Here is a 285,280-nt window from a genome sequence, read left to right as displayed (position 1 = left end):
GGATGTGACAGTATGTGGTCATAAAACCCGGATCAGAGTCCATGTGCCAACTTCGTTAAGTGCGATCCACAGCAGAACCCGACTTTGTGCTTCTGGGGTTCGACGGCGAAGTCGTCTCCTCCGTCAGGCACCTCGGCCGCGGTGAGTGCGAAGGACAGCTGGTTAGTGATCATTAACATTTCTCTCATCCCCTGGGTTGCTTTTAATGTAGCGACGCGAACGGCAATCGAAATCCGTCAAATCAAAAGACATAAAAAGAAAACGGGTCCCTTTCTTCCTCCTGTTGTGCTGCTTTTCAGAAGAGGTGTTATTTAATGCCATACGTTTTTTTTTTTTTTTTTTTAAAGCAAATAAAACGACTAGAAATAGAACTGTAGTCAAAATGTAGATAAACATCTGGAGACGCTTCTAGAAATGTCACTTATGGAGCTTTTTGTTAGAAGCAAGGTAAAACGCGTTTATTTTCCTTATTTGCTCGGGATTCCCGAGGTTTTGATTTCCAGCCCCGATTCGAGAGCTCAGACGCCGCGGCTTTGTTTTTTTTTTTTTTTGTCTTCGCTTTTACCATTTTATGTACCAACGCAGCTCTGAAGAGTTTCATTCCTAAAAGACAAAAAGCACCGAGTGTACTCGTAGAAGAGGCAAACGCGAGAGAGAAAACCGCAGAGCCGAAACGTTCTTGGTAAGTCTAACTGGAAGAAGAAAAAAAAAATAAAAAAGGAGCAGAGGAAAGTCTGCCTGGACTCAAGTCGGGCGTGACGAGGGTCACCGACCTAAAAAAAACGGGAGCCCGTCACGGCTCACGTTTTTACACCGATAGCTGCGAGTGTATTTTCTTCCAAACAGGAAGTACCCACGCTAACGGCTGCTGCTGGTGTCCCGCTTCACTTTGCAACCGCGTTAGAAAAAAAAAAAAAAAAAAAAAATTGGACTCGGTTTTGCTGACGTCATCCCGCGTGCACGTTCCTGTTGGGATTACTTTGTAACTTCGCGTTTACTTCCTGGCCGCCGTGATGAAAGACCAAAAATAACGCCGCTGATAACGTTCCATGAATCCACCGCGATGCGTTTTAGCGTCCGTTTAAAAAAAAAAAAAAAAAATGGTGATTTAACACCTGAACGACCCGTTTAAGGAAGGATGAGTCAACCTCACCGCTAAACCGTGACACAGAACGATCCCACAAACTATCGTGACTCATACCGATTAATATGCGGTTTAATCTCGTCTCCCACGACGATCCCTTCTGACTTTCGAGACTCAAGTGCTTGCTGATTTTCCGAGTGTGATCCGAGTCTTTTTTTTTCTTTTCTTTTCAACATGCCTTTCTTCTTTTGAAAAAAAAAAACCCCAAAACAAAACAAAAAAAATGCCCGCTTGAGGAATGAAACTCTTCGGAGGACTCGCTGGGAAGAGAAACGGATGACATGAAGATGCGCGAGAGTAACTGAACCTGAATTCTCCGCCGCAGCAGCAGCAGCAGCTGGTAGTTTCGTCATAACTCCCCCCCCCTAAAAGCTGCCTTTCTCAGTTCCCCCCGGCTCGGAGACTGATCACATGACTTGGGTCACCTGATCAACGGACTGTGCTTTTCATAGGAAAGTTCTGCGCGGTGCTGAGGAATCGAGGGAGGACACACGGGACGGACGGACGGACGGACACGGTAGCTTGTGTTGGCAGAGGAGCAGGGTTTCATGGGAGGTGCGTTTGTTTTACGACACATCGCAGGCCCTTTTGACCTCCGAGCAGCACGCGGGACGAGTTACTGACAGGAAGACGATACGCCGATTTTCCTGACTTCATTCCAGAACAACACCTCAGCTGCTGAACCGGGAGGGAGGGATCGTTTACCGGCCGCGGTGCGACGACGAGACAGCGGGCCCCGACACGTCCTGATTATTGCATTTCATTCTGTTTCATTAGTGAACTGGAAGCATCAGCCGAGTGTTGAAATAAAAGAAATTAAAAAAAAAAAAAAAAAAAAAGAAATCCCTACACCGCATTTTAACCGCTCGCTCTCGACTCTGTGAAGCTCCGGATTATTTATTTCCTACCAAAAGGAGATTCGGCTTTAAAACGGACTCAATCGATCCTTCGCACGCGCACGCACACGCACACACACACACACACACACACACACACACACACACACACACACTCTCTCTAGTCAAACAAGCAAAAGAAATGAAAAGTAAAATCAATCCGGTTGCGAAGGATCTGACCTTTTTCGCTCTTCGCCACCTTGGTGACTCACGACGTTCAGCCTCTTTTCGACGTTTTGTTCCCACTGTGCTCCGCCCGGGAGGCGATCCCAGTCTAGGTCTTCGCTCCGCGTGTCCTCGGGAGGGTGCGACATGACGCGGCGGCTTGTTTACGCCACAGAAAACGATTTCTAACACACGGGACTCGAGTTCAGACAAGCACCGCAAGACAGCCTGTGCCAACGTTAGTATGTTTTCTGCCTTGTTGTTGTTTTTTTTTTTTTTTTAATTGTTAGGGTAAAGTTAATTATTAGCGCAATATTGAGGTGTAAGATACTAGTTTAGGCACATATCTCGGGTACGTCTAAAGCAGCGAGCCTTTTTTTTTTAAATTTTTTTTTTTTTTAATTTATCGTTTCACTGGTCTGTTCGTAGATAGACGCGAGACGTCTATCTCAGCCCGACGGTCGGCGTCTGCCTTTTTAAGCCCGGACGCCCGGTTAAAAGTGTCTTTCAAGTGGTTTCCAGGAAAAGTCCAAATTGAACTCTTCCTGTCGGGCGGGGTCGGTAATCTCCCAGCTCTGCCGTTTGCTGCTGACACACGCGAAACCAAAACACCGCCCCCGTCCTGCGCTCTGCGGTTCAGCCTATCGTGAAGTCCCTCATGTTTTTGGTTGTTGGGATTTTTTTTTTTTTTTTTTTTTAATTTTTTTTTTGCAGCCTGGTTTTTATAACCTTTTTTCTAAGTGAACGCTGAGCTAAATGTTTCGTCAAAGGCACGACGTGACGGTAAAAAGGCAAAAAGGGTAGAGTTACTTTTTTGGGAGCAAAACTCACAGAAGTGTGTTAAAGCGAGACAAACACTCACTGTGAGACGAGCTTGAGTTGATTTGTCAGAAGCAACTATATTAGGTCAACTAGAAAAGCTACGGGTTTAGAGTAATATCTACATTTTCGTTATCTATAAAAAAGGGAACAAATTTACAAAATAGGGAAACAACAACAACAACAACAACAACAAAAGAAATGCCAGAAACGTGTTACAATAAAGTCCCGTTTGGTGTAAAACCTGAAGGACAGAAGAGATTGAGCCCAAACATTTGATTTTCCCTGCAGAAATCACAAGCAATCACCTTGTTTTAGTTCATGGAAACAAAAATAAAATAGAAAAGAGAAAAAAAAAAAAAAAAAAAAAAAATTAAGTTAAGGAGGCGGACAGAGCAGCGGGAGAGTTTCTCATTAGCACCTTTTGCTTTCTGTAGTGACTAATTGTGGCCAAATTAAGAAGCCGAGAGAGCCGGGCGGACTGAGCAGAGTCACTCGGTAAATTCCTCATTTCGCTGACGAACCGCTGTGTTCAGGAAAATATCTGTCACTGCGGGAATTAGAGAGAGAGAGAGAGGAGAAAAAAAAAAAAAACAAATCTTTTGGTTTGTAGACGAGACTGGAACTCCAGAGTGAATTAATGAATTAATCCTCAGGAGGTGGAAGTCTTCTCGGGGGTGGGGAGGGAGAGGAATCATGATTCAATCATCGGGGAGGGGGGGGAAAAAAAAAAAAAAAAAAAAAAAAGAAACACAACGGCAACATCAGCAGAGTATTGTTCCTCCCGGGCCGGCCGTCGGGAGGAATCGGGGCCCTCAGTCGCTGCTGTCGTCTTCGTCCTCATCGTCCGACAGGTTGCCGCTATTGAACTTCGAGCCGGGCCGGCTGATGGAGTCCGAGCGCGGCGCGAGGCTCCCCGACGTCAGCTGCACGTAGCAGAACTCGCAGACGCGGACGGGTTTGGACGACTGGCTGGGCAGCAGGTACTTCTTCTCCGAGCACGGCCCGCACACCACGAAGCCGCACTTCCTGCAGTGGTGGCGGCGGCTGACCGGCGTGAACTTCACCTTCTGGCAGCGCATGCACACCGACGCCTCCGAGTCGGGCACCCAGACGGCGGCGTGCTCGCCCGTCGGCGACTTGCCGCTCTTCTGCAGCAGGTCGCCGACGCACTTCCCGATGTGGTTCATCCACTCGGACTTCTCGGTGGCGGTGGCGGCGTAGACGGCGAAGGACTTGGTGGGCGTCTTGATGAGCCAGCCGTTGCGCAGGTCGCCCTCGTCGGGCACCTTGTCGATGGTGACGCTCTCCAGCGGGATGATGTGCTGCTTGTTGTACTTCTTCTTCTGGATGACGATGTTGCCGTAGACCAGGATGTCGTTGAACAGGAAGAACTGCCGCGCCTTGGGCTTCTTGCGGCAGAGCTTGGTGAGGACGCCCTCGCCGATCAGCACGCGGCCCGGGATGGCCAGGGGCTGGCCCGCCGCGCCGAAGCAGCCCTCCACCACCGCGATGCGCTTGGAGTTGGCCTCGCTGTTCGCAAGCCGGTCCACCATCTTCGCCGCACCTGGAGGACGACGACACAGGAAAAAAAAAAAAAAAGAAAAAAGAGAGAGCCGGCTTGAGAACATTTTCAAACCGTCGGCTCCGTGGTTTTCAGTCAAATGAGTTATTGTCTCGTCAGTCGTTTAACGACGTTACGGACGCCGGCGGCAGAATGAGCTACAGTAATCTTTCGTTCGAATAGCTTTATTGAACGTGAATCGGACGCTCGCTTTTCTTGTGAAAATGGAAAACTCAAATAAGAGACGGAAGTCGGCCGAATTGTTAGTTTGATCCCCCTTTTTTTTTATTATTATTATTATTATTATTATCCAGATTAAACATAAACGCTGCTCTTTATTGTTCACATAAATCCCACTTCACATTTTCCACTTATGGTGGTGCGCAACCTCTGCAGTGACTCTGAACCTACTCACTTCACCAACCACTGTAATTCATTCAGTTCACGGTTTTAAAATGCTGCTCCCCCCCCCCCCCCCCCCACCCCCCCACCGCCCCCCGCATTGGTTTCAAATCTTGAAAGCTGGGAAGTTTGTCGATAACAAAATAATAGTTTCCACGTATTTCACATGGCTCCAATTTTCCACGAATTGTAGTGACAACCAGGATATGAAACAAAACGGTCCAACATCGTAGAATAAGTCAGAGGGTCGAAGGAGGTCGAAGGTCACCTACGATCTTATGACGCCGTGTCCGGCGAGCCCGAAGCGTCGAGCCGTGACCTCGGAAAGACGCTCGGAGGCACGGCGGCGAACGACGGCGTGGCGACGACGCGAGAGCGAACGCGGGTGAAGTTCATCCTCGGTTTCTTGCGTTAAAGAAATAATAAGAAAACAAAAAAAAAACCTGTCGAGGTTCATTCGCCGTCAGATCTGGACTTGTGACTCGTGCACAGTCTATTATTTATTCCTCCTCCTACTGTTAACACGAGTACATATATTTTTTTTTCTACATTTTATCTGGCGATTTCTCAGGCAGCTTCGCCGCTGGTCTGCTCATACGCATTTTGAAACAAAAGCGGAGCTGGGCTTTTATCGACAAACTCGACTAAATCACCGCAAACAAGAGCGCTGAAACATTGCCGAAGTCAAACCGACCGAACGTCAACGACAGCGCGGCATCGTCGGCGCCTGGGAGGTAGCGTCTGTCGGGGCGGGTCAGGAAAAACCTCCGCGGATGAATTACCTGTCGACTGATCGAATGAAAGACTAATCGTTTCAGCGCTGCGATAAAAACAAATGAGAACAAAATCCCCCCACGCGAGGCAATCAAACCCGGGCGAAGCTGCTGTGATCAGAAATGCTTTCCCTTCTGAACTTTCCAAACTTCACGAGATGAAAGTTTCCATAACATCCGCACAACAAACAAACTCCCGAGTCGGTGATGTGATTTTTTTTTTTTGTGTGTGTGTGTGTTTGTTGTCGGTAAGCGGGTGGACCGCACTCAAACAAACTCCCATTACGAAACTAACTGCAACATTCAGAAAACAAAAAGCGTCGGTGTTATCGCGCTCTCGGTTCCCCGCCCTTTTCGAGAGAACATAACCGCGCGGCTCGAAAGCGACGCTAATTAGCCGGCAGACGCCAGCGGAGCCCCGGCCGGGTCATCCCCGGCGATCTCGCGCACTAATAACCCAGACTGAGCCGCCGCTGAAACGACGGCGAAGACGGGGACACGGCCGAGAGAAACGAATCCAGGAGTCCGTCAGCGTGGTTCATCGGTAAGGCCGTCGTAAAGATTTAATACAGGGAGTCATCCTTTTCTGGTATAGTGAAGAGTGGAATTGATTTTTGTATTTTTTTTTTAAACCATCCGGCAAGCTGGTTAACATTTAAGAGCTCGATTCAACACCCGGGACCTTAATTGCCATGAAACTGGGAAAAGGCCACTGACACGTGCAGAAAAGGACCAATAGCAACAGATCTGAATGTATTTTTTTAAAATATTGATTTCCAGCTCCAACTACCAAGTATTTTCATTGTCAATTAAATCAGCCAACCATTTTATCCATAAATTATATAATTGTGTACGGTATAGAAATGCGATGTCCTAAAATTGCTTGTATTGTCCAACCACCGATAATAAACGCAACGATTGCTTAATTAATTAACTTAATTAACCTTGTATCACTTTTTACAGTACGTTACCCGCTATTGACTTGTTCATTTTTCAAACCGCCGTGTCCGCTGGGATGAATGTCCACAGGAAAACTCCACGAGGACGACGAGTAACCGTTTTTCTTTTCTTCGACGCTGCCAAGCTTTACTGAAACAGAGGAATGAAGAAGTTCCAGAGGGAGGAAGGTCTGACGAACGCAATAACCGGCTAAATCGCTGCATCTCGACCGCTCCGCTCGCAATGAAATGGAAAAGAAATCACGAGGAGGAGCAGAACAAAGTGTTAAAATTTAAAACGTCCGTTTGGCAAAATCTTTCCAGTGTTTCAGAGGCAGTGCTTTGACAGCTTAAAGCCAATCGAAAAGTCACTCGCTGATTCGGCACAACGTTTCAAACACTTCAAGGTTTCCTCGGTTTTAATGACATGAGAAGAAGAAGAAGAAGAAGAGACTTTCTGTCCAAAATGAACCAGAGGTTTCGGTGCAGTATAATCCATATTAATCGGTATCATAGAACAAGCACACGTCACCACTCCAATTACTGGGAATAATTATTGTAAGTATGTTCACAGGGATCAAAGCAACCCACACTCTCTACTAACCCAGATTACAGGCTCATCTAATTAAAAATGAGAAACCAGCGACATCACGTAAGCAGCGAGCAATTTTCCATTTACTTTATCCTTGGCTCTCGACCTTTTCATCTTTCATCGCTAAATACATACGCCGAGTTCAAAAATAACAGGAATTATGTTTTGGGGGGGGGTTTCAAAAAGTGGTTAAAGTTGTGCGCTTCCTTTCTGGACTTCAACTACTGAGCTCTGGAAATAAAGACTCTGAACTGGGTGGGATTTAAAATAATAATAATAATACTGAAAGAAATGCTGATCTGCCCCAGTCCCGCACGGTGCCATGTCATTTGTTTTAAGGAGTATAATTAACAGAGATGTGCTCAACTGCTGGCGGACACAAACTTCAAAATGTACCAGAAAGGAATCAAAACTGCTCACAGGCCAGAATGAATGAACGTATTTCTAGTTTATTAAATTAGCCAAAACTTCTTCAAACTCTCACATTAAGAAACGTGGATTGTGTTTAAGTGCAGACAGCTGCTTATTCCACCTTTAAATGATTTAACAATGTGACGATGAGAATACAGCTGGACGTATTCAGCGGGTGGTTCAATTCAAAAGCGGCCTGGTTGAGGAAGATAAACTTCACAGATGGAAGCAATTATTTATTTTGCATTACGTTGACGTTCGGCGTTAAGCGTCCCGCCTCGGGGACAGTTCGGATGTAGCCCGACTGAGCCGGGTCGAACACCAGCTAACAGCAGCCTGGCCAAAGTGTGGATGCCTCCGGGGTTAGAGGTTTGAATATCCCAAGAGTCACTTATTATTGAAAATGTAATCCTACATTAAAAAGGTTTAATTGCACGCTTGCATGTACACACGTTTTTTTTTTTTTTTACACGTTTAAGTAATCTGCCGTGGACCGCCGAAAAACAGCAAATTAAATTGGTCTTACCGGAAAATATCAAGAAAACGCTGGCAATTTGCACAACTGTAAAAAATAATAATAAAAATAAAAAAGAAAGACTTTACCTAAACTATTACTTTGATTGCCAATTCTTTCAGAAATGTCAGAATACAGGTGAAATCCCCCCCTAAGTCTGAGGTGACCTTCAACAATCTAAAGTAGAAAACACTCCAATATTTAATATTGCTCGGTAAATGCCTCGATGATTCGCATATCGATTATCAGAATTGCTTCGGTTTAATTTTCTCTCGTTCAACTATTCGCCTCGTTGTTTAAACTCCTCAGTTGCGTTAGAAATAGAAGCACGCGTCATATTGGGACTTTTCAAAGTACATCCGATTGTTTAAACGTCAGGCTTCGGCTTAAATTTCTCTCTGGGAACAGTCCCGGAGTGCGCACGCTGATTTGAAAACTGCAGCGCAACCCAGAATTTTTATACATTTGATATTCAGCCGCTTTAGTCCGGCGACGAGTGCCACAAAATACTCCTTGAATAATCCCACAGAAAATGAGAAAGACAGGCTGTAGCAATAATGGGAGAAAGGCCAAATAAAGCAGACAATGAAAGGCTCTTTTCTACGCGGGTTGTTTTGGTAGCGTTCGGCTGGAGTTTGTTGCTGTGAATGTCAATGACGACTGTCCGTGCCACCTTAGGTTACAGCAACAGCAGCGGCTTTAGATAAACCCAATGATTAATTCATTGGGAGCGCCGTCCTCTCTCAATTTACAAGATCTGGTTAGGATCCCTTGACTTTACAAAAATAGGCGGCGCAGGGAACCGGCTTTTTTTTTTTTTGGGGCGTAGCCATTTTTCTTTAGAGGAAGAGACAGACTCGGTAAAAACCTGATGGTTTATTTAACATCAGATTCAAGCCATCTCACGGTCGTAGAGTATTCCCACGTCTAGATTTTGATTGACCGCTAATTAAAAAGGTCCCAGTGTAAACAGATAAAAGACCTTCAACTCGGGAGGTTCTTGAGCAGCCGCGCTGAGGCTTCACCACACGTTCCTTCATGCAGAGTGTACTTGTACTGTAAAGGGGGATATATAATTGCGCATGAACGGCGTTAAAGATGTTGGGAAAAGACTCGGGAGATAATTCAGTCATTTTGACCTCCGTGACAATTCGGCGTTTTGTGCGTTTGAGCTTAAACGGTGCGTTAAACTGCTCTTTTAGCACGACTCAGCCCGACGACGGACAACGAATCCATCGAGTGTTCCAGTGAAATCTGTCACTTAACTATAAATGTCAACGCATGAACCGCTCGGTATAAATCCAACTTAACTTCAACCCTCGCTGTAACAATCCTAATAATAGAATAATAGAAATAATTGGGAGGCACTCCAGCAACCTGGTGAGTAAAAGCCACGATTGGACGACTTCTTGACCCTCCTCCCCGACGCCAACACGAACCGTGATCGGTCCGGGTCATACTTGTAGTTGATCGCCGAATCTGACGTAGCTACAAGCGCGGAAAAACAAATATATTCTGCGGTCTGAGGCTGGTTTTATAGCTCGTAGCATAAATGGGCCAACTGCCATATGGGATAACACTGGCCTTACCAAACGCCAGAGATATACAGCGAGAAGACGTTGTTGGGTAAATAACGAGAGAGAGAGAGAGGGTTTAATCATCCACCCCATAAACTCTTCATCGCGACCTGCAGCTAAAACCTCCAGCCGGTACCACACTGGGAAGCCCGGGAAGGAAGGGGAAGCGACGGGTCGGACGAGGAGTGAAGCGAGAAGGAGCGATTTCTCTAGGCTGCGAACAGCAACTGCAGAAACAAGGGCAGCCATTTATCCTGGGGGGGGGGGGGGGGGGGGAGGGGGGTAACGTGAGGGCAGACGCAGTCGAGGATGAGGCAACGTCGTTGTTCCTTATCTGTCGCACGTCCCCATGTTTACTCTGTAGCTCTGGTGGTGCAAGTTACAGAGCAACGAGATGTCGAAAACGGACGGCGACGGATGCGTACGAGGGCTTTCTCACTTTAAAAAAGAAGAAAACGAGTCTCGATAGACCTGATCTAGAGCAGATACACAACATCAAAGTTGTCAATATTTATTAAAGCCAACATTCAGGAAAGTATTACAGCTTAGACCGTCTGTAGTAAAAATCCACGGTTATTTGGTTTGCCTTTATAATTGGTGCCAACAGGAGGTTTTACAAATTCATCGGCAGTAATAATTACCGAACGCAGCACACTCATTACACATTAAGGTTTTCAATTTGGTCTACATTAGAGGAAATTACTCCATGAGAAAACATTGAAAGCATGATTGTGGTCAAAGGTTTAGAGAATCCTGACAAATCAGGGAAAACGCAAACTATTTTGACGATGGAATTATTGTTTTAAATCATTTTCACGCAAAGACGTGCTTCTACTTACATCTTAAAATGTTTTGCTTTTCTTTGTCTCACTATATCTATATATATATATATATATATATATATATCTATATATATATATACACACACACTAGATGGATGTGAGTCTTTTAAGTTATGACCTGGAGATGTAGAAGCTTGAACAGGCTCTTTTTTTTTTTTTTTTTTTACTACATTTTAATAAGTCATTCATTACGCAAATAATGAATCAATAAAGACTTAACCAAGAACTAAGAATTAACAAGTAATTCACTGCGACGTTAAAATAATCGCAGTTGCAGCCGAAATATCGAAATAACAATTCCAACATGCTGCTGGTATTGTTTACCGTGTTTATTATGTTGGCTTAGGATGCTAATAATTGATTATCGACACAAAGATAAAAGGTGTACAAAGCAAAGCTGCGGCCGATGGGACTGCGATTCGCTTTGCAGGTGTTGATAACACACCACAGCGTGGGAAGGTGTGGTGGAAAGTGGTGTGAGTGAAGAGGGCATGAAGTGGAAAAGAGGATGTGGCAGATCCCCCCCCGAGGGGAACATGGACGTCTCAACCAAATGTCATCGCAGTCCGTCAGATAGTTGCTCATTTATGTAAAGCCTTCAGCGGTGGACCGACATTACAGAGCCCTAACAATAGCTTTTAACCACAGCTGCTGCAATGATGTAAAAGCTGTGTCCGCTGTGGGGATTCACCTTTTTTTTTTTTTTTTTTTATTTAAATGATGCACTTATAGCACTTTTAGATATACCTACCCCGTCTGACTGAAAAGTAACCAGTCAAGTAAATCCAGTTTCAGGTCAATTTATATCGCTTTATAAATCAACTCGTCTTCCAGTAGGCAAAGCAAACAGCATTTCCATCGACGTCTGGCTGAGCTCGTAGCAATTTCCAACACAGCAGATAGCTTCTCCACGCGTAGTTTTCTGAGTGTTCAGGACAAAATAACCGCCGCTCAGAAACGCAAAACACATAACATGAATACACAGTGAGAATCTAAACGTCCAACGTGCCATTTCTAATTAATAATCTTGCAGTTTCACTCGGTTCTCTGTTGGGAAAAATCTCTCCAGAGGAATTACTAAAATTCATAATCAGGCAGAGTTGGATAAATCAACGTAGTTATTCTGTGGCGTCGTGAGACGAGAACACACTTACGATAATATTCAAATATTATTATCATCAGGAGAAATCTTTTAAATTACTAGATAACTGAACAACTGACTCCTAACTTGTAGACAATGACCTTATTAGCACCATTTGTTATCTCCCTCCCAAAAAAATTTAAGTTTTAATTGAGTGCCTTTGTAAGTAAAGATGGGTATTCTGCTGCAACAGGTTTCAATACTTTTAAAAAAAGTGGTTCAGTTTTTAAATTGCCTGAAACTAAATTAAAAAAAAAAAAAAAAAATTAAAAAAGGAGAAACTGTTTGATACGACAAAAGCTTTGGAAGAAAAATCGCTTCAGGAATATTTAACAGAACGTGACCCACAAAAACGAAGGAATTGTATAATTTTTTCTGGTATTTCCTTCTTTAAAAGTTGAACTTGTGTGTGAATAAGCTGTTTCCCACCTGCAGCAGACAGGGTTATGTGGCATGTGTGCGAAACCTAATATTTCCAGATACAGGAACTGAGAACGACAAGGTTTTTTTGTTTTATTTTTTTTATCCCCGCCTACACTTCTCAAACCTCTAAAGTCCCGTTTCCAATGTTTCCATACATTTTCAGCCAAGTGGTACGCAGGAATGACGAAAGCAGTTTACTCGGGTCGTCACAGCCGCCTCCAGTTCCATAAACACTCGGGAGCACGAGAAGCCTCACGGGAGGAGGAAAAAAAAACACAAAAAAACGGAGGCAAGTATAGCGGCGATTAAAAAAAAAACGCAGTCACCGCAGAGGGCGGGTCCACGGTCACAATCAGTAATAACAGTCCAAACTTCATGATCGATGACACTTCAGCTGCACAACAGTTTCTGCCAAAAACAGTCTGTGCTCCCTTTAATCCTGAAATGTCAGGCTTGTGTGTGTGTGTGTGTGTAAAAGGTAATAAATATCAGAAGTTATTAGATCTTAACAGTCCCATTACTAACTACAGTATCTCTTTAAAAAGGAAAATTGCTCAAACCAAACGAATGCGCCGTGAACATTACATAAATATTTGCACTGATAAACGTGCAAACAACTTTCTCACAGGCTAAAAAGCAAAAGTCATTCATTACATGACCACAAAAAGCTTTTCGGTCTGAATTTTATGCCCCTAGAAAAAGATCTAAACATTTACAGCATTTGCTCCCCCGCGACCTCGAGGCTGCACTTCAAACGCTGACCAGCGCAGCGATTAAAACGCCTCCCCAGCCGAAACGCTTTCCCTTTTCAGGTCGGATGCTGACATCGGCAGTAATGTGATTTCCAGTGCACGTGAGGAAACCCTTGAAGTGAAGGTTACCATGGCGAAATCATTGCATCAGCTTTCAACCAACTCAACGCAGCTACGACTGTAAATTCAGCTCTCCTGCAGACATTCAGATCTACTCCAAATTACAAGTCGTGAAGATTTCTTCATGAGCAATCGCATATTTTAGGTACGCAATCTATATTTGAATTACAATACTTCAGAACAGCTGGAAAGGCACTTCTGTTAACAAGGCAACAACTGATGATTCATTTCATCTTCTATTAATCTGTCAATTGCGTTTTGGATTGACTGCTTCATCTGCAAAGTTTCAGAAGAGCTGATGGTGTCTTCGATTGTCGGGTCGTGTTACGAAACCCAGAACCGATTAAATTTACAACTATACAAAACGGAAAAGCAAACCAGTGAATACTCAAGACAATTATAAAGACAAACCGCCAATTCAAAAGATTGAAATAACATCCATCTATTATCATCTTATTTCAGGTCTAATTAAGTCATATTAACTAAATTCCCATCCATTTCTGTTTCACCGTTTCTCTTGTTTGTGCACTGAGGCCTTTGTTCATTTGCTGCCAAAAAAGTTGACCATATGGAAACAAGTGCAAAAAACAAAACAAAATATTCTAGAGCAAAGGGAGTCAACAAAAAAATAAAAAATGACCGTCTCAAGTGACTTTGAAAGTTCTTTAAAAGAAAATTCCAATTTCAGCAGTCAAACTATTTTGAAGCACAATCATGTCAAAATGCGAAAGAAAATCCTTTGTCGTTGGCAGGAATGAACAGAAATCAGCCTTGATTATTGTTCAATCGGACCGTAAAAAGAATAATAAAATACTCTTTCGACACTTTATCATTATATAAACTTTAGTCCCGGGCAACGTGACCGTTAGTGTTCGGAGAAAAAAAAAACCTGCCAAATGATACAGCTATCGAGCGGTGGTATCAGTGTTTTCTTTTTGCTGTGATTTTTCCTTTTGCCTGGGAAAGCTGCAGCCTGAGAAAGAAACCAGTCGGTCCGAACTCGCTTCTGTCTCCTCTGTCAGCGGTGGGTTTAATCAGTCACTCGTACAGGTTGAAACAGATTCATTGCACAAGCCGGGCAACTCAGGAAACTGATAAGTCGAGTTCAAGTTCTGACGTGCTGACAACTCCCAAGAAAAAAAAGGACCGGCTGTAAAAACAGACATTAAATAAATAAATAAAAAATTTAAAAAAAGGAAACGTCGTCTCCTCTACCGTCGTCGCTCTGTTCTGCGTCAGTCATTTCAGTAAAAGTAGCTGTCGTAGAATTGGAATCGCAATCTGCACCGTTTCAGCCACCATTGTTTGAAGTGCCTGATGAAACTCAACAGCCTTTTGATGGTGCGTTTGCTGAGCGAGGGACACTTCAGCGCCCGAGTATAACACGGAGCCGAACACGATGTAGGACTGAGTGGAGAGTAAAAACGATGAAACTTTACCCGTCGCCGTAACCGTGGAGACTACACGTTAAAGTCGGCTCAACTTTAAACGCAGTGCAAAAAAAAAAAAAAAAAAAACGACACGGCAGCCGATTCTGCAAATGCCTCAATTCAGGTTTAAAACGTGAAAACGGTCGATTCTCCTCTGAACAGGCAGAGCAGGACACTAAACGGCTGGCTAGTCACAGAAAAAAAAAAAAAAAAAAAAAAAAGCAAGATACTGTATTTTTAGATGGTTTGATTGATTGTTCACTGTAAGCACGACACCGCAATTACATCGAGATAACGTTCATGGGTTTGTCACAGAAGTACCAGAAGTCAACCTTTGTTCATTGCGGCGCATTAAGTCCGTAAAGTTGTGTTTCTTCTTCTTCTTCTTCTTCTTTCACTTCCAGGTTTGTTAAAAAAAAAAAAGAAGAAAAAAAAGGCTGAGTTAGAACCGACATCTGTTTCGTCAGCCAACGTGACAACATTTTCACGCATACACACCCACTAAAACGCCGAGTATGAAACTGCATATTTACACTCTGGAGGATTGCTTTGGAGAAGCTCAATTTGGAGCAGAAAAAGTTATAAAAAAAAGGCATAAAAATGACGAGATAAAGCATCGTGGACACGACCTTTGGGTTAAAACTCACACTAACGGTGGCTCAGTTTGTAGCTCAGTTTTCGAGCGTTTCTGTGTGTTGAAAATGAGAGCGTCTGAACGGAGCTTCTGAGGAATGCGCTCTCCACAGGCCTCCATCTGTTCCTCTCGTTCTGCTGAAGTCGTGTGTGCAGCACATCGACCTTTGAGCTTTTCCGCTGCAAATAAACCCAACAGGTAGTGAGAAAGCTGCGACCCGGGGCTTCGGGTTCAGTTGTGCCGTTCCCCCCCCCACCTGTTCCTTTTAAGGTTAATTTAGAGCAGCTTTCTACACGCAAACAAAACTATTTTATTTTCAGATCCCTGTACCCAAATCTCTCAGGCTCCTTCCTTATCAGAGAGAAAACAAAACAAGCTGAGGGCAAGACATTTAAAGGTTATCGATGACTGTGAAGAAGCTGCAGCCGCAAAATAAATGTTGATTATCAGAATATAAAACTTTGACGACTACCCTCAGCGTTGTGCGATGACTGCAACTCGTAAGGAGTTTCACAATCTATTAAAAAAAAAAAAAAAAATGACGACCACTGCCGATCTTAAGGAGCCTGGAGAAATAAAAAGGCCAATATGCTCCGCTTCGGGCCTGCTGCTGGCGTTGTGCACACATGTCCGTGCCACATTGGCAGTTCAATACAGAGAAGTAAGTAAAGGTGCATTTATATAGCAGAAAATAATCAAGTGCTTCACTACAACCGTGTTGCATCCCATTTTCTTAACCTCAGCATAAAACTTATTTGGGGATTATTTACATCCGGGGTGGATTAAACAACGATCGAGGATATTTATAACCTGTAACAAAGCTCAGCTGTTGTCTTGGTGAAAACTGCAAAACAACATTTACCAGTACAGGACGTGAGCCTTTATCCTCCGGTGTCCTCAAAACGCCGGCAGTGGGGTGTTTACTTCTGTCTGCTAGTGCGAGTTTCCACAAAAATAAGAAAATTAAAAAATCACACCCAGGCCACATTACAGGCAGCCTCACTCTCGTTCCAGGATGTAGTGTATAGTCGAGTTATTTTTAGATTGTTTTAAATATCGAAATCATCACTACACTACGGAGAAGGGGTTTTTTTTTTTTTTTTTTTTTTTGCCGTTTTACAAAGTGGAAGTACTGCTTCGACTGAAGTGTCACATTTCACAACTGGTCGTTACTTGCAAGTCATACGAGACGTTCGCTCGTGCGTCCGTGTCATATTTTCATGTCCGATATGTTTAAAGACGAGAACGAAGAAGTTACGTGAGGTTTCAGAACGGCTTCAAAATAGAAACCAGCAGAAGGGCGACTAAATTCAGCAGCGCGATATGGCCTCAAAGCATCATTGATATCTTTAGCTTGCGGAGTTTTTATTTTTTATTCCCCCCCCCCCACCAACAGTTTTGGCATGAACACGATACAAGTTTATCTCTCTACCATCCGGCCTGTATTGATGGGAACATTTCTACAGAATATGAAGCGGTCTCTTTCTTTTTAGATTTGGCAGCATAAACGTATAAAACTAAAAGGAAGTCTCACTTAACTGGTCGTGAAGTTCAGAAACGGGTTGATTCCCTCTACGTTGCCATTTCTGTGTTTCCACTTTCACTTGAATCTATGTTTTCACTTCTTCTTACGTTTTTCTGCGCCTTCCCTTCCAAACTGTCCCTCTTTTGAAGAAAGCCCCAATAACAAACCTGCTGATTGTAGAAACAGATTTTAGGATTTTTTTTTTTTTCCACAGATGATCAGCTCCTGCTGTCTAATCAAACCATTCAAAGCGTTGCGAAATGAAAAACCTCTCGCACCCAGAGTTTCCAACAACTCTTCTTATAATGTGTTTTTTTCCACTTTAAGGCAAGGAAATGGTGGGAGCTTTCTGTGGTCTGACACTTCTGCCTCCTGACATCTGCAGGTGAACCGACGTCTGCAGTATAAAAGGTGAACGTCGCTTGTTTTGCGCTTAAAATGATGTATCTACTTTTTACATGTAACAGGCACGCCACATGTCTGTTTGAAAGATTTGAATATTGACGTTTGACTACCGACTTAAGTTAAGACTTGCTTTCAGACGTTTGTACTCGCACGCGAGATTCATTTCTTGCCACTACAAGTTTGCGGTTCAGAGTTGGCAGTTAAGTTTTGTGGAAATACCACATGTAGGTGTTAGCGGTTAAATAACTGGAGACGGCCTTTTCGGAGCAGCTAAAATTGACATTAAACACTCGGATAAGCGCACTAATTTCTATATTTTCAATGGATGTTCAAGTCTTTTTTGCTTCTTGAATGTAATGACGTATTCTCAAGTCTTTTTCCACAGAAATTTGTCACATATTTCTTATATTGGGACACCCGTATGATGCCAGGCGTTGCACCCCGCCCTCAAATGTGGCTATTCGGTGCAGCTACAAACACTTCTTTTGGAAAAACAAAGACCTAAACATGATGCAATGTTTAAACCAGGTTACTTCTCGTTACTGTGCGAGCTGGGCACATATTCAGAAAACTATCTGGCAGCAAGAACAAGCTTTTCCGTGTAAGACTGTAATGTCGGCCAGCTGACTAGTGACTGAAAAGCTCTGCTCAGGCCGCATGCAAATTAGAGAAGTGAAACTTTGACTTAATAAGAAACGCTTCAATACATGTTTTTGAGTAACTAAGTGTGGCCATATATGAAAATGAGAAGTGTAGATGTTGAAAGTGGATACTGACTTTATACACACAACTCTTATTAGGTCTTGAAGTTTACTGCTCTAATCGAACCTCTGGCATGCGGCTAACGCAAAAATGTAATGGTTTAAACTACAATGACTAAGATGCATCTTCCGGACGTACGGAAAAAGGCCATCGCAGTAAGATTGAGCAAGATTCATATGCGCTGATAACGTGGGAATCGCCGGCAGCCTCATGATGAGGACGTTTCCGGTGTGTTTGTCCCACTTCAAATCATTTTTACTGCAGCAAAACGGGAACGTCAAGCAGACAAGAGTGATATTGCCGTGCAAAATATTGTGATATTAAGCCGTGTTGATTTTGATCATTGATGTGCAGCCCAGGTGTACGAGTGGAGGTGTGCGGATTCAAACTTAAAACGGCACACTTTTCTAGATACTGCAAAAATTTCAAATTGGACATAAAGAAAAAACAAAAACAACCAAAAAAAAAAAAAAACCCCACTAAACACCAAGCGGGCACTTCCTCCACACGGAGGAGCAGCCTCTCCTCTCCGTCCGCTGCTCCGCTCGCCGTTCCACCGCAGATGGCAGAGAGGTCGCCGTGGAAACGGTGAACACACTGGAGTGAAAAACAAAAGCTTTACCGGAAAATAAACCTCTCCCCGTTTTCCAAAAAGTTGGGAACACTGTGTAAAATGTAAATGAGACAAAAGCCAAACACTGGTTTTTAACACTTTTTTTTTTTTTTTTTTTTAGACTAATCACAATTAAAAAATAAGGAATTCACGCCTTACATTTTAAAAGTCCTTTTAGGACTCTTTAAATACTTATGGATACGCCAGCAAATTTTGGATTCACTCCCCAAAAAGTCCCAAAAATATGGTAGAAACTTGAGGAGGTGCATTTCCAGGATGGACAGACACTTTCAAACAGCTGTCTGTTTTCGAAGCAGGTAACTGACCGCGCACTTTTATTGGGTCACAAGCCTCCATGTAACGGAGAAAACAGGTTATTTTTTTTTACTAACTAACCGCATGATCTCTTAGGGGGAAATCTAATATAAATAAATAAAAGCCAAGCTGTAGATTTTAAATCATATTATAATTATAGAGGAGTTTCAGTTGAACATTAATAGTAACTCATCCCTACAGGCATCACACCAAGCAGTACCTATTCACAGGTAATCTGTTTGTTTACCTGACGTGTCAGGGAGGATGTGACCTGCTTTTCTTATGCATGTAATCTGCATCCATTTATAAACAGAGACATGTTGGATTATGCGCCGGGGGTTTGGATTACACAGGAAGCCCGAGTAAACTTCCTGCGCTTGCAGAGTGAGCGGCAGACCTTTATATATATATATATATATATATATATATATATATATATAAAGGTTATCGACCTTTCAAGGTGGTTCATTTTACTCGGCCTCGCCCTCATCAGCTCTGGCGGAACTAGTTTTACGACGCTAAGACACAATGAGGAAGGAGACGCGAACCGATTTAAGAGATCGCTGTCTGGTCCGGAAGTTAAAAATATGGCTGATAAATCACGATGAACGTCACCTGCTAAGCGGTGGGTTGTGATTTACTGTCTGGAAATGGAAAGTGAGGGTTTTTTTTCTTTTCTTCCCGAGAGTCCTTATCATACGTTCCCCAATAGTTCCTCATTTACATCTGACTAAGCTGATGGTAACTTCCCGGCCAGCCTCCCACTTTCAGTCCTCTAAGGAAGTCCATAGTGAGAATGCGTCAAAACACACATGACCCTTTCGAAATGTGGCATTTTTTTCTCTGTTTAAAAAAAAAATCAGTGTCGGTTAAAATAGCAGAATTGGCCACTTTCTGAGTGTTGCTACAAATACAGCGTCTGTTTTCTACACTTTGATATTAATAATCTCACGTTACAAGCCTGTCTACTTAACAAAAGACAAAATCCTTAAATGCAGCACAGCTTTAGGACAAGTAATAGGATAAGTAATTTTGATAACTGGTCATATTAGCTATAAATCAATCTTAAATGTAAATCATCTGTGGGTACACGTAGTCATAATCATTCGAATAATTGCAATTAACAATATAATTGCCTTTTTCTGTTCATTTTATGCCACTCATGGTGATAATTGATACATATTCTCCTTATAAAGAAGAACAGATAATAATTGGCTTTGGGGTTAAGGCCTCATTCAGCTGTTGTTATACAAATTAATGGAATTGATTGCTGCAATTATACAAAATGATGATGATGATTATATTAAAATAATGGCAGGCTATTATGCAATAATTGTGACAGGTCTCCATACAGGCACCTCAAATGTGAGGATTTGCTGCTTTTTCTGCTTTGCATTAGTGTCAACTGAATATCTTCAAGAGAGACTCTTGATTGTTGTTTGGATAAAACAAGACTCATTTTTGGTGATTTCATGAAAAGTTATAAAGGTTACAATCAAAAAAAATAACATCATAAGGATCAGTAATGCAGGCGTAGTCATGTGAACACAAATATTAAGGTTTGACACTCGGTGACACTAAGCTGGGTGGCATTTAAGCATCTTTATGAAGAAAAGTCACAAGTTTGACACTAATTGTGTGTCTGAGCCAGACACTGAAAGCTTCAACACTAAACAACTGAAACACAGAGTTGAACAGAAATTGACAGCATAACCAGGTGTGGCAGTGCACGAGAAGCCTTCTTCTTCCTACCACCTAACAAGACAGATGAAAACACGAGGTATTCTCTCACCCACAATTTCCTTTAACCTTTTTCTTCCTGTAGAGGCATTGATAAATAACAAGTAAAGCCATTTGTTTCCACACCTATTCACCGTGAATAGTTGTAGCTGACAACCATCAAAAAGCGTCATACCGAGCGGTTTATTAAGCTGGGCTCCTTGAAGTAGATCTCGAAGCTCGAATATCTCTCCGTGCTCTTCGCATCTTATCGTCTGGTCTGAAGCCTGAGAGTCAGCTGGGCTTGAAGGCTGCGTTCAGTTTTGAAACAGAGTTTTGCCAAAATTTCTGAATTAAAAGTACACACCAGAGACTTTTTGTCGTAATAAACTACAGCTGCAACTAATGATTATTTTTAAACATTCATATGCAAGTCATTACAGGCTGACAACTTCATTAAATGTCAAATAATAAGAGAAAGGCGTCTTCAAATTGCTTGTTTTGTTAAAACCAGCTGCGCGAAATCCACAAGACAAGTCAGTCGTTCTCCAGTCGAATGCGACAATTTACCAGTTTTCTCGGTTTGATATCGTAGTGAACTAAATATTTTATAGGTCTTCAACTGTCGATTGGACAAAACTAAAGACATGAAAACATGAACTCCAGCTCTGATCATTTGCGATGGGTAGTTGTCACTGTTTTCTGACATAAACGTGTGTAATCTATTTACCGATATAATAATCAAGACTATTTCAAATAATCAGTACCTGCAGAAATCTAAAACAAAAAAGATAACCTGTTGTTTAGGAGTACCCGATAGAGCATGTAGAGCACTAAGAAGCATGTTTACTGGGTGTAAATGGATAATGGGAGCTTAACATAAACAGGGCAGACTTGCATGTGAACAAGCCTCGACCTTAAAATGCACAAAAACCTTCCTTTTTACGCGAGTAGCCAACTGAAAGTAAGAGGATTTAGAGCCGTGTGACCAAAATCGGGACTCCCACATCACAAACTTCCCGTTTTGTGCAAGGAAAGAAAAAAAAAAACAGTTTCTCCAGCGGTCAGGACACCACTTTTACTTCTGCAAGAGTTGTAATAACCTCTCGACTGATGATTATACGTGTTGCAACGAGGCACAGGTGGGTGGAGTGATGCGCAGAGACTCCGGTCCTACCTGGAGAAGCGGAGCTTACTTTACAAAATGAATCATACCTTCAAGCCGAGGAGCTCTTGCGTAAATGGTGCGTTTCCAGTCCGCCCTGACCTGCAGTCGATAAATAAAAACCCCACGATGACTTTATCCTGCGGGGCTCACGAGGGCAAACACAAAGCGAGGCAACGTCACCACGACTTGGTTTTTTTTTAAAATCGCCCTTTTTTTTTTTTAAATTATTATTATTATTATTAAATCTTCTTACCGAGGATATCACTCAAAAGTTTCTGTGACTTTTTGCAAGTCGGAGCGCAAGTTTGGGTAAAGTGGATTCAGTCGGTTAGCCAGTTAGCTCCGGAGTTAGCTTCCCAAACACGCTCATTCGCTGCGCCCCGGAGCGAACTCAACTCTTTTTGTTTGTTTTGTCTTCACCTCCGCAAAACAAAACAGTTCGTCGATTTTTTTTTTTTTTTACCTCTCGATTTACGTCTTTTAGAAAAGTCGAAGTAGAGATTTTTCTTTCTTTTTTTCCCCTTTTTTTTTTTTTTTACTGCGCCGAGTTTACCAGCTAGCGCCTCGTTAGCATGAATGGGAAAAAAAAAAAAAAAAAAAAAAAAGTGTGACAGGACATCAACCCGAGACAACTTTTTTTTAAAAAACTGGGGACGCTACATACCCAACGGAAGCTCTTGTTGTCCGGTAAACTTTTCGCAGTGACTTGAAGCTCAGTTGTATTCCAGTTAATGCGAGTAAAGCAGTGCCTCCCCCCCCCCCTCGGAAACCGGCCGCAGACAGCGACGAGCAGCTGGAAACTCCGCCGCTGCCCCGAAAATAAAACAACAACATGGCAGCGCCGCGGGGCGTTCACGGACCACTGGACAAGTCGGGAAATGCAAGACCGTCCGTGTCCGAGCAGCGAGACTACCGTTTGTAACGAGCTGCCTTCTCTCAAGGACTCTTTTCAAATGTGTTGTTTCTTATACTTTTCCGTACCACCGCGTTTATTTTTGACAGCTTCGGTTACGAGTTGCTTTTTTTTTTTTTTTTTTTTTTTTTAAATGTCACTAGTTTCGCTTAAATTTAGCTGATAATGAATATTTAAATACGGGACTTTCACTTGTCATTTATTATTTTTACATTGTGGTGTTAGTACTTAAGTAAATGACCTGAGTAAATATTTTTGCACTGGCTTTAAGGTCAAAACTGTAAATACCAAGTACAATAAGGTCAAATTAAGGTTGTAGGTCGACACAACTCTCATTAATCAAATGCTGCAACCGTTTTCCACCATATGAATAAAAACACAGAAATAATATTGATAATATTTAACAAATGCAGCTGTAAACTTTCAAAATAGACTAAATGATCCGTAATTACGACCCATTACCTTTTGATAAAACAAGTTATGCTACGATGTTCATATATATTGTGAAAAGTTAAACCTTCTTCAAAAGCAACCAAGAAATTGTTTGGTAAAATAATATGTAAAAGTACATGCACAATAAATATTTGACAAACTATCTTTCTAATTAAAGCAGGCAAATACACTGATGCAAAATCAAAGATCTATTAAATACCCAAATTATAAGGATTTTTCTTTTGTCCTAATTTTCATTTTCATTTTTAAGGTACAACATGAGTTTGGTGATTTCTTTTTTGTTTAAACTATAAGGTATTTCAACTGATTCTACCGGAAACTTCTTTGAGCAGCTGCGCGGTAGTGAATACTGTTATATATCAGCCTTCAGTAAATGGCAAAATAACTTTTATTCCACTGTCAAGATGACTATCTGATAGGGCCCAAATTTGTCAAACTTTCCAAATTTCAGAATTTACTTGAAATGGCATGTTAGGAAAAAAAAAAAAAAAAATCATGCAAGATTTCACGCTGGTGTCTGCCACTTTCGTGTTTGATGTACTTTCAGTTAAGACTTCGTATTACTCTTCCAAGTACATGAGTACATCTTCAATGCTGGAAGCCAACTACAAACAAGTTTCAACAAGTGGGGATACTTCTTTACTTCAGTGCCTCATTTTCACAAAGAAACAGTGAATTTGGTTATTCCCACATGCAGTGAAGGCAGCAAGAGCAGGGCCAGAAGCTTAGCTGTTGGGAGGAGATGGGCTCTGGGTTCAGTGGAGTAAACACGACAAGACATGCTGCGGCTTACCAGACAAAAATGGACTGTCACCCAACCTATAAAAAAACCAGTTGCAATGTTCCCTCTTCTGTGAATTATGTTTTTCTTCACTTTACAAGACTTTTTTTCTTTTTGCCTTCAGGCAACTAAAAGCCTCATCACATTTGTGGACAGAGTGACATTCTGCTGCTGATTTGTCTTTAAGCAAGGCAGCTATTTTGCAGCATCTTCAGTCCCACATGAACTTGTTAGGGGTCAGAAGTGGTCCAAACCAACAATTTTGGGGCACCAGAGCGGATTTTGATTTGACCTCTCCCCTTCAGAAACAGTAAAGTCATTCACTGTAATTACAGACATACCAGTCTCAATTCATCATCTGCAGAGCTTTCGACCACATCAAATGGACTTGTTCGTGAGCAGATGGAGTTTCCTCAGTTGTTGATGGATTCTTTAACATTCGGGGTCTGTAACGCTCATGAGTTTATCCATCGTACTTGAGCACTATTAGCTTGAAAGCAAAGCGTCGAAGTTCATTGTTTCAATTCAAGGTCAATTTGCTAGGTTTTTACAGAGCTTTCAAGTATATTTGTGATTTTATTTACAAAAGAAATCCACCAATCCATCTTTATGATAACTGAACAAACTTTGATACGGTCAAAAACTTGTCAACTACAAAAAAAAAAATAATCACTTATATGAAGGACAACATACATCTTTAACCTTTCGCCGCTAGAGAGTAAACAAACAGACAAAAGTGTAGTAGTCAAGCGAAATCTTCTCTTTATGGTGGAGTTTCTTGAGGTCCTGGCAAAAAGGTATGTGATTTAATACATTTTTCAGATGCTACAAAGTACATTTCATATTAAACTGTGTACAGTTTGTGTTGCCTGTAAAACATTTACAAACTTGGGGAACCTGAAAGGATATTTCTCCTTGGACAACATATGGAAGTAAATTGAAGACTCAGAGCAGCCAGCGCAAACTCGTTTTTCTTATTTCTTAATGTTGATTTGGGGTCTAAAAAAACATGGACGAGAAGGGTAAAATACACGGAAGGCATGTGAGAGTTTCAGAGAACTCATCGATCGCACTCAGTCCGTCTGCAGCTGTCTAAAGAAGGAGAGTCAAAGCGAGTGCTCACATGAGTCATCGCGCTGAGACAACTGAAGAGACCAGATTAGGCCACAACAATTATAGCAACACTAATCACCTGTGACAATGACCTAACAGAGCTGTTTTTAGCTTGATTCACTGCAAAGAATCGACCAAATAGATTCAGTGAGCTATTTCAGACACATCCTGAGGTCATTCAGGTTTAGATTAAAGTGGCGCAAACTGTTTTAACAGCATATAAATAAATCCTGCCCCAAGAGAAGTCTCTCGGGGTCTTAAATCAGCCGCGACTCTGAATTGAACCACCCGTAAATATTTTACAACCTCGAACTTGAATTGATATTTTGTTTTCTTCATATCAAAGCTTTTTCTAACACCACCACTGAGACCGTGTTACACTGTCATCCAAGACTGGATTACCAACCAGGCGAGGTGGTTAACTGCCCAGGGGTCCCAGACTCCAAAGCTGTTTTTCCACTGCTTAATGACCTGGAACCCAGAGCTTCCAATTACAGAAACCTTAGGAGAACCTGTAGGGCAGAGGCGGTGAGTTGTGCACATCTAAGGTAGAAAATAATACAAAATGTCCAGAAGGTCATGGATTTTTTTTTCGTAACTTCATCTATGGAGTTGATTCTGTCAGCTCATGGAGGCAGTGAGGGCAGCCAACCGGAGATGATTTTATACCTGTTTGAAACTCTCCAACAAGCAATGGAATTAATTAGTGTGGGGAGGAGGGCTTGTTGCCTTATTTGGGTTAAAAACTGATTAATTATCACTTTCCTTTGACAAACTATGAGTAGTTAAAGCCCAAAGCCTTGTGGTTCTATTTTTGTGGATTAATTTAAGATCCAGAGACTTCTCTTGGGGCAGGCAGTAAAGCAGGCCTTGTGCCAGAACGTTGTGGTGAAGAGGGAGCTGAGTCAAAAGGCGAAGCTTTAAATTTTACCAGTCGGTCTACGTTAGGTTAGGTTAGGTTAGGTAGTTACTTTATTAATCCCCGAGGGGAATTTTTTTTTCGCTACAGCAGCATACAGAAGCAATAAGACAATAATAAAACAATAGAAAAGCAATAAAATAGCAGTAAAATAGTAGTAAAAATATAAAATATAAATATAAAATATAAAATGCACAGTATATACAGTACAGTATATATCTATATATATTATATACAAACAACCAAGAAACACAATCAACAGTATTATTGTTATGTGATGTATTTTGCCAGAGGTGAGTTATTGTACAGTCTAATTGCGGTCGGCAGGAATGATCTCCCGTATCTGTCCTTGTGACAGCGGAGCTGGAGGAATCTTTTGGAGAAAGTGCTCCGCTGTCCCTGCAGCAGGTGGTGGAGAGGGTGGTCAGGATTATCCAATATGGATTGTTCAGCGTGCCGATCCTCACCTGAGCTCTGGGTAGTGGCAGGAAAAACGAGATCGCAGTTACAAGCAGCGGAAATGAGTTTCCTCCGCAGGGCGGCCGGGCTCAGGCCTAGAGGGAGCTTAGAGTAAGGCAAGGAGTCAGCTGAGAGTGCTCGGTCATCTAATTTGAATTCCTCCTGGGCGCCTCCCCCAGGCAGGCCCAGAACATGCTGGAGGGATTATGTGTATCTCAAACACCTTGTGGATCTCCTAGGGTGAGCTGGAAAATTGCTGTGTTTTTGACACTTCTTGTCACTTGAGAGCTGAAGGTTTGTAGTTAATTGTGACACCAGTACATTTGTTCTCTGATGCGTACGGATGCAGAACTCATTTAGTCCATAATTTAGCTGCCATTTTTTAACAGTAAAAGGAGAAGGGAACCTCATTTCTGAGAGAAAACAAGCTGCACGGATGCTTGGTAAAGACCAGGAAGGGTGTGCGACGTCTGTGAAGGCAAATTTAATTGCGGGAGGACTTGGTGATTTGAAAAACATTTGCTGTAACAAAAAGGTTACAGGTTCAATCTTGGTCGGAGCTAAAATGTCTATCAGCCGCCCTGCCACCCTGAGCAGGGCACCGACTCCGAACCGCTTCACCCTGATATGAATATCATGTCGTCTAAATGCAAATGAAGTTCCAGTGTACTAAGCATAAAAACAGCATGTACTTTAACTTAAATTACTGGATCACCATGGCGGCTCTGCTTGGATGCAGATAAAATCACTCCGTTAATTTTCTAATAGTCGTTTAAGATCTGATATAACTGGCGCCACTCATGACTTGGAAAGTTGAAACTTATATTTTTATCCAATAGTTGGGACAGTAATGTTTTACATTATCTGATATCTTAAATATGTAAACATAAAGGGCATGCCATATTTTTTTAAAGTAATAACTTCATTTTAAAAAATTGTTTTGTAGGCATGATATATGTTTTGAGTATTTAAAGAAAAATCGGAATATTTGTATTTGAAGTCTTTTTTTCAAAGTTAAAAGGAGCAGTGTGAAGTATTAAGTAGCATCAAGAGGTGAGGTTGCAGATTACAACCAAATGAATAAACAAACATCAATAAATAAAAGGTGTTTTGGAGAAAAATACATCTCACGCCTCTCCCTAATTACCTCAAATTTAATTCCCTGAAGCTTCATGTAGAAGGTGATTCTTTCTATAACAAAAATATCATGCAAAATATCATACCAGGCTTCTATAGACAGGGTGTCTGACTAAAGCTTTTTTTTTTTTTTTTTTTTTTTTTTTTAAATTATATTGCTTTAATATTTTTAAATGCTCAATGTAGAGGCCCAAAGAGTTGTTCTTCCCAAATGAAGCACATTTTTTTGGTCCCAAAAAGAGTCACTAATTCTGTAAAAGTGTTTATCAGGAAAATGATTTATGTTTCGACAGACCCGAAACAACTGGTAGTAAGTAATGGTCTTCCTGGGAGCTATAATTCCTTAAGCAGCTGGAACAGCATGAGGGGAGAGACTTCCGAGAAAGTATGAAGAAGTACTAATAAAGACTCTTCCGGCCAAACACTTTGAATGAGGGGGAGCTCGATCGCTGTTTCAACTCTAATATTTTTTGCAGTTTTTACTTACTCAGTCAAAATAGTGTCATCAGGAAGGAAGTCTCAAACCACACTGCTGTCTGACTGACTGAAGTCCAAAGATCTTAGACATATAACTACGTAAACACAGTGAAATTCTTACAACCGTTTTAATATAGTTTTGTCAAATTATGCATTTATAACTTATAAACATGTCACAAGATTTAAGCCAATCAGTGTTACCGTACAGCTGCACAGGAATATGATATAAGCAAGACATAAGCCTGGTCTTACACTTGACGTGTTTTATTTCACGAGTCAGATTATCTCTGAAAAAGTAAATTGATATATATTCTGCAAGAGATCTCAAAGATACTAAATATGTAAGGCTGGATATAGAAAAAAAATGTGAATAAGATCATTTTTTGCTCATCATACAGCATCATGCAGAGTTGATACGAGCTGATACAGATAATATAGACGTGGAGTAAAATTATTTTGTAACTTTAAAGCGGGGGAAAGAGAAGCGTGACGGTTCACTGCACCGTGACAGTTCGCTGATTTGCCCCTCTGTGCCTTTAACCTGCTCCTCTTTGCTACCAATCCTGTGAAGCTCCGCGCAACCATTTAACAGCTCCGACGGTGACTTTGTTCAGCTCACAACATGCAGGGTGGCACGCCACGCAGTACGCAAAGAGGCGAAAAATACCTCATGGCAGTTTGAGTTGTTGCTTCCATTGCTGCATCTTCGTTGAGGTCACGACATGCTCATGGCACGTTTAAAAACGATCATATTTTAGAAGTATTTGGGGGTTTTATCTTGCTGCAGTGGTTGAGATAATTCTCTGTGGGTTTGTCAGTATGAACTGTAGATTCATTTTCAAGGCTTTAGTAGCTAATTATCTTTGCAAAGGATGTAATTATTTTGGTGACTACTCTGCGTTGAAAGAAGTCGGCTGAGGTGGCTCGGGCTTCTGATCTGGAGGTTTTTCGGGGCACGCCTAACTGGGAGGAGACCCCCAGGGTATAACACAGAGCTGGAAGGATTAGATGTCTCATCCGGCCTGGGAACGCCTCGGGATCCCCCAGGATGAGCTGGAAAATGTTGCCGGGGAGAAGGAAGTCAGGGAAAACCCCAGATAAGCCAAAGAAAATGGATGGATGGATGGGTGGATGGGTAATGATTTTCTTGGGGTTTTGTTTGTTTGCTTGTCAGTTTGTCTGCAGGATTGCAGAAAAACTACCAAAACAACTGCAGAAAAACAGCGTGCAAAGGTTTAACATGAGCCAGGGAAGAACCCATTCAATTTTGCTGCGGATACAAATCATCGGGCAAATTCACAAATTATTTTTCACTTTAATCGACATTATAATTTTGAGCTTATGGCCTCTGAACTTCCATACATCTTAAAAGTCTGGCGTGGTGTTCAATGTCCATATTACACATGTATTTGATCAAACTTAACACACCAGTCAGTCTTTATGGAGCACCAGGGAACAGTGGTTTCACAGGGAAGAGTTGGTACAACTGTATTGCCACAATTGTAAATATATCCAGACAAACTGAAGTGGCTGCGATTAAAGATTTGCATATAGTATCATAAAAAGGTGAACTATTGGGTTTAGTGGAGGTCTGTGCTCTCTGAGTGCCCTTCTAGTTTTACCATTTTATCATGACTTTTAAATATTTACCACCACGTTTCTTATTTAAATAATTTCTCCGTGACATTTTAAATAATTTACAGTACGTACTGTGAGGTGAACCCGGACAGGCAGGGTGATGGCAACAAAGAATAAGGGTTTTCCTTTTATCTTCTCACTGAGGTTTAACTCTGTAATATATTTAACCTGTGAGAGTCAGATATGTTTCAAAGTCACAGACAAACATGTTGTTTCAGAAAGCCTCCCACTGAGGATCCCGACGGCCGATGTGTCAGCTCCTGGCAGGAGGTGTCTGTCTAAGATGGAGCTCTCTTCTTCCTCTGTCAATACTGGAGATGAGCAGTGTGTGATTACAGTGACAAGGTCTCACTGACTCCGTGAACATCACAGACTGATCAGGACGGGATCAGGAAATCTGTGTTTTCCTTGTTGTCAACAAACGCCATAAAAAGACCGAACCGACAATTTGTTCGTCCATGACTCCAAAGTCTGACTCATGTACAGTGTAAATTTTTCATGCTGAATAAAAAAAAAAAACGGATGGCTAGATTTGAACAAACAACACGCAAACAGTGGGAAAAAGGACTATTCCCAGCGTCAGATTAATCCACACTTAGCGCTTTTGGCGTATTTGGGGCTTCAGGTCAGGTCAAATTAAACTACAGTTGGTGTATTCATGGTAATGGAGGAAAATGTCAGCCAGTGTAATAAACATCAAAGGCCGCTGGGTAAAATCTGTGCTAAATTGGTCTTGTTTTGTATATTTTTGCTGTATTAGACAACTTCATAAACAAGACGCGACTCTAAGTAGCAAATCATCTCAGCATTATCTCTGTGAGGGTTCTTTTAGCTCTTTGTTTTGGTTTCGTGGCCCATTCCTGCTCATCTAGAAAGTAGGACATAGAACGTTTTTCTTGAGGACCAAATCGGAGGTCGAAGGAACTCTGTGTCTGCTGGATGTGGTGATAAACAGCTTAAGGTTGGTGCTAGATTGGATCACCCCGAGGGACGCACATGGGGCAGCTCACCAATCGTAATGTTAGTGGTTCGATCCCCAGGTCTTCCTGTCCACATGTCAAAGTGTCCTTGAGCAAGACACTGAACCCCAAGTTGCTCCCGATGGCAGGTGAGCACGTTGCATGGCAGCTCTGCCGCCACTGGTGTGTGAATGTGTGCGTGAGTAGGTGAATGGGAGGCAAACTGTAAAGTACTGTAAAAGGGTGATAAAGCACAATAAAAGTGCAGACAATTAACCATTCAAACTTTTCACTGCTGTAATTCTTTTTTTCCCCCGTGTCAATCACCTGGTCCCTAAACACAGTCCCTAATCTCAACCCTTATACAAGGTACCAACCAATCCCAGGCAGAGTATCCCCCCTGTAGATCCAATCTAGCACCAGCCATTTGCCAAAAGGTTAACTGTAATGATGTTATAGGGTGGTAAAATGTGAAATGTTAGTCTTTTTTTAGCAGGTTGTGGACTTCTCCTGACCCTTAAAGGCCAGAGAAAACAAGCAGCTTTAACATAATAAAACCTCACTTTAATTATAATTTTCTCATTTACGCACAGTCATAAAACAACATTTGACCCGATTCAGGACCTCTATGACCTCTATGACCTTTGACTACCACCTGTTGGTTGGCAGGCTGACTGCTGCTCCTCCTCCTCCTCCTCTTAGTGTTCCACTTTTGTCTCTGTCATGTGTTGAGGTTGTCAAGCTGGAAATCGAAGCTGACTCAGTCTTGGCAGACCCACAATGCATCAGTGCAGCTGTCGCTCAGCTTGGTTTGACTGATGAGCGGAAGACCATGCGTGCTGCTGACAAAGGAAAAACAGGTTGTTGTTTACTTTTGTGTGTGCTTCCTCAAAACAAAAAGAAGTCACTGCAATGAAAGCCAGTTGGGGGCTGAACTTTCTCTCATGCATCCCCTCTATATATCGTTGGACTGAAGATTAATTAAAAGTGAAATTTTGTTAAATCCTTTCTTGTGATACCACTTTGTACATGAAGAGGCGATAGTGAGACACAGTAGCATCCAGGCGGCCTGCCCTCAGTTTGGTGTAAAGTTACTCCAACGTCAGACTCCGTAACCTACAACAACACTGCAGGTCACAAAATCCGATAGGGGACAGATTTCAGTGTAACACCGGCTCTCTGCGTTAGACGTTCCTTTTCTATAACCAATGATTGTAAAGTTAGATTGTAGGCACCCAGCCAAAATTTACATTATAGCTTGTTTATCTACATTTTTAGCAACAACCACAGCAAAACCATGCAACGACTGCATTTAGAGTGTCTTTCAGTACAATTTACGTTGTCATTGGCAGCACTAAAGATTGTGTTTTTAATTGTCCAAATAAGGTAAAGATTGTTTAGTGCATACAATTGCCTCAGTTTGGTTAGAAAGCTGTTTGCCCACTGGTCTTGAAAAAAATGTAGTGAGTTGTGTTTATATTTCCAGTCATCATAAAAAAAGAGTTGGAATAAACTGCTTCTTCTTCCTTTCATGTCGGACTGAGGGCAGACGTTACGCTAAAATGACTCACTATCCCATCCTGTGGTACGAAGTGGTATTACGACACAGCATGGGCCGGGGCTAGCTGGTCAGCATGCGACGTTCAGTAGATGTCTGTGTAACACAACATCGACGTCTCTAACAAAACGTTAACGCCACTATTTCTTCACATCGTGTGGATACTTTTAGTTCGAATGTTTGAAGCTAAATATCTTACATGTAGCCCTTTTAACGGGGCTGTTCCCAGAAGAGCAAATTTTATTCTCTCACTAAACAAAGTAAAACAAAACCCACATATTTTTTTTTACGGGTTCTGCTGCTGCTTTTGTTGCAGAAATTGTTACAACTTTATCTTTTTGATTGGTGACATTATAGAAATTTAGAAGGTCTAATCAGCCGCAGCGTCAAACACCTGTTTGATGCGGGTGTGTGAGACCTTTAAATCACAATTATGCACGATTTTTTTATAAGCCGTTATGTGTGTAAAATCAAAGTAGCTATTATCTATAATCGTTATAATCTACAACATTTCTCTCTGAATTATAGGGAAGTAGAAGTAAAAAGGACACATGGGAGTTTTTTCCTTCGAGCTGTTGCTCATGTGAATTGTTGGGTTTCTCTATAATGTTGTTGACTTTACTATATTAAATACTTTGAGATGATTTGTGTTGTGATTTGGTGCTATAAAAATTTAATTTTATTGAATAAAATGTTAAAGACTTGAGTTGAGTTCAAGTACCCACAAATTTTAATTAAACACAATACTTGAGTAAATGTACTTATTTACTTCCCATTAGCGCTATATGGGTGTAATGTTCACGTGTACTTTCGGCTATGCTGTGAATCTTAATCTTTTAATTCAGCCACAGATCACCAGGTCCACCGATGTAAAGGCTTTTCTTTGTCATAAAACACTGTTACATAAATGTAACGAGGAGCGTGCAGACAGTTGTTGAGCCCCAGCTGTTGTACTGATCTTATAGCAGTAGCGTAGGCGACCTCTCCCAACCCCACCTCCCCCCCTCCGCTCACTCAAGTCCAAACAAAGATGACATCGCCGCACACTCAAACGTGACTCAGAGCGGCCGGCCGGGCCAGAGGGCCGTGGAACTCAGCTGCCTACAAACCCTCCCATCTGTCGCCTGAAATCTACCGCATCAGCCCCCAGCCAATGCTTAATCAGGGCTCCAGGGGTGTGTGTGTGTGTGTGTGTGTGTGTGTGTGTGTAGGGGGAAGGAGGGGGAGGGGGCTCTCCAGTGCTCGTCTTTCCCCACAGACAAGCGAGCACCTCACAGTCACAGTGAATTAATCCAGCGCTCGGTGGTGGCGTGCAGCCGTGGGATTGGGCGTCCCTGCTTGCGAGCTGATCTGTCATCCTCCCCACCACCCACTTCCACAGTAATGATCTCCATCTCTGTATACTGTATAATTTCCCCTCTGGCTTCCTCTCCTCTGCTGTCGTTCTTCTCCTCGGCTTCTGTGCAGCGAGTTGAAGTCGTGCGATGAAAAATGCATCTCCTGAATCTGCAAACTGATCTTCCTCGTGCATCTTCTGAAAGGGATTATTTTCAGTCTTAGCCTCCTCTGACCTTTGACCTAAGTAAATCTTCCCACTTGGCCTATTTACTATATGTACACTTTATCTCGAGCACAACAAACACGTTGTACAGGAAATAAAGGTGTGTTTATTGTGGGCAGGGGCACAGCCCGGCACTCTTGGATTTACTTACAAGATTAATTTACTTCCTACAAAGTTCAGAAAACAGAAAAGAAACAAAAAAAACAACAACACAGAAATCAAATCAATATTTTGGCACGACCCCCCATCTTGTCACTGAAGATCCTTCTTTATGCCTCTGCCTGTATTTTGGGGTCATTCATCACGGTACGAATCGAAACAACGGACCTATGCACAGTAATCTGCATCTTAAACCGGATTTGAGTCGACAGTCCACACGGACTGTTTCCTTCAGCTTGCACACATTTCTTTTCCCTCCGGCAGTCAAGAAGGAGCAGATAGTGTGCAAGTAAATACGCTAAACAACACTGCTCAACAACAACCACAGTTCTGGAAGTCAACAACCCGGAAAACCCAGTGAGAGCATCTGGCAGCAGCAGATAAACATGGGCGACAAACAGCAGATTGAACTGTTAATATGCTGAAATTGAAAAAAAAACAAAGAAGAGAGTTTGCCTGAGATCCTGGACAGAAAGGTGTGTAAAATCCTACAGTGTAGAAGGAACTGGAAGTAATTTAACAGTAAATTAAACTAATTTAAAGTAGCCTAATAATCTCAAAGATGTTTCATTTAGGTAATTGTCAGTCATTATTATCTGTTGTCACATGAGGTACCACAAAAGTGCTCGAGTATGTGGACTCACTGATGAAAGCAGTTGCACTTGCAATACTCCCTGCGTTTCCGATTCGCATACTATTCCTTTTTACTTGTAGTACGGACTGCAGCTACCCTTAAAAAGTATCAACCATTGCATCTGGCACGTGTACAATTGGGACGTACTACTTCATCAGAAAATTGACCGACTTTGTCGTATCCGTCGCGATCGGTACGTTTGAAGTAAAAAGAAAAAGAATGCAATTTGTAAGGAGTAGGCTTCCCTTTAATGCCTCTTCTACGTCTTTCCTTTGTGGGCGGAGCATCAGCGCCACCAACTGTCTCGGCGGCTCAGTCGATTTGACGCATCTTCCGCTGCACAAAGGATTGTGGGTCAGAACGGCTCGAGTAGCATGCTGGCCCGCATACTGCACAATACCAGCGGATGTAGTAGGACATCCTGGTACTTTTGGCATACTACGTTTAACACACTATGTATTGGGACATACTACACCTTTCCCTGGCATACTAACTAGTATGGTAGTATGGATATTGGAACGCAGGGACTACTTTGAATGAGCTGGGTGTCTGCAGCACCATTACCGGGATATTTCCCAAGTGGCACACAGTCAGCGACGTGTTTTCTGCCCCAGAGGGTGGGCGGAGCAAACACAAAAGGTTCCCTCTTTAACTACCAACTGATGGACGTCACGCAGGTGCAGCTGCAATTCCTACTTATCGCCATGGGGGCCGCCAAAGACAACAAAACGGTGAGCTTCTAAATTGTAACTTTGAGGTACAGATTTTTATCTAACGTGTGCATCTCTCTTGTGCGACATGCAGTTGACATTGTTGGTCATGGTTGTCAGTGCCAAATATTAAACAACATTTTTTTATGAGGACGACTGTCAGTTAACATTACAATCTTGACACGTTACACGCTGCATGAGTTCCAACTGTCAACAAGAACCGACTCAGATTGCAACCGATTCTGTCCAACTTTGGTCACATGAGGCATCAAATCTTTTTCCTAATCGGCTAATCCATCGTTAGACACATCCCCACCTATAGGCTGCTTGTTTGTCTGTGGAAGTGAAACATTTAGCATTTTATGCAGAGGCTGAGCACAGGTCATACTGTTCAATTATTTAATTCCAGGTTAAACACCATAAAGCTGGCTCTACCGTCTGCTAACAGTCCAAAATATAAACTGAACGCCTTGATTTCCAACAACAACAAAATAGTACCGGGCTTACCTGAAACCCGATGAGCTTCACTGGCTTTCCTTGGTCGATCCATTTCTCTCCCGTAGCATCTCCTCCTCCTTCTCAGTGGTTTGACCAACCGAGCAGGCACTGAGCTCCGCTTTGGTTTCACTTCATGTAGAAACAAAACAGGAGTACAGGAATGAGGGTTATGTGTCTGACGGGCTCATAATAAAGTATATACCTACCTACCTACCTACCTAATGCCTTTTTGATGATTGTCAATGAATTAAAGGAACAAATCGAAAATATGTGACACAATAAAGGCTGATGGGAAGGCTTTATTTTTAATTCCACTATTGGAAAAACCCTCACGTCCCGTTACAGGCCTCCACTGCACTAAAAATTAAATATCATTGCAAAAACATAAAAAGAATGAGTACTAATGAATTGCCATTAATTCTGCTGCTTGATTTATTATGTGGTCTCACGTCCTCTTAAATTTACATAAAGAAAAAAAAAAATCTGATTTCAACTTCATTTCTGAGTTTTAAAACTTGCTCGGAAACATTACCAGACTGAGTGACTGTCTCCTTCTGTGAGAGTGAGTGACACGGCTTTGGGATAAATAGACGATACGCCGCATGGCTCGATGAGAATATGCAACACACTCAATGGTGCTGAAATCCTACACTGGACTATAAATTAATTCCTGCACCGCAACTGCGTTTATTTTAAATCCTTCTTAACGGTCCCTTAACTGCATGGATTAATTCCTCAGAGTATAACGTTTAATTTCAGTCTGACATTTATGGTGTATCTTTATATAAACAACGGCTCATGTTTATACATGAGGTTAGGCATACAGGTATAAACAACGGATAAACACCTCTAAATGTCAAATACGGTACAAACAGTCACATTCATGTATTTACAAGGCGATACCGACTTTTTTTTAAGGAGAAATAAATAATCAACTGATTGCATGCAGACAGTACAAATGACACATCCCTCGAAAAGTAGATCACAATCAGTCCTGTGATTTGAAGACATGGTTGCAGGTGACTGAGCACAGGCGTGTGTATGTTTGTAGTCACGTTTTCATAAAGTGAATTTTCCAGACAATCTGGAACTAATATTTAGATTTTTCCTAATTCCCAACTGTCCCGTCGTCCATAAACGTACCTGAGAACTACTTTGTGTGTGTGTGAAAAGGACAAGGAAAAAAAACACTATGTAAAAATGATCCACTTTCTACTTGTCCGTAGTTTCTCGTGTCTCTAGGAACAGGCTCAACACATATATCAGCGTCACTGGACTAACTTTACAACCACAAAGCAAAAAAATAAATTCCAGAAGTCTTCAGAACGCCCGAACAGAATTTCAGAAATTCTCACGACTCATATTTAGTCAACCAATCAGTTGTGTATTTATAATTTATAATCTCTAAAACTGTAATGAAATGAGTTTCCTCCGTAGGGTGGCCGGGCTCAGCCTTAGGGATAGGTTAAGGAGTTCGGACATCAGGAGGGAACTTGGCGTTGCGTCGAAAGGAGTCAGCTGAGGTGATCTGGGCATCTGATCAGGATGCCTCCTGGGCGCCTCCCTCTGGAGGTTTATAAACTCCTCTGAAGTTGCCTGAACCTCCAAATTCCTAGTATAAATGAAGAATATGATGTCAGTGTGACAGGACATAGTCCTGGATGTCTGTTAAATGTGTCAATATGACTGATTTCGAACTGAATTCCTACAGGTAAAGACTTGCTCAGTTTATTGCCTATATTTTAAGTAGTATGGCCTTTGACCCTTGACCTCCTATCTGGACCTGGTCCCGACTATAACTGGTGCTCTCCTGCAGCACAACGTGACACCGACACGGTATCATCCAGTGGACTGACGGGTGTGTCACACACTTTGCTGTCATTTCAGACTGGCTGCGCTGTTTTCTTGGCAAAAAATAGATACCGTTTTGTCCCATGAGCAGCCAGCAGTGATACAGCACCTGCACATGAGCTCATGTTCTTTTTATATTTTTAGATGAAAGTCAGCAAGGTTTCACATTTTGACTCGCGATGTTTGGTAATTTTGGAGCCGCGGCAACAAAGTCAATTTGACCTTAGTTTGGTTTTAGTCTCTGTTTTTGAACGGATACCTGCAGCGCTCACATTTGAAGACTTTCACGTCCCCTTTTTGTCCCCGACCAATTGAGACACGCAACATGGGAAGAGAATGTGCTGCCGCAAGGACAAAATACCAACGTGACATCCGCAGAGAGAGAGTGTCACCTCAGCCTTGAACAGTTCGTCAGCGTAAAATGACCGTGATAATCCCTGCCTCTTCTATTTCCCTGCTTCACAGTTTGATCCCCCGAGGAGAAGAAACAAACTGTGCATCCAAAACAGAAACAAACTATTTAAAAACATCCAAGTCTTATAAAATATCATGCAATACTACATCCTACATCTTCGCAAGCATTTCTTCATGAAAGATATATAAGAATTGCCTTTACGTGCCTGTACCAAAGAGACGAGATGAGACTTGGAACAGGAAGTAGTGCCCTCAAACTCAACGCAAATGTCTTGTGCTAATTTAAATCGGGTCATATTTTGGTGCAAAAAGATTTTTCTTCTGTGTTGAGATTTGAAAATGAGCCAAAGTAAATTGATAAAAAGGACTTTATGTGCATAACATGTCTGCGGAGTAAATTTTGAGAATTTAAGAGATTCATTGGTTCACGTTTACCAAAGTCGCTTCGTGTCAGCTTTGTTAACAGGTTTGCATCGACTTCTTTGCAAAAAAAATTGCCCCTCTTTCACAAAGTCAAGGTTGAATCCCCTGCTCGGTGTTTAAATTTCAAGTGAGGCTTCGTCTGGAAGATTTCTCAGCCAAAACGCCAGCTGGAACAACATGTCTGGGGAAAGAAACCAGTCATGCTGAGCCCTCCTGCAGCACAGGCAGAAATGATGAGGGATAATTTGGTTTTCATTGATTTCGGTAGAACATCGGTAGAACAGTGAGATCGGTGATTGGACTTGAGAAAGGTATGATGAGAAATACACAACTCTAAAGAATTCTGTCAAAGAGTTATTTAAGAGTTATGCAGAAAGTATAATCGTTGTAATCCTCTTCTGTCTCTTGAGTTTAAATCCAAGTCATGATTCCTTCAGTTCTGCTGCGGCTGTGGTTCTAGAACTGTGGGTTGGCGCTACATTGGCTCAGCGGGTGGGACGCGTTGCCTGTGATAGCGGTTACATTGTGAGAGGGTTAAGATTAGGGGTTAGGATTAAGGTTAGCGACCACTTGACTGACAGTGAATCAACCAATCACAGCAGCAGATATTCTACAACCAATTATGACACTGTGGAGTTAAGAGTCCCTCCGGCTGATCCAATTCAACACCAACCTAGAATTATAGAAGATAACTTCCTCCTTTGTTCCTGTCGAATGTATCATTTTGGGCAATTTGCTTAAATGATTGTTGGTCTCACATGACGGCCTCGTCTCTGGACGCAAAACATTACTATGAATTATTAAGGCTAGGTTTTTATGAGAAGGTTTTTATGGGAGGACAGTTTCTAAATTTTTCACATAAAAAAAAAAAATGTTTTACATTGTCCACTAAGGTTTAAGGGAGAATTGTCTTGTCTTTAAGAAGACAATACAGAGCATCATCCAGGTGTGATGATTGTGTGTCTGTGTACGGCTGACTAACTCTGCTCCTCCTGGGTGTTACTGTAAATAAAGAGTCTGTTCTTTGTCGTCCAACCTGGTTAGATAAGGATTACATAACAAGTCTTTGGTCTGCACAGGTTCTTGTCATGCCTTCTTCTCCTTCAGCGTGGTCTTTCCACCGAGAGACACTGGTGAAGGCTCGTGTTTTGTCAGCACTACCGCCTACTTAAAACATGTAGCCAACATCATCATCATCATCATCATCTTCTGGTTCTCTTAACTCACACAATGAATCCGAATGAGAAAATATTGAAGGCTGTAATTTCTTGTTTTCCTTTTGAAGCAGAAACATGTTTTTTTTCTTTTGTCTCCAGCTGTTTATCCAAGAAGGATTATAAAGCTCTTACTTTGCTGAGATTCCTAAATCTTACAAATCATGCAGTGTACTATTAAAGCTCTTTTCCCCTCCCTTTTACTGTTCCATCAGAGACTCTGACCAGTCAATAATCAGAGATCAAAAGCGTCGTTTCTTTTCCAGGAGAAAATCTTGGATACATCTGTGGTTCGTCTCTCTTAGGGGCTGTACCAGTTGTGCATCCACAAGCCGTCGTTATTACACTTACACGAGGAAGAAGTCCAAAGCGCACGGCACTGAGGCAGGTTCAAAAACAGATGGTGAGCTTTAAACCAAACTAATGATTCAGATACAAAAAGCACCAGACAGTAAAACTAAATCGAGGGGGATAGAAGGAAAACTGGCAGCAAACTAAACGGGGGGAGCAAACTGTGGCAGAATCCAAGAAACAGAATTCAAAAACAGGCGGGATACGTGGCTCAACATAAAACTCTGGGAAAGCGAGACGCTAACCGTGACGTAGAGAACAGAAACAACGAACTGGAGAAGGACGTGGACTTACCCATAAACAGACACGATGAAGTGACACCAAAAAAAAAAAAAAAAAGGGAATGCACAGACTAAATACACTTGGGAGAGGAGGACAACGAGGAACAGCTGAAACTCATCAGGGTGAGGTTAGTCTGCTGCCTTCAAATGGGGTTGTGTTTACTGTGTTCATGAATAGAGTTCGTTTAAATGCCTCCTTATAGTGAATTTCACAACCTTGGACAATTTTGAAGTATTTTCTTACGTTTTCTGAGGCAATTGAAGTTCATTTGTTTTGTTGGATAGTGAAGTAACATATTGTAATTTTAGTTGTATCGATTTTTCCTTTGTAATTTAAGAATACATCTGAGAAAAATGTTGATGTTCCAATTGCTTCATCTTTCTCCTCTGTCATTATGTTAAGGAAGGAAATTAACGTGACATTTTTTAAATAGGCGGAATTCCCCTTTAACCTACACAAACTGCATGGCATTGGTGGTTAAATCAAGACTAGCGAAATAAATATGAAGACTAAGCAGATGACAGGTTTCATGTGAGCGAAGCTCCAGAAACAAACTGTGATTGGAAGCTGCAGGCCGGAGCCGTCCGCCCGCTGTGACCCCTGGATTAAGGATTACCCACCACACACAGGGAAGCACTGGATTATGCTTTTGTTTTGCTGTGTCCACCGCGGGACTGGAGCCGAACATGCAGATAAATGATACTATTACAGCGCACAGTGTTTGCTGCACTGCGCAGATGGCAGGCGTCGGGCAGTTTGTGCAGCTTCCTGAAAGGTGGAGAATAAAAGGGCGTTTAGGAAGAATTAGAGAGTCGGAGGGAAAAAAAAGACTCCAGAGACTGAAGAGATGATGAGAGGTGGTGACTCGCTGGACCGACTGCTTTACGACAGTCATCTGATTAAGGGGTTGTTGTGGATTCAGAGTCTGTTTCCAGAGTTGATCTGTTTTAATCCTAAATCTGTTTTATTAATTTTGTTTCACGCTGAAGGATTGTGGCTGCAAATTAACTTCAAATAGATGCACTACACATTGCATCCCTTGTATTTCTTTTTTTCCCCATACAACAAGGTTTAGTGACAGAATAGTGACAATGTCCAAAATATTCCTTTGTGCAGTATGAAGCTTTATTTCCTTTTCTCTTATTTGAATGCACTTTTCTTTTTTTTTCTTTTTTTACTGTTGTTTAAAATTTGCAAAGCACAGTCCTAATCTTTACCTTCAAGTCTTTACTAAAAAAGGCAAAACAATCTCAACTCAGAGTACATGTTCCTGAGGTGTCAAGTGACGCACACGGTCTTCATCTGCACCTGGAGCCTCCCAACCTGTCGAGGAAATGTTGAATTTTTCTGTTTTTCCGAGAGGTTATACAGACTTCTCGTCCATGTTGACTGTTCTTGACATTTTGGTCACAGCAGCTGATGAAAAAATCTCTCGGGTGACGATGATGTGATGCTGTCAAAAGCTTCAGAACAAGCAAGTGGACCTTGGATCGAGATTGCTTTGCCAACCGCTGTTTCCAGTGTCAAGGATGGACATAATGAAGACATATTTTATGTCCCTTATAAAGTGCAATGACTTGAACTAATTCACACATTTTAAAATGCATAAAATTATATTCATGTCATTTAAATTCCTCAAGAGGACAGAAAATTGACGTTTTTTCTTTCTGGCCCTCTCCGTGTTTCTGGTTCATCTCCAGTGTGCAGTGTGTAATTGGTGTATAAAGATTTACTTGCTATGAGGCCCTATCAGTCAGTCCCTTTCCCGTCATTATCTGCAGAACATGCAAAGGTTTTCTATGCTGAAAAGTCAAAAATCCTCCTCAAGACATGACCGTAAAATCAGATAATAAATTGGCCTTTGTCATGCCATCTGATTGAGTCGTGATCCCAAATATTTTAGTTTTCTGGGACCTTGGAGTTTTGGGGGAAAGTAAAGCCTCATAATCCGGCAAAAAAAAGCTTAAAAATGAATAGAAAGGAAACACATCTGAGCTTCTCATGTCAAACTGTGAGCAAGTGTTCTTGCTGCAGCAATGACTCAAGTGTTGCTAGGATGAGGTCAGTTTAATTTAGCTGATTCAGGCCATGATATTAAAAATCAGTATGAAAAAAAAAATAGTCTTTTATAGCCAAGAACTCACAGTCAGATGTAAGAACCACTTGGACAGGGTCACCAGACACACCACCCTCATCATCCTCAGACACACACGTCCTGGTGTGAAATAGGCGTCATACTATAGGCGGTGGACACTTCTGTCATCAGCATCCTCAGCCAATGGAGAAACCAGCGGAGGAGACACTTTAGGCAGTCTCTCCGGAGAGGAGCGGATCAGAGCGCAGCCCCACTGATCCACCGTCCCGTTTACCAACATCTGCACATCGCAAAGTGAGTTTCCTGCTTCCACGGAGTCTTTATCTTCTTTGTGTGCGACTTGAGGACCGCAGGATGTTTTAAGAGGCACTGGAAGTCTGCTGTGTGCGTTTCCAGCAGGGGCACATGTTTTACGGACTGCTGGCTGCTGCGTCTTGAGAGAAATTTTAAGATAAAAGTGAGTAGAGTTGACTGTGATATTTAATATGATCAGACCGTGAATATCAGACTTACTGAAAATGACACACTTAATACGTTTTTCTACACTGACATTTGGGAACTGGTTTTGAAAGCGTCTGTCCTAATCAGGGAAGTGCGCGAAAACCCGAAATATCTCTTGCGTTTTCCTAAACTAAAGCAACCAATTTATTTCGAAAAATGCAAAACCGAGTGACTGTGTGAAAAGCCTGAAGGTAAATACATTTTTGAAGTATATGTCCGCCAGCCTGAGACGGGCAGAGTCCTGTTGGACAGCTCTGATCCGTGCGCACTGGAGTAGATTTTTTTTATTTTTTTTTTATTTTTTTTTTATGGATTTGCTTTCGCATCCAGACTATTGTTGGCTGGATATGCGGGAGGTTTCTGCATGACTGCACGCTGCAGATGGATATACAGTGAACAAAAAAAAAGCTTCAGGATGTGACATCTGAAACAGAAAAGCAAAACCAATAATGACAGGGTCGCCTATAGCACGCGCATGTGTTATATTTCTGTATATATATATATATATATATATATATATTTCTTATCTCAAAACTTTTTATTCTATTTTACTTTCATTTGACTTTAGATCCATGTTCTCTGTACAGTGCCGATTAAATCTGCATTTCTAAATCAAATTGTGCTCTGGCTCTACGGGTTTCCATGCGGAGCTGGAAGCGTTCAGCTTGACCGCTTGAAAAGTGACTCGAGGACAGACTCAGGGTGTCAATGTAGCCTACATTTATTTTGCGACTGACATTTTTTTTTAGCCCCTTGATACTTAGCCTACTTTTAAACCGAATCAGACTAAATAAAACAAGATTTATTGCTTAGTTTATATTAAATTAAAATCCAAGACTCTCAGGAGGAGGATGTGCACTAACCAGCCTCACCGTGGATTAAAGAAGCCACGAGCGTCAGCTGGGTTTTTGTTTACTACTACAACTGTTGTTGTCCGGCCAGATTATGACGTCACCTCTCCTCATTCCGGAGTTTGCACTATCCATCCATCCATCCATCCATTCAAGCCACATCCGGTTATTGCAACATGACGTCAGTGCGTCCTTGACATGATGCAGTAGACAGCGCGGGAGTTTAAGAGAGTAGAAAACAAACAAACTCTGATGAACGTTTGACGAAATTAAAACACAAAAGTAAAAAGTTAACTGAGAACTGACCTCTGCAGACATGCCTGTGTAGGATTTGTTTTTGGCTTTTGTGGTTATTTGGGCCCACCTTCTATCAGGTGTACTAATTGTGATCTAGATGGATATTCTATAGGCTATTTATTGACTCCAGGAGGGTTTTTTTTAAAGCTACGGAGTTTTCAAAGTAAATTCCCTTTTAGGTTTTGAGACATCACCCTGAACGAGTCACAGTATTATGGCCACTGTTTCTTTGCATGTTCTGTCGGCAAAGGCAGCAGTTCCAAACAAAATCGGCCTTGAATACACAGATCTCATTACACTGTCAACTGATTTATATTTTATTTTTTTCCAACCTTCCTGTTGTCCTCGGGTCTTTCGTGACCCATTTTCAAAACCATTTTGGGTCACGAAAGACCCGAGGACAACAGGACGGTTGAACAAAATAAAATAAAAATCAGTTGACAGTGTAATGAGACGGGTAAGATGTGCACCAGACGTCCCCAGACCAGGAATTCAACTGTGGACATTGATTATGCCCCTTCACCATTAGGTGCCTGACGGTCTGGGAAAAACAAGCTAATACACTGAAAAGGTTGACTGAAAAATGAGAAACAGGTGAGCAGGTGGATGTTGGAGTCAGGTGACTACAGGTGGGAAAGTCTGAGGCCATCAGGTGGACGGATGGAGAATAGCAATGACTGCAAAGCCTCATGGGAAAGAGGAGCCAGGGGAATGTGGCTGAAAGGAGGAACGAAGGCAGACAGTCAAGTTTACACTGTGGACGGCTCTAAATACAACTAAACCCCTCAATCTTCCGCTCTTGTTGTTACAGAGAAGAAACTAACTGCACAGGATTAAATTCCACGGAAAAAGTTGAGTGCCTACACAGGAAGTGGTTGCACTGTGGTATCTTTGTCAAATAGCGCCGCAGAATGAAAACTACCCCACACATCCGCCTGAGTTGCAGGGCGTTGCATCACAATAGCGCAAAACCAGGCATGACGTATTGGTCTGCGTGCAGTTGGAATATTAATCCAGGATCTGATGAAATTTGTTTTTTTGAAGAGTTGATGCACATCTATGTTGAGAAATCAGACAATTGTTTATCCTAATACGCTGATGCGTCCACTCGCAAACACTCAACTGGTGTGTTGCCAGTAACTCTTCATCCAGGAGGTTACGCACCATTAGAGACAAATGACTGAATTTTGCATTTTAAAACTTAACCGTGTTCTTTCTTTAACCATTTCAAAGTTGCTGGACAGGATATAGAACTAAAAAATAAATACAAATTATTATTGAATGTAATGCCTGGTTTTGTAGGCTCCTTTACTACCGACACTGTGTCTAACAATAGGGTAGTACTGCAGGTTCCTGTGCATGTAATACAAATGAAAACTATTTGATCGGATGTTTCTTACTGAAATGCACCTCGGAAGTTTTAGTTAACACCTCCTGTTCTGATTTTCACATTCACAGACTTGAATCTTTGACTAGTCATCACAAAACCAGAAATTGTCTGGCACTCTTTGTTCCCAAGGAACTGAAACTCTCGGTCGCCCTGAGAAACCTAACGAGAAATTGACTTGCAGAAGTCTGGAGGTTCTTTGGAGCTGCGTAGCTGAGTTGTTGTTGGATGCAAATCTAAAAATGTTCTCTTTGTGTTTGTTTTAGGTCATGATGTGAATGTGCGGCATCAGTTTATCCAATGATTGAGACCAGCACCCCGACCATGTTGGACAGAACTGAACCGGCACACTGCACCGTGTGCTGCTGTACTTTGGCCAACAAAATCCTCATGGTGCTCTTCATGGTGCTGCTGATCTTCGCCACCTTGTTTGGGAACTTGGTGACCCTGGCCGTGGTGCTGGGCAACAAACACTTCCAGACGCCGCAGGGCTACCTGAAGGCGTCCCTCGCTGTGGCCGATCTGGCGGTGGGGATGTTTGTGGTGCCGCTGTCCGTCTACGCCGAGGTCTATCTCATGGCGACCGACTCGGCTCCAGAGTGGACCTCGTACAACTCGCAATCGGTGAGTTTCCACCCGTGTAACGTCATCGGCCCCATCTTCGCCGGGTGCACCTTGGTCTCCATCACGACCATTTTCCTGCTGACGATCGAGCGGAGCATCGCCGTGCTGAAGCCGCTGCACAAGGACTCCGTGATTACCCGCAAAAGGACCACGATCCTCATCGCCCTCTCCTGGGTGGGGAGTTTCTTCTTGGCTGTGTCTCCGATGGTTTTCAGCAGCGAGATCGCTCTGGAGTACAACTCCTGCAGCCGGATGTGTAACTACGCTCTGGGGACCATCGGCGAGTTCCCCAGCCAGGCTTGGAACATCCTCCTCCTCTTCCCCGCGTTTGACTTCACCCTCCTCAGCGGCACTGTGGTCATCAACATCATCTCTCTTTCCAGCATCAGGCAGCACTCCAAACGCAGGAAACACTTGGCTGAGAGCGAATGCCAAAGCACCACTAAACCCACATTCTCGGACATTAAAGCGGCAAAGACCATCGGGACTCTGACGTTGGCCTTCACCGCGTCCTTCACGCCCATCGCCGTCTTCGTGGTCGGGAACGTTTTGGGGAATAAATGGTGCAACTTTTCCTTTTTCGCCTTCTGGATTTTGGCCTCCAACAGTTGCTGGAACGTCATCATTTACAGCGTGAGAGATCAGAAGTTCAGGCTTCGAGCACACGAACTCCTCATGCCTTTCCAGAGAAAAAACACCACCAAAAGTTAAAAACCCCAGGGACTACGGACCAAACCCGAGAAGGACTTTGACATTTCAATGTTTGTTTGTCGCACAAACTCTTGCTTCAACACATTGTGAGTCTCGATTAGAGACGTATCTGCATGTCTTGTGGATTGCTGTTGTTGTGAAATTACAGTTGTTTTACAACTATAAAGAGCATGGAGAGTTTTTCAAATGTTGGACTTAAAATGTCCCCGTCCGTGGGCATGCGTCTTGTTCTGTGAAACGATATATAACTGACGCCTGTTTCAGTCTGTGGAATGGTTGTTTACCTGAGTGTAATCAATTAAAACCTGAAAAAAAACTTCATATTTTTGCTGCTTCAACACTGTGTAACATTATATTATGTTTCAGGCACCAGAATCGTTAGTTTAGATATTAGTTCTTGGTGAGATATGTAAATATTAAATGATCAAGACGAAGACTAAAAGTACAAAAATATATTCTACAGTTTTACTACATTTATTTTGATCCTGTACCCTAATGTTGAGATGAGGGAAGATACATCCTGACTCACTGGTTACCAACTAACAGGTTACAGGAAATTGTTTGACTATCTTTGTACGGACTTAACACTGATACTAATATGTTGTTTTTAATGGCATGTTTATTTGTAATTTTGCCACAAACTGAATGCTCTGTTGATCACTGCTCTGCTGAATGGATAAAGTCCCAAATTCCTCACTGATCCTGTAGATTTCTCTTTTTCAATCAGCCTGTTTTGTTTTTTTTTGCCACAAAGCTGCCATTTTATAAAGGAAAAAAACGTGAGGGTGAAAACTTAATTCAGGTATGGTTATTGAACAGTAGCCTTTCAATCTGGGACTTAAATTAAGAGATCTGTGTGGGAAAGCGTTAAGTGGGCTTGAAGAAGACATCTGTGCTTCAGTAATGAGGAAACAAACACGGTCGGTGCGAAGGAGGAGTACCGCACACACAGACGTGCTGTTTTCATAAACCTCTTCGTTATTCAGGCAGCGCTTTTGATAAATCACAACCCTCGAGCGTTCGAGCTGTCACATTCATCGGGCGCGAAGCAGGAATTGTGGGTTTGAAACAACTTTATTATCAAACATTACTCAAGGTGGCAGATGAACTGCCTTATGCAGTGATCAGGACATCATCAGTGTCACCTGGATTGTTGCCCTTCGTTGCTTTACACGTAACATCTTTTGATTAAAGGTCCCATAAATTCAGATTCAGTCCATTCCATTTCTTTTTTGATTATAAATCAGGTCTAGGTGCTGAATAAATACTGTGAAAGTGTCCAAATTATCAGTCCACAGAGAAAAGCACACAGCCTGTATTCAACAACTATACTGTTTGGAATTTCCTAAGTTTGTGATGTCACAAATTCACACTCGTGTCATATGTCCGCCCTCAGCATGTCCCACTTCCAAAAAAGCAAGCAAAATACAAAGCCAAAGAAAAACTGTGGTCGGCCTGAGAGTGCGTCACTCAGAAAAGAGACAGCCAATCAGCCTGTCCTTCGTTAAGCTCTGGAGAGAAGCCTACGAAAAGAAATGTAAAATTTGAGATGATTTTTGGTACATGAAATCACAAAAAATATCAAGCCTTTAAAGAAAACACCGAAACGTTTAAAAAAAAACATGGGACCTTTAAATCAAAACGGGTACACTCAATAACACACAAGTTGACCACGTAGTCACACACATGCTTAACATCGTGGGTTTCTGCAGGTTTCCAGAAAAGACAAGACTCTCCATTCCCAGAATTTAACGCTATAATCCTGCAGTGGCCATAAAGAAGCTCAGTAACATTAATATCAGGATTCATCAGGATTGTTGTTCCCTCTGGCAAGAGGACAGGACATGAAAACGTATCCATAAAATGCTGCCAGGTGGATATCAGCATCCGGAGCAGCATATTCCACCTGCACATAAAGTGCGTGTGTTTGTGTGAGTGAGAGAAAGAGAAAGAAAAGAGAGAGAGAGGTGAAACAGAGATCTTTTTGTTGTCTCCCCCGGTGAAACTAACCAGAGCTTCCTGATGCCTTGTTTAGTTGTTCTGAATCTGAAATGGCTGACATGACGAATGAAAAGTGAAAAAAAACACTCAGGCTGTTGCATATTTTAACACAGCTGAATTTTTTAAAACTATCTGGTCAAACAATCACAGAGCTGAAATTGCATCATTCTCTCTCCACAAAACCACCATGTGGCAGAAAACCTGCTTCAATACATCACAATCACCACGGCAAGAAAATAAATGCATCTATAAAAGGCAAGAACGTCTGAATATGTCAAAATGATTTCACGGAAAATACAGCACAGGTCAGGATGACCAATGTGTTAAGATGATGTCACATATTAGGCCGCTTTTTGAATTTCTGTGAATCTCTGAAGTGTCCTGACGTACGATAGTGACGTCTGTAAAGGGCTGACGGGAAGCTGTCATCCCCGAACTGCCTCCATCTTACAGAAGCTGCAGAGGGAAACAGAGAGAGAGATGTCACTTCCTACAATTTACATCGACACCGGTGAAGGACGGTGCGAAGGGAAGAAAGAAACAAGGTCAGGATCAATGATCCTTGGAATAGTGTCCTCAAATTAAATATCAATGAAGCTCATTGAATGAAGATGAAGTGGTTTTTGAAAGATGAGGGGGCGGCAAGTAGTTGACGTGAAAGACGACTGAGGCAGATGAAGAGAGAAGAAGAAATGGAGTCTGTGATTGTCAGCGTGCGACAGCACATCAGAAACAAATCACTGTTGGCTTGTTCACACAGATACAGCAGCAGATCGTGGCCACAAACAAACAAAGAATACATCTTTTGATGGGTTTTTTTTCACCATCGGCAAATTGTGTTTTTGCCAATTAGGATATCCAGGGTTAAAGAATTATACACTTTAGCACATAGCTTGTGATGTACAGTGTGATTTCATTGTATGAATCAGGTATTGATAAAATACCTGTTGCTACTGGTACTTAACTTTAGGTAACAGTGGAAGTGAGCTGTTTTACGCGACAATACAAAACAACCTCGGGATATGAAGACATGTCGAAAGTGTTGCGTCTCAAACGCTCGAGATTTATTCTGTAGGTCCATGTTGCGGTGTCGAGGCACAACAACAACAAAAAAAATACATTTTCTTTTACAACTGCCATTAAAAAAAACAACAACGTTTGTTTCTACGGCCACTATTTTCGTATCTGGGGCAGCGAAGCTGGAGGCGCATTAGCATTTTAGGGAGTTGTCTGAATGAAACCTTCCGTCAATCATTTGAATAATTAAACGGACTCTTGTCTGTTGAATTCGATGTCAATCAGGCGGTTGACGCAATCTCACCCATATAATATAAAAGGCACTTTCTCCTGAGAATTACAGGCTCTGCTTGCTCCACCTGCACCACAACCTGGATGACTTCATTGAATTCTGTGATTGACTGACTGTCTGATTGAGCCCATGCTGAGCTTCTGTTGATGTTTTCTGTTACAGGTTGGACTCCCGCTCAGATAAACATTTTGAACAGACATATCTATTTCCACGTACGCACATATTTACTTGTTTGATAAATGGGAGAAGCAGAGGGGGAAAAACAATTATGTGTTAATGTGCTCATCTAAAGGAGTTATTTATTTTTGATTGTTTTTGAGTTTTGAATAGCATTTGTGTAGTTTGTTTTGCGCTGCCTTCAATGTCGCTGTGTTTGAATGATTTATTTTTGTTGAATATTAAAATGTTTGTTTTTTTGTGTGTGATGTTGATCTGAGTTGGCCTGCTCACTGCAGATCACGTCTTGCATTAAAGATGAAGTGGAGATCATCACCGATAGACGTGCTGCAGTCTGTTTTCCCATCAGCTCGCTGCCTCTCTGGAGGGATTCAGTACTCTGGTGGCAGCGAACCGGGCTGTTTAATAATTTAATCAGACAATCAATCAATCTATCAATCTAAGCTTTCCTTCGGTCTAATTTAGACCTCCAGTGAGCGCCTCTCAAACCGAGCTGTGGTTTACTTATTTTTGAATGCGGCCGAATCAATTTTATCTTTAAAGTTCTCAATAAGAACAGCTTCTGAAGTTAATGAATCAACGAAACAAAAAAAGTACATCAGTGGTGCTTTTAAGGAGCAACTTGGTAGGTGTGTAAGTTTAACTTTACCTATCTCGAAGCAAACTTAAGAGGCGCGCACGTGTGTGTGTGTGTGTGTGTGTGTGTGTGTGTGTGTGTGTGTGTGTGTGTGTGTGTGTGTGTGTGTCCATGTAGGTGTAGACTGTGCACGTGAGGGAGCAGGCCAGGATTCAGGTGAAGTCAAAAACAGGCACAGAAAAAAAAAACGCTTATAGGAAAAGAGAAAAAAGACAATCCGGCAAAAATGTCAAGTCGGTGGTTTAAGTACTGAAGTATCTTGCTGTTTAAGTGGATGCAGGGAAAGAGAGAGGCGGGGAAGGTCAGGGGACGCTATACTGGTGGAAATGGTTGGTCTGAAATGACAGGAGAGTTGGAAAAGACTGAGGGACAGAATGAATAAATAGCAAAAAGGTAAATCGTGACAGAGTGGCAGCGGGAAATCCAGCTCTCATTATACACTCATGTTTAATGCAACAGGAGAAAATCAGGTCAGGTGCGATCTAAAAGTTTGAGACGATTCTAGCTGGAGACAAGTAGAGCGCAAAACAGTAAAGCACATGTAATAAATACCCCCGGTGAGCAAGTTTCGTTGTTTGATCAACATCAGCGTCGGAGTTGCACGCGTTTTTGTTACCCGTTACGTGAACATTTGCGATTTCACCTGAAACTTGAGCTGAAAGCACAAATCAAATTTTGTGTCAAAATTGGCAAAAGGAGACCTTTAAAATGCTTCAGAAGTTCAAGAAGGTGCGTCAGGTCAGTCGTGCAACCAGGAGGATTTTATTTGACATTTGAGGGGTTGCGCGCCGAAAATCCGTCCCCCGGGGTCAGACTGTCAACACCGAGTTCTGCTGTGACGTAAGACGGAGGCGTCTGAGGAAAAACCTTCGGCGCAAGCGACCCCCGAACTGTGACGCAAAAGCACTCGGGTTCTCCAACGGGAGGACGCACACTCGCGGTGCGAAAAACAACAACACAATCGTAGCTCCCCCACCTCCTTTCCGGATTTTGCATTTTAAAAATTTTGAAACAATTGTCATCAGAAAAACAGCAATCGAGGCTTTTAAACAAGTAACTGTGGAGGTATAATTTGGATAGAAGCCTATACTATCCCTCGGCTGTAATTGTAATTTCTAAAACCTGGAGGGTTTTTGAAATTGTATGCTCTCCATATCCCCAGCAGTAGAATAATCAGTGCGGCAGGGAGCTTTGTTGAGGGGCTTTGGAGCAGCTTGTGTCAATATTTGTCACGGTTTTGAAGCTGCAAACAGACGGCTCGTGGCCCGTTCACAACCCAGAACTAGATTTACCTGCTCCAACAAGCCTCAAACGCCACGTTAGACACATTTTAAGCTCTCGAGGTTCAGAAAACCGCTCTCCCTGACGACATGCACCCAAACGTTTTGTTTTATTCCTGGAAATATTAGAGATTTTTTTTTTTTTTTTTTTTTAAGTCAGTCGTGTGCTAAATGTAAAGCCTTGTGCTGGTGTGGGTATTTGCTTTAAACCTCTGTAAGCCGCTCTTTGTAAAAGCCTTGTTACAGTCAGCCTGACAAAGCTGACGTCAAATCAGCCATTCAACAAAAATATTAGACATAAGCTGACACAGTTGATCAAACATGGAAATTACATTATGAGAACAAATTTCTCATAATTTGCAGTCTTACAAGTCAAATCCTCAAAACACAATAACTGCCCAAACTTGTCATTAATTCATAATTTTGTTTTAACCTGACGAACGCCGCCTGTTCGCATCATTTGCAATAATCAGCTCCCCCAAGTCACGATAAAACGCGACCAATTCCACTCTGTTTCCAGTTTCATTCACTAAAATGTCACCACCACAATCTCGTCCCTCCACTCTGTTGACTCTTTTCTCTTCTGCTCCTGATGGACGAGAGTCATAATTTAGCCATTATAGAAACCTTTTCACTTGAGTCATTTTTGCTGGAACAGCTTGATTCGGCTCTTTTCTTTGAGAGGAAACTTTCTGTTAAACGTTTCCTTCAGTCTGTCCATAAAACCAAAGGAAGTTGCAAATCGTCAGTTCAAAGTCGATGCTAAAGCTCCAGGTACTCTATTTACTTTGCTGCCACGAGTAATGCATTGAAAGTGATTTGGTTTCAAATGAATTAGCTATATAAGGGCACATTTATTGGTAAAACTTTGGGATGGAAGCGTTTTGATTTTTTTTTTTTTTTTTTTTTTTTTACAGCCGCCTATAGGAATTTCAGCTGATTTGCAAACTTAAGTAAAATTCAATAATAAACGTGTTCGGTTTCAAGTCTTTCCTTCCTTTCGTAAATTGCTGAATTAACAAACTAATTTGTCTCAACAGGATTCAATACGAAGCCGAAGAGTCTGCACTTTTCCCTCCACGGTCAGAGTCCCACGCCTCCAGCTGTGGAGATTTAGAGACGCTGAAAAATAAAAAAAATCTGATTTCAACTTTCGCCCAAAGCATCCTTATCTGAACTGCAGTATCGAGTCAGAGAGAACCGAGTCTGTGATACAGCCGGCAACGGAAATTCTGCTGAGGAGTGCGATCAGTATCATTTAAGATCCACATATATCAAGAAAGAGTCTCGTCTCAGAGGCAGAACGATCCAAACTTTCTGCTCTATCATGTTCAGAAAGTCATTTTCCCGGTGGTTTGACTGCAGCAGGTTATCTGGGCCACTCTGTCGTATCTCACTGGTGAATTTTTAAACCCGGTTCTGTTTTATAATGCAGTGTAAAAATGAATTACTCTATTTCTTTCATACAGCCCCTGGACCAGTCTGGACAATATGTAATGTAAACACCAACTTGATGCCAGAGGGAACAGGTGCACTTTCAGAGTAGGCCGCCTGATGAATTTTACTGTGTCATTATCTGGAGTTAATTTATTTAGAAATGTTTTGTTTTAAAGTAGATTCGGACCGGAGCCATGTTTTCCCTCCAGGTGGTCAATTTACAGATAAAAGGACTCTCAGACCTGGTTTGTGACCGACATTCACGTGAGCCTCAGAGATTTGAGTTAGTTAGGTAACGTGGAACAATTTTACACGTGGCTTCACAAAATGTGTAAGTGGGTCAAAGAATATGAGCACAGATGAATATACAGATGTTGAGCACTGAAAACTCGTTACATTTGAAGCTACTACACTTTGCACAACTTTAGATAGCTGGTCAATACTGTACAATCCACATTTTTTATTCTTGATCTCTGAAGACACCACGCCCACCTACAGCTCAAAAATGCTCAAAAATGATTGCACGACAGGCCTGTCAATCAAACAGACCCCTGTCCCTCCTCCCCCAAAAGAAAAATCAGATGTAAAATCAAATGTAATAAGTTACATTACTCTAATGAAGTAATTGAGATGCTTTTGTATTCATTTTTAGCAAGGTAACTAATCTGTAATTATATTTTAAAAGTAACCTTCCCGAATGAAATGTTTTTCAATTTGATTTGAACATCTACGCTTCGGCAGAGTGAATCTGTTGACCCTCTTGAGTTTTCATCGTCAGGTCAGAATTTGAATCTGTTTTATACTTTGGGATTTGATTAATTAAAAAATTTCCCCTCGGGGATTAATAAAGTAAATCTGATTGCTAGCGACCTCACAGCGAACGTGCTGTTTGTGGGTGAATTGGGGAAGTTGATGCAGGGGTAAAAGTTGATGCCCTCTCGAGCCTGGTCTGAGCCTCCCCATTGACACTTATGTCTGTGTTTTTGTTGTTCAGAGTTCGACAGGTGTCATCCAATGACAAGAGTTGTTTCTGTGAACTCCGGGATTTGAAATTTCAAAGCTTTCAGTGTTGTTGATTTAATTTGTTACTGCCGTAAATTTTGGCAGCAGGTGTCAGTTGGAGCACTGATTTACGAGCCTTTCAGAATATTTATACCAGGTAAATACAAGGAGACAATAAATGAGTCGAGATGTCGACGTGACGAGATGAAAGGAGAGTTGGGTTTCCGTTGCAACACTTTAAGGCCCAATTAGTTTCTTTCGTCGTCCCCTCACGTTTTCCTGTGTTTTTGTCCCGTTTAACATGTGACTTCTTTACTTTTCCTGTATTAAGTTTCTGGAAAAAAAAAACAACGCAGAGATTTTAGGTTTTATTTAGTGTCTTCTTGTCTCAAATTGTATCAGGCTTCTTTTCTTCAAGTGAAAATCAAACCAAAACTGGAGTTTGAAGTTAAAATTATTGATCTCTTTTTGGCCTTACTGGTTTGTTTCGTCCACTTGAAGTTCCCTAAAAGAGATAAATGAATTAACTGTTGGTAGCAAAAGTCATCTTTAGTAAGACTAATACACAAGAGGGGGATGTCAGTATAAAATATTAGTGCTAAATCACCTGATACACCCAGAAGAAGAAGAATTTAATAAGGGCTCAAAATCCCCAAAACACCGATAATTAGAGCAAGTTTGTTGGCCTTAACAAGCAATTTCACACATCTGGAAGAAAAACACAGCTGTACTGACCAAGAAAATTCTGCTGATTAGGGCTGAAGTTGTAAAATAAAGCTTGGGTAAACCCTACTTGGCTGCAGCTTTTATATCACAGACCCACAAAGGTTGCAACGGAAAATATTGGCTCATTTTCTTCAATAAATATACGAGCACACATTATATTTTTGTCTCATCTGTTTTATTGGTTTCTCTTTCTCTACTTTTAGGACTGATGTGAAAATCTGAAAACAAAATTATTTCAAATTTATGCGGAAACACAGAAACTTCTCAAAGGCTTATAAACCTTCAAGCGCCACTGTGCAAGCCACAGACGACCAATGTCACAGACATTGAAGCTTCATGGTAATTAGGTGGAAGTGTTTTGAATAAACACAAAGAATTGAAATAATTGTGAGTACCAGAAATGCTGCAGAATCAAAGGCATGCACAAAGCAGCACCTTATCTCAGCAATTATGGTGACGTTTGCGTCAAAGTCTCTGCTAAACCCATGAAATCCTCGCTCGGCTATCAGGTGAATGTTTCAGAGGCTCTAATTAAAATCTCTGCCCTCTGTAAGCTTCTTATCATCGTGACATTATGTGGAAAAATGAAGCTAGTCAGCAAGTTTCATGTGTCACTGTGGATAATATATTGAAGTCAGCAAAGTAAGAAGGGATGAAACAAATAAAAAGTCTGGAAAAGTGGTGTTCTGTTTTTTCCCAGCGGTCCTGGGATTATGTTTGTCATTTTAATATTAAATAAATTCAGAACAGATTGTGTTGAATAATAGAAGCACCATGAGAACAGGAGTCGACTGGATGTTCGCCAAACAGGGTTGATGCGCCAGAAAGAGATTAAGACGACGAACCCTCACTCTTCGAAAATGATCTTATTGTGCCGTCATTTCTTGTTACTGTTCCTACATTTCACGTGTAGTTTTACCTTCCTTTGCATTAATTCATTCATTTAATCTTCCGGTTACAGAGGATGGAAGGGAATTTGTTTTAATCCACTGTCTCAAACGTCAACAGGCTAAAGATCAAATATTTAGCCTTTTTGATGGCTGCTATAGAAGTACGCTACACTAAGGGAGACCAGGGACGGTTGGAATGAGTTGTAAAAACCTGAAGGCCTGAACAAACTGAATTACTTTGTAAAAGAATGATCAGCTTCATGCCAACAGGAAACACAAGATCTCATTGTGGTCTTTGAAAAACTCAGAGAAGGTGAACGGATGATATCTCCAGGTGTGGATCCCACCACGAAGCATGAAGGAGGAGTTGTGTCGGGCCTGTTGGCAATTTATTCAGGATTCGAAGCAACACTTGGCTACACGTCGTCCCATCCGCGTGGGACCATGATTTGTTCTTCAACCGGAGAACGACCCACAGCTGCACCTGCAGAACTCCGTAAGGACCGTTTAACCAAGAAGCAGAGTGATGGAGAGCTGCATCACATGATCTGACCGCCAAAATGACCCGAGCTCAACGTGAATGGGACGGTTGGGGATACGTTGGACCGTAGAGGGAAGGAAAAGAAGCCAATGAGTTCGCAGAACATGTGGGAACTCCTTCAAGACTGTGGGAAATGTATTCCACATTTACGACCTCATGAAGCCCGGTTGAGAGCAGAGGTCTGACAAATGAGAATTTCAAATTCTTTTTGAAAATCGTGGACGCTGCGTCCCGTGGGATAAAGAGGAGAGGGACCACCCGGCTTGTTATCAGTGCTCAGTTGAAAAGCCAGCATCCGTGACGGTACGAGGTGTGTAGAGCAAGCAGTAAAGAATCTAAAATTTAAAACATTTTCCTCAGTTCACACTCGATGTATGTCAAATATTGCTCTCCACGGTACAGAATAATAAAAAAAAAAAAAACGCCTTGAATAAGTAGGAGTGCCCAACACAAGTGGTGCGGTGAAGTTGCCTAAAAGTATTGCATTGCAAATTGCAGTCCATTTGGTGGCTGCAGGCTCAAGCACTCTCGATCAATTTAAAAAAAATGTTGTCCCCATTAGTCATTTAGACCCAAAATAATAGAAAAATAGGGTCCGGGATTAAAATGATCAGAGTTCCCATTTAATATGCGCTTCATTTCACTAATGGTAATTATTCTAAAGCCATTCATCAAATTGAGAAAGAATGATTCATGACTAACAGCAGAACCTCCAGTTTATGTGGTTCCCACATACACATTACAGCTGCTTTAAAAGCCCCAGTCGGTCTCCCACGCTGGCCTCTTTGTGCAGCAGGGTCAGTCATTAGTGACCGGTGTGGCTTTAATGTTTACTAATGCATGCTCTCATTGTCAACAACAACACGAGCATGGCTGAAGGCTGAAGGCTGAAGGTGGTGACTCATCGGTGGGATGGAGGCAAAACAGGGACCTCTCGTACGTCAGACGTCCACAATTCAGCCAATTGTGGTTCCCGCGTGGACGTTAGCCGACCACAGAGATACTGCAGACAACAAACCGGGTTTAATCAGCCTGAGCTGCACAGTATCAGCGAAATGATCAAGCAACTACAATCAGAAATACTTATGGGGTATTCCCGCATCCACACAAAAAAAAACCGCAGAGCGATACTTCGAAGAGGCGCGCGAGCAACAGCAACATGGAGCTCGTCTTTAATACTTAATATGCCTTGAGGCACTGGCACAGGTGGATACCAAATACTTTACACGTGTTTACTGCGGAAGCCTTGGATTTCAATACATCCAGTCAAATAGAAGGGTTCCTTTTGAATATTTATACTTATTAAACATATTTGAAAGTGCATGATTCATTTTGTGTATGAAAGCGGAAAAAAGTGCAGCAGGAAAACGAAATAAATCTCTTGTTATTGTGAGTGCGACGTGGCCCCCCGGATCCTATTTTCCTTCTTGCACTTTATTCTAATCATATCTACACTCTGGTTCTGACGTTTTTTTTTCCATTTATTGACTCTCACTTTCACTCTCGCCCTCACTAATATTATCTCCCGTAACGTGGCGCTTTCTCCGCCGTGTCGGCAAAAATAAAAGCCTCAGTTAAATGTCTGAAATTATAAACAGAAATCCAAGGTCACTATGTGTACATTCAACTGTTTAAAGCCTTTCTTGCTGCTTTTTTTTTTTTTTTTTGTATTCCTTTTGCCATTTCTACTTTGTTGTTTTGTTAGATAAAAAAAAAAAAAAAAAAAGGCTAGTTCAAGTTATTTTTTGTTTTCATATTTTTAATACAGTTTGCATCAATTAACTTAACCAATCGGAGTTGTTAGTTAATCCCTAGTGTTCATCGCGCCCATAAGAGTTGACAGACACTTTCATTGTTGTTTGCAGTGACTGGGTTTCCATTTTAGTCTTGACTGAAGGGTCAAACTGTCGCCTATAAAACTCTTCTAGATATAAAATAAAAAAAATTTCATGGTAACACATCTGAAGATTGTTTTTGTTTTCGTGAATTCTGTGGAATGGACTCGAACAAACAGTTTTTCTTGACGCTGCAGCTCCCCTCCTGCCGCCTGCATATTGGAAAATTAGTTGCACAAATTTTGCTTCAAGGCAGAAAAAAATGCCACTAGTTTGATTCAAATCAATTTGTAATAAAAGCGAGAGGGAGACAATTGACAGTAAATACAAATCCACCCGGTGTCCGGGTCTGTAAACTGAAGCCAATGTAGTAGTGCCTTACAGTGCAATACCACACAGGGCCACCGGGGGCTGGCTCCACAAAACCTCTGGCTCTGATAGACTCACATTCAAAAAGGGTCAACTTCTCCCACGAAATGGTCAAAAGAAAATTCCACAAGCCATTGTAAATTCACTCCTCGTGATCTGACATTAGGCCTGAAAGAGAGGTATGTTTTGGGGCGTGCCTGGTTTGATTGACATGCCTTGGGTGCAGTCAGCTTTTCGGTTTCGGTGGGCGGGTATATATATATTTAGATCAACCCCTTCTTCCTCCCCAGCTCGTCCAAATTTGCCCACTTCTGTGGTGCAGTCAGGTTACGGCTCTCTGTGGGTGGGACGTAGTATCGCAGGGTTTCCAATCAGATCCTCCGCTCGCTCCCCTCCCCCCGACCGAGCTCGCCCAAATATGGCCACTACCAGCTCCAAACAGCTCGGAACTAGCAAGATGAACCCGAGGATTAATTACGGCCTTTCATAAACCAACGGGTGACGTCACTGCCGGGTTGATTCAGGTGTTGCGGCAGTACATCTCAGCGCCGCGTGTCGTTGGCCTCGTTGTGTAAGTCGTCGCCATCTAGTGGCAACAAACGTTCGGTCGCCGCGGGAGTAAAGGTGAAAAAAAATGTCGCCTCCGCTGACTGTAATTACTCTTGATGTAGCAGATCGGCCTCATTAAAGTTTTTTTTTTCCTCTCTCTGCAGTATAGAGCATCTGTGTGTGTTGATGTAAACAGTGAGGCTCTCTTGGTCAGAGTTGGTTAATTACAGGTCTCTGCGCTGACAGTGGCAGCTTAAGGCAGAGGGGATGAGGCTTAATTAAGGCCTAACTAGGCACCTGCCATGTCGCGGGTAAAGAGCCGGGTGAATGACCCCGTGCTCCCCAACGACTGCCTGAAAACTTACATCTGACACGAGGCAGTTTAGTTTTGTAATCCCTGTAGGATTTACCTCACACTCACCTGCATTTGTTTGTGTGCTTTTGCTTTTGGCAAAAACGTAATCTTATTTCTCCTCTACACACTTTGCTCGAAGAAAAAACACTACATTTGAACTTTTTGTTGTTATAACTGTATAATGTACTTTTTTTCTTCCTTCATTTAAAAAAAAAAAAAAAAAAAAAAGTTGAGCATACATTTTGTTCATTTCTTCTTTTTTTTTGTCCCATCATTATCAGGTCAAAATTTAAATTTGTCCAATCCAATACTTTGTTTATGATAATGAGATTCCCATTAGCCTGGTTTGGCATGAAAGGCCATGTGGCATAAGTGGTCCTACTTAACATGCTAATCAGGATTACTGCATTTCCTTTAATCATTTTGTGGCTAAAAATATATTCTTTGGCACTTTGGGTTGACTTGATGCACCGGGTCATTAAGTGACCCTAAAGGCGTAATTATTTCTTTGCATAAAAAAACCCCCAAAAACTTCCATAGCTCGAGGGTTCACTGACATTTGTTAATGGGAGGGAAGAAACCAGATTGGTCCAGATGGTCTGGGATATAACTATATATAAAATATAGCCGGTGTAATCCAGTCAAAAAGTGAAGTTTTAATGAGGCCAAGCGAGCAACGTTGAAGTACTAAAAAAAAAAATCTTTAGCTGAGTACCAATTTAACATTGTAGGAAAACGCAATTACAGGTAAAAGTCTTCCATTTAAGAGTGCATTTAAAAAAAAGTCGTGTAGGTCCTGTAATAGATCATTTAGGTGATCATATATGACATTATTAGACTGATCATACTGATGCACCAGTGTATGAGCTGTTTTTGTTGGGAGCTGCTTCTACATGTAGTGAGTTTTAATTCGTTTACACAGTTAGTTAGTTAATTTAGTCCAAGAGGCAACCGGCAGTGACGTCACCCACTGGTTTGTGTACGGCCATTGTGAAGGTTTATTTTATTATAAAGCTCATTTTATATTTTTTATATAATAATCCTGTCATCGTTAATGACCGCCAGAAATCTAACAAGGAGGAACGACTTTAGCTAGCAACACCAAAAAAAAAAAACGTGTGGAAAAAAATGATTGAATTTGTATTTCATGAGATACGTTGAATGGGAGTCTAAGAACCTCCGGTGGCACTCTGCGGTATTGCAGCTTAACGCACTACAGCATCGGCCTCACTTTCCAGACCCGGAAGTTACGTCCACTTTTATATACAGTCTTTGGTTAAGCCAAGTGTTTTAATAATAATAATAAAAAAAAAATTTAAAAAAAAACCTCAGGCTTGGGACCCTCTAAAGGCTCACAATGTTAATTTGAGTGGTTGACAGGAGAGGAAAGTAAGACAAAAACAAGTTGTAGTGCAAAAAATCTGTACAGTTTTATTCTAGTTTATTTCACCTCTTTGCAACTTAAGCCAAACAGTAGACTATTGGTTCAAATTTCCAAGTGAAATAATAATAATAAAAAAAAAACATCCACAGATTTAGTTGGTAACAGCTGCACAATTATAAGTCCAAAATGAACACCTTCGGGGCTCTAATGATGAGCGACCGCCCCAACCCATGCAGCCATTTGTTTTTACTTACTTTACACAGGATTAATTAGCATCTCCGGTTACAACTTGGTTTTGGGTTACAGAAAGATGACGGTCAGAGGATTAAAATGATTCCCTGAACCGTGTTGTGCATTGAAGTGACTACTTCCTTAAATTTAAGGGACCTTCATCGGTAAACGGTGTTTTTAAAAGCTGGTGCGACTCCAAACCGCAACTCGCATTACACAGACGTCACCTGAACTGCGTCACTTCTCCGGGAGACCAGATTGCCAGAACTACAGGATGTACCTGTGGGTCGGAATAAGCTGCTTGTACAAAAGACCTACGGGCTCGTATTTTGGCGGTGGACAGTCTCGACAAGAGACACTTAGGAGACTCTCAGAATGATGCATCAGAAATGAAGCACATCTGTGCTGCATCTATTTTCAGTCAATGGTACTTGGCGTCCGCGCTCGGCAACCGTTGAAAAACAACAGCAGGCTGTGGTATGTTAACAGTGTGGAGAAGGTTAAACTGTTGTTGTTTTGTAAGGGTGTTTTTGCGCTCTATTTTACAGGATTACAAATATTCATTTGAAAAGTAACTCGGCTGTCAATAAACGCAGTGGGACGAACGCAGAAAATGAAAATGGAAAGTGCAACACCAGCACCTCAAGACTGCTCTCGCCGGATGCGGCGCGAAGACGTATCACACACAGGTCAGCCCAATTAGTAAAAGCTCAGACTCGTGTTTCGTTTAAAGATACTGGTGGTTTTTCATCCTGCGGTTACAACAGACCTGACACGCGAGTCGTGATCGGTTGCAATGTTCTGTATTGTTTTTCTGCCTCGGTTCGAAAGAAAACTAATAAAGCAGCGGCTCTTTGCGTTCCACTCAGGTTTCTGTTTGTCTTGAGAAGAGCTGCAGGAAATTAGATTTATGCGAGATGACACACGTGTTGGTATGGAGACTAAAGCAGACAGTGGGCCTGGTCTGAGTACACCAATGTATTTGTGCGGTAGGAAACTTCTCACGGCTCTCCGCAGGGGGATTTTTATTTATTTTTTTAAATCGAGCCTGTTCCCGGGATAAAATGTTCCTTATTCGATGCCGCCTGTTCATACATCGTCTCTCTCATTATATCTTGAGATTCTGCTCTTTCGATTGAAAATTACCAGGACTGGCACGATCAGAACAAGTCTGCGTTTGATGAAAACTGGAGGAACGTTTGTGGTGAAACGGTTTTTTTTCTGCTCGTAAATATCTTGAGACTTAAGATTCATATCGGATCAAGAGCAGACTCCCCCGCAAAACCTGCAGGATGTTACGGGTAATTGATTTCCTTATGTTACCATAGTAACCAAGACCACATATACAGCAGCTTTTCCACCAGGATTTGTCATGCTGGTGCCAGACATCCGTCCTCACCCTCCTTTACAAAAAAAAAAAAACCCATAAAAGTATAATTTAAGAGTCGACTAGAAGTCGGTATCTCCTGGTGATGGGACTTAAATGCAGCTTAACTTGGAAGTTAGAGTTGTTACTAAATTGTGGCTAAAACTACCAAAACAAAATTACCCAAGTTGCGATAAACCAGGATTATCTTTGACGTCCGGTAAAGTATTATATATATATTTTTCCACACATGTATAAATAAAGTGAGGATCACCGCAACGGACGTCTCCAGCGAACTCTCGACTGAAACGGAGTCCGTTTCGAAGACCGAAAGCTGGCGTGCGAGCCGGAGATCTGAGCGCCAGCACCCCGCTGTGGTTTCTGATGTTTTACTGAAGAGGCGGACTTCAGAGGCAGTGAGGTGGTTTTCTAAGCAAGCGTGGATATCTTTATAGACCTGACGCGGGGCAGAACCCACCGCGGGGCGGTCTCTGGGCTTCAGTCCTGCAGCTCCCCGGACGCTTGCAGTCAAACTGGGATGACTGAGGAGGGAGGAGAGAGCCGAGGTCAGTAAGTGTTCTTCCAGGAGCGGAAGTACAGCTGGACGGGGACGAGGGGGTTCCGGTTCCGCAGGCTCTTGTGGAAGACGTCGAAGTCTGCCCTCCTCACTCTCTGCAGGTAGTCCTCCAACACCACCTGCGGTGCACAGCGCCACGGGAGAGTTCGGTTTAGTTTGCAGCAGGTTCGACTGAGTGAGCTCCACCCTGGAGGTTCTTTCAGGTCTACAGTCACCTGGACATTTTTCTCACTTCATGATGAAACTGATTTCACTTTTCTTTTTTTTTTTTTTCTTTTTTTTTTACTCCTTCATCCGGACTTTTGTTTTCATGTTATTCAATTTCTAGTTGGTTTTTTTTTCAGTGTCAAACAATTAATAGTTCAATTCGATTCAATTTTACTTATAAAGCCCCAAGTCACAACGCAGGTTATTTCATGGCACTTAACACATTTAAAGTCCTTACAGTGGAACTTTACAACATTATACAGAGAAACCCAACAATTCAACAACTCCCACGTAAGCCAGGAGGGGAAAAACTCCCTTTTAACAGGTAGAAACATCCGACAGAACCAGGCTCAGAGGTGGAGAACATCTGCCTCGACCGAGTATATAGTATATATACGAATAGTGAGCGATCGATCATCCTACAAATACCATTTTCAGACATTTTAACATTTAAACCTGCCAGTTTTGTGTAAACGACATTTTGGGGCAGCAGAAATCAGCTGTAAACATAACGCTGACATTTACAGCTTTAAATTGTGGATGGTTGCAAAATTACAGGACAAATTCGATTTTTAAACCCCGGAGCGACACGATCATTCATTGGGAGGCGTGTCTGTGTCGACCTGACAAATGCAAATCCAATTTTCACTCTCTTTTGGCTCCGTTTTTTGGCCTCCACCATCTCCCGAGGGAAATATCTGTCTCTGCAGGAGCTGAGTGCTCCACTATGTTCACAGTCTCCAACTGTGACTAACTAACACTCTGTGAAAGCTCTAAGGAGTACGATTTTGTGCCAGGCAGCTCAACAAAGAGCTGAAACTCCAAGAGTCAATCACTCCCCGTTGGTTTGTCAGAGTAACTCTTTTTAAAAGGGCAAGTACTCGTGGTTCATTGTTAATAACAAAGCGATATCTTGTTAAATATCAGTAACTTGAGTCAATAACTCGCACTGCTGCGTATCAGTCATCCTTTTCTGTTGCCTTTTCCCAGGGAAACGGGAAGCTGTCTACGCCAACAAAGCTCTTATCAGGAGGCTGATTGTCCAACCACTGTTTCTGAGTAAGCAAATTGAAAACGAATCACAGGCAAGAAAGCGGGCTGCATTTTATTGGAGTGACGAGTGTGTGTGGGTGAGTTTTTCAAATGCTTGTTTCCCGATTGAGCAGACAACAAAATTCCACCTCTGCTGCCTTCATTAAATGAAACTAAAATGATGTCAAAGATACCTTTCAGCGTGGAGCGCTGCTCGGGTGTGTGAACTGTCCCTTCAGTTTTGGGGATCAAACAGTTCGAGTTGAAAACTTGAAGAAATCTGAGGCACTCAAGAGGGTGATTAATTAAAAAGCCTTTACTCAGTCTTGGCTATTCAATCATAGTAAAAACTTGTTTCAGCCTCTAAGGCCTTCATCAGGGCAGGTACCCGATGGAGGTACCTGATTGAAGGTACCCGATAAAGGTACCCAATGGAGGTACCTGATTGAAAGTACCTGATAAAGGTACCCGATGAAGGTACCAGATAAAGGTACCTGATTGAAAGTACCCAATAAAAGGTACCCGATGAAAGTACCCGATAAAGGTACCTGATTGAAAGTACCCGATAAAGGTACCCGATGAAAGTACCTGATTGGAAGTACCCGATAAAGGTACCCGATGAAGGTACCCAATGAAAGTACCTGATTGAAAGTACCCAATAAAGGTACCCGATGAAAGTACCCGATAAAGGTACCCGATGAAGGTACCTGATTGAAAGTACCCAATAAAGGTACCCAATGAAAGTACCCGATAAAGGTACCTGATTGAAGGTACCCGATGAAGGCACCTGCATCAGATTTCTTCAAGTTTTCAACTAAAACCAAAATAATGCTGTACGATTATAGTCGATATCAGTAGTTTGTTTTCTTTTAGAAATTTGACTGAACCGAGTGTTTAAAGAAATCTGTAATCTATGAAATTATAAAGAACCAGACATTTTTCAACTTTCCTCCGAGTTTGGATGTGTATCCTTCGTGAGGTTTAAACAAACCTTTAAACAAAGACCCTTTTTGCTGTGCAGCGGAGGTCCGCTGCAGCGTAAAAAACTAAATTCTACATTCAGGCGGGCAAAGTGCTTTCTTCTGTGTGCAGAGTGCAGCAGAGCTCTTCAGCTCTGTACCATCGTTACAGCAGGTCAGGGAAACATCATGATTACAGACTCGAGGAGTCAGAAGTGTTTCAAGCAGCAGGGGGAAAAAAAAAAAAAAAAGCGAAATGTGTGCAGCTGCAAATTCTGGATTTCAGTCAGGAGACAATCTGGAGAAAACTGGTTATAAAATGATGCTGAATTACCAACTTTGTCACTTCCATACTGCAGAGTACAAATTCTAAATGACTCACACTTGCTTTATTGCTATTTTAATGTGCTTTAAATTTGAGAAAGATTTGAATAGTGTTACTTTAATCCTCCTTAAAATATTGTCTAACCAATCGATACTGAATTACAGATGATGTTATATTTGCAGAGAGGAGAACGTTAAAGTTCAGTTACATAACTTATAGTATCTGTTAGGGTTACTCATTGTTTTCCATTATCACTTAAATCCTTTTTATTGTCTTATTTCCGTTTTACATTTTGATTTCAGTACATTTATTTACACATTATTTCTTGTAGTATCAGGACACGACGTACCTACAAGGTGATAGATCTTTGTTTATACACTGAAAAAACATTAAACGTGTACCTACAAGACGATCATCAGAGAAAGTGAAAACACGCCTCTTCATTTTCTCCAAGCAAACTTAACACTGGAGGGGGCCCGACACGCATTACTTTAAGGAGTTCAGACTCAGCACGTACAGTGAGAAAAAGTACAAGCATCAAACACCCTTTTCTCCAAGCAAACTTAGCGGAGGCGTCGGCACCTCGGGGTGCAGACTCTTTATCTTATTTCCCATATTTCTCTTGAGGCCCCTGACGTTGGGCATTTGTTTTTGCGAACGGCCGTTACGAAGCCTCGAGTTCGGAATTTGGCCGGCGCCGTGCTGCTCGTCCCGGGCGGTTTGGAGCCGGTGATGACCATATTTGGGCGAGGTGGGTGGGGAGCGAGACGGGGAATCTTGACTCGATCTGATTGGCAACCCGCCGATACTATGTCCCGCCCACCTACAGCCGTAACCCGGCTGCGCCACAGGCCTGTCAATCAAACAGACACGCCCCCAAAAACATGGCTTTTTGAAGCATATTTTATAATTAAGGACGGGATTATTTTCAGATGTACGGCCAGAACACTAATCTGGAATGAGTGAATTTAGCGAATGAAATGAAAAAAACTTCTGGAAAAATTTGATATGACTTTGAATTTGAACGCAAGAGAAATTGAAAGTAAGTCAATGGATACCGGCACTTTTTTGGAGCCAACCTCTAGTGGCACTTGGTGGTATTGCAGTTTAAGGCGCTTCTGCATTGGCCTCATTTTTTGGAGCCGGAAACTACGTCCACTTTTACATACAGTCTGCTTGAGGAAGTCTGTGTTTCGGATACTACGTGGTGACATTCGCAGTTCTTAAATGTTGCTGTCATTTACATAAAGCTTAATTCAAGGTTTGCGTGATCGTAAGATATTTGACTTTTAAACAGATTGCATCCCCCTAAATAGATATCAGTGGTTTTATATCAAGTGTTTCAAAAGCAACGCAGACAAATGTCAGCATCAATTATGTCCCCGAGCATGTTATAACATATGTTTGATGACTTACTGTGTGAAGAAAGGCTGGAGTGGCAGCTGCTGGAACATTTTGGCTAAATGACCGTGCCTGGAAGAGAGAGCACAAGAAAGAGAAATTCAACAGGAAAACAAATTTCATACACACGGAGAAAAAAAAAAAAAAAAAAAAAAAATTGAACGCACACTCACAGTCGCCTTTTTGTGGAACTCTCTAATTCACACAGAAATATCAGCAAATCAGTTAAATCTCTTCTTTCTTGTTCTTGGATTGCCTCAAGTCCCACCATGATGTACCCGACTAAAAAACACATATGCTCAAAGTACTAGTAATTTGCTGGGTCGCAAATTATTGACTAAGTAAAAATGTGGGTGCTGAGGAGAGCGGTACCAGATCGTCTGCTCCACCTGGTGCAAGAATGACGTTTTTACTGTGTAACGTTCTCGACTTATTGTGTTCACAACAAGAAAAATAAATCAGTTCAATCTTTGTTTTTTTTTTGTTTTTTTTTAAACAATACATTTGTCTTTACAGGGCTACAATCCTGCTTTAACTTGAACTTGTTGACTCGGTGATAAAGAGTAAGAGCAGTTTCTGGAAAAACTGTGTTTCTGCAAGTAATCTACTTTTAACAAGCTAGTAAATGTTCAGTTTTAGTTGTCAGAAAGGTGAAATTTGTATTATGTTTCATTTGCTGCAGTCGTGGTGGATGGTGGTTTTGTATTGGATTCAATTATACCGAAAGGAGTTTTGAATGTTCTGCCCCCTCAGGTGCTTAAATATTTTAGACAAATTATTATTATTATTATTATTATTAGAAATTTAACTATTACTACTTTTTATTGCAAGCGTGTGTCCCATTTTATTCTTTTGGATCTTAACTGGTTGTTTTCAATCAATATAAATACAATTAAGATGTTCTACGACTGGCATAATGGCTATATTGGGCTGCTCTTCTGTTCTTTTTCTGTTTAATTAGAGTAGCGCTTTTGTAACTGGTCCACAGCCAGAAGAGGAGAAGGAAACGCATCCGATAAACAGGCTGCGGGACGGCATTCTCATTTCCATCCCGATTGTTTCCACCCAGTATCATCACGTGTGCTTTAATTGGTGGCAATGTTCCTAATTGGTATGAACAAGGCTCAAACAAAACATAAATGGTGATGAATGCTTGGGCCGCAGCTTAATGGGAAAAAAACAACCCCTCCATGAGTACAAAAGTCAATGAGGCGTGTGAGTGGAGGCTAATATATTTCCAAAGCAATTAGCTCCGAGCTCATTCGAGTTAGTTCGTGCTCAAACTACGGACATTTCCAGGACACTCTGAATTTACCCGCCGTGCTGCGGGAGCAGACGTTTGTAAGTCGCAGCATGTCGAGGCGAGAACCGTCACCGACGTTCATTTTAATTGGTTCCCGCTGATGGAGTGGCCTTCAGAGGTGTTCAAGGGCATTGCAAAAACAAAAGCACAAAAACTCACCGTGTCTCCGAACGGAGTCGTATTGTCAGTAAATTGCGCCACGGGGCTCCACTAATGTCCAGAGATTATTCCAACCACATAGTCACACTCTTCCAACGGGTGGCATGCGACTTCAATACCACGAACACGCACCCGCTCGTTTATTCTGACACATGCGCTCCTAGAAACACTCACTAAATCCCCAAATGTGAATCCGCCCCTGAAAATAGTCCCCAACAAATGCAACATTTTCTTATGTTTGAGTAACATTTCTAAAAAAAAAATAAAAAAAAATAAAAAACTACAACGGGCAGCAAACTACTGAGCTTTTGAACCAAAAAACGAGATGATGTGCATCTGTGAGCTGACCTCAAACTTTTGCATCAGCAGGAACCAACGAGCCTGGCGCTGAGAGTCTCAGGGTATTGAGAGATGGGGGGGGTAACACCTCGTTGGATTCATACTGCAGGACGAAGCTGCGGAGTATCACCGTTAAACATCAATGCTGCACGTCACTCACCCTCCCTGAGTGATCACTTAAATCTAAATTTACTCGTTGATCTTTCAGAGCGTTCTCGTTTGCTACGACTTTCTGAAACTGATCTCCCGCGGCCTCCCTCGGTGCTGAAAAGAATTACTCAATTTGTTCAGCAGAATCTGTCTTCAAAAAAAAAAAAAAGGACCGCAAGACCCAGTTCTTTCTGAGGGTTCCTATTGGTGCTCTCTGGCTTTCCATTCTTCTGTCACAAAGGGGAAGAAAGAAAAAGAAAAAGAAAAAAAAAAAAAGAAGGGTAATTTTCTTTGTACTTTAAGCTGCTTCATGCACCTGCAGCACTGTGGCTTTTCAGATGTAACAGACACTTTCAGACAATTATTCTCAGTATTTTCATAGATCCAATGCGCCTTTTCTTTCGACAAAAGCACCTGTCAGTGAGTGGACGTCTATTGTATGAACTGCCAGCTTTCAGTAACCGCTGAATAATACATTAAAGCACATTTCTTTGCGCATACGGATGTGCTGTTTGCACGCGTCCAGTTCTTTAGGTTAGGTTCGGTAGGTTAGGTTAGGTAGTTACTTTATTTACTGTGTGGACTGAGGTACATACGTGTTGCAGGTGCACGTGGGCCTGACTGGCGATGTCGTACACAACGTCCCGAATGTTCTGCTCGCGGCTGCCGCGGATGAAGTCCTCCTGAGAAGCTCCGTGCTGGAGGAAACACACAAAAGCGCAACCGGTGATGTTCACGGTTTGGAGGTCGCGGCTGATGTTGTCCATTTGAACGGAGGGTCTATCTCCGCAGCGCAGCCGCGTCCGTTTTAGAGCCTTCGCTTTCATCGGATGAAAAAGAAGGTTTAGCAGTCGGCTCTCGGCGCCCCGGCGACGGAGCGTGACATCGTGCCGGGAGGACACCGCCCCCGCACTCGTATACAGCCAGCCCACGCCGCTCCACACCGCAGAGCTGGGATCCGACAAATCAAATTCACAACCACCGATCCTTCGTTTAGTTTAGACAGAGAGAGCTGCAGACCAGAATGAAACCTCTCATCCCAGTGATGTTGAATACTGATCAAAATCTGCATCATATCACATCCAACAATTCAGCGTGCAACGGCATTCGAGGAGCAGCTCGCGGTGGCACTTCCTGTGTGGCTCGGAGCCGCTCGCTCCTGAACGCAAGTCACGGTTCTGCTGCCGCGGACCCACGTATGCGAGGCTTTACTGCGTAATGGAACTGTCTCTCTATATGTTTTGATTAATGAGAAAAATTTTAAAAAATAAATTTCAGACACCTGGATGTACTGCTAGGCCGGTGAAGTGAGCGAAGCCATCATGTGATCGGCCTTTTCAGAGACCGCCGGACAAACTTTTTAGGGCGAATGTCGGCTGATCGTGATCGGCGCACCCTGAGGCACTCCAACATTAAATATTCTGATATTAAATCTCACGGTGAAGGTCATTTTATATCATAATCTTGATGGATCAACCATGACATTTCATTAAACTTAGTTAGCTCCTCACGGATGACAAAAAAATGTAAACACAGATTGGGGCTGGCTGGAGTGCTGACAGGTGCAAAAATAAGAAATCAGGAAACACTTGTGGAATAAATAGAAAATTAAAGTGTGTTTGAATCATTTCAGTAAGGGTGTAATTTAGCTTGAAGTGATTCGACTGGCTGTTTAAACAGGAGTGACTCCACAGTCTGTCTATCAGTTTCCGTTTGGTGATTTTTTTCCGCAGAGGACGAGCAGTAGAGAGTCACCGGGAAAAATGTACTCCGTCTGCTGCCCGTCTGCCGTGTCCTGGATGATCGAGTCCCGCTTGTTCAATGAGGAAAATATGAAATCTGATCTTGTTCTACTTCATCGGTGATGTGTAAAGTAACTGCGGATGGAGAGCGCGAGCGCGGCGTATCTCACCACCTGCGCCCTCTTCAGGCAGCACAGCGGAGGTGATTCGAGGTGAGAGCGTGCTGCCGAAGGGCCTCGGGTCAGAGGAGTCATCTCTCCCGCTGAAGATTTTTTTTTTTTTTTTTTTTAAGGGCAGCGCTTGGATGCTTCACGCAGCGACCCAAGTATCATCTGCACGATATATACCCCCCCCCCCCCCCCCTCTCAACCCTCCACCTCTCTACCTCCAGCTCCTCCTCCAGCAGCAGCAGCAGCAGTTTGTTGCTCTCTATGTGGGACAGATAGCCCGCACAAAGGTTGCAACGCGTTTGCGGCGTTATTTATTTATCTGCATCTCAGGCAGGAGGGTTTCAATCCAAGACTCTGTGCTTTTCCGCCCGCCGTACGCTTGTTGTGTAACGAATCCCTCGCTGCTTCGTTTCTGTCGGGTTCGCGCCGGACGAGGATTTCGCTGCTGCTCGGTCGAGAATGTCGCCTAACGTCACGTTACGCGATGAGTCAGCCAAACGTTTGAAGGCATTTGCGTGTGGGATGGTTTTCTTTATGAGAACGAAATTAAGACTTCAAACCGTCTGAGTGGGAAGCAGAGCTTAAAGATCCCTTTATGTTTTTTTTTTTCTCCCCCCCCCCCCCATAACATTTTTTTTAATTACCTGCTTAGAAATTCATAACATGACATTTAGACTTCCTCCGTGAAGAGAACGTGAAATTATTTGTCAGTTTATGTAAAATTCAAGCTTTGAGCTTCCACATTACACCGTTTACTGTCAACGCCACAGCTTACACTCCGACTTTAGGTGAGCTCTGCTTTCAGCAGATGGATTGGAAAAAAATAGCAGACGTCCAAGATTTTACAACATTTACAAAATTACATTTTGAGCGGAAGCGGACATGCATGTTTTTGTGTCTTCGGTGAGACGAAGGTAAAAGGTTCGAGACACTCACCAGCATGCAGATGTCCATGGGCAGGTAGACCTTCCGTCGGCTGCTGTTGTGAGGAGTCGCTCTCAGACACGTTGTGATCCCGTGAGCTTTACCGATGTGACTCGCTGCGTGGTCCGCGTGGACGTTTTTCACACCTGCAAAGAAAAACAGACGCACACTTGCTTCACCTCAGTTTCTGAATTCTCCTCTCCTGGCAAAATCCGATTTTTTGGGGGGAGGGGGGGGAATATTGGAACAAATCCCAAGGAACAGAGCTATGTATCAAAAAGGATACGTATTTGTGTAGCACAAATAGATAGATAGATAGATAGATAGATAGATAGATAGATAGATAGATAGATAGATAGATAGATAGATAGATAGATAGATAGATAGATAGATAGATAAGATACTTTATTAATCCCACAAGGGGAATTTTTTTATAACCTAATAAAAACAATGTTCAGGCTTGATCTCAGTCCTTTTATCTCCGGTACTGACATGTACCTTTGCGTTGATTAAAGATGTGTCTGATGCACTGAAATAACAGCTGCCGTCTTTTTTTTTTTTAAATGACGCCTTATTTTTCATCGCAAGAGGCCGAGCAAATTTTGTCACAGACGGTCACTTTTATGGCCAAATATTTTTTTTATATCACAAACTGGAACTTTCACTCTGATGACTGTTTATTATTATTATTATTATTATTATTATTATTATTATTTATATCTGCGAGCAGCTTGGCCGGTCCTTACCTAAACACTCCAGCAGCAGGTATATTAAGGAGGACTGCGTGTTCTCTGAATACGTCTCCAGCTCCTGAAGGTTTCTGTAGGCTCGGTCTTCCAGATCCTTTTCCTGGTGAAACAGACAGTTTTCATGATTGTTAACTTCAAAAGTTACCACTTACTTTGTTGACTACAACAAATGGTGACTTAGTAGTTTAGACATTCATTATAGAAAGCAGTGGTGAACAAGAGATTGTCTACATGTGACCGTCACGGGTTGCAGACTGCAAGGTGATTTTCTTTCATGAGGACCGAAGAAGTCCAATAAACAACGCAGTGATTCAACCCAAACAAAACAAAACAAAAAAAATCTAAAAAGATTAAAGCAGCACAGTTTTTCTAGTTGATCAACCAATGTCACAAATAAACAAACAAACAAAAACAGAAAATGTATGGGTGCAAGCACAAGCACAGAACGTTAAGTTATTACTTATTTTTCATTTTATTGGCATCTATTTCTTAAATTGTTCATCAGTTATATCAGTGACTTAATCATACATATGTAAGTTCTTATCAGCATGAATACAAGTTGCAGCAATTTGAATTTAATGAAGAAACTCATCATCTTAATGAGAGGCGTTGCGTCTTACTCTCTCTGTTACGATCCTCAGCAGCCATCTCTTTGTCAGGTTATGTGTCCGGACGGCCTGCAAACACAAATGTTTTTAAAAAATAATTAAAGTCGTGACTTTGATTATGTTCATGAGTTTCTGTTCATTTGTGTTAAATCAATCCGGAGCTGGATATTCAAACATCCTGTACTCTGTGGGTTCATATTTACCCTCCACAGCTCAGTGCTGACTGGCTGGTTTGGAGGATCATCTCTGTAGATTTCTTCTATGGCCGTCTTCCAGAACTGCATTCGCATCAAACCGATGGTCTTCTGGGATACCGAGTCCTTCACCTTGTGGAGAAAAAAAATTATAAGAAGGCAAACATTTGACAACTTAGTCTGAAAACGACTGGGATGAGAAATTAAGACAAACCCTGTGTTTTTACTGAATGTTTTTTTTTTTATATATTATTTTAGGAAGAGGAGAAGTACTAGAAACAGCAGTATTATCAGAAATTAGTTCCTATCCAGCCAGATTGTAGGAATACCTGCCTGTGCCAGCTCCACATTAAAGGCTCTCAGAGCCAGAGAGGAGCGCCGTGCCTCCTCCGGGAGGAGGAGGGAAGACAGAAAGCCTTCATAGTCTCTGGACCTGAGGAGGAGAAAGGAGAGGAGGCCATGAATGTGAGCCATGAAGAGATGCGGGGGTAAATTATAAATACAGTCCGTTCTTCATTTTCAAAATCTTTTCACGACTTCATATCATAAACCGTCCTGGCCCGAGCTTTAACAAGGTAACTTCGAAGGCACAACAGGAAGTCACCTTACACAACATTTAAAAAAGATTTTTAAAAAAAGTAAAAAAATAACAAGAGATTAAACCTGAGAAATTATTAATGATAAAAATGAAAACATATGCCCACAGAAAACTACAAATGGTTTGAGCCTTGTTGCAGTCCATGTTAAACTGCTGTTTTGGTTTCAAAACATTTTCATCAGACACATTAATTGAAGGTCATTTTTTATAAATAAAAATTCATGTTACGAGCAGCAATAATAACGATTTTAAATAAGTTGGCAGGCGAATGACTTTACCTATCTGGAAGACAACTGAATAAAAAAAAAAAAAAAAAAAGAGTGCGACCAATTTGCAAAAGTGTAAAAAGGTTGAAATTACATTTAAATAAAAGCTCAAAGGTAAGTTAAAGTGAGCCGATGCGAACAGTGAGCTCAACATATCTAGACCACACACAAAGCTTTCAAAATAAATCCCTCGGTATTTCAAAATCTGGCATCATCTACTTTTATAGCGGATATTTTAAATGGAGTCTGGCGTGGAGATGACGCCCTGCAAAACCTCAGCTGTACCAAAATGTGTTCCGTTATCTTTTTTAAACGACGGAACATATCAGGAACCAGCTCGACACCATTGAGGCTGGTACATCTGTAAATACAGAGCTTCCTACCTGACCAGGTCCAGACAGTACTTTTCATTGTGTTGTGAGTCTGCTGTTGCGTTCGCGGACGCTCTCACGCTCTGTATTTCAGCCGCTCGTTGAATGCAAACACTGTTCGGTGATATCTTCCCGTGAAGGCTGTGAAATAGCGAGGTTTTCATGCTCAATAATCCATGTTTGGTGCTGACGCCGGCTGCCATGTTCCCCTTCAACTTGCACCCTGACCGTGTGTTACACTGAAATGTTTCCCCCCCCCCTCCACCACCGAACCAGCTGGCACAGCCGGAGTTTGAAACGTTCCTCCGTTTGACTAAGAGACCTGCTGAACCAGCTGAAGCTGCGAATCAATCGTTGAAATAATATACCTTAAAATGATAAAACAATTTCAAAATATGGAATTTGAAAATATTTTACACGTTAGGTTAAAAATCAGCAGGTCACGTGCGCCATACAATACCGGAAATATGATGATACTGTTACATTCAAGTAAAAAAAAATTTTAAAAAATATTGGCATCCCACAGAGATCTGTATTAGTGCAGGAACAATCAGGGCTGTCTTGTCTTTGATATTTTGGGGGTTCCTGGTATTATGTTGTTGGCCCGAAGCCCAACAAAACACAGACCAGTTTTCAGTTCATATCCATCTATATAATGAAAAATGATGCATTTTCACTGAGTTTTGAAATTGTGCAGGCAGCTATTGGGACAAGTATTCTTATGTTTTATTTTCATCGGTATAATTCTTTGAGAATATTCTTATTGGTTCTTTAAAATATAAAAAATTTTTTACCGCAGCAACAGAAAAGTCAATAAAACTAAATATCTCACTTAATATTCTTGACATCAAAATACAGTGAAGTTTAGACAGGATGAAGAACAGAAGTCAGTCATCAATATCAGCCTCTCCTCCTGCTCTGCTGCAGGTAAAGGTGTGTGTGTGTGTGGGGGGGGGGGGGGGGGTGGGGGGGGGGGGTTAAAAGACTCAAATTTAAATTAATAACCAACATTAGTGGTCTGTGTGATTAGAAAATGGGATTCAGGAAAGTAACCTGATGTTGCTCGGACAGGAAATGCCTTCAAACAGTCTTTGTACTTGTGAACTGAAACTAACTGGGATGGTTTGCAAAATAGTCAGCAGTGATGTGAGGTTTGTGTGATTTGTGGCTGCTGGGATAAGACATGGGAAAGAAACACGTTTTATGGTCCATTAGATTTAAATCAGCAGTTGCCTGTCGTTCTCTGCCTCCTCAGGGAGCCGTGAATTGCCTCTTGAACGGAAAGAGATTTCAATTTAAACTTCACAAACAGATGCTGTGAGGCTGGTTTTGGAGGCATCGCAGAGCAGAAAATAGACACGAGTCATTCATACTGTTCAGTGAATATCTGTTATAATGGCTGTGGCATCATTAGGCCATGAGAGAGTTCGGGCTCAAAGCTCACTGTTCTGTCACTCAATATAATTGCTGTGATTTTTTTTTTTTGTGTGTGTGTCATTTCAAAAGCCTCCTCGCTTTCTCCCTTTTTGCTTTTGTGCCTTTGCAATTTCCCAAAACACACCCACTCAGAGTTGAGAGACTTATGGAAAAAATTTTTTATTGACTTTGTGAGGAGTGAAATATGGGGAGTCAATGGAGCCAGAGCCTTTTTTTGAATCAACCCCTACTGGCCATTGGTGGTATTGTAGTTGAGGCACTTGCACATTGGCTTTACTTTTCGTACTCTGAAGTTACGTCCACTTTTATATACAGTCTATAGGTAAATGCTGTTGTTGTTTTTGTTGTTGTTTTGTCCTGTAACGTGGGTATATAGGCTTTTATAACCAGACTCTACGACACTGCGTGAATATGTGGGTCTGGACACACTCTGGTGGGGATTGTTTCAAGTCGTGGCATCATAACGAGTGTAGACCTCAGATTAATTGTAAACTGTTGCAGCAGCCTTTAACAAGTCTCCTCTGACATCTGACATACGTTGTGTGCTGAAACTCCCTCGATGTTAGCAGAGTGCAACGCCATGTCGGTAAATGACCATTGAAGACTTTAAAAAAAACTTATAATTTTAGGCATTGTTCTTGCTCTGGCTTCATTTCCTCAATATTAACTAGCGTTGTTACAACTGTTTATATCGCTTCGCCTACCACCACTGCCACTGCTGAAAGTAAATATTGAAACAAACGCTAGATTTCAACGTCATCGCACTTTTTTTTATTTACATCATGTGAATGTAAATTATCACCAAATATCACAATCAAAATCAGTGCCAAAAATCCTGTATTAGTCAGGATAAATTAGATGCAGTCCATCAAAATAGTTTAGTGGAGTTAACCGTTAGGTTCAACCAGTTCAGGACAACATTGTTTCCAGCCAAAGTGATTTTCAACAGTCTGATTATTTCCTGTCGCCACAACTATACCTGTCAAAGAAGTTCAGGTAATGCAATGCTGACTAGGCGCCTTTTTCTATAATGCTGAATGTGCAGAAGCTCCCGAAGGTAAGATTTTAGGCAAAAACTTTAAAAACAACAACAACAAAAACCTGTTTGTCTTGCTGTTTTCCAAGTCACATTCCCCTCAGATGTTTTCTGTGGGAACATTATTTCTGCAACCAACATGAATACAATATCTTTTGGGGGAAAAAACAACAACCACACAAATAAAAATAAAAAAATCCCTTCAGATGTTTTTTTTTTTTCCCGTTTTAAATCCATTTCATAAACAAGCTTTGGTAAGAAAATATTTCCCTTTAGTATTATTTGAATAGCTGAGTTGCCTGATAACATAATGAAGAGAAGCTTTCAGTGGGATGTCGCCACACAAATGGACGGTCAGGTTTAATTAAAAACTCTGCATCTGGTTCACTGGAATAAAATGACTTTTTGCTTACAAGTAACAAAGAATTACGTCACATCCCAACTGAGTGCATTTGTTGCTGCTTGTCAGCCGGCCACATTTTTCTGGAGGATAAAAGCCAGTCAATGGGACTCGCAGTAGATCATTTAACAGGAAATTTAAAGATTTGTCGTGTTGACTCGGCTTGTCACCAAGCTGTCAGCTCAGCATTGTGAATATCTGGAGAAGGTTCAGTTCCTGCTTCCTCTGCCTGCTCTGTGATATCTGTTCAATGGCGCTGTAATTATGTTACATTGTAGGGAGAGTAATTGTTGAAAGACGTGAATGGTTCAAAGCAAAGTCAGAGAGGACAGTCAGCGATAGTGTATTTTTAGCCATGCTAGTGGCAGCTCTCTGGAGAAAGTCAGAGATAGATTTTAGTTTGCTTTGGACGGAGCCAAGCTAGTTTAAAATTGGATGAGCAGACATGATTCACAAAATATCAAAGTATTCATCGACAATAAAAGGATTCATTTCCTCCTGTTAGTGTGATAAAAGCTACAGTGATCACCTTTGCTAGGAAATTAAAAAGCCCAAGATGATGTTTTGTTTGAGCAGCAAATTGGCACATTTGAGAAATTGCAACCAAGCTGTCAAATATTCAGAGGAAACTTCAAAGGGAAATTAAAAAAAACCAGTTAAAAATCAACTAGAATCCATTGCTGCTGCTACATCTCAGCCTCTCAAAGCTTGTGGACATTTGCGTCCACAGTCCCGGGGATAATTGTTATTCTTCACACTTCGTAGCCTCAGATACGTTTTGGTTATTATCAGGGCAGCGGAAAAAAAAAAACCGTTTAAAAAAAACAAGCATGTCTTTGCCTCATGAAACTGTGATGAGCTCAGGAGCCGCTGAGAAAATATTAACAGGAGTTTTGGACATGGCACAATAAGAGCTGCCAATCACAGGCAGAGACAGAAACACTCAAGTCTCCTCGCATTGTGAAGTGGTGAAAGTTTGGAAACCTTTAGTTGCAACACGAAAAAAAAAAAAAAAAAAGCCTGCAGACAAGGAAAAGAGTTGAGCTGAAGTGAACTGAAGAGTTTACTGCTGAAGTGGGAGTTGGAGAAGTTGCAGCAGTCGGTGCATATTTTACCAGCGGTGTGTTTAGAAGAAGTTTGTTCAGCTTGTGCAGATGAGAAACACTAAAGTTTAGGCGGAAATTGCAGTTCAGTCTGAGGGAAGAGCTGCAGTTTGTACTTTTTGGGTTATGTTGGAGGGAAATCCGGTGACACGGTCAAGAGGCAAGAAAGAAGGCAGTAAAGTATGAAATTAAGTTTCGCCCGCTTTTTAAAAATTCCATTTCTTCAATGCTCGTTGCCCGGCGAGGAGGAAATAGGTGCAGCGTTGTATAGTCAAATACTTTCGTCTTGTTATTTGCCTGTTGGATGGTATCAGGGGCCCGCTGATGTCCAATTTATTTGTAGTTTTCTGCAAATCGCAATTTTCCTGAAGAGTATTAGAGGAGCCAGAAGAAGAGCGTGACCAAAATTGCCAATACAGTGTGCAACAACAACAACTCAGCATGTTTGTCAGATTCTGGTCTCGGTCTGTAGTTTGAGATCATGCAGATCATGCAGTGTCGTGAACGTGGGCTGTATGTAAAAGTAGACACAGCGGGTCTGAAAAGTGAATCCTACCGGGAAGTGCCTTAAACTGCAATACCACCGAGGGCCACTAGGGGGCCTGCTCCAAAAAAAAGGCTCCGGCTCCATACAATCCCGTGCAACCTTTCCTTTCTTTAAGGAAATACAGAGTCGAAATATTTCTTTTATTTTGGTGTCATACGCTAAAGTTACTCCTTTTTATTTGTTCTTTTGGGGCTCCAATCTCAAAATAATCCCGTCATTAATTACATATTAGGGCTCAAAAAGCAGCATTTTTATGGGGGTCTTTGTTTGATTGACAGGCCGATTTCAACTATCGTTGAGCAGAGTGTACATTAACACACTAATCTCCCTGAAGTTTCCAGAAAAAATATAGCTGATATAATCTAAATGCTGTGCAGCTGTTACTTGAATAATCATATACTGCAGTGCTTTCTCAAGGCTTTAAATATATTATTAAATTCTAACAACAACAAAAAAAAACTTGTGTACATTTGCAATGTGGGTTTTATTGTCAAGTGTTTTTAACCAGACTTTAGTATTTATGTTTGACAAGAGTGTATTTGTAAGTATCCTCATTGTTTCTTTCTGGAAGAGAAATGAAGGTTTCCTTGACCTCTGTTTAGGTTCATGATTTCTATACAGAGAACACCCTGACAGTCAACACTCAAAAAGAACATTTCTGTCAAATACATAGTACAGCTGAAAGCAGGAAAAATGTCGTTGGTAATGAACAGTAATTACCAACAGTGTGGGCAGTAAACAGTAGGAAGGTCGAAGTTATTGTGCTGTTACATGACATGAAATAGCAGGGGAGTGGGCTGGACACTGCTCGGTAAACTGTCAAGAGAAAAATAATTGAATATTTGCCACTGAAAGGCCTTGGAAACGGTACCACTAAAGAATGTTTAGGAATTTGCTTTTTGGGCTTTAATAATTTAACTTTATGCTTTTTGGCCAACATTTTGTGAGGGCAGATATGGCAAATTTATTCTCAACTTTTCTTTCACTGTGGGATGTTTTTGACGATTGTAACTATTGTACAAACAGACAAAAAAAAAAAAAAAAAAAAAAAAAGTCGACTCGATGCATTGGGGAACAAATGAGAAGTGATTTCGGATTTCTAACGGCCGTCAATGTGTCGTCTTGTAGGAACCGGAGAGCGAGCTGGTGGTTGAAGTTGCAGTCTGAAGGTATAAAGTTTTAATAAATCATCGTCTAATACAGATCGAGGCTCAGTAGGCAGCAAAAAAAAATAGTAGTGGAGAATCATGGAGGAGAGTTGAGGATAAGTGGAAAAATTTAGTAATTACTCCACTTAGATAAAATGTCACTGATTTTACGCAAGGAAAAAAAAAAAAAACAATTAAGATGAAACCTGAGAAAACAGACAGCAGAATGGTTTTTTTTCTGAAACTCTGTAGAGTCCTCCTGTGTGCTGATCTGACGTCCATCGCCACGCATTCATTTAATGAAAATATTTATCTGTTGCTGCTCCATCACTGTCACAGATGTGTCGTGTCGCGACACAGATGTTTTTAGGATTTGAGTTTTAAAGTTTCGGCCAGTTTCCAAAACAAATGTTCTCGATGTTCCCGGCGTTTTCTTGCCGACACACTCGTCTCTTAAACGGCTGCCTCAATCCCGATGGATTTTCAAAGAAATGGATTTCTTTTGTGCTCGCTGGAGAGCACAAAAAAAATTGCAAACACAACTTGATTTTTAATGTAGGTGGTTTCAACAGAAGAAATAGTGTACGAGTTGGGTGAGGAGGATAGAATAAAAAGGAAGGACACATTTCTCCATGAACAAAAGAGCCTCATTCAATTCTTGAAGAGATTTATACGCAGTTTGTGACCAGATATTTATTTTCACTCATTATGTTCATGAATGTCATGGCAATTTGAGCTTTCAATGATTTCCCGAAAGAATTTATAAAAAAAAAAAATGTACGTGAAAGGAAAAAAAACAACAATCAGTATGGTTGGCTACAACTGGAGGTTGGATAGTTTGGGGTGAACTGACCCTTGAAAAAGACACACAGCCTTGTTGGACGCAAACATTTAATTTGGTTATAAAAACTACAACACAAAAATGTGTTGTAATCCAAAAAACCCAGGATTCAAAAGGAAGCGTTCAGCGGGACCAGCTGTGACTTCAATCCAACAGCAGTTCATCTGTAATTTATCAAGGCAACATTCCGTTTGATTTTTGTGAGATTATTTCCACTTTTTGATCCATTAAGGATCGTTTTCTTTCTAAATTTTCATCCTAAGAACTGCCTGCAGTTACAGGAGTCCACAAAGGCCGGTTCTGAAGTCACCACATCAGACGGTGATTCGTTTGTCTTTCTTGTAGTTTCAGTGTTGTTGTTTTTTTTCCCCTGACCCACACCAGTTTGTGAAGCTTCACCTCAGTCATCACACAAGCTCGTTTCCTCCTCCTCGTCCCAGGCGAACTGGATCTTCACTTTGTTCCCGGTGTCGGACCTTCAGCAGCCGATCCGGCCGGATGCACCCAGTCCCAGACGTGGATGGAGCCGTCCGAGGCGGCAGACAGCAGCGTCCGCGGCCGCTCGGGGTGCCAGACGTGGGCGGTGACGAAGACGGGGACGCCGTCGTCGGGCTGCTGTGACGAAACCGCGTGACCTCGGTGCTGAAACAGCGGCTGAGCTTCCTGCTGCTCCGTCCTCCAGACAGACGTGTTGTAGATCTGAACTACGCCGCTGAAACCTTGACGGAGGGGAAGGCGGGAACTTTAGGCGCTTTTAAATGAAACTAATCTATTACGTCTTCATCCCGGGAAATGATTTATTGAAGGTAAATTTGTGTTTATTATAATCTGGCTTTCTTTAGGCCATAATTTCTATTAGCCATGATGTTTTTATACTCGGAACGTACACATCAGTAAACAGGTGAAGAAACAGTTTTTCCTGATTATCTAAACCACTTTATTTGACACGTTGGTAATAATCCCTGATTGTTCAGGAAAACTGAAGGTGTGAAAGCACCATTAAACTGGGACACTCCAACGTTCGTCTTGCGCTATTCAGTGATTGGCCAAAGAAAATCCAAAATATCAAACAGCTGACTGGGGGACATACTGTATATTGAATGTGTTAGACATATCTGAAATTCTAAACAAAGTCTGACCAATTTTTCCTTTTCCAAGAGCTGCAGGTTTCCACAGTAAAATAACTTTTAATATAACCCAATAAACATAAAACACCTACATGTCCCCACAACAGACTTCAGTCTGGATGGTTTTATATCAAACGATACGCTCACGGTATCAACTGTTTTTATGCTCAAAGCAGATGATTATTTGTCTCGGCCTGATTATAAATCACAGAAAAAAAAATGCACAGTGTCCGTATAAACTGACCTGACACGGCGATGCAGTCGTCCAGCGCCGGGGCCCACGACACTCCGACATCGTCCAGGCTGCAGCGGCGTGTCTGGACGTCCAGCTGAGCCCGACACACGGCTCCTCCCGGGTTCCTCAAGTCCGACACCACCGCCTGTCCAGAGGAGGAGAGCCTCACCACCCTGCAGGTGGACAGATGCGGCCCTGCAGAAACGTCCGTCCACCAGGCGACTCCGTCCTCCGGTGGAGGGGAGACCTGAGGAGCAGCAGACGTCCGAGTGTCGGCGATGACGACGCTCCCGTTACGGCAGCCGGCGAGGAAAACGGCGTCACTCACAAACTGTAAGGAACTCAGAGGAGCCGCCGAGTCGGTATCTGCTGGGACGAAATGAAGACAGAAGACATCGTATTAAAAGGACGAAACAGCCGCCTCGGTGGTTTGAACCGGAAGAGCAGCTGAAGAAAAAGTAAAACGGGCTTCCTGCTGCGACGTTCACAGCCGAAGTGCTTTTGAACAAAGCGTCAGCTGATCATACACACAAACACTTAATGCACAGAACCGCATGTGATCAACTGAAGCGAGCCGAGATGGATGGAAATAAGGTTTTAAAAGTGTAAGTATTAAATTACTTATATAATATAATACACAAAAAAAAAAACTTGTTTTTAAGTCAGAATTCAGTTTTCAGTGCGCTTTCATGACAATAACACCACAGACTAAAAACCTGCTTCATATTAGTGCATCATAGGACACAACTAGAGTTTAACAAAATGAGAATAAAGCCACATATTTAACCACAAGGCAAAAAAAAAAAAAGATGTTAACGTCACCCTGCTTTACATCAAAACTGAAATATACGCTTACATCTGAGCTTGAAGAAAAACAGTAAACCGCAGTGTCACCTAGTTTATACAGCGTCTGTCCTGAGGTCAGCTGAGTCAGCTGGACGTCGCTGCTCTGAGCGCCGTGAAGGACTTGGGGCGGCGACGAGAGTCGAGCCGCGATCCTGCTGCCTCCCTCCGAGACTCCCTTCCTCCCCTCGATGCTTCCCGTTCTCCTGATCACATCTGGCATCGGATGACAGCGGACAGCCAATCACGTTTCAGGAAGTCAACAAACAACAGTTTACAACACGAAAAAAAAAAAGTCAAGAAGGCTGTTTTTTTTTTTTTTTAGTTTGTGGCTCTGAGTGGGCGAAGGGTTTATTGTTAAAGTTGTGTTTAATCACATTACCACAAACTCAAGACATATCAAAGATAATTTCACCACAGGACGTCTAGTTTTAGGACTTGATGGGAACCAGGTGGGAGCAGGTCGGGGGCCGTCAATACATGTTTTGGAGCCAGCCTCCAGTGGCCCTCAGTGGTATTGCACTTTAAAGAAACTTCAGCATTGGCCTAATTTTTTCAGACTCGGAGCCGAGGCTACGCCCATTTTAATATACAGACAATTATTTTATTTTTTACCTTCATAAATGATCTTTCATATTTAAATTAAACCTGCCGGCACGACACACAGAGGAGCTTCAGGGTCGTAAAAACTCACCGCTGTCGTCTCCTCCGAGGTCCCATACCTGCAGGTCACAGCTCAGCCCGTCGTTGGTCACAACACACCTGCCAGAACAACAACACAATGTTCGATAAAATATTAAAACATGCAATACAATCCTTCATCTTAATTTTCAGATGATTTGTAGGATTAATCTTAAATCAATAAAACGTCAGAAAATAGTGAGTCCAAAGATTTATTTTCACAACAAAACCAGAGGATGTTTGGTATTTTGGCCTGGAAATGAAAACAATGAATCAATAATCTCATTACTTTTCTGTTCCTTCACGAGCAGATTAACCAACTAATTGTTTCAGATGAAATATTCATGAGGCTAAAAGTGCATTTAACACATTTAAAACAATGAAACCGGCCGCTTCCAATATTACTGATTTACTGTTGAGCCTTTTGTTTTGTTATAAATGTAACTTAAGTTTGATTATGTACGACAATACTAATAAAGCGTTTTTTTCAAAATCAGACACCAATTTAGAAAAATGTTGAAATGATGTTTCTTTTTTAGGTTCTTTTATGTCTTTGTCCCTGCATTTAATCAATATATTTCAGCTTTTACAAAAGAAGCTTTGAACTTTTCTGCAGGCGAACACATCATAGGGCTGAGACATCAATGGAAATGCTGCTAGTTCTTGCTGAGCTTTCGTCCCCCGTTTGTGTCAGAACTCGCCTCGTCCCTGGGATGTGTTTGAGGCAACGAACGGAGCCGTCTGTGAATCCACCGTGGGCAACTTTAAAATCCCGCTCTGCGCAGAGACCCTGAACACATCAACACAAAACCGCAGCGGCTCAGAGTCACATCTGGAAAAATAAAGACCTACAGTTTGGACAAATGTGCTGATTTTCTTTTACCTTATTTTCATCAGCAAAAAGTTTCAGCGGCAAACGAAGCTCCAAAATTTCATTCTTAGACGGACTGTAGCCCGCGACACAGACGGCTGCAAACACAACAAACACCGATGGACACGAGCAAACAAAAGGCCGGAGATGTGGAAGGTTGTCTGATTGCATATTGTGCGACACTGAAAAGCTTCGTGGCCACATCTCCTCTTGTGTGAGGTTTGCAGCGGGATCAACAGTATTGTGTTGATGTTTTGTGCAGATGGACGGCGTTTCTTGCGATGACTCAGCAGGTGATGAGGGGAGGTAGCTCACGTCCGTGTTCTGCATTGTATGTGTGCACAACTTTTTGTTATTATGTAATAAAGAAAATGTGAAACGCATTTTACTTACAAATGACGACAGAAATCTGCAGAGTCTGGAAGGCCACAGTGGGATTTTTTTTTTTTTTCAGGATTACTTTTGCATTATCTGAGTCGGGTTTTATTTCCTCTGACCCACAGAGAGAGAGAGAGAGAGAGAGAGAGAGAGAGAGAGAGAGAGAGAGTGAGAGAGAGAGAGAGAGCGAGTGAGCTGTGTTATGATAAAAGCATTATTGAATATATTGCTGTGGCTGCTCAGACACTAATCTGCACCATTACAGTGAAAAAAGAAAACCAGAGGCGCTGGTTCAGAAGCTCGCTGACTCATGTGTGATCATGACTGCAGTCTTGGGATGACAGCTATATGAAAATCCACAGCTTTTCTGACTTTTATATAATTGTAAACCGAATACTTTTAGCAGTTTCGGACCATTTAAGCAGCTTCATATCATAATCAAACTAAATATTTGTTACACTGCAGCCAACCTGACCAAACGTTCAACTGGAGGTTCAAACAGCCGTCCAACTAGACGTAGATTGAACCCCAGCGGCAGTCGAAGAATAATCACATCTATATTCAGCAGCACAATCAAGCAGAGCATCTGCAGCTGTGTTCACAAGTAGTGGCTATAAACTGTCAGAGATTGGCCTTGGAATAATGAACATCTTTTGGTATTTTTCTCTAGTATCTGCAGAGAGTTTCCATTCACTGTTAGTGCATCATAATGTACTGGACCAATACACACACTGTTCATATGAATCAGAAGGAAGGTAAAACGTATATTGCAAGGCAACACTAAAGAACCTGCGGTAACCGTGAACTTTCACGGCTCTGTAGGTGTCAGTGTAACAGACTATTGACGTTACATAAAACAAATCAACTCACTCTTCGCCGACGTCCACTCGATGACCCGCGTCGGATGTTCCAGCTGATACACATGAAGATCTTTGTACCTGAAGGAGACGGACAGGCGTTCATTTCTGCCCAGATAACAGAGGATCACAGCCAAAATATACAAACATTACAATGAAATCCACTTTTATATTGTGATATTTGAAAAAACTAAAAAAAAAAAACTACAACTGACACATTATTTAGGGAAATGTTAATTGTTGTACTTTATTTTGTGTGTAAATTCATTTTACATTCCTAAAATATCCCTACACATGTGTGGCATCTATTCGTGATGTTTAAATGCACAGTCTTTATGCTATTTTCTTTTATTTTTTTTATCTTTAGTTCTTCAAAGCTCCAGCATTTTAACGTTAAGACCAGGCTCCGTCCAGAAATGTTGGTATTTAATATTTTCTGTCTCCAGCATCACCGCACATACCTTTGTTGTAAAATGTAATTTGATTTCTGCAATCGTTTGGTCACATAATTTAATTCGTCTGAATATATAGTGTTTAAATTCAGGAAGTTTGTTTTGAAAACTAATCCAATTAGGCAGTGCTTGATTGTGGTCCATGTGGTAAACTAATATAAACTGCCACTTTAGCGATATTAGTTGTTGCTTGTTGTAATGCGAGTAAGCCGAATTGAAAATGACTAACGTTTATACAAGAAAATGCTTTTCATTTGTAATTGTAATGAATCTAAAACTGCATGAGAGTAAAACTTTAGATTTTTAAACGGCGTTCACTCTGCAAGGCTGGCTGGAGTCGCTAACAGCTGGTACAGTAAATATTGCAGTGCAAACAAGCAGTAATAAGTTTGCTCACGTTTTCAGGGACTCGATAAACCAGTCGTCTAAAATATCATCAAACTCTGCGTCTTCCATCTCTCTCGTCAGATCACGTTCAGCAGGAGGAAAGCTGTTCACCCACCAGTTTCTGTTCAACTTCCTCAGCTTTTTATTCTGTGGTTTCTTGAGTTCATTTAGAGTCTCTAACACCGCCACCTGCTGGTCCGGAGTTTCTATTTGGTTTAAAGCGAGCGCCGATTTACAGGATAGACGATGAAGATTTTATAGTTTATATACAATATTATTAGGGCCCAAGCACCGATGGTGCGAAGGCTCTGTTGTTTTACAAGGAATTATTCTTCCCTGTTATTATTTTAGTTCCTTAAGATTAAATCGCCTTTTTTGGCGGCTTTAACATACTCAAAAACTCATTAAACTTGGAACATGACCTAAATAAAATACATTGAGTTAATTAAAAAAAAACAAATGGAATTGAATTAATAAAACAAATGGAATTGAATTATGTAAATAAAATAAATTAATTGAAATTAAATTGAATTACATTAAATTAAATAATTAAATTGAAACTACAAATTGCTATAACATTTATGTACATATTCAATCTTTCTTAAACATTACATCTTTGACAACAGTCTGAAGACACCTCTATGGCAACAGGAAACGACCAAAAAAATTAAAACTGCAAGCGGGGATACCTCACAAAACGTGACACATACATCCGGCGTGGTGAGACGATACATCTGATATGTGTTTTACGCACGGGCGTCGCCCAATGGCTCGGTAGCGCCCCCTAAACTGCAGCCCCGGCATATACTTCGGACAACTTGATATAGTAGGCCACAGTGGTGTTAGAGCAGTTGTCTCACAGTGAGAAGTAACTTGAGGCACGCATGTCAGTTCAGAAAAAGGTCATACTCCAAAAAGTCATGAAAAGTCATCCAAAGTATCCAAAGTATGTCGTCCAAAATATTCAAAGAAAAGTCATACTATAGCATGTCGTCCAAAAAGTGACCCATAATTCATTTTTGTATATAGTATATAGTATAGAGTAGAGTATAGAGTATAGGGTATATAGTATATTGTATAGAGTATAGAGTATAGAGTATATAGTATATTGTATAGAGTATATAGTATATTGTATAGAGTATATAGTATAGAGTATAGAGTATATTGTATAGAGTATAGAGTATATAGTATATTGTATAGAGTATATAGTATATTGTATAGAGTATATAGTATAGAGTATAGAGTATATTGTATAGAGTATAGAGTATATAGTATATTGTATAGAGTATATAGTATAGAGTATAGAGTATATAGTATAGAGTATATTGTATATTGTATAGAGTATAGAGTATATAGTATATTGTATAGAGTATATAGTATAGAGTATAGAGTAAATAGTATAGCCAGAGCGATGCGGCTAAGTTTGATGTTTCGCCGTGACACAGGAAGTTGATGTTTAAGGTCAAACGATGCTCCAAACCTCATGAAACTTGCATCAGGCACTAACTTTCATGAGTTTTTGAAGATGTTAAAGCCGCCAAAAAAAGCATTTTTTTTTTATTTATTTATTTTTTTTTTAAAAGAAGAATAAGGAACAAGATCAAGAAAAGAAATAAAACTGCAAGCGGGAATATGCCGATCCTCGCAGCTTCACGTCTGGGAGCCAGCGGCCCCGACCGACCTGCTGGATCCCAGACGTGAAGCTGCGAGGGCCCTCATATCACTGCTTGCAGTTTTAATTTATAATTATAATTTTAAATTGAGATGACATAAACATAAAATATTTTACCTTCTAAAACAACATACAGGGATTGAATAGCATCAACTATTCTTTTATTCTTAATTTAATAAAATTTAATAAATCCAGAAGATACTTTGGCTTAAAAATATTTATTTTTATATTTCCAGATCATTTCAGAACATATGAACATTATTTATTCTGAATTGAAATGATCTTTTGAATGCATTTCTTAGTGAGAGCTCACTTAACTCATTAAATTAAGTTTTTAAAGCAAACAAGACTTGCATTTGATCAGACTTCCATGTAGCAATTGTTTGAGGGTTAAAACTCTCCTTTTGGTAGATTCAAGAATATATGCATGATAGAAACTTGCTGTATGTCTGTAATGCATCACGCTTGTCTGGTTTATGTAGGTGCAGCAGGAGGCAGCAATAGCAATGAATTATTGAAATTGTTTCGCCGAAGCCGTTTATATGATCCAGTCAACGCTTTTTCAGTCTTAACTCTGCTCTCTAACATTGTAAAAGGTAAAATCATGTCACTCAGTGTTTGCACCGTCAAGCGTTTAACAGAAAAAAACAAAAAAAACATATAACACTGAAAAACCCGAGAAGAAACTGAAATGAAGGAGGTCACCATGTGAGATATGAAACAACCAGCCAGTCTGGTGTGTGTGGAGGTGTGTGTGTGTGCGTGGTTATTCTGGTATCATTTGGAGGTGATTTAATGAAGGTAAACACAGTGAACCGTAGTGTAAAATGTCACCCTGCCCTGACAGCACATTTATCAACAGGAGCTGCCTTCAGTCGGCTGCAGAGACTTAATGAACTGAGGGAGAAGCTTTTTCAAACAGTCTAAGTAGCTGTGGATTCATCAGATGTCCTTGTAACGGCTTTAATTTAATGAACCTCCCACCTGTTTGTTCCACTCTCTGCAGCTGTGAACCAAAACACCGCAGAGACGGGTAACTTCAGGTTCATATGAATATCAATGTGCGGGTTTGTTTTGAAAGTCGTGGTGCACCTCGTAGTGTGTGTGCGCTCTCAAGCTTTCAATTTTGAATAACACGCAGGAACGAAGGCAGGCTGTGTTTAACGACCTTCGGATGAATTTCTGAGACAAGAAGGAGGGAAATAAACAGGAAAACTATCTTAAATTGGGCAGCAGGTGTAACCTACAGATGATTTAAAGGACAACATGTTCATACCATCACTGTGCCTCCGTTGGTGCTCGGGTTTCCTACGGACAGAGTGGTGACGACAGCTGAAACTTCATCCTTCCTAAAATCTGCAGGGCTCCATCACTCCGGCTGTTGTTCTCCTCCTCCTCCTCCTCCTCTACTCCTCTTCAGCGGCCCTGTCATTCTGTTCTTCCTTCTGTCTGACAGGAGAGACACATTTTCTGTCGCTCTGTCTTCCTCTCTCAGCCTGTCGCTGCTTCGGAAAAACAGGATCCAGCTCAGAGTCAGTGGGAGAACACGAGAAAAAAAAAAAAGAAGCATGTATTTCAGTATTTGTTTAGTCTAATCCATCAAATCTGGCTCCTAAATGGTGGAATGAGCTCCCCAATGACTTTAGGACAGCAGAAAGTCTACATCTTCCGCTGCAAACAAAAAAACCACATCTCTTCCGAGTATACCTTGAAAAGGTAGCACTTTAGTAGCACTTAAAATGTCACTTAAATATAGCACTTTGTAGTTTGGCTTTCTTGAAGAAAATTGTACTTTTTTGATTCTTGTTGTTCTGGGTTTTTTACCCTCATGGTTGAAATGCACTTATTGTAAATCGCTTTGGATAAAAGCGTCAGCTAAATGAAATGTATGTAATGTAAAAATCAACTCATCAGCGACAGATTGAAGATATTTTAGGTGCTCATGTCTAAGTTCTGTTCTAGTTTTCTTTATTTCCTTTCAAGAAACTTTCAGAATTGAATATGGACAAACAGACAGTACTTTTAGTGAATACTTCTCACTCATACACAAGTTATACAAATGAGATTGATCCATTTTCATACTTCCACACGACTGCCAGCCGCAGCAGGTGGCATTTATGTCTTTTGAGTTGTCCGTTTGTTCGTCCCATTCCTGTGAACGCAATATCACAAGAACAACTTCAGGGAACTTCTTCTGATGTGGCACAAACATGCACTTGGTCCCATGAATGAACTGATTCGATTTTGTGGGTCAAAGTTCAAAAGTCAAGGTCACAGTGACCTCACATCTGTCCCATTAGTGGGAACTCCATACCTCAGAAACGTCTGGAGAGAACTTCTTCTAATGTGTCACAAACATTCACGTGGTCCCTAAAATGATCTGATTCGAATTTTGAGGGTCAAAATCAAAAGTCAAGGTCACAGTGACCTCAAACTTGTGGCATTAGTGTGAACTCCATACATCAGCACCACCTTGGGGGAATTTCTTCAAATGTGGCACAAGGACTCAAGAATGAAGTGACTATATTCTGGTGACTGAACGCATCAGTAAGCAAATTTTACATACGACAAAACCAACCAGACACATTCAACAAGTTTTAACCACTAATCTCTCAGAGAGACGATCTGACACAACAAAGAGCAGCTGCTCGTTTTGTACTGCTGAGCTGATTGCCTCCCACAGATCTGACAGTCTCCTTCCCGCCGCTGTTGTTTCTAACTCGCAGCGGGAAAGCCTGTGTTTTTCCTCCGAAGCGATAATTGTCAGACTATCCGCGAGACAAAACCCTAACTGTCCCCCACTGAGCGTCAACAGGATCCCAGCAGGTACTAAAAATTTTACGCCAAACAGCAAAGAGAAAAATCAGTGAGTGGAGTCTCTTTACTGCCTGTGAGGTGAGACTGAAGAGTGTTTTATCAGCGTTTGTTCACCCCTAACATTAAAACCACTGACAGGTGAAGCATCATACAACAGCACGGCAATAAATCCTCTCTTCACGAGGACTATGATGTTCAGTTGTTAAACCTGATTCACATAGGTGTTGGTTCATATTGTGTCCCTCTCATTTAAATGAATAGGTTGGACTGTGGGTTTATTGCATTAACCTTTACGTTTTTAAATCATTTCATTAACCCTAAAGATCCGTGATTAACCTCAAATCTTCACTTCTGCTTCGTATTGTGAACCACCAGCTAAAAAGAAATTCCCCTCAAAATCATTGATTTATGAGGTTTTTAATAGACTATTAGTGACCATCAGCTTGCATCCAGAAATCTCAGCTCTCCCACTTACTTAATAATTACACAGCTGCTGTCCCCATGCGGATTTGTTTGTGTTGGCAGCTACGCAGAAACATTTAATGTGACCAGACTTCTAAAGCGCCGAAAGACATTTTTAGCGGGTCACATCGGACGGCCATCGCTTCAAAAGCCGTTACTGAAGTCAGGTCACGACATCAAAAACACAAAGAAGAAGCAGCAGCTTCCCTGAAACTTTAACCATCAGTAAGAGGATGATTAACATCTTGTTTTACAGCAGAACTGTTTGCTGCATTAGCTGAGGTGTTAGTACTCGATGAAATACAAGCTGTTACCGTGGGAAACAACACATCATCAATGCCACAGGTGGAATTTGCTGGTGTGACATTTATAGAAAGGAAACAATTCACATAAGCATTAAATGAATCAGCTGGGAGTTGAATTTGCACAATGAGGCGCACATGAGATCTGAGTCACTGATGCATCATGTATCTAAAGCGCATTTTAAATTCGTATGAAAAGCACCGTTGGAAAATATGAACGGTTTACATTTAAGACTTTCTTTCCCTTCCTTGCTGATAATCTCCTATATAGCGTTTTGTTCTCGTTATTTTTAGATTTCTTCAATTTCATGCGATCAGATTTCCTTTTTCTTTTGCGGTCGCTCCGTTTGCCATTACTGAAATCACTTTAACACACGCAAACAGCCTCATTTAAATACAGCGATTTGCCCCTGACATCCGTGACGCAAATACTCTTCATAAATCAGCTGTTTTGGATGCGAAATAAATGTGTGAACTTTTGGAAAAAACACGCAATTTAGTTCCCTTTATTTGAGGTCTTAGTAAATCAGGCCCCAAATGGATTAAGTTCTCAGTAAAACGAGTCCTTTCTCAGGAGTTATTACGCTCAAAACAATCTATCGACAATTTTACAGCGACAACAGTAGGATATGGAGTTTGCTAAGGCGGAGCACGTGTCTTTTTTTGTAATCACTCTCATTGGCAGAAGCGGGAGTCAAAAATTCGACACCGCAGGTTTAAATAATAAAACTTCTTTTCATCAGCCTAATAGTAAGCAAAAAAAATAACTCTGCAACTTTACGTAGGTTTAAAGTGAGTTTCAGCACATTGTTTAACCATCTGACCACAACTTTACTGTTTCAGTTGACCCTCATATATCGCACTCGCAGCGTAGTTTTCGATCGCACCAGACAGTTGTTTTCAGAGAAAAATGTCTTAAAAGCCTCCGTACACCGCCTGCTCGGCATCAAACAGCACGCGGACGGTTACCTGGTGAACACTGCGGATCATTTAGCAGCAAAGCCAAAAGTTTCCTTCCGGAGTTGAAACAGTGAACATTGGACTTGCGTACTTTCACAAATCACTCCAACTACTGCCCCCGAGTGGTCAGAAATGTTTATTACAGGTTTAAAGTTCATTGTTAGACTAATTTCTATCAGAACAATAATGTCATTATTCACGAAAGGAGTTGATCGGAGACTGACACGTTACTTACGGATGTTTATATCCAGAGTGCGGCTAAAAGTTGTGTGAACTGCGGGACGAAGACACTAATCATTTCGATTTATCGTAAAGAAGTTTTGTTCGAGATGAGCACGACTCAGAAATGATTCCACTGGTAGAAAAGGAAGAAAAGAATGTAGAGAAAGTTTGAGTGTCTCAGTCAGTAAACCACAACACAACATCTAAGTCATACAGATAAAAAAAAAAAAGGAATTTGAAAATAAAAAAATTCAGATTTTCTGATTTAGTGGGACAGATAACAACCGGTAGGGAATAAAATAGATACAGACATCCCATCAGGATTTCCATTTGCTGTCCTGTGTTTCCTTCCTACGCTGCAGACACTTTCATTACGAACTCCTCTGCTTTCTGGGAGTCCAGCCTTCGAAGGCTATCTGACAAAAAAATACATTATTATTATGTTGATTTTATTGTGTTGAAAAAGATAAAAAAAAAAATTCTGGGAAACTTTTCCTTTGTCAGTAAAAAAATAAATAAAAGAATGCCTGTCTTTACTGTGCTATACAGATTCCTCTTCATGATATTGTGACTTTTTTTTTTTTTTTTTTAATAGATCAGATAACAAATTAAACATATACGTTTGACCAAGTAAAAGTGCTTTGATAATTTCAGGATCCTTTGATGCTGTCAATCAAACTGAAGTGTATAGAAAGCAGCAGAAGATGACAGGGTGTTATGAAGAGCGCACACACCGCAGTCTTTTGATGTCTCTGAAGCGCTGTGGAGGTCATGTGGTTGGACGGGCAGAATAAAATCAGCTGAACAGCTCAACAGGCAGAGAGAAAAAAATATAAGCAGGATGAGAATTTTCCGACTGTCTCATGTGCTTTGGCCCCGCCAGTGTTTTTGGGGGAGTAGCGGTCAGTCCAGGTGTTTGCCGCAAACCCATCTGAGCTGAGGTTGGTCCCCGAGGTCCGTCGGCTCTGACCCGGAGAACCAGCTGCACTGGCAGGCGTACGCCCGCAAACCTCTCCTCTTCTTCAGCTTGGTTCGGAGCTTCTGTCGGTCGGGCACGTTGTTCCTGCCCGCAGAGACAAGAAAGAGAGGACGTCGTGAAAGTTTAATCGCTGCTGAGGATACGACCTCGGGCGCTCTCAGCTGCAGCCCTGCAGACGGCTCTTCAGAGCTCCGTCTGTGCGGCTGCATTTTTTATTCATTTCGATTTCAGTGAGAGATAAATTCATTCATGTGTGCCGAGTGTTTCACGACAGAAACTTTGTCCAAAGCAAAAGCCTCTGAATAAGCATCTCGCTCAGACTCCTTAATAATAATAATAATAATAATAATAATAACAATACATCTCAAAATAAAACATTTCCTTCAACTCATCAACCATTGTCATAATGACTGATAGGTTTTCCATCATCTAAATCTTTACTGACGTCCTGAACATATTACAGCTGTGAACTAGACCTTTTCATCCTGAGCTCTCATTACACATTTTGAATTTGGAAAAAGAAGATGGCGTCAGCATTGGATCAGTATTCTGCAGATATCCTGGAGGTCCTGGGATCAGCACCTAGCCAGAAAATCATTGGATCATGGCATCCATTCAGTTTAATTAAATTGTACCTATGTATATATATATATAGCATCAAATCACAACAAAAGTTATCTGAGGCACTTAACACAGTAAACTCCTTACTAAAGAACCTTGTTCTGTTACAGAGAGGAACCAAACAAATCAAACTTCTCAGAAAATGGCCCTCCACTGGGTGACTTTAACATCCAGACAGAGAAGTCATCTGACCTTTTGCTTTTACTGTCTCCCTTTGCTCTCTCACTCAGTCCTTCCCCTCCTACTCACAAAGCCGGTAACCACCTGGACTGTATTTTCACCAGAAACTGCTCCACATCTAACCTCACTGTAACTCCACTTCACGTCTCTGACCACTTTTTTTTTTTTTATCTCTTACTCTCTCCCACTCTCCCAGACCGACAACCCGACCACATCAACGGACTCTGTACCGGTCCGTCGCAACATTCGCTCCCTCTCTCCCTCCTCTCTCCCTCCTCTCTGACCTCCTCTGTTTTATCTGCCCTCCCTTCAACTGACTCTTTCTCCCTCATGCATCCTGACTCAGCCACGGACACTCTCCTTTCTACTCTGTCTTCCTCTCTTGATTGTCTCTCCCCGGCTCTGCGGTTGTCTGACTCGGTGCTCTCAGAGAGCCGCTATGAGAGCAGCAGAAAGGAAATGGAGAAAATCTAACCACCCTGACGACCTGCTCACCTATCAATGTCTCCTCTCCTCTTTCTCTGCCTCTATCTCTGCAGCCAAAAGCTCTTTCTACCTAACCACAATTCAATCCTCATTTTCCAATCCCAAAAAGCTCTTCTCCATCTTTTCCAACCTCCCTGACCCCCCCCAAACACCTCCTCCCTCCACCCTTGTAACTACATTTCCATCATCTTCATCCCCCTTCGCTTTCCTCCCCCGTCTCCCAATCAAGTTCTCACCTTGGTAACCTCCACCCCCCCAACCACCTGCCCCCTTGACCCCATCCCATCTCACATTCTCCCGTCTATTGCTGCTGACATTCTTCCTTTTCTCGCCCATCTTATTAACACCTCCCTGTCAACTGGCTGCTTTCCGAACTCTCTGAAGAAGAGAGTGAACCCTCTCCTGAAGAAACCCCCCCCCTCAACCCGGCTGAAGTAAACAACTACAGACCCGTCTCTCTTCTTCCCTTTCTTTCCAAAACTCTCGAGCGAGCTATCTTCAATCAACTCTCCTCCTATCTCCACCATAATAACCTTCTTGACCACCAGTCTGGTTTCAACAGAGACGGTCCTCCTTGCTGTCTCTGAGGAGCTTCACACTGCCAGAGCAGCCTCTCTGTCCTCTGTCCTGATCCTTCTTGACCTTTCTGCTGCATTTGACACAGTGAACCAGCAGATCCTTCTTTCCTCCCTTCAGGACCTCGGTGTCTCAGGCTCTGCTCTCTCCCTGTTCTCATCCTACCTCAACGACCTCACCTACCGGGTAACTCGGAGAGGATCTGTGTCTGAACCTTGTCCTCTTACTACTGGTGTCCCTCAAGGCTCCGTCCTGGGTCCCCTCCTCTTCTCTCTGTACACCGACTCTCTCGGCTCTGTCATTCGCTCGCATGCCTTTTCCTACCACAGCTACGCTGATGACACCCGACTGATCCTCTCTTTTCCCCGATCTGAAACACAGGTAGCAGCACGAATCTCTGCCTGTCTGACTGACATCTCTCAGTGGATGTCCTCACACCACCTGGAAATCAACCTCGACAAGACCGAACTGCTCTTCCTTCCGGGGAAAGACTCTCCCACCCTCGACCTGACTACTACCTTGGACAACTCTGTGTTATCCCCGACCCTGACTGCTAGGAACCTCGGCGTGACACTCGACAGTCAACTCTCTCTTTCTGCCAACATCGCTGCAACGACGCGTTCCTGTAGATACATGCTGCGCAACATCAGGAGAATACGTCCTCTTCTCACTCAGAAGGCGGCGCGGGTTCTGGTCCAGGTTCTGGTCCAGGTTCTGGTCATCTCACATCTGGACTACTGGTCCCCTCCCTCCTGGCAGGTCTACCTGTTAGCGCCATCCGACCTCTGCAGCTCATCCAGAATGCCGCAGCTCGACTGGTCTTTGACCTCCTAAATTCACTCCCACTACTCCGCTCCTCCTCCGCTCCCTTCACTGGTTACCAGTAGCTGCCCGCATCCGTTTCAAAACATTGGTCCAACCTTACACCCCGGCCCGTTCACTCCGCTCTGCATCTACCAATCGGCTTGTTGCTCCCTCAATGAGCTAAACACTCAACAAAATCACGACTGTTTGCTGTCCTGGCTCCTAAATGGAGGAATGAGCTCCCCAACGACATCAGGACAGCGGAAACTCTGTACATCTTCCGCCGCAAACTAAAAACACACCTCTTCAGACTTTACCTTGAATAGGTAGCACTTTAGTAGCGCTTAAAATGGCACTTACTGACGGCACTTTGTAGTTTGGCTTTCTTGAAGAAATTGTATTTCCTTGATTCTTGTTGTTCTGGGTTTTGTACCCTCATGGTTGAAATGCACTTATTGTAAGTCGCTTTGGATAAAAGCGTCAGCTAAATGAAATGTAATGTAATGTAATGTAACATATAACATAACTATAACATAATAGCAATATCTGGAAGGAAAAAAACTCCCTTTTTACAGGAAGAAAAACCTTTTCATCCCAACTGAAATCAATATCATGATGCTGAAAAAAACTATGTTCCAACATCAAAATGTTGTATAACACACAGGAATCTAAGTTATTATTGAAACATAGTGCGTTTCAGTGTTACATTCAATCAGACACGACTCTTTAACCCCAAAACAAAAACTGAAGTGTCTTTTTTTCCCCAGTTTTTTTTTTATCATAATTTGCTAAGAAACGTGGATTTGTACAACAAAAAAACTTGTATATGTTCAGAAATTAATACCAGTGCAAGTTACTAAATAATAATTTGGAACTACTGCCTTAGATTAATTCATAAAAATATCCTTTCATCTTCACTAAATAAAAATTTAGACTGGTACGAGTCCAATGAGCAAACACACACACAGTCAAACATTAAACTCAAGTGCACTTAACACACATTTAGTACATTTTCTCCTCCTTTGTGCTGTTGGAGTGTGTTTTGCTGCAGCTTTGTGCTGGAAATGAAAGCGAGTCAGGAAAGTCGCTTCATATTTTCATAGTTAAAAAGGTTTAAAAAGAAAAAAGAAAAGAAAAAGGCTCCTCTCTTCAGGGGAAAAGCTGCGTTTTAATTAAAGTCATCACAGCTACATTTTCAACAATTATGCAAGCAATTACTATTTTAATTTGTAATAATTTTTTTCACTATAGGCAGGCTCCTCTTGTGCTTTTAAATTACAGGCTACAGCAATTGTACTAATTTAAGCCCTTTTTAGCGTCTTAATTAACAGTATGAAAAAAAAGAAAACAATAAATATGAGGGTAGAAACGAATGTACACTGTCCATTCAGATGTGACGAGGCAAACATTTAAACAGCGTGAAAAGAAAATCGGCTCACTGAAGAACATTCAGAGGATTGAAAAGGAGACAGGAAATACAAAACATTAAGTGTTCTTAACAAATTAAGGATAAACCGTTAAATCTATTAATCAGACGGGGGCAAAAAAAATCAAACTGGTCGTAACAACTTGCTCGCAAACCCGGATGATAGAAAACTTTTTTGTCTCATTTGCCAGGCGGACGCCGCGTTTGACCCGGGACGGACATGACATCAACATCCGTCCTGGGTGATCGCATCACGAGAGGTCAGATAGAAGTGCAGGTGTGAACGCACGCAGGACGAACTGAGATCAGATCTGCTCACACCAGATTCGAAGGCGGTCTGGGACGCATACGGCCACGTTCCTTAGGTCTGATGGGAGGACCACCTCCTCAGCTGACGTTCTCTCAATCAATAGAAATATTGAGTTCAGCCCTCTGTGCCACGTCTCCGCGTTCATATCTGTAACTTCTTGCGTTTGGCTCCTCTGATTTGTTTTATTGCATATTTTTTTTATAAATATAAAACCGGACAAATGTCAAGGCAGCTACAATCTGGACAAAGACGTTTTTGACATTTTGAAGGTGAAATTGCTTTAAAACTGTGCTGCATTATAGTTCAAATGAAACTCGAGGTAAAAAATAACAACAGCTGTCTGCTGCTGGAAAATGAAGAGACTGAAACAGACAGAAACTGGGAGCTAAAAGAGGCTTAAAAAAAAAACAACAACCAGTAGAGCTGCTGAGTTGGTGAGAAAATTCCCAGTAAAGTTTTTACGATACACCTTTCACATTACACAGTCGACGCATCAGTACGAAGAATGCTGATTTATAGTTCTTTTAATAATTATCAATTGGCACATTTACTGCTCATTTAATTAATCTTTACGTATCATTTTAATTTTCTTCATTTAAATGTGGATTTGATTATTCTTCATTAAGGTCTTTTTAAATGTAAAATTAAATAAGAACTCTCCTCTGGCTTTAGACACTTCAACACAAAGTTTCATAACTAAAAATAACATAAATGTGCTCAACCTGTGAAATCTCAGCTGATGTGTTGACAAGCAGGAAGTGAACGACCATCGGAGAGGAGCATAAAAGATAAAACGTGGACCTCCTGACCGCCTACACGCTCCTTCCATCATCCGAGTGTTTTTCTGTTTCCCACTGTGTCAGTCGCTGTTACTGTAACACCAGGTGTCACCAGGAATTAGACGTATCCCTCCAGCACATGCACATGAACACAGAACGGGACAGTTATCAGTGTAATTTTAATTCAAAATGGATCATTATGTCAAACATCAAGGTCTCTGGCTTGTAATGAAATCAGTAACAGATAATTTCTCACATTATTATGCAGTAATTAAATGGAAATTTGAGGACAGACACTGAACTTCAATGCTTTTTTTGTTTGTTTGTTTTTAATCAAACGACGTTGACAGGATTACAGTAAGGTGGCAAAACTTGATACGAAAAGCTCAGGTATTATGTCCATGTCAGGTCAACGCCTTTAATAAAATAAAAACCAACCAAAGCGCTTATTCTTTACCTGCTTATAGGTAATGTAGTATTTTGTTGTCGTTAGGTGTCGCTATGAATTTAGTGGTTAAATAAATCAACATATTTAAAACCTTTTTAAAAAACAACAACATATATTACGTGTATGTCTGATGTCGGGCAGCTTTTTAATACTGCACAGGAGCTGATGTGTTTCATGTTTCCAGTTTGGGATAAAAATAAAAAGACGAACTGAGTCATTAAGATGAGCAATGTAAAAAAAGAAGTAAAAAACAACCTACAGAAACTCAGAACTTTATGTGAACACTGTCAAGAGAAAGTCTGAGGAAAAACTTCACCAAAGCAGAAATGCCTATTATCATGTCTATATTTATATTTAATTGTGTATAAATATAATACTGGAGAAGTGAATCTAAATGATTGAGCAAATGTATTTCTAAATGGCAGCTGATTTTATCCTGCCGCATTTTCATTCCGGACATCAGCTGCTTAAAAAAAAAAAGCGCTCCTGCTTCCTCCCTCATAATAACAATGGTGTGTTTCATCATGTGATGCTGAGCAGCAGAAGCCAGCAGTAAGGAAAACAAACCCAGTGAACCCAGAGAAAAAAAACGAAGTACTTGTTTATAGTTTGTGCTTAATAAGAGAAGAGAAGACACTGAAGTGGATTGTTTTTGTGTTCAGTGTCAGATATATGAAGCTGCTGCACTTGAGAGCGTTTTCTTCCGTATCGGGTAAATGAGTGCAATAAACCCTTCTATAAAAAATTTAAAAAAAAATTGATCACAATTCAAAGCAAGAAAATCATGATTCTCAATCTATCCAGAATTTGGCACAGTTTAGAGTCCTACATAGTGGTTTAACAGGGCTGCAGAAGAGAGGAGGTGTAAAATAGAAATGATTCTGTTTGTTTATATTCTCGTCACACTCGTCTGCAGATACAGAATTAAATGTCACTGCTGCTCCGCTGTCAGGAATGTGGTTGGCTTAATGATAACAATGATAACGTGTTTTACAAAGAGTCCTGTGCTACGTTACTCTTAAAGTAAGTAAATGTGAACCTCCACCTCAAAAAACAACAACGTGTTTCTACTCTTTTTCACTTGTTTTAAATGCTGTGGTTTAAAGGTTTCTGAGAGAAGACATGACCGTGAAGAAGAGAGAGTAGCAGCTCCACAGCTCAACGCTGCCACCTCCTGGCCAAACACACTGTTTCACCTTATTAAATATGGGAATAAGTAAAAAAAAAAAAATATATATATATAACTCGTGAATCAGTTGATGCACTATTATACTGAAGACAATGCAACAGGACGGCAGACTCACCTGAGGAACAGGTAATCACAAGACGAGTCCCACTCTGAGTCATCGAACATCAGCACCCGGAAGTCGCAGGAGATACACCTCAGCCGGTCACATGACCTATCGATACACATTCCAATCATTTATTATTTCCATTTTTTTAACAGTTTTTTTTTTTTTTTTTTTTTTTTTTTTTTTAGGATTCATGAAGTTGTTAATACATCCGAAGAGCAAAACTTGGGTGAAAATAATAAACCGCAAACAGGCAACACACCACGGCCGCTCTCGGAACGAAATTATTTGCTCGCACCTCTTGGACGTCGCTGTTCCAACACCATTTGTGACGGCGCTCCCGCCAACGAAAACAGGACAGCACCTGGAGAGCAAACAAGCGCAGATCGTCTCCGAGTACAAATCAGTGCGAGAAAAAAAAAAAATCAAGAGACACCGCAGAAACAGGAATGCTGGCAAAGATTATTAGAAATATACAACCTGCTGCAGTTCCTACTTTTACATACACATAAGTAAGTAAGAGACACTCGTTAAGGTCAAACAGGGTTACCACCGATGCTAACCCAAAACACATAACTGACTTTTATTTTGGTAGTTAATACAGTCTTCTCTAGACATTAAGAAAATACCACAAACATTCAGCTGAACATGTCTAGAAGTGGACTTGCTTTAGATTCTTGTTTTTCTTCAACGCAAAAAAGTTACAACAAAACTTTCAAAATGGTTAAGTTCATTTTCTCTATCTGCTTACACTCTAATTATTACACACTTGGAGGTTGTTTTTTTTGAAAATGTATATTGAGAATGAACTAAATGACGTACTTTCTTCCTCCAAACTGAGATGAAAGCTTCTTCTCCACTTGTGGTCCTTTAGGAAAATGTTTCATCTGAAATGCAAAGGGGAAAAAAAAAAGAAGCAACAAATACATTATCCAATTAAAATTTAACTAATAAAAACCTGAATTTATTACCACCTGTTCCTCGCCATTCCTCTTGTGTCTGAAAGCAATAATTCAACATTCATTAGGATTTAGCCATATTTAAAAACCCAGGTGTCTGTGTGTGGTTCTAATTGTTTTTTAATAATGCAGGTAGAGACTTTGAGATGAGGCAGCTGCATGATAATAATGTTTGGCTGGGAAGGAAGGGGCGGAGACTAGATACATTCATTTGTACAAACTTTGAGGTACTGACATTGGCACTTCAAGTTGACTATTTCGCATAATTGGATTAATTTCCCAAATTTGAAGTGTTTCTTTTTTTTTTTGCTTTGTTTTGTTCTGAAATGTTAAAAGCCTCCTCTTGGATCCCACTGCCACTCTCCTTCCACTTTGTGCCAGGTGCAGCGGTTCACAGATAGTTTTGCCAGTCAAAGAGTGCGTTATTTGGATAATCTGGACAATAATTTTCAGAATGCGAAATACCTGCATAAATATATATTTTGTTTGGCCACTTGGACACAAATCCTGAAGGAATTATCTGTTTCTATAAATCAAAATGCCTCCACTGTGTTTAAAAGATAGTCACTAACTTTGTCTGTCTAGCCAGTTTGCAACTCGAGTGGGTTTATTCTCGGTTTTCTAGTGGTGATAGTGTGAAAAAAAAACAGTGGTTCTGAGCAGAAAAAGCTGATCTGAGCGATCTGCTGATAAACGATTCCTAACAAGGTCCTAAAAAGGTCCTTACAGGGTCCTACAAAAGTCCTAACAATGTCATAAAAAAAGGTCCTTACAGGGTCCTAACAAAGTCCTAACAATTAAAAAAAAAAAAAAAAAAAAAAGGTCCTAACACTGCCCGAACAAAAAGTCCTAACAAGGTCATAAAAAAGGTCCTTGCAGGGTCCTAACAAGGTCATAAAAAGGTCCTTGCAGGGTCCTAACAAAGTTCTAAAAAGGTCCTTACAGAAAAAGGTCCTAACACGGCCCGAACAAAAAGTCCTAACAAGGTCATAAAAAGGTCCTTGCAAGGTCCTAACAAGGTCATAAAAAGGTCCTTACAGGGTCCTTACAAAGTCCTAACAATTCCTAAAAAGGTCCTTACAGGGTCCTAACAAAGTCTCAGGCATGGTGCACGTCACAGCTGCAGCTTCACCTTCGGCTGAGGAGAATCACGGTCGTCTTCCTCCAGTAATTCCTCCAGAAGGACGTCAATATCTTCAGCGACGACGCTGCTGATCGGCTGTTTAAGTTTTGTGGCACTAAGTCAGAAACAAAACCGTCAATTACGTCTTTGCAGCAGCTGGTGACAAATATGAACTAATTGCAATGATTGAACGGATGTATTAATAACCGACGTTAAAGCCATTGAGGCCCAGAATATATGTTGATGCTCTCAGGACCTGGAAGCTTAAGTCATGTTTACCGTTAGCTTGTCTGCTAGCCAAGCTAGCTTTGTTTACCTTTGTTTTCCTTTGTCTTTCCCACATTTGCTGGCCTCGGGCGAGTCCGCGCGAACCGGAGACGCCACGGAAACGTTGCGACAAAACTTTTTTTCAACTTCATCCAGCAGCTCGTCCAGATCATCGTCATCGGCCATGATGAGCTATCTGCCCCCGCTAGCTGTGGGGATAACGAGCACGTTTAGCCAGCTGCCATTACTGCTCGGTGCGTTTCGTCGTTGCTAAGGAAACAGCAGAACAAATCCGGAAATGGAGGGAACCCCGATTTCAAAATAAATGAGAGTGGACATTTCGGCGGCTTTGTTATGGTTTCACAAAGTAAAAAAAAAAAAAATTGTATAAATCAAAATGTTTGCTGTCAAACGCTTTATGTAGCTGTATCAGCAACAATACCCTGTAACAAGCTGGATTATATATGTACAATTATTTTCGTTGATTTTTACTGGTGATGTCACGAGGTGTGCCGACGCTTCGAAGCGCGTGTCGAGGCTTGCTTCATTTAGGGGAGGAGCCAAAAACGATGACGTCCGAAGCCTCGCTGCCCGGCTGTACCACGTGACTGCTTCGGAAAGTGGTTCAGATTTTGCCGGGAGGTTTGACAGCAATATAAACCCCTCAGTCTCCATTCAAAATGTGGGTTGTTGGTGGAGAGTTGCGGTCAATTGAGAGTTTGGATAGTTTGGAGAGTTTAGAGAGAGAGATAGTTTGGAGATTTAGGAGAGTGAGGAGAGAAGGAGAGGTGATAAGATGGAGCCAGCTGGGAAGAGGAGGATTTCCCCTGTGTGGGAACACTTTGATTTGATAACTCCTAATAAGGTAAGCTAAATCTAACTCTATTTCAGACACATTAGGTTTGCTTATCAAGAACTGTATTTTTCACAGTTTATTTTATTCAAAGGTGAGGTGTTTATTGTGGTCCAAGGAGTTGGGGTACAATAACAACACCTCATCCATGCTGAGGCATTACCGTGCCTTGCATGAGAATAAGGAGGAAACTGGAGCTTCACCCAGCCAAGGTAAGTCATTACAATATTACAAATGCACCATCACAATTTTTCCCTGTTCACTTTTGTTTATTGTGCAAATAAAGACAGGTAACAGACACTGTATTTATTCTCTTTTAACCAGCCACCAGAAAACAAGAGGTGGATGAAGCCCTCGTCTCCATGGTAGTGAAGGACACACAGCCCTTCAGTATTGTGGATGATGTTGGATTCAGGGCATTTGTGTCCAAAGTGGATCCTAATTATGTTCTCCCTACAAGGCAGGTATGTATGGGTGCATGCATGAAACAAATGAGTACTTTATTGTGTCTCACAGTTCAGCACTATATATTTTTTCCTTTAGGCTCTGAAGGCCATGGTGGAGGCCAAGTATGAGTCAGCTAAGGAGAAGGCTGAGGCTAAAGTGGAAAAGGTGGCTGCTGTTAGCCTTATGTCTGACATGTGGACATCCACAAAACCAAAAACTGTTGAGAAACTGTTATTTCTGAATAAAAATGAATAAAATGTCCCCTGTCCTGTACATCATTGTCCAAGTTACACAAGCATATTCAGTCCCCTCTTCCTAGTTCCACAAGCACTTCCACTGTCCTCTGCCTGCTTAAGCCCATGCCATTTTCCTAAAGTGACAGAAAAACATTATTACACAACCTGCCATATCATATGATACTACCATTTTGGGAAAATTTACACACACAGAATACATTAAAAAAATATTTTATTATGCACATATGTGATAATTTATGTACAGAAATTATTTGGTCATACATTTTTTGTAATTCAAAGCCATTCCCAACAGCCATAACAGACACAAACATTCAATGCATCACATGATGTGGTTCAGATACAGCTGCCTGTGATTATACACTTGGCCAGTAGGTGGTTTCGTGTTCACATGAAGCTTCGAGTAATGAACCCTTTCTAGAACCAATTGGCTGAAGTGGTTTGATGCCTCATGAGGCTTCATCTCACCATCACTAGTTTTTACCATCGTGGTAATTAGCCCCCTCAGCCCCAGAAAGTAATAGAGAATCAGATAAACGAAGTAAATGGAAAAATAGAAGAAGGATGGTCAGAACCCTTTTTTTTTTCTTTTTTTTTTTAAATAAAAAAAATACTACAACTTTATTTTGAAATTTACAGAAAGTAGTGTCATATGTAATTCCCGTTCGCGTCACATTGGAAAGAGACCTCGTTTAACATAAGTACAACAAACACGCTGGCACTTTTCCACAAAGTTTAGTTAAGTAAAGATAAAAGACAGTAAATGTTTAAGATTAAAAAAAATAATAATAAAAACTTAAATATCGTTGTCGGCAGGATTCGAACCTGCGCGGGGAGACCCCAATGGATTTCTAGTCCATCGCCTTAACCACTCGGCCACGACAACTTATCAACGAAAGGTACATCGGTACTTTTTATACGTAAATACAGGAAAGACAGCCTCCAGACATTTCCGATAAAAGCGAAATCTTTTTCAATTTGAAATATAGGACATTGTGACGTTGTTAGCGTAGATAAAAGGGACCTTTATTTTTCTTATGGTCAATCCATAAATACATCTGTCTGAACTGCTACCATGGGTATTATTTAAATGAGGAATGATCAGGTGCCTTTTCTTATATTTTTCACAAATAAAAGAAAAAAGTATTTTGCAGATTCTGCAGGAATTGAGATCGAATCAAAGAAGACATTTCTCTACAATGTCGAGACAGAGTGTCTGATGCATTAATAATCCTGTTATATGTTATATGTACACTACATATACAAGACACCATTAATATGAAACCACACACGTTTCTGAAGATGAGGTTGTCGCAGGCATCCACTGCCTCCGTCCCCTTGAAACCTTTTCGTCTATTCCTTTATCAGTCCATACTGAATACTGTACTCTTAACTCTGAACTAAGATTGTAATTTCACCCTCCGTCACTTCTTTGTTTATTTATGACAACAAGATGAGGGGTCAGAAACTGGACGAATTTTTGAAATAAAACATAAAAGAAAGTGCTGCGAGTACAACATGCTGTGTGCAATGATGGGATAAGCAACACAGGCAAAGTGAGCTTCTATCTCATGACCACTGAAATGAAAATCATTTAAGTGGGGAATTTGTTTAGACTCAATAAAGCTGAATAAGTACCAATAATTTAAAAAAAAAAATGGCCTTAAAGCAAGACAATGTTAATTCTGAAAGAAAAAATGCACATTTGACATTTTTTCAAAGAAATAACATTCCCAGTTGCTCACTTCAACACATCTAGTCCTGGTTGATGTTTTAACGAGACCAGCAGCTCATCGTGCACTAATATAACACTACACAAGCTGACAAACCAGCAGCCAGCAAGCTACCTTTCCACATGGTATCTTGCTGCCTTGCCCAAAGGCACCTCGACATGCGACCGGGAGGCACCTGCGTCACCACGCTGTACCTCCTGACCCACAGCCGTGTGGTGACTCCTCCTCTGCGGCAGCGGAGGATTGGGTGCCGGCTTCACGTCCTGTTTGACCGGTGTGATGACTGTCCATCTTCCATATTTAACTCCTGCAAGCTGCTGATCGTCCTCAGTTGACATCTTAAAGGCATCATTTGTTGGCAGTCTTTGATCGTGATTGACGGTTTCCGATGAAATCCCGAGTCATCCAGTGCAGTAATGAACTCTCTCCCTTCTAAATTTGTCTTTAAACCAAGATATGCTTCATGGCGGATGTTTTGGTTTTGGGACCCAGAGTATAGATCAACATCAAGTCCTTTTTAGTGAGCGGTTTGAGCGCTGCGTGCAATAAAGTCTCTTTTTCTATTGTCTTGTTTCTTTGTCCGAGGGTGTTCATCAAACATTTCTGTGTTGTGGACAAAAGGAAACACACTTAGATTAGAAATGAACCAACTGCGTACACAAAGCTTCAAGAATAAAGTCCAACAAATTATCATTATGTAGGTCCATTTACGTCAGGTTCTTATAGACGCTGTGTTACATGAAACCATGTAAATGATGTCATGGAACATCTTCACAAACCACAGTGTGTGTGTGTGTGTGTGTGTGTGTGTGTGTGTGTGTGTGTGTGTCAGCATTATCCATTGCTTACATGGCTTATTAGGAAAAACAGGAGTGCTAGCACCAGCCCTCCGGTGGCGACAATAACCATGCAAGTATCTGACGTCAGGCTCACTGTGGTTTCGACAGGACAGTCTGGAAATAAAAATAGAAATCACATGTTACTCAAGTGTGAATTTAGGAACTGTGTGGTCAGAGCTCATCGAATGAACTTCTACATTTTAAAGCCTTTAGTTTCAGACAAGTTGAGACACTTTTAGCCTCGAAAATGTTGACGCAATCTTAAGAAAAAAAAGTTATTAAGTCTGGACAACATTTACTCGGAATAAGTTGAGCAAAGGTGTAAAACAAACCGAAGAAGCAGACGGCACAACTATCAGACGGACTGCTGTTCTGTTTTGTACGGGGCGTTCATGGTCCCCAGAGGATGTATCAAGATGAGTTTGGATGATGCCCAGACTTTCCCTCCAGCGCTGCGGTGTCGCCAATATTTGAAGTGCAGACTAAAATATTATGAAATTTGACTTGTCCCTTTCAGGATGACCGGTAACGTCTATTGTGATCCTCTGACCCGTCACCATCGGGCCAAAATCATTATTCATTGAGCACTTTATACAGAAAAACCTGCAAAACTAATAACGTTCCCGTCAGCCACATCCGTACTTTGTGCTCAGCACTAAACCGAGATGGGAAACAGGGTGGACTTGCTAAACATCAGCGTTTTAGTTTTGTCACAGTGGGCATCTTGGCATGCTGATGTCAGCATTTAGCTCGAAGCACCTCTGTGGTTTAAGTACAGCCCTAAAGCTGCTAGTTTGGCTGAAGACTCTTGTTTTCCAAAAAGACACTTAAAAAATACTTCCATCTCATTATTCTAAAGTAGGTTTGGCTGTAAATAAATAAAAAGGAAACAAACAAAAAAAACGCTGCTCCATTCAGAAGTTGTTTGTGCTTAAAAAAAACAACGTGCGTGACTGATGACTGCAGCACTTAATGCCTTGAGCCAAAGATCCCTGTTTTGTTATGACATTGGACTCGGGAAGGTCGGGAAGTTCCCCGATTCATCCGTGAGCGTGGGAAAAAGTTTGAACAATCTGCTCGCAGAATCCGAATGAGACAAAAACCCTTCGGAGAAGCCTCGAGTGGACCTTTTGAGTTCTACCTGTCACGGTGAGGAGAATCTGTCCCTCGCGGTTCTGCTCTCCCACCGGCGCTGCCAGGAAACATTTGTAAACGGCGCTGTCGCTGCACGTCAAGTTGGACAGGATGATGTTGCGCGACTCGCCCAGAAACTGGACGTCCCTCTTCAAGCCGAAGTGCCATTTCGTCGTACCGTTGAGGAGGTCTCTGACCACGAGGCCGTTGACGAGGGGCGACGGGTTACTTTGGATCTGCAATCATCGGTACAGTGTTAAGAGTTATGCAACAGAAGGATGGATCAGAACCACATGACATAATTCATTGCTAATGAAAATTATTGTTATTTGAAAGTCATTCACTAATGAAATATGACAAATAATATCTGGTTCAGCTTGTCAAACTTCAAGAATTGCCGTTTCTCTGTGTTTGCACTCGTCTGTGAGTTCAATATTTTTGTTTTTTGGACTGTTTGTCTATTTTTCAACGAAAACCTACATATATTTGTGTTGAAAAAGTAATGGAAATTGTCACCATTTATCTATTGTAGAACACTCTGCAGTCATTTTGAAAGCTGCTCCACAAATTTAAAAAAAAAGTTAGATTGAAGACTGCATTATGATCATTGATCTAATTTCTGACCAGAATACAGTTTACATTGGCTTACTTAAAGCACATTAAGGCGCAGGTAGTTTCCTTCAGTATTTACATGTTCTCATTGCACTGCTGGACTTCTAATAGGCTTCAAACAAAAATCTTGGATTATAATCAAAAGTGAAAGTAACTAAGCGAAACGTGTTGTTCGGTCTTTTCCTGTGGGTGCAGCATTCATAAAATCCCCCCCCAAACCCTCCCCAAAAATAAGGCAATGTTTACCTTGTACCACCTCACTGTTCGGTACTGGACACCGGGTTTGACTTCAGCGGTGCACTCGAGACGTCCGTCCTCACCTTGGACGGTTTTGACCCGCGGGACGTGCTCGCGGACAGCCAACCCCGCAGAGAAGTCCACACCTGGAGAACAATACAATCCATCATTTAGGTTTTCAGTTTTTCGATAGAAATGGCGCAAAAATGAATGCAGTAAACAGAATCCCGTATTTAGTATTAGTTCATAAAACGTTAACTGGGACTAAACAAAACAAACAAAAAAAATAAATAAATGCAGTAATAAAAAACACTTACATAATAATAACAGCAGAGCCGTGTTGAGAAAGTTCGGCGGTGTCATCATGACGGTGACGGAGAAGGTTTGGAGGAGGACGGAGAAGGTTTGGACAGCTTTGAACGAGTTGTCTCCGTTTCTCGGAACCCAAATATCTACAAATCCACTTCCTTTTATTTTGTCGAACAGAAGCTCCGCCCAAACCGGAAACAGCCATTTCATGTTTTTCACAGTCTCCGCGTGCCGGCTGTTTCTGCTGAGTTTACACCAGGCAGATAATTAATTAATCGGAACTGATTTACCTTCACCGCAACATACGTTGCTGTCTTCGTCATTAAAACTTTTACACCATGATTTTCTCGTCGATCCTCGTTTTAAGTGAGTAAGTTTAAAACTTTGAAGTGTCTGTGTGCGTTATATCTGCATTATTACGTATGACATTTATCACATGTATCAGATGGACGATGCATGTGTGCCGAATTAAAAACGGGGTCCTGTAGATTTAGGAAATATATTCGAAGCGTGTTTTCTCTCCGTAAAGACAAGGCAGGGAGATAGATTTGTGTTAAATTGATAGATTTTCATATTGCTTTTGGTTTTAGGGGCAGGTGCAGCGGTTAGCATTGTCCCCTCACAAGCAAAAAAAGGTTCCTGGTTCGAATCCGGTCCTGGACCTTTCTGTGCGGAGTTTGCATGTTCTCCCTGTGCTTGCGTGGGTTCTCTCCGGGTTCTCCGGGTTCTCCGGCTTCCTCCCATCATCCAAAAACATGCACCTCAGGTCAGGCTACCTGGCGCCGCGCTAGTGGCAGCCCGCTGCAGCAGCCCCCCCCCCCCCGAGAGCCCCCCTGCTGTAGTGAAGAAACTTCCCCTCCGGGGTTAATAAAGTGTATAAAATAAAAAAAATAAACGTGTGAAAAATATTTTTATTTTTTATTTTTTTATTTTATATAATAATGGCACCACCTGTCAACCTGTCTTGAAAGATTATTTAAAATTACTTCACCAATGTTTACTATTTAAGGTGCCTCAAGCTAATGTTGATACTTGGTAATAATAGGCTTTTCTTACATCATAACAAAAATAACATTTAGTTTCAAATGACATGGTGAAAGTAAAAGCTGGCCTTTGGGATTCCCCTAGGTTTCCTACAAGAGGTAATTTCCAAGAGGAAGTAGATGCTGTTATTTGAAAATTCCACTAAGTGCTGTTTCATCACTGTTCCTCGTGGTAGTTACACTTACAAATCTTCCACAAAACAAAAATAAAGAACTGAATCTTGCCAAAGGTCCAGGTAGAGTCCCAAAAGATGTGAAAAATAAAAGCAGATTCTGGAGCACAGATATTTAGATTTGACAAGGTTTTTCCAAAGAGAGAGAATTTGACACAATCACTGCCCGGATCTCAGAGAAATAACATGAGGCAGGGAGAAGTAAACAGAAGCTAAAAGGGGTTTTTAACATCCAAAACATCTCTTCTTTGTATTTTTCCAGTTTTGGGGGGATGTGCGAGGAGCAGCGCCGAGGTGACGGAGCACAACGCCTCATTTTCCTGCTGTGATAGGCCCTCTACATTCAAGTTTGACCCGGACTGTGAAATCACCTGGAGTGCCAATAACATGGTATGAAATAACCCAAAGTCCATACATAGAGCTCTGTTTCGACATCAGTAAAATGTGACGACTGACAGTTTATGTTTCAGCTGTGATTTTTTTTTTTTTTTTTTTCATGAAACGTTCGATGACACGTAAAAGGAAAGAAACTTGACCTGCTTACCAGACTACCCTTTGTTTTCCAAAATTAAAAGCAAACTTCTTTCGTCCATTCCTTTTGACATGAGCTAAAATGATCTCATAATTAAACCTGCGTGGTTATATTTCACTGAGAGTTCCCTTAAAATTTGTTTTTATTAAAAAATGTTGGCCATAATATCAGTTGATCGGGTCTCCACTTCGGTAAAACAAACTAAAATATCTCAATAACTGTCTTATCGATTGTCGTGAAATTTCATACCGACACTTACGTTCCCCAGAGGATGATCCTTGCCGACTTTAGTGAACTCCTAACTTTTCCTTTTGCTTAATAATCGCGATTCAAAATTGTAATTTGTCTGGTGCTCGGTTTTATACCCAAACACCTGCAAAAACTCATGACATTCCCATCAGCCTCACTCTGAACTGTTAGTGCTTACTGGCCGCATGCTAACACACTAAACTACACTGGTGAACCTGCTAACTATCAGACTGTTAATGAAGCATTATTTTGAGCATTTTACCACGCTACCATTAGCATTTAGACGGTCTCCTAAATCAATCCCTATTCTCTATATAGTGAACTCCTATTACCATCTCACTTTGTAAAATTCCTACTGCAGCAAGCACATCCGTTTCTGACAAGCCGACTGTTTAATACCCTTCATTTGACCTGTTGCGTGACACTCACACAGTCAACCAGAAGTAAGGGTCATTGATAGACATGTTAAAGACACAAAACCCGCCTGTTCTTAGAGCTCCAGAGAAAACCTGTAGAGACGAGATGAAAAACTACGTTGAGATGGTTAAAACAAACAAACAAACAAACAAAAAAAATCTTCTTGTGGATATCAACACTGCAAATAAATCGCTAGAAAAGTGAAAAAAATGTGACCTTTAAAAATAACTTATTTTAGGGGTACCCGCAAAGGAACCAGTAGTTTCATTAAATGTTCATAAAGTAACTTTGTTTTGCGTTTTGTTTGTTCTCACAGCCCATCGCCAGCTACACCGATGAGCACGATGAACAGTGCGAAGCTCCGTGCCAGAAGATCAAAAATGGCCAGATGTTCCTGGGTGAATGTCTGACCATATATGCTATCAGCACCTGCACCGATGTATGTCACCCACTTTTTAATATTGAAACTAACTCAGCCCCCATCTCCGGGAGAGAATCGCATCACGTGAAGTCGTATAAACTCTTTAATTGGGATCTTATTGTCACTCATCTGTTCACAGGAGGAGACGGGTATGATTAGAGAGGAAAACATCAACTACGCTGCCCTGGCGTGCTCTCGTGCGTATTCTAAGGGTGAGTCCCGTTAGGGTAAAAACACGCTTTTAATTCATGTTAACATGTCAAATTTCCCAACAGTCCAATAGTTGTTGGGTTATACTAATGCTGTGTCAGCATCTGTCTCAACAGCTGAGGATGAAATGATTCTTTAATTTTATGGGAAGTAAAAGTCTGACCCGCTGCTATAACTTTGTTATTCTTCATTACCCTTGCAGTCTTCGATGGTGTAACTCTGCTGGCTGTGGTGGTCGGTGTATTGTTAGTGAGGTGACGTGCTGAGTCGTCGTCTTCTTCAGCTGGTGATGTCTAACGGCTCTTTACTGTACAATTAACCTTCGTATGCCTTCGTAAAGGGACTGTCTACATTTTTCCTCGCTACTCTTTGCAATTTAGCCGACGTAGATGTTTTTAGATTCCATATTTCATATTATCTTTCATTAGTATAGAGCATCTACAATATTTATCAAACCTATGCACTTCCATGCACACCAGCTTTGGTCTTTTATTGTCATTTTCTTTCAATATATTTTCACTCGTGTGTCTCTCTCAGGGCTGTATTTAAGAAACCCACATTGTTAACAATTATTCTGCAAGTCAAGTCATTCACTATTTATGTGGACAAAATATCTCAAACGTCAAACTGCTATCTGCTAATCCCACCACCTACGCTCCATTTTGATATTGAATTGAATGAAAATATTTAATTTAATTTAATTATTTAATTAAATTCGATATTTCATTTTATGACACATTTTTAACTTTGGTATAGAATGTTTGAGGTACTACCGACAACTTTTAATACCAATGAATTGATTCAAATACACTTACAAGTCAGTTTTAACACACTAATCAACATGTGAGCCAGAACAGTGGGTAAATACAGCCCTCAAGAGTTCACACCAAATAAATGACATTTACCTCAGATCGACTCAGCTGGATCAAACCAACAGTTAGGAAGAATTTTTTTTTTTTTTTTATAGTGAAATCCACTGAGGAGTTAATGAAGATCAGCAATGCTAGAAAATATCTATCTTCACCAAAACAATAGCAGCTGAAGCTTATGGGTATCATAGTATTATCGTTTTAGTATAATAGGATTGTAGGGAGTAATAAGAAAGTGTTTACATAAAGATGCTTTGTAAATTTGATGTTTACAAACCATCTGAGGTATCATGGTGTTCATTGTTAACAGACTACCTGCCAAAGAAGTCCTACTTCTCACATTTCGATGTGGTGCTATAAATTCAGGGCATGAGGGAACACATTGCAGTGATTAGTTTGTTTTCGATCTGAAAAATGTGCCACTGATATAAAATGAATGAATGAATGAAGGAATGAAGGAATGAAGGAATGAAGGAAGGAACATGTGGTACATTACCACATTTTATATTAACAGCATCAGTCCCACTGTAACCTGAATGTACTTGAAGGAAGGTCAGACAATGTCGGAGCAGAAAAGAGCATCTGGGGTTTAATTGGACGTTGAGTCAAGAGGATACCGGTAGAACCAGACCAGAAGAATAATCTCACTGGTAGTTTACAAACGTCCCAAAACAAATTAAACTAAAAAAAAAGTCACAAGACTATAAAACTAAAAACTAAAATCAATATTGAAGCTGCTTTACTTTTTACGCTGCTTTTTCTCGTTGATCTCGGCCGGTAAACCAAATTGTGTTAGTTCTGTAACAACACAGAGGTACGAAGCAGATACTCAAGTAATATTAATTTCCACTCTACTTTGTATTAAACTGATGATGCTAATGTGCTAATGGATGTGGAACTATGTTCTCTTTACCAAGTTAATGCTTAAATTTACTTCAACTTTTAGCTCTTGAGATGTTAATACTTGCTGCTTATTTACATTATTGACATTTAAAACATTTTTTGACAGTTAACAGACAAAAGAGTAATTGAAAACTCTGGCAGATTGGTGAAATTAACCTGCAATTGATGAAAAATAATTGTTATTTACTGCCAGCTTTAGGCCAGAATTGAATGAATTTCATTAATAGTTTAGGCTGTTTAAAAAAAAAAATAAAAAAAAAAAAAAAATACTTGAACTTTCTAAGTTCTAAACTTTTACAATATTTTCTAACAGTGTTTAGACTAAACAAGTGATTGAGAAAAAAAAATGTAAATTAATCTACAATCCACCCTGTAGATAGCTGATGCTATTGGTACACAGCCAGTGGATGACACCATTGGCTGATAAATACCCCAAATCAACACTGAATGTAAGGTACTTAAATCCAGCTCTTCCACCAAAAAGTTCTGGTTCTTGAACTGGTTATACCCCAGACCAGTTGAACCACCTTGCCAGCGAGTCCACATTTCCACTTTAAATCTCTTGCTGTCACTTATCAATAATTTGATAATATATACAATATATAATAATTTAATTCAGGAATTAAAGCTCTAATGATGCTCTTTTTTGCCTCATGATTATCTCTCATCTTTTAAAAATCATCTGGCATTAAGCTATTAAGTTATGTGACCTTTATTGAGGTACTGTACGCTCGTTTCAACACTGGCAGGTGATAATAACAGCAATACTTTAATTAAAAGCATTGGAAAGCTCTACTGAAGGAACAAAACAGATCTGTTATCTGTAATAACATCTGTTAACAACAACAACAACAACCAAAAGCCAACATTACAGATTTGTTCTGTAATAACATCTGTTATTACAGAACAAATCTGTAATGTTGGCTTTTGGTTGTTTATTTATTTATTTTTTTACTGTGGTTAGTTTTACTTTCCTCCAGCAAAACTGGCAAAAAACTGAAAAAAACCTGCCTGAACAAACTTAACCAAGCACATCGCTGTACTGTTTTGTGATTTTTAAATCTTTATTATGAATAATGTGAATATTTGTAATCATGAATCTTTTGTCTCATACTCCATTGCAAGACAGTCTGTGTATGCTTTATTAGTGTTATTTCAAATACATTAAGGACCAAAACTCTTGTGCAATTGTTCTCGTCATGTTGCTGTTTTCTTGTTTAAAGTTAAGAAAAATAAACTGTTTTTAAAAAAAAAAAAAATCTACTCTGAATTCTGTCTAATTTATCAAAATAAAGATTCATGCTTGTTGTTTGGTGATTAATTTAGCAGTAAAACGTTAATTTTTTTGTTGTTGTAAAAACACAAATTTAAACCCATGAAGATTAAAATGTGTTTTTATTTGTGTATGTTGGTAGAATTTTAATCCAGATGTAGCAGATGCAATAATTTTATAACAGGAATGGCGTCAGTGACAATCATGACAACAGTTAGCATGTTTCTCAGGAGGCTTTTTGCACAGTTTGTTGTGCTGAAAAATTGTTTTAACTTATTTTTTTAGTGGAGATTTTTTTTTTTTTTTAATGTCACCTTAAATACACAACATCTGTTGCTACTGAGAACTTTCAGATTTATTTTGAAAAAAAAAGTATGAACTCTGCTCTTTATACCATTTTGAGCTAAATTGCATTTGTAATAAATACAGTAGTTGATCATAATTTTCTATCCTCTCCTCCTCGTGTCACATTAATTTTAAAGCTCCGTGTTTTGAACATTACAAAATTTAAAGTTACTGTGAATGTGTCTTTTCAGCCACAGAGTTTTACTTTTAACTGGAATTTATTTTCTTAAATTTTCAACAAACTTTAGATAAAAGTGCATCTGCTTGCATTTATACAGTATATGTCTTGATAATTTCCAAGAACAAAGTCCTGCAGTCAAATCTTTGTGTTCTTGGTATCCATGCCTACAATAATCTGAGTAATTTGTTTCTGTCAACTAATTGTCGTTTAGTTTATTTTCTATTCAAATCAGATAACGGTGAAAATTTATCGATCTGAAACCAAGCTATTTCTGTGATTATTTTTGAGAATAATTTTCCCAATCAAAAGCATAACCAATTTTAAAAATGGGATGACCGAAAAACTGAAGACTCATTAAAAATACATCAGTTTATCTGAAACATGTTTCAGAGCACAGTACATGTATTTGAGAATCTTTACAAAATATTTACATAGCATTATATATTTATTTATTCTTTGGGTACCAGAGAAAAGAAAAAAACTAAACCGAAGGAAGTAATCAGTGGGGAATAATTGACTATTGTTTTATCAAGTCATAACACATTAAACTGAAATGTTCCCAGTAAAAATCGTAGCAGAATTTGGATATTTATGAAGTATGACGTTCACTTGAAGCCTTGTGTGGCTCAGGTGGGCGTTTTTTTGTTGGTTTGATTCCAACACGGAGTTCAACATTTCTCAGCGGAGCGCCACACGGTACTATACTTAATCCGCTGACATTTTCATCACAGCTTTTAAACAAACCGTTGTCACGAATGTATATATAAATTTTTTTTTTTTTTCGCCATTTAAACCCAGTTCCTCTTCTAGTATTGAGATGAACCGTGACCAGGTGATTCTCAGAGACTCATAGCGGTCCTTGCCGCCCGTGTTCAGGTTCAGATTTTTGAACTCCCGGGTCTTTTCACTAGACCCTGCTCTTTGCGCATCACCGGCGCGTGAATGCTGCAGTCCCGCGCCTCGCAAAATCCCGGCACGCCTGCGTTCCCAATCATTCCAGATATGCCCATCGGACCGGGGAAGCCACCAGGCCCGCGGGCACCCTCCATGCCATTTTTGGGTTCTCCTGGGTGACCCGGAAAACCTGGGAGAGGTAATTATAACATTTATAAGATGGTACAATAATTATTATAAATCCTGGCCCCTTATTAAGGAGGAAACGGTATCAAATACAAGTGGAGAGCCTGGCAGAAAATGTCCCTCTGAATTAAGGTTACGTGAATTTTATACCCTAATTAGAGAAGCAAACAGAAGCTCACTAAAATCAAAGTTATGTTTTCATTATGAATCTTCTAAATGACTGACTGCGGGGAGAGGAACAGCGTCATACCTCTGAGTCCTTGTGGTCCGTCGGGTCCCGGCAGGCCTTTACCTGAATCTCCTGCAGTGCCTTTACGTCCCTTCTGACCTGTTAAGAAAAATAAAAAGATCGTGTAGGAAAGTTTGGGACTTACAGGAAATAAAAATCCATTCATATTAACAGATAGGAACAATAAGAATTCCCAAATGTAAGGTCATTTACGTGGAGACTTATTTTACAATTTTATACGTCATTATGAGTGAGGTTTGAAAAGATGATCTCACCTCTGTCACCCAGCGCTCCCTCCTGTCCATCCAGTCCTCTGTCGCCTTGAACACCTCTGGCTCCTTTTGTTCCTGCTTTTCCTGCTTTACCCTGATAGATGGAGGCAGAAATGATGGTAAATTATTCATGAAATTCAGCCTTTTTACACAAAGTTTCAGGATATGAAATCACAGAGCAACTTATGTTCAGATATCCTCATGATATGACAACAATGGCTTCAGAGTTCTCATGATCTTGTCTGAGATGCAGCGCAAGATGACATTGTTATATAAAGTTTGAGGAGAAATAGAGTACATTTCAAAAAGCAGAATTTCATTTATCTGTGGTATTATAACAAGCTTCATATTTTGCAAAATCTTACGGATAACTTACAACAGGGTCCCTCGAAGGTAAAATAGCTGAAAACTGACCTTTTATTGTTCTTTTTAAAAAAAAAAAACTTTGTTTGTTGTTAAAAATCTATTATCCGAACATCAGCAGAAATGAGTCTTTCTCTCCATCACTGCTGCGAACCAGGACTGGGACTTACACTTTTGCCTGGCGGCCCCGCTTGTCCTCGGGATCCTGGGGGCCCGATGAGTGTCCGGTTGTTGACGGGACAGCCCTGGGAGCACTTAGCTTGGATTGAGGAGGCATACTGGGAGATCTGGGCCATGACCACGCCTCTGCAGAGCTGCAGGACCTGCTCATCAGTCAGACCAGGACCCTGTAGGGCAAAAAAAAAAAAAAAGAAGAAAGAAAACTGATGTGATTTTTCTTCATTTTATGGTTGTAATCTTATCAAAGTACAAAGTTCATTTTAAAACTCCTTTGACAGAAAAAGGGTTTTAAAATTCCAACATGAACTGTGGTTTTGAAGGTCCGCACTCATGCAGATGTAACTCACAGATGGACCCAGCAGTCCTTTAGGTCCCGCTTTGCCTTCAACTCCCGGGTCACCGATGGCGCCACGCTGTCCTCTGGTCCCCGGGATGCCGGGCGGTCCACCGGGGCCCGGGACACCGTTACGACCTCCTGCGCCTTTCGGTCCACGCTGTCAAAGAAGATGGCCGAGAGGAAGAAGCAAAGAAGTAACGACATTGTCCCTTTTAGATTATAACTATTTATACTTTAAATAACATATAGTGTAACTGGTCCACACTTTGTACGTTCTGTTCTTACAATGTGTGAGAGCTGCTTTACATTTTGTATAGATCCATTAGAAACGTTTTTTTGACTTTGGTTTGGGAGATCTTGAGGCCTGACATCCCCCCACTTCAGCAGCTGTTCACTGCTAGTCGGACCTGATCTGTTATAAATAACTATGGCTTTGGTTTCAGTATTGGAAAATGGAAAAATGTTCAGGTGTTTGTATTATTTGCGCTGTATACTGTAATAAAAAAAAAAAAAAAAAAAAACCTCATAGATTTGAATACATGGGAATATGAGGCATGCATTATGGAAATCAGACCAAATTGTTTATTTTTGTGAGTATTTTGTCTTCAAAGTTGAAAGGTATTTTGCACCTTCTCTAAAGTTGTTTTGGACGTTTAGTTTGAATAACTTGAAGCTACAAAGAAGTGTGTAATAAGTGAGATGCCTACGTGTCTGTGTTATGCGTCATACATTCTGTATTATCGACGACTTTGTAAAGCCTGGCATCGAGCAGAGCCCGTGTTGTTTCGGGAAACTGTATTTCTATGACGTCGATGGAAAAAAAATTATTTAAACAAAGCAACAACCTGTCCTTTGTCTCCATGATCACCCACACTTCCCTGAAAGGTAAGCAGAAAGAGGAACAAACTCGTCAGAGAGTAAATCCCACAGGTGTAGGAAGAGGAAATGAAACGGAGACGTGGAACGACAGTTTCATCAACCTGATTGCAAACAGGTGAAATTACCTTTTGTCCTTCTCCTCCTTTAATGCCCTTCTTCCCTACAGCACCCTGATGGGGTGAAAAGAAAAACAACAAATGTGCGAACAAACAAGGAAGTTGCAGAGGTTTCATAAAAAAACAAAAACAATGGCAGCTGACTGACTTCTTGAAAAACAAGAAAGATGAGTTTAAAAAAAGATGTCAGCAGATGACGGGAAATACCCGTCTGTGCTATATTTAGGTCATGCACTGTTACGTTGGAGATGGCCTTCACGAGACCATGTCAGACATCATACACAACAACAGTAGAGCTGAAGTTTTAACTGCAGGATTATTATTATTTTTTTTAAATAAGCAACAATAGGATATTCGATTTTAATGAATCTGTTTAAAATTTAAATGGTTCCTGTCAGCATTAGATATGCTTATAGTTCGACACAAATCTAAAATGAATTCATGTTCATTTATGTAATTCAAAAAGTGGCTTTGATTCTCAGTCTGAATGTGTTCAATTAGAAAAAGATCAAATTTCTCTTTTTTTTTTTCTTTTTAATTTGGCAAGTTTTTATTCTTTTTTTTAATTAACCATCTACATGACTTCATGAAATACTTAAAGGGCCGAAGTGAGACGTTTAGTTGACCCTGGTTTTATATGTCATTGTGTGTCTGGCTGTTTGTGATAAACACACACGAGATCATAAACTACTAAAACTCTACTTCACTTAAATAAACTTCACTTTAGTTTTCTTTTAACTTGTCTTATTCCAACACTATTTCACAGTGTTTAAAAAAAAACCTCACCATTTCACCGTCGGGGCCCGTTTCACCTTTAGCCCCCTGGAGGAAAAATATGAGTTAAACACACAACCTCACAAGGTTTCATGGATTACAGGTTTCCAGGACAACAAATGTGATAGAACGACCAAATCAAAAAAAAAAAAAATCAACAAAAGTCAACAAATGAAAAATGAAAAATGACACGATTATAACAAACAGCTAAAAATCCGAAGTCAGAATTGTGGAAACCTAAGATATTCATGCATGCTATGTATGTATACACACTGTCTGGGCCTGGAGGCCCTTCGGGCCTAGTTTTCCTGGTATTCCAGTGTCTCCTTGCTCTCCTCCAGCTCCCTGTTGGACAAACCAACAGAAAAGTAGATAAGTTTACATTGTGTATATATCCTTGATTTGGTTTTGCCATTGTCATACAGGTATCTCTCCTTTCTTCTCTTTTTACAGACCAGTGGTATATAGGAACTGCATATAGTATGTTTAACCCAAAATAAAGTGCAACACATGGTTTATGTACATGTATTGCGATAATATTGGCGTAACAATGGATATTAAATTGTAAATATGACCACAATAAATACACAATAAAATTGCATTTATAGGTGAAAACAAATGGGAAAATTATGACAACACAAACAATATTAAGTTCCCTCGGATAAAACTTAGTAAAGACAGATACTGTGAAAGTTCGAAAAGAATTATGAGGAAATAGAAGACCTCAGACGCCCTAAGGGAAAACCCTTCTTAAATGTCAACTTTGATGGAACTGATGATTAAACAGTGTGAATATGACACATATTATGATGAGATATGACTTGAGAAAGTAAAACGCAGTCATAAGACCGTTTGCGGTATCATTCACATCACTGCAGCAGCGATGTTTTGAACCAGTTTAAGACACGAGTGTGAGAGAAAATTCTGCCTTCTGGATAAATGTCTTGTGGAGTACCACAAGGTTCTGTATGAGGCCCAGTTAAAAGCTCTTTATGGTTCCTGCAGATATAGTAAACACATTTAGTTTGTACCTCCTGCCAAAACCTTAAAAAAAAAAATGCTGCCATGAGGGTGTAAAATCTTGAGCGGCAAAACACTGAGCGAGAATAAAAAGGATGTCTTAATATTTGGCCAAACTTCAATTCATTGTGTGAATATTATGAGTCTGGACATGACGTCACTGTGTTTTTAATAAACTTATTTAATAGTCCTCTGTTCCACTTTCATGTTCTCCTTATTAAGGTCGCAGAGACTTGACTGATCACATAAATGTCAAAATAACCTGGCAGAACTGAACTCTGGGGAAGTTTCTGAAGTTATTCGGTAGAACTGGTGATTTGACACTATTTTAGTTACAGTTATAAACACGACTGACTTCCTGAGAAATAAATCTACAAAACTTCCATGCTATTTTACTTCCACACAAATATTTTCTGTCAGCAGAATCTTCCTTGTTGGAATCTCCTTTGTTATTGGCTGATCAGCTGCGCAGTGTTATCAGATACAATAGATGAATATTAAAAAAAAAAACATTGTGCAGGTGTCAGTTTCTTTGGGTGCGTTATATCATTCGCATTATATCTGGTGACTGGGCCTCTTACCTGCTCATCACATTCTCAGTTGTATGGTATTTTCTTTTTGTTTTACACATCTTTTCAGTATTTGCATGCTTTTGGTTATAGTTTTGTATTGTTTGATGTGAGAGCGTGGAGCACAGGAGCTGGTGAGGGCCCTTTCCCCGAGTCTGTTTCCCCCCCCTTTTACTGCCTACAGCTGTGGCCTAGTCAACTAAACTAAATGTTTTTATTTCATTGTTTTCTTTTTGTATTTCTTGAATAAAATGCTGCCATATAAATAAAATCCTGATGGATCCTGACTGTACTGAAAATAAAAAAACGGAACAGTCTTTCTTTATTTGTTGTTGACATCAGAGTGAAACATGACCTCTCGTCTGGACAGGGTCAGATTGTTTCCAAGAGAAACTTCGCTGCCTTTCACTTCCCCTTGTAAATCCACGAGAAATAAACTGACATTATAAAGAGACACATGGCAAATGTCACAAATTCCCTGACCTTGTAAATACCAAAGATTTGATTTAGTTTGCAGACTTTTTTCTACATTAAATTGTGGGACTTCCCGGACATCGATAAATGAAAGAGATTAATCAAATGCGAGGCAGTCGAGGTCACAATGCCTAGACATTAACTGGCAAGTATGAGCCAAACTCCAAAACATGTTTGTAATGCAGGTTTTCTGTTATCTCACTTCCTGGTCGCCTCCAAGGAAGATAACCCTGGTGGATGATTTATTTATTTATTTTCAAAGACAACTTTGAATATGCGTCCAGAAAGAACCCAAAATGTTGAATATGAATATGTAACTAGTTTACCGATTAATGGGTTTAAATGACATTCAGGGGACAGTTGATTTATTTCCTATGATTACATCAATAGTGTATGTGGATATTTGAAGTGATTCATTATATTTTGTATATATTGGTGATGATTAATTGGATAAATTGATAAACAACGTAACAGAAGGAAACAGAGAAGGCTCTGGGTGCCGCTCACTCACCACAGCGCCAACTCTGCCCCGACGTCCTCCGACACCACGATCCCCTTTATTGCCCTGCAGGAGAAGAACAGGGTTCAATCTGAGTTCATAATGGCGTACTTTTCATTTCTGAACACGTCCTGCATTAACTCACCTTGCTGCAGCGTGTCACATCATTTTGTAAACAGTGGGTCTGGGTGTTTTGGTGGGCACCACATGCTGCCAGTGTGCTGCGGTTTAGGCTACCATATCAAAACAATTGCATCACTTCCCGTGTGATGATTTACTTTGAAACACTACAGCATGTTGTATGGACAACAATAGGGAGAGGGTGAGGTCTTATCAGGGTGTTTCTAGACAAATATAAGTGACTCGTACACTTTTCCCGGTTGAATCATCACTACAAACAATGAGACAATGAGAAAAAGATAAGCCCTTTGGATAAATTCATCATTTTAGGTAGGTAGGTAGGTATTTACCTTATTAATCCCCGAGGGGAAATTTTTTCAAAATACAATTTTTTCAATAAAATGTCAATTTAGGTTTCGGTTTCTGGATCAGTTCGGCAGAAAATACTGCTGTATTTTGTTCCCACTTGCAGCAATGACACATTTTGAACATGCAACTCTGTTAACTTCATTGAAATAGCCACTGAGGCTCATGGGTATTGCAGTAGTCAGTGGCAATTTTCCAGTGCAGAAAAGAATTATATTTTAGACACAATAATTGAATATTTAGAAATGATGGCTTTAATGTAACTACATAATATTGATAAATAGTCTCAAAGGCTTGTTTTTTCTTCCTGTGAAGGGCTCCTTGCACAGTTGAAATATGGTATCAATCAAATATGTAAAATGCACGTCTACTTTAAAACAGCCCAAGATGCACTGTAGTGTTTCCGCGTAATAATGCGCCTTTATTTTTCTAGGAAGTGACACATCCTCAATAGGACAGAAATGTGTCAAAGGAGGGGAGCGACAGAAGACAAGAGGAGCGAGGGTGAGTAGCCATAACGGATCTAATACCTTCTTTATGTACACAAGATAAATTCATCAATTTATAACCTGAACTACAAACATATATTGACTAAAACGTCACTGTCAATAGTTCTACATATTAGAAAAAAATATTTGTATTATTCCTGAAGTAACATGTCACAAAACAGGAGAAAAATGTATCTCGGGTATTTCATTGCTTTCAGTTTTACAATCCAAAAGGTCTTGTGTTGAAGTTTTATGCAGTTTAACTAATGAGCAACTGCAACACCAGGATTTATAGTGTTTGCATATAATGTGATGCCTCACCCTATTTAACCTTCATCATGCAGATTACATTTGGTATGTCCTGCAGCTGTCTTTTAGTCTGAGATTTGTTGGCCCTATATAGAAGCGACCAAAGGGGCATTCCCATATGACACTTGTGGTAGTGTTGCTATCTTCCCCCTCCCACACGAACAAAAACCCCAGCGAACATGAGAACATCTCCCACAACAAAGTCTTCACTGTCATGATTCTTGTTTGGTGGTGGCAGGGAAACTGTATCTAAGCTATGAAAAACAAAACTGAACTACAACAGCGAGCATCAATAAAGTGCTCTATCTTATCTGCTTGTCTATTGTTACCTTGGCACCAAACGATCCAGGCTCTCCGATCACCCCCGGGACTCCTAGAGGACCCTGAGGAGGCAAATAGAAGGTATAAAGGGAAGTTTGCAGATCCAGGGTAAAAACAGATGACTGGACAGTTTGTAAAGATTTGTTTCTCTAAATTGAATGCGCTCACATCTTCTCCGGGGTCACCGTCACTGCCTGAAAAGCCTTCATTACCTTTAGTGCCCTGAAAGGAAGAGAGGAAGAAAGAAGAATATGATGAAAGGTTTAAAGCACAACAGGCTGAGCTCTCTACATCCACTGGATGCTGTGAAAGTTATGTATGTTGATAAAGTACCTTTGGTTTGTAAATGTTTACTTTGTGCTGTAATACCTTCTGCAGAACATCCTATGGAGAATATTTATTGCGCAAACAATTACTGCAAAGTTTCAAGATCCCCCATTTATGGCGGAGATTTGTTGCATTTGCATTAATTACTGCGATCACAAGATTTCCTGGAGGGACTGATATGACTGAAAATGCATGTTTTAAAGCCCAGATCCTGACTCCTGTGATGTTGGCGCCTCATCCATCCCCTCCCCACATGTGAAACACTGATTCCAGTGTGGCTTTTTACTTTTTAGGTGATTTCTTGCCTGACAACGACACGACTCTGATTTTGGCGGATTACTTGTGTTGCATGTTGCAGATCTTCCTGAACTGTGTGAACATTTAGTTTGATGTCATGATAATAAGATAACAGATGAAGTTACCAGTAGTGTTAAGCCTGTTGGTTTTTAAGTAGGAGATAAGTTCTGCTTACGGTTGATTTCAGTGCCGCCATCAGATGTTGGCCTGATATGGGATTTGGATTCTGAAATGTGATTCACTGGACTTTTTTTTAGCCTCAAACTTGGCTGTGCTTTGACCTCACCAGCAAATTTAATCTTATATTGAGTATATTTGATATTATGAGAAAGAGAACTTTACATTACTGATAACTAGAAAAGCTTAAATATAATACACTTAAGTTTAAGGCTAATTTCCAATGTACTAACAAACAAAACAAAACAGTACAATAAAACAACTCCAATTCAAACATCTTTCAAATAAATCATTGAAAATTACAATGAAAATTATTACTTATATCCAGGCTGGTAAGGTCACAGTTCCCAAAAGCTATAATTGGATCTTCTTTTAAATTGTTTTCGTTGTAAGTAGGACAAAAACTTATTTACCTTGCTTGAATAAAACCCTTAAAAAAACAAGCGTTCAAGTTGATGGTATTAAATCCTGTCAATCAAAAGTCAAGCGTAAATTCACAGGACATGACTTTCCTGTAACCCCCTGAAAGTAGTCTTTGAGATATTTATAAATATTATGTTTTTCAATCTCAAGGACGCATCCTCAGTAGGATGGAGTACTTCTGAGTCCTTCAGGGACTTGTTATCAGTCAGAAAACACGAAATGGAACAACCTAGCGAGTGGGAGTTCTTCTTCTTCTTCGATTAAACAGGTAATTGCAAACAGGCGGAGCATTTTCGCCTCGATATCGCGGTAGATATTATGATTTGTTGCTGGCACTGGATGAAATGTCAATGTGTCAATGAAATGTTAATGCTTCAGCCTTTAAATGGCTTTCGTTTGTCCAACCCAGAGGTGCATCACCTGTGGTGACGACCCCCTGTCAGTAGAGCATCATATCTGTTTATCATACTTCATTATCACTCTGGTAACAGCGTGGACCAGTTGAACAGGTGACCGGAGTAACGTGTTCGTAATAAAATTTACAGAAAACGTATGCAAAATAGTGCAGGTTTACATCTCCTCTACTCACTTTTACTTTTATTTACTTGCATGAGGAAAAACAAATTCGTGTCCACTTTACGAGCACTGCACCTACAGTATACATTTAGAATAATAACATAAACGTGTAAAGATATTTGGTAAAAGTTCTTGCGAACAAGTTTGAAAAAGTCCAGTGACTGTATTTCTCTTTATGCCTCAAAGACTTCAAAGCAACAGGTATGCTTTGAGAATCCATGTGGTTTAGTCTGCCAGATGACATGTCATAAGCACCGTCGAGACTGTATGGTGCCATGAATGAATCAACATGGGGATTATAATTTAGGTGAGCATTCTTTCAGTTTCTCCCACTTCAATGGAAATGATCTGACTGTGGCAGTGAAGAAAGAAAAAGTAAAACTATGAAAACGAAACCTTGCAGAAATTTGGGTATTTGTGCCCATTTGAATTGAAAGTGTCAGTGAAAAATAATTTCAAAAGTTTAAACATCTACAAGAGGCAGACATGAAAGGCAGAAAATTCTTGTCCTCATTCTAAACTCATTCTTTCCTCCTGGGGAAAACTATTTAACAGAGTTTGCACCTGCACTGAGTCACTGACTGACTCAGAAAAAAACCCAAATTCCTGTTTGTAAACATCACATTGAGTCATATGGTGCAGAAAGTCAGATGAAGTCAGAAGAGATGAAGTCAGATAGATAGATAGATAGATAGATAGATAGATAGATAGATAGATAGATAGATAGATAGATAGATAGATAGATAGATAGATAGATAGATAGATAGATAGATAGATAGATAGACAGACAGACAGACAGACAGACACTTTATTAATCCCCAAGGGGAAATTTTTAATGAACGTTGTCCTTGTGACTCTGTTTCATGATCATCTGATATAAAAAGCTTGTTTTGTTGGGATCGTACATTTTTGACCTTATACAAAACAAATATTGTCATGTAGTTTTTTATGATGTCAACAGTGAACAAAATGACTACTACTGGATGGTAATATCCAGACATAGATGATTTTGCTAGAAAGAAGATAAATAACTGAAAGTAGCGTTAGCGCCACCTGAAGGCTGCAATGTTCATATACATTTATGTATGTGGTCTGTAGGTTACAAGTATGTCACCAAACAGATTTAATTTTCCTGATTTACTGGACACATTTGTGGATACCTAAATAGGAAAAAAGTATCCAGTAATCCACAGAGAAATATTTGTTTGACTTCTTAAATTGATGAAATCGTGACTCCAGGCTGTTATACCCTTGCTAAGTCTAAAGTTGACTGTTGGTGGTGCCAGAGGGAAGATTATAAAACAACCAAAATGGGACAAAATTCATCCTCATGGGATTATAAAAGTTTTGTGGAATGATGCAGATGATTTCAGTATTAGACAAGGAGATTACCAAAACTGTGATTCATCCTCTGGAGAATTTTCCCAAAGTTTCCCCCCTAATACCGCTCCTTATATGACTATGAGGGTCATCATTGGGAAACTAAAACAACCCACTGAAAGAACTTTATCACATACATCCACACACCAAGGTATGTAAATTAGGAATAATTTTGCAGAAACATCAGTAAACAGTAAAATGAAAATGCAGGCGTTTGAATCAAGTGTGTCTTTGGTACCTTTGGTCCACTTGCTCCGATGCCCCCTGGCTGTCCTGGATAACCCTGAGGAGGACAAACAGAAAATATTTGTCTCAGATTATCATAAAAAGATCTTTGTACAATGAAGAACAAATTATTTCAGTGTTGTTGTTTGTTATGTGAAAAGTTTTTGTGTTTTCTGAAATGTTTTTGTGTTCTGTGAAAGTTTTTGTGTTTGACCCTCAGGGCCACCGTAGAGTCAAAGATATAATGCCATTGCGATCTCAGCATCAAAGTTGAGAAAGTCCGACATGAAATAAATCAAAGTTATAGCTCTGCTGGTGAGCTTACAGACTGCAGCCTTTTTCATCAGCATCTTACCGGTTAATTTGATTTTAATAATGTTTTAAAATTATAAGTCATGTTAGCATCCAAACTGTCAGATGATTTTACATGTCCAGATAGAAAAGAGTATGGAAGATCAAAATTCAAATCAAATGTGAAAGCTCCTTCACAGAGTAAAAGCTCGGGGATTGAGATGATCTAAGTGACCGTGATGACTCTTACAGTGTAGCCTCCCTCGCCGACATCACCGGGAAACCCAGGTCCTCCTGTCTGACCCTGTGGGAATGAAAACAACACAGTTGAGAGACCAACTTAGCTGTAACACCCATCGACCTCTGCTGGTCAGAAATGATGTAACAGCAAAACCATATACAGTGGGTACGGAAAGTATTCAGACCCCTTTAAATTTTTCACTCTTTGTTTCATTGCAGCCATTTGCTAAAATCAAAAAAGTTCATTTTATTTCTCATTAATGTACACTCAGCACCCCATCTTGACAGAAAAAAACAGAAATGTAGAAATTTGTGCAAATTTATTAAAAAAGAAAAACTGAAATATCACATGGTCATAAGTATTCAGACCCTTTGCTGTGACACTCATTTAACTCACATGCTGTCCATTTCTTCTGATCCTCCTTGAGATGGTTCTACTCCTTCATTGGAGTCCAGCTGTGTTTAATTAAACTGATTGGACTTGATTAGGAAAGGCACACACCTGTCTATATAAGACCTTACAGCTCACAGTGCATGTCAGAGCAAATGAGAATCATGAGGTCGAAGGAACTGTCCAAGGAGCTCAGAGACAGAATTGTGGCAAGGCACAGATCTGGCCAAGGTTACAAAATAATTTCTGAGTGCTGAGTGTACATTAATGAGAAATAAAATGAACTTTTTTGATTTTAGCAAATGGCTGCAATGAAACAAAGAGTGAAAAATTTAAAGGGGTCTGAATACTTTCCGTACCCACTGTAATTATGCTTCATTCAGCTGTACTTCAGAGGAAACAATAATTTTCTCTTTTACAGGTGTTTCAGTTTAGTTTCTGTACCTTCAGTCCGTCCTGACCCTGAGGACCCTCTTTGCCTTTGTCACCGATAGAACCCTGAAAAAAAAAAAGCAAAAACTAATCATTAAAAAAATTTAACTAAAGAGGGAAGTCAATGTAAATATATTAGAAACCCGACAGATTAAAAGCACTAAGTGTTGCAAGACTTGTAGAAATGTATACAAAGGTAAACGTGTTTTAATGACAGTGATGGTGCATTTAAGCGTGTTACACCTTTACCTTGATACCTTCACCTCCTTTTAGTCCTGGAGATCCAGCGTCACCACTCGGGCCCTTTTAATAAAAAATAAAAATAAAAAACAACAACAATATTAAACAAATTGACAACAGAGATAATATTAATGTTATGATGAAAAAAGGCTGGAAGCAAAAATACTAGAACTGGCCAACATGAAATAAAAAGGAAATATTTTAGAAGTTAATAACATAAATGTGAGTTATATACAAATGCACATTTTACGCTATTTAAATTATTATGCTATATATTATATTATATTTCCATTTGAAATGTAATACACAAACATTTACACGCAATAGAAATAATGGGTTGTGCTGGTGATCCTGAGAAAAAGTCAATTTAAAGCCCCGAAGTAAATCGACATAGAATTCAAAAATGTGATTATGAAAAGATCTTAAACAAATCTATAATTGCAGTTTAATCCTAATTTGGGGTTCACGTTGTTTAACTGTTACAGCAGCTGCTGGCTGGTTAACCCCCTAATTTCACCTCCAGCGTATTTTACGGTGTCGCTGCACCATTTGTTTGTTGATAATAAGATAGAGGTGCCAACGTAGCAAGTAATTGCCAGAACGTTAGGGGATTTCTACACTGGAACAATATGTCAACCTACAGCTGTTAGACTCCCGCAACCTCCTTTCAGGGCAGCAGGTGGTTTCCAACAGTTGTTGCTCTGTCCTTCACCTGCCAGTAGTTATTTATTCAATGAGAAACATTGAGAATTTTGGACATTTTGTGAACACAGAAGCTGAGAAGCCAAGCGCTAGCGTGATTTTATATCTTCTTTCCACGAGAAGTCTGCTTAAACAACTTTCGAACGTTTTTTTTATTATTATTATTACATTTTATTAAACTAATGCATTACATCAGGGTTTGCAAATATAATTATTACGACTCTACTCAGCCTTGGTAACTAACACCTGGTTTCATTTTTTATTCTCAAAAAACAGTTTGTTCTGAATCGGTTTCCCGAGAAGTTGTATTCAGGATTCAGATGGTGCCGTGTATTGACAATCAAACGCTCTATTATGAAAATAACAATGAGATTTTCAAAGTGGTCAGAGGCACAATTCACAGCTACATTATTAACACTTTAAACTCAAATCTACCACTGCATTTTCTCTCTAATGCACTCTTAGTTTCATTCATTTAACTTCAAAGAGCAATAAGAGCCATTATCTTTAGTTTTTGTGCAAAAGGAAGCTCTTTCTCCCGCCTCCATGTACACTAAAAAATGTGTCTTATAACAAGAACATTTTGGTCAAACTCCAGAGCTTCAGTTCTCAGTATAGATCTTCAACACAATAAGAGATGTTGGCTTTTCAATGGATTCACTTTATGAAATGAAACAGGTGCCCGAATAGTTTTCTGCTAACTCAGCAATATTAAAGATACATTTCAGTGCAGATGTTAAACTTTCCACTACAGGGCGGCTGAGAGGTCGCTGTGTTTCCTTACAGTCTCACCGGGAGCTCCGACTCCCCCGCGGGGTCCCTCCATACCGATGTCACCCTGTCGACAGGTAGAGACGCCACATTTGTTAAAACAAAAATGGTCACTGGAGACGCTCACAATGCTGGAAAACTGACGGGTTAAACAGATGAAGAGGAAAATAATGCAATATCTAAACATAGATCTAATTCACTGTAATCGGTGGAAGGGAAAGACATTGCTGACTGTGGTCACTGAGAGCAGTTCACCAAGCAGGCAGGTAAAGACGAGTCCAACAGGTCAACACAGCGAACATTAGATAGAAGCCGTTTTTGTGGTTGTAAAAGGAAAATAAAATTGCATATTAGGCTTAAAACAAGCGAGTCTGTATTTTGAGACACTCTAATAGCGCCCGTTGGTGTGTTAGTTCATTTATTAGTGTGTGTCAGTGTGTTTACCTTCAGACCCAGCTCTCCAGGCTCGCCCAGGAATCCTTGAAGTCCAGTTTCCCCCTGGCACATTCAATGAATAAGTTATTTAGTTTACTCGGGTTTTAGAGGTCCTCATAGATACAGTTAGTGCTTTATTAACCTTATCAGTATATTTTTAATAATTGAAACTTAAATTTTTACAAACAGTAATATACTGTGTTTTCACGAGTGAAATGTTTTTGACTCTGCACTTATACTTTTTAAAATTAAAACACATGTAAGCACTGCCAATGATCGTCACTGTGGTCTGGACTGGTTCACTCACCATCCCTCCAGAGAAACCAGAAGCTCCTTCTTCTCCTTCAAGTCCAACACTTCCCTGCAAGAGGAGGTCAAAGGTCAAAACTAAAGATAACCAAAACAAAAATCTGTCAACTTGATACGCAGCAAGCAACAATATCTGAACAATACAGTAAAATATTGAATATTTAATAATAAAAAAAATGCAAATAAATTATATAAACTCAATCCATCTTAAACTAGTTATTGTTGGGTCCATTTCAAACCTGGAAAATAATACTAAAACTACACAAAAACACTTTTATCATTCTATTATTTTGTTATTTTCAGACCGAAGTCTGTTTGTAATTTATTATTGTTTACGAAATTCCTGATTTTCTTTTATGTGCCTCTTCCTTTTACTTTCACTTCTTTGATTTGTTTTTGTGGGTTTTTGTTTTTTTTATGCATTTGTGGTTTCATTTTCACTTCAGTTTTGTTTTTAGTTCTACTTTTAGTTTCATTTTAATGTTTACTTTAACAATATTGTTATGTTTACTATAACAATATTGTTATAGTAAATATAAACTGCCACGACACTTGCACAGTGTCCTGGAAGTTACATTTATCAGCATCACCTTGAATGCCCGAGAGTGTGAAGCGTTAGTTATGCATTGACATAATTTACTCACCACTGGTCCGGGGTCTCCCTGTCTTCCCTGAACGCCTTTGGTTCCTCCATAACCCTAAAACAAAACACACACACATACAATCAGTTTTACACGCAGCTGCTGTTACTTCATTTTTCTCGTTATAAATAAACATGTAGTAACATTGTTTTAGACTCTCACCTCTCTGCCTTGAGTTCCTGGCTCGCCGGTTTTACCCTGCAGGCCTCTGGATCCCTGACAGGGAGAGAAAAATAATCCGGTCAGGGAAAAGATGAACTGCAAATCAATAGAAACCTGTAGTATTTATTAGTCAAGTCCTGGAGTTTACATACAGACAACCTATTCCTGCGTTTGTGCAAACTGTGGAGTCAAAATGTGTATTTTTTTTTTTACATGAGCTTTAGACTCAAACCTCCTCAGATACAAGCAGATGAAGATCTGCAATAACCTCATTTGATGTTGAGAAACATGACAAATAATCTGAAATACATTAATATGCTTAATGCGCACACGTTGGCAACAGTCCATGAGGGTTATTTAAGTGATGTTTATTCCTTATATGAATTGCAAAGAATCTCTTATATGTCGTTTTGTTTACCAGAGTTGTTTAATAGGCGTCATCCACGAGGCTTCATCTATCTCTATTTCAGGATGAAGGGGATGTTCAGTCATTAACAATAAACAAAGCTCTCCGATATACAAGTTTTGTTGGTGACTTACAATTTTCCCAGATGTTACCGATAAGGATGCTCTCTGTCAGATGGCTGATAAATACTTTTTTCTAAATCAACTTCTTTATTTCTATGATAAGTAATATTCTCTCATTTTTTTTCAAAGCAGAATGTCCTTCATGTCCTTTTTAAAGACTGTCAGTGAGACAACAGCTCAATAAAATGACAGTGATGTGACGTAATGAGTTGGTACCTTCGGTCCTGCGAATCCAGCGAACCCGGGCTCACCGGGTTCACAGTCGCACTCTGTCGGCCGCTCCTCCCCGAGCCCTGCATCGCTGCCCGACTCATCCGAGGTGTCATACGGCACCTGACAACACAATATTATCACTTATTATTAAACCATGGCAAACATAAAAATGCCTGCTGAGAGCCTGATTTTTTTAAAATTCACCCAGTTTTGTTCGAAATATAAAATGTTTCTAAAAGCAGATATGGTGGTTTTTGTAGATGTTACATTTTCATTTTTCCTCACGTTTGTTTTTTTGTTTTTTTTTAGGAAGAAATAGAAATAAAGTGTCTGTAATCTCTTGACAACTGGGAATTTATGTGTGCTGAGACTGACTTAGACTCAACTGAAACTGAATTATGTCAGAGATGCTTTAATGGCAGTAAAGACGAAAAGTCCCCCGGCTGTCCCACCTGCATGGTCTCGGTGTCCTCCTTGGCGTAGTGGGACTCGGTGGTGGTGGCGTAGGGGAAGTCGTCCTCGGTGATCATGGTGACCCGGGTGGGGGCGAGGCCGTAAGGGTCGTAGTCGCCCTCCTCGAGGATCTGGTCCTCGTCGTAGCTGTGAGTGGGCTCAGGTGGATACCCTGAGGAAATATTATTTCGACTTTCTGGTAGAGTTCACAGTTGATTGGACGAAAACAACAACAACAACAACAACAACAACAACAAACACAAGCTAACCAGGAAAGAACAAACAGTGATGGACACAGATCTCACCTGGTCGAGGAGAGGCTAAGTTATCACGGTTGTCGACAGCGGACGTCTCATCATAGGTGTGTTCCTCACCTGAACAGATGTACATGTGCAGAGAGAGAGCATGTGAGATGTGATTTCATGGGCAGCAACATGTGTAAGTGGCTCGTTGGTCTAGGGGTATGATTCTCGCTTCGGGTGCGAGAGGTCCCGGGTTCAAATCCCGGACGAGCCCTTGCTTTGAGTGCTTGAAAATGCTTTCTATGCCAAAACATTTCTAAAGTCTGATACTGGAGGTTATCTGAGCGTGAATGACATTGAATTGGTTCCTCTGGACTCAAAGTTTGGCGAGAGAAACATAATAAATTATTTACCGGATCAGTGATTTGTATACACAGATTTTTGTTTAGATAATCAATGGATTTAAGGATGACAAATAAGGAACTATAAAGTTACAATGCTGACTTTCTGGTAAATGCTGCAATCTTCACCTGGCACATTGTGATGGAGATTTATCTTTTTTTTTTGGTTTCTCGATTAAAAAAAAAAAAAGAACAAGAATTCGAAGTTGTTAGTTGTATTCCTGGCTTTATTCATAGATTCATTTCTAAAGAGAAATTAATAGAATTAATAATTCAGAATCATCTTTTTTCTTTCTCGTTGTGTGAAGCAGGAATAAACAGATATTTTATCAGCTGAGACAAATAAATGCCACTAATTGAATTAATAGTTTAATTAATTAAACTGTTTAACAATTGTATTAATAGTTAACAGGAACAATCAGTTACGTTCAACTTGAGGCAGCTCTGACCTGAGTGGTATCCAGAATATTCGTCCTGGCAGAGTGAAGAGACGACACACAGCATGAACACAAGCAGCCCTGAGAGGAGCGACGCCTGTCGGGGAAAACACATTCACACAATTCATTTAATATCATTTAATATCATACTACCACTCAACACAATCTTTACAGAGACAGTGTGAAAGCAGCTTGTAGTTTTTGGTACATAAGAACCAGTATCCTAACGGGTCGGTTATGTCGCTGACGGGTGGGGAGGAACCTGCCAATAAGCAATTCCTCTGAAAGAACCGAAGAATATTGATCACTGACTTGATTCAGTAAACAGTAGATAAAATAGCAAGATGAGAGAATTGAATGAATTTGACTTCAAAGGTTTAATGCGGAGACGTGGCATGTTTTATGTTGTCGATTTGTCCTGAAAGAGGCGGAGAAACAGAATGAAGCCGTTTTAACCTGAGACATAAAACTACACAGAGAAACCACAAACAACAACAACAACAACAACAAAATGAATAGGAACTGGATTATAAACTTCAAACGTTTGATACAAAGAAATGAATCTTCCGATTTTTTCTGAAAATTCAAAGCATCTTAAAATTTCCCACTCTGGGCACAGATGAAAATGCATTTGACTTTTTTTTTTCTCCATAAGGTTAAAAACTACTACAAAGGACACAGTAAAAAGTAACTAAACTGATGCAATCAACAGTAACTAAACACTTGTAAACCAAATTCAAGTTATAAACTAAGCAGATCACGTGTTTTGTACATTTTCAATACATTTGTGGGAGATTAAACAACCTTTTTAATTCAAAGACAGAAACAAATCTACAGTATTTCTGAGCTTGGTGAATGTAGTCTCAGTAGTGTCTGGTGTAATGAGAAAGCAAAGATTCAGCATAAATTGATTAGATCTTGCGTTTTCAGCTCGGCTCAGTTGATCACTGTCAAATGAACATTTTTACATCCCAAAAAATAAGACACAACGGCGCTCAACACTTCCTGCACTTCCACAGAGTGAACTGGCCGGCTGAGTTATCCTGCAGCGCTCAAAGGCATCTGCCTGTTCGCTGATAGGAACTAAGAGTCACCGCATCGACTTGACCACGCAACTGGGTTGTCAGCTCCTCCGTGAACTTGCTCGGGGGCCGTGGGCTCCCTCTGCTTCTCCCGGCAGAGCTCCTTGTGAAGCTCCACTGGGTGGACGTTTCACAAGAGTTCTCCAGGAATCACTGATTGTATTCAATCTCTGAAAAGAAAATTAAGAGGCCCACCTATTTGTAAAACTCCTCTTTAAGGGATGTCTGGCCACAAATGATTCAACAGCCTGTTTGATGATGCTGTGACAGAGTTTGAACAGTTTCAGGTGTGTCGGGGTGGTCTGGCTGGGAGGAAGGCTTTAGCTTCTGGAACAACTTGTGGTTCTTTCTGTTTTCCCAAGACCGAACTGACGGTCTTGGTGGTGACCGTGGTGTCGTTATGCGTGAGCATGTTGGAGTGGAGCTGGCCAGCCACTGTCCTGCAGCTCAATTACTGCTCATCTCTTCAGGTTCTCCGTGAGGTCACTAATGTCATCAATAGTGCAGCCTGCTCCATCAAACTGCTCCTCAGATGGTACCAAAACAACATAAGCACCTTTTCTGATGGACCTTCTGACCTCGAAGCAGAGCTTCTGAAATCGAGGGGGGGAGGGGAGGATCGGAGGAGTGTCTAAAGTAGACTGCAACAAAAAGCAGATTTGTTTTCAGAGGTTTGCAGGACTCTTTGGTCTCCCTGCAGCTGCTGGGAGTCCAAAGAGTCGCTCAGATGAGACTCTGCTGGTATTTGGGTGAGAATCCAGCGGACTCTTTGTTTCTTTGTCGGGATGAAAACCGCTGAACTCTTCTCAGACTCATCCGACATTCCTGAAGCTTCACTGTAAGCCTGAACACCAAGCGAGGAAAAACCATGTGCACTTCAGCGGAGGAAGTTGCACAGTGGTCTTTGACATTTCAGATTGAGCTTTTAAGAAACTGTATTTTGGAAAATGTATGAAGGCCGCTTGTGAAAGAAAAACATATTTCAACTCTCGAAAATTCTCATGAATTGTCTACATTTCTGCCTCCCTGCTGTCGATCCCTGATGACTCTTCATTTTTGTGCAGCAGAGTAATTTTTTTTTACATAATCAACATTTAATTGGTAAAATCTTGATCTGACATGAAGAAACTTTTCACCGTCCAACAATTTAGCCACGTTTTGCTCATGATTTGTATGATGAGTAAATAAACACTAATTATATGTTAGTTTGGGAATAAATCCTAAAGATACAGTTGTAGTGGCAATGCTTGTTGATGTGAACCAATAATCCTGACCTCCAGGACCTCTGGGGCTCTGAGGTGAGACAATTTCTACATTTCATGAGATCCATTTCATATTTTACATGTTTTCTTGAATATTTGTGGTTTGTTGCAGAAAACACGTTAAATCTTTAAAATGCAAATGCAACCCCAATTGCCATTTGGCTCATTATTACAATATGCGGACATTTCCTGTACGATCAGACTTTGTTAAAGAGAAGACGGAAATTTGGGGACAATGAAATGAAGAGACATGAATAAAAATCCACTTTCCCATAATCCAGGGTACCAAACAAATGATCCTGAACTGTCCTCTCAGCAAAAATAACTTTCCTTAAGTATTTGAATAAATGGTTAGCACCCCAATAAATTCAAACACAAAAAGAGCTTAATATTTTTAGACAAATGTTTTTGGAGCGTTTCAGCTACATCCTATGACCTACAATGTTTTTTTTATTTTATAACAAAAGCAGGGCTTGGTGGGGAGTATAGATACAGTTGATTAATAAGCATGAGATTAATGGATTTTACAAGCTATGACACATCGCAAACGAGAAACGATACAAGCAACATCTTCCTTTTAAAGTGGAAATGAAGACCTGATATTTTTAGCTTTTAGTTTGCTATTTTGACACTTTGATGGCCTGCTTACATCCTGATAAGTGCTTCAAACACTGATCAACTGAACAGACTAAAGGCTGTAAAATGATCTCTGGCTTTAATTTTTTTTTTTTTTTTTTTTTTTTACCATGAGTATCTGCTAAACGTCCATCTACTGTTTTGCTTCTTTTTTTTTTTAACACAGCTAAACCCGCTCAGTTTGCTTTGATCTGCAGGGTATCATACCAATATTACCTGTAAATAACCCACGTTACCTTTGCTTCATCCAAATTCCCTTCAATTCCCTTTTTTCTCTACATCACCTGCCTGTTCCAGAAAAACAAAATCAATTCCCTTAAATCCAAGATAATCCAAATGAACTCAATTTAAACTCCGGGCCCCGCCGAGGGAGATAAAACGGGCCAGCCGGGCCCCCGGACCCCAAACTCAGGCCATCTCCTTTTACCTTGTTACTGGAGGCTCCCATGGTGCTGCAGAGCGAGTTCCCTCAGACCAGACCAGACCAGATCCTGCAAAGGATTCCCTCGGGATACAGATGAGGACAAAAAAAAACAAAACCCTGATTCAGCTTTTCCTGAGCACTTCACCTCACAACATTATCACTCCGGTGGTTCCCACCGTCTTCTCTGTCCTCTCCGGGATCCGTCAGGTTCCCAGGCACTGATGGGATCCTCTCCGTCTTTTTTTTCTTCTTCTCGTCCTCGATCTCCGCTTCTCAACAGGGTGAGAAATACCTGAGACAGGGTTCAGCATCAGCAGAGAAAAGACCAATACACAGAAAAAGAGAGCGACGCATGGATTTGAAGCAGACATTTCATGTTTCACCTCAAGCCTTCGTGACTGTTATGATACCACGTCTGCAGCTGTAAAGTAACTAGAAAGCACTCAAGAGTTGATTCCTCTGCCAAGACTGTAAAATTCACTGAATGCATCATTTCAACTTCTGAAATGTTTTATGAAGTTTGCATCTGGATCCAAATCTGCATCAAATCTAAAAGACGTGAATTTGTCTTGTTTTTTTTTGTCATTGACAACTGAATAAAATATTGGATCTCAATTTATATATATATATATATATATATATATATATATATATATATATATATATATATATATATATAAAAAGCTTTCTAAACAACCAGCACCAAAACTGAACTACTCAGCTCACTTCCAAACTGTTTTAAAAAGTTTCACTGAAAATGCGTTCCTGCTGTTCAGCCTTCTTTCTTCACTGAGCGACAAATTTCACATTTATATTCAAAAACATACAACACACAACACAAAAAACATTATGTTACAATTGTCTTGTTTGCTAAAACATAGAAGACATTCTGAACCACGGTGTTATATACAATCACATTCACAACACAAAATGGATTGCATAATTTGAAGTGAAAAGCTTTTAAACTGTAACAACTAATTTCAGTTCAATTTAAATGAATTGAGTCAAACTGTTTTAAATTTTAAGTTTATTGTGATGCTATTGTAACTAACCAAAACTATGAAAATCTGAAGATTTCAAATCTTCAACCTCAAAAGGAAACATATAAATGTTCAAAACAATCAAGATTCACTGTTGTAGATTTTATGATGTTCTATAGCTTTTAGTTGGCAGTTCCACAAATTTCAATAATAGTTTTGGGGTTTTATTTTTATGAACTGTCCAAACAGGACATGAGCAGACTCCAACGGACCGTCGGGACTGCAGAGAAAATCACCGTTGCCGACCTGCCCTCCATTCAGGACTTCTACACATCCAGAGTCGGGGAAACCATCGCACCCTGGACACCCCGTTTCCGCTCCTCCCCTCTAGGAGGCGCTACAGAGCGCCAACATACACATGTATATACCTGGCCAATAAAGCTGATTCTGATTCAGATGTGGCATTAAAATGATAAGATGAACATGTGACGTCGCGTATTTTTGTCAAACTGATCAGAGACCCACTTCCCATGGTTTTGCCAAAGACTGCGCTAATCTTGTATAAAGTCTCGCGCAGCAAAAATTTGCACCGAAACATGACCTTTGACCCCGTGGTGAAAGTGTGCCAGTTATGACACTCCTGTCCAACATTCCAAATTGATTTTAGTTTAAAAATTTTTTTTTTTATTTAAAATCCCTGAAAGCAAATCAGGTATTGTCAGACTTTGTCAGAATTCAAGGTTAGCAACCAATTAATCTGTAAAACCCCGAAATGAAGAAACAAACTGAAAATTATATTAAAAAAAAAAAAAAAAAAAAGGGGGTCAAAATGTTAATGCTTTTTGTTCCAAAAACTTTATTATAGCTATCTTCCCAAAATCTCAGTTTGTAAACTTAAAATGTTATGACACCTGTCATCTTTGGAGCAGTTAAGGTCACGATGAACGATGATCTCGTCCGAGATGTTGCCGACTCAGCCCTCTCACTTCTCCTTCACCCTCTCCTCCTTCTTCTTCTTCTTTTTCTTCCGGTCGTGGTGGTGGTGGTGGTCATCTGGGGAACGGGAATCCCTGGCGAGGATCCAAACACCCAAAATGATCTCCAACATCCACATACATTTTGAAAAACAGCACATCAGTGAATAAAATTCGACAAGCAATTGTTGCAATCTGGTTGTTTCTGTAACTGCTCTGTGATGTACGAGAAACATTTACATTTTTAACAATAACTTGTAACTTCTCATCAACAGTAAATTGCAGCTGTAAAAGATAAACTTAATACTCGGTCCTCTCCCACCTCTCCTTCTTTTTCTTCTTCTTCTTCTTGTTCTCGCCGTCGTCGCTTCGTTCACGGCTGCGATGGCGCTTGTTGTGAGAGTGGCGCGACTCGGAGGACGCCGACCGTCTTTCATCCAATCGACGCCTGACGGACCAAAAAAAAATAAAAATAAAACGAAAAACATCCGTCTTTAGCCCATCAACTCCTCTAATCCGGTGCTCATATCGTTCGTTGTGCCGAAATGTTTTAAATCAACAAAAGTAAATAAAAGTGCACCTGTGGGAGGAGTTTTCGGATCGAGCCGCCTCCTCCTCGTTCTCTTCGTCTCTCCACTGTCTGGAAAGCTCCTCTGAATGGACGTTGATCACCTCTCTGATCACCTGCAGATTGATCACAGTGATGCCACATTATTAACTTTGATCTAAAGATCTAAAGTTAAGTCAGTAAGTATATTTACTGAGGAGCCCACGCACCGGGATCAGCATCACATATTCAGCTACACATAAGAACACCAGTGCTTATTTGACCGCAAATTCCAATGAGCCAAGTTGAACGTTATTGAAATAAAGGAAATGATTCAAGTCAGCACAACAAATGATGTACCTCCGTGTAGGATTTCTTGGTGATGTGAACGTTCTTGGCTCGGTAGGACTGCCGCCGCCTCTTGTAGTCTCTCATCTCTGCCATCAGCTCCAGGTGAGTCTTCGGTTCATTTTGTTCTTCATCTGCACACAAACACGCACAATTTGCCAAAGGACTGTACCGAATCACCAGAATAAGAGCAACGGGGTTTTTTTTCGGGTTTTTTTCTATCAAAAAGCAAATCACAAACCATTTTTTATAAGTGAAACGAATGTACAAGTAACTAACACGGGAATTTTATTAGCAGAATTGTTCCTCTACTATCGAGTCGACTATAAAAAGTCAGTTTTTCATGTAACATTGATGTCATCGTTTGAGAGCGGTTCACCACATTGAGAGATTCTTACTCTTCTGGAGTTTGGACACCAAATCCACGTAGAGGTCGTCGTTGCTGGAGGACGCCGCTTCCCTCTGTTGGCTGACCACATGATCGTACAGAGCCAATCGGTCGGCGACAGTGAGGTCACACACGGCTCGCTTGTAGTTCTGAGGTACGTCGACAGGTTGGCCGGAGTACTGACCTGATGGAGGACCACAGATGTTTTACACACCGAGAAATGACTGAGGGAGAATATGTACACTAATGAGCATGTCACATTTCTCATTTATCTAAATAATTACACATCTAACAATTTCAGCAGAGCGTAATACAATTGTCTGCAAGCTCCACAACAAGGAAACTTCAAAAAGAGTATATTTTCACTCGAGTCTGCCTTATAAAGCTGCTCCTTAATTCAAACAAAATTAGATTTTAACTTCGTATTTAAAAATAAAAAAGGTTTAGTTTGTTGTTACACCATTTTATTTTGTGACAACCTAAACTGAAGCCGAGAAATGACCGACTCGGCACGCAAACAAAAACAATACAGTTAAAACTAAACAGGTAAATCACAATGAACAATAATAATTCATGAATAAAGTCATAGAAAACAACTGGCAGATTTGCTTCGTTTGTGTGCTGTGAATAATGACAAACGTGTTGTTGGATGCCATATTTCGAGACTACATGATTATTTGTTTGCGTCATTCGGTTGAGGTATTATTGGGTTGACGTCATGTCGTCTGAACCTGTCATAACCAAGCAAAGTGAATCAACACAGACATAGAAAGTAACTTAAAGTCAGCTCTATGATTTTACTCATGTGTCAGACACTATCTAGCAGGTCTGTCCCACAGAAGACAAAATGATCTAATAAAGATACTAAACAGATTTTTGTTATTTTGTGAATTAACTCATTTGTTTTTAAGTGAACACACTGCTGCTCGGTTTCTAAGCTTCTTTTCTAACTCAGCTGCTCCTCTTATCTGCAGCGGAATCCGTTTCCTCCTTCATGATCAGTATCAGTCTAATGAGGGGAAATCAGTGATCATGGCTTTAAACCGAAAGAGAAAATGACATTAATATTTTGTACAATCAATGTTAATCTACCTGACAAAATCTACCTGACAAATCTGAATGTGTGGACCGGACTTTCCCCAACACGTAATGGGAAAAGTGTGTGTGTGTGTGTGTGTGTGTGTGTGTGTGTGTGTGTGTGTGCGTGTGCGTGTGCGTGCGCGTGCGTGTTCGGACATGTGAGAATGCGAGAGCCCCGCAGCCCAGCCCTGTGGTTTGAAAGGATATCATGTTAAAGGATACTGCACGTAATCAGGCAAGCCTGAACCAGAGCAGCAGACCTGTCTAGAGCCCATCTCCTTTCTAATACTCACCCCTGTCGCTGCAAACAGAGCACACAACACACCGATTACACGCGTCAGCAGAAAAATGACATGAAAATAAAAGTGACAACCCCCAAATAAAAGAAATGCTTTTAAAATGTCAACGCTTCTCTTTCACCAAGATACATTTCTGAGGATAAAGGAGGTGGAAGCTACAAATTAGTGAGTGTAACGCACTAGTGACATCTAGTGGTGGTAACTGCGTCTGGAGTGTAAAACTTGAACCTCTAAATTGTGAAATTTATACTGTGCGCTTGGTTCAGTGTGATAAACAAGACCACACTGGTGAAAACAGTAATATTTTTTTTTTTTTTTAAAAACACGAGCCGACACCTTGCCAGAAGACTCCTTCCATCCTCATCAGCGGCGCAGCAGATCGCGCCTGCAGAATCACCTGGTGCTGAGTGGATTTGTCTGCAAGAAGTAAATGACATTAGAGCAACTGAAAAAAAAATCGACCAGTTGTTTCCCTGATAAGAACTTATGTGGCTTCAGACAGGCTTTTCCTTTTAACCACAAATCTCCACGAGCATTTCATCAGGCGCTCAAGATGGAGAACTTGTAAATAGAAATAAATATTTGGATGGTATTTTCAGTCGAATGGATACATTTCTCTAAAGATTTTTATTAAACAAAACCAAACACCTTCTTTTAGGAAAACCTCGAACAAAATCTAAAAGAAAAGAGAAAACATCTGACCTTGACCGGTTGAACTTTGGCTCTAATAAAGGACATAAAGGACGTGGTGATAAAACAGTAAAAGTTATCAATACTGACTCACCCATTATAAAGCTTCTGACACTGGTGTTCTCGTAACACACAGAAGGGTCGCACATCGCCGCCTGCAAAATAGTTATAAAACTTTACAGCTCTCTTAAAGATTACGTGTTCAAACACTGGAGTTCACGGTGTTTACAGGAGTAGGCTGTCGCATAATGGCGAAAAGCTTTTGCAGTTGGCGGTCTTGTTATTGTTTAGCCGTCATTCGCGCAGGTGTTACTGGCACAGCCGCAGCAATTCTACTGTAAACGTCTAATGTGCATTCATCTGAAATATTACTGCTTTGTCTTAAAATTCGACTGCAGCCACGTGTGCTACCTGCTCCTCAGCTGAGTAGCCCATCCTCTGGAGCCTGCAGGAGGCCTTGTGTTTCTCCATGCTCCTGACAGGGACTCTGTGGCTGGGGTCATAGGGACACTGCTCCATTGGTTCCTGAGAAAACACACACACACACACACACACACACACACACACACACACACAATAATCAGATGAGCATGAACTTCTTGGTTTCCTATAAGGAGGCACACACCTACAAAACATCTACCTTCAAGGTAATAATGCTCAATTTTAGTTGAAACTGTTTAAAAAAATAAATAAATAAACAAATGTCGACTGAACTTTGTGGTCATTTTAGAGGCTGAAGTTAAATTAAACCGCCACATTAATAAACCGCATCACAAAGATAACTATTGGATTTAACTAAGACCTCTCTAAAATGGGTCCAGATGGAAACTGAACAGTACAACTTTCAGTCCTAAATAATCTGTCCACTGAATGTATGTGTAGCGTGTGATATTTAAGTCTTTTGGAACTTCAACGCTTGACAAGAATTGCCTGGAAGACAATATGTGTGTTAGTCAACTTGTGCGATAAAGGTTTTATATTAACACACGAGTCCAACACATTTTTACATCAATGTGTACTTGAAACAACATTCCCATTTTTTTTTTTTGATCAAAAGAAATATTAGACCAAAATCTTTAGGTGGGGCTAAACCTTTGAGAATACACTGCAGCCATGCAAAAAAAAAAAAAAAAAAAAAAAAGTTTAAATGCACATTATTATGTACGATTAAAAATGATCATTAATTAGAAATGAGCAAAGCAGTCGGAAAAAACACGTTCAATAACTAAGTAAACATTATAACCTGCAAGCAGTAAGAAGTGAATTGCATAGAAGCATAAATTTAACCTTTAAGAAGTAGGAAAAAAAAAATGATGAGGTAATGTAGTAGAAATTTTTTTTTTTTAAGTTTTTTGATAATATAAATTATACTGTAATAAAATTCCAAAGTTAAATGAGTTTTCAGATCAAAGAGGAAGATTAGTGACGTCATTGTTTCGATAGCAACTGGACCTTTAATTTACTGGAACAATTGGATGTAATAATGATCGTTAGCTACGATAAAAAATAATAAAAACAAAACAAAAAAACAAGATAAGATAACGTTATTTGTATCGTCAGCCAAATAAACATGAGCTACGGTGACCTACCCGGTTGCAGCCTTTGTAGTCCGGCGACCATCCTAGCTTTTCAAATATGTCGTGTAGCTGTTTTTTGTAGTTTTCAGTACATTCTGTCAACTCCCGAAGACGGTCCAGTCGTTCCTGGAGAGTTTGTGACTGTAACGAATCCGACATTTTTGCTATTTTTTTTAATTTTTTTATCAGATCCAAATCACCGCGCTACTTCCTCGAAAACATCAGCGTTTCCTTTTCGCTGCAGGATGTCGCAATCTCCGCGGAGTGATGACGTCACTGAAGCGATGCATTCTGGTAGTTGCAGTCAACTATTATATTAGCGCATCAAAGTAAAAACAATCAAACAAGTCTTTATTTTATTTTTTTTATTATTCATCGCATTTGATAGTGGCTTTTTATTTTTTTTATTTTATTTTTTTTCTCAGAGACACACCAAAACAACAACAGATGTACGCGACATGTAGCCTATAAAATACAAACACATTTTGATAAATATGTGAATAATAGGTTTGTTTACAGTGCATCAAATGAAACCAGGACACGCTGAAAGTCAACGGAGGTTTTCATGTGGGGTACAATTGGTCATCTTGCAATACCTGAGGATCCAGCAGATCATCTGTATATAAGTCTTCCGTTCTGAGAAGAGAAAGAAACAAGCACTTACGGCGTGTTTGTGTAAATCCTGCAGTAATGTGTCAAACATGAAGGTTATAAGATATCGAAATAAATATAATTTTGAAATACTACAGAAATAATTGCAGAATTTATATGTTTCTGTTATAATTATGTCATGTTAATTTAGACTTACATTACTTCGAGAGTGTCCTCTACAGCAACTTCCTCCACGACCTCCACTCCAACCACCATGTTCCTTCTCACTGCATGAATCCAATACAGACATTTGCCTTTAACCTCCATGATATTGGTTCTCCTTGATAACGGCAAACTACATCCAAGTTATTGCAGATATTGCCAATATTTTATGTTGTGACAAACCTTTCAGTTTGGTCATTATGTGCTGGAAGAAACTGGAAGGTCAAAGCTGATGTATAAATAAAACGGTGAATGATGCCTCTCAAAGAAAATCCTGCAAAGATCTTTGTATGCATCGTTTTTGTTGGGTTTAATTCCAACTTTGAGGGGAGTGAATGTGATGCCTGCATGGCTGTATGTACTGTACAGGTATGTATGGCAGTGGCACACTGAGCTTCAGTGGCCTTGATAGAACATGATGCCACAGAATAGCAAAAAAAATAATGTAAAAGTTAAAAGTGAAAACAGGTTTGTTTTAATAGCAGAAGAAAAGCCCTTCACAAAATATGCAGTTTGCACAACAGGAAATACCAGGTGTTTACTCACCTCTGTAGTAGATGAGAGGAGATCCCGGCCAGCATGGACCCAAACATTCTGGTTCCCTCTGGCCATAAGCACACACACATCCTTGGGTTTCCATCCCTGAACCTCTCCAGCATCGACCACCAATGAAATGCAGTGACACGTCTCCTCCGTCAGCCGTTGTTGGCTGGCGTGACGAACGAGCACCTGAAACATGCCGAGTCAGCCCCGAGCTGCTGGGGATCCCTGAGCGGACCGGAGGTTCGCAGGTGGACCACTGAACATCAGCAGCCTGACTGATCACGTCTTCACAGCCTGAGGACACAGGTGAGAAACAGGGTTGACAAGGCCGGGCAGTGGCTCAGGTCAATCTGTACACATTGTGCATAATTAGCATAAATAAAAAAAAGTATAAATTCTGTAAACGCTGCGTTTTACTGCACTGCAGCACATCCCGCTCATGTAAGGTTAGATAATGCGGAGGGTTGGCTTAGAGTTGCATGTCATGGCTGAATCATATGTCTGATCCGTCTGTTTCCTGTATCTGCTGCCAAACCTGCTGTGTTTGGACCAAAATGTAGTCACGTACACACACACACATGCACACATGCACACAAACACACAAACACATAGGACACTTGCTCTCATAGCAGGGAATGTGTGAGTTTTCAGGGTAAAATACCCACGTAAGGATACCAACACGACGAGGAGCTATTGCTGACATATCTAAAGTGTTCCAAGGATTCCAGTAGCTCTCACATATATATATGTCCAGGTTTAAAAGACAGGACAATAAAAATGAACAAACAATTAAAGTCAGTAATGACTGGGGATTTTTGCAATTCATACCATTCCTGTGGTGCAAAGTGAGGGAAAGCAGTCTTCCCAAGATATGTATTAAGGACTATTCGGGTGTCATGAGTTTGTAAACAGTGGGATCTTGAAATTTCAGAAGGAATGTGATATACAGTACATAATAATAATAAAGCAGCTAAAGAGACATTTATTGACATGAAACATAATGTATAGCTCTCCTCTTGTTACTAGAGAGGGGCTATTTAAAAAAAAAATATATCGTACACAGTGATGAGTAGGACACAAAATGTACCAATTGGAATGAACAACATCAGAGAAAAATATATGGTAAATTGTTGTGCACAGACATGACAGTTGGTCAGTTGTTGTTTTTTAACACGCTAATTGTTACATACATTTACACTTTTCTGTTGAGCTCTGCATTCTTTTTCTATTTATTTTTCTATGCATGTTGTGTATATTTTACTGTGTACAGGCAGATGTCGTTTGAGATAAATAAAAACAAAGTTTTGTCTTATCTCACCTTAAAATGAAAACACAGAATATGCCAATAATGGAGGATGTTTTTCTTTAGGTTGTATCTAATCTATTGCTTTGTATCATTTGTATTTTTTGTTTTGTTTTATCTTATTCTATTTTATTTGTATATACTGCATTTTTAAAAAAAAATTATTATCCTTTACTACCTCTATGTTTATTTTGTAATTTGTATTGCTTTTGCCATATCTTCCATGCTGCTGTAACAAATATCTATCTATCTATCTATCTATCTATCTATCTATCTATCTATCTATCTATCTATCTATCTATCTATCTATCTATCTATCTATCTATCTATCTATCTATCTATCTATCTATCTATCTATCTATCTATCTATCTATCTATATCTCCATCTGTCTGTCTGTCTGTCTGTCTATCTATCTATCTATCTATCTATCTATCTATCTATCTATCTATCTATCTATCTATCTATCTATCTATCTATCTATCTATCTATCTATCTATCTATCTATCTATCTATCTATCTCTCCATCTCTCCATCTCTATCTTATCTTGAACATACCTGAAGTGTAGCAGCACACAGAATGAAGTTCTCCTGCCTCTTCCTCCTCCTCCTCCTCCTCTTCCTCTTGGTGGCTCAGCTCAACTGTAGCATGGCTCCCTGAATGTTGAGCATGGAGACAAAGAGGAGGTCTGGGTGACCAAACCCAACAGTCAGGGTTCAGTCTGTACATCCCAGCACAAACTTGGCGATTTTCAGCGCCCTTGACGAGTGTATGTTGTGAGGAAGGACACAATCCTGAACTTCTTCCTCTCAGTTCTGTCTCAGATGGAGCCTCTGACTGGGTTTTCTCCGGACTGGAGTTGGACACAGAAGGACTGACTGCATGTGTCACTTGAGAGAGCATGCTGATTGGGCAGCTTGTGTCAGCCACTGATGTAATGCCTTCCATTAAAGGATTGCTCCTGTGTTTTTCTCACTTCTACCACTGAATTACATATGTTGAGCAACAGCTAAAAAAAAAAGAAAGAAAGAAAAAAAAAAATCAACTTTAAGAGAACTATTTCTAGTTTGAACTCAGTCATCACTTAAAATGAAACAAATAACATTTGGTTCATCGTGAGCGATTTTATTTTTGTTAAACATTTCCGAAGCAGTATAATGTCTGCAAGTTGAGTTGAATACTCTTAATAGAGACAAATGGCTGCTGTGTCTGTAGAAAACACATGTAGAAAACATATTCGAAGATCTGCGTGGTATTATATGGGTCAGTAAAACTGTGACTAAACGGAAAATTAAGAATAGTGGGCATTCTTTAAGACGCTGAAGGCCTTAACTATTTGTAATTTTGGGGTATTTAAATAAAACTTACTGGACTTCAATTGAAGTTGGTGGTGCATGACTATTTTATTATTTAATGCTCATCTGGAGTGTTACAACAGTGCGTCATCAGACATGACAGTTTTTTTAAAAATAAATCTTCCTAATCCACCAATAGTTTCAAAGTTCATGAAACGAATCGCTCATAATGTTTTATTGGAGTAATTCATGTACGTTTTTTCGTGGTACCACTAGTGTTTTTTTTTTTGCTGCCCATGCTCTGATCCGATTGGTGGATTAGAAGTCACATGGGTACTCACCGCCAATCAGAATGTTCTGGGCTGGGTCCTAGTGAGGAAACAGGACTTTGAACACTCATCCTAAAGGTGCCATTTACCTGCGCTCTCCCCTTTTTCTGCAACCTTTTTTTCCTATCTAAATCATCTTTACACGCATCTAAGGGCTTCAAGCTATTTTGCAGCACTTTACAAACCCAGCTTTTACTGTGTTTTGGCGTTTGCGTACGTCTCAGTTTAAGGAGGGCGTAACATTTCGATTAAAATTCCTCGTTTTATTGTTTTTTTTTTTTTTTGTAAACAGAAATTAAAAAAAAATGGCATTTCCCGGATACGGTGGAGCCCCCGGCGGATTCCCAGGAATGGTAAGAAACAGTTAAAATAAGATGAAATGTCGGGTTAAAACCTGAAGCATGTCCGCCGGACACCGTCTCGGGACAGACGTCCTCTCCAAACAGTGCGGAAGTTGGTGGGGTTGACTGAAATGTTGTGGTTCGTGCTCCCCCCCCCCCAAAAAAAATATGCACCAGGCTGTATTATCTAAAAGTTTCTGTCTGAAATGATCCGGTAAATATGTGGAGTTATCTCATATATTTCAATTAAGTGAAAAAAAAGAAAAAGAAAAGAAGTGCTGCAGTCAAAGTCTGGTTCATTTCCTGTCAGCTTTCAGTGATGTTGAGGTTTTGTAGTAGTTTTCAAAGCAGGCCATAGAGACCACGGCAGCTCAGTAACAAACAGCACATCAAATATAAAATCATAGAGATATCCATCTTACAGACTTAACATTTCTCTCTTTCGGGACTCTCAGCAGCAACAACAACAAGATCCTCTCTATGGGTATTTCTCGGCGGTTGCTGGACAGGTAGGGCACCCGCACAGACATTGAAGCATAAAATCACATCTGTGTCATCGAGCCCGATATAAAACGCGCTCCAATTTTGTGAACTCAATATTGGCAGCGTTGATGCTTCTCGAATCTTTTGTGCAACAGCTGACTGTATTGGTGTCTTTTCCTTCTTTCTGTGTTCTCTAACTCTGGCAGGATGGACAGATCTCAGCAGACGAGCTGCAGCGCTGCCTCACGCAGTCCGGCATCTCCGGCTCTTACCAACGTAGGAGCAACAGATGATAGTCCGCATTCATAAATTTCCTTCTTTTAATGTCCCTCCTTTTGTGCAATTTTTTTATTTTTTATTTTTTTAAATAGCCCCAAAAGAACAAAAAAAAACCAAAAGAGGGTTGCAGACAAAATCTCATGTTTAACTTTTTCTTTCTGTTCTGCTTTAAATATGTGTTGCTCTAAAAATCTATACAAAATGCAGTAAGTTGTTCGGCCCACTGATCCGGTCTCTTGCCTGCACGCAGCCCTCAAATTTCACACTGTGAAAGTTTGAATGTCAACAGACATATTTGGCGTGATAAATAAGTTGCGAAGCTGTCTTGCACCAGGATAAAAATCACTATTTATACTGCGCCGTCATGCCCGTCAACAATGGTGGTCTCATTGTTTTGGATAATGCAACGTTTTCCCAACCACTAAATGTTTGATGTGCAAATGTTTTTTGCGTAGATTTGCCCACGTGAGTCGGGACGTGGTCTTCGCTCATGTGTTTACAATCTGTGCTTCCTTCCACAGCCTTCAGCATGGAGACTTGCAGACTGATGATCAACATGCTGGATGTATCCTTCGCCCGTCAGCTGATCATTCACTCGAAAGGTTTTGCAGTTGAATTCGCATGATGGAAGTTTTTAATGACACTTCGTGAACTTCACCTCTAAAACGTCAGTTTCACAGGTCAGTTTGTCCGTTGCAAAACCGGCAGCAGCGGGAAGGTGAATCAAGCTCCTGCTGCTATCACTTCTTTTATATTCAAGGTACCTCTTTTTATAACGTTATCGCTGTCAGTCATGAACAAAGAAAGATCGCAGAAACATTCTCACCTGCTACAACCTATAAATAAACTAGACCACAATCTTCGCGGTGTTGGACGGAAGTGTCGTCAGGGCTGCGGGCCAGTTATGTTGAAAGAGGAAAGGGCGAAACACAAACTGTTGGAAGTCGGAAGCGGACTGCGGTGTTGAGTATCATTGTGTGCTGTAGCATGTCGACATAAAGGGTCCATTTAAGACGTCGACCTAAAGTACACAAATGCACATTGACGGAATTGTCCGCAAACGTTTGGCCACATTGGAAAAGAGATCAAATTCAATATTCTCCAGTATGTTAATATGCATATTTACTTTGCTTCATTTTTGTTGGCGCTATGAATTGACGCAAATGTTCCACAATGTAGTTCAGTTCAATTCAGTTTTATTTATATGGCGCCAAAGTGTAACTTTTGGACAGTGGGGAGAAATCTTCACAACATTTTGCTTCCTTCTTGTTGAGTTTAATTGACAAAACTCTTCGTTTGATATTGACAAAACAGTAACATTCATTGTAAAAGTAATTATAGAAGTAGGAGTTTACTATGATATTGACAGCACTGTATATTGTTTGTACGCTATGAGAAATCATGACACACTATAGCTGCTGTCTTGTTGAGCTTCCCATCGAGCACGAGGGTTTTCAGCGAGTACAGACGGACATCGAGAGATCTAGAGAAACATGAGCATTGGATGACATTAGGGAGAAAAGCTTTGTGAAGGGAACAATAACTAAGAGAGGCGTGTGAAGGGTCCTTGACTGCTAGTGCTGTCTCAGAGGGACATGTCCTGCACCATGGGCTTCAATGAGTTCAAGGATCTGTGGCAGGCTCTGACCGGCTGGAAGACGACCTTCGCATCCTACGACCACGACCGCAGTGGGATGGTCGAGGGCCATGAGCTGCAGCAGGCCATCGTCTCCATGGGTACGGGCAAATTCAACTTTTACAATAGTGAGGTGCCCATTTGAACATTGCAACAGGTTTTGCTTGCTGTCACCGTTTCTCCTTTTTGTACTGGTCCCAGCCAGCTTAAAGATGAGGAACAATTACCTGTTTTTATGATCTTGTAGGCACCTGACATTGTTTAAAGACAGATTTCAAAAACTGACAGACATCTAATTTATTTGTATTTAATTTTTGTATGTACTCACTTCTAGTTTCTCCAAAATCTTGCCAGTCTAACATAAAACTATTTATTTGATTAAACTAATTAATTAAACAGTATCTAAAAGTCTAAAATTTGAAATATACAAATTTTAAAAAAAAGCCAGCAAACATGCATAAAATGTCAAGGTTTTTAGAGTAATGAAATTAATTTATCTTTTTTCTTCTGACTGACAGAAATTCTGAAGCAGATGTTTGGTAAATGCTTTGATTCTGAAGTATAAATGTTCTTTATTACATAATGTCCTTGTTCATGCAGGTTACAACCTGAGCCCTCAGGCCATGAACTGCATCATGAAGCGCTACAGCATGAACGGCAGCCTCCCCTTTGATGAGTTCGTGAGCTGTTGCGTGAGACTCCGAGCCCTGACTGGTGAGTGGATCAAGGAAATCGAAATAAAAGTGTTTAAAAAATAAAATAAAAATGAATTTGCTAAATGCATACATGCGGTTGAGCAACATACTGAGAGCATTGAGAGCTTTTTTTTTTTTAGTGGATAAATCATCTGATTCAGCTTGTTTGATGAGTTTGCGCTTTCCTCATTGGTCACCTGTTGAGCTTTTCCACTAGCAGCATATGTTTTTGACAAAAGACCTTTTTTACACTTCAGTTCAGGATTATTGTTAGAATTAAACATTTGTTTTGGTTAAATTAAAGACAAGAGATTATGAAAGCTACTTAAGCCTTCATCTTGTGATCAAACTTTACAGAGTGTCACTCTCAATGCAAACAGACAGACACTCACAGCCCCAAGCTTTAATCACAGCCGCACAAATAATAAAAGTGGTTGTTAAAAATCAAGTTTTTAATGTGTGTGTATGTGTGTGTGTTTTTAGATCAGTTCCGAAGGAGGGACACGAGCCATTGCGGCAATGCCACATTTCAGTACGATGATGTAAGTTTTCTTTCTGCAATGTCACTTTTTTTTATTTTATAAACCTTGATGTTGCTTTAAAAAAAAAAAAAAAAGTTACATTGTCAAATTTGTACTGGCGGTACTTTCTGACATTATCCGTAACGGAGAAGTGATGAATTTATTACCTCGCAGGCAAAAATCGCTTTGAATGCCTTCGTTTCATTCTTCAGTGTGCAAATAAATGACTTCTAGATGTATAAGATGTAGTGAATTAGAACGTTTCAAAAATAACTGGACAAATATTTATCCCAAGAGTTTATTACTTTGTTTTTGGGACCTTACAGTAACAGTGGACGTGTGATCTCTGTCTCCCCCAGTTTATTCAAGTCACCATGAGCATATGAAGAGGACAAGACTAAACGAACGGGACGCACTGGCCATTTTCTCGTACTAACTGCATGTTCTTCCTGTGTGTGTTTAATCATTGTTTCATCAAAATGTCACTCTCACATTCCATTTCACCAGGAACTATTCAGTAATGTATATTTTAACAAGCTAATAAGAATATCGTAACCTCAGTCTGTACCAATGTCGAACACTCGAGTGCTTGTATACTGGAGGTTTTTATTATGACTTGTACATCTGTAGCCTTTTACCACAACAGTAACCATGTTAGCCATGTGTAGGACTGATGACCAGCGTATGCCTGATAATATATGAAATGAATAAACAAACAGAATTGACTAATAATTTACTTCTATATCTCTCGTCAGTAGTTTTAGTATTTGTGTGTTTATGTCTGATAAAACATGAATGAGGAATTATTCAAATACAAGTATTTGATTAAAATTACAGTTTAAAAAAAAACTCTTTGGTGCATCTACATGAATCACTCTGTGTTTTGTTAAGTTTTGATCCCCAAATTTACAATTTGATTTGTTTCAGTTTGTTATTTGTATGTAGTTGGGACTGTGAATGTGTAAACTAGTAAATTATTTTAAAATGTGTTGTGAAATTAGTTGCAATCAAATACATAATTAGAGATATGGCTTCATGGCAAAAAATAAGCTAAAAACAGTTAGAGTCTTGTTTTAGCCCACTGTGTTATGTTAAGGGTAGGTAGGTAGGTAGGTAGTTACTTTATTAATCCCCGAGGGGAAATTTTTTTCGCTACAGCAGCATACAGAAGCAATAGATAGTAATAGAACAATAGAAAAGCAATAAAATAGCAGTAAAATAGCAGTAAAAACTATAAAATATAAATATAAAATATAAAATGCACAGCATATACAGTATATACACAGTACAGTATATATCTATATATATTATATACAAACAACCAAGAAACACAGTCAACAGTGTTATTGGTTATAGGGTATGCATAGGGTATGCATATTCAAATGTTTTGATGGCTCAAGTTGTCACAACCCTTTAATTACGAAGTAAATATAATATCTGATTATATGACCTATAGGGCGAGTGAGGCAAATTCTTCCAAATTAATATTTACAAAATGAAGTTTTTGGAACTTGTATAGTCTAGAAAGACATGCTGTATTTAGTGTTTTTTTTTTTTTTTTTTTTTTTTTTTAATAATACTGTTCGGTAGTGTTTTAATAGTAATTTTAAATTGCAGTTTTTAATTGAGTGCCTGTGTTTTTATGGATGTAGCTCAAAATTTGACAAACTTTTACTATATCTTCCTTTTAGAGAACAGGCTCGGCGACGCCATACACTCAGCCATTTCCTGATCATAACAACAGCCACGTCGATTTATTTACCAAATAAGGCTTTACATCGCCCTGAAAAAAAAATAATCTCACCCGATACATCCACATGAATATGCGTCTCCACCTAATCAGGTCCTAGTTTCGAAATTTTTTCCCACAACACATTTTATGAATGTTTAAATAACATACAGCCCGGGTTTTCAAAGGCAGCCGCTCAGGACCCTTTTGTTTTTACATGCGCCATTTCCTCCTTTTTTACTTTCACTTTCATCGTTTGTCTCCCTCACGGCGCAAATTACGCCACGACATGAAAAAGGTAAAGTAACGAATACTTGACATTGTTGGATACGTTGTTGTTTCTGTCTTACCACATATTTAATGTCTGAGGTACCGCATGACTTCTGTTTTTTGAACATATGACGCGTCTTTCTCTCGATGAACGCGCAGCTGTTGTTTATGCTCCGTTCCACCGAACGAGGCCCAGACGGCCAAAGGCCTGTGCTCTTGTACGAATTAGATTTTAGATTTAATACACTTTATTAATCCCCGAGGGGAAATTTCTTCACTACTGCTGCAGCAGGCTGCCACTAGTGCGCGCCAGGTAACCTGACCTGAGGTGCATGTTTTTGGATGATGGGAGGAAGCCGGAGAACCCGGAGAGAACCCACGCAAGCACAGGGAGAACACGCAAACTCCGCACAGAAAGGCCCAGGACCGGATTCGAACCCGGAACCTTTTTGCTGTGAGGCGACAATGCTAACCACTGCACCACCCTTATTAGTTCTTATTAGTTCTTATTAGTTCTAAACGTTATACTAAGCTTTAATTTAGAAGTTTTATCAAGGTTAATCTTGGTTACATGGCGTACTCCACCTCAAGTTGGAAAATGTAGTTTGTACCGAATGTGGTTTCACCTTGGAGAGATTACATTTTTTTGACTTGGGCTAAATTACATTTCATTACATTACATTTAGCTGACGCTTTTATCCAAAGCAATTTACAATAAGTGCATTTCAACCATGAGGGTACAAAACCCAGAACAACAGGAATCAAGTAAATACAATTTCTTCAAGAAAGCCAAACTACAAAGTGCTATCAGTAAGTGTCATTTTAAGTGCAAAATAATTTAACTGTTTAATAAAGTAACTGCTCTCTTTTATAGTTATACAGTCAGCTAGTATACCTGTTTAATAGAATAACTGATCTAGTTAATAGTTATTTAATCCCCCCCCAAAAAAATCACCCAACATTTACTGTACAAAACTCTATACTGCCAGGTGTGACAGATGTGGATTGCAGCTACTCTAAAAATGACAGGATGACCACATGCATAGCTGGTCTGCTCTGTAGCTTCCGCTGCATCAGATGATCCGGAACTTCACTGTCAGGGTTGAAGACCAAAAAACTGATGTTCTGCTGTTTTTTAGGTGTGATAACAGATCAAATGACTCGCATGACTCAGGGAAAAACTAACTACATCTATCTGCCATTGTTTCCTCCTGTAGATGAAGGCAGAACGTCACAATCACTGGATGTTATTGTAACGCTTTCCTAAAGGCAGTATTCACATTGTTATACTCTCGGATACACCGTGTTTATAATCAGAATGACTGGCTGTGCAGTGCAGATGCAGAGTAACACAGAAGGATTTAACAGCCTTGTAATTACTTCTTCCAGCTAATACAGCATGTTGGGTCTGTTTTTCTTCAGGTATAAATTCTACCATGAGTCAGTCCGAGGAGAAAGACGAGGGAGTCCCGTCCTCGAATGACTGTCAGTCTGAGGAACATGACAGCCAAACCATACCTGCGAGGTAAGATGAGGATCTGTTACTATCCCTGTCAGAGCTCAGCTAGAAATGATCACTTGTTCTAAAAGTTAGGATTTGGAGAAAGTACTTCAGGTTTTATGAGAGTGTAGCGAAAGATATTTTCTTGGGATTTTACCTCAGCCTACATACATCTTCTACCTCACAGGTGGAGTTTGTTTGAGCTTTCCAGGCTGCATTCGTCCCACACTATTCAAACTTAGACTTAGACTTTAGACTTTATTGATCCCATAGTGGGGAAATTTAGTTGTCGCAACAGCATAGAAACACAGTTAGGGAAAAAAGGCGCACACAATAAGAAAAAATTACAAATAAGTATACAGTAAAGTAAGATAGATAAATATAATTTTTTAGAAAAATTAAGACCAATGAATAAATACACAGATACACACAAACTATATACACAATAAATAAATACGATTCAATACATGTTCCAAGTAAATTAACGCAACTTTTGTTTAGTGCACATTCTATTCACATAGATGGCACCTGTGAACGTTGCAATATCTGTAAATTGTCGACAGTCTGAGTAACCTTTTTCTAATCTGGTTTGCTAACTTGTAACGCACATCTTCCTCATCAAAGACTGAGCTCCACATACTTCCATCTGATTGTTGTCAATGGCTGTGTTTGTTTCAGGATTGAGCAGGAAAGAACAGATTCTCCTGGAGCAAGCTGTGTGTCCTTGAAGAGCAACAGATCCATGGATTACCCTGTTGCTTTTAAACAGCAAGATTCATTTTCAAAGTAAATCAACACAACGCTTTTTAAGCACAAATTCTATTTGAAAGGGAATACTCTGTTCTCTCTGTAAAGCTCTTAGCTTTTAGGGTGTTGCATGTCTAAATCACACCAAATTTGACAGTGCACATCTTCTGGTATCCAGCAATACACCCACCAAGTGTGATGCAGAAAGGATGAACGATTGTCCAGATATGCGAGGAACAAACAAACAAACAAACATACATACAGACAGAGGTTTCTTTCATGATAGTATAGATTCACTGAGCTCCACAAACATTCACCTGACTTTTGTTTACGCTCCTTTTCTTTCAGGACTGAGCAGGAAAGAACAGATTCTCCTGGAGCAAGCTGTGTGTCCTTGAAGAGCAACAGATCCATGGATTACCCTGTTGCTTTTAAACAGTAAGATTCATTTTCAAAGTAAATCAACACAACGCTTTTTAAGCACAAATTCTATTTGAAAGGGAATACTCTTGGCTCTCTGTAAAGCTCTTGTAATGGATGTTAAAAACATTACATTGGTTAGAATTAAAACTCAGGTCATCAGCATGTCAAGTTAATTTCACCTTTAGCCAACACTGGTATGCTGTTTAAACTTAGGAGTCTGAAAACCTCCTGAGATAACCCCTGTGAACGATACAATATCCATAAATTGTGGTCAGTCCGGGTAACTTTCTTCTAATTTGGTTTGTGTGGTAACTTGTAACGGACACATCTTTCTTGTCAAAAACTGACCTCAACATACTTCCGCCTGACTTTTGTCGATGTTGCCGTTGGCCCGTTTAGGGTTTGCTTTTTTATTCAAGTTTATTAATATTAAATGTGTTGCATGTCTAACTTACACCAAATTTGACAGTGCACATCCTCTGGTATCCAGCAATACACCCACCAAGTGTGATGCAGAAAGGATGAACGATTGTCCAGATATGCGAGGAACAAACAAACAAACATACATACAGACAGAGATTTCTTTCATGATAGTATAGATTCACTGAGCTCCACAAACATTCACCTGACTTTTGTTTACGCTCCTTTTCTTTCAGGATTGAGCAGGAAAGAACAGATTCTCCTGGAGCAAGCTGTGTGTCCTTGAAGAGCAACAGATCCATGGATTACCCTGTTGCTTTTAAACAGCAAGATTCATTTTCAAAGTAAATCAACACAACGCTTTTTAAGCACAAATTCTATTTGAAAGGGAACACTCTGTTCTCTCTGTAAAGCTCTTAGCTTTTAGGGTGTTGCATGTCTAAATCACACCAAATTTGACAGTGCACATCTTCTGGTATCCAGCAATACACCCACCAAGTGTGATGCAGAAAGGATGAACGATTGTCCAGATATGCGAGGAACAAACAAACAAACATACATACAGACAGAGATTTCTTTCATGATAGTATAGATTCACTGAGCTCCACAAACATTCACCTGACTTTTGTTTATGCTCCTTTTCTTTCAGGATTGAGCAGGAAAGAACAGATTCTCCTGGAGCAAGCTGTGTGTCCTTGAAGAGCAACAGATCCATGGATTACCCTGTTGCTTTTAAACAGCAAGATTCATTTTCAAAGTAAATCAACACAACACTTTTTAAGCACAAATTCTATTTGAAAGGGAACACTCTGTTCTCTCTGTAAAGCTCTTAGCTTTTAGGGTGTTGCATGTCTAAATCACACCAAATTTGACAGTGCACATCTTCTGGTATCCAGCAATACACCCACCAAGTGTGATGCAGAAAAGATGAACGATTGTCCAGATATGCGAGGAACAAACAAACAAACATACATACAGACAAAGATTTCTTTCATAATAGTATAGATTCACTGAGCTCCACAAACATTCACCTGACTTTTGTTTATGCTCCTTTTCTTTCAGGATTGAGCAGGAAAGAACAGACTCTCCTGTCCTGAGCTGTGAGTCCTTGAAGAGCGACAGATCCATGGATTACCCTGTTGCTTTTAAACAGCAAGATTCATTTTCAAAGTAAATCAAAACTTTTTTCTTACAAAATGAATCTGTCTGCATTCTATTTTTGTAATCACAAACCTGTTTCCAAATACTTTTTGTCTTCAGTGTAACTGTCACCCACCTGTAAATCTTTAAAACTTTGACCCAGAGATGTCGAAAGTAGAAACGTGGTCAAAAATGAAAAATCTTAAAACTAGATAATGCAACTGAACATAATCAGTTCCATCTGAAACTTCATTTTCATAGAAATCGGAACAACAAAATTATAACATTTCTTAGCATCTTCATAATAACAGAACCGTTTCTAGTCTATTGCGTTGTTTTCATAACTTCCCATTTCTTTTCAAACCTTTTGTTTTGTCAGACTTGCATGATAGCAGGATAGGACAGTTTCCTCTTAACAAGCTGTGCATCCCAAAAGAGTAACTTTTGTATAAATCAATTTTCATTGCTGTGTTAAATTATACAGTATAGCAGTCAGGTCATCCATCACTAATGAATCATGTTTTCTCCACAGATTTCACCAGAAAACGTCAGAGTTTTGCATTTCCAGTCCAACAGACCTGGACTCCATATTTCTGGTTAGTAACTGTATAAACATTCTTAAAACCTCAAAATACGACCGTCACAAATATAAGAAATACTTAAGATTTTTGGAAAATATTTATGTTGAGTTTTTTTAGGTAATCAATTTCTAATTGCTTTCTGTGTACAATACATGCACTGGTCCAAGACTGGCAAAAGCAGTGGGCTGTTAGTCTGTTTTTCTTTTTCAAAATTAACTTTCAACATAAAACAGGAAATTATAGTCTGCAGAGCACTTAGTTGGACAACTACACACAATGTTGCACACTTTTTCAACTTTGAACAAAACCAAGCTGATTCTTGTATTGTTAACACACGTACATATAATTGTCAATTTGATAAATATGATTGGCATTTGTCTCAAAGCACCCCTGAAATGAAGTGTAGCTCTGTCTTGTTTATGTACTAAGCTCAGCTGAAGCCTTTTTGACAGGATGGATACTAATGAAATTGATATTCTCTTTATAGATCTTAAAGTTATGCATAAAACCAATATTCCCTGAAGTAGCAAAAGGATTTACAATCCGTCAGTATGAACATTACATGCTGCGTATTTCACTTTGGATCACTGTAATAAAGTTTAAAAAAATTTCACAATATTTTGTTGTTTTAATTACGCTAATGATTATGATTCATTGTCCGGTGAAGAGGAGTGGTCATTGATATCAAAATATTAAATGTGTAGTCTTCGGCAGATGGAGATGAGTTTCCAAGACAAAATTTAAATTCATATTTTTTATTACAGGCTCTTGAGGAGAACATTTTTCTTCTTGTGAAGAACGAGCTGAAGACGTTCCGTAGAATTCTGAGTGCAGATTACTCACAAGGCTTCGAAAGCCAAGGTGAGGACGTGACTAATGGTGAAGAGGAAGATCAGAGGAGGAGAACCAGACAGTCTTTTCTGAATATCACACTGGAGGTCATGAGGAGTATGAAGCACGAGAAGCTGGCTGACTCTCTGCAGAACAGTAAGAGGCTTTTAATAAAGTAGATGCAGCAGAGAAAAACTGCAGAAGTTGTAAATTTGTATAACTCAAGTTATTTTATTCTTGGACCTCATAGGCGAATAAATTAACCTAATCAATCAAACCCTGCCCATCATATCAAACTGCACATCTCAATTTTCAGATAAAAAAATACAATTTAGGAGGAGTGAGGTGAGCTGGTCAGAGACAATTAAGAGCAATGCATTGTTACCCTCAAGTCCTGAATTCAGATTGTTAAAAATGCCAGTAAGGATGACTAATAGCGCAAGACATTTTTCATCTTTGCTGGCAATTTTTTTGTCGGCATTTTGGGATTTTGTGCCCCCAAAGATTTTACGTCAAAGTCCTTTGTGTCAAATAATTACAAAATCCAAATAATTGCTAATTCTGCTCTCTGCCGGATGTGTACATAGACAGTAGTTTTGATATGTTTGGGTTTGTATCTGTATCTATTTTTTATGATTTTCCTGTTCCCTAACAGTCAAAATGGACTATTGTTGTTTTAAAGTTGGGAAATTTTTATACCTGTAATAAAACAGGTTTAATCTCATACAATTTTGTAATTTTTCACTTCCTAGGAACTATTGGAGCCATGTGTCAACGTAAACTAAAATCTAGTCTCAAGAATAGGTTTCAGTGTATGTTTGAGGGAATCTCTAAAGCAGGACATCCAACCCTTCTGAATCAGATCTACACAGAGCTGTACATAACAGAAGGAGGGGATGCGGAGGTCAACAGTGAACATGAAATCAGACAGATTGAAAGAGCATTCAGGAAACCAGCCAGACCAGAAAGAACAGTAAGATGTGAAAACATCTTCAAACCTTCTCCTGGAAGAGATGAACCAATCAGATCGGTGATGACGAAGGGAGTGGCTGGCATCGGGAAAACAGTCTTAACACAGAAGTTTGTTCTGGACTGGGCTGAAGACAAAGCCAACCAGGACATTCAGTTCACATTTCCGTTTTCTTTTAGAGAGCTGAATGTGCTGAAAAAGAAAGAGTTCAGTTTGGTGAAACTTATTCATCACTTTTTTCCTGAAACCAAAGAAGCAGGAATGTACAGGTTTGAAGAGTTCCAGGTTTTGATCATCTTTGATGGTCTGGACGAGTGTCGACTTCCTCTGGATTTACACAGCAACAAGATACTAACTGATGTTACAGAGTCCACCTCACTGGATGTACTGCTGACAAACATCATCAAGGGAAATCTGCTTCCCTCCGCACGCCTCTGGATAACCACACGACCGGCAGCAGCCAATCAGATCCCTCCTGAGTGTGTTGACATGGTTACAGAAGTCAGAGGTTTCAATGACCCACAGAAGGAGGAGTACTTCAGGAAGAGATGTAAAGATGAAGGAATGGCCAGCACAATCATCTCTCACATCAAGACATTCCAAAGCCTCCACATCATGTGTCACATCCCAATCTTCTGCTGGATCACTGCTACAGTTCTGGAGGACATGTTGAAGAGCAAAGACGGAGGAGAGTCGCCCAAAACCATGACTGAGATGTACATCCTCTTCCTGGTGGTTCAGTCCAAAATGAAGACGATCAAGTATGATGGTGGAGCTGAGACAGATGCACCCTGGAGTTCAGAGACCAGGAAGATGATTGAGTCTCTGGGAAAACTCGCTTTTGAGCAGCTGCTGAAAGGCAACCTCTTCTTCTATGAATCCGACCTGACAGAGTGTGGCATCGATATCAGAGCAGCCTCAGTGTACTCAGGAGTGTTCACACAGATCTTTCAGGAGGAGAGCGGGCTGTACCAAAACAAGGTGTTCTGCTTTGTGCATCTCAGTGTTCAGGAGTTCCTGGCTGCTCTTCATGTCCATCTGAAGTTCATCAACTCTGGTATCAATCTGCTGTCAGAAGAACAACCACCTTCCTTGTGGTCCAATCTGTTCAGAGGCAGATCTGATCCAACATCGTTTTACCAAAGTGCCGTAGACAAGGCCTTAGAGAGTCCAAATGGACACCTGGACCTGTTCCTCCGCTTTCTCCTGGGTCTTTCACTGGAGACCAATCAGACCCTCCTAAAAGGCCTGATGATACAGAGAGGAAGCAGCTCGTTGACCAATGAGAAAACAGTGCAGCACATCAAGATGAAGATTAGTGACGATTCCTGTTCTGAGAAAAACATCAATCTGTTTCACTGTCTGATGGAGCTAAAGGACTATTCTTTGACCGAGAAGATCCAAGATTTCCTGAGATCCGGATTTGTTTGCCCACGTAAACTGTCTCCTGATCAGTGGTCAGCTCTGGTCTTCATCTTGCTGACTTCAGAAGAAAGGCTGGACATGTTTGACCTTAAGAAATACTGCGCTTCGGAGGAGGCTCTGCTGAAGCTGCTGCCAGTTGTCAAAGTCTCCACTAAAGCTGTGTAAGTTAAAGAAACGCTACATCCCTTAAATATATTAAAAAAAAAACCTTAACGCTCTATTTGTTGTTAATGTCTTGCTTCTGTGTCTTTAGGCTGAGTTGCTGTAACCTCTCAAAGAAAAGCTTAGAAGCTCTGGCCTCAGTTCTCACCTCCAAGTCCTCCACTCTGAAAGAGCTGGATCTGAGTAACAATGACCTGCAGGATTCAGGAGTGAAGCTGCTCTGTAAAGCACTGAAGAGTCCACAGTGCACACTGGAAACTCTCAGGTCAGGACCCTTCTGTTTGTTTTCTAGATGACCATTTTAATCTTAGCTTAGGTGAGGATCGTCATGGTAGAGAGGTTGTTTGCCTCCCGCCTGCAACAGGGAGCTTGTTCTGCAGGAGAAGAGCCTGATAGCTGAAGGCTCTGCCTCCCATTCTACTTTTTGAACAAAGGTAATACACGTTAGCCTGCACTCTGAGAGCAACGTGCTTAACTGGGATACTAGGCTTTTCAGAGTTAGTGGGACATCATGACAGAAAGGAATTACGATAGTTCAACCTAGATGTCACAAATGCATGGACGGGTTTTTCAGCATCACTCAGAGACAGGACGTTTATAATTTTGGTCCATGAGACTTGCTTTGTGCGTGACTTATAAGGATATATCCAGGTCAAAAACAACTGCGGGGTTCCTCACAGTTCTACTGGAAGCCAAGGCAATACAATCCAGAGTAGCTATATGGGTTATAGAGAGAGTTCCTCAAGTGCTTAGGACTAAAAACATAACTTCATCTTTGTCTGAACTTAGAAGTAGAAAAGTGCAGGTCATCCAAGCCTTTATGTCTTCAAGACAAACTTGAAGTTTCACTGACTGATTTGTTTTATTGAGAGATATACCTGGGTGTCATCGGCATAGCAATGAAAATGTATGCAGGGATTCTTAATAATATTGCACAAAGGAAGCATATACAATGTCAAAAGTATCATTATGTGTCATCACCAGAGGCTGGCACAGGGTGTTTTTGGAGGGAACCATGGGTCTTACAGAGAGAGCAGACGTGTGATGACCTGCCATTAAATAAAGCAGCCATTGTCATTTGCAAACCCCTTTTCTCTGTCAGGTTTTGCTAGGTATATATCCCAACAATCTTCTGTAATGCATGAAGTAAGTTGAAGAGGTGAAGCCGTCCGAGGTTTAGGTGGAAAAAAATCCACATGCAATACAGTGCACAATAACTACATGAGTGTAAAAGTAGTGCACAAGAGATAGCTGGAGTTGAATAGGGCTTGGCCCTTCAAATTGTGGTTTGGACTTAAAATAAGGGGGGTTTAGAGGGATCTACTGGCATAAATAGAATAGAATATTCATATTTATGTTTCCATTAGTGTATAAATCCTTGAAATGCAGAAAGAATAGTTGTGTTTTCAGTAGCTTCGAATGAACCCTTCCAATTTACATATGGACCGGGTTCCTTTCCACGGAGGCTGCCATGTTGCACTGCCATGTTTTTACAGTGGCCCGGAAGGGACAAACCAAACGATGCCTCTGGAGAGAACTTCTAACATTTTTTTGTGAGTTTTTACAGCCACTGTATATTTTTGTACAGTGGAAAAGGGTGTAAAGTTGGTTGCAATGTGCAACCTCACCACTAGAAGCTACTAAATCCCACACTGCTCCTTCAAGCCTTGCTTTTCACGAAACACTTGTTTACAAGTTTGTTCCCACAAAAAAGAAAAAACAAGTTGTTTGAAAACAAAGAAACTAAAATCTGCGTATTTTTATTTGTTTAGGCTGTCAGGCTGTCTTATCACAAGGAAAGGCTGTTTTTCCCTGGCCTCAGCTCTGAAATCCAACCACTCTCATCTAAAAGAGTTGGATCTGAGCTACAATAATCCAGGAGGGAATGAAGCAAACATGCTTTCTGATGGACTGAAGAATCCAGAGTGGAGATTGGACATGCTCAGGTATGATCAGACAACGGCATGCGTATAAAAGCGCTCACTATGTGATTTGTAGATTCTCTTGATGAACTAGGATTGCATGTTTACTTATCTTTATTCTTGTACCAGGGTGGACCATGGTGGATCACAGTTCATAAAACCTGGTCTAAAGAAGTGTAAGCATGTTCTTTTTTTTTGTTATATAACAATGATTGAGAAAATGTTTTGGCCAGGAGTGGTTAAGCATGCGGCTGGTGAGAGCCACCAATCTGAAATGTAGGATTTCAGCTGTTTACATCAGCAGGCGAAGAGCTCCTTACCTGTATGTATGTTGAGCTCATTTGACCCTTAATTGGTTTCTGCTCCAACAAACATCTGGATCTTATTCCTTTACAAAACTGCACAACAGGCAACCCCTCAGTTTCCCCACTGCATTTGTGTCAACAATTATTCGTTCAGTAAAATGCTGAAATACTCTTTCAGAACCTCCTTTAGTTCACAAGCTAATGATCTGTTTGAGAGCTATCTCCATTAATATATACTTTTTTTTTTTTTTTTTTTTTTCATTAAATTGGCTGCCTCCACCTCCCTCACCCGAGAAAAGTTCTACCAGTCTGTCTTTCTGGTTATTTTATTTCCTAAAAACATGGCCAGGAGCTTCCTTTGAAACTTTGAATCACAGTAATGCTCTCCGTGACAATGCTAACATGCTGATCTGTAGCAGATATAATGTATTCTAGTTTGACTGTTGGCAGCATGCAGTTGTTTACAAATTAGCACTTAACACAAAGTACAGTTAGGTGTGATGACAATGGTATTAATTTTTAGGCTATTCGATCATAAAAACAGCGGTATTAGACAAATGAAATCAGGACTAGATTAAAAAAAAAATCCAAACATCACCATGAAAGTTTGAAAAATATGTTCTTCGCATGTCTGTAAGTGAAAATGCATCTCAGGTGTTAACAGTCAGCTCACTGGTCCCATGCATGTAAGTGAAAAAAGGGGCTCTCAGTGCTAATCATTTTTGACACGTTTACTACACTTATTTATTTACTATCTATTTAGAATCTTTTGAAAATATTTTTGGACAAAAATCTAAACAATACCATAATCATGTTTAAAAGTAAGTGTTGTAAATCATTAACTATTAGAAGAACTGGTCAGATACAAAAAACTGATTGTGTCTTTTTGTCTCTCCCATCAGATTCGTGTGAACTCACACTGGACCCAAACACAGCACACAGAAACCTCATACTGTCTGACAGCAACAGAAAAGTGAGGATGGGGCGAGAGAAGCAGCCATATCCTGATCATTCAGAGAGGTTTGACTACTGGAAACAGCTGATGTGTGCAGATGGTCTGACTGGCCGCTGTTACTGGGAGGTGGAGTGGGAAGGACAGGTTTACATAGCAGTGACCTACAGAGGAATCAGAAGGAGAGGGGAAGGCCAGGACTCCTGTCTTGGAAGGACTGACCAGTCCTGGAGCATGCAGTGCTCCAGTGAGAGTTGGTCTGTGCTGCACAACGACCAAAAAGCATCCATCTGTGACCCCACCTCCAACAGAGTGGGAGTGTACCTGGACTATCTGGCTGGCACTCTGTCCTTCTTCAGTGTCTCGTCCGACAAACAAATCCACCTTCATACCTTCCGCACCTCATTCACTGAGCCAGTCTACCCTGCTTTCAGGATCAGGACTGATCCCTTTAACTCATCAGTGTCTTTGTGTTAGATACAGTAAAACTAATTATTAGGGCCCGAGCACCAATGGTGCAAAGCCCTATTGTTTTTCAAAGAATTGTTCTTCTCGTTCTTATTCTTACGAAAAGCAATTTGCCTTTTTGGAGGCTTTATCATATTCGAGTCGCGAGTGGGCGTGGCCAAATGGCTCGACGTGGTGAGACGATACATCTGATGTGTTTTGCGAGTGGGCGTGGCCAAACGGCTCGCTCGCCGTGACATAGGAAGTTGATGTTTAAGGTCAAAGGATGCTTGAAACCTCACGAAACGTGTCACATACATCCTGCGTGGTGAGACGATACATCTGAAATGTGTTTTGCGTGGGCAAACGGCTCGCCTGCGCCCCCTGCTGGAGACAGAAAACGAGCCAAAAATAGCAACTTTAAGCGGGGATATGCGGTCCCTCGCGCGGTGCACGTCGGGGAGACGGCTTTGGGGAGGTGGCGCACAGGAGTGCATTTCATTTTTTCCCATCAATCTACTCAATGACCTATAATGGCAAAGTGAAAATACATATTTAAAAATGTTTGTAAACTTGTAAAAATCTCAAACTGAAATCTCGTATTCACTAAATAATCCAGACCCTTTGCAGTGGCACTTCAAATTGTGTTCAGGTGCATCCTGTTTACTTAAATTTTCGTTGAGATGTGTCGAGAACTTGACTGATTTCCACCGGTTGGAAATTAAATTGATAGAACAGAGTTAAGAAAGGATTTTCAGCAGCACTGACAGAGAAAATGGTCTTAAATCTACAATACAAAGTGGAAAAAGTGAAGGGGGTCTGAATACCCTCTGAAGCATCTGTACAAAAGATTTATATTAGTATGAAATCATTTAGAAACTTGGTAGGATGTACCAGCTTATTCAGTTTCTGCTTCTTGTGATCATCTTATGTCACAACTCTTTCTTGTTATTTCACAAAATGTTTGGACATGTTATTTAATCAAAACTATTTTTTGTTGTTTCCTAATGTAACAAGGAAACAACACACCATGTTTTGTAGCAGTGGTTAGGGCGTAGAACGTATAGGCTCAATATAACAACAACACAAAGCCAGAATAATTATGGAGTCCTAATATAGTTTTATGTAGTATAGTTTATTACCATACACAAATATTCTTTATAAATATATATTTTATAAAATAGAAATATTGTAAGTTTGTGCTGTTTGTGACAGATCTTTATAGTTCAAACCCAAAATTTGGTTAGAAAGAAAACATAAACGTGTACATAATCTCACTAAATTATTTTAAATAGAATTTGGCAGGAGAGACAAGTGAGGAGTCAAAGAGAGGAACGGGCAGGAGGTACAGAGGAAGAGACAACTGAGAGTTGTCAGACTAAAAAAAAATGTACGGAAAGAATGCAATGTTGAAGACAGAGAGAGCAAGAAGAGATGAGAGAGAACGGGATGTGGAAAGCAGAAAGACGGAAAAGGAGGCTGAGAGAAAGAGAGCAGGAGACACAAAGAGAAAAAGATTGCGAGAGAAACACTGGAGGAGACCACGCAGGAAGAGAGCTGATGTCAGTCAAAAATACATGTTTTCATATGAATTTGTTCATTTGAATTGAATTGAATTTCCAGATTGTTTCATGCATCATTGATGCACTGAGTTATAACCAGGCAAACATTAACTAACACCCTAACACATTGATATTTTACCATATTCATATTAACATTGATATATCTTTAAAAAATATATAATTTCAATCCATTTTTAAAATGTGTCATCCAAATTACAGTTTCTCACTTTGATAATTTGTTTTTGATTGTCATATTTTGTGTTGGATTTGTATTTTACAGTAGAGTTTGTATTTTATTGTTTTATTGAGTTTTAATTCTTTATTATTACTTTATATATTAGCTTTTGAGCATTGTGCTGCAATTCGCAGCTGAAAGAAATCTCCCTCAAGAGTAGATAAAGTTATACAGCGCTAAAAGAGTGAGGACTGAACTTTATCAGGTGCCAACACCAGACCAAATGAAGGATAATGCTGCTCGTTATATGCAAGATAAAGGTTTCTGGCACAACTTCACCTACTGCTGACGTGAACGAGAGGGAAACAGAATCTTACAAGCGGTCGAAACTCCAGCAACACTTGCAGTATGTGGAACAACTTTAATATTTGACCAACGTCATTTTGGCTCTTGGCCTTCATCAGGGTCAACATGATGCTGGAGTTTTGACCGCTCTGTAAATGCTGGAAACGAAGAACTGTTGGCGAACAAGCTCATCATATCAACTTAATAGCTGACAATATCTCGACTCGTACTCCCGACTTGTTTCTCCTTCCCACAAGGGGACCAAACAAATCAGATATTACAGAATATAACCGCTGATTATAGGCACTTAAAAAAATACATTGAGTTGTTTTGCTCTTTTATATCTTGTGTGTGATAGCAGAGGATTCTACACTTTTTTCTGGTGAATCATGCATTGTTCTGAAAAGATCATTTTCCAGCAGTGGATAAGAGATTATGTAGGATACCAGAACTGTGACACCGACTAGTGATCTGATTGTTAACACCTGAGATCAGTATGTTGTTGCTTTACTCGACATTTACTGCATCCCAGTTCAGGTTTTTCAAAACTCAATACAGATTGTAAAAGGCTGAAAAGAAATCATCACAATCAGACCAAAAATGCAACATTTTCTGACTCAATTTAGAAGAAAAAAAACAAAACAGTTTCTCTTGTACAAGAAGGGTCAGCGAATATAATACAATTTTATTTTGTGAAATTGTTATGTATGAGGTAACAAGTATTTAATCTAAACTGATAATCCTTCCTGGTTGTCAGATTAATGATATCAATGAGATTTATTTTTCACTTACAGAAAAAACACTAATTTCTCGTGCAAAAACTTACACGTGATCACGTATGATCGTACACGTGAAGCATGTATTTTGCTCATGGGAGACATGTGGTTTTGGTACATTTCTATGGCGTTTTGTAAAACCCATGTAGATTCCCATGTAAACACTTTTTCACATAGCCTCCTCATGTCACTATGTACTGCAACATGTGGTAAACATGTGTCAGTACATGTGATCACATGTGTCCCATGGGAACACATGAGAAACTCATGTGTTTTTCTCTAAGGTAAATCTGTGTCACCTAATGATATAATATTGCCGGGCCTTAGATCCTGCTAGTCTGGGGTTTCCAGACTCAAATTCACTGTGTAGATATACGGGTCTGTATACACTCCAGAGAGAAGCATTTCCAGTAGTTGCATTTGAAACTAATGGAGCAGACTTTAACCGATTGGCACTGACCTCCATATGACTCAAAACTCTACCACTGCTGCAACTACATTAAAACAAATTTTACTGAGCCACCCTAACTGGTCGCTGATTGGTCCACCCTCCACAGGGGACCAATCAGCATTAATATGAAATGAGTTTCCAGCCTACAATCAAAGCGAGGGAAAAAAAAACTGATGATGAAAATGAGGCTGTGAGCAATAGTCTGACATCCTCCTTGATCCAGTGGGAACAAGTCGGTTGTTTAATACATGCAGGTGATATTCGTCACCTAAATGACCTAAAAGAAGTATTTCATTTGCACATTATTTCAGTTTTTTCGGGTTGTTAACATACACTGGTCAATGTATTAAATTAACTGAATCAATCCAAATTTTATTGCAAGATGTGATGTAGAATGTGAATAAAAAGAATCAACTGCTTATCGGTGTTTTTTATATGGACATGCTTCATACACATTTCACCAATTTTATTTTAAATGCCTCTCTGGTTTCTTTAATGCTTGTGATATATACACAATTATAGATGTGTGTTTTTGAAAAAATATTATTCCAACATAACATTATGTATATATTTTTTAAATCCACTGTTTGTGTAATTGATTATTTTCAGTGTTTAATGTCATTTTTAATGTTTCTGTACTTAATACAAAGAAGGCTTGTCAATAAAAATGATGAACGAATTCATAATCATATATGTGGTTTCTACAGTTATGTGCTACTAAACTGCTACGAAACTATTTCCTCTTCTGGTCCGTTCAGCTCTGCTTGATCCTCAGATTACGGCTGATTTCATGAACTGAAAAAAATATTTTGAGTATAAAAACACAATTAGATACAAATGTTCAGTTCTAGAAATAAATACACATCAAGACGAGTTCAAAAAGATGAGTTCATCTGCATAAATGCCACATGATGGTATAAATCAATCTTAATATCTATGGCGTACTTTACTACTTGTTAGTAGTTAAGTGATACTACTGTCTATTTGAAATTATTTCTTGTAGTTGTAGATAAATAAACAACATTTATACAGTGGCTACATTAAATACCATTCGATCAAAACATGCAAACTGACCTGCTTGAGCGAGAAGCTGGCGATTACGCAGTCACACGGCAAACTCAACAGATGGGCCTTGAAACGATCTGAGACAGGAAGCACAAATTTAAAACCTCAACTACCTGACTTTTACCTGAATTGTTCACAATTTTTTACACTTTGTATCGTAAAATGTATATTATTATAGATAATATTCCTATAATATAATTGATTCCTATAACAGTGCTCCAACTCTGCAATAACACAGTAGATAGTCAGATAGAGGTTTGCACTGAAGGTCTTTGGACAACGGCTCTGCGACAATGTAAATTTAAAGCAGCCTCCAAAACATATTAATATAATGTAATAGAAAAAAATATATATAGTGGACTTAGTCTGATTCCTGATATCTACTGCAAATACTTAATTCTGTCTCTTTTAAATGCACCATTCGCCCTGTTTCGTGTAGAAAACATTATGTAGTGTGTAGAATTGGTGCACAGCTAAAACCCAGTGTGATCCGTTACCTTTGAGGATCTGAAGTTTCGTCAGAACCGCCATATAATTGTCGTAGTCGATCCCAGCTTGGGAGCGATATTCCCTCCACAGAACTTCGAAGGTTTCGTCGTCTAAATTGTATTCTGCATCACAAAAGACAATAACGAATGAAGTTCAATTCACTTATTGAACTAGAACTTAGTCACTCACTGTCTTCTGGAAAATATTGAAAAGCTTCTGGATGATAGCTGCAAACTTGTTGCTTGTTTTGGTCAATTTTGTTGTATTGCATCAAAAAATGTGACGTGAGCAAAATAAATTTGAACTTTGGGTTCCTTGGCTGTTCATGCAGGACCACATTTGCTCTCCAGATTTGCACGTGTCACTGAATCCCAACTACTACTTCCGTCAGTATTGTGAGTCCTGACAATGTGTGTATTTTTACTGTACTATGACAGATGACATACCTCGGGCAGTCATAGCCCTTTTCATCTGGTTCTGAGTGACAGAGGGCGGACTGCTGCTCTCGTAACTCCCCACATACTCTCTCCTGATAACAGCCACATAGTGCTCCAGTTTGAAGAACTCCACCACATCCAAGTCTCCACTTTTGTCTGCCTGAAAGTTACGGTTAAAGAGCATAAAACATGCCGTGTACCAAAAGGATACTTGTTTCCAATTCACCAATCAGAGTTTAGAAGACAGGACTGAGAGTCGTGGAGTTCGATGAGCTGCTCGTTAAAAGCATTTTTCTTTGAATTCTCATCCAAGATTTTTGTTTGAATGACATCAGCACAAACACAGGACTCTAACACCACAGGAAATGTATGATATTTATGTTTCAGACAAATCACGTTTGATTAAAATTGGCCTCAAATACTACATTTTAAAATATCACTGATCCGTCAAAACAAACTCTAAATGCTTCATTGATGTATCGTTTAGGGGTATTTTTTTTTTTTTTCACAAATGAGCTAAATCAACATGAATATATCTCTTTAACATTTACAATCTGCACATTTTGTTTTTCTAGGGAATAAGTCATTGTCTACTGTGGTGTAAAAAAGGAATAGGTACAATGTGATCGGATGGGATGGATAATTAAAGGAGCTAAATGAGGTTTGACATTACTTTTATCTTATTAACACTATTTGGAAAAAGGAGATTTCTTCAATGTCAAGTTGCCAGATTGAATAATTGATCCCTGGATTAGTAGTACGATATCAGTCAATATGAGTCCTATATGGCTGTACTGAGCAGATCAACTGGAATTACTGGCACAACATCCAGCTGTGTAAGTAGCAAAGGATACATCCATGAAAGTCAACAGCAGGTGGGCAGTCCTGAGAGTCAGGGCTAAATATTGAACAAACACAAACATCATTGAAAAATGTTCTTATTGAGATGATGGGATGGTTGTCAAAATGAGTTAAAAATATACTGACATTTGCCACGAACAGAATAGCCTCCAGCATTCAGTTTAACAAGAACATCTTCTGCATCCAGCATCTGGAATCAAGGATGAATATCGTTAGATAAGTGAGGATCATGTAAGTTACTGTTTTATACAACATATAATAACTTAATAATGAGGGGGAATTACAGTACGTATTATATATACGGTATTATTACACAAATAACATACTAAAACCATTGTATTTTTTTTTTGGTGAAAAACCTTGATAAATAACAGAAGTTGTTGAGAAAAGAGTTCACCTCAGGCCGGTGGTCTTCCTGTTGAAAAAGAAAGGAAGATATGATGTAAAAATCACAGAAACAAAATCTGAAGATGTAACATAAAGAAAATATTCTGATTCACTCTCATTATTAAACTGAACTTTTCTTTTTCCTTTGTCATCAAAAAAAAGTCTTAATCACTTACTGATACACACATTTCTTCTGGGAACGAGTTACACCGCAGCTCATCTGGCCAGGAAACGCCAAAGTTGGCCATCAGTCCCTCGCAGCCCCGTTTGGCTTTCTCACAGAACGACCTGCAGGGCTGCTGCACCTGCCCCGCCACACACTGCGGGATGTACACCCGGCACAGGAAGAGGCGTATGTCCACCGAGCACACAGCCGTCACCATGGAGTTGAAAAAGGACATCTTCATGAACGCATCTCTTTGGCTCGTGTGGCCCAGGAGATTGGGAACGATGGTCTGGTTGTAGGACAGGCCCTGGCACATCGGGATGGTGATCGGCTCGCAGAGGCCCCCACTGCTGCTCACGCCATACTGGAGAAAACAAGTGCACACGATCACACATTGTGTTTTTCATCAGCGTATAATCACCAGAAACTAAGAATCGTTGTTAAAAAAATGAGGCTTTCATGACGCAGACGGGGCAGACTTACGTGTTCGCAGGACTCGGTGGTGAATGCGTCACACTTGAGGGGCGCAGGCCACGGAAAGCCAAACTGGATCATCAGCGGCTCGCAGCCGGACCGCGCCTGCTCACAGAGCGTCCTGCAGGGAGACCGAGGTTTCCCCGACACACACTCGGGAAAGTAGACGGAGCACAGGAACTGCTTCAAATGAGGGGAGCATCCCACTTTTATGAGTGGAAAAAATTGGTGTAGTTCCAAGCTTGCATCGTCCTGGGTTCTGTGGCCGAGGACGCCGGGCAGCGCGGTTTGAGTGTAAGGCAGCTCTTTGCAAATAGAATTAGTGATTTCCTGACACGTTGCAGAAGATGTTTGAATGTCACTGAAGATTGGAACCTGGATGAACAGAAATGTAAATCAGGTAAGTGTGAACAATGTTTTTTCTCACGTAGTTTTCATTATCTAAAGACTTTTATTCTTACAGCCAAAGTGCTTTAAAAAAAAAAAAAAGAAAAAAAAAGTGACAATTTAATAATTGTCTGACCAGGGTCTGCTTTTGTAACAAATATTTGTCGAGGGTAATTTATGAACTATTTAACCGTCATTGACCACCATATAATGTATGTTGTGCACCAAAACTCTACCACAGCCACTATTGTTGGTTCGATGGTATATAATATAAAAGTGGACGTAGGGTCTGATAAATGAAGCTGATGCGGAAGTGCCTTAAACTGCAATACCACAGAGTGCCACTAGAGGTTGGCTCCAAAGCAGCTCCGGCTCCATAGACTGCCATTCAACTTGTCTCATCAAATTCTAAGTCAACAAAATTTCTCCACGAGTTATTTCAGTTTTGGTAGCTAAAGTCGCTGCTTCTTATTAGTTTTCCAGCGGTCCATCTGAAAATAATCCCGTCATTAATCAGAAAATTAGATTTAAAAAGCCGTGTTTTTGAGCCTGTTTGATTGACAGGCCAGTGGTGCAGACAGGTTACGGCTATCGGTGGGCGGGACGTAGTATCGCCGGGTTTCCAATCAGATCGAGTCAGATCCACCGCTCGCTCCACCCCTCCCCCCCCAAGCTCATCCAAATATGGTCGCTACCGGTTCCAAGCCGCTCCGAACTAGCAAGATGGCGAAAAATCAGAACCCGAGCCTTCATAACGGCCGTTTTAAAAACTAATAGGTGACGTCACAGTTGGTTGCCACTTGGTTTTACTTCAACGTCATCACACTTAGCCACCCCCACTCGTCACTGATCGGTCCACCCCTCAGAGTGGCCGGGCAAACCATCATACGAACTGGGTTTCCTGACTATAAATCACAGTAAGGACTGAAGCTTTATTTATTTTTATTTTTTTTTTTACTTCAGGGCCCAGTGACATCACTGTCGGGTGCAGTTACAGGCACAAAAAAAAAAAAAAAAAAAAAAAAAAAAGCAAACATCTGTACACACCAAGAGGTGCAGGCTTAAAACATTCAACCGGAGATGACTGGCAGGTTATTCAGCCTGACGTTCAGTTACTGATGTTAGAGTCAAAGAGGGCCGACTTACATCTTCACAGGACTCGGTGGTAAATGCGTCACACCTGAGGGCTTCGGGCCACCGGAAGCCCAAACTGCTCATCACCGTCTGACAGTCGGATCGCGCCCGCTCGCAGAGGGTTCTGCAGGGAGGCTGAGCTCTTCCCGACACACACTTCGGAGTGTGGACGGAGCACAAGAACGGCTTCAGGTGAGAGGAGCACTCCATCGTCATAAGTGTGGAAAACGGTTGGATGTTCTGGCTCGCCTCCTCCTGGGTTTTGTGGCCGAGAACATTGGGCAAGAGGGTTTCTGTGTAGGGCAGGCCTTTGCAGAGAGGGACCGTGATGGTCTGGCATGTTGTTTGGGTGGGTGGAGTAACAGGGTTCTCTTGGCCCTGGAGGAGCAGAAAAAATAAATCAGCGATGTCTGCAATTTTCATCAATGACAAATGTGCCTGCCCTTTTTTCCTTGCAGCAACTGTGCCAAATAAACCGAAACCAGGATTTTGTCAGCATCTTATTGGGACATTAACACCTAAAGTTTTGCCAGAGTGGTCATGTGTTTAATCTATACAAAAATGTAAGGATCTGCAAACCATCTAATTGTTGCAGCCTCATAAATAGCACGCATCTAAATCTTAGCAAACTATTTAAAAAGCACATCTTCCAAATTTGTTCACAAATTCTTAAAAGAGTCTAAAGAGGTCACTGACTTGACATGATGATTTCATACTAACCTCTACACAGTTGGACCCCGGTAAATCATGACAGCGCAGCCTCATCGGCCAGAACAAACTCTTCGCTCTGAGCGCAGGCTCGCAGTCGGTCTTGACCTTCTCACAGAGAGCTCGGCAAGGTTTCACCCGGCTGTTGTCCTCCGAGCTGCATTCGGGCACGACAACGCGACACATGAGTTTGGCGACGTGGGGCGAGCAGGCCGTCTCCACGATCTGACCGATTTGCTGCAGGTTGTAGCCCGAGACTCCGCTCGGATGGAGGGTGGTGGTGTATCCCACACCTTGACAGAAGCGTTCTGTTACCGGCTTGCAGTTTGCCGTGTCATCTGTTCTGCCATGTGCCCGCTGAGGAGACAGCAGCAAACCCCAAACCACCAAGAACAAATGCTTCATGGCTCCGAATAGTCTCAAAAACCGTCCTGGGCTGTTTTAACAAAGCTTTGAGGGGTTTGGGACCAGTGAGTCTGCTGCTCCTCTGTTTAGGAGGTGGAGTACCAGTCCTCGAATGGAGTTGCTACAAACAAGGCACTGATTTAGGACCACTGGTAAGGTCACATATCAACACGATGCTCAACATGAAATGGGAACCAAACTGGTCTCAGAGCGGGAGTCCTATTGAGAGAAATTCAATCCAAGAGCTTTGTGGCATGCAAAACATCTGGTTGTGATAATGCGCTTTCTTGGTAACCTGGGGGGGGTTAGGGGGAGGGGGTGGGGAGAGGGGGCAGTTACTGGCACAAAGCTGGCACAATAAACCTGACTTTTGGAAAGTATTTTAATAAATAATAGGATTAAGAAAATAAACTGTCAACATCCCTTTAAAAAAAAAAACATGTAGTACTTTGCTCATAAATATGCTGAATTAAAGCCACTCCTATAAGTACAATTAAGGGACATACTAAAGCATTAATATCAAAGATTTTTATTCGAATAAATGTCCGCAAAATCACTATTTATTCAGGTCTGTATGTTCATTCGAATCAGGTCCCAAATACTTTCCAATTGTGGTACTGAATGTAGGTACAGAGAAAGAAAAGAAGTGTTGATAGAAATGTTTGTGCTGCTCCGCTTAGGAAGTTAAAGGATGACTCATCACGTTGGGTTTCTACAAACAAGGCACTGATTTAGGACCAGTGGTGGGGCCACAAATCAATAGGATGACCAACACAAAACGAGAGCCAAACTGGTCTTTGTAAGATGCACAACACCTGGTTATGATTATGTGCTTTCTGTGTAACCCGGGGGATTTTTAACCTAATTTAACTTTTTTTTTTTATAGCGACACAAAACAATACGCTTCCACGCCGAATATTAAAATCACTGGTTTTGTTTATTACTGAGGAACAGACTCCACAAGCACAAAACATGATTGTCCCAGAGGGCTTCATAAAAACGGTAGAAATAATAAAAACAAATAAATAACAGGCAAAAACCGCATACACATGTTTATATCCGCAGAAAACAAAATAAGCAGTAAAAACCAAAGCCAAACACGTGATTGCTTCTGAGCTGAGCGATAGCCAGTGTATGATGTCAAGAACGTGATGGTGTAAAAGCCGCTTTATAGAGTCACTGTATATCAAGCATAAGGAAGCGGTAAGATTAAAGCATGATCCTGCGTCACAGAAAAGCTAAAGATCGTAAGAGTTCCCCTGTAACGAGGACATATATAAACATTTGTCTCCAGCGAAGATGATGTCCAAAAGACAGCAAAAAAAAAAAAAAAAAAGAAAAAAAAAAAATTCTCTTAATATCCCTAAAAACCAAGAGGCTATCCACAAGGCTTCAGAGCCACCAGCACAAAGTTTCTGGGAGAAAAGTTGGGGTCGAAGAGAGGAACGAGCTGACTGTCCACACCTGCAGAAAATCAAGGCTTTAATTGAAGGAGACACAAAAGTCGTCACAGCAGATTATTCAACTGGTGTCACAAGTGTCGGCCGGCTCACCGTTCTCCTGCAGGTACATCATCCTGTCCAGCAGCACCAGCGTCTCCACCACGGGAGCCAGCAGCAGGGCCAGGCTGAAGTACACCACCACCCTGCCCTGCTGCTTCAACAGGGCCTCCACGCGCTCCGGGTCCAGGGCCAACTCAGGAGGCAGGCCGACGCGAGCCAGGCCCAGACGGGCGTATCTGGGAGAGAACGTGGATGTGGACAGAGGAGGGCCACGATCTGTTAAGTTTCCCAAAAATGCCACCATTGAACAAAAAAAAAAAAAAATCTCAAAATGAATATTGATTGAGATTGGTATCCTGACGTAATTAAAATCTGACGAGTCGTTGTGACAGGCAGAGAAATGGGTAGCAAAACGATAAAATGCACAAATTTGTACCATCGCTGTCCAATAAAAAAAATACAAATAATATGTATTCATAATCTCGTATGAATTCTACACATAGTGATTACCTGTTGAAGTATTTGTCAGATTTGAAGCAATCTTATCCACCCAGGCTGGATTGTGATATGTTTACTGCTGCTTTTTTTGGACAACTAATAACCCTTGGCGGTATAACTTGCAGTTGGTCAAATTAAAAACCTGCGTGAACGCCCGGAGGCTGCAGTGTTCACTCACTCTGTAAACGGTAACAGGTGTGCTTTCTTTATGGTCTGGATTCCTGCCCTGCGTAGATCTGGCCTCGTATCCCTGACGAAGGTCTCCAGCATCGCCCGGTAACAGTGCGTCCTGAGCAACTCGCTCTCCTCCCTGAGCCTCCGCACGTAGTCCTCCACGGCGTGACACGCCCCCTCCCGCGCCTTATAGGACAGCCGGTGTCCCGGCAACCCCCGCACCCAGGAGCTCATCGGGTAGCCGAACTCCGAGGGACGCGGCTCTCGGCCCGGCGGCGGTGGTGGGACGGGAGGCGTGACCAATCCCGGAGGGGTGGGGTTTTCTCTGGTTGTGATTTTCATGTAGCAGCATGCCACCGAGGTGATGCCGCGAACATGCGGGCAGTGGACGAAGTGGCGGAGGAGGGTGGCGCTGAGGTCACCGCAGGCGTGGAGACCGGTCAGGACAAAGGCTCGGCAGCGTTGATGGCTGTTTTCCTCGAGATGGACCCGCTCCGGACAGACAGGCCGGATGCACGAGCAGCAGTCCTCGGCGGACAACTCCTCTTCGGACTCATTCTTGTTCGAGTCATGTGAATGAGCGTCAGAAAGCGTGGAGCCACCAGATGACATCCGGACCTGATGCTCTGAGCCCCGCAGCCTCTTTTTGCTCGGTCCAGACGGAGTCGGGGGACATTCGCTTTTACAATCCGCAGCTCTTAGCTGCTTGACGAAAGCCTCCCATGATGCCTTGGGGTTGACCCAGCCGGCCACATGGCGGGGAAAGGACTGACATACAGGGAGCTGAGAGGCGCAATTCTAAGAAGAAGAAAGATGATTAGTAATATCTATGTTGATTTCATATGACAGGAAGTGAAACTCATTGTTATTTATAGTTTAAAGCTGCTATAATCAACATTTTTATATGAACAATTTATCACTAACTGACAAAATCACAAATAATTATCTTATTTCAGCACGTTGTATTGGTTTAACAGCTTGCTACTTACTTGTTTTTTGTTCACATTTTTACGGGTGAAAAGTCTCTAAAAACAAGAACAAAACTACCAAAACTACCTGCTCTGCACCAACGAACAGGCAGATCAGGTTAGAGGCTGACTGGCAAACACACTGAAACATCTAGCAGCATAAGACTCGGATATATTTCTGAAGGGGATAGTAGAGAAAAAACTGGACCTAAACAGAAAATGCATATTGCTTTTACATTTGTTAGGTGGACACGAACACAACTCCAGAAAAAGGTGATCTCAAAGGGTGATGGTTTGACAGTGTTGTGTTCACATGTTGTATCTGCTGCCCCCAGGTGGCAGAAAAGAGTCACTTCAGGTTACACACAGACATTCATTTGAAAAAGTTTAACTTTCAATCAGAAGGACATCTACTTAAAACTCGCGCTGTTTCGCCAAATGAACCCAACTTAAAATTTGATATCCTGCAATTCCCTGAATGCCTTTTTGATAATATCTGGAGAATAGGCATTAAGTATGGAAATATACATGGGAATAACTGTCAATGCTGTTAATATGAGCAAGACTGAGAGACCATCATGCAAAACGCTTCTGTGTTTGACTTTCAGATAATCCGATGCTCTCTGGAAACCAGTTGCTGTGGATTGAACTCTAGTGTGCACTGAGTTTGGCAAATCACCGACCTTTTTCTGCCTCTCCTTTTCCAAGGCCCACAGTAACTGTCCGTCAAACTTGGACGCCATAGCAACGAGGGTGCGATCAGCCTCAATCGCGGTCACAGACAGACCGAGCCCAAAGGACAGGAAGCGAGTGAGATGACCCTGTTTAGAGCAAAGTGGTGGACAAGACTCAGTGTTTAATGCGTCCTGTTTTCCAGCACTCGCACTCTGACAGATGCGAAATTAAATTCTTGGTAGTCCCATTTAAGTGTTTTCTTTGTGAAGTTGATGTATTGATGTGATGCGCCGATGAGTTAAAATGACCCTCACCTTCAACACAATAAATCTTGGCCTACCTGGCCGGAGCCCACGTCCACCACTCTGTTGCAGTCAGTCTGGGTACAAAGTTGTTTTACCAGCTGGGTATTAAAAGACCCAAAAAAAAAAAAAAAAAAATTAGACTCAAAACACTGTTGACAGAAAAACAAGGACATGTTCTAAAGTTTAATTTAAAAAGCAGCAAACAAATAGCAACCAAGCAATCCTGTACCGTGCCCAGCTTGCGGATCTCGTGCTGCTTCTTGGGTTTAACGTGTTTCCTGAATATGTGCCCCAGCAGTGAGCTCTGACTCTGGTTTTCCAGGAACTCCTCAGGCTTCACCGAGCCGGCCGCGCTGCCTCGCTCGCGCCTCTGCTCTCTGGGAAACGCCAGGGCGTGAGCCGAGGCACGGAAAGCCAGGAGGGACAGAGGCCACACCGAAGGATATCTGTAATGACAAAGTCTCTACGGTTATTATTTACCTCATAAGTCTGACATTATTCTTTTTTTTTTTCGTCATGACATTGCTTGAGAGTCCTAAAATACAAACTCATTACATTACTAGAAAAATATCACATCCTCGTGCATTTAGCATCTCTACATTAGTCCTTTTAAAACTAATGCAGACTTAAAATATATATATATATATATTTCTATTTAACACCTTTTTCAATGACATATGATATCCGCCCACCTGTTGTGTTGAAGGTTTCCTCCTGTTAAATAGGAGTTTTCCCTTCCAGCTACCACTCATGTAGGAAAGGTTTGGTTCCTCTATAATGGTGTTAAGGTTTTATTGTAAGGACTTTACTACGTTTAAGTGCTCTGAGATGACTTATGTCCTGATTTGGTGCTCTATAAATGAAATTGAATTGAAGGGCTTGATTATAGTCCAGTAGTACCTCCTGTCTCCATTGGTGCAATCCAACAACAGGTCTGCAATCTGTGGATATGACAGGTCCTGCAGCACAGGCTGCCATTTGCTGGGTAAAGTGTGCCAGAGATCTTCAGTGAAGAACTCCTATAAAGAGAACAGGAAACAGACATTTATCCGAAAAAAAAAATACATGTGTAATAATATGAATCCAGCTGTCTCACTGCGTACTATAAGAATATATTCTTTTGCATAATTGGATCTCAACACAAGAATATGCAGGAATTATTTTCCCTGTTGCAGGTTATTTCAGTGATTTACATGTGTTCGGAGTCATTAAAAATCCACTGTTATTAATTTGCATACAAATCCAATATTAAATGATAACAATACTGGAAAATAAAATGTGAACAGTAAAAACGCTGGGCAACATAGGACAACTCAAATATCACTGTATCTCTGTGCTTTCAACAAATATTTACGTGACATTTTTGATAAATAAATATCAGTAATGTGGATGTAATAACCAAGTGGATAAAGGGAAATAACAAAACAGCAAGAACAGTATGGAAAGTTCAGTTATTTAAGAATATGAAAACACAACATTAACGCCACAAGACGAGAGTCCAATATCCTAAATGTAAAAACGACATCTAGTCTCATATCACGATATGATCAAACATCGATGTGTTGCCCAGCCGCGAGCAGCGAGACTTTGTTGCCATTGATACTTGGTTGCCATTGATACTTGGTTGCCATGGTCACGCGACTGTTTTGTTTTAGAAATCCGTTTTAAATCACAACGGAAATGCAACAAAAAAAACAACAACATAAAACTGCAGCAGCAGCTATCGACACCCACAATTATATACGAGTCGGACAGGTGGCTGTACTGCGACAGAAAAGAGGTGAGCCTTTCCGCCAGCCCTCTCCGTCGCTCCGCTGAGAAACTTGACGCGAACGTTTCCTCATCCGACATATGGGATGCTAATGCTAACACGCGTTAGCTCGCTGACGCTGCGTCAAATTGTTTCCAGTTAAGTTGCAGCTTTGCGTGTGAAATACCGAGACTGCTGCCAGCTCGCGTTTAAAACGAGCATTTGTAGTTATTCGTAACAAATCCTGAAACAAAAAAAACAAAAACAAAAACAAAAAATGCTAGCTGATTTTTTTTTTTAGCCGCCGGACTGAACTTCGACTCGCGGAAATACGATGCGTTCAAGCGCTCCACGTAATTTACGGCTACTTTGGTGGGCGACCGCTTTAAGTTACAGCTAAATGTGTGCCATACAATTAAAGATGTCACGGAGCAAATTTGTCTTCGCTGTTTCGTGGATATTACGTGCAGATCCAGTAATAACGCACGCCGCTACTGCGAGTAAATGCCGCGTTAGTTTTAAACACGAGGTTATTACAGAAAATGTGCAAAAGCTTTACGTTAAATAAGACCGGTCACAACTGCTGTGCGGACCCGTTTTGATACTAGCGATGAGAACGATTTACATTTCATTGATAAATATAGATATAACGAATAAAACGGTTAATAATCGAATCTTTTTTATTTATTTATTTGTATCTACTGATTTTTCAAGATGTACCTGAAGGCCGCATGCTCCGGATGTTGATGGTTCGTTGTGAGCGGCAGCAGGAAGACTCGTGCGGCTCCGTGTGTAAAAGGTCCGTGTTTTTATTATATCACAAAGTTATATTTGATAAAAAAAAAAATAATCAACCAACAAGTGTTTAACAAAACAAGCTCAGTCGGTGAGAGATAGTCCAACAAACGGGTCACCATCGGATTAGCTTCAAGCGAGCTGACGTCAGCTGGCATAAACGTCAACAACCACCAGCTCGACCTTTTCAGCAAAAAACGAAAGCCGCATCCAGCGACGTGAAATTCCCCTTTTTTTTTGTTTTGTTTGTCATTTTCCGACGTGGTTGAGGACGGTAACTGTGCCCGTCCCTCTGCGCAACCCGGGTTAGTTCCTGTTGTATATAAAAGTGAACGCTTTCCTTTGGTGTCGACTGTATAACCGAACAAGTTGATCAAATTAGACAGATGAATTAAGAATTATTACCCCCCCCCCTCCCAAAAAAAAAAAAAAAAGTGAATGTAAATTGAATGTAAATATGCATGTGCTCGTTTTAAATTCTTGCCTTTACAAGCAGGTCGATTCACATAGGTTGTAAAGACGTTATACGTTGAAGTCCAACGAATCGAGACTTGTGTTCAATAATGTTTTTGTGTTTTCCTTGCAGGATGGTCCATTTATACTTGTTTCAGCCGACACATACTGGACTGTAGACCGAAGTGAAGCAGTTGCACCGAGCAGACCTACGCCACTGTTGTCCCGCGCAAGTGCATTGAGAAGACATAATATTTGACATGTCTGACATTGTGATCGGCGTGTGCCCCACTGACGAAACCGCACAGACGACAGGACCGGAAGAAAAGCAGAAGTCGAAAAACCGGTTTCGCAAAAAATTTAAATACAGGGAGAGAAAGGGCTACTTGGGCGGCAAGCCCAGAAACAGGCACTTCGGAGAGGAGTCTGGTCAACACCAGAATGGAGCAGCCACGCAGTACTCGCCACCTCCCGCTTCCACGCGAAACAAAAGTTCAGCTCGCCCAGCCGGCGCGGCCGCCGCTTCCCAATGTAGCTCCAGTCCCTCGGCATCGACTTTCACTGTGAACACGGAAGGCAGCGATGGAGCGCGACAGAAACCCGTGAACGCGAAGTCAGCCGCCACCGACTGCGGGCCCTCGGTGTCCAGCGGCCACAAACCCACGTCAGCGGGGATCCCCACGAAGTACCTCGCCATTGACTGTGAGATGGTGGGCGCCGGGCCGAAAGGGCACATCAGCCAGCTCGCGCGCTGCAGCGTCGTGTCCTACGACGGAGATGTGGTTTACGACAAGTTCATCAACCCCCCCATGCCTATCACTGACTACCGCACCCGGTGGAGCGGCATCCGACGCAGTGACCTCGTCCAGGCCATGCCGTACGCAGAGGCCAGGAAGGAGGTGAGAAAATGTGGTCATTAGCAACAGGTAATTCTTTGATCAACGCAGGTATTGTCTTGGCACTTTTCCACTGCAGTAAGTAGTAATTATCCACTATTATCTATTATCCAGTCATTATCTGCTATTGTTGCCACTGTTGTGCACCTGCTCTGGGCACAAACTTCAGGTGCTTTCAGGTGTTGCTGGCAGTGCTGTCAAAGGATTTATCATTTGGGTGGAAAAAATAAATAAATAGAAATATATAAGTTAACTTAAAAACACAAAGCTGTGTTATTTATTTTCACATAAGGCAGAGAACAGAAACAAATCTTCACATTTGAGACGCTGGAATTAGTGAATGTTTTCCATTTTCATTTGACAAATCACTTTGATTGTTTACCTGTTACTAAAACAGCTTGGATGACTAATATTTATAAATGTCATTGGTTTGTCCTTGTCTGTTTAACCCTGCATCTCTGTTTTCGTGTCATGGGGGGAAAACTTGATCGTTTTTTCTTCAGGTTGTGCTGCATTAAGTAATAAAGGTCATTGGGTCAGCTCTTAAGCATATATACATTCAATAAGTTAGCCCTAATATAAATTTGCTCCTTGGTATTTCTATTATAAAATGTGCTTCCTGTATAAACCTATTGAGTTCAGTGAGTGAAAACGTTTTTTTTTGTTTTTTTGTTGGTACTGTAGATACTGAAGCTGCTCCAGGGGAAAGTGGTGATTGGCCACGCCGTCCACAACGACTTCAAGGTCCTCAGTTACTCTCACCCCATTGCCTTAACCAGGGACACATCCCGAATCCCTCTTCTCAACCTCAAGGCCGGCTTTGCAGAGACTGAGTGCGCTTCACTGAAGAGACTCACCAAGGCCATCTTCAACGTGGACATCCAGGTAGGAGAAGTTACGTTCGGTGAAGTAAAGAATGGAAGATGTGTACAAACGATGTCAGTCAAGCAAGTTTAGTGTATAGAAATGCACCTGAATCCACTATTTCAGATTTACTTAAACAGAGAGAAGAAGCCAGAAGTTTGATGTATTTCAGGTCTGAAAGAAGGCTTTTGGTTGGTGTGCCACAAAAGTAACTTTGGTTTTATAATTTGTTTTTTCAACACCTACCACAAATATTAATCATACCACATATTTGGTTTTACTTTTTTTTTTTTCTACCAAACAAATAGCTGCAATCCACTTTGGTCATGAAGTAGTCCGTGACGTATATTAACTGAGACATGGCAGAAATGCAATTGTGGAGTTGTGAGAATCAGAGTTTCTCAACTAACAAAGTGACGCCATCATGTTTTAATAAATGTCCACCAACGTGATGCTGAACTCGTTCTCTCTTGCATCCTCAGACCGGGAAGAAAGGCCACTCTTCTGTGGAGGATGCTAGAGCCTCTATGGAGCTTTACAAAGTGGTGGAAGAGGAGTGGGAAAAGAAACTAGCATCCAAATCACAGACCAGATAGTGACAAGTCTGGAGAGACAGCGAGGACATGAACTCGGTTGAACTCCGTTAACATAAAGATTTGATGTGGCAAGTATGTGTTTTGGACTGAGTGACTCACTGAAGAGTTTTTAACACATGGTCTCTTTCAGCCCTCGAAATGAACTCGGTGATTAGTCAGCATTTTTTTTTTTGCATATCTGAACACTCCAAACGAAATCTGACCCCTCTGAAGCCGAACAGAGGCAGCGTTGGGAGGTGGTCTCAGTTTGGTTCGGTCTATGTTGATGTTGTGATTCCTTTCACCCCGTGCGATGTAAACACAATGTGTTCTCGGTTCACTTTGCCTTATAGACCGATTTACATCTTATTGCACTTTGACACTCAAAAAAACGAAAAACAAATAGGACGAAACCATGGCAACGACAGCAAGACTAGTGGACGAGGATTAGACAGGTGTCAGTATTGGGTATAATACAATATATTTGTTTATTCGTGTCATAGTTCAACAGCATGTTATCTGTCTACGGCAAGCCAAAAGGGCTCAAATAGAATGACAAAGGGAGAAGCGAACCCCGAGCACTTTGTGGTCACAGTGCACAGGGGTTAAGTTAACCACGACGTGGACTGGAAAACGACCCGAACTGAGACCCCCCTCCCGACCCGGTCTCAGTTTGGTTCTCTTCAGTAGGACCTGAGTTCATTCCAGTGTTCACATATGCGCAAAAAAAATTATGATTAATCGCTTTGAGTTCTTTTCGAGGACTGAAAGGAACAAAGATTGAAAACACAGCAAGAGGAGTGAGTTTGGTTTGTTTAAAACTGGACTGGATATGTAAACATCCTACTCTGCTGTTGGCACATGAATGAGGAAATCCAGAAAACTGTACAGTATACTGAATCTGAACAAATGCTTTAGCAGACACTTCGATGTAACATTCAGTTTCAACAGATGCATTATGTTTGTGACGATTCTCAGTCAGCTGTTATCCGAAGCCAACCGGACTTGGGATCACAGGCCACGGGTTCATACTTTCTCAGGGTTTACATTGTGTTTAAATGGTGCTCCTGCCACTTGGGGGCAGTCATGTCTTTCCAGCAACAAAAATACATCATTGAAACAGCCAGACACCAAAAAGACGAATTCACAAGCTCAGTGTTTACGATCAAGTCAGCAGTTCAGCCCCCGTCGTTGACCCTATTCAACCCAGAGTCACGCTTACACCACATCAGTGAATGTTATTCTCATCATCATTTGGCCACCAGTGAAAAAGACATTTTAATCTCACTAAAATGGCACTAAAAGAACTATCAGTTCTTTTCAGGTTAAAAATTGAGATATAATAATGCCGTACTGTTCAGCTTCTGTCAGGGATGTTTTACAGGGCCGGCGCTGGGAATTTAGACAAACTGAAATCATGAGTCCTGATTGCAGCTTTTATGAAAAATATTTTTTATTACAAACCAATAATTATTTTTTTTTTAATTGAAATGTTTTTAAAAATGAAAAATGCACTTATAAAGTTGTTGGGGAAATAGATTATTGCAAAAAAAAAAAAAAAAAAGAAGCCCATAAACAACATAGAATCTGGCATATAAAAAGTCCTAAATTTTAAAACCGAAGTTGTTTTGATTTCCAACAAGATTCAAAAGGACTCATGGTGATCGTTTTTTTTTTTTTTTTTTTTTTTTTTAAGAAAATTACATGACATAACTTCAGGGTCCTCACTGGTGGCTGTGGACCAGGTGATTCTCATTGATGATGGGTTAGGATGGCCTTACAGAAGTCCAATTGATTATCAGCTCTGTTCAGTCTGTAAATCTGCTGTTATGGAAATGGTTACTTTCAGAGTTTGTACAGTTAATGTCAGACAAATTCAGTTGTCTCACTTGAGCATGGTCTTACCTTCAATAAATCATTACCACAAGAATTACTGTTGTGAAGCTGACAATATTGAGATATCCTGCAACGAGTACCATCTACTGCCAAAGTGCACAAAACACACAAAGCCGTGTGTCATCTTAATGTCACATGAGCTTTCAGATACGCTCAGTTGCCAGTTAAGGTATTGAGAGGTGCTTAAAATACTCTGTACCGCCCACTTAGGTCAGTAAGGGCAGAACATAGTTATAAACACCTCTCACTATAATACAAACAACAGCACCACAAAGCAGAGCCTCAAATATGACCATTACCGTTCAATCATCACCTCTAAAACAATAAAAAAATGCACCTTTACGAAGATAACATTTATTGCGGGGCTCTTAGGCGAGGTGTACGTAAGGGAAATGGAACCAAAACAACCAGAATTCACGGTGATACATCCAATCGTTGTTGATATATTTGACTAATAACTCAGGGTCAGCAAGCCTTCATCCTCTGGGGACCCTGAATATGTGCACAAAGTTTGAAAGCAGTCCATCAAAAAAGCTGATGACATTTTTTGTTTTGTTTTTTTTGTCTAAACCACAGGAGCGTCCTACTAACATGTTCTTCTTCCCTTCTGACATTATTTTTAGCGTGTTTAAATGACAGCCTAATAGTGTTGGATGTCTTTTGTCCACCTGCCACAGCTAGTATTTGTCTCAAAAGTCATCTTCCCACTTTAAAAATGATTTCGACAGAATAAATGTGGATCGGACAAATCCAAACCTTGACTTGACATCAGTCTTTCACGCCGGTGTAAACACAGCTTTCCTCCGCAGTCTGACACTGCTCCACTTTATGTCTCCTCTGGCAACTGTTTGTCCTTAAAGGCGAGCGTATCAGCACTATTTCCCTGCTGTGAATTCAACACCAGCTCATTAATTATACAGCGTGCCATCCGTCCCTGAAAAAGCCACACCAGACACAACTGCCGGCACGGGGAAGCTCATTAAAGGGGTAGAGACGCACCACAACCTCGCAGTGCAACACTCTGCACTAACGATGATTCACCAGCGCTTTCTGTTCATTAATAAACCCCAACATTTCCCCAAAATACCACGCTGTCACGTTTTAAGATCTCAGAAATTCCAATACGGATTTATTGCCTCCAAAGTGGCAATAATCATAATTTTTTTTTTTTTTTTTTTTTTTTTTTTTTTTTATATTAACAGTGTCTCAAATGTCTGTAATGTGAATGTTTTCTTAAAATGCTAATTCTCAGCAGGTTTATCACCTGAATTTCGAGTTCCCTTTCGTATGTACTTTTTAGCATCTTCCAGCTCATTGTTTTGGTTTTCCAGGTGGCAATTTTCCTAGTGGTCATATTGGGTAGTGCAGTAGCCCAAAAAGCATTTTCCCCATACACCACCATTATACAAAAGATGTTTACAACTGCAAAAAAAAAAAAAAAAAGTATGATTATTCTTTGTACTGTATAATGACCATGAATGTTTTTATTTGTAAAACTTTCTCGTAGTCTACTAAAACTCTTTGATCTGCTCTAACCGATCTCAATGTCGCGTCCATGAGCCAAGTGGGATTAAGTTGGCGGAGCCATCGTGAGAAAAACTAATCGGCATGTGCAGCGGGCAGCACAATGTCGAAGCAAACTTGCAAGCTCGAAAATGTTGAACTCAACGATCAATGTTCATTCAAGTGAATGGGTGACATCGTCGTGTCTCGTTGTTATGTTTTAAATGATCTGAACCTGCCCTCTCATTTCCCCTCTGCTCATCTGGCTAGTAGCTGCATAAAGTGTTCATGATTGTTGGTTTGGGAAACTTAAAAAAAAATATATATATGTCAAACTCAAACATTCCCACATTTGGCTGCAAGACCGTAACACATACTTTATTTTAAGCCAACCTGAGCGCCTTTACAGTCGTCATGTGAAGCCCTTCGGTCAACAAGTAACCCTGGACTTCTTCACCTTTTAGGTTGCAAACGAGGCGGAACAAAAAACATTGCAAATCAACATGATTTAATCCATTCTCTAGTCTAGCTAATCCCATACAGTTTATCCCCTCTTAATCTCTTTGTGTACAGGCAGTAATGTGAATAATTGCATTTTATTCCCTGTTATTAGCTCTATAAGAGAAAGAGCTTTAAAACCAAAAGAGGCTTTAACTTTCTTCTCTGGTTGTGTCGAGTTTGATGTGTTAATAACAAGTTTTATTCGTTTTTTTTTTTTTTTTTTTTTTTTTCAGGCTGAATGAAAATGAGGAACATCTTTTTGCACGCTCACTCTTTTTGATATTTGTTAAATGTGCTACCACATTATTGATTTAAAATCTTGAAATTTGAAATGGAAGAAGATTAAGTGATCACCTGCTGTATTAATAAGGGTTTTGAAATACATGAAAGAGTGCTGCCGTTCTCATTAGGCGACACAATATGGATTTTATGGAATTTATTGCCCCCCGGGTCCAGTTATTTAATTGGAGCTAGACTGTACATATTACCCTTTCCATTCAAAGATCACACAGTGACCATATTAGTCACGGCTGGGCATCAGCCCCATGTGCGTAATTCGCTTTTTATTACCCACCGCCAAGCCATCAGGAATTTGTCCATTTTGCAGATTACTAGTTAACATTACTTGTAGAGTACAGAGAGAGAGAGAGAGAGAGAGCACAGTGTGGGTTGGTAGCAGGCTCAGCGGCATCAAGCGTCTAATGCCGTTATGTATGAAAGCTGACCAGGAGAAAAGAAAAACCCCTGGAACAAACTGTGGGAGTTATTTTTAATGGTTATTAAATACACATGCTAAATACAACCCGTTTAAAAATGCATTACAAAATTAGGAACGGGCAGTACTGAATGAGCTATAATTCCGTAATAGATTCAAACTGTCAGTTAATGGTGTTTTTAACTGTGCTCCTCAGTAAAATTAACAGGCCTCATAAATTATTCCATCATTTAAAGCTCCACTAATCAATATTATTAGAGATGTAATGAAAGAGGTCACTCATAGCGATAAATCCTCAAGAGGTCACAGCTGGTGTATTACAGTTTTTTTCTTTTTTTTTTAATGTCAGAGACTAAAGGAGTTGCTTGATTTTTTTTTTTTGTACACTGTCATTCTCTTTCTTTTTCATAAACCTTCATGTTAAAACAAAGTAATTGAAGATATTTATACTTCAACCACCATGAAACTCTGATTTCAGTAGTATTAAATGCAGTGATTTGGTCATCTCACCACAACAGCATACCTGGTGAAAGCACAATATCATAAATCATTACTAAATGCTAATGGTGTTTTGTGTCAACTATTAGATGGATGGATGGACGGATGGATGGATGGATGGACGGACGGACGGATATGGATGGATGGATGGATGGACGGACGGACGGACGGACATGGATGGATGGATGGATGAATGGACGGACGGATACTTTATTAATCTCTCAAAGGGATTTTTTTTTAATTTTTTTATGCTACAGCAGCATATACAGGTACAGGGGAAAGCAATACAAATGCCAAATTAAAAAATAGAGGTAGTAAAACATATTAAATCTTTTTTTTTTTTTTTAAATGCACATTATATACAAATAAAAATAGGATAATATTAACTTAAACTAAACTAAACTAAACAACAGTGACTAAACTAACCTTGTTTATTATTATTATTATTATTATGGTCCGTGACCATTTAACTTAAGGCTAGCCTATAACATATTAATGCTATTTGTCAGCGACATTTTGAGTTATTCTGCCCCCTAGAGGCCACAAAAGTCAAGTCATTGCAGCCGTAACATTGACTACTTCTTCCCCTAAAATAGCACCATGCACCATAGCTCATTATATTAAATTTCTGTTTAAAGGGACCTCCTACTTAGTTCTTTTTAACTGACAAAACAAGAATCGATAAACCCCCTTTATTCCTCATTTGTTCACCTCTCAGCAGATTATGATTTTCCAGGCTGGAGGAGGAAGAGGAGGAGGTGAGGGGGGGGGGGGGGGGGGGAGGAGGAGGAGGTGGGGGTCCCGGTATTTTAACACGGCTCTCATCCCGGTTTCTCCTCTCTTCACCTCCTCTTCATCTCGGTGGTCGGGAAGGGACACAAGTCAAAGCCTCCGCCTTGTCCCTGAGAGACGCCGGTCGGTCGCTTGAGCACTGAGAGGCTGCCGGAGGAGAATTTTTTTTTTTTTTTTTGGTGCGGTAGAGCAGACAATAAGACCCGCACCTGTCCGAGGGGGGGGTTTTCCTTCGAGGAAGACACGGGGGACAACTTCTGCGAGACGAGAGCGACACTTGACTCTGGTGAAAATGAAGTAAGCTCAGCCTGCACCTCTTTCCTGTGTTTCATTAGTGCCAACACGACGGTGAAATAACGCTTTTTTATTTTATTATTTTTTTTAAATTTTTTAAGGTCCTCGGTTTCTTGTCAAGTTTGAGTTTTAATATGCATGTATTTCATTTCCTGACAAGCATCTGCAATGGAAAACAGCTTTTCAATCAATTAACTTTTTTATTTATTTATTTATTTATTTTTTAAACAACATTTCGTGGTTTTGGACGATTTAACTTTAAATGCGTGATAAATGCTTGATTAGGCAGCGCGTGCGGGAAACAAAGTGCCGCGCGGACAGCATCAGTTGTCACCTGCTGCGGCATCACTGCGTGTTTTCACAAAGAGTCTCAGTGATAACAGAGGTGGATGGTTTCATATCTTTCTGATGAGATGAAGTGATACCGGAATGTAAAACAAAAAAAACAAAAACAAAAAAAATACTCAGTAAATGTCATTGTACTGCATTCAAAATAAAAGTACGAAAAAAAAAAAAACCCAGCAAATTGAACTTGGAAGTATCAAAAGTAAAAGTGCTGGTTGATTAAAACGGGGTTATTAGTTTTGGCAACGTGTTGATTTAACAGATGTGTATAGTATTGAGTAGATTAACTAATCAGTGGCTGTTAAACCAGCATGATGAGGTGAAAAGTACAATTCGTTGTGAAATGTTGTGGATCAGAAAGTAAAAGTTGTTGAATCAAAATGTTTGACTAGCCCGGGACTATCACAACTGAAATGTCAAGTTTCTGTCCTAAAATTAAAGCACAAGTGTCTCGTAGGAAGCTTTTGATGACACAATACCAGATGTAATAAACACACATGTATTGAAGGCCTGATCACGGCGTTATTAGAGTGCCGAAGCTGTTACAGTTCAATTAGGCAATTTTAATATTATAATATTATAAATATGAATGCTGTCTCAGAGAAACATAAAATACAATAATAAATGAATATCCACCTCCAAAGCCAACAACATCCAACTGATAAATTTGTCGCTCAGATATCACTGTTTCATATGATCAACAAGCCTTCGATATGTTTAAGTGAGGACACAATAACCATAAAGGCTTATGATCGATGTGATTTAGCTCATGTGACACGGTGAAGATTGCAGACAGTCAAAAAATATTCACAGCATTGAAAGCAAAAGTATTCTCCAAATGCACAACAGACAACACTATAATGGTGGGCGGTATCGTATCAATCTCAATAATATCTGAATCATTTTTAATGATCATATCGCGATGGTGGAAATATTCTGATTTGTGGACGTAATGACATCATACGCAGTTACGTATGTAAGTTACACAACAGCAACAACAAGCATGGCTGACGGCGGCTCCGTTTGTTAAGGAGTTAGTCCCACAAAGAGACTTCAGAGGTGTGGACGTAGTTTGGTTCCAACAGATCAGCGACGCAACAGACCACAATAGGATGTCAGTTTATACTGAATATTTGAAGGGAAATATTTGTCAGTGTTTTGAAACATTTTCAAATTGCAACAATATCCACAGCTAGTGCTGAATTTCAGGTTAAATTTCAGGGTGTGTGCTGTAAATCCATTCGGACTGTGCAGAGGAATTGTTGTTCTGCAATTGACTGTCAAAAGACAAATAACAACTGAAGTCTCTTAAAACAAGAAGCCAGTCTTAAGCTCGTCGCCATTGTTTTATTGTCGAGTACAGACCTGAAACAAAAACGGATAGCGACCTTGTTTCGAAGGCATCTGAACAGACACTTCACTGATGAATGTGCGAGTGTAGACAGGATTTAAGTCTTCAGATATACTGTACCTGCGTTCGAGAAAGTAAGAGCAGAAATAAAGAGCGCTGAATATGCTTCAGAGAGGATTTCATCAGGCTCCGAATGTGGCAAGTTTTCAGGGCCGAGGTCACAGTTGTTGTTGTTGTTTTTTTTTTAGAAATACTCGAGTCACCCCAATAATACCAGAAATAAAAGAAGTTGCCTTCATTTATTGAATTACTTGGATTTTTTTTTTTTTTTTACTTATTCATGGATGAAGACTTCTTATCTTATTTCTCATCATAAAAGTCTAAATTGTGTTCCTCTAAATTCCAGGAAGGAAGAAGTCAATTTGCTCAGCAAATTGGGACAAATCTACATTCTTATGAAGAAAAGACACGACATTTAGTATTTAGAAGCACTGAATACCAAAACCAGATAATACAGTACGTTTAAAACAGAAGCTTGAGCTTTGAGGACACACATCGATTAATGATCTTGATGTTTCAACAGCCATCAAACGCCGAATAGAATATTTTTTTTCACGACGGGATTATAGCAGAAATGTTCTCGTTTATTATTATACTTCAGCGTCAAGGTGGTGACGCCTGAATAAATAAAACCATTTTTTTTTATCACATGTCGCTGAGTGCCAGATATTCTGCTGCCCGCATGCTTGCGAGGTGTTTGTTTTAAATGTTTATTTAAAGACACGGTGGGCGCACTTTTCCAGTGTCGCAGTTCTAAACTCAACCAGTTTGGTTCGTGGCTCCTTCGTGACTGGTGAACGCAGTTGTCTCTCAGCGGGGGGCTGCAGGCCACGCGGGTCACTGCGGTCGCCGCGCTTTCCTGTAACTTCAGGAGCAGCACATTTCCGGCGGCCCCTCCGGAAAAGTGACTCAAACCGCGTAATGAGTGCAGAAGCGCTGTGCTGCGTTTTGCTGTTGTTTTCGTCTCGCCCTGTCTGAGGCGTAAGCCCTTAAAACTCACGGCAGTTCCAGCCCTAATCAGCCTGCAGGCACGCGGACCACAGGGCACGCACGTGCGCGGACTGGACACGCGCACGTCTACGCGCCGCCGTAGCTAACGGCCAGAGCCTCGTAGCTTATGGCTTTTGTCACCGCTTTAAAAGTTTTGCCCTCTGGCACGCAGAGTCGGCCGCTAAACCGCCAATAAGGCATGGCTGCCGCTTCGGGCCGACCGGTGAACCATTCCAAAACCATTCCCGTGAACTCAACGTCTCTCTCGGCACTCTGTCATGCTGTACGGCCTCTTTCTTCCTTTCTGCTACCTCTATTCTCTGAGAGGTCTCCCCCCCCCCGCCCCCCACCCACTCACCCCCTCTCCTCCCTCCGGCTGGTCCTTGCTTCCTGTCAGATTGTGTCTGTCAGGGGGAGGGGGTGGAGGGTGAAGGGTGGGGGGGGGGGGGGGTTCAGGGTTGCCCCTGGAGATGGGCTGGCCGAATCATTCGAGGTGGTGCGATGTGGGCCGGAGTGATGAGGATCTGCTGAGGGGGCAAAACGCAGGGTAACGGCGGTGGTCCTTGCCATGAGAAATCGGCGGGAGGTGGTCAGGTCGGTCCAACGGCTGCTCAGCGAGTGGTTTTACACCCATTCTCAAATCTGAATGACAGAAGCAGAGGGAGGCGGCGTTTGGCGGTGTGGTTATGTGTGCGCGGGAGACTTCCAGTGTCACTGAGTTCCCTTTTATTTTACTGATTTTGAATCCTGTATTGATTTCATTCACCAAATTTGAATACTTTCCAATCCCGTGAACCCTTAAATCGGACAAGGATCACCTCCTTTGAGATTATTCAAGTGTAGTTTTTTTTTTTTTTTTTTTAATCTTTAATCACCTTATTGTCGCTCAGAAAGCAAAAGTACACTTCTGACTGATAACTCCAATTAGTGGTTTCAGCCCAGCGTATTAGCCAGACAATAGCTAAGTTACTTTTGGTAAATTGCTCGCAGAATTAGCCGCAGCTGGAGTATTGATCACTGGCAGTATTTATTATTTAAACTAGAAAATGTGACTGTCAGTACCAGCTGAAAGATTTGATTTGATTTTTATAGCGTTGAGAATCCGGTGCTGTGTTCCAAATGGCGAACTTGTGTACGAACACTCTCTACTCTGGGTGCACAAGTGGGTTCACACTGTCAAGTGCAGAAACGTGCAGTGCACTACGAGTACCCCGACGGTGCACTCAAAACGGGTCCAAAAAACAAGCGCTCGACGCTCGACGCTTTCCGCCCTAAACGGTCGCCGTCTTGGCCACGTCGAGGAAGGGGGCGGGGCCACTGACGTGAAGGATTTCCAAATGAAGGCGTCTGAGGAAGCTGCAGCTTGTTCCTGAACAACCACACCAAAGCGTTTCTTTTTCACAAACTGCTGCTGGACAGAAGCCACCGGTGTGTTTATTGGGTGTGTTAAACAGAGGGCAAGAAAACAAATCAAAAGCTGCAGGTATTTTGGCGGGTTCGCATGCTGAGGTGATTTCCTGTCAGTGCAGGACGGCAGTGTGCGATTTGAAACGACAAACGACCACGTCGAAGTTCCTGACCTGCACACAAGCAAGAGTTCTGACGCCTGAGAGCGCTTTTTGTTATGGTACCAAGGGGAAGTACGTCATTTGGAGACGCAGCGCAGGTGTTTCGCCGAGATGAAACTCTTGAGTGTCGCAGCACGTCAGGCTGAGTTTGTGAAATAACCCATCGGGGCGTCTTCGTCAACAGTTTATAATGTCCCATTTGAGCGAGCGCTTTCTTTGCAGCGTGTTAAATAATGTCAGCATGGGCGCTGCACTTTAGCCATCGACTGCAGCAGGAGCCTTCTCCTCGCACGCTGGGTAAAGTGACAAATGGGCCAAACTCTCTCACAAAGCTGGTGCAGTCCTTAAAGAATGTAGTTCATCCCCCCCCCCCCCCCCCCGCCCCCCTCCAGCCTCATACGACCTTTCCTGGCAAATTGAGCGGTCAAACATCCTCTCTCTTGGCCCCCGCTGCCTCCCCCCCCCCCCACCTCAAGGTGAAGTCATTGACTATTCAGCCACTTGCGATGCCTGTCCTTTGCACTTGTGATGTTGCCTGGGATGCGTCCTTCGCCTGAGGAAAACCACCTCTCTCTCTCTCTCTCCCATGTTGTGTCCTAATGATTCAGCATTATTCTTTTCTCATACACCACACACTTGCGTTTGCTGTTGCTTTTCCTTCGCCCTTCCTTTCTACATCTTAAGGATAGCAGTATACCTTCCTGTCTGCAGCTCTGTTCAGTAAAAATGATGTGAATAGCCAGCTTTATCCCCATGTGGCATTTCTGTCTTCAAAGCTTTCATTTTGTAACGACAGAGCCAAATTTAGGCATTAAAAATAAAAACCCTTTGAGCGATTATATTTATTAATCCTGTTTTGATTAGAAGTCTTTCTCTGCCGAGACCCACAAAACAAACTTTAATTTCCTTCATCATTTGAAGTCTAAAACTCCTGTCAGACAAAAGGAAAAGCTCCTTGACATAACTCTGATGTCTGATTCCACTGAGGCGCCCTCGTTCATCCTCGGCTGAGACGGACTGATAGTCCGGCTTCCTCTCTGCTCTCCACGGGCCTCTTGTAAAGGAGCTTGTATTAAAGATTAAAGGGTCTGGATGGACTGTTTACACTCACTCACCCTTATTTACGTCCTCCTGTTGAAGTGCTTGTTAATGCTCACCCGCAGGTGAAGTGTTATCTGGTCTCAGTGAGGAGTCAGTGAGGCGTTGGAGGTCACCTGCTGTTTTCTGTTTGTTTGTGGCTGAATTAAGTGACCTGTAATCTTCCATTAGCGGCAAATCCTGCCTCAAAGAATACAAGCTTAATACGACTCGATTGTTATTTATTTTTTTATTTCTGTACAGTCAGAAAGGGAAATAAAGACGTCACTCTGAGGTCGGGCATAAAATATGATTGCTCCGTGTTAAAACACTTCACTCAATCATGTGCACGCAAGAAAGTAAGAAGTTTACATATATTTTACATGACGTTTTCTGGTTACTGCAAACTCTGCACATGCAGCTGTTCAGTCTCCTCGAGCCCAGCCTAGATTTGCGGCCATACGTATATCAGTGATATTTCAGATTTTTTTTTTTACAACATTTGGACTAATGGTCCAGAGTGGACTGCACAAATGTCTTGATTTTTTTAAACAGTCAAATGTTCCTTTATGGAGACCAACATATTTCAACTTCTCGAGTTCAGATTTAGCTTCAGTCTTATTGTGAAATAAATTATTTTCAATGTGAGGATGAATTGTGAGGTGTAAGAATTTCCTTTTATCCTGAATTCTTTGTCAGGCACTTTGGGCATACCTAAGAGTCTACAGTCATGCTAATAATGCTTAAATACTTAAAAAATACCAACATACTAACGTTGGCAAGTTAATATGCTCATAATCACAATACGCTTATGTTTAGCAGGTGTAATGTTTGCCATATTGCTTGCTCAGCATGTTACAGCAGCATGCTAACATTTGCTAATTAGTAGAATGATGGGAAGTTAATTTAGTCATAAACAAAAAGTATTGGATCAATTGAAATTCTAATCAGAAAATGATACTAAATGATGGAAGTCCGGGCATGACAAAAATAATTATATTTTATCCTGAAATAGACACGAATGTGTGTATGGCACTCCATTTACATCTGTTATTTTCAGCAGTCTTTCTGATTAAAAAAAACTATTACATAATTGGCAAAGAAATTGGCTCCAAAGAAATCAAGCCCATCAACCTGCTGTTTTAGAAATCAGATTATAAAAAGAGTAAAATAGTTAAGTGCATTCACTGAATTATTCCGCCTAAGAACTGGGGGTCAGTTTTACTTTTTAAATTCAGCGTCTGTGAAGAAGAAAACTACAAACACAGCCCAAATGTGACAAGTTTTCATGACAAGATAAACTACAGTAGAAGGCAGAGTTTAGGGCTTTTTAAATTCAGCTTGTATGGACATTTCTTGGCGGCAGCATTTATTGATATTACTACTTGCATTAACACCACAGTCGCCTCATGCAGCTTTGTAATACAAAGACTTTCTATTCTTGGATCAAAGCCTTTCACACTCTGAGTTATTTGTTGAGCCTGTTTGTAAGAAATACAGAGAAGACTTAAGTTATCCTCCAAGCAGACAATAGTGTGTGACCGTACAGTAGGATTGCAGGGAAATCGCATTACAATACAAGACAAGAAAAACCAGGACACCAAAAGAAAAAGTGAAAAGACTGCAGGATAACAGGAGCGGTAATGATGGTAAATCGAGTTAAGTTGGCGGTTGGGCTTCAGTCCGACCCTCCAGGGAGTTTTTGGGGAATCAGAATTCAGCTCACACGCTGCAGCTCCTGAAGTCTGACTCACAGCAGCTAGAAAGCTCCAAGGACACACAGACAGTCCTTCCGTCCTTCTGCAACACACACACGCACACACATACACACACACACGCACATGCACACGCACGCACGCACGCACACACAGTGTTTTCATCACTTCAGAGGACATTACAGTATATTCACTGAACATTTTAATGCCCTGGAGATCCTAACCCCTAAATGGATTACGGCATGGGGACTTAATAGAGCATTTTCCTTCTCACTATATGTTTATTGTTTTACTTTAATGTTAGTTAGTTTGTATAATTTTCAACCGGCAGATCAATTCATATTTAAAGTAAAACATAAATTAGCTCCATTTTAATCGACCTTTATTTAACCCCGTTGAGCCTGATTAAAGCCATGATTACAGGTCTCTTTTTTTTTTTTTTAGAATGTCCTGGCCTACATAGTCAGCAATAACAGCGACGACAACAACACAAGGCAGAAAGTGCAAAATAGAATACAATTATAAACCCACTAATAAAATGTCTTTCTCTTTCTTGATAGAAACATCCAAAGTGGAACCTTGATACAGCCTTAGAGGCATCTAAAACCATTCAAACCTTTATTTTTGTAATTTAGCCTGATTATGAATAACACATAGAAGTTGGCCTCTGTTGTGTTTGTTTTAACGTTACCTGTGGCTGATGGAGTCATTGTACCGTCTGTTTTCCAGCAGAGATACTAATGTCAACAGCTTACTGGCTTTTTGCCGAGTTGCATGAATGTTGGAGGCTACCTGTGTGCTTTTAATCAATCAGTCAATCAAACTTTATATAGTGATTCCCAAACAAATCAAATGGAATCCAAGCGATTGGAAAAATGTAGGATGTTAAAAATGGATTTGAGTTGGATGACTGGTTCAGAATATTAAGTCAGTACTGTATATTGTGTCTTTTATTCATCCTTATATTATGCATTGGATTTGACTTGTTTTTACAGAGTGAGGAACTCATATTTGGAAAATATATGTTGTTATTTTTCTTTGTTTTAGCCAGCTGTTCTTGGAAGATTGTCTTTAAAGCTGTCTACATAGTTAAAATGCCATGGATGCTTTCATAAAGATAAAAGAAATGCACTCCTAAAATAATAAAAAAAAACAGATAGAGAAAATAAAACCTTCATTGAGTGAAAGAGCACCCATAAAGCTGCCATCAAATGTCTGCAGTGAGGTTGTATTCTTGACGTGGGAAGTTAAACACAATACACTTGGCATCCAAGTGTCGTAGGACATAAAAACGCTGTTTCCAGTTAACTGACAGGCTGTTTTTGCCCCTTTCAAAAACTGTGGACTTCAGTTGTCATGTTTTGTAATGAAACATAAAATACAAGAACAACAAACAAAATAAAAATAAAAAAGATAGCTGGTATCGTCATTTTCAAAAGAACAAACAAACCTGAAGTGTGTGGGTCGACTCATGAATTTGAAGATATCGAAGATGAACGCTCTTGAAAACCACTTCAGTGGGTATTCAGTGAATGATACATGAGCCAAGAGATGTGAGTCATCTGGCTTCATATTATTCAGTCATTATCTTGTCAATAAATCGAATCAAAAGACCAACGCTTGTTAGTTCGGCTCAGTCACGAACTTCACTACTCGGTATTTGTCTTTTTGGTCCGGGTCCGTTGGTTCTTACCGACGGTGTGGGTGAAAACGGAGAGTTAGGAGGTAAACACGAATCTTGTTTAAACTCTGCGGTGGAGATTTCCTACTCATATTCAAGTTCAGACACTGTGTCCTCCCTCCTCCCCCTTCTTGTCTCTTACCTACAGCCTGGAAGTGCCTCTACCTGTGCTGCTGTGTGCCATCTGTCTCCTCGTCCTGCCGTCGCCCTCTACTCCCCACCACGAGTCAGGTGCGCCCCCCCCCCCCCCCCCCAACCTTTCCCTTCCCTCCTTCCCTCCCCTCCTCCCCCTCCCCATCCACTCAGCCACTTCCACCGCCACCACCCACCACAGACATCCACGCCTTCATTAAATCATGGGTGACCTCTGACATTTCAGGGCAGCAGGGCGGTCTTTAATCATTTCCTGTCGTGTATTGTTTTTCGCTGACGTTGGCACTCCGGAGGCCGTTTTCAAACGACTGTCCGAGTGTCCCCGCGAGAAAAATCAAGGTCAACTGATGCAGCTACGGAAATGTCTTCTCATCGAGTTGTGTCAAAAGAAGCACAACCGAGTATTTAGAGATGCTCCAAACTGACCAAAGAGCAATCAACCATGTCTGTCTAACAGGTCTGTGGCCCATTGTTGATATTAAATGTGAGGCTGTGGCTCATATAACCAGCTGCATGCAGGGATGTTGTACAAAACTATAAAGCTTCATCCGGAATCTCAGCTTGAATCGCTGCTGGCTGAATTATCTCTTTAACTGTTTAATGGATTACCAGGACATTTTGTTCAATTATTCCACAAATAATGTTTCCCAAAGGACTTTAGTGATTAGCTGAAATCTTTTGGCCTACATGAAAATGTCTCAACAATATATCAAATGGATTATTATGAAATCCAGTCAAGACATTCATGTTCCACACAGGATTAATTCGGATAACTTTTATCTAGCGCCATCATCAGGCCAAACAATGAATTTCTCCAAATTATTGCAGAAATTATGATCTTCAACCCCAACTGTTACTTGTTTTTGGTGTTAATTAGCAAGCTAAGCTAAATGGTAAACAGGAAACCTGCTAAACATCATGTTGTTGAATGTTTAGATATATGCATTTCCAAAATTAACATGTGAAAAAAGTTGCAAAAAATATCTTTGATAAGCTGAAGGAGTAGCGTGTCAGAACCAGGCCAGATGTTTCTCCATGCTTCCAGTCTTTATTGCTAAACTACTTTGTCTCCTCGCTTTAGCTCTGTACTGAACACACAGACATCAGGGTGGTCTTGATCTTCTCGTTTGGCTCTACAAAAACAATGAAAGAGCATATTTCACAAAATGTCACCCGTTACTTTGAAGCTTGCCTCTTCTCAGATGATTCGAAGCTGCTCCAGGTGACCATACCCGACACCCCGCCCGTGTTTGCCGTGCTGGGCGGCAACCTGACTTTACCCTGCCTGGTGTCTTTGGCCCACCCGCCGCCGACCCCCTCCACCAACGGCCGCCACGCCGTGCTGTCCGTCCCCCGGGTCAAATGGAGCGTCCTGACCCACGGTCGAGAGACGGAGATCCTGGTGGCCCGCGGCGACCGGGTGCGAGTCAGCGAGGCCTACAAGGACCGAGCCTCGCTGCTCAATTACGCCTACTCCCCCGCCGACCTCACCCTGCGTCTGGAGGGCCTGAGGCAGAACGACACCGGCTTCTACCGCTGCGAGGTGCAGCAGGGCCTGGAGGACGCTGACGACGTGGCTCAGGTCAAGGTCAAAGGTGAGATACAGACACAAAACGTGGTTAGAAAATTACAAAACGATTTAAAACCGTAAAACAGATCAAACCAAATGAAAGCAAGCAGGGAACAAAAACTCAGCATTTGACGTTTTTTTTTAAAGTAATGATAGACATGCTTTATTTAAGAAAGAGCTGGTGGCAGGGACAGAATAGCAAGAACACTTGACCATGTAGTGGATTCAGCAGCTGGACCTTCTGCTATTCTAATTCACCTCTTGCATACAAACAGCCTAAAAAAAAATCCTTTAAAGTTAAACGTGCAATATCCATTTTTTTAGCTGCTTTAGGGCAGTGAAAATAAGTTGTGAACACAGCGCTAATGTTTCATCAATTGGTCAAAAGTTACTTATTTATATGTCTGTAGAAAGTATAATTCACTTGGAGTCGTGTTTGGGCCACCTGATGAATTCAAGATCGATATTCACTGTTTTAGGTATATTTGTGATGTCTTCCAACTCCAGAGGGAAATATCTAGTTCTTTACAGACCAGATGGAGAACATAGTGTAGCCTTTAGCTGCTAGATAGATGCAGTAGGTATGATTTATTGTCCCGGGATGGGAAATTAAATTGAATTATATTGTCATATTTTCCTGCTATTTTGTTTACAACCTGTATGTAACTTCTGGGAAAGTGACACGCAGATAAAAGGCACTCTTAGTGAACGCATTGCATTATTGGATGTTTGTTTGACAGAAGTCAATAACGCGTATTCCCTGCCCGAGGATCTGACCCATGCACACTGTGATGAATTTTGCTGAATGCAATTCAAATTCTGCAGCACATTTTTTTGCCCTACAAGAAATACGTAGCAAAATAGCCAGATGGCCTTGACAGCACGAGCATGTGTGAGTCAACTCATGAGGTGTGTGTGAACTGCAAACAGTCTTGTGGAGAACAAGAAAAAGGCTGTCGTGTCTCTCCTGTTTCTGTATCTGTATGATGCAGTACACCGTCGACATGCATGATGAATTGTCTCATTCACTGCACCCACTAAGTAATACATTATCAGATATGTTGACCACAGTCATTCGTGAGCTAATATATCAGACCGCATGCTACTTTCACTATGTTTGGATGAAATGTAGAGCGTAGAAATGCCAGTATAACACTGACTAATGCTTGGATCACAATGTTTGGGAGTTAGTTGAGCGCAGTTTTATATATGGACAATACAAGTCCTCCAAACTGAATGACAAAAGCCTCTTAAATGAGCCATAACTGTTTGTTTTTTTGTAAAAAAGTCTGAACACAAACCAGATCAGAAATAAAGACATCAGTTTTTTTTCTCCCTCCGATGCTAACTTGGGAAATTATGGTAATAATGATCTCTGCTCCAATGTTGTTCAACTGTATCTCTGCAACACGATGCTGAAAATTCACCCCGTGTCTATTATGCATGATGATGCGATCACAACGAAGGTACCCGGATGATTTTTAACACCGGCATATCCTTTATCTGCATAACATTCGCAGACTTAACGACATAAAACACATCTAAAATCTCACAGCTCTTCTTTTGGATTTTACAGGGGTGGTGTTCCATTATCGCGACGCATCCAGCCGGTACGCCTTTGCCTTCGAGCGGGCTGTCGAGGCCTGCGAGGAGATCGGGGCTGACATCGCCACCCCAGAGCAGCTCCTCGCTGCCTACCAGAGTGGATACGAGCAGTGCGATGCAGGCTGGCTCTCGGACCACTCAGTAAGGTTAGGACCTGAGAGAAAATGCTCCGCTATCAGACAGGACTAATTGCTCTGCGCTCTTAGGCCTCTTAGCTTGCAAACTCCATTTGTGTTATTTAAATTCGAGGTTTAAAACACTTGGGTGTTCAGTCAAGGTTCGGCGAGAGTTCCTGCCGCTCCCCACCAACAACAACACTAATTTACTGGACGGCCATGTTGTTGTTCCTGGAGCTAAGGGAGCATCCCCAGTGGAGGTCGGTCACCTTGGAGGGCTGACCACTCACCACTCAGACAGCTAATTTGATATGCTCTCTACATCTGCACATCACAACACACACATCATCAAGTGGCTGAGAGGCCCCTCACCTCATCTCAAACCAAACCTTTCTGTGCACTTCAACAGTGCTCATACAAACGTCATGTTTGGAGAAGGAGGACAGTTACTCTGTGCTTGAATGACGTGTGCTATTTCCCTGCTCAGATATCCCATTCAGATGCCAAGAGAGGGCTGCTTTGGAGACATGGATGGCATGCCGGGAGTGAGGAACTATGGACTATTGGAGCCTGATGAGCTCTATGATGTCTACTGCTACGTGGAGAATATTGAAGGTAAAACTATTTTTTACAACTGGTGTTCTAGTTTTGTACTCTTGTTCACTCCTACGAGTAATTATAAAACATTTTATCACCAACTTTAATCGCTCGAATTTTATCATTCAGCAATATCAATAGCGTGGACAAAAGTTTGTGGACACCCTATTTTGCATATATATATACATATATATATCCCAAGGTTTTGGAATGAGATGTTTAACTATGACAGGTGTATATGTTTTTTTTTTTAAATTTTTACCCATTAACTAATCTCTATGCCACAGCACATAATTATATTGTAATAGTATTTTGGGTTGGTTGTTTTCCTGTTTGAATATGACAATGGCCTTGTGTGCAAAAACAGGAGTGATGCTGTTTTCTGTTATTCTGTTGAGTCACCATTTATTTTTAGATGATAATTAGTGGTGTGTAATCTTTAGTGAATCAGATACAAACACAACAATTTTTAGATAAATGAAAATTTCCCGTAACCCTGTAATTCTTAACCACCGCAAGTTAAAATATAACTTGAGCTGCCTGCTAGTTGCATGCACCACGATACTAAGTGTTTCATTATTTTTGTGAAAAATGAATAATCCCTTGTGGTGGAACAGGAGTTAATCCCTGCGGCCAAATTCCAGCATCTGGTGGAAATCCTGCAACCAGAGGAGTTGAAGCTGTTGCAGCAGCACATTAATGCCCAAGGTTTTGGAATGAGATGTTTAACTATGACATAGGTGTAATGCTCATTTGTCCTCTTGGCCTTGTATAGTGGTTATTAAACACACCCAAAAAAGTCCATTATATTTCAAATTGCTTAAAAAAAAAAAAAAAAAAAAAAAAAAAAAAAAAAATGATGGAAACAATAATGTAGCAGAAAATAAAGGACGGAAGTAACTCTGCAAAACAGTGTGGGCATTTTTAATGTTTAAGCCAAATAAACTATATAAAATAAATAAAATGTTAGCTTGATCTTACCTCTCATAATGCCCATTGGACTTAATGCATGCCTTGATTACAGCAAAAAAAAAAAATACAGCAGACAAGTAAAAAAACAAGTAAAATTGAGGAGAAAAAAGGGAACAATAACCTATAAGAAATCAAAACTGTAAAAGGCTTTTGTTTTGATTGCTCACCTGATGAGGCCCGGCATGTAAAACTGCAGCAAAGGCAACAGGCAAAAGACCCTAAAAACCTGATACCTGTTTCGCTATTTGAAGGTGAGGTGTTCCATGGCTCCACCCCCCAGCGTTTCACCTTCTGGGAGGCCAAGGCCTACTGTCTGAGTCACGGTGCGGAGCTGGCCACCACGGCTCAACTCTACGCAGCCTGGAACGACGGACTGAACCACTGCAGCCCGGGGTGGCTGGCGGACGGGAGCGTGCGGTACCCCATCGTCACCCCCAGAGAGCGCTGCGGAGGAGGCGAACCTGGGGTCCGAACCGTCTATCGGTACAGCAACCAGACAGGCTTTCCCGAGGTTCACTCTCGACATGACGTCTACTGCTTCAAAAGTAAGAGAACAAAGTGTCTGGTTTATTTTTAGAGGGTCAAGTTAACCGGATAGAAATCAAGAGGTACCGCTTTATTACACAAAACTGTACTTTAATTTTTACTTTTTTTTCTTAAGAAATAATTGATAGTTAAACCTCATGTAAAAATATTAAAATGACACAATCTGAGAAGGTTAGATGTAAATTAATATTTACACCGCGGCGAACTAAACTGAGATAACTTCATTGTAAGCGGTGATAAGTGGTAAACAAAGAAAAAAACTGCTTCAAGATACTGCATTTCTGATCATTTTAAAATAAACAAAAACATTTTAGTCTTCCTGATGAAGATCAGTGACACCGTCTTTTGTTTCTAGCATGTAAATAAACTTCCTCATTCTACATTTAACCAAGTATAAAAGCATTAGGAACAGGCTCAAACAAATCCTGGCATTGCAAATGACATTTTTTAATTATGCTCTTTTTCTCCAGGTGATAATGGCCCTTACACTGAATCTCCTCAGGATTATCTTGCCACTGAGCCAGAGGACATTGGCCAAGACATTGTTTTCTCAACTAATCCAGCTCAGGAGGAGGCCAGCCTGAGTGAAGTGACCCCACAGGGTGTTGAAGAGGTGCAACGTGCCCAGGCAACAGAACCAGTAGAGCAGGACAATGTGGACGCTCATTCCACAACCCTAACTTATGACAAGGAGCCACTGCTCACGGTGGACCGTCTGTCTGTGACTCCTCCGTCTGAGCGTCAAGAGCACTTATCCACCGAAGATACCTGGACACCCATAGAGAAGGACAGCTACCCTGAGTACCATCAGCCAGCCCCTGAAGAAGACCCAGACACAGATCATGTAGAAAAAACAGACACAGATCATGTAGAAAAAACAGACACAGAGCACGAAGAACACCCAGACACAGATCACAAAGAAGACCCAGACACAGATCACAAAGAAGACCCAGATCATGTAGAAAAGCCAGACACAGATCATGTAGAAGACCCAGACACAGATCATAAAGAAGACACAGATCATAAAGAACACATACATCATGAAGAAGACCCAGACCCAGATCATGTAGAAGACACAGATCATGAAGACACAGATCATAAAGAAGACACAGATCATGTAGAAGACACAGATCATGAAGAAGACCCAGACACAGATCATGTAGAAGACACAGATCATGAAGACGACACAGATCATGTAGAAAAGCCAGACACAGATCATAAAGAAGACACAGATCATGAAGACCCAGACACAGATCATGTAGAAAAGCCAGACACAGATCATAAAGAAGACACAGATCATGAAGACCCAGACACAGATCATGTAGAAAAGCCAGACACAGATCATAAAGAAGACACAGATCATGAAGAAGACCCAGATACAGATCATGTAGAAAAGCCAGACACAGATCATAAAGAAGACACAGATCATGAAGAAGACCCAGATACAGATCATGTAGAAAAGCCAGACACAGATCATAAAGAAGACACAGATCATGAAGAAGACACAGATCATGAAGACCCAGACACAGATCATGTAGAAAAGCCAGACACAGATCACAAAGAAGACACACATCATAAAGAAGACACAGATCATGAAGAAGACCCAGATACAGATCATGTAGAAAAGCCAGACATGGATCATGAAGACACAGATCATGAAGAAGACTCAGACACAGTTCATGTAGAAAAGCCAAACATAGATCACAAAGAAGACACAGATCATAAAGAAGACACAGATCATGAAGACACAGATCATGTAGAAAAGCCAGACACAGATCATGTAGAAAAGCCAGACACAGATCACAAAGAAGACACAGATCATGAAGACACAGATCATGTAGAAAAGCCAGACATGGATCATGAAGAAGACACAGATCATGAAGAAGACTCAGACACAGTTCATGTAGAAAAGCCAAACATAGATCACAAAGAAGACACAGATCATAAAGAAGACACAGATCATGAAGACACAGATCATGTAGAAAAGCCAGACACAGATCATGTAGAAAAGCCAGACACAGATCACAAAGAAGACACAGATCATGAAGACACAGATCATGTAGAAAAGCCAGACATAGATCATGAAGAAGACACAGCTCATGAAGAGGACCCAGACACAGTTCATGTAGAAAAGCCAGACACAGATCACAAAGAAGACACAGATCATAAAGAAGACACAGATCATGAAGACACAGATCATAAAGAAGACACAGATCATAAAGAAGACATAGATCATGAAGAAGACCCAGATCATAAAGAAGACACAGATCATGAAGACCCAGACACAGATCATGTAGAAAAGCCAGACACAGATCACAAAGAAGACACAGATCATAAAGAAGACACAAATCATGAAGAAGACACAGATCATGAAGACCCAGACACAGATCATGTAGAAAAGCCAGACACAGATCATAAAGAAGACATAGATCATGAAGAAAAGCCAGATATAGATCATGAAGAAAAGCCAGATATAGATCATGAAGAAGACACAGATCATGAAGAAGACACAGCTCATGGAGACACAGATCATAAAGAAGACACAGATCATGAAGAAGACACAGATCATGAAGAAGACACAGCTCATGAAGACACAGATCATGAAGACACAGATCATGAAGAAGACACAGATCATGAAGACTCTCATGTGCTTCCAACAACCTCTCCAAAGGTTGATGGTGTAGTAACTGTTGATGAAGACCCATCTCTACCCACAACCGATGCAACTACTTCAGGAAGCAGAGAGCCCACAGAGCATCATACTGCTGAGACTGAAAGCCTAGATACCCTCGTTGTTAATGCAACATCTGGAGCAGATGTGGATGAGCAGCCCACCAGCTCTCCAGAGGTGCATCTGGAGAGCGCTCTCCCGGTGCTACAAGAGGACCACACTCCAGATGTCCACCTGGATCACACCTCCGTAACTGAGCCGGCCTACGATGTCCACCTGGATCACACCTCCGTAACTGAGCCGGCCTACGTGAGCACCTCTCATGATGCTTCAGGGCAGACGGAAGAAACCGGCACTGGTTCTCCTGAGGAGACATCAGCGGTGACAACTTCACCCCACGCTGAGGAAACAGATGTTCACTCCACCTCCCTGTTGCCACCCTTTGATAACAGCCCAGCTGGGGACGACCACCCAACGGCGGAGGGGTCTGGACAGGATAGTGACAATCCTACTCCAGATGAAGTAACTCAAAACTCTGTGACGGAGAGTTTGATTGGTGGGGAGACATCTGCCACCTCTGAAGAGGTCCACACGTCTGACTCAAGTAAGTAAGCTGTAAATATCAAAGTTAGCACAATACAATGATGCAATATTTGACTCGCAACAAGTACCGAGACTAAAACTGGCAATTTGAGAGTTTCCTTCATTGCTAGTGACTCTGAGGGTTTAAACCCTCTTTTGTTGGCTGAATTAAAAAAAAATAGAATTAAGAAATATTCTTACATTCTTGCCTGCACTGGTGCACACATTCATGTCATATGGGAGTTGCTGCAATAACTGATTCCCGGCTTATAAACCATCAAAAGTCATAATTATATTGTAACTTCAAAATATCTTTAAAAAAACACCTTAACCGAAAACTTAATCATTCGGGTTAGATTTATGGATCTACTGTAGTAAGAATTTATCCTTATAATCCTTCAATGCTTGGAAGTAAAACGTTTTTTTTTTTTTTTTACCTATACTGTAGTTTCACATGTTGAAAAGGCATGTTCACCCCTGCTGGATGTTAACATGTTAACTTTTAACATGTTAGATTTGCATAAAGTCAACACGTTGGCTACTTTTTTAATGTAATTTAAATGTATAATGTTCACTTTGCTGCACTGAGCATGTTAAAGTTTCGCATTTATCTTCCTAAAGCATTCACAATGTCAACATACTAACATGTAGCATGTGGGTGTAACCCGTTAGTATGGTACACCAACATGTAAATTCTATTTGACTATTTTGAAAAACACTTTAAAGTAAAATATATATCAAACAAACTAAAGCTCCAGAGTCTAGAATAAATTCAAAATCTGACCAGTTGGGGGTGCTAAAGGAAAACTCAGGAGGTGGAGGGATCATTAGTGTTGGCCACAAATGTCATGGAAATCCATCCGATTGAAAGAAATAGCCTGACTGACCAACAATAACGTGCATGGAGCTACTTTTCTAACATGGCTAAAAACATCCCTGCAGAATATATATAACAAGTAAATGACATAATTTAAATCTCTACAAATTATACTCATTTTCACAACTTGTAATAAGGCCAGTAAACACATTATGAATTACTGCTGCCTAAACCCTATTTAATTGTCACTTAGCCATATTTCCTGCTTCGTTTTTATTTTTTAACTGCTTTGTAAGTGACAGATTTGAGATCATGCCTTTTCTTGACAGGTCATGATCCGACTGAAGTGCACTCGGGTGTAACAACAGAGTCCCCCATCCCCATCTTCCACGGAGACGAGGAACTCAAGAGCACTTTAGAGGAGGAAGATGATTCAACAGAGCAGAGTGGACACATCCACCTGTCAGAAATCCCAACAGCAGAGGTCATTACAGTCACAGACGACTCAGGCTCCAGCATCGATGCTCCAGTCCTAAAAATTGTTGCAGTTACTTTGTTAGCATCCCCAGTTTCTGTAACCCAGCCTCCTTCATCTGTGGAGGTTGAAGCCAGCTCCCCAGAGATTATAACTTTCCTACCCGACAGTAATGTTTCATCCGGGGCTGAACCTCCGGAGGACATTCAGGACAAACTGGAGCAAGAAGGACTGGGAGAGAGCCCGGTAGTCTTCCTCAGCACAGCCCAAAATATCACAGACAGTAATCCAGAGGGAAGGGAACGAGACCCCAGAGAGGGATCAGGTGAGTCATCGGGAGAAAGCCCGCAGAAGAACTCAGAAGACCTTCTGACAAACCCAACTCTCTCAGCGGACCGCACTTCTGAGGCGGCTGAAGGTGAGGCCGGCACTGACGCTCCTCCCCTCTCAGAGATAAAAATCACACTGATCCCTCATCTGACCATCACGCCTGGCTGGGAGTCTTCCTCCACACCGCAGGAGTCTCGCTCCGATCGGGAATACAGCGGCGAGCCTCCCGTCGCTGAGAAGTCTGAAGACGACTCCAAGGAGCAAGAGGTCACGGCGGAGAGCAGCATGAATGGTAACTTGTTTTTGCATATCAAACACTTATCTCCTCTACCTGCTCACTTGGTGAGTTGAACTGATGGCCAGAGATACGAAAATAAACCACATATTTATCAACTGAATGAAAAGTAAATCCCAGTTTACACCAACTTCACAATGGGTTCAGACGATTTGACCTTTTTGAGGTTTTTCCTCTGATCATTTTCCCGGTAGAAACAGATTTTATGTCAGCTGTATGCATTTCATGATGATAAAAATACTCCTTATAAGTAACTAAAATCATATAAAAACTCTACTAAATAGAGCTGCAATGTTATTTCAGGTAATCAGATGGTTAAATGACAGAAAATGAATCTGCACTTGTACTATTTCTATTCTAATTGTTAGCTGCTGCCCTAAAACGAACCCAAAAAACCCCAACCCAAACAGATTATTTTAGTTGTTCTTTTATTAGTTGACATCCTTTTTTATGTTTACTGACTTTAAGCCTCGGCATCGTGAAATTGTCACGCCGTCGCCTAGAGAGCATTGAAGTGAAGTTTTCTGCGTTTAAAAATAACTTATTGAACTGTCTCAACAGAACGTGGATCAGAGGGAGGTGAGGGGGAGACCGGCACAGACGAGCCCTCCGTTAAAATATGCACATGGAAAACCGAAGAGGAGGAGACGTCCAGTCCTGCACACACCGCCGACGCGACCGTCACCGCTCCCACCGTGCACCCCGAGTATTTAAAAAAAGAAGAGGAGCAGACTGCCATGGCTGCCTCCCTGCCGGGTGCCAAAGTATCTGCCGTACGACAAGGAGGCGGTTCAGGTACTTGTGCTCCATAAAAGAAGTGCAGCACAGTAGATGATAACAGCTGGTGTTAGTTTGCTTCTCTGTTGTTTAGGGAAGGGGAAGTTCTGTTTAAAAAAAATGCAAACTCAGGAGATCCACAGTACTTTGCAATTTAACACCTCAAGCTGACTAAGCGCAACAGACCGATTGGCTTCCCATTTTTAAATTAAGTTGGAGAATAGCTCACAGCAGGCTCGTGTTTTATATAAGAGGGTTTTATTATCCACCGTCAAATTATTGAAAAACTGCTCCAAATTGAGTTGATTTTGTAACATCACACATTTACAATTATGAATTTGATGCTTTTGTCTGAAGTGATGTGCAAATGAGTCACAATCCTTTTGTACAGATTTGTCTTTAAAATTATATAGAAGCCTTCACAGGATCATTAAAAAAAAAAAAATTAAAAAAAAAATTCAACAGAGCTCCATCCTGAACAGTTTATATACATTATTTTAGTATATAAAAGTTTGCATGTTCTCCCTATGCTTGCGTGGGTTCTCTCCGGGTTCTCCGGCTTCCTCCCATCATCCAAAAACATGCACCTCAGGTCAGGTTACCTGGCGCCGCGCTAGTGGCAGCCTGCTGCAGCAGCTCCTCCCTGAGAGCCCCCCTGCTGTAGTGAAGAAATTTCCCCTCGGGGATTAATAAAGTGTATAAAATCAAATAAATCAAAAAATCAAATTTTATTCAGCTGTCACTTACAATATTTACTCACTTAAACATGTAAAATCAATATATCCACGTCATACTGGAAAATGCAGAGAAAATACTTGAAGTTGATTGTGTTATTATCAGAAAAATGATAGATCTAAAAAGAAAAATTGCACAAGCATGAATAATGGTCCTTCCTCCATTTACAGAATCACTACAGATTGAATTTCCAGCTTCACTGTGGCATCAGGAGAAAAATATTATCAAATTATTGACATGTTATTCCTTATTTCAAAACAAAACTTTATTGTACTTTAAAAAAAAAAAAAAATCAAATGACAGTTTGAAACAGTGAAGCTAAAGTAAACAGGAATGTAGTGCTGGTTATCATATCTGATGTCACAGCTCCATCTGCTGGTGGCTGTTTTTAAGGCCTTTTTATCTGGAAATGAGATGCTAGTAAATCAGGAAGGAAACGGTTTTAGGTGGCTCTTCATTTGTTTTATGCAGGGTTTATGAACTTAAAAAATAAAAGTCAAATCCAATTCAATTATTGTTGGTAATAAAGTAAGATTCAATCTCGAAAATAATGTTCATTCATATGGAAAATGACTAGCAGCTAATTGTTTGCGTACATAAATCAAAAGAAGGAAGCATCGAGTTTCTTGTAGAATTAGTTTAAAAGATAGTTTATATAGCTGTGATTCTCAACACTGTTATCTTTGACCAGAGCTTTGTTACCAAGTACCATCTTCTTCACATGTCTGCAGACTCCTGCCTGGAGAACCCCTGCTTGAATGGAGGCACTTGTGTTGACGGTCAATCATACAGGTGCATCTGTCTGCCCGGTTATGGAGGAGACTTGTGCCACGCAGGTGTAGTGCCAGATATTTGATGAACGCAAAAATCTCCCAAATAGCAGCACGACCTTTCTGCTAATTCATTTCCCTGTCCCGTCTCAGACCTGGAGGTGTGTGAGCCCGGTTGGGAGAAGTTCCAGAGCTTCTGTTATCGCCACTTTAGCAAACGGCAGAGCTGGGAGGCGGCCGAGCAGCACTGCCGGATGTGTGGCGGACATCTCCTGTCTGTCATGACTCCCGAGGAACAGGACCACATCAACGGTAAAACTTGGCCGAAGAGAAGCTGGCGCTTATTAAGAGATTTAGTGCTCTGGAGGCCAAAATGATGTGATTGCTTATAGTTGACGAAACACTTGACAAGTAAAGTGTCACCAGTTCAAATGGAAGAAAGTTCCTATTTACACTGTTTAATATGTGTTGCCAAAAAACACAATCCTGTTTTAGAATTACAGACACTTTTTTATTACCGATTACCATTTTATAAAACAGCGTATTGACTAAATATGTCTGAGGTTTGCACCGTTTCCCACATTCAGTATTCTTCTGAACATCATCTTGTAGAACACCAAAACATTTGCTTGACACATTTAATCCATCAGGGCAAGCAGTTAGTCAGCTTTCTTGTTGTGATTGTAATGAGTTGTTGTTCAGTCGCTTTTTTTTTCCTAACTCCAACCATGTGTTTTCATTTTCCTGTAAATCACATGGCTGTATGCACTAGTAGGTTTCATTTTCATTCCTCTACAAGAAAACGTGAAACCGTCACGCCTCGACAGGCCAAAGCGTGGTTATTTCACATTTTGCTGGAGTGGGCCGGCGTGTCTATTTCACGTTTTGCTGTGATACCGGGTTGAACAGCGAGACATTTAACCACACACCCACACACACACATATATATATATATATTAATGGAACAGATGGGTTTTGTAGGGATGCATACTTCTTCTTAAAACAGACATCAAACCAAAGATCTTCCACCTTAACATTCCTCCAATTCATACTCCTCAAAAATCAAAGGTGATGGGTTTGTTTTAATGAGCCACTCAGATTTCTGTAGACAAGACACAACAAAGACCTTTTATGTGCTCCAGCTCATTGAATGTGTTTTTTTCTTGAAAAAATGTCACGGTTTTGAAGTAGCTGTTGGTATTTTGTCTAGTAACAGGGCGAGGAGATAGTTATCTGACATTTTTCTGGTGGATGCCTTGGAGGCAGTTTCCATGGATCATATTAACTGATACTCATACTGTTATGTTTGGAAGGAGTTGTCTTTTAAAAAACACACCGTCCACTTTTTCAGAATTTCAAAAGCAGGGTGGTGTATTGTGAGTCTTTATCAACTGATTCCAGTGGAAAAGTAAATATTTTTGCCGTCCATTGTAGTGCTGAGAGGTGTTCCTAATATTTTGTCAACCCAATTAATTTAAATGAGAGGGAATTATTAGGAATTCTCTTCAGTAGAAACCAGTGCATTTCAACAGCACCACAAATTACAGTCTCCAAAATGACCATTAAATTCAACATATCTTTCTGTCAGATTGAATAACAGCTGAACATTATAATCTCTATTTCTGGGCTGTTGTATTATACTTCTTCACCTGTCAGTGTTTTTAACGGTATGGGCGATTGGTGTATATTTTATATTTAATGTAGACAAATACAGAGAATACCAGTGGATTGGACTAAATGACAGAACCATCGAAGGAGACTTCCGCTGGTCAGATGGAAACCCTCTGGTGAGTTATGTGATTTTTTTTTTTTCTTCCAGAAAGCTCTATTGGATTTGACCTGTTCTTTCATGTGACTCTGAACCCGCTGATATTTCTCTGTTAGCTTTATGAAAACTGGTACAAAGGCCAGCCTGACAGCTACTTCCTGTCCGGCGAGGATTGTGCCGTGATGGTGTGGCACGATGGCGGCCGCTGGAGCGACGTGCCGTGCAACTACCACCTGTCGTACACCTGCAAGAAGGACGTCTGTGAGTTCCCCTCGGTTGAACTGCACCTTTTCTAAACGCCTTCTTGTGTGAGGTCTTATTTTTTTAAATCACAACTCCTGGGAAGAATCTAAGAAGCAAAGCTGTTTCCCACAGCCTCCTGTGACGAGCCCCCCCTGGTTCCCCATGCTAAGGTGTTTGGGAAGAAGCGGCTGCGTTACGAGACCCACACCAAGGTGCGCTACTACTGCGAAGAGGGTTTTTTGCAGAAACTGAATCCTGTAATCAAATGCCTGCCGGGCGGTCAATGGGAGGAGCCTCAGATCACCTGCGTGTCAAGTAAGTTCATTATGCCTGACCTTGATTCGCCACTTGTAGTACATTTTATTAAATAGTTGTAATGGATTAAATGCTTTCTCAAAAAGCCTCATAATAGAATCACAAAATATCCTGAGCATGTAATGAAATATAAGTCGATGCAAGATTTGTCACATTTTATCACACTGGTGTTTCAACAGTCTCTTCTGCCAGCCAAAAATACCAACCTGAACATTATAGGGATCAGATGTTGTGGCTGAACAGCTTTAATTGGTACAGGTGTACCTAATAAAAAGGGCCAGTCAGGCTCCTTGATGGTAAAAATCCTTTACTTTTGTATTTCCCCCCACCTCTAGCCCATTCGGTAGAAGAGATCTCCGTTACCTCACATCCTGACCAGCTTGAGGAGGTCATGGAGGTCAAGGGTGCAGCCACAGAGAAAGCTGCTCCGCTGTTTTGGGACATTAAGTGGAATTTTTAAAGCCATCCTGCCTTTTTTTTTTTTTTACAAAACAGCATTCCTCCTCCTGTTTTCCCGCCCTTCTTGTGTCTCAAAAGTCTGTCCAGCCCAGTTTCTCCATCATGTTAAACTGTATTAAACAAATATTAAAGTCATCCCAATGCCACAGTTCGTACAGTCATGGAAGTGGAGACAGGAGACACAGGAGAAAGTGATGCATGTCTAAAAAAAAAAAAAAGGTTCTTGGAGCTTTTGGAGAATCAGTTCATTTGGCCATTTGAGAAATAAAAACTCTAAAAGCTTGAATGCTGCTTGACATACATTCGATATCCCTGGAAAAAATGACTCCCAACATTTCGTAGTAAAGACTCATATTCTATCAAAAGATAAGATACGATTTGATTTTTAAACAGACAGAACTGGGTTCAACAACCATCTCTTTTTTTTTTGGAGGAAAAAGATTTATGTTCGTTGACTGAAAATTATTGTTTTTTGACTTTCATTACAGAAGGACAACTTTTATGCAGAAGGATCTCTTTTATATAAAAATAATTTACCTGCAATCTAAATTAGAGAAGTAATTATCTGATTGTTTAAATTCTCTCAAAAAGCAGTCAATCTGTTGCTGAGTATAGTTGTGCTTTAGGTAAACATATTAGACATCTAACCTGTTCAATGACAATGTTAAATCCATGAATTTGACAGCTCGTGCCGCACACTGCATTTTAACATATTTGTAACAAACTACTGATACTTTACTGAAATCTGGATAAGTTTTACATGTAGCAAAGTGTGAATTCTCAGCATCATCTGGTCTGACATGCACTAAAACCTGTTGTTCGTATAACCTTAGTCATGTTTTTACTGTTGTACGCAATGTTATCGAAAACTGCCCGAGTACCTGTCTGGCTTAATTTTCCACAGTCTGCACTCTTAAAATAGATTTGTTTTTTCGATATACGTCAAGCTTCAGAAAACATGCATCTATCTTAATATTTCAGGAAGAAAAGCACCACTGCTGTGTTGTAATATAGCACAGTTCAACTCAGAAAGACCAAACATCTCTAGTTGAAGCACAACCAAAATTATTTTCCTTGGTGCAGTTAACTCGACAAACGTGCTGCTGACGTTTAAACAGAAAATCATGTTTAGCATTTTTAAAACACACCAGTCAGTCATGTGGTCAGATTTAGGGAAAAAAAATACTTGAGTTGGGTTAGCCACCAAAACTACTTGGTTAGGGATCGGAAAAGATCATGGTATGGATTAAAAGAAATAATCTTACAAAAGTCACATGAATTATTATTAATGTACGTTACCCAAGAATGAAATTGACATTGCTTTCTGATGGACTCAACCCCTAATCTCCGAGGTGAAAGTCCTGGGTTTATTCTATTTAACCACCACTCTCTCTCCTTGGACTCTTTCGACAAACCCATTGAGAAAAGAATTGGGACGCTGTGTAAAATGTAAATAAAAACATAACGTGATAATTTGCAAATGTCTAAACCCACATTTTACTGAAAATAGACCAAAGATGACATTTCAAATGTTGAAACTGAGAAATGTGCCTATTTGTATCATGTTTATATATGTTTTTTTTCTTTACATGGTAGAGTTATAACCAGCCTTTGTGGATGCAGCAATTAACTGTGTTCATAGACAATGGTTTTCAGAAGGGTTCCTGAGCCAATGCAGTGATTTCCACTACAGAATTGTGTCTGTTTTTAATGCAGTACCACTTGAGGACCCACAGATCACGACCATCCAATATTGGTTTTCAGCCTTGTCCCATGTGTGCAGAGATTCGTCCAGATTCTCTTAATCTTTTAATGATGTTATGAATCGTAGATAATGGCATCCTGAATTTCTTTGCAATTTTACATTGAGGAACATTATTCTTAAATTGTTGCACAATTTTCCCATTCAGTCTTTCACAGAGTGGTGACCCCCTTCCCATCTTCTCTGCTGAGAGAGTCTCTGAAATGCTCTTTTTATACCCAATAATATCACTGATCTGTTGCCAATTAACCTAATTAGTTGTGAGATCTTCCACCAGGTGTTTTTTTTTTTTTGCGTTACGAAACTTTTTCTGTCTTTTGTTAGCCCTGACCCAACTTTGTTGAAACATGTTGCTGGCATCATATTCAAAATGAGCATATATTTGTTTTTTTCCTTCAGTTTCAACATTTGATAAGTTGTCTTTGGTATATTTTCAATTAAACATGGGTATTATGTGATCTGCACATAAATGACATTTCTTGTATTACGTTACCCGCCTGTTAGCTTGCTAAATTGTTAGCCTTTATGGCTCCCAGATGCCGTTAATGTTGCCGTTCCCTCGCAACAGTGTTTTACGACTCAACCGCTTGCCAAGCATATGGTGCACACAGCTTCCCATGTTGTAACTACGAGCTCACCAGTTCCATTTGGATGCAGTAATTATCCAGTTTCCTTCATAAACGGAACTTCTTTGGGCTTTTAAATATTTGCCAGACAAAAAAAAAAGCTATTTGAATATGTTATGTAGTTTTTACACTATTTTCTGACAAAAGTATGATGAATTATTATCAGATGTATTGATAACAAAAATACTTGTTTGTTGAAGCCTCACTGTGATGTTTTGATTACACAACTTTACAACAAATGACACAGAGACCGTCTACAAGAAGGAGAACCATAAAATGGAGGAAGGCTTGCCATGGTTGACATTTAGTAAAAGTTTATGTCAAATTTGCAGTTAATCCAAATAATATGAAGTAAATCTGGCTTTTGGGTCCCCTTGGTAGTTTCCTACTTTGCCTTGAAGGTTAGGGTTAATCCAGTCTTTTTGGCTACCCCATCTGTTGTGCTGCACTTTGGTCCCTTGAGAGTCTTTTGCTAGGTTTTCTTTTCATAAGAATGGCTCATCTGTCATTTTTTGACTTGAAACTTGAGATGACAGAAGGAGGCAGAGTGGGAGATTTTGTTTTCTCCCCGAAGAACTGTACGGATCCAGTTTACTGGCTGAGATCCCATCACAGAGCGAGTTCCATCCCAGATATGATCTGACCGACGACATATCATTCTGACAACATGATTTAAAAAAAAAATAATTTTTTTTTGCAATGTTAATTTATTTTCCCTGATCCACCTATTAATACTGTGTGGAATGTTGTCAAGCTCCCCCACTCCTGTCTAAGACACGTTAATTCCCCACCTGTGTGCTGCAGAATTCCTGCCAATGATCACACCTGAAGTAAATTTGGGCAATCAATTGAACTCCAGCCATGTGAATGGGATCCTTTTCTCTTCAATGCGCTTCCACTCTGTTTTATAGTGAAAATGTAGAATATTCTCAAACATATATTTACATTTTTTAAGCAGAGTTTTAATGTCAGAAAATGTTATGATAAATTAATGTCAACTGTTGTTTTATTCTTGGAGAGGAAATGAAGGCAATTCTCCTTCAGTTCTTTTATTTCATATCTATTTGGAGAGAAAGTGTCAAACAGGGATTAAAAATGAGATTAATGAGATTCTAGACAAAGCCGAACCACCTGACTTTCTCAGTGCTCACATGACATTTTTTAAGAGTGCAGATCATTGATCTTCTCGTCCTCTGGTGCTTTTTATTCAGGTGTCTCTTAAGCTTTGTACTGTGGCTCGCTAAAATTAACTGCACTGTGTCTGTATTCAGCCAGAAGTGTAACAACATACAGTGTTGTAATCGAAGTTTCAAGTAAAATCGATGTAAATGACTGTGTACTGCATCTAAAGTGACAGCTGGGGATCATTCAGAAAATATTTTTGTGATGTAACTAATGCAACCATAGCGACTGTATATTTTCTAGAATCCGAAGAAGTGCTGTAACAGACACTACGACAGTAATACTGCAGGTGATGTTAATTGTTCATCTAGTGAACCCATACTATATAAATGTACAAGTAGAAATAATATAGAAAAAATAATCAAATGAAAAATATAAATAAAATTTGATTCTGTAATGAAGTTTGAATTTTTACTGTTGTCACGTGTTGTCTGTTGATTTAGCTTCATAAAAACATTTACAAATAGTGTTTGCAAGAATTCACTTGTAAACCTTAATCAACAATGAAATGTCTGTTATTATTTTCATACGTGATTTTTGTCACTTAATGGTAAAATTAAAACAGTAGTCTTATGGATTGATCATCCCTGACCTCTAGAAGGAGAACAGGAGAAGAACAAGGAGCTCATTAGACTTTGAAACCAACAAAATGGAAATATGCGGCCTTTACAGCAGTTTTCAGGCAGTTATCATTTGATATCAATGTATTTTTTACTAACTCTGATTAATGTACAGTCAGAGACATTTCATGTCAGGGAATTTATAGCAAATATAGTTAGATTTGGTGGAAAAAGCGCTGCTGTTGGAGGGCTTTGGGTAAGGGTTACCTTAACCCTAATTCTCTCACTGCATCAGAGCTAATCCCACCCAATAATAACATACATGGGCATTAAATCTTACTTAAAACATAAAATACCAAGGAGACGGTTAGGGAGCACTCAGAGTAAAAACAATTTTAAAATGTCTGCACTGTACACCTGAGCACAGCTGTAAATGACCTAATCATTGTGAAATGTTTTGCCACACCAGCTGATGCCAATTAGCCAATAATGGCAGCCTCTGCCAGTGCTGCTTTTCCTGTCTTGGATTTACTTCTGGACGGACCAATCTAATCTGATATCGTTCACCTGGACAGGCTGGGCCAAGGTTATTTAGGCATCCTCAGTCGTCAGTCTGGTTTGCTCTCTCCTCCCATCAACAGCTGCCCTTTTTTGTTTGGTTTTCTGCTTTGTTCTTCCCCAACAACACCCCACATTCATCTGACCTGTACACAGTACAGGTTCATTTATTATGCTGGTTAAATTGCATTTAAGCCATGGGGTGTTTGGGTTGTGAAGAAGTGTCAGACTCTCTGAACTAAGAGGCTTAAAATGTTTAATTTGAAATAGAACCCATCCCAAACCGAACCTTTAGTGTCCTCAAATGTTGAGCAGTGTCTTAGGATGTTAACATTAAAAATCACTAAAGTGATAAAGTTTCAGATCCTACACGCTGTGGCTTTAATACGTTCTTCAATGCTCTTGTTAACGTCCCAAAGAGACCAACATCCCTTCATGAATGCACCCTCCATGTAGCAAGGCTGAGTTCTCCAGTTTTTAGTCACTAAAGTTGGACACAATCAAATAGTCTTGGTTCCTACCACTTGAAGATTCTGCTTTTTAATAAAGCTAAAGTAATGTTTGGCCTAATTAAGTGGGAGCTAACTTGGACGGTGGTGGAAATCCTGAGTCGCTTTACCGATTTGAATCACTTGGTACAGTTTGCTTCAAAGAGTCAAGGGCTAATCACAGCTAAACTGAGAACACCACTCTGTCGCCAGAGAGAAACTTCAGGGACAAAAGTGATTTATGTCAGTCAGTTCACTTTCAAAGAAATTGTTGGTAGAACATTTTTCATGTACCTGTTCATGGACCCATTATTCATTTTCTATGACATGAACAATTCATTTCGCAAGGCGTTATAGCTGGCAGTTTGTGATGCTCATGATAATATGCGGTTTTAAAAAACAAAAAGGAAGAAAAAGGCGGTTTTATCAGATCTGTTTCGATGGATACACCTCGACTACTGCGTGATTGCTACCAGCATCTGTTGCCAATGATGCATACAGTCCTCTCTATACGTGTCATATGAAACTCAATACATGCACAGCTCTGTTTACTGTACAAATGGAGATGTGACTCTATTTTTTAAATTTTTTTAACCTCCCACATGAACTTTAACATAATTCACATATATGAAATATTGGCAAATAAACACACTGTATGTGGACATATCTTTATTGAACATATGAAATCACATGTCATTTACAGAAACCCAGTTCTTTTTTAAACTCAAAGTTTTAGCTGCTTAGAATGAGCTCGCAGGAAGCAGGTCAGAGTCATGTTAAATAAACACACTGGCCTTTTTGCAAAACAGTTTTTGTTCGTTATCACGGGTTTAGTGGGAAATGATTGCATGGATATATGTTTTATCCATTTACATCCATTCTAAGAATTATTACATTGGTGCCAACAGCTTGTGCCATCTAAAAAAAATACACAGTGCAAACTTTCTGTCAGTTTTACTGGCATTTTTTTAAATAATTATTACTTTTGATGGAGCACCTGCAGTAGTGAAAAATAATAGTCAACAACTACCAATTTTTGCCAGCATATGGCTGAGAGCTGGGGGGACAGATTGCAAGCATCCTGGACAAAATACATTTTATTTTTATATCTTTAATTTTCTGTTTCATATGGGAGAAATAAACCCTATCAAAAAAGACTCTGAATATAGCAAGAATCCAAGGTCCTCCAACCCAATCACTTGGTCCCTTCTTTTAGGACAAAAACTGTTTAGAGTTACTGTTCTGGCTTCTAAATTAGCTCTATTTATTTTCTGCATCCACAAAGTTGCATCGAAATGGGCCCTTTTCATTCATCAAAATAGGATATCTGTTTTCATTAAATAACACCACATTGACACTAATGGATGCCCATAGTTATTTGACTACTTCGATGTTGAAAAGTTCAAACGTAACCTCATAATTCTGATGTCATCAATTTTCAGTAGCTTCTGATGTGAGGCTTCTTTGTTTGGGACAATCCCTTGCCAAACATTTTGAATATACTCTGCATTGAATTTTTGGTGCCACAACTCTGTTGAAACACTGATGTAAGAGTATTTCAAATTTTTTTTGTGAAAGTTGGCTACCTGTAGCAATAAGCTCCGTAAAGATGAGCCGTCTTGTTGGGGAATCCAAATGAGCGCACACCTGCCTCAGCGATGCCTCCGCAGTGCTCTCTGGGGTTGCTGATGGGAAACCGCACGCTGCCGTCTTTGAACCAACCGCCATCGCACTGGTCGTAGTTTAGGAAACGCCAGGCGGCGTAAAGGTGGCCGACCAACGCCAACTCCACTCCCTGACGCTTACAAGCGTGTTCTGCTTGTTCGAAGGAGAAAGACCCCGATATGTAGAAGACAGAGCCTGTGAGAGGAGGAAAGATTTAAAGAAATGCATTTGTCAAGAATTGGGGAAAGAGGCTGCCAAGAATTCCCCCACTGATGAACTTGTTTCCATCATGTAACGACAACGGACTTTATTGTCCTCTGCCAACCTACTATAATTCTCGCTGTTGTGCAGTAGATAAAGGTCAGCTTGATGCAGAGTTGACAATTTAGAATCACTGCACCTAAACACTACAAAATAAGTAACAACATCCTACTCCTCACATCACTAAACAAAAAAATCTTGTTGGAATGAGCAGGCTGACGACAATTTTCCTCCAATAGACGGGTTGTTTCACAAAACACTTCATGTACGAGTTTTGAAAGGCAATTAAAAGTTGCATTCTTTTTAGTTACTATTAACCACCTTGTTTCCAAACTTACCCGACGTCTGGGAGGTGAAGCAGAACGCGTCAAAGCGATCGTGCTTCTTATCTTTTGGCCCGTAACTGCGAATGCCAGGGAGCAGCTCTCCTCCACAGACGGGTCGAGGGTGAATGATCGGGTAGTGAACGGTTCCATCGTGGAGCCAACCCGCGTTGCACCAGTCCAGACCCTCGGTCCAGGCTGCACAAAAGAGATGGGGTGATCTGAGAGAGCTCCAAGCTCTTTCCAAAAAACATTAGTTTCCTACCAATAAATGTTGTCTAGAGTGTGGTACCTCTGTAGAGCTGGTTGTACGACGCTAACGTGCCGTCCTGGTCAGCGCAAGCCTCCTTGGCTTCTTGGAAAGTGAATTGGTAGCGCCCGCTTTTACTCTGATACGGGAAGACCACACCTGGGAATAGAAAGCCTGGTGTCAATGGTTGTCTTCCCATTGCTCTTATGTGGGTGTGACAACCTTTCAACTTTTCTGCTGCGCAAGAGATATGCACCCAAACTTATACTGATCCTTTAAGGCACCAGATTGAAAAGCATTCCTTCACTTTTAACCGTTCGAGCAAACACTGGTAGTTCTTGAGATTACCTTCGACTCTCAAAGCAATGACGACGCTCTCGTCCTCGATGCCGTTGATCAGCTCGCAGCGATACGTGCCGCCATCTTCCAGCTCAAGATGGCTGAGCCGCAGGGAGGCGTCCATGGTGTGAGCCTTCCGGAGAGATGCCCGCCGCCCAAGATGGCCATATGGCTTGCAGGCCCGCCCGTTTGATATTAGGATAATGTTCTCCGGCCCGACATGTTCCGGTTCCAGCTTTGTCCATTTGACCCGGTAATGGGTGGGTTTGGTTCTGAGGATACACGGCAAGGTGACGTTAACTCCCCTTTGGCCGGCCACTTCTGCGTACACGGGCGGCTCCAGAAGATACTTCAGCTTCTTGGGAGCTGTGGGTGAAGCAGATGTCGGTGTCATGATATTTACCATGGGGAGGGGTGGGTGTGAGGGGGGGAAAGGGTGGGGAAAAAGGGAGGATGGGGGGTGGTGGGTTGTGTGTGGATGCGGGAGTGAGGGAGGGAGAGGTGGTGTGTGTGTGTGAGTGAGTGAAGTAGTGGGGGGGAGTGGATGTGGGGGATGAGGGAGGGAGGGAGAGAGGGAGGAAGGGTGTGTGTGTGTGTGTGAGGCAGCGGGGGAACAGTCATTCATTAATCTGCAGTTATATTTATAGTAGTTACTGTCACGTGACCTTCCACATCACATTAAAACAGGCACTTTTGTCAACAACACTACGTCCTGTATGTGGAAGCATCAACTTGTCTTCACTTGTACACTTCTTCCCCTTGTTGGTCTCGGTGCTTTACTATTTGCCTGCCATTCTCCCATTCACACCAATGGTGACAGAGCTGATATACAAAGTGTTCGCCAGCCATCAGGAGCAACTTGGACTTCAGTATCTTGCTTTAGGACACTTCGGCATGTGGACCCGGGGATTAAACAGCCCATCTTACGATTCGTAGGCAACCTGCTCTTAACCTCTGAGCTACAGCCGCCTCCAATACTCATGCACAAGGGGTAAGCAGGAAATATGGTACCGTATGCAGATAATGGACATGGTGCTGGCGACACAAACCAGTGCATGCTTGCATTTTATGTCGTCATGTGAAGGATCAACCCAAAACCAGGAGTTCAGAATTAGACAAATGTTGGCGACATCTGCAAATGCATTTCTGAGTAGCTACTCGAGGTGTGTTTGGGGCAAAAAGTACATTTGAACAAATTTGATTTCTGAGTGAATTAAGTCAACCAATGGGGGAAGCAACCTGTAATCAATGGTGTTACCAAATCAACCAGGACTGAAAGCCACTGGTTACAACTACAACAAAGTGGTCTATGATCATTTATCAAAATGGGTGTCCTCAGTGCAACCTTATGCGTGAAGACCTGCCTCAATGTGTAGCTGCAGCGCTCCATGAAATTCAAAAATCTAGTGAAGTCTTGGTGGAAGGCAAGTGGAAATTTCTCAGTCTGATTATCCATTTTGAAACTCAAATGTGGCAAATAGAGCAGGTCATGTGACACACTTGGCAATGTACCAAGTGCAGAAGTCACTTCTGCAATATGTGGCTGCAAAACATTATCAAAAACTCCTCCGTCACGTGACGCTGCCAGGACTCGACTGTACCTGCTCTGTTGGTGGTATACACGGCTGAAGACCAGGTGAAGCAGCTTGATGTTAAAAACAGAAAGACTGCACAGTTCATTTTGAAGCACGTCACTCTCTCAGCTCCTGTGATTCATAAGAAAAACACATTACAGAGTTCTTACTATGATTCAGTCTTTTTGCTGCACAAAACCAATTACACTGTCCTCAAACACTTTTTTGTAACTTTTGATAGTTGATGAGGTTTAGAGAGAATATTTACAATTTCCCTTTAGTTTGAAATTAACAAAGGCATAGACAGAAACCTGCGCAGTTGAGAAGATGCAGTTGCCCGGTCATCCTCCAGCGTTGTGCGACATGACGAATGTCTTCAAAGATGTCCAGGAAGTTCACCGGTAATCCATAACTTTGTTTACCCCAACTCTTTGTCTGTGTCGCATCCTCCGTCCAAACCCTGACTGTTCAGCTGTCATCAATCTTTCACTCTCACCCCCCCCCCCCCCACCCCCACTCAGTCCGGTCATATGGTCCACTCTGTGATCAACAGAGTGTAAACAGGACTGTTGTCCTCTCTGCTCCAGATGTTAATGACCATATGAAGGTCTGACAGTCACACGCTTTGTTTTTGTTTTCCGTGAAAGTCTGCGTGTATTTTAAAGTGAGGGAAAAAAGAAAGAACCAAGTGAATGTAAAGTTTTATTTTTTATCACTAAGCCGAGTGAAAGTCTTTAAGGCACATTTGCTAACAGAACAACAGTTTTTCTGAGGATGTAAAAGGCGTTAGTGTTAGAAAAGTGAGTTTGCTCTACATACTGTCGATAAGAAAACAATGCACAGTCAAAAATTGTAGAATACAATATAAAAAGGACTTGCGTACATTTCTACAATTTTTCGACCTTAAAGTCAAATGTAGAAAACAACAAACGCCCCAAACACCTTCAGCTTATTGAAACATGAATGTAATACTGGTATGTGTATTTTCCACTACTGGCAGATTTCGCGGGTACTTCTAGTGCACTGCATGTTTCCACACTTGTCAGTGTGAACGCACCTGTGCACTCAAAATAGTACATTTTAGTATGTGATTTGGAACACGGCACTTGAGCTTGAGAGGCTGCTCCACCCCAACTCAGAGTATGCTTCTGTGATTGGTTGATGCACTGTGAAGGAACTAGTCCCAAACCTTCTTCTTAATTCTAACCGTAACCCTCCCACAATGTGGGGCTTCACGACGGTGGAGCTCCACCTCTAAACCTGCTCCACCTCTCTGGATTCAATGAATGTGGCTGTGCAGTGAGCAGATTAACTGCATTGGTCATTGAGTCTACGCCAACCATTTACAGGTTGGCAAACAAATAACTTCCTGGTCACAATGCTGGGCATACTAGCAGACTGATCTGCCACCGGGCAACCTAATTAGCCGGCAAGGAAACGATGTCATCTGCATCATGATGAGCACAGACTGCAACATGATGAAAATGGGTTAGTGGCTCTGAACACACCTGCTTTTCTTTTTCTTTTTCTTTTTTTTTACACATTAAGTTGTAGGTGAAGCAGACAGACCGGCACATACTGTTCTCAAAACTGATTTTCAAAACTTGGGTATCAAAATAAACAACACTAGTGACAAAGTAAGTTATTATAATAATTATCCTATAATGAATTCTGGGAGTTTTTGTTCAAAGAAATGAATGATAAATGTAACCTTATTAATCCCACAGGGTAAATTTGCATTGCATAGTTAAAAAGAAAGATATTGACATCATCAGTTTATGAGGTGTAATACTGCACATTAAATCAGAGAATAAAAGCAATATGTTAGAGTACATCCGCATGCTCCTACTATATTGGATCCTGCTGTCAAACAGCATGTTGTACCATACCGTGCATACAGTGATGAGCCATGTCCGAACCCTGCAGACAACAAGCTCGCCTGTGTATTTTAACCTTTCCCAGAAGGCCGCTGCCAGAGAAGACTATAGTGTGCATTCAGCCATCTTTCCTTGTTGCCCACACGGCTCTAGGGACAGCGGGAGAGGAAGCTGTGTCGGATCTAGTTTCCTCTGCCACCGTGGCCCCTGGGCACAAGGGCGACATTGTGAGGGTCACGGTCTCCACGCAGTGACAGCAGGCGGCAAACACACAAACACCGTCCAATGCGGAAAAACGATGAAATAATGGGATTCTTCTGTTTTTTGCTAGTGTTGCTTCTCCATTGTGCGCCGTCATCAATGGGACTCTTTCTTGTCCTCCAATTAGTATTCGCACAAACACCTCTAGGTGACAACGGCCAACTGTCTCTGCAGCACCCTGCCCATCTGCTTATCTATTTCTCCATCTATCTAGCCATCCCATTTTTTTTAATTTTTTTTTTTTTAGTTATCACTGCCATGACATTTTGTACAGACATTCATGATCCTCCGAATCCTAAAGATCTTCTCTTCTAATTGATTTCTAGAGGATCTAATTAACTTTCCTGACATGCATTAACGACTGAATGGATTGCTGCAAAATTTGGCTCATGGCAATGAAACAGTATGACTTTGGTAACTCTTTGTACACCACTGGGAGGTTTAGATTTGGTGTTCTTCATTAATGGTCTTAAAGAACTGTTCTCCTGACCATGAAAGTGCAACCAACGAGCCTGACTGAGATCAAATGAAGTAAATTCATGAATTTAAAGGTACTTTGTGTATTGAGTTCTTTCGCAATGCTCGTAGGGAGTATGTTGGCTGTCAGAGCTCAACCCACTGCAACTTCAGAAAAAATATGCAACTAGAACAACACAAGCATCTGAAAATATTAATCCTTTGACAACACTAAGAAAAAAAATGCTGCAATAATTAATGACATAATCATCAAGAGTTCTTTAAAATGAGATTTGGGCTTTATGTCATGTTAACAATTCAAAAGATATAGTGTGCCAGCAGATCACTCGAGTTCCTGTTTGTCTTTTTCCAATTTATTTATCCTCATACTTTTCAGCATTCTCATATCCTCTTTCTTATTTGCTTGTCAGTTTTGGTGGATGAGCAGCAGTAAGACTGCCCTCTGCTGTTTAACTCTGAGAGAGACAGAAGTTGAAGTTGCATTATTTTCTGATTGTGCCATCATGTGACCCTTTTTAACACAATTTTGTTTTCATGCAAAATGTTTATTGTAACTATTTTGAGTAAATAACTGTTAAAACTGATTTTTAAAGCCATGAAAGATTTTTTTTTTCCTAAACAAATGAAGATGAGTCCTTCCTGAGCTTGTTTTTGTCACTCGGCCTCCCTGTTTGACTGATTTTCTTTCCTCCAGCTCTTTGCAGCTGTTGAGGCCTCACAGTAACTTATTCCAGCCTGCAGGTAAACTCTCTCTCTCGCTCTCTCTCTCTCTCTCACTCCATGACACTTCATTTATATTTGATTGATGGATTTGGTGTTGTTTCCCTTCAAGTTAATACTCTGAAACACAAGTATTGCTGGGAATCACAGATTTGATAGATTCTGATTCTGCTGACTGATCTTTTTTTTGAACATTTATTTTATACTGTTTCATTAAGAAAAGAGAAACAGCTGGCACCCTTACATTTCCACCAGATTTATGCGGTTGTAACCCGTCATTTCTCATAAACTGGAGTGCTGAGTGACTGAATGCTCCTATCATTCATCTACAGTAGATACTGGTGGCCGATATGAGAGCAGCCTTGATGTAGTATCTGTTTGCGTGGAGCATCGGTGCGTGACTCTGTTGACAAAAGCTGTAACAAGGGGTGGGGTCATGAAGGCCTCACGGCGCCTGTACTTTGACAGTTTTATTTCCCTGAAAGCCCCCACCCCCTCCACCACCACTCCCCCTTTCCTCCCTGTAAAGACACGCTACCCCTTTAAACATTCTCAACATTCTTACAGATGCCCCTTCTCTCTGCTCAGAGTGACAGTTTCTGAGCGTAGTGACGGATTTGCCTTTCCAGCAGTCTAAAACACAAAATGTTCCTGACAGCTTGGAGAGGCTCCCCCTCTTTGACCGCGGGTTACTTGTGTCTGCCTGCTGTTCATGCAGGTAAATGCGGGTACCTTTGTCGTCTTTCCATACCGCACGCAGGGTTTTCGGAGTCTAAATGGACCATGATTTGACCTTTTGACCCTTTCTTATGCAGCAAATAACGAACATTTAAAAAAAAAAATCTGCAAATCTGCAAATTGTTTTGCATTCCTTTCCTCAATCATTTCACTGTATCAGTGAAGTTAGCATGCATAAGATTATGCTATGGCACTGCTTTGGAAACTGTGAACCATATGGCACAGTGCTTTCTTTTTTTTTTTCCCCCTCTTGTTTTTGTAGAAGAACTTCAATAAAATCCCCAATCAAGATAATTCATTAATTTTCTCTTCTCTGTAAGTCCTGTTGCTTCCCGGGAGCTTTCTTTACCGTCAAAGAATCTGGTTTATTTGCAACAGTGAGCCCCTGCAAAACAGACATTGCTTCTTAGGAAACAGTTTTGAGGAGCCGTGCGTTAGACTGAAATAAACCGGTAAACCTGCGGGCTTTGAAACCAAAACAATGAGATGAAAGACGCTAAAATGTTTTGTAGAGCTGAGGAGGACTGATGCGTCGCGTGATAACCGACTTCTTTCACATTACACAGTCATTTAAACCATGTAGGCCACGGGACAAGTATTGCAGTCCTTAGATTCCTGAGTCATGTTGACTCTCCATCCGCCCCCACAACGTCCCTAAAAAAATTCCATTTGCTACATGAATGTAGGACTCGGTTTAGCGGAAAGAAGATCGTTAGTGAACATAATCCAAGCAGTCTTCCAGTGTTTACTATAAGAACAATGTTTTAGCCATTTTTAGTTGACGCAGTAAAGAATATAAAAAACAACAACCATGTGCTTTCTCTATAGTCAATCCTCTTGATGGCATCTTTAAAGGAAAGATTTGCCATTTTTTTTTTATGTTTCACTCAGAAATGTATCGCTTCAATTTACAACATTTGCGCACAACACTCAGTGTAATCTAGTTTTTCTGAGTTTTCCTGCTCACTGAGGCGTTGCAAATACGGCCACAGCCTCGACCCCTCTGCTGTGTTTTTTTTCGATTGTATGCTCCGGCTTGAATGAATAAGGTTGAATATCAGAGTCAGACAAAACATATTAAATGTGTCCTCTTCCATAATATCGCCTGCACTCATATTTTGGAATGACATTTTCACCGTACGTAGCTAGTTGCAGTACAAGAGAAGAGAACTTGTTGTCATTGCACTTATTTTTCTGGCTCCAACGTTGTCATTTGACAACAGATTTTTTTTTTTTTTTTTACAGCTGGTTCCCTTTTGTGATTCTTACTTCCACGGTGTGATGACGGTCATCGGATGATCAGTGCGATGATGTGTCGTTTTGATTGTCTCCATGTTTTGTTTTTTTAACATCGCTGCTTATTGCGAGATGTGTGACATGTGACTCTCGCCATTTTCCCAGCAGGCATGTGGGCTCTTCTCTAATTTTTGAACAAATCACTGCACACAAACATCTACACAAGAACAAGAGAGCGATCATTTGACCTTTTGTCCTCAACTTGGTGTGATTTACTGACGAGCCCGAGGCTTTTCAACCAACCACTTACCAGTTGAGTTAGTTGCGTAACACGTGGATGGTAGTCACGAGTACGTATCGATCTGAGAGCAGAGACAGATAACGTAATGTTCCCATACCTGTTTGGCCTGCAGCTCCTCCGGGTTGTTTCCTCTGTTCTGAACGCTGCAACACAAAAATGTAAAATGACACAAGGCTGCAACTGTCTTTGTGTGTGAGTGTGTTCAGTATCTGCAACTAATTTGAAACAACTAAATTCTTCGGAGGAACAATCACGTAAAAAGATATACTGATCTCTCAGCAAAAATAATGAGTCATTCATCCCATAGATAAAATTTCTAACATTTCTTGGTTTAAACTGGTATGACGATTTTGCAAAATGACATTGTGATAATGATCATAACAACATAATCTGTTATAACAAAAAAGTTTCTCATAAAAACTGAATGATTTAAGTAACAGAAAAACTTGATTACATGAAAAATATTTAGTTTTTGCATAAAAAGTACTTTTTTTTTTTTCTTCTTCTGTCACGGCGAGAGGTTTGACACTAAAATGGTGAAATGACCCGTGGGTGTTTAGTTGTTTTCAGAAAATATACTATGACACCATGGATGAGATGACTCGCTACGATAGACGCTTTAGCATTGCTCACACACTCGCTCTGAAATGAACGTATAAGGCCCCTGAAAAGCAGCCAGAGTGCACTACAATAGCTCTACTGAGCGTTAGCAAGTAAAGTGTGTGAAGTACCTGTATAGCTTTCTAATGTACGTTATCTCAGCGCTGCATAACAGGCAGGTTTAGTCTTGCGTTTATCGTTTCTCATCTGGTGCCATGGCTTCTATAGCCTCCGTGTTGTCGCCGCCTCCTGCCTCTGATTGGTAGATTGTGTTATCAGTGAGGAACCAGGGGCCAGCCGGCTGCACTGATGGAGTGACAAGGAGCATCCACTACTGCAGTACAAAAACAAACAAACTGTGGCATGCATATTTGAACTTTAAAAGATATTCTCAGTCCACAATGAGTCAAGTGACACAACCGACAAGTCCTCTTTAAAAACAAGACGGGGTGTTGTTTGTCAGTGCATTCAACTATTCAACACCGATCAAAAATAACACTTTCCATTTATCCCGAACTGTATTTTTTTTGTGTGTGCGTGTTAATAGTTTGTGTATATTCCTGTGAGAAGTTTTGTTGATCTGGCATCTCCATTAAAATGCAGAGACGCTGCATGTTTAGTTGAGTAAAAATGTACTTCTTATAACAGATAAATGTTCTGCATTCAAAATCTTAAGTATAACAGTATGTTATTGTACATGTACAATATTACTATATATATAATACTTTAAGATGTAAGAAACACCTTTTGCTGGTGGAGATGAAACTACATTATAGTCTATGCTGGGAAGAGTAATCTGTAGCAACTTGTCCTAATTTAAAGGGTTGTCACGTCCCCTTTGGGGAACTCTCTGATTTGTCGTGTTATCGTCTTCATTTCCCAAAGAATGTGAAGGAGACGGAGTAGAAGTGAAAATAAAGATGATTTATTTTCTTCTCTTCTCATAAAACTAATACATGTTCCCAAAACGCGGGGGAGGATGGGACAATGTGGTCGTGCCAAACACAGTGTAAATAAACTGGGACTGATCCCTTCCTATAAAACACGAGCAAAAATCGTAACTTGTTTATATATTAAAAAAAAAAAAAAAATGGACTTCAACCAATAAATCTGCATGTCTCTTGACAAAAGTCTGCCACGTGTCCTCAACATCCTACCACATACCTGTTTAATAATTACTCTTTACACGTCTTTTATAAATAGTGCAACCAGCTCAGGCAGACAAATCACGGAGAAGAGGATGAACTCTTAACTCCTTTTATTGAGGACTTCGAATGATGACAGGCCAGCCTGAAGCCTCAAGAAACCAGTGAGCAGCATGGCTGGAATGAACAGGTGGAAAAACAATATTTATTTATTTTTTGCACCTGAAAAGAAAAACACACAGCAGGACCTGGCGGGCAGGTAACAAAGGTATCTGTAGCCACTACCTCGGCCCTGACTGAAGTAGTTCAACAACTCTCACATCAGCTGACACACAATTTGGACCCACCCAACGTGTCAACAACTATGGCTGTCATGATTATTGTGTCATGTTTATTATTTATGTTGATCTTGTGACTTGTCATCTGGCGCTATAACCAAGCCCACTTTGGTTGGCACTTTTGTTTATGACTGAATATTCGCCGATCTAATTCCCGCCGGCCTCGGCCGTACATTGGTTTGAATTCGAAAGTGTTAGCATGCCAACGCACAAACTAAGATGCTGAACTTGGTAAATATTGTCTCTTCTTGTCTTTTCAGCTTCGTTTTAACTTTGCCTGTAGTATGTAACGTGGCGATTGATAACTAGAATCTTACAATTCAAACTTGGAAATAATCATTTTGTTACTTGTGTAAATTGATCTGCAGATTTTAGTCTGGTTGAAGTGACTGAACATTATCACAGAGTTCAAAGACAACAGCATTACAACGTTAACGTGGAATTTAAAGTGTTTTAGGAACTGTTCACTATCACCTGTCATGAATGCCATAATGACAGGGAGGCTTTGCATTTCTACGGGCACGAGACTCACACGAGACCTCGGGTTTCTGCCATGAGTTTCTTCAGCTGAGTGAGCTCTGGAATGAGAGCAACTCGTGACACCTCTATGGCAATACACAGGAAAAAAATACAACAACCTGTAATCGCAGCTGTCCACCACACATTTATCTGGCGGGGGATTTATACCATTTATTTTAAATAAAGCTGCACAACTGCACAGAGGAATGGGGAATCGTTGTCCGGATGAATTACAGAGCCGATTGTTGCAGAAAAGAAGATATTTGTGACAAGTTGCGTCTTTTTTTCGTCATCCCGCCATTATTTTTGATAACATCGCACTCACTAAGTAACTCGCTCTGAACGGGATTACTCTCTAAAATCGTAGCATTTCATGTTGATGATACACAGATTGGAACGTTTGGTTGGATTTCAGACACAGTTAACATGTGACTCAGATCATACTTACAAGACATTGTTTTTTTTATTTTTACATAGCCCTCGATTTTAATGACTGTTATCCCCTTCATTTTGTCATTGCAGTGATTAACATTGCATTAATTTGCAATGCTGTTTTAAAAAAAAAAATCCTATTTGGTGCCAAATTAAAAAATAATTGAACAAATAATTTGTTGGGGCTCAGCCTAAATTTGGAGACTGATTTACTTTATCAGATAAAGTGGAACTTCAGTTTATTGACTCACATCCACATGTTTTTTTTTTTTTTAATCTTTGTGTTTGGTTTAGTTTCTTTTGTTTAGACTGCTGTCAGTTCCCCTTTGATTTCCAACATAATTACAGAGTCTTGCCCTGTTTTCTTAGATGTTTCCGAACGCGATCTTCCTCAATCTATTAACTTCAGAGGGCACATTCATCACCACACTGACACACAATGAACTGAGAGGTCAGAAGTCTCTATCTTATCCCGTTGTCCATCAGCTTTTCCTGCATGGCCGTGTTGGAGGCATCAAGAAGTGCGTTTACAACACGCTGAGCAGCAGCAGTTGATTGAATCTTTACGTGCATTGGTACCTTTGCCTGACCAGAGTTTAAAGTGGTTCAGTGTGTGAACCTGGGGATGGCTTGAGAGCTTGTTGGTTTAGGTGTAACCTGGTACTCTATCTGCCTAAATGAAGTGATGAGGAACGAGATCAGTTCAGGAGAAAAGACAAGATGAGACACGTCTGCATGTAGGTCCCCATGGCTTTAGGTTTTATGACTCCTTGAAGGTATCAATCCAAAAATGTGACACAAACTAATGAGTTTCTTCCATAAACAAGACTCCACCTGCATGAATCAACTCCCGACCTCATATGCTGATTCATTAATTATATTCTTCTGGTCATACTAAGATTGGAAAAGTTGGGTATGAAACAAAAATGCTGCCTCAAAGTGAGAATTTATTTTTCACTCTGAAAGTAAATATGAGTATTTATCAAACTACAAACAGTCAGATGCAAAATAAAGTAGATCTTTATAGAAAACTGAATTTGTATACTTTATGTATTACACACAAACTGCAGTGTTGACTTGTGTACAATAGAATTGATCAAAACTATTGATTTCTTTTCTTTCTTTTACTTCTGGTCACTGCTGAGAGCACAGTCATGAAATGATAATGATAATTTGCCAGTTTTAGTCGAGATTACATTTTTCATTCTACTGATTTAAAATAAAAAAAATCTATTGATTCATTTTCAGGTTAGATCCTAAGCCTCATGTAGAGTTGTACAAGCTAAGCCATTCTCAGCATGTATACTTATGCACCGGTGTGTCTGTGTCGCTCCGCCAAAACTCGAGTTGGTATTGGACTTTCTTTGCCACCGTGTTGACTTTCTTCGTCAAACAAAGGCAACTGAAACTTAGCGTATCGTGTTGGAGCTGTCACTGCCCGATCCGTTCCGAAACCTCTATTTGTTCTACGCATGTTGTTTGCTTGGTGGCGCCGTGGTTTGCAACGTCGCCTCGCAGCAACAATGTTTTGGTTTTGAACCTTGACCGTGGCCTTTTTGTACCTGCTTGGCTTTTCTCTCGGTGCTCTGGCATCTTCCTGCAAAGCTTTCTGCGTTGGCTCTGTGCGCAAATGGCTACAGTGCAGATTCTACATAGAAGTATTAACCGGCCTTTATTCTCCACATCCTTCACAATATTCAAGTAGCTTTTATTTTGTGATCAGATTTGGTAGGGAAAAAAAAACCCTCAAGAAAAGCTCACAATGCACCAACCCGCCAATTACTGGAGACACTGTTGACTGTTTGAAAAAAATCGACAGACAGGATGCTGAGCAGGCGGTGGCCTTCTCCGTCACTGCTGGGTTCGTGGCTACCCTTTTGACGCCCGTGGTCTCAGGTGGTAATAGTTCAAATTCTCCAAAATCATAACAACATTCTTGTCAGGTTTTTTTCTGTGAAGAAAAGGCAGTCTCCGCTGATGGAGGACGTAGATACAGGTGTGAGTGACATCTCTTATGAAACTCTACAGCGGGGGAAGGAGGAAGAGGAGGCACTTAAGAGCATCCCAACTCCACCTCCAGCCTGTGTTGTAGTCATTGAGCTTATAACGTCTAATCACAGCCTTCCCCGAGCCTTCTGTTTTGTCTTCTCGAAGGCCCCGTCGCGCCCTCATCCTTTTTAAACGGCACCGTAAATTATCTATGCTGTTGTGCTTTCAGTTTATTGATGCCAGTATAGAACGCGTCATCATTTTAACATGCTAAATTAGAATTGTGCACAAAGATGGTATCATTTATTTATCCAGTTACATTCGTTTTTCTTTATTTATCTACTTTTAGGTGGCTAACAAAAGTTCCCTTAATCGCTAGAAACTATGGTCGGTTTAAGGCCACTAGTTTGACAAAATAAGAAGTTTTAGACAGCATAGTGTAATACTAACAATTTTGACATATTAGTTTAGAAAAGAGCATTTGTGGATATCGTGGATATGTAGGTAACCAAGTATTGATGTAATGATAAGTATGTCAACCGTCGGGCTGGTAAATTTTCATGGGAGCAGTAATTTTTTTTAGCATGCACTTTACCTTTTGTTCACATAGTTTCCAGCCTCTACTTGAAGATGTTGTAGTAAATGTAAGGTGTTTTTCTAATGTTTCTACTTTACTTTAAAAAAAAAAAAAAAAGACAAATGGGAAAAGCCTAAAGTGAGATCGCACTGTGCTCGCCACTGAAATGCGATGTCCACCATGTGATTTGAGCTAGGGACTTTTGTCCATGTTATCTCCCAGAGTTTTGTGCTCCAAAATAACATCCAAACACAACTGTAAATGTTGCTTTTTGTAAATGTAACCTTGTCAGCATTGTCAACAGTTAGCTTGGGCAAACTGCTGCTGTCCAATTTGGTGGGAAACCCATACGGTGATCATTTTTAGTTAGAGCTACTTTACTCCTGCATCAACATTAGCTTACTTTAGGTAATAAACAGCAGAGCAGAAAAAGTATGTCCAGCTCTGTTAAGTCTGTCTTACTGACAGAAATATTGCTGCCAAACTTGAATCAATATGACAATTACACACAGAAGATGAACGTAACACTGTTTGTGGCTACTGTACTGGTAGATGTTGGTTAAACATAAATTACCAGAAGACAACTCTTTCTATCAAAAAGCTGTGAATGATTACTTCTCATCAACTTAGAAGGTGAGCTCAAGCACTTCAGACCACCTTAAACGAATAGTAGGAGGGGGCGTGGCTAAAAGTGACCCTGCCTTATTAGGCTTGGTAGGTGTGACCCAGTCAAACAAAATCGCACATGTAAGACCAACTCTTGCGTTTGTCTGCGAGTCTGTTCCTCCACACACACAGACACACCGAGACACCGGCCTCCTGTCTCTGCACTGAGGACACCCCTGAATGTGTGTGAGAGAGACGGAGTGTGTCCAACTTTCTGTGCTGGATCTTTTAATCCCTTTCATCAGGAACGAGGAGCCTCATTAAGCCTCTCCTCCTCCTCCTCCTCCTTCTCACTTCACCGGGAAGACGACATGACGGACACAGCGACCAACATGCGGCTGAAGCTGCCAATCGCCTGCTTCATCCTGGAGATCATCCTCATCATCCTCTTTGGCGTGCTGGTGCAGTACGACGATGAGACGGATGCAAGGAAGTGGCACAATAAGTCCAACTCTGACTATGACAATGACTTCTACTACCGCTACCCAAGTGAGTGTCCTGCGTGTGTGTGTGTGTGTGTGTCTGGAGGTTTCAGGGTCACAGGTTACAGTAAAGGTCAGGGGTCAAGATACTCTTATTCTTCGACCTTCATTTTATTTTAGGTAAACGCGTTTAAATGAATTTATCTCGCAACACTTCAGTGATAAATTTGTTTATCGCTAATACGCTTTTACAAGTTTTTGTTCCAACATGTTGCAGCCCAGTGTGAACACATTCCTTGCTAAATACTTGAGGATGACTGTTAATTATTCACAATAGAACCAATCTATCAGTTTGCCCTGTATTTTCCAATCAGTTGCGTCTTCATTGGAGAAACGACGTTAACTACAACCCCCCATAATGCCATTCTACCTTTACCTTGTTCTTTGGGGCATGCAGGAAATAGCAGTAGTAGGAATAAGAGAATAAATGTCAGGAAATATGTGAAACAAATTTTTTTTTTAAAGTCAGAATTCCTTTTAGTTCATAATATATAATCACAGGTGATGATTTGTCTACTTAACACTGGGCTCAAATATCATCTTTAAATACCCATGCTGCATTTGATAGTCAATAGTTCTTCGTAACAGCAAATAATACTGTCAAAAAAGAAACATGACCCAAAAGTTAACTTTCAAATAATAATTTAATGTTTTATAACATGATTGAAGGTAGCAAATTGGTTTCTGTTGTTTTGGGGTGTGGCCTCCCCAAAATGTGCATCTGCTTTTTGGGCTGAAGAATAATCTCATTTTACTGTCATTTTCTTTCTGATGTACTTAACATAACTCACTCACACCAAAATCTCAACCCCTCTCACATGCTGCCTCAGGGATTTTTACACACTTGTAAGTATGATGTAATTGCATGCAATCGTGTTTTTCTTTCCTCCCCAAACATTATATACCCTTGTCTTTGAGCGAAAATGCTGAATTCCGCACAACAGCATGAGAAGCTGTTGAGTTGCAACACAACAGCTCTCTTTTTCCTAATTGGATGAGTCCTTTTCTTTTGTGGCTGAACATTTCACAGAAATGTCTTCCAGTCCACTGCTGTCCCATTAGGGGCAGATCCATTGGTCTCTCTCATAGTTAATTTCCTGATTTATATGGATTGATGGTCCTTCACTGAATGCAGTCTGCTGATGCTCATTACTGCATTCATAAAAAAAACTAAAAAAATCCATTCACTCGTAGTCAAAGCTCAAATTCAACTTATGCAACAGAAAATATGATTTTAAATAATTGTAATTTTACCGTTATTCCAATTTTCTTATCAACATTTTGAAGAAACATTGGTAATTAACAGATTTTGTGTGGTGCAAAATTGCAACGGCACTTTCAGGCAGCAAATATATTTTCTTAAAAACCTAAAAGACGAAACAGTTTTCTTCAGAGGGTCACTGTGTATTTTGTTTCTTCCATTTTAAATTGTAACAAAAACTTTCCACTTTGTACTTTATGCCCCTGAAAGACTTGTCTGATCAGCTCCACCTTAACAAGCGTTAACCGTCATGACGGGTCTGGTGGGCGCGTCTTAACAAGTCAGACACTGTCAGCTATAGGTGTCTCTTTCTCTCACTGGCTCTCGCAGGTGGTGTCCTGGGGGCGGAGAAGAAAGATTAGAATGCAGATAGATGAAGGACCTGCTCTTACTTAACCCTCCTGTTATGTTCGTTTCTTAGGTACAGCAATGATGTTCCCGGGTCAATGTGACCCGGTGCATGTTTAATCATCCAAAAGTTGTCCGAAACCAAAAAAATCCTAATAAATATAGTTTGTACCTCATCACCAACACCATTACTAACAATTCAATCAGTTTTTAGTGGAATGGAGTTATTCACCCCTCCGTAGATCATAGTTCAATTAGGATAACTCACTCGTTTTCATGAAAAATACATGTTCAAATTATTTTTTTAGGTACACTGGAAAAAGCTATAAATTGCATTAGTCTACCATAACATGTATTTTTTTCCTAAATTTTATTTACATTTTGAAACTTTCCTTTGTTTCATGGGGTGATGTAGATAAATAGAAATGAGATACCTATGCTGTTCAGGGTCATATTGACCCGCTCACTCAAAATCAAGCCAAATGAGTCATAAGGATTGCATTTCATCCAGCTCCTTCCACTTCTCCCCAAAAACACGTCTCCCTTCTAGATTAATCATTTCTAGAATGACTTTCTGTATTGAGTTTGGAATGACCAGCTCAAAAGCTGACTCGATGTCTGTGACACGAGTCACTGCCATCCTGGTTGGGTCTGGCACCGTCTTTAGAATATTTTCGGCAGACCGTCTCGGCTGATGTGTATTGGGTGAGGATGACCACTGTATTTCAAGTTTTTTTTTTTACATGAATGTCTCGCTTGGAGGAACAGGTATATCACATTCCTCATCTGATGGTTCATAATCAGTCCCATTATAATCTGAATTGACCTCAAGATGGCCTTCATCTTCAGACACATCCTCCCCTATTTCACTGTCGTGGTCAAGGATGTGCTCCAGAGCCTCCAGGGCTGTCATCCTTTTGTTTCTGTTGCTCATGTTGTCCTACAGTAAGCTGCTGAGTTGTATGTATCTGCAGAGTGTACAGTTGGTAGGACTCCTAAGCAACCCTTTTGTATGGTTCGCCCCTCTCCTGCTAAGTGTGGGCGCAGTTTTCCTGCAGAAAAAAAAAAAAAAGGTTCCCATCAAAATAATATCTGTATTTCTGGGTGGGGTAGTTGGAAAGAGAATGTGCGTGCATGTGAGATTGGGATGAAATAGGGTGTGTGTGTGTGTGTGTGCGCGTGTGTGTGTGAGAGAGAAACATGGTGGGAGGGAGTAAGAAAGATTGTCTCACATTTTCAAAGAAATGCCTGCAGGCGGCTAACTGTAGCGTTGTCCCTCCCCTCTTCCTGTCAGTCACTGAAATTCACCTTTTAACCTGAGGCTGAACTAACCTGCAGGGTTTTGCAGACATACAAATACCATATCTTTTGGCAACTTTCCACATTTTTCATCAATATTATCTTCATGACTAATCTAGTCAACTGCGCCATCGATACTTCTGTAAAAAAAAAAAAACGGCTATTTGAATTACTTAAATGCACTGAAACATCTGATCTCTGCTGTATGGTTATGTCAGAGGCCGTGCTCAGGCACAGAACCCAAAGCATGCCAAATGTGAATTTTTAAGAATGTCCTCTGGAGGAAAAGTAACCGCTTTCTAAAAGCAATATTTTTTATTTAAAGCCAAATGCAGGAAATAAAGCTAAAATGCTAAAACAAACATCTGCACTGTGCATGATATGTCTCCTTTAAACTGTTGCAAAAAGCCCTCTGACCTTCAAACTGCATGACTTTTAAATTACAAATCCTAACCTCTCAAGGTCAGGAAAAAATATCTTAACATTTATCAAATGAATTGCTTAGAAATTTTGTACCGATATACGTGATGCACTGAGGGTGAGGGTTTTTTTGCATTGTAAGAGGCGACCCCCTGACATTGTTTTTAGCGCCATCAGCAGGTTGAAATTTGTAGATTCGACTTAAATGTCTAAAAACGTATTGGATAGATTGCCGAAAAATGTTGTGCAAATATTCATGCTCCCCCCCCCCCCCCAGCGTGAGCTCCAGTCACTTAGTAGCATCATCATCGATCAGAAAAATGTATTTCTTCTTTATTCATGATCAAATACCTGCAAATGATTCACATTTCCTTCAGTGTCAGCTGAACTTTCCTAATTAGCAAATGTTAGCATGCTAACATACTAAACTAAGAACATGATTGCACCGGTAATGTTAACACATTTCCTGCATGTTGACATGTTGATGTCAGCACTTCACTCAAAGGGCCAGTGTGCAAAGGTTTCACAGAATCTCTCAGTCTTGCTTCATTTTCTGTCACCGGTGGAATTTCCCAGTGAGAATCGTTAACATCATACAACTTAAAACAAATCCTTGAACCAGTGTAGACGACAGAGTGGGTTGTTTGCCCCCTCAAATACACTCATGTGACACACAGACTGTGACCTGCAGTTGAGATAAAAAAAACATCCCTTCTGACAAAGACTATTATTTGCGCAGCCACGAGATGAAAACTGTAGATCAGATGGCTTTAAGGGTCTGAGGAAAGTTTCCCTGCAGCACTGCTTCAAACCACTGAATATGACAGAGATCAGAAAAATAGGAGCAGAGAGTAAAGGTCCATTAGATTTAATGGTGTCAGATCACCTTCCAGACACCTTCCCTGTCACGGGAGCTGAAACAGAACTTCACCTTCATGATGTAGAGGTTTATATACACAACCCACATCCTCTGTCCTCATTGTACGCCTGAAAAAGAACCTATTCAATCCCCTCTACGAGGCTTGTTTTTTAACGTGTGAACAAAACAGTCGAGTGATGAAAGAGGACGTCCCGTGGCTGTCTGAGAGGTCACAGGTTTGATCCCATTCCCCACGGCAGAAAAATATTCCTTTTAAAATTGCTCATAATTATGAAACGGCTGCTTTTGATTTAAATAAATTCTATTGTAGGCTATTGTATGGTAGATAGTCAAAATGTAACATAAAAATAACAGTTTCCTGTATTGAATGAAAATAAGTAAATATAAAATATGAAACAATATTAGTCAATACAGGTAATTTCAGGCAGATTAAAATCCCATGTTATATTTCGATGGTGGTTTCAATGCTCTTACAGACTTGTTTTTCTCAATAGAAATTAAATAACTAATCTCAATGTTGTGAAATCCTCTCAATATGTAAAATATGTAAAGAGAATGTTATTATGTAAATATTATTATAGCAGAAATATGATGACAGTGAGACTCTAATTCTACCCAGCAGAGCCTGCCATTGCTTTGATTGTACAGTGTCCGTCTGGGAACTGTGCGTATCTGGGCCAAAATGCCAACGGGGACACTGGCAACACCTCCGCGTGGCCATGCCAATTAACTGTCGCCATGGCAACAGCAGCCACGGCACAGTGTAATATTGTGTATGGCAGGTTGGGACAAATAACGAGTTAGAAAGCGATGCACTCAAACTGTGTGAGACAGTGAGAGTTGGAAGGAAACGTCAGTCTGCAAGTTGAGAGAGTTCAGAATTCACTTACTTTCTTCTAATGTAGAAGAAAATAGTCTTTCACATAGTGGACGTACTAATACATTTTTAAAGCGATGAGTTTTATAAATGTCCGTGAGGAAGATCGCCGTACATGAGCCACACTGTACAGGCCGGAGCCAGCACCGAACCTGATGTCCTGGTTAACCAAAGCTTATGTAACCGCTCATTCAAAGAGAGACTGTTTTCAATGACAAAGCCCTCAAGTGACAGTTGTTGGCATGGATTGGGTGCTTTTGTTGATGGAAGCTGTTAAGGAGTGCATTTGAGGTTGATCTAAATGACTGGCACCCTTTCTGAAAACCACTATAGGCTTTTCACTGATAAAGTACAAAGGCAGGTTTTTATGGCATCAGTGAGCAATTTGTTTTTTATTGTTTATGATTGTTTAAACTTAAAATGAAAACAGAAGAAGGGATATTGAAAATATTTCTACTAATGACAGTTATTATTATTATTTTTAAGGTTTGTAAATAGGCTTTGATGATCTTTTACAATATGAGCTTTGTATTTCCTGAAACAAAACATTTATTGATTTGCTGATAAACAAAATGATCTGGCAACAATTTTTGTAATTTATTGTCATTTTTAAACAAAATCTCAAATTCTTTTCTTTGATTTTTGCTTCTCAAATCTGGGAATTCACAGCATTGTTTTAAAAGATGTTGGCATGTTATTAAAATACATTATAAGTCCCTAAAATTCTATTCCGATATAATGTAGTAAATTTTGGGTCATCCACATATGTAGATGCAGGTTTCAAAGCAGCCAACAGGGTTGAGAACATCAGGAGCAACACCCAGAGAAAGTTTGGTGTCATCTGCATAGCAAAGAAACTAAATACTTTAAAACCTGCAAATCAGAGGGCATAGACTTAAGCCTAAGTTTAAAAACTTAAAAAAAAAACTTTGAATGACCCAAAAGGGGCTTTTAGCAGTCGCTTTTCCATAGCTTGATGGTTTTGTCGTTTTCTAAAGCCGCAGACGCGATGATGTTTTCTGTCGGATGGCAGGCGGTCGAAATGACGACATCTGTGTGGCCCTGCAGCTTCTGCGCACGATCTCCTTCGTCTGCAGGTTCCAGACGGATGTCTGGATGTCCAGATGGAACTGAAATTTAACTTTCAATGTGTAAATCACGATGATTGGGTACAAAATCTAATCAATGGGAGCGAAACCAGTTTAAAGTCTTGTCAAAAAACCTCTTTCAATTTTTTTAACTGATCACTTTGTCAAGCTACATTATCTTTAATGTCATAGTCACAATATTGTTGACTGGGGACCACCTCTGTCCACCATATAAGACAGAAAACTAACACGGATTACTGGTCCTCCGGGCTCATGAGCTCCATGATTTTATCCCGTGTTTTCTACATTGTGCAGGTTTCCAGGATGTGCACGTGATGATCTTCATCGGTTTCGGCTTCCTCATGACCTTCCTGCAGCGCTACGGCTTCAGCAGTGTCGGTTTCAACTTCCTGATCGCAGCCTTCGCATTGCAGTGGGCCACCCTCATGCAAGGTTTCTTCCATGGTATGCATGGAGGCAAGATCCACATTGGGGTGGAGAGGTATGCGATAAACATGCACTGATGAATGCGCACAATGACAGACATGCACATAAATGATATACTGATCATGAAACATGTAAAACACGTATTTTAATTGCACTTCAAAACAGGCCTGTACACAGCCTGAGGTTCTTTAGAGAGTCAGCAAAGACACACATACACACACAAATAGCTTTTTCTCATTATACCTTCTCTTAACTTTCGCCATACAGTGCCAGCAACTCATATTTTACAGACTACTTTATTGCTATTACAAAGTACTGTATGGGCAGACTGCCAGTGAAAGTTTTGTCGTTGTCCTTGAATGGATTTCACAAGAGTTTGAAAGGTCGTATCCAGTCTAAAACTAGACGAAACAAGTGCCAAGAAAACAGGCCCCTTGTTTACCCTTATAGCAAATCTGATCGCTATTTGACTTATTTTGTGTCTTTACACCAACCGAATGGCAAATTAGTGAAGTTCATCATGTACATTTTTTAATTTGAATAAGCTGTTTACCTTCCCTTTTAAAGGGTTTAAAATGAATTTATGGCCTCTTGGGGGCAGTAGAATAAGCTGTAAACACAACACTAACGCCTTCCTGGCAATCTGATGGATGCAAGTCCAATATTCACTTTCCTTTAGCATCAGTTATCCACAAACTGCTTAGAAAAATAACTCGCCTTTTAGCTGCTTAATGTTTACTTGGAACTAACTTTGTCTGCCCGCTGTTTCGTGCCGGACAGATTGTTGTTTTTGAGCACAGAGCTCAAAACCTTTACACACAAAGACACTGAAGTGTCATCCACACTGGTAGAGGCTGAGTGTTTGGCGATAATTCTACAATTACTGGCTGAAATGCTTCTGAAAAAGTCACAAACACTGCAACACTGAACACGGGATTCCTGCATTAACAAGGAAGAAACGTGTTTTATGTAATGTTGTCCGTGCCCTGTGCAGTTCACTGTATTAACATCTCTTCTTCACCTCTGTTTTCTTGTTTCAGTATGATCAATGCTGATTTCTGCACAGGCGCTGTGCTCATCTCATTCGGAGCAGTTCTGGGTAAAACCAGCCCCGTGCAGCTGCTGGTCATGGCGATATTCGAGGTCATACTGTTCTCCGTCAATGAATTCATCCTGCTGAGCCTTCTGGGAGTGAGTTACCCAATGAATTATATTATACATTCCTTTCAGAAATGGAAATAATTTCGTGAAAATCTCTGGTTGACTTGTGTGTTCAGCATACAACAGTATCGAACTGACTGATAAAGGTTTGGGGAAAAAGTCAAAATTTCCTTTACATTATCTAAAACCAAGTTGTGCACTAACTTTTCTCCAGACCAGAGATGCCGGAGGCTCCATGACCATCCACACTTTTGGAGCTTACTTCGGCCTGACGGTGACCCGAATCCTGTACCGGCCCAACCTGGACAAGAGCAAACACAGGAACTGCTCGGTCTACCACTCTGACCTGTTCGCTATGATCGGTAAACATCCTGCAAAGCTGCAGCTCTCTTTGTGAAATAAAAATACTTAAATCAAATTTCAATTTTAAAGGCTAGATAATGTTTTTAATAATTAAAAGAGTAACTAAGCATCTACGCTCTGTCCGGTAAATGCACTTCATAAAGTTTACAGTTGTACTCTTCATTGTTAGATCTTGCGTATTCTCACAGTTTTGTTTCCTCCCTGCAATAAGATCTCTCTAACTTGCTGCTAAACCTGAACATATTGTGAGATTACAGTTGCACTTAAATGCTTTTGGGGCTAATTCCAGTGCAGGTTTCACTTGAAATGAATCTGTAGCGATAAACCCAAAATATTTTGTATTTACTGTCGTGCTTCCATACAGGTACCCTCTACCTGTGGATGTTTTGGCCCAGCTTCAACTCCGCCGTCACGGCTCACGGAGACGACCAGCACCGCACAGCCATGAACACCTACTACTCCCTGGCAGCCTGCACTCTGTCCACGTACGGCATGTCGTCCCTCACAGCTCACGATGGCAAGCTGGATATGGTGAGGAGACAGGATTATCTTTCCTGAATTTAATTATGGCTTCCAAAATCAAATCAAGTACAAACAAATAATCCAATTTATGAATCAAACTGAGTCAAAAAGGCTAAAGTTAAATAAATACAGAGAAGGTGGAGTATAGACAGGAATGAGACAACTAGAAAGGCTGATTTCCTGTCAGTATGGTTGATCTCGTCTTATCTGGGTTTAAAACACATGAGAGTTACTCAACAGAACTGATGAGTGTATCACATGAAAGTACACACCCCTGAAAATATTTAAACTGCGGCCCGGTCACATGAATAACTGCTGCCGAGCTCGTCTGTCAACAGTAAATCATCTTGAAATCGAGCCATTCCTCCACTGATAGTAATCTCACTGAGAGGGTGGATTATATTGAGTGCTGTAACTTTACAAAAGAAAGCCAACCTGCCACATGCTGATAGTAAAGACAAGCTACTCACCTGAAGGAAACAGCGTGTTCCTCCTGTTCGCTGCCACACCGTGTCAAAGCAACATGTGACAAACAGACTCATTGTGTGGAAATCTCCTGCTGCCCAAATCAGAAAGTCTCATCTGGTCATGTTATTCACGTGTTTCCAATTGTTTTCTATTGGCAGATGCAGATCTGTCTCCTGACTGGTTTTACACCAAAGTCTAAGTCACCAAAGGCAGAAACATTTAAAAGTTGCACAGTTTTCATTTAAAGAAGACAAAAAAATACATTTGTTGCAAAAGAAATAAGTAATATCTGAAGCTCAAATAAATGCTTACAAAAAATCTTCTTCTGTTTTCATTGACAAACTAAACAATAACAAATAGGAAGGCAAAGTAAAACTGAGTGAGACATTTATATTGGACACTCACGATGACAATAGTAAATGCAGAAATATAATTTTTTTTTGAGCACAGAATAGATTTTTTTTTTTTTGTCAAGTTATTATTTGTGTTTGTTTCTGCAGTGTATAAATTATGTGCTTGCAAAAATATTTTTTTCTTTGCCCGGAATGTCCTAATACATATTCAGAAATGAAGCACAAATATGTGTGCATGGTGACCTGACTGGTTTATGTGCTTGTGAATACACTTGACCAAAATTTCATCTACGTACAGTATGCCAAATTTAATATGACGTTGGTCTTTGACTAGTCCACATGTATTGCACAGAAAATTTCTCTACAAAAGGGCTGATTTTTGAAAAGGCTGATCTTTAAATCTGCAAATAATTATTGATGTACATTCACTATATTCACGACTTGCTTCAAGCCACCAGTTCATCCAGGTCATCCAGTTGGTCTCCAGTTGAATGTTTTGTGGTTTTTGAACTGCAAAGTAATTATTTTATGGTCAGGATTTTAGAGAAAATATAATGCTTTCTGTAGATACCTTTTCTGTATATGTAGGCTTGTTGTGTTTTAAAGCATTCTTTGCGCAACTAAGAGTTAAATCCTGGTGGTGAAATGAAGTGCGCCCACAATTAGTTCAATTTAAATAGTCTCTCCTCAGGTTTACTAGAATCTGACAGTAAAAACAAAAATGTCCCCAGTAGTAGTTACAGCCCTACAGTAACCCTTTGTTTGCTGATTAAAACCTCCCCTGACTCTTAAAAAAAAAAACAAATATGCTTATTGTCTCCATTGTAGGTCCACATTCAAAATGCTGCCCTGGCCGGTGGAGTCGCAGCAGGAACAGCTGGTGAAATGATGCTGACGCCTTTCGGCTCCATGATCGTTGGTTTCTTGGCCGGCATCATCTCTGTTCTGGGGTTCAAGTATCTCTCAGTAAGGATGAGTCACCATGTCATGTTTGATGGTTAAGACTGTAAAGATTTTGTACACAAACTGCGGGGGAAAAGGATAAAAGCAGGACTTTCAGCCGATCTTTCAAAATAACATCAGTTGCTGTTAGCATTTTATTTTTTATTTTTTTTTAGCTGATAACAACTGTAACTGTTACAGACCAAAAAAAAACAAAAAAAAAAGTAAATAAATTACTTAAGTGCGTCTGGATAGCCACTTCGTATTAATGGCTCTGGGATATTTTATACGACAGATGTAGTCATTACTGTAATCATTGTAATCCGATTTTAACATAACCTGCTACCCGCTGCTCACATATTACATTAAAATATCTGAGAGAAAGCAGCTCACTGGAGTGTTTTGCAGGATTACATTTCCAGTGTTGCAGAAATTGTAAAAAGGCTGTGGATAAAAGTGTATTTTAGGCTGTTCCTACAATTCTCCACATTATCTGACACCTCTTGTCTTATTTTAACCCCCGTCAGCCCATCCTGGAGGAAAAGCTGAAGATCCAAGACACGTGCGGTGTCCACAATCTGCACGGCATGCCCGGGGTCCTGGGCGCCATCGTGGGCGCGATCACTGCTGCGTTGGCAACCACAGAGATTTATGGAAACGGGTAAACAATTCGTGTGATGCAACATTATTTTAGACAAGTCGAATCTGTCTTCTCGTTCTCTCCCCTTTGAATACAGGCTGGATTCACATGTCTTTGCAGTGTATAGTTTACAGTGAGAAAGTAAAGTAACTTCCACAAGCCCCATCTTGAATGTTTTTAATGAGAGAGATCATGACACGCCAGCAGTTGTTTGTCAGGAATTTCCACATTTTTCTTACATATGTGGATAAGATAACATCTGTGACTGCTGGAGTGTGTTTTGGCTTCCATCAGGCTTCTCACACTTTTCTCATTGGGTGCAAATACAGCCTTCAAATACCTACAAAAGACATATGTCCTACTGCACTGTACATCTTTCTGCTTTGTTGTGATATTTGTAACCTCACCAACTATGTCCATTTGTTTCCAAACAATATAAATGATAGAGTTGGATTGATTGTGAGCTAACTTGAGGTTTTCCCCTCTGTGTTTATTTCAGTATGAAAGATGTGTTCCCTCTGGTGGCAGAGGGAGAAAGAGAAGCAGTTCAACAAGGCGGTATTCAGGCCATCTCCCTCGCCGTCACCCTCGGCATCGCCCTGCTGGGAGGGCTTATTGTTGGTACGTGTCACATCCTCCTCAGTTATTTGGGGACTTGCACATCAAAAAAGTGCAAAAAGATTGCATGTATTTGGTGAATATATCACTCATGTATACAGTGTTTCAAAACATGGATTCTAATGTAAAGCAGTTCAACCGAAAAATAGTCCCTTAAAACTTTTCCTTTTCAAAAACTGAGGTAATTTCTAACTTGGATGTCTGAATGTATTTTGACCTGCAAATCACCAAATCAGGGATTTCTGGGAAGGCTCATTAAAATGGATGAAAGTTAGACTTTTACTTCCTTTTATTATGTAATGAGATGCTGCTTAGGTTAATGAAGATCAACAATGACTGACTCAGCAAGTCAGACAATTTCTTTCTTTCAAAACTTTCTTAATTGTGCAGTATCAGATTCTCTCCTTAGTTAACCCATCACTGTACAGTATGTACACATTGGCCTGTATTGGTAAAAAAAAAAAAAACAATCTCTATAATAACCAATTTATGTTGTCAGTAACTGACTATGTGGTTTAGAAATGAAAGGCAAGGTGATTATATTCATATAGTGCATTACATGACAAGTAAACTCAATGAGCTTCACATTGAATTCATGTGCAAACGCTCATTTACAGTCTGCCAGGATCCCAGAACGGTAAATCAAAAACACCGACATGCTTCGTGTCATCCTGTATTTACTCGATTGTAATGACATCTGAGATGCTGGTGAGAGTGAGACGGAACGCAAATCAGTATTTCCACAGTTGTTGTGAGGCGGTAAAAGCCTCTGAAGCAGCTTTAAGTCCACGGAGAGAGTGATCTGAGCTGACGACGTTGTCATGCATGTTAGCAGCTACTCAGGGCAAAATGACAACCTGTACATTCAAATTAGTGTTGTAGCTTTGAGCTTTATTTAGGTTTTGATCATATTTTACACAGAACAGAAACCATTTTAAAATGTTTACTGTCACAAAACACAAACAGAAAACTCTAGAAACCCAAATCAAAATCTGAGATACTAAGATTACTAAGACAACTAACATTGCGCAACTGTATCAGGCTAAATTAAATGTGCCACAGTGATTTTTTTTTTTTTTTCTTTGTCTTCAGTGTGCTTGTTACAAATAATCTCTTGTCTTGTGTTTAAGGTTTCATTTTAAAGCTGCCCATCTTCGGCGCTCCTTCTGACACCATCTGCTTTGAGGACAGCGTCTACTGGGAAGTGAGTTTGATGAAACAAAACAGTTCGCCTTTTATTTAATGTGTCTATATAGGTGAACAAATGATGCAACATACTGTAGAAGGATATTAACATTTACAAAAATGCATATACTGAATAAATATGTATTTGGGTTTAACTCGATTTCAAGAAAAAAGTCCTGCGTTACCTGTACCTATAATCTAACTTGTTGGTAGCATTTTGCTTTACAGGAACTTTTCTAATAGTTTCCCAATAATTGCCTTAGAAGCTCTCTGGAGACAGTCAATCAATTTCTAAAATACATTTGTACTCGTTTTAAGGAAATTATTTTGTCTTATAATTAGCACTTAAATTCCAACCTTTCTAAACGTAACTTTTCCACCACAAACATGAAGTATTTATCTCCAGAAATGTGACTATCCTGGTGTAAAAGAGTGCAGTACTTCATCTTACAGCCACAAGATGGTGATGTTGCACCGACAGTCTGAAGTGGGTGCCGGTGCTCGTGCTGATCTGTCAGATGATGCCGTAGCGCTGTCCGACCACCAGGTGGAGCAAATTTACCACCACAGTGTGATGAACCAGGTGGATTCCTCCTGGATGATGTCACACCTTTTTAATTTGGGATGATGTCATTTAGATTTCCCACCAGTGTAGTGTGCAACACGTTTGCTGCTCATCATTCTTTTGATTTTAGGTTTAAATGACTGTTTGAGTGCACATACTATACATAGTATTTACACTCTGTGCAAATCAATGCACATTGGTCGATGTACACTGAGCAAATATTTCCATAACCTTTTAAGTGTATTTTTTTCCCCCCTCTGAGTATTTATCTTTAAAAAATATATTCAACTGATTCTCTGTTCTCTGCTTGAATAAGTGAGATCAAAGATTTCACTACGGCAATTTCCATCGTTCAATTTCACCTGTTTTCATTGTACCTTCTTCATAATTTTCAGCAAGGGGAACACAAGACAAATGCACAGTGCCTGCAGCACTGCAGAGACCTGGTTACGCTGATATTTATCGACATAGCACCACGAGAAAATGAATGACGCACAAACCAGGAAGCAAATACTAACGTGCACCTTGAAAAGTGACAATCAGACTGCATTTAGTCTGGAAGATAAAAGGATGTTTGAGAGCAGATGAGGTCATAAAAGTCAAGAAACTCAATTATCTCCCTCTCTATTCTGTGTCTCAGGTGCCCGGGGAGGAGCCGAGTCATGAGGACCAGTTGACCCAAGTGAGGACGGAGGAGGCTGACAAGCTCAACAGTTAGACGTGCACGCACGGAAACACAGAACCACGCACACACAACACACACCCCGAGGTTTTAACATCCTAGCACTTGAAACCCTGTAGTTTCTAAATATCGAAATTTTTGTCCACATTGTGCTCATGTCAGTTTGACAAATTGTGTGTTTTTACGTGTACAAACTCAGACATTTATCTTTTTTTTATTCTCCAAACAAAAATCAAAAGATCAGCATCTAGAGGTTATTGACATCTTCCACCACTAGAGGTCGATCTGGTGCTACTCTACTTTGTGCTTCGGGCCTGTGAAAAGGCTGCATTGGGAAATGATGTGTCTATTTGTTGAAAGATGCTGTCTAATTGTCCCCTAAACACGGGCCAATACATGGCTACAGAATTAAATTTTAACAGGCGGTTCAAACCAAAGACAAGCTTCTAAAAGCGAGTAATCTGCATTCAGTAAAAAAATAAAACGTCCTCAGTGGGAAACCGAGAATTTAAAGAACAGGTTTCTTTTTTATAGCAAGTTAAAAAATATATATATATATTTTCTTTATTTCAAATAAACAATTTCATTCAAAACAATGCAGGCATAATGCTTTTTTTTTTTTTTTTTTTTTTTTTTTTAGAAGTATGCATTATTTCCTAATACTTTAGTTTTGGGATTTTCTGCAAATTTATTTTTCATATGAAACTGTATATGACTAGTTAGAATAGAAATACCGCTGTTGGTTTAGTTATGTACCTTTATGTTATTTCTATTTTGGATCTTTAAGCAAAACTTGACAGATTTTAACATTGGCTGAAAGGGATTTGGAAATAGGTTCATTGTTTGAAACAATTTTATGTAAAATGAAATTATTTTAAAACACAATAGTGGATTATTTTTTGGCAAAATAAATTGTTTAAAAGTGTGCTGTGTCTTGTCTATTTAACATTAAAGTTATGTGTTATAATACAATAAGAAGTGAATAAAAGGGGAATGAATACCAGTGACATCCAGGTAGTGATCAATGTAAAGCACAACTCGCTATCAAAATGATATATAATGAGGTCTGGTACTATTTAGGCTTTTATAAGATTCAGTAATTTTATAAAATGTGGGATCGAGGCGAGAGACTGTGCAATCAAGTCTCTGCTTGTTATGAAGAAGGTCGTCATTAGTGCTATTTTCCTCAAGGCTTAATGACTGTGCAGCTCTAATAACTGAAGGGGTTAATGTCTCCAATCCAGCCTGGGTTTGTCTCTCAACCGGGCAATTTACACAGTTTCACATTTGTGGATTAAACAGATGAAGAAAGCAGGGTGTCCTTGTCAGATGTGGTCTCTTCAGGGCACATGTACGAGAAGTGATTAATGCCACTGACGAAGAGGGGGGGGGGACGTAGTATCGAAATCAATCCACTTGGGCTCTCTTTGTTCGATGTTGGCAGATATTAAGACGTAGCAGGATTCATTCTGAGCGTTATGGATCATGATGCGGCAACTTTAAGAAACATGGAGATGCTCAGAGGCGTACCAAAATAACTTATTCACTCATTTCACCAAATGCTGTGGAACCACTGAAACTTAATCTCCATTGAAGATAATCATCCATAAATCCATAATGCTTTTAATTTCAAATCTTGATGATGATCAGACTTTTTCTTCAGCACCAAAAATGATCTCGGAGATTGTTATCTGTTTCATCACGAAAGTTCTTCAACCTAAATCATCATATATTGTAGGTCTTTTTTCCCGGCAGCAGGAATATGCCACAGATAATCTCTTTAAAATGTTTAGTTAGGTTTAAGTACCAGACAGCTTGATCGGGTTTATTGAAATATGATAGTTGGTGGGTTCAAATAATAACTTCATTAAGGTTTGAGGACTGTTTTTTGTCACGGTTCAGGTTATAGAGCGATTACGGTTCAAAAAAACAACCATAAAGTCAGTTGTTTTGTCAACCAATCCATTCACCCTGACCTCCTCTATAACTGTGTCACCAGAATAATACTGATTACGACACCCTCTAGAGGCCACTGTCATTGAATATAAACATATTGCTCAGAGTTCTGATTATGGGTTAGAGCGGCTGAATCCAATGGTGCAGTCTTACATCATCAGTAGATGTCACTTCACAGTAAAACCTAACATTGAGTTGTAATAAGCTGCTTGCACAAACATCTTATGGGGTTGTTGTTTTTTTACGGGAGGACAGTTGCAGTAATCTTGTTCAAAATAAATCATTTTTCCAATCAAAATCAGTTTAGTTAAAGAAAAAAAAATTGATCTGTAACACATCATGTTTTCCGTTTGTCTTTGAAAACGATGTATTTCACTCTGTTTATTACTGATATCTTTGTTTTACCTTTGGATAAAGCAAGCGATTTGCATACCTTGATGTCCTCCCTGTTTGCCCGTCGCTGTGTGGTATTAATCGCCTCTCATAAAGAGGGCCCCCTTACAGGCTGCAGGGGCCTCGTCTGAGCCCCTCCCCACCCCGGTTTGGTGATGGTACCTCGGCGTGAACAGGCGCCGCAGTCTTTTCCCAGGAACCAGAAGACAGGTGGACAGCTGTTTACTGAATAGGCGCTCATACTGAAGAGCTTAATTGAGCTTCATAGGGCTAATTAAAATGCAAAGAAAAATAATCATGATTATGGTAATTATTCTATTGTCTAATATGTCTTTTGGAGATGTGCTTGTTTGGCACCATACCTCCAATATGTTAAAGACAATTAAAAAAAAAAAAGAAAAAGAAAAGTAAAACCATTTTGTGGTTGTCAAGCATGTACCAAAACTGTCATTATTTAAAAAAGAAAAATCCACATGTTAATTGTTTTAATTTCTATTGTTTAAATCCTTCTGTGAGCTAGTATTAAAAACGACATCATTACAACTAATTAAAGGTATCACAAGGAATTGTCTTTGTGTTTAACATAAATTACAAGTTTGGACAGAGTTTTTGGAGTATGTTATGTAAATGAGTTCAAACTGAAGTCTACATTGTGTTGAACACAATCTTTAAACAAAGAAATGATTACAGTTTGAGGACATAAGAGATCATATCTTCTTTTTTTGGATGTTGTAGCAACTTGTCACAGTATATTTCTCTCAGTTTTCACAGTAATCTGCTGTGTACATGATTAACTAGGATATCCAGTGACTAAATCTACATCTACATTAGGGGAATTCAAGCTTTAGCTCCATCATGTGGTATATATAATCATGATGACACCAAAGTTTTATGCCAAAAAAAACACCCTTAAAATTGAATATGACCTCAGTCAGTATCTGTAATATTCTGGCTACAACTTTTTCTGATGATGTTGTGATATCAGATGATTTCTCACTTTCCTTTAATGTAACATAAATCCGAGAGACAATATTACAGCTACCCTTGACCTTACTACCGTACTTCTCTCCATGTGGCCATTGGGCAAGGCACGGCATGGGAATGGGGCTGAGGAGCCCCTCGAGGCTACACAGGGTCGTCGTCAAGCAGCTGAAGCCTCCTGTGGCTCAGCCTCCAGCTCATGTGCGATTGTCATCCTTAACGCTGCTCTGGAGGTGAACATAATGGATTAATAGGCTCCCTCAGGATCTCCTCGTCCCCCCCGTGGGAGCCCTCGGCCCGCTCGGAGGCCATGATGGGGCCGAGGCTAAAAGCACTGAGTGGCTCTGACAGGCTGACAGGACGTCCGACTCGTGATAAGGTTTACACAAATATGGATCATCTAATCATCTTAAAGCGTGCCGAGATAGTTGTGATCCACGTGGATTCAACCAGCATGGTTTTATTTACTCTCAAGCTTTCAGAAAAATCATACGTTTGACCCCAAAAAGTAACAAAGACCACAAATCCCACAGTCATGAAATTCACAGTATTTGTTGCAAACAAGCAGAGTCATCAATGTTTGTAGACTGTGATATTATACCGTGGTGTTTGGAGCAGTAAATGTAATGATATACATATATACAGTAATTAAAATGGAATAAATAGTAGAAAAACAAAACTAAACTCCTAAAGCTGAATACAAGTTTGAAAAAGTCCCATAAAAGTACCAAACTTTATGTACTTTTGGCTACTTTTTTTTTTTTTTTTTTTTACTTTACGACTCTTAGTGATAATCTTTTGATTGCGTAATTATTCCATGTCCTTTGCTGAGATCCTTCACAGCAAAAATTCTCGCTGTAAATTGCACTCAACACAAATATCAACACTTTGAAGGTGCATCTGGAAGTGCACAATCATCAGAGTTGATTTAACACTCGTTACCATTTTTGATCAGGCTTTCCAAAAGCCATATCCCCAATCAACACACGGCGGCTCTAAATAATCATTAGTGAAATAAGAGGGTACATGGAAATCTTCGTCGCAGTTATGCATGGGGGAACCGACTGTGAGATGTTATGTAAAGAAAGGAAGAAAAAAAACGTTGTCACATTTTTTTTTGAGGCTTCAGTTGAGGTTTTCGGGGCTGTGTTTTTTTGTTTTTTTTCCCTTTAGCTCCAGATTATATCCCCAAACAAAGGTGTTGTCGTAGCGCCCTCGTCACCCCTCTGCAAGGAGCAGACACCCGCTGAGAGGTTGTGACTGATGCCAGCCAAGCAGGGTGGTGATGGAGCAAGGGGGTGTCAGTGGGGGGTGCGGACTAAATGCAGGAAGTTGTTCAGCTGGAGAGGGTTTCAGCCACTTGACTGAGGGGAAATTGCCTTCAGTGCTCCACGAGTACACGGGAGGGCTTCACTTGAGTTTCCCTCCCTATAAAATGGCAAGCCGTGTGAATGCCAAATCAACAAAAGTAGAGGCAGTGTTCATTTCGGGGGCCCTTAAAAATGTTCGCCACCTTTCATAGCTGGCCTGTGGTTGACAAATCCCTCGTGTGAAAGCAGAGTGGGACCTGCCATACCTGGGCCTCCCCTCAAGTCCGGCATGAGCAAATATTAGTGATGACAGTCGTGGAGATCCCTGAGTCGCCAAAGGAAAAAAGTACACCGTTTTAAAATCTTTATGGAAATTTGTTTCAAATCAGGCACAAAAATGTTTGACAAAAGTTGCTTTTCCTTTTAAAACCAAGACACATGCCGTGCTTAAATTAAACCTTAATGATTCAAGATTAAATCAGGTCCAAAGTCTTATCTCAAAACCGCAGAAACATTAAGTCAATTTCTGTCACTTTACACATTAATAAGCAGCTTTCCACCGACCTCTTTAGAAAGGTCTCTATTACTTTAATTCCTTGAGGTCATTATATCATTGATGTGCCACTCTACAACTCGCACTTCCCTTTATCCTTCCTCAAACTGCATACTCGGCCTTTAATTCTGCCTTAGATGACTAAGCAAACCCAAATTTAAGACCCTCAGATAGAACAAGAAAGCTTTCGCAATTAGGAAGATCTAAAGAATCATATTCATCCACTGGCTGAATGACCATTGTGACAGGGAAGGATCACATTTAGGGCAAAATGGGGCAGCCTCTAATCCCAGAGTTCCTACGAGGTCCCCTGGCTTAGCACCCCATGCACTAACAAGGCCTCCCTCTGGACCCATTACAAGAGGAGAAACCAACAAAGGCAGTTATTACACACTCCTTATGAAAGACACCAGGGGTGAAGGGGGGGGCAAGCTGGACACCAGCGTAACAAAAGAGCACTGACCGACCCCCCCTCCACCAACCACCACCACCACCCGTCCCCTCACCTCCACCCCGATCGCCCCCACGACTCGCCCCGCCCGCCCGCCCGCCCGCCCGCCCGCTCCTCCGCCACCGCACGCATGCCTCCGAGCTGCAGGCATTGTGGAGGTGCGTGATTCGAGGGGGGGGGGGGGTCGACAGGGGTTGGGGAGAGGTCGGGGGCTTCGTGGCTGGTTAATTGAGTGAGTCCATTGAGGGAGCGTGAGGCTCAGCGGGGCCTCACCGGGGGCCGAGCCGGTGCTGTGAACGGAGGGGAGCGGCGACCGAGTCACGCCAGGCTAGCAGGGAGAACACGGGGACACCTCGGAGAGAGACAGAGAGACAGAGAGAGACAGAGAGACGGCGACGACGGTGTGAATGTTCCCACCGCAGACACGCATGGCGGTGAGGTGGCATGCGGGCCTACGAGCTCGGCTGAAAAGCCCCGAACACATCACAAAAAGCTCCCGGGTCTCTACACCGTTACGGAAATGACCATTTTAGAGACCCTGGCAGTAAAACATGGTTAGATATACAACATGTTGTTTTTTTAATATATATATATATATAATGTCACTCAGACACATTGTCCGACTTCATGCTCAATCCGTGAGAAGTTAAAGCAACCTTATTCTACTAGTTTACCTTAAAACTCACTTTGATGGTACCTTGACTGAGGAATATTGCCGCAGCTTTCATTCCCCCCCCCCCGCGCCCCCCAATGCTTGCTCTTATACTAAATAACTTGGGGTTTGTCCGAGCACGATCTCTCTTTGAGAAGTACATAACAGTTCACGGCACAACGTCTCACACCACCAATTTAGGGTCTTCAACGAGCTTGCGAGCAGAAGCTGGCTTCGTGTTCTCAGTTCGGACATCACGACTGAGGCGAAAAGTTGAAGGAAGAAGCCAAGAGGAGAAAAAGCAGCCGACCAAAAAGCCGAACTCGAGTACGTCTCACACGGACTTCGAGCCATTGACGAGAACTCTGCGAAATGAAAGACGGATGCCAAGTCGTGCCTTCTTCAGTGAGTAATATTCGCTGGCATGCTGTTGCTTTGTCTTCTGTCGTTGCGCTTGCTCATTGTTGGGTTGCTGCAGCCGCCGTCGGAGCAGTTTGAGTTCATGCGGCGATTCGGTTTGAAGATAGAAATATGTTGTGTTTTTGACGGAATACTATTTCATTGATCTGCCTGTGATGAATGGGTAGGAACCTACGCATGGTAGTGTGTTTCGGGGGGGGGGGGGGGACCTCTTTCCAGGCCGGACCGCTCTGCAAGGAGGCAGAGCACACGCTGGTGGTTTCTTCGTGTTATTTCTACAAGTTGGACTTCAAGTCAGAGATACTCACCTGCCCTCCGCGGTTGTCACGGCGAACGAGGTGCGTACGTGTTGTTGTTGTTTTGTTTTTTGTTTGTTGAGAATTTGATCTTCCCAGCAACTGTATAAGACGTTTAGCGCCTGACAACGTTCAAGGTTGGTGTTTTGCTGGTGATATTGGTTCAGATTAATGTTCTCTATGAGAGTGTTTTGTTTTTTTTTCATTCTACTTTAGTCATGATTTGTATGTTTGTGTCCGTTTAGTTTTCCCGGCATCAGACCAGCTGTTTTTTTTTTGTTTTTTGTTTGTTTTTCCTGTTAGCCTCCCTCGCGTCCCGATTTCACACGAGTCCGCAGAGCGATTCCGGGTTTGTAATTTAAAATGATTCGATCTCTTGTGGTCAACGGAGGCCGCCGTCGCCGCCGCCGCTCAGCGAAAGTCGCATGGCGTCGCTTTCAAAGACGTCAACGTTGCGGAAAAGGCTCGCGGAGAAGAATCAGACCACGTCTTAAAGTGATTACTGAGGCGCTCGCCGTCCTCCCGAGACTCTTCTTAAAACAGTTTCTCGAAACTCGAACTCCCCCCCGAGCCGCATCTTCCAGCCGACCACGCTCGTCATCGAGTCCGTCAATCGAGTTCGCTCGACGGACTCGATTTATTCGACCTCGCCGCGTCGCGCGCCTTCGCGTCAGCAGAGTCCTCCCTCGACTCCGTTTCACTGGAGCACGAAGCAGGGCGAAAGAACAAAGACCAAGTCGGACTGGTTTGGAGGTGGCGACTGATGCTCTTCCAGAAGTCGACTGTCTGCTCGAATATCAAGTCTGAGGTTGTTTGGGAGGAGATCTGAAGAGCACAAAGTGCCGGATCCAGATCTTGACCGTGCAAATGGCGTAAAAATGATCAATTCATTCGGCTGCTCGAACCGTCTCATTCGATAGTTAAAGCCTTCCCCTATCTTGTGTTTGAAAAGGTCCCCGGAGGGAATCGAGGGAGGACCCACCCAATCCTCTTTCCCCCTCGCACTGAACATTACCTCATCCTCATCAGCGGAGAAAAAAAAAAAAAGATAGAAAAGAAGGCTACTGATAAAAGAGCGATGGAGGAGGGGGGTGAGGGAGGGGGGGGGGGGGGGGGGGAGGGAGGATATACCCCGAATCTGATACAATCGAAAGAGGAAAAAGACGACAAGGGGAAAAAGATGATGGGGGGGGGGGGGGGGGCATGCGTTAATTAACGAGCGACTAATCTCAACCAAATTAATAAGCGGGGCCGTGGATGTGAGGAAGAGAGGGATGAAAAGCGGGGAAGAGGGGAAAAAAAAAAAAAAAGAAAAACACAAGAGAAAAGATGTAACATGATGGGGTCCGGGTGCGCCGATGGGAATTTTGTCCCTGTCTTTTCCCCATAACCCCTCCTAACCTCTCTCATTCGCCCCGGCTCTCCCATCACAAACGCTCTTTGTGGCTCTCCCCAAAAAAAAAAAAAAAAAAAAAAAAAAAAAAAAACCTTTATCGGATGCCAATTTGCATAAAGGCAACAAGCAACAACACTTTTTATTTATTTATTTTTTTTCTCCCCCTCTCCTGTGGGATAGGACAGCAGCAGCTCCTCCCCCTCGCCAATGAACTGCAATTTGCAATTCTTCTTGTTTTCGGACACACACAAACACACACACACACACACACAAACACAAACACACAAACACACACACACTCACACAAACACAAACACACAAACACACACTCACACAGGAGCATACGTGCAGGATGACATGGCGGTGAACGCGCTTGTTTTATGATCCCCTCGGTGCACATACTGTACGTTTTAGTACAGTGTTTGCGCACACATACGCCGCGCACGTAAACACGCGTGCAGCCGCTGCTCATGCGTTCAGAAATGATGCAGCGCACGCACACGCACGCACACGCACGTACAGAAAAGACTCACACGGCTCCCTTTTGAGCGTAATTAAAACAGGAGGTGCTCGCACAATACGCTTTTGTCTTAGGGCACGGCGAGGAGAGGCGGGGCGAGGGGGGGGGGGGGCGCCGCATATTAATTAGGAGGCTACGGTGTGAAAGCCAATCAGGCGTGTTAAACAGATGACATACTGGGACAAACGTGGCTCTACTTTCTTGCCGCTCTCCCATGGTGGCGCACGGATACGCGCAGGGAGGGAGGGAGGGAGGAGGAGGGGGAGAGGGGGGGGGGGGGGTTGGTGCGCACCGCCACTTCCGGCGATGGCACGCTGCCAGCGGTTGGAAAATTAGCAGCAGGAGCTGTTGGGATGAATTAGCGGCCCGAACAATACAGGAGGCTGCGCGCAACGCAGCAGGGAGAAGACGGAGAGGTTTTGCCGACAGCGCGGACGTCAAACCAGTAGGTGGCGATGTTGAGTCGAGCAAGCTCAGACCTTGCACACAGCTCCTGTTGTTTTTTTGTTTTTTTTTCTGTTTGTTGTTTTTCCTTTTTTGTTTTTTTCTCCCATAAGCCTCGAAAAATGTGCATTCAAAACCCCCGGAGGTGTAATTAGACGAACGTAATCGGAAAGGTACGTTTTGGATTTGAAGGCTTTTTCCACGGCCAACAATGACGAAGAGGAAGGAGAGACGTCACCTGGAAAGCGCTTCGGCGGCGGCAAGCGGCCGTTTTATTTGAACCGACTGAAGACAATATTGCACACAATAAGCCCACACATCTCTATTGAGCGCCTGGCTGCCAGCGCGCCGTATTTCCCTGACAACAAAAACCGTTAGCCCAGATTTAACGTCAGATGTTCATTCCAAACTGGACACATCTGTTTGGTTATCAATAACGAAGGGACCGTTTGGCATGCTGGCAGCTCCCCTCTTCTTCTTCTTTTTTTTTTTTTTTTCCTCCCATTCACAACTCTGTTAAAGGAGAACAATTCAGGTGTTATAAATCACCAAAAGGGGAGCGAGCCATGTGAGAGGCTGACAGGCTGTACAGTGGCAGAGGGAGCCCTCCAGCACCCTGCCACTGTTTTTTTTTTTGTTTTGTTTGTTTTTTTTGTTTTTTTTTATCCTTCGCGGCCACCCAGCTTCATTGACGTGGGCGATCCCAACCTCCGTTTCTTTTGTTTTTTGCTGCTCAATTTCCCTTTTCTCCGGGTTTCCTTTCTCTGGCGTTCTCTTGTTTGGTTGCGAGGTTTGTTCCTCATTTCCTTCACGTCCTTTTTCTTTTTTTTTTAATTCGTTCCTTCTACGCGCCAATTGAGTTTGCCTCATTGGGTTAATCTCTAATGCTCTTTCTCGGCCTTTCTTTTCGCCGAGGCCTATCCCCACCTATTCCTTTCCTTTCCTTTTTTTTTTTTTTTTTTGCTTTCCCCGTTCTTTGCCAACTCACCCCCTCTGTCGTTTTCACCCTCCCTCTCTCGTTCTCACCAGCCCTCCCTCCCTCCCTCCCTCCCTCGGCTCTACCCATCCTTCTCTGCCATTTCCCCAGTAAGGGGGCACTTTGCTGCTCCTGTCTTTCGATCTCCGCTGCTGGCACTCAGTTCTGAGCGGCGGGCCCAGTGTGTGCGGAGGGGAAGCTGTGTTTGAGCAAACGGGTGCCCACGCCTGCCCCCGGCACCACAAAGGAGGCTTTCTTCGCCCATCAATGGCTTCCATTAACGGCGGGCCCTCTGCCTCTGGAGGGGATGTCAGGCTTCCCGAGATGGCACACAGAGACGGCCATTAGAGGCAGGAAGCCGGGGGCAGGGGCATCTTGGGAGAGCTGCCAGGGCAGAGGAGGGGTCGGGGAGGGTGGGGTGGGGGTTTGGGGGAGGGGGGGGGGGGGGGGGACAAAGAGGGCATGAGGCGGCGTTTTGTGTTCTAAACTCAGAGCGGTGCGTACACAGAACAAACTCCCCAAAAGGACACATTTATTCTCAAGCGCACACAAACCGATGCATGCGTCTGTGTGTGTGTGTGTGTGTGTGTGTGTGTGTGTGTGTGTGTGTGCGTGCGCGCCAGGGTTCAGCTACTGCAGGCGTGTGAAGGCCGACAGCAACATTTTAGGAGTGAACTTTTACATCTCTTGTGCTGCAACTGACCAAAAATCAACTTAAATGCTCCTAATGGTTCTGTTTTGGTTTTTTTTCCCGAGTTTGCATTTGACGCAAGCGAGTGAAATGTACAGACGTCTTGGCGCTTAGTGGTTTTAATGCGTCATCAACAATGACTGACTGGCAAGTTTATACAGAAGCACTTAGTCAAAATGTCATAGCGCCATATTAAATATAAAGAATGCATCAATTAAACCGGAATACATTTATATTATAGATTATGGAACTTTGTGTCCCAATGCAACTCCTATCGAAACACAAGCAATAACATATATTAAGTATAAGGACGAATAAGTAACCGATAAATAAAACGATAAAATCCCGTGCAAAGGCCAACACTATTTAAGCTGTAGGCTATGTATGTATTTATGTCTGTTTATGTACATTGAGAACAAGTTACAGCTGGACTTATTGTATGTGTATGAATTCCTTGTATGTGTAAAAATATCTGTCCAATAAAGCTGATTGTGATTGTGATTATAACGTGATAAAACGCGGTAATACGATTTACTGATGCGGATCTTTGGAAAAACTGTACAGTTTATATCCTATTTTAAAAAGCTTAACAGGTACACTTGTCTGGCACGCCTGTGGAGTAGACATGTTGGCATGCACTAAAGGCTCGCATGCACACACACACACACACACACAGCCACACACACACACACACACAGCCACACACACACACACACACAGCCACTAGCCTCTTGGCAGTCCGTGTCTTCCGGCCACGGCTCCTCTTGCAACCCTTAGTGTTCGAGAAGGGAGGAGGCATCTCTTTGATTAATTTGATTCCCCCCAACCCTAATACACACACACACACACACACACACACGTTTCTTTTTTTGTTCTTAAACCTTGTTTGGGGACTGATTTTGTGCCCCTGCAGTTTCCACAAAATCTCTCCGTTATCCAGTAAGTGTTACATCTGAGCCTTTTGGGTCAAATTAAAGCCTCTTCAAGTGCAGTCGGTATAATTTCAGTCTCTTTTCTTGATTCAATCATTTTTTTTTTTTTAAGGAGAAGCACGTCTTTTATTTCGAAGACAACAGGGTAAAGCAGATTGCGGTCTCAGAATCAGTCAAATAGTTTTCAGAAAATTGTTGAAACAAGACAAAATAATTGGATATGATTTGACCGCTCTGGCACGCACACCTTTTTACTAACAAAACGTGATTTAGTAAGACTTTTTGAGGGAATGGACCGAGAAACCTAACCATAACACCAGTTTGAGAGACGTGGGATAATATCTGAACAGAGACTAGATGTTAGTATGGAAATAAGAAGTTCCAGTTTCAGAATTAGGACCCTCTCCTCGCTCTTCCTGCGGGCGGGTATAAGAGAGCTATCGGGTGCGAGTGAGATCACAGCAGCATCTGAGACGTAGATGTGAAAGGAGGCAGGTCAGCCTTCTCTAAACCTTCTCAGAAGACGCCACGGGACGGCTGAAGGGAGGGTCAGCCCAGCGGGGGGGTGTGTGTGTGTGTGTGTGTGTGTGTGTTGTGAGAGCAGGTGGGGCGGTGAAAAAGAGATGGGGAGTGTGTGTGCAGATCAGAGGCACGTATGCGAGCCGGTGGACGGTCAGCATCCACTGATCTAATGACGGCCCAACTTCAGAGCGACGCTGCCTCCCTTTTGCACAGCGCCAATTAACTCCAAGGGTGGGGACAGTTGATGGACAAGTCTATTATTAGCGTGCGAGGAGTGCCGCAGTGCCTCAAAGAAATCAAAGAAAGAAAAGTCTTGAAGGAAGTGGCAAATGCAAAGTGAATGCGCGTGATATGCTTCATTGGTCCAATTGTGGCCGGTTTCGCTTTTCTTCTCCGACTGCGCTCCAAACGCCGCCGCCACCGCGTCTTCTTACGAGCACCAACTACAGCGCCGCTCTGCAAATGATGTAATTTGTGGCTCTGCAGAGGTGTCCCCTATCCGCTGCCGTACTCAATTATACCACTCCGGGAAGCAAGAAAGAGAGAAAAAAAAAATACACCCCTTCATTCAAAGAAACATATCAAAGGTATCTGAAACCCTTAAATCCTTCCAGCTGAGAAGAGCCCTCCCTGTTCGCCCCACCTATAATTGTCTTCAAGCAAGATGTTGATTGAGCTCCATTTCAAAAGCATTTCTCATGTCCACTAGTGATATTCTTCAAAAGCTGATCAGCACACTACAAAATACACCAAATATTGTTTCTAACCAAACATCCGATCACATTCAAACTGGATCATTCTTCGTGGCCAAAATCCCTTCCTTGTTCACTTCTTCACTGCACCATTAATACTTTACTCTGTAGTGATTACCAACAGAAATTAGAGATTGTAATGACTCCTCATCGCTGACAGGTGTAGCGTTGCATGATGGTAATTTGCATGCCTGGATCTAATAAAAACAAAGCTTTGCAGTTTGGGTATTCTTGCAAAAAAAAAGTAGCACGCTGTGAGCACTACTTTTTTTTTTTTTTTATAATGACTGGAGCACTCAAATCAAATCAGGGGAAGCACTTTTAAGCGCTCAGAAATGAAAAAAAAAAAAAAAAAAAAAAATAGAAACCAGGCGAACTCCATCTGTTGTGGAAGGAGGACTGTGTGATCTGGTAGGACGCAGGAGTCAAAGTCGCTGGAATCAAGTCCTGAAGGTGGACGTTGGTGATCAGATTCCTTCCATGTAAAGAGAGATCTGTAATTAGCCGTGAGGATTTCTGAACTGGAGCGTTCGTACTGTAGCTCCTTTCTCCGCGTGCCTTCGGCGGGTTAATTAATTGGCAGGATCAAAGATCAACAAGCCATTTGGAAAAGGCATCCACTGCTTACATCGAAAAAGGCTTCTTAACATCTCTCTTCTGCACTGATTCGCTGTGTAAACACAGTCCACAGATCGCATTCGAGTCGGTGCTCTGCTTCCTCCCCTGTTTGTCCGGCATCACGTGACGGAGATGATCGACCGCTTTCAGGATTATGTTTTGCTTCGCTACAAGAGCCAATCAGGAGATGTGTAACTTCAAAAGAATTAATTAATTCTCAGTTTTAATCAAGGCTTAATCTTAATGTCTGCTCAGCCCTATATGGACTTCTAATAGGACATATGCAGGGATTAAAATGCTGAAAATGAAATGCTAATAAGAATGTAATCAAGAAGAAGGCGAGCTAATATGGAGATTCATACGAACTGTTGAATAACATATTTCAGTGTTAAATTAGAGTGTCAAAACTGTGCAGCTGCCGGCGCGGCCAGCAGAAGACACAAAGAGGATTTTCTTTATGTGGCTTTTTAACTTAAATATGGCTTCATTCAGAGTTCAGTTAAATTGATTAAATTACAGGAGATTTTCCATCCAAACACGTGATAAAAAGAAGGAAAAAAAAAAAGCTTCATTATGAATTATTAGTGTCGTTAATGGAGATCATGAATGAGAAGACGTGTTTTCAAAAGCTGGTTTCACACTAAATTTAAGTAAGCAGAACATGTTAGCAGCCTTCAGCTCGGATGAATAATGCATGTTTCTCCTTTGAGTGACGGGAGATTTAAATCTGAAGCAGTAGAAAGGAGACACTTAAAGAAGGTCAGGTTTCTTTAAAGGTCCACTGCTTTCACCTTGATGCTAAAGAAGGCCAAAACTGCAGGATAACATGCATTCTTTTGTAAATGTGAACATGCCAGCGTGTTCATTTCTCCTAGTTAATCGGGGACAATAGCCCAGGAAGGCCAGAGGTGACGTGAAGAAGACGAGGATAAGTCGGGTGACGTTTGTACATTTTTCTTGTTGTCAACAAGAGCTAAAGCAACCATGAAGGAATCCTAACAAGAACTGTACATAGAGAACATATCACATTAAAAACTCATCAATGAGCTGCAGTGTTGCACTGAGTGACATGCTCCTGCACACAGTTTATCTTAACTTATCCCACATATCTGATGGGAAAAACTAACTGCAGCAACAAATGGGGATTAATCTGCCGCTGAACATAGTCCCCCAAAAAAGCCCAAATTTCCTACTGTTTGAATAATTGTGTTAAAAATGATTTTAGGATATTACAGAGCCCCTTTTTAAAAAGAGAAAAAATAGGGCTTTAATATCTTCAGTGTGTTTTGTTTTTTTTAATATGAAATCTAAAGACTTTAGAGTTTTGGCGCTCCAGACAGGGATAGGAGGTCAGAAATGATTCGGAGGCGGGCTAACACATTGTTGTTTTTCATCCCATTGATCTTTATGGGATCTGTTGCATAACAACAAAAATATTGAATATAAACAAATCTTTAAGATTGTTCAGATAGGTTTGCGATTCAGAAGAAAACAGGAGGGCAAATATGATAAAGAAATAATCATCAATCAATCATGAACCCAATCAATGAGATTAGGTGTAAAAGAATTCGATCCGTTCACTGTACACGGACAATCCTCACCAACGCAACTGAGTTACAGGTATTCCTGAAGAGAAGCATTTGGGCCTTTTTTGTTAACTTAGAGTTTAAGAAGAGTTCATAAAGTGACTCGTTCAAAACTGGATAAAATCACAATGCATAATTTTAAATTGAACTTCCTTCTCATCAGACTCTTCTCAGTACAGCCTGCTGTCTCTCATGTTGGCTCACCAGTGTCTCCTGGATGTCCCCAGAGCCCGTCTGAAAATCTCACTTAAAAAGTAAAAGAAAAATTGTAAAAAAGTAATGTTTTGCATTTTAATAATTTATGTTTGTTTAAATCTATCGTGTTGGCCTTGTGTCTCTTTTTGTCCTGTAATTTTGAACTTACTCTTTGTAACTTTTGTTCTGAAGATTTATTAAAATAAATCACTCACTTGTTTATAAAAAAAATTCATGGGTATAGAAAAAGTAAATCCTTCACATGGACAGTTTTGTGTTGTAAAATCTTTAGAAATTCTTTTCTTTTTTTGAAAAAGAAAAGGGTGGGTCTTGATTTGTTATGTGGTCATTTTGGTTGGTGTTGCTGTTGTTGTATTGTCTGATAAACCCACACAAGCTTGTCTTCATATAGCACAGGGCACAAATAAATATATTAATGAATTAAGGGACAAAACTACTGTTAAATACAAAATTGTATTCCCTGCAAAACAACAGGATCAGTAGATTAAAAGCATTCCTTCAAAGAAAAGAAGAACGTAACCCAAATGTTTACTATTTTTATTACCAGGTATACATCTTTTATTCATATACTTTTATAGTTTAATGCACTTTACCTGTTTATTACAGTAAAGTCTTCTGGACTGAAGTCGTCTAAGATTTTATTTAATTTCTAACTGAGTATGAGAGAAAGAAGCATCATAAATATTACGTCCCACATGCCCCTTATTGCAGGGATATTATAGGAATATTGCACCATAAGGGAAAAAAACAACAAGATTCCTCACATGTATATTATATCGTGCATTACAGGGGCTCTTGAGTAAAAACCTGCGATGATTTTCTTTTTTTTTCTCCCCCTTACAGGGCGCATCCAAGCTTGTATATGAGAGAGGGATAATCACATGCGGGGCTTATCTTGGAAATGTGTTCTCCTTTATGTGAAGAGGAGATTTTTCTGTTGTTCAGAAGGTATATGTGCGCGCTGTGTTTTTCCTCCCGTCACTGGAGGAGGTGCGGGGCGGATTAAAGTGAGGCTAATCTCCAATCCGGGCGTCCTCCTCCTCCTCCTCCTCCTCTTCTCTTCTCCTTCTTCTTCTCTTTCGTTCCTTCAGTTCAGCCTCCCTGCAGCTGCCAGGTTGCTGTTCCACTTCTTCTCTCGCGGCGGCTTTATTCATGAGGAAGAGGGACGAGAGGGGAAACAAGCAAAATTAAAATGGCAGCTGTTTGTTTACGGGTTCCCACGACTCCATGCCAATTAAGCATCGTCATTCCGTCAGCCGCTTGTCTTCCCTGATTAGACACCCCTCAGCAGAGAAGACGGAGGACAAGAGAGAACGAGAGGCCTGCGTGGAAAAAGCGAAAGGCCCCGAGAGGAGAGCTCCTGTCCGGGCCACATATACAGCCTCCCCCCCCCCCCCCTCCCCTGTTTCTTTGTTTGTTTGTTCAAAGTGATAATTTCTTGCTTCCGGGTTCATTGCGAACCACCTTTATCAATATCGCCAGGAAAAAAAAAAAAAAAAAAAAATCGGAATGTTTTAGATCGTTAAACAGAGAAGATGCTTCTGACACGTAGGCCGCTTCTTCTGTCGCCCAGATCAGGTGATTTAAGCCATAATTATATACATCCCTGCATGATAACACAAAGGAAAACATAAAGTGGTTCCATTATAATTTTTTTTCTACACTATAAATGAAGATGTCGTTCTCTTTTCCCTCAAAGCAACCAAGTAAATCATTGTAGATTATAAAATGTAAAAATGAGGGTATGATGCGAAGTTTTAAAGTTCAGAATTGTTGCTAACTCGGTCTGTTAATATGTTTATTTTTGAACAATGAGGGAGACAAACTTTTCTACAAACTCATAAAAGAGTGAAGAGGTGACAGTTTAACGTTTGAAGGAAATTACAGGGTTGCAGCTGTTGATTAATAATTTCAGCTGCTGCTCCTTATTTAAGGTAACATTTCTGACCTTGGAATCATTTTCGAAACATACCCTATAATAACAGGCTATTTATATACTAGAACATATAAAACTGAATTTGTGTTATTAGTGTGAAATCACAAAGTAAAAGGAACTTGAAATATTTGATAATGAAAATTTTAAAGTTAATCAAAATAGAAAAAAAAATGCCTTTAGTGACAGCTACTGGAATAAAAAAAACAACATAATTTTACTTTCATTTTATTTATAAAATGAAATTTCGATTATGGCACACACACGGGCCAAATCTGATCCTTAGATCGTCTCCTTAGATTTAACACACATTGAAAATGTCATTGCACAGGGCTGCAGTGTTCAATATCAACCAAGAAGACAAAGCACAACTTTCTACTCGTTAAATTCAGAATTTTCTGACATGCAGCTGCAGGTTTTTGCTGTCAAAGAGTCCTTCAGCTTAATGGACGCGTGTTTCTGGTTATTATTGGATGAGTTCACGGTTTAAACTGTAATTACACTCAAGTGAACATTATGAATTTGAATCTAGTGTTTTGTGATAAAGCGATGAGTTCTGCTAAACCTAGAAAAAAAAATTGATTCACGCTCTCCTAAAATTAGTAACAACAATAGCAGTAATAATGGAACTACCTCTGTGTGGAAACATCGGAAGTATTTCAAGCTTTTGTTGAGTGAAAACAGGTATTTGCTTTGTCTGCATGTTGTCCTAAATGCAGGCACGAGAACGAAATCACAAGTTGTGACACACATAATGATAGCAGAAGCTTGTACACGCACACACACACACACACACACACACACACACACACACACACACACACACAGTGAAACTGTGGAACTACTTTATCAATTTTATATAAACCAAATAACCATTATTTGGTACATGAAATGATAAATGCTGTTGCTGTTATTCTTATCTAGAAAAGGACTAGTATCTGTACTTTAAACAGTAAGCAGAGCATTGTTTTTTTTCTTCTTCTTCTTCTCCTGACAGTTATATCATGATTATAACCCATAGTTCGAGGTCGTTGTGGAAACAGCGTCGAGTAGAGCACAGTGAGACAGAGAGAAAAACAACACGGCCCTCAAGTTAACATTACTATCAGTATTATAAAAGAAAACCCCCCCCCAAAAAAATCCTTTAAGGTTTCCCTGTTGTATTTTTGGGCATTTGCCCTCCAAGCCAGTTGGGGGCAATGTTGCAATAAAGGTTGAATCCAAATGTCCACCATTTGGACCTCAGTGGAACGAGCTAATATGTTCATGTGACACATATAACATGACACTGCAAAGCCATAAGCTGCTGACCGGCCTCAAGACGACAATAATAAAAGGTATTTTAACTTCCTCTGTTCTCTATACCTCTACGTATTTAATGTATCATGATGTGGTTAAATATGATTTCTGACATAAATGATTCAATTAACTTTTTGATAAAATAAATTTTATAATAAGTTTTTTTTTTTTTTCAATCAGCAGTTGGAAACACAACAATGTCACGCCTATATTGCAAGGAATTGTGGGTAATTTAATCAGTAAAATCTGGTGAACCACAGGTTCTTGTGGACCGGATGAATCGTGGGTTTGGACGGTCCTCAGAACTCACAGGAATGCACCCGCACAGTCCGCCGTGTTTCGCCATTTTGATTCAGCCATAGTTTACCTGAACACCCGGTCGATGGTGTGTGTGGATCGTGGAAGAAACAACAGCTCTTGACAAATCAAAGTTTATGACCAGCTTCACTTTGCTACGAGTCGAACTTCTAGAAGTGCACCACGTCGAACAGCAAGAAATCCGCCGCCTCGGGTCAGTTGTTTGTCACGTAGCCACCCCAAGGCCAATACAAGGACTCTGTTTTCTGCTCCGCCAGTTAGCTCCACAGTTTGTTACTAGTTCTTTCGTAGTCTAACGCCGCACCAACTTCGACAGAGGTCTCCCCTCGTTTCCAGAAGAATGCGAGTCGTGTCTGAAAGTAAGTGAAAATACAAGTGCTTTTTGTTGCCTCAACACAGGCAGAAGTCCGAACGTTAAACCCCGGTGTGTCTAATATGAAAGTGGAGCGCTTCGTAGACCCGTCATATACCCCAACCTCCATTCACTGAAGGAGAAAATGTATTTGAAAAGAGTGAATTCGGGTAATTTCATCGACCTGGGCAGGCCGCCAAGTAGAGCCAGATATAAGGTAAACGCTGTGGCTCACTGACGCCAATGATTTACTCCTGCGTAAATATAGCAAAGTTATGCATTTGGATGTTAATGTAGCCCAGATATTGAAAATTGGTACCAAAAGACAAGACATTTTTCATTCGTCGATGATACTGAAACAATTCAGTCAGTGCCATAACGGTATCAAAGCTTGGTACCCAGCCGTAGTTGGCGAAGGGCCTCGTGACCAAAATCCAATCACCTTATTGAGATGAAATTTTTTTTAGTGACTTTTAGTGACTTTCACAGTGACTCCAGTCCCTTTAACTCCAAGAAAACCCGTCTGTCTTCTTTACAATGCAGTCTCTCCAGAGGTCGTCAGGTGCTGCTTGACATGAAGAATTGCTGCTAACAACATGTCAACATGTCTGCCCTATTAAGCATTTGCTTATGGGGGTCAGTTTTCTCACTTTGAGAACTGAATCCAAATCCACAACAAGCCACAAAAACTTATGTTTATGATTCTAAGATATTACCCCACTTGTAAAGTTATTCTCCGCTGAATGAAGAAAAAAAAAAAAAAAATCCAACTCAACAGTTCAGAATCACATTAAACTATTGTATCTCATTGGGCTTCAATCAGGGTTTTGTTGACTCCCAGAAGCAGATTTGTCTAAGTGTTATATTTTGAATCTCTCCACCATGAACTGCTGCTGGTGTTTCTCCTGATGTAACATGCGTAGCTGCGATTCACAGTTGTTTGCCACTCGCTTAACTCTGTGTACCGCCGCTTGTTATTTTTCATGGATTCCTCAAACGGTGTCATTCATCATCTCGGCCGCCATCGTATTGGCAAATGCCTCTGTCCCGTGCACAGCCGCTCCCCTGCGACAGCCTTGGAAACGATGCTGAGTTGTTTGTCAAGGCATTACCATGAGAAAAGCACCTCCATCTCAGTGCACTTATTTGACCTCTGACCTCCCCTTTGTGCCTCCCAGACAGCAAATTGCCGCGGTGGTAGCGGCGGGTCCCTTCGGTGCTCCACTGCCGCTCCTCCTGCTCCTGTCCTCACGCCTGGTGGGGAAGAGGAGTGGGTGGGTGGGTGTCTCTCAATCAAGTTGTTTAATGCCAAAGTCAATTCCCATACACCCTCCACCGCCACCGCCCACCCCTCCACCCCCACCCCCACTCTCCAAAAACACACACTGTCACACACGCTCCCACACTCCTAACCAGACAGGCTGGAGGACTCTGTCTCAGCGGCCTTTTCTTCCCCACCCTGCTCTTGTCTGCACCCCCTTTTCTTGTCTGAGTTTTTAATGAAGAGAAGGGGACCCATGGAAGGAACATGATTAGGGGGACCCTGAGATCTGCAAGGCTGTAGACTTTGCATGTGTGTATATATATATATGGATATATACACGTGTGTATATATATATATATATATATATATATATATATTTGTATGTGTGTGTCTGGCTTTGGAGGCTTAATCCCATAGACTTGCAATGGGATGAGAAACATATGCAGCATATTACGGGTGCATCACATTCACAGCAGCATCAATGGCGTCCTCTGTTTTACCATCAAAGCCTGGGAACGTCTTTGTGCACGCTGCTGGTACCGTATGGTAATCGGCGCGTCTGCTTTCAACGCTAAAGCAGTTTTGATTGCAACAATGTTGTTTTCAGATTTTTGTATGGCTACAGATTGGTGGCTTTTTTTCTTTTCTTTTTTTTTTTTTTTTATAAACGCAAGATCTAATTATCGTTCAGACAAAGTGAGGATATTTTAGCACCAGAGGCTTTTGTAGGATCTACGTCAGCATCAACTTTTACTAATATCTTCTTTTTTTGCAGTGACAACGTACATGCAGCTACTTTTTCTTTCACAGAATATTAATTACTTTTGTATATCAATTATCTAACTGACCCTTGATGTCAGCAAATATCAGCCAGACATCCATCAATGATTTGATGTCAACCCTGCATCTTTATTGCAGGTTTTATCTGTCCATTGACAATTGTCTTTGAAATTCTTTCTTCATTTAAATGCAGCAATGTAGACCTCTATATGCAAGCCATTGACTACATGTGTGTGTCAAAGGGTCATGCTGTCTTAAAGAGCCACTAACCCTGAAAGAATTTCATGAGTCTGAATTTCAATGACAAGTTTAAACATTCTATAAAATGGTTTAAATGCTGTTTCAGAGTCTTTCCCAACCTAGTGCGACTAAAATGTAAAAATATTGTTATATTATTTAACATTTCTGGCATAAAAATGATCAGATTTGGAAGAGATTTCAGCTCCTTCATCCCAAAACTATCACCACCACCCTGATGGAGACCAATAAAATGTCCTTAGTGGTTGAAAATAAATCAGCTGTTACACTTTTTTATGATCGCTCTACAGCTGCAGATCATGTTTCTGATGGGAAGCATGTGCATCAAAACCTTGGTTTCAAATAATGTCCACACTAAACTACCTAAATCTGAAAATGCTTTTTAAAAATCAACATGTGGACACACCTGCAGGCTTCCCCTGAAAAGTTCACCATCCTCACTGAAACTCATAAAACTGTCAAAAGATTAAGCAGCTCAACAGCCTTGTCTAGTTGAAGAGAACCAGACAGAATGTTTTACACACCCAACCACCACCCTGACCTCCACAATTACTTTCCACTCCTTTAGATTAAAAAAAACACCATATTTCCTGCATTGCTACTGAACATCGGCACTGGACATAAATAAAAACGTAGACTTGACTTGAATTATTGAACATCCTGTTACTCTTCTTCCACAAAACCAGAAGAAAAGTGCAGGTATAGATGGCAAATTGGTAGCTTCCTCTAGTCACCTGTACCTTGTGCAACAATAATTAATTGCTGCATTTATCAAATCACTATTTTAAAGCTAATGAATCCTCTGAAAAGAAAGAGAAGTTACAGCCAGTTGAGTCGGTACAAGTTTACATAATCGTTGTCAAAAAGGTCACGTTTACCCCGTCTATACCTCTAGATGTATCAACTCCGGAGAGGATTTTGAAAAGTTTGAGTTTAGCGTGTGTAAAATGACATTTAATAAGGACAAAAGGCCAAAAAAGATTTTAAATTTAAAAAAAAAAAAAAAAGATATGTTTTCATGTGAGCCTGCAGCTCAATGTGGATATGCCTGCTGCGGGTGCTGATATTGTTGTGGAGGTTCCAGCAGATTCACTGGAGGCCATGTCTGCCCTGAGTGTCTCCCTAATCACCAACACTCCCTCCTGATTGCTCATTGTCCTCAACAAGACGGCTATAGGAGGCCATCATAATGCTCTGTCCTCTGCCTTCTTTTCCCAGGGGGACAGTCAGGCGCACATGTAGAGGTCAAGTGACTCGCTGCAACTTCCCTATGCTTCCTCTTCCTGCCCCCACAGGTCTAATCTAGAGGTTTTTGATTCACTGTAGCACCCCCCCCCCCCCCCCTCCCCTTCCCCTACAACCATTAGCTCTGCGAGGTCAGGCAGTATTTGTGCCAGCCTTGACCTGGCCTGGTGTTTTTTAGGGAGGTCTCATAGAGGAACAATGCATGTAACACCCACTCCGAGGTCCTCTTTCCTTTGTGCGCCTCAGCCCTTATGTGTTCAGGTGGTAATGGTGGGGTTTAGAGTAAAATGGTTGCCATGGCTCCCTCAGTAAAATGTCACTTAAGACCCTTCTGTGCGTGCAGATTTGGAGGAAAGAAACAGAGTAATAGCTGAAAATAGTTTGAGTGACCTTGTAGGTTTTGACCTCAGGTTTTGGTGATGTTCTTGTGTTTTGGGCTTTCAGTGAAGCCTTTATGTGGAGCAGCTAACGATGCCTGCAGCAACAGTACAGACCTAAATTTCTAGGTTATGTTTCTTGGGTTACAGCCACGGCTGGATACTGTTCAAAAAGTTTCCATAAAAGTACCAATTTCTGACTTCAATATCGTTTTTTGAACAACGCTTTTTCAAAAACAATTTTTTTTAAATCCATTATCAACATCACACAGTACGGCACAAATCCTTGGTCTTCATGCAGTTTAGAGGGGGAGAGTGTAACCCAGGTTGTTTTCTGTAGCTACAATTAACAGATGTCCACTAAACACCTTACATGCAAGCTTCAGTTTACCGATGCTACTTTACATGCTATCGGTGCTAGCCAAAAGGCTAAATGTGGCCAAAAAAATAGTTTGGAAAGAGTAAAATAAGTCGTCCTAATGTACCACCCAACCACAGCCTACATACAAACATCGGGGCTTACTGATACTGATGAGTTTTACTCCTGAATAAACGTATCAAAGCGTGTGCATTTTAAAACTAAAGTGTGTTCGTGTGGGTGTAGTCTAAAGTATCAAAGTTTGGCACGAAACGAAAACTTTGACACCAACTTTAAATGTCTGTTTTAGTATTGTTTTTTTAGTCATCCATTCCTCTTGGCATCAGAGCTCTCACATACAAAGTAACCAAAGCAAACTTTTTGGCCACGATGGGGACTCAAGGGAGGCTGTATCTTTTTGTACAACAAATAATCACATTTGTTTTCAATGAATCTCCTGATTTTAATTTTGGTGAATCTACTAAGTCAACAGGAAGAGAGCATTCTTCTAGTACATCTGACTTTAACACCAGAAAGCAAAGTTCACCACACGTCCATCCATCTATCCATTATCTGTAGCTGCTTTATCCTGAACAGGGCGAGCTCAGGCCGATCCAACCACACTTGGGGGTAAAGGCGAGGTACACCACAATCCTTCCCTATAACCTTAACCATACTGTAGATGACTGGTAGTTCACGGACACATGCGGTGCTGAGATACATCCCTGGTGTTTGGGTTGAGCAGGCGTGGCAAAAAAAATGCTGACAATTTAGACGCTCCATCATAATGAAAAGGACGCAGTGGATTTACTGTACGTTGCAGTGTGAAAGGAGGAGGATGTCTGAGAGCAGCGACAGGCTTCGGCTGCCTGAACCGGCTTGCAGGCTTGGCTTGAGTTGTGTCACATGGAAGTGGAGATGCCTGCAGGCCTCTGCAGAATGAGGTCACTGGTGAAGAAACACTTGCTGAGGCAACGCTTTCAAGTGGCAAAAATGGGGAAACTTATCTAAACGGCGACGAATATGATGAACCAGCAACACATTCATTGGCAGATGGAGTAAACAAGCTTCATTTTGATGGTGAGCTGAAGAGTGTAAGCAATACATTCATATCAGGTCAAGCTGATGTTTGATTTTGTGAAGAAAAAAAATACCACTGCATTTTTAGTGCAACCATCATTGGACCATAATTTCATCTTTGGGGATGCAATAAAAGTTGAAAAAGACATATATCAACGTCTCCTTTTAGGTTCAGTCATGACTGTTGATGTGAAAAACGGTATATTTGTTACTCTGTTGCTTTCCTTGTTGTTGACATTTTTCTCCGCCTACAAGCATTTTTCAAACATTTGTCGTTTTAGGTCATAGAATATTTGATGCATCGGTATCGTCGGGGTTTCATGCTCATCCCCTTTTTTTCCGAGACCGTCAACCCTAGAAAAAGGACCCGTCCATCCGCCCTGACCTCCTATAACAACATATTTTCAAGTTCAAGTGACAAAGACCTCCAACAGCTGTAGTGTCAGAACAGAAAACAGTTATATTTGTGTTCTAGTGGTCGGTTAGGTAAGCAATGTATTTTTTTATATATATATGTAGAACAACTTGCTGGATATGTATACTAGAAATATATTGTACTTTATAAACTGTGCATAAAATGGCGAAGCATAATATAGAGACACATAAATGTTGCTAATAAAAGCAGAGTTCACGGTTTATTTCATGTCAAGTTCAGAGGTCAGACCCTGACAGCACCATGTGGGCTCAGTGTGAAATAATAAACCCACATGATGCTGAGAGGCAGCAGTCTGCTATTAACAGCCAAAACTTCTAACATTTGATTCAAATGAAATCACCACACTGCAGAGCACTTTGTACTTTATTTTCTTTGTACAGAACAATGCGCTTGACAACCTATTCACTTGTGTTTTGATCGAAGAAAACTGCACTATGGGCTTCACATTTGTTCTTTTTCGGCAGTTTAATCTTATCACCAGGCAACCGCATGCAAACAATTCAGCTGTACGAGCTGCATTGTGAATGCTTACTTCGTGGCCATTTCCAAACTGGATAAACAGCCCGACTCGGAGAACAAAACTGCTAAAACTGTCCGCAATGAGCTGCGTTTTATGGACGAGGATGACTTTAAATTTCATGAAAAACAACTCTTTAACTATTATTTCCTGCATGCTATCACATAGTAAGCGAACACTGTTGGGACACAGTGTGTTGTAACACTGTTTGTTTGTTTCCGACCTTCATGCCACCCTAATCTCACTTTGTAAAGTCCCTGTAAAGTTGATCCGTGAAGCTTTTTTTTGTTTAATGCTAACATAGCACAACAAAGAATTTGGAAACTGTTCACGAGAGTGTGGCTTGGAGGCGTTTGATATTTAGCAGTTTCACTGCCATATTGAAAAGGGGATTTTACTCAAAGTTCAGCTCGCCTTCTGTGAATTTAAATCTGAAATCCACGCTCAGCGCTGACACGGCTAAGAGGCCGTGTCAAGTATGGCCAGCGACAATTCCCCTCTGCGTCGGTATAAAAGCTAATGCCGAGGTTTGTTGGTGAGGGTACAAACTTATATTGTGGCTTTATTTTGTACCCTTTTATCTGAGAAATCAAATGTTCCCATGATTTTTTTTTTTGTAATTGTGGTGTTTTTTTTTTCCTGCTATTCCTGCTGCTACCTACATTGGAGAAGAAAAGATGTTTTGCTCCATGTAAAGATTTTCACCGTAAACCGTTTTGTCCAGCTATTAAATTTACTATCCATTCTTTACTACTTACTAATACAAACTGTTACATCTTCAGTTTGTCTGCTCGAGTCTCTTTTTTATTATTATTATTATTAATTTGTTCCAAAAGTAAAGTTATGAAATGTTGCTGAGGTTGTTTCACCACTTCATAACATGTGTTTTAACTTTTAATAATGATATCAGCCATGAGTAGCACCTCAGTTTCCTTTCCATGCTGCTTTGTGGGACATTGCCATTGATCAACAGCACATAAAGCATTTTTAGTGTGTATTGATTTTATACAGTTATGATTCAGATTCAGTTTGCGTAACTGGTCAGATAGAATGTATGAAAATAAAACATCTACCTGTGTATACTCAAAGAAATCTTAATTAAAAAACTGATATCTGGGGAAACAAAATATAAGGGCAAACACACACACACACACACTGTGGACATACAAGATGAATGTGGTGCGCATGTACATTTATACTCATAACTGAAGGGCAAATTGTGTCTTTTTGTTCAAAGATAATGTAGTATTATATTTTTGAAATGTCTAGTTGATCTAGTTTTATTTTTTCGTTTCAGCCGGATGTCATCAGTAGCTTAATTAACCCTGAAAGAGGAGAAGTAACATGTCAGCATGAACAAGGACTGAGACTGGGAGATTTGAGATGTTGCATAAAGACTTCCATTAAGATGTTCTGACTCAAATATCATTTCACGAGAAAAGATTAAGAGTTTATTAAGTGCAGCTGGAGAGAACGTGGTCGTGGAAATGAAAGTGAAATGTGTGAAAGGAGCTCAATCCAGCTCACACGCGCACATCACTCTGTGTACACCCTCCCTTCTTCTCTCCATATGCCCTTCTTTGCTCCCTCTCACTCACACACACACACACACACACACACACACACACACACACACACACACACACGCACGCACACACACACGCACAAACTGAGCTGTGGTGTAATCCAATCAGGGCTCCTGAATGAAAGAGGGAGGAGGCGTGCATGTGGATTAAGGTGTACAACAACTAACCTTGTGGGATCAAATAAATTGACACCGTCGGTTCCACTAACAGGGTCTTGCTGCGAAGGCCCCCCACAGGCGCCCCACCGTGGCCCCAGGTTACTCCAAAAAAAGTCTTCTGTTAAATACATATCAGCTATTATTTAGAGATTAGGCTCTTGTAGTTTGAAAAAAAAGAAAGAAAAAAAAAAGTGTTTTAAATCATTGACTTGTGATCATCTGTCAAGTTTTTGTGATGAAGTTCAGTTTCAATTTATCAGACTGCTTTTTAATACCTTCAAGGGTTTTTCAGTTTTTGTCTGTGCTGCTGAAAAGTGGACAATTCCTCCTGGAAATTATGTTTATACTCTTATTTTTTATATATTTTGAAACATAGGAAACATAATTCCTGCCAGAATTATATGTATTGGAGCACAGATGACACCAGAGACATGGCTTTGCATCGCCAGTCTGTGGTTAATTTCTGGCACCAGTTGGAAACCTAACCCTTTCCGGTTAAAATCAGGGGGACGCTCGTGGTTTCTGGGAAAAACAAAAAGCAAATTATGACTCGTGCTTCAAGTCATTTTATCGTTAAACAAGACCGCAATCTGTCCCTGCAACCTGCAACTGCTGCGAATGCAAGCATACAACTAACTAATATTAGACTTGCAACATATGCTCACTATATTCTGGATATATACAATTTCCTTGCGGGGAGTAAGTGTGAAAATGTCCCTGAAAGTGTAGGTCAGTGGTCCTCTATCCTGGTAGTGAGGCTGCAGAGCCCTGCTGCTTCTCATTGGAAGCCTCTAATTGGAGACTGATTCACACCAGGGCCAGTAGGTGAATGCAATTAACTGCAATTAGCCAGCCAGACATAAAAACCGCAGCACTGTCGCCGCAGAGCGCCTGGTGTCCGTGGACAGCGTGAGACTGACAGTGATAGCACGGTGTGTTTTCTAAAAAGGGGGGGGGAGTGCAGACTTTGTTTTCTAGTGTTAACGGAGCTGAAAAGGTGCAAGCTGTGACTGCAATGCATTGTGGTTAATATAACTTCAGAGAAATTGTTTCCTGCCTCTTCTGCAGCAGATTTTCTCGTGTATGACCGAGCGACGGTGGAAACCCGGCAGCTCCAGAAACGAACCTCTGTTTGATTCTGAGGGAGTGACGCCACAATCTTGACATTTACAGCTGACCGATTAGTGAAACATCAGCTGCCTGAACACGGTGCAATTAACTCCAATAGAAATAAGAGAAACGGAGTGAAAATACCTTCCCTAAACATTTTTTTGTGTTTATTAGGTAGTTAAGGGAAAACAATTCTTAGTTTTACCTCTAATATCTTTAATAGTGAAACTTGTACATGAATATGTGGTGCTAAATAATATTCCAAATACTTCTTTGATCAATTTTGAGCCATGGATAATATTTGGGAATCTAAGCATCGAGTTTTGTTTCTGTTGTCGATTCAAAACCTTTTTTTTTTTTTTAACTTGATCTCTGAAAATGACACTGTAGATTTTACACCATGTATACGTTTGCATTAGAAGCAGTTCAACCTAAAAGTAACTGCAGATTGTTCCATCTGAAGGATTTTTAGAGACTTGAAGGAGTGAAAAAAAAAAAATCATTATTTCACAAGTTAAAAAAAAAAGCTTCTTTTTAATTTTGAGGTGACATTAAATTAACATGATCTCTTGTGTCTTCAAACATCTTCGTAAACCCTCTGAAACTAGAAGAGTGGAAGCTGTTGTAGCAGCACATTAGTGAAACTGGTTCAACAGTCACATGGGTGTTTATGTATGGCCATCCACTTACCGGCCACGTCGTATTGTTTATATTGGGTCCTTTTAATAACCTTACAATTTTTTTTTAAAGAAACAGGAAGCTGAATGGAGGCATGTACATAAAACAAACCACTGCACTGTTTGCATTTTCCAAAAGACACTGTAAATATGTGCTTCGTAAATGACTTGTATATTAATAATTTTCGTACCTTTTTGTGCTCACAGTTACACCATGGATGGAACGAACGCATATAACGTTTGCGTAACAATATGCACGGATTACACAACAGAATCAGTCTCCATAAATTACGTAAAGCACTTAACAGACAGCAGCAATCAATTACACTCTATTACCACCTTTAAATCACGACTGATTGTGCACTTCCTGTCATTCAATAATTTTTCACTGTTTTTTTTAATTAATTTTTTTCTATAATGCTTTTTCCAAGACGAGGCTTTTATTTTTGAGAGAGAGAGAGAGAGGATCCAACATGTCTTGGCTTGACGATGTGCTCTTGTGGTCTGTTTAGCCGTCAGGCCACTAAAGTGGATGTGTAGTAACACCAGGCATAATGCTAATCCTGCACTTCTCACATCTCCATAAATTAATTTGTGTGTGTGTGTGTGTGTGTGTGTGTGTGTGTTCGTTCCTCTGCGCATTTTGTGTGTGTCTTTGCATGTGTATGTGCATTTGCTGCTCTGCATGCTCTCCTTCTCTTTTCATGTTATCGACACACTGCCAACATTCTCACACACACACACACACACACACACACACACACACACACACACACACACACACACACACACGCAGCCAGTTGCCAAGGCAACCAGGAGCTAGCATGAAAGCTGTGAGGAGAGGTGGAGCATGGCACAAGCCTGACAAGCAACTGCCACCATTTTTTTTTTTTTTTTTTGCATGTGTGTGTGTGTGTGAAGGTGATGCAGCAATGTGTGTTTTTGTGCATATTCCTGTGTTGACCCATAATGAGGCAGGGGAGGCGGGGGACGGCGACATTAACAGCCAGGAAGAGTAAATAACAAAAGATGCTGTGTCCATTAACCATCGTCTGCTTTCCAGTTACACTTGGCTGTTTAAATTGAATAATTAGATGTCGCTTTATGGTTAGAAAAACATTTTCATCCCCTCACGAGTTTACATGAAGCCCACAGAGTGTATCAGAGTATAAAACTGTATGTGACGAAGGCTATGTTGTCAAAGGTGTCACAGTTAAGGCCCCACGTGTTGATTTCAGTTGAGACTTGCAGACTCCAGATCAGTTGGAGTAGATTAAAAAAAAAAAAAAAATATATATATATATATATATATATTTTATATGTTTGGTCAGAGCTCATTGAATTTGAAGCTGCTGAGTCTTACTGAGAGTGAATTTTGACAGCAGTCACGTCAAGGTTTAAGAGTGAGGAATTGATTAAATGCAAAAGCACACTAAAGAACGAGACAATCAAAACCTTGGTACTCGTGTTTCTGTGTGATTAAAAACCTTTGTGAAATGTCACTATGCCACAATACTTTTCACCCTGATTATTTTTGGCCTTCCTTCGTCCATGCTGCCTTTAGTTCAGATCTTCACAAACCAGTGACGTCACCTGTTGGTTCGGTTTGTGAACTGCTGATTTGAATCCTCCAGTCTGGCATTTTGGTCGTCGTAATCTTGTTGGTTTTTTTTGGAGCTAGAAGTCACAATTTTTGGATCAGATTGACAACCCAGAAGACTGTGCCCGACCACGTGAATGCACTCGCGTCAATCAAACCGGGCACGCCCCCAAACGTAAGTTTGTTTGAGACCTAATATCTTAGTGATTATGGATATATTTTCAGAAGAACCACCAGGACACTGATCAGAAAGAGTAAATTTAGCT

General features: G+C 40.8%; 16 protein-coding genes and 2 non-coding genes across 33 annotated transcripts; 7 read left to right on the top strand and 11 right to left on the bottom strand.

Moving 5' to 3' along the window:
* Positions 1-2,882: 2,882 nt before the first annotated feature.
* On the bottom strand, positions 2,883-22,504 carry plekhf2 (pleckstrin homology domain containing, family F (with FYVE domain) member 2). Of its 2 annotated transcripts, XM_069141053.1 has the most exons (3): positions 22,309-22,504; positions 6,735-6,852; positions 2,883-4,591 (listed from the first exon to the last, which is right to left on the bottom strand). In XM_069141053.1, the coding sequence occupies exons 2-3, from the start codon at positions 6,751-6,753 to the stop codon at positions 3,840-3,842; spliced, it is 771 nt and encodes a 256-aa protein (XP_068997154.1). In that variant the 5' UTR covers positions 6,754-6,852; positions 22,309-22,504; the 3' UTR covers positions 2,883-3,839. The 2 variants fall into 2 exon arrangements, with proteins under 2 accessions (XP_068997154.1, XP_068997164.1); XM_069141063.1 differs by lacking the exon at positions 6,735-6,852.
* A 19,816-nt stretch (positions 22,505-42,320) lies between these two features.
* Positions 42,321-46,935, top strand: LOC138193139 (olfactory receptor 4D9). Of its 2 annotated transcripts, none has more exons than XM_069140990.1 (2): positions 42,321-42,537; positions 45,546-46,935. In XM_069140990.1, the coding sequence occupies exon 2, from the start codon at positions 45,580-45,582 to the stop codon at positions 46,612-46,614; it is 1,035 nt and encodes a 344-aa protein (XP_068997091.1). In that variant the 5' UTR covers positions 42,321-42,537; positions 45,546-45,579; the 3' UTR covers positions 46,615-46,935. The 2 variants fall into 2 exon arrangements, with proteins under 2 accessions (XP_068997091.1, XP_068997081.1); XM_069140980.1 differs by having other exon boundaries at positions 42,321-42,700.
* Positions 46,936-47,664: 729 nt separating this feature from the next.
* Positions 47,665-75,022, bottom strand: ndufaf6 (NADH:ubiquinone oxidoreductase complex assembly factor 6). Of its 6 annotated transcripts, none has more exons than XR_011177854.1 (10): positions 74,790-75,022; positions 73,876-73,975; positions 73,552-73,674; positions 73,361-73,417; positions 72,738-72,840; positions 72,004-72,137; positions 69,752-69,853; positions 67,220-67,276; positions 63,182-63,399; positions 47,665-49,071 (listed from the first exon to the last, which is right to left on the bottom strand). XR_011177854.1 is itself a non-coding variant. In XM_069141015.1 (10 exons), exons 1-9 carry the CDS (start codon positions 74,978-74,980, stop codon positions 51,041-51,043), a joined length of 900 nt encoding a protein of 299 aa, XP_068997116.1. In that variant the 5' UTR covers positions 74,981-75,022; the 3' UTR covers positions 47,665-49,071; positions 51,002-51,040. The 6 variants fall into 6 exon arrangements, 5 of the variants coding, with proteins under 5 accessions (XP_068997116.1, XP_068997132.1, XP_068997104.1 ...); XM_069141015.1 differs by lacking the exon at positions 63,182-63,399 and adding an exon at positions 51,002-51,073; XM_069141031.1 differs by lacking the exon at positions 63,182-63,399 and having other exon boundaries at positions 74,790-75,021.
* A 4,765-nt stretch (positions 75,023-79,787) lies between these two features.
* Positions 79,788-87,244, bottom strand: wdr73 (WD repeat domain 73). 3 transcript variants are annotated; one of them, XM_069140948.1, is made up of 9 exons: positions 87,131-87,244; positions 86,295-86,362; positions 85,440-85,538; positions 85,059-85,144; positions 84,877-84,965; positions 84,189-84,256; positions 83,546-83,710; positions 82,661-83,017; positions 79,788-82,008 (listed from the first exon to the last, which is right to left on the bottom strand). In XM_069140948.1, exons 1-9 carry the CDS (start codon positions 87,187-87,189, stop codon positions 81,743-81,745), a joined length of 1,257 nt encoding a protein of 418 aa, XP_068997049.1. In that variant the 5' UTR covers positions 87,190-87,244; the 3' UTR covers positions 79,788-81,742. The 3 variants fall into 3 exon arrangements, with proteins under 3 accessions (XP_068997049.1, XP_068997059.1, XP_068997066.1); XM_069140958.1 differs by lacking the exon at positions 85,440-85,538; XM_069140965.1 differs by lacking the exons at positions 85,059-85,144; positions 85,440-85,538.
* A 6,208-nt stretch (positions 87,245-93,452) lies between these two features.
* cfap418 (cilia and flagella associated protein 418) lies at positions 93,453-104,063 on the bottom strand. Its single transcript, XM_069140937.1, has 6 exons — positions 103,855-104,063; positions 103,548-103,653; positions 102,279-102,343; positions 101,755-101,820; positions 101,469-101,564; positions 93,453-94,618 (listed from the first exon to the last, which is right to left on the bottom strand). Exons 1-6 carry the CDS (start codon positions 103,989-103,991, stop codon positions 94,459-94,461), a joined length of 630 nt encoding a protein of 209 aa, XP_068997038.1. The 5' UTR covers positions 103,992-104,063; the 3' UTR covers positions 93,453-94,458.
* Positions 104,064-105,556: 1,493 nt separating this feature from the next.
* On the bottom strand, positions 105,557-110,433 carry cd83 (CD83 molecule). The gene is made up of 5 exons (XM_069178516.1): positions 110,232-110,433; positions 109,924-110,060; positions 109,073-109,301; positions 107,942-108,045; positions 105,557-107,695 (listed from the first exon to the last, which is right to left on the bottom strand). The coding sequence occupies exons 1-5, from the start codon at positions 110,431-110,433 to the stop codon at positions 107,537-107,539; spliced, it is 831 nt and encodes a 276-aa protein (XP_069034617.1). The 3' UTR covers positions 105,557-107,536.
* Positions 106,164-106,245, bottom strand: trnas-aga (transfer RNA serine (anticodon AGA)). The gene has a single exon. It is a non-coding gene; the product is annotated as a tRNA-Ser (tRNA).
* Positions 110,434-116,459: 6,026 nt separating the features above from the next.
* On the bottom strand, positions 116,460-140,904 carry LOC138193085 (collagen alpha-2(IX) chain). 2 transcript variants are annotated; one of them, XM_069140891.1, is made up of 27 exons: positions 140,824-140,904; positions 138,936-139,224; positions 135,541-135,625; positions 134,754-134,822; positions 134,448-134,620; positions 133,999-134,115; positions 133,255-133,308; positions 133,096-133,149; positions 132,450-132,503; positions 132,152-132,205; positions 131,721-131,774; positions 130,244-130,297; positions 130,007-130,060; positions 129,182-129,235; positions 128,654-128,698; positions 125,404-125,457; positions 125,244-125,297; positions 123,644-123,697; positions 121,343-121,414; positions 121,082-121,117; positions 120,305-120,349; positions 120,146-120,178; positions 119,311-119,457; positions 118,954-119,130; positions 118,424-118,514; positions 118,170-118,247; positions 116,460-117,923 (listed from the first exon to the last, which is right to left on the bottom strand). In XM_069140891.1, exons 2-27 carry the CDS (start codon positions 138,954-138,956, stop codon positions 117,718-117,720), a joined length of 1,989 nt encoding a protein of 662 aa, XP_068996992.1. In that variant the 5' UTR covers positions 138,957-139,224; positions 140,824-140,904; the 3' UTR covers positions 116,460-117,717. The 2 variants fall into 2 exon arrangements, with proteins under 2 accessions (XP_068996992.1, XP_068997001.1); XM_069140900.1 differs by lacking the exon at positions 134,754-134,822.
* Positions 134,893-134,964, top strand: trnap-cgg (transfer RNA proline (anticodon CGG)). The gene has a single exon. It is a non-coding gene; the product is annotated as a tRNA-Pro (tRNA).
* Positions 139,845-149,344, bottom strand: snrnp48 (small nuclear ribonucleoprotein 48 (U11/U12)). The gene is made up of 12 exons (XM_069140911.1): positions 149,031-149,344; positions 147,175-147,465; positions 146,624-146,693; positions 145,828-146,451; positions 144,650-144,763; positions 144,333-144,393; positions 143,885-143,965; positions 142,180-142,353; positions 141,794-141,915; positions 141,467-141,570; positions 141,209-141,334; positions 139,845-140,982 (listed from the first exon to the last, which is right to left on the bottom strand). Exons 4-12 carry the CDS (start codon positions 145,972-145,974, stop codon positions 140,895-140,897), a joined length of 1,017 nt encoding a protein of 338 aa, XP_068997012.1. The 5' UTR covers positions 145,975-146,451; positions 146,624-146,693; positions 147,175-147,465; positions 149,031-149,344; the 3' UTR covers positions 139,845-140,894.
* A 787-nt stretch (positions 149,345-150,131) lies between these two features.
* Positions 150,132-155,039, top strand: sri (sorcin). 3 transcript variants are annotated; one of them, XM_069140873.1, is made up of 9 exons: positions 150,149-150,175; positions 150,390-150,450; positions 150,894-150,947; positions 151,128-151,197; positions 151,722-151,765; positions 152,790-152,937; positions 153,437-153,550; positions 154,015-154,073; positions 154,412-155,039. In XM_069140873.1, the coding sequence occupies exons 2-9, from the start codon at positions 150,403-150,405 to the stop codon at positions 154,436-154,438; spliced, it is 564 nt and encodes a 187-aa protein (XP_068996974.1). In that variant the 5' UTR covers positions 150,149-150,175; positions 150,390-150,402; the 3' UTR covers positions 154,439-155,039. The 3 variants fall into 3 exon arrangements, with proteins under 3 accessions (XP_068996982.1, XP_068996965.1, XP_068996974.1); XM_069140881.1 differs by having other exon boundaries at positions 150,132-150,450; positions 150,897-150,947; XM_069140864.1 differs by having other exon boundaries at positions 150,132-150,450.
* Positions 155,040-156,118: 1,079 nt separating this feature from the next.
* On the top strand, positions 156,119-171,877 carry LOC138193056 (NLR family CARD domain-containing protein 3-like). Of its 2 annotated transcripts, XM_069140839.1 has the most exons (14): positions 156,120-156,505; positions 157,474-157,576; positions 158,231-158,338; positions 158,648-158,737; positions 159,379-159,486; positions 159,792-159,899; positions 160,205-160,312; positions 160,815-160,878; positions 161,628-161,850; positions 162,447-164,250; positions 164,343-164,516; positions 166,024-166,197; positions 166,303-166,349; positions 167,381-171,877. In XM_069140839.1, exons 1-14 carry the CDS (start codon positions 156,394-156,396, stop codon positions 167,905-167,907), a joined length of 3,750 nt encoding a protein of 1,249 aa, XP_068996940.1. In that variant the 5' UTR covers positions 156,120-156,393; the 3' UTR covers positions 167,908-171,877. The 2 variants fall into 2 exon arrangements, with proteins under 2 accessions (XP_068996951.1, XP_068996940.1); XM_069140850.1 differs by lacking the exon at positions 166,303-166,349 and having other exon boundaries at positions 156,119-156,505; positions 167,381-167,463.
* On the bottom strand, positions 171,860-177,699 carry LOC138215967 (atrial natriuretic peptide-converting enzyme-like). The gene is made up of 11 exons (XM_069178503.1): positions 177,307-177,699; positions 176,599-176,964; positions 175,075-175,440; positions 174,602-174,955; positions 174,436-174,453; positions 174,165-174,228; positions 174,032-174,075; positions 173,187-173,337; positions 172,749-172,862; positions 172,261-172,328; positions 171,860-171,981 (listed from the first exon to the last, which is right to left on the bottom strand). Exons 1-11 carry the CDS (start codon positions 177,697-177,699, stop codon positions 171,958-171,960), a joined length of 1,962 nt encoding a protein of 653 aa, XP_069034604.1. The 3' UTR covers positions 171,860-171,957.
* A 918-nt stretch (positions 177,700-178,617) lies between these two features.
* Positions 178,618-183,898, bottom strand: mettl25b (methyltransferase like 25B). Its single transcript, XM_069140809.1, has 8 exons — positions 183,556-183,898; positions 182,722-182,840; positions 182,051-182,267; positions 181,857-181,919; positions 181,525-181,662; positions 179,878-180,671; positions 179,253-179,437; positions 178,618-179,163 (listed from the first exon to the last, which is right to left on the bottom strand). Exons 1-8 carry the CDS (start codon positions 183,670-183,672, stop codon positions 179,078-179,080), a joined length of 1,719 nt encoding a protein of 572 aa, XP_068996910.1. The 5' UTR covers positions 183,673-183,898; the 3' UTR covers positions 178,618-179,077.
* Positions 183,899-184,294: 396 nt separating this feature from the next.
* isg20l2 (interferon stimulated exonuclease gene 20-like 2) lies at positions 184,295-188,842 on the top strand. Of its 2 annotated transcripts, none has more exons than XM_069140820.1 (4): positions 184,295-184,370; positions 184,953-185,718; positions 186,400-186,600; positions 187,062-188,842. In XM_069140820.1, exons 2-4 carry the CDS (start codon positions 185,080-185,082, stop codon positions 187,173-187,175), a joined length of 954 nt encoding a protein of 317 aa, XP_068996921.1. In that variant the 5' UTR covers positions 184,295-184,370; positions 184,953-185,079; the 3' UTR covers positions 187,176-188,842. The 2 variants fall into 2 exon arrangements, with proteins under 2 accessions (XP_068996921.1, XP_068996929.1); XM_069140828.1 differs by lacking the exon at positions 184,295-184,370 and adding an exon at positions 184,377-184,671.
* Positions 188,843-193,088: 4,246 nt separating this feature from the next.
* On the top strand, positions 193,089-221,918 carry bcan (brevican). Of its 2 annotated transcripts, none has more exons than XM_069140797.1 (15): positions 193,089-193,356; positions 202,289-202,371; positions 203,496-203,888; positions 205,440-205,614; positions 206,072-206,199; positions 207,405-207,698; positions 208,170-210,974; positions 212,099-212,866; positions 213,431-213,664; positions 215,113-215,217; positions 215,305-215,463; positions 216,856-216,938; positions 217,036-217,180; positions 217,295-217,477; positions 217,813-221,918. In XM_069140797.1, the coding sequence occupies exons 1-15, from the start codon at positions 193,352-193,354 to the stop codon at positions 217,935-217,937; spliced, it is 5,685 nt and encodes a 1,894-aa protein (XP_068996898.1). In that variant the 5' UTR covers positions 193,089-193,351; the 3' UTR covers positions 217,938-221,918. The 2 variants fall into 2 exon arrangements, with proteins under 2 accessions (XP_068996898.1, XP_068996889.1); XM_069140788.1 differs by having other exon boundaries at positions 203,481-203,888.
* Positions 221,919-223,764: 1,846 nt separating this feature from the next.
* hapln2 (hyaluronan and proteoglycan link protein 2) lies at positions 223,765-228,000 on the bottom strand. Its single transcript, XM_069140776.1, has 6 exons — positions 227,836-228,000; positions 227,552-227,656; positions 225,960-226,316; positions 225,654-225,770; positions 225,377-225,559; positions 223,765-224,972 (listed from the first exon to the last, which is right to left on the bottom strand). Exons 1-6 carry the CDS (start codon positions 227,867-227,869, stop codon positions 224,695-224,697), a joined length of 1,074 nt encoding a protein of 357 aa, XP_068996877.1. The 5' UTR covers positions 227,870-228,000; the 3' UTR covers positions 223,765-224,694.
* An 11,515-nt stretch (positions 228,001-239,515) lies between these two features.
* rhbg (Rh family B glycoprotein) lies at positions 239,516-254,926 on the top strand. The gene is made up of 10 exons (XM_069140764.1): positions 239,516-239,889; positions 246,371-246,557; positions 247,543-247,693; positions 247,878-248,025; positions 248,391-248,557; positions 250,198-250,335; positions 250,839-250,972; positions 251,451-251,572; positions 252,700-252,773; positions 253,960-254,926. Exons 1-10 carry the CDS (start codon positions 239,712-239,714, stop codon positions 254,035-254,037), a joined length of 1,377 nt encoding a protein of 458 aa, XP_068996865.1. The 5' UTR covers positions 239,516-239,711; the 3' UTR covers positions 254,038-254,926.
* The last annotated feature ends 30,354 nt before the right edge of the window (positions 254,927-285,280 follow it).

The sequence above is a fragment of the Embiotoca jacksoni genome, unplaced genomic scaffold (assembly GCF_022577435.1).
Source record: "Embiotoca jacksoni isolate LCO1_2020_lvr unplaced genomic scaffold, fEmbJac1.0.p SCAF_11, whole genome shotgun sequence".
In the NCBI taxonomy this organism is placed as follows: Eukaryota; Metazoa; Chordata; class Actinopteri; family Embiotocidae; genus Embiotoca; species Embiotoca jacksoni.
Note: the sequence above shows the minus strand (reverse complement) of the source record. Positions and strands in the feature narration are given on the sequence as shown.

Bases quoted from the DNA above. Each gene is read 5' to 3' on its own strand.
- mettl25b (XM_069140809.1), bottom strand. From the start codon at position 183,672: ATGTCGGATGAGGAAACGTTCGCGTCAAGTTTCTCAGCGGAGCGACGG. The intron at 182,841-183,555 runs GTGGGTGTCGAT...TTCTCTTTATAG, and splicing joins TGTCCGACTCGTATATAATT to GAGTTCTTCACTGAAGATCT. The intron at 179,438-179,877 runs GTGAGTGAACAC...GTTCTCTCCCAG, and splicing joins CACCTGTTACCGTTTACAGA to ATACGCCCGTCTGGGCCTGG.
- hapln2 (XM_069140776.1), bottom strand. From the start codon at position 227,869: ATGACCGGGCAACTGCATCTTCTCAACTGCGCAG. The intron at 226,317-227,551 runs GTACAGTCGAGT...CTTCACCCACAG, and splicing joins GTATACCACCAACAGAGCAG to CTCCCAAGAAGCTGAAGTAT. The intron at 224,973-225,376 runs GTAAGTTTGGAA...CTCCTCTCACAG, and splicing joins CTTCACCTCCCAGACGTCGG to GCTCTGTCTTCTACATATCG.
- LOC138193085 (XM_069140891.1), bottom strand. From the start codon at position 138,956: ATGGGAGCCTCCAGTAACAAG. The intron at 132,206-132,449 runs GTGAGTGAACCA...TGAATGTGCCAG, and splicing joins CTGGTTTCTCTGGAGGGATG to GGGGAAACTGGACTTCAAGG. The intron at 130,298-131,720 runs GTAAGGAAACAC...TTTTATTAAAAG, and splicing joins TCGGAGCTCCCGGTGAGACT to GGCCCGAGTGGTGACGCTGG.
- ndufaf6 (XM_069141003.1), bottom strand. From the start codon at position 74,980: ATGGCAGCCGGCGTCAGCACCAAACATGGATTATTGAGCATGAAAACC. The intron at 73,675-73,875 runs GCAGGTATTCCT...TTTCTCCACAAG, and splicing joins TTAATGTGGAGCTGGCACAG to GTGAAGGACTCGGTATCCCA. The intron at 67,277-69,751 runs GTATGTACCTCA...TCTCTCTTCCAG, and splicing joins CCCACGTGCACCTGCAACAC to GCACGGTCATTTAGCCAAAA.
- sri (XM_069140864.1), top strand. From the start codon at position 150,403: ATGGCATTTCCCGGATACGGTGGAGCCCCCGGCGGATTCCCAGGAATG. The intron at 151,766-152,789 runs GTATCCTTCGCC...GTGCTGTCTCAG, and splicing joins TGATGATCAACATGCTGGAT to AGGGACATGTCCTGCACCAT. The intron at 153,551-154,014 runs GTGAGTGGATCA...GTGTGTTTTTAG, and splicing joins GAGACTCCGAGCCCTGACTG to ATCAGTTCCGAAGGAGGGAC.
- snrnp48 (XM_069140911.1), bottom strand. From the start codon at position 145,974: ATGTCGGATTCGTTACAGTCACAAACTCTCCAGGAACGACTGGACCGT. The intron at 144,764-145,827 runs GTAGGTCACCGT...GTGTTTTCTCAG, and splicing joins ACTACAAAGGCTGCAACCGG to GAACCAATGGAGCAGTGTCC. The intron at 141,335-141,466 runs GTGCACTTTTAT...TTGGTCCGTCAG, and splicing joins TCCGAAAACTCCTCCCACAG to GCGTCGATTGGATGAAAGAC.
- wdr73 (XM_069140948.1), bottom strand. From the start codon at position 87,189: ATGGAAGACGCAGAGTTTGATGATATTTTAGACGACTGGTTTATCGAG. The intron at 84,966-85,058 runs GTAAAAGAAAAT...TGATGTGTTCAG, and splicing joins TTTTTGCTGATGAAAATAAG to GGTCTCTGCGCAGAGCGGGA. The intron at 84,257-84,876 runs GCGAGTTCTGAC...TTGTTCTGGCAG, and splicing joins AAACACATCCCAGGGACGAG to GTGTGTTGTGACCAACGACG.
- LOC138193139 (XM_069140990.1), top strand. From the start codon at position 45,580: ATGATTGAGACCAGCACCCCGACCATGTTGGACAGAACTGAACCGGCA.
- cd83 (XM_069178516.1), bottom strand. From the start codon at position 110,433: ATGAAATGGCTGTTTCCGGTTTGGGCGGAGCTTCTGTTCGACAAAATA. The intron at 108,046-109,072 runs GTAGAACTCAAA...TTTTATTTCCAG, and splicing joins GATTCTCCTCACCGTGACAG to ACTGTCCTGTCGAAACCACA. The intron at 107,696-107,941 runs GTAAGCAATGGA...TCCACAACACAG, and splicing joins TGTTTTTCCTAATAAGCCAT to AAATGTTTGATGAACACCCT.
- cfap418 (XM_069140937.1), bottom strand. From the start codon at position 103,991: ATGGCCGATGACGATGATCTGGACGAGCTGCTGGATGAAGTTGAAAAA. The intron at 101,821-102,278 runs GTACGTCATTTA...TTTGCTCTCCAG, and splicing joins TCTCAGTTTGGAGGAAGAAA to GTGCTGTCCTGTTTTCGTTG. The intron at 101,565-101,754 runs GTGCGAGCAAAT...GTGTATCGATAG, and splicing joins GGAACAGCGACGTCCAAGAG to GTCATGTGACCGGCTGAGGT.
- LOC138193056 (XM_069140839.1), top strand. From the start codon at position 156,394: ATGATGGGAGGAAGCCGGAGAACCCGGAGAGAACCCACGCAAGCACAG. The intron at 159,487-159,791 runs GTAAATCAACAC...CTTTTCTTTCAG, and splicing joins CAGCAAGATTCATTTTCAAA to GATTGAGCAGGAAAGAACAG. The intron at 160,313-160,814 runs GTAAATCAAAAC...TTTTCTCCACAG, and splicing joins CAGCAAGATTCATTTTCAAA to ATTTCACCAGAAAACGTCAG.
- isg20l2 (XM_069140820.1), top strand. From the start codon at position 185,080: ATGTCTGACATTGTGATCGGCGTGTGCCCCACTGACGAAACCGCACAG. The intron at 185,719-186,399 runs GTGAGAAAATGT...TTGGTACTGTAG, and splicing joins ACGCAGAGGCCAGGAAGGAG to ATACTGAAGCTGCTCCAGGG. The intron at 186,601-187,061 runs GTAGGAGAAGTT...TTGCATCCTCAG, and splicing joins TCTTCAACGTGGACATCCAG to ACCGGGAAGAAAGGCCACTC.
- LOC138215967 (XM_069178503.1), bottom strand. From the start codon at position 177,699: ATGAAGCATTTGTTCTTGGTGGTTTGGGGTTTGCTGCTGTCTCCTCAG. The intron at 176,965-177,306 runs GTTAGTATGAAA...CTGCTCCTCCAG, and splicing joins CGGGGTCCAACTGTGTAGAG to GGCCAAGAGAACCCTGTTAC. The intron at 175,441-176,598 runs GTAAGTCGGCCC...CTGTTCATCCAG, and splicing joins CCACCGAGTCCTGTGAAGAT to GTTCCAATCTTCAGTGACAT.
- bcan (XM_069140788.1), top strand. The intron at 207,699-208,169 runs GTAAGAGAACAA...CTTTTTCTCCAG, and splicing joins TGACGTCTACTGCTTCAAAA to GTGATAATGGCCCTTACACT. The intron at 210,975-212,098 runs GTAAGTAAGCTG...TTTTCTTGACAG, and splicing joins GGTCCACACGTCTGACTCAA to GTCATGATCCGACTGAAGTG.
- rhbg (XM_069140764.1), top strand. From the start codon at position 239,712: ATGACGGACACAGCGACCAACATGCGGCTGAAGCTGCCAATCGCCTGC. The intron at 239,890-246,370 runs GTGAGTGTCCTG...TACATTGTGCAG, and splicing joins CTTCTACTACCGCTACCCAA to GTTTCCAGGATGTGCACGTG. The intron at 251,573-252,699 runs GTACGTGTCACA...CTTGTGTTTAAG, and splicing joins GCTGGGAGGGCTTATTGTTG to GTTTCATTTTAAAGCTGCCC.